General features: G+C 35.9%; 2 protein-coding genes across 7 annotated transcripts; both read right to left on the bottom strand.

The window, feature by feature from the left end:
• Window positions 1–39,903: 39,903 nt before the first annotated feature.
• SCFD1 (sec1 family domain containing 1) lies at window positions 39,904–171,904 on the bottom strand. Of its 6 annotated transcripts, none has more exons than XR_014261130.1 (25): window positions 171,771–171,879; window positions 168,728–168,798; window positions 160,137–160,225; window positions 157,143–157,233; window positions 146,655–146,777; window positions 145,298–145,385; window positions 140,762–140,851; window positions 138,589–138,644; window positions 137,362–137,447; window positions 134,919–135,018; window positions 117,420–117,559; window positions 114,251–114,341; window positions 113,225–113,298; window positions 112,455–112,536; window positions 93,880–93,976; window positions 83,554–83,624; window positions 80,499–80,578; window positions 71,520–71,582; window positions 69,413–69,488; window positions 61,276–61,329; window positions 57,304–57,356; window positions 55,072–55,105; window positions 54,504–54,569; window positions 45,999–46,273; window positions 39,904–40,135 (listed from the first exon to the last, which is right to left on the bottom strand). XR_014261130.1 is itself a non-coding variant. In XM_082452126.1 (25 exons), exons 1-25 carry the CDS (start codon window positions 171,826–171,828, stop codon window positions 40,112–40,114), a joined length of 1,926 nt encoding a protein of 641 aa, XP_082308252.1. In that variant the 5' UTR covers window positions 171,829–171,904; the 3' UTR covers window positions 39,904–40,111. The 6 variants fall into 6 exon arrangements, 2 of the variants coding, with proteins under 2 accessions (XP_082308252.1, XP_082308253.1); XM_082452126.1 differs by having other exon boundaries at window positions 46,205–46,273; window positions 171,771–171,904; XR_014261131.1 differs by lacking the exons at window positions 39,904–40,135; window positions 45,999–46,273; window positions 54,504–54,569; ... (1 more) ...; window positions 80,499–80,578; window positions 83,554–83,624 and having other exon boundaries at window positions 171,771–171,904.
• Window positions 171,905–176,455: 4,551 nt separating this feature from the next.
• G2E3 (G2/M-phase specific E3 ubiquitin protein ligase) lies at window positions 176,456–230,495 on the bottom strand. The gene is given in 16 exon segments (XM_082452118.1): window positions 176,456–177,136; window positions 177,139–177,390; window positions 178,260–178,450; window positions 186,842–187,014; window positions 190,792–190,973; window positions 192,816–193,123; window positions 194,060–194,189; window positions 194,296–194,420; window positions 197,323–197,439; window positions 198,128–198,234; window positions 202,121–202,286; window positions 203,318–203,442; window positions 206,080–206,181; window positions 208,837–208,934; window positions 213,989–214,029; window positions 230,353–230,495. Coding segments are annotated over 16 exon segments (2,220 nt in total). The 5' UTR covers window positions 230,424–230,495; the 3' UTR covers window positions 176,456–177,104.
• Window positions 230,496–257,532: the final 27,037 nt, after the last annotated feature.

A 257,532-nucleotide genomic window follows, 5' to 3' on the forward strand; every position in this document is an offset into this window, starting at 1 on the left:
TGAAATTTTCTTTGAGGGAAGTTTTAAAACTAGGGCTCCAATCCTAGAGCCCTAGGCTTAATAAATATAGGGTTATTCATGTTATCTTTTTAAAAAGTGAACTTTCAAATAAATTATGTCACCCATTTTATCTGTTATCAAATTTATTTGCCTTAATTGATTCAAATTTTTCCTTATTATCCTTTCAATATCTGTAAACTCTCTAGTGATGTTTCTTCTTTAATTCCTAATATTGATAATTTGTATCTTTCTTCTTTTTTCTTGATTAGTCTGGCTAAAGGTTTATACATTTTATTGAACTTTTCAAAGAACTAGCTTTTAGTTTTATGAGTTTCCTGTATTAATTTTCACTTTTTTATTTCTTTGGTTTCTGCTCTTTATCATTTGCTCCTTCAGCTTATTTTGATAACCTACTCTTCTTAGTTTTTTAATATAGAAACTTAGATTATTGATTTAAGGCTTTTCTTTTTTTTTTTTCTAATATAAGCATTTAATGCTATAAATTTCCCTCCAGGTACTGTTTTAGCTGCATTCAACAAATTTTGATACACTGTATTTTCATTTTTATTCCATCAAAATATTTACTAATTTCTTATGATTTCTTCTTTGGTTCAAGGGTTATCTAAGAGTGGGTTGTTTAGTTTCTAAATCTTCAGGAATCTTTCTATTATTGATTTCTCATCTAATTCCAACATGTTCAGAGGACATACTTTGTGTGATTCAGTGCTTTTATATTTGTTGAAAGTTGTTTTATGGCCCAAAATATGGTCCATCCTGATGAATGCTCCTCACTTGAAAAATGTTTATTTGGCAGCTTCTTCTATCGAATACTAAGAGAAGAGTGTGTTGAAGTCTTTAAATATAGTTGAGAATTTGTCTATTTTTCCTTTTAGTTATATCAATTGTCCCTCATATATTTTGAAGGCTCTGTTATTAGCTACAAAGACATTTGAGACTACTATGTCTTCTTGATTAATTGACCCCATTATCTATAGGTAATATTTCTCTTTACCTCTGGAAATATTCTTTTCTGTAAAGTCTACTTTGTTGGACATTAATATAGTTACTCTAGCTCCCTTTTTAGTAGTGCTTGCATATTATAGTATATCTTTTCCCATTATTTTACTTTTAATGTATCTATGTCTTTATATTTAAAGTGACATCCTTTTCAATGGCTTTTTTCTTTCAATCTTACAATCTCTACCTCTTAATTATGTTAGACCATGTGCATTTTATGTAATCATTTATGTGGTTGGATTTACATCTACCATCTTGCTAGTGATTTTCCACTTGTCCCATCTTTTCTTTGTTTTTATTCTTTTCCTGTGTTCTTTCAAAGTTATTGGGTTTTTAAAAATAATTCTATTTGTCTCTACTATTGGCTCATTAGTTACCTGTATTTTTTAAAAGCTTACTCTTGGGATCACAATATACATCTTTAACTTTTCACACTTAACCTTCAAATAATATCTTATAACTATATACTTTCATTTCTTTTCTTCCATCTTTTGTGCTACTGTTTCACCTGTTGCTTCTGTATATGTTATTAACCCCCAAATATATAGTTACTATTTATACTTTAGACAGTCAATAATCTTTTTAAAAGTTTAAAACTAAGGAAGAAACTTTAAAAATTTTACATCTATTTTTTACCATCTTCAGGACTCTTCAGTTCTTTGTATAAATCCAAATTTTCATCTAATTTCAATCTTTCTGCCTAGAGAACATTATTGTAGTACATCAGTGCTAGCAATGAATTCTCTGTCTTTATTTGTCTGGAAAGGTCTTTATTTAATTATTACTTTTGAAAGATTATTGCTGGGTGCAAAATTCTCAGTTGGCTTTTTTTGTTTTTGTTTTTTAGTACAAAAACACATTGTCACTTCTGTTGTCTTCTGGCTTTCATATTTTCTGACAAGAGCTTGCTGTATATCTTATCTTTCTTTTTTTTTTTTTTTTTATTACTTATTTATGGCTGTGTTGGGTCTTCGTTTCTGTGCGAGGGCTTTCTCTAGTTGCGGCGAGCGGGGGCCACTCTTCATCGCGGTGCCCAGGCCTCTCACTATCGCGGCCTCTCTTGTTGCGGAGCACAAGCTCCAGACGCGCAGGCTCAGTAATTGTGGCTCACGGGCCTAGTTGCTCCGCGGCATGTGGGATCCTCCCAGACCAGGGCTCGAACCCGTGTCCCCTGCATTAGCAGGCAGATTCTCAACCACTGCACCACCAGGGAAGCCCTCTCTTTCTTATTATGTAATGTTTCTTATTTTTCTGGATGCTATCTAGCTTTTCTCTTTAACGTTGCTTTCTAGCAGTTTGATTCTGATGTGTTTAGGTATGTGCGTGTATGCTTGAGTGTGTGTGTGTTTTAAATTCTGTTTGGAGTTCTCTGAGCTCCTTGGTTCTGTGGCTTGTTAATTTTAGAAAATGGCCATAATCTCTTCAAATATTCTTTCTGCCCCATTCTTTATGTCTTCTATTTTTGCATCTTCAATTACTCTTATTTGATATTATTCCACAATATCTTAGATGCTCTTTTTCCCCTTACTCTTTTTTCTTCTCATGCTTCAGGTTGCATAATTCCTATTTACCTATTTTCAAGTTCACTAATTCTTTTCTCTGTTGTGTGTAGTCTACTGATATACCCATTAAAGGGTTTTTTTTCCCAGAATTTCCATTTGACTTTTTTAAAAATTAATTTCCATCTATTGGCTGAAATTCTACATCTGTTATGTATATTGTTTACCTGTTCCACTGGATCTTTTAACACATTACTTATAGCGACTTTAAAATTCCTTTCCAGTAGTTTCCATATCTGGTATACTGTATCTGGCTTATGAGTCTGGTTCTGTTTATTGTTATGTGTCTTGAAAATGGCTTATATTTTCTTGCTTTTGGTAATACTTGTAATTATCCCTGGATGCTGGGCACTGTATATAGAACAGCAGAGAGTGAGGTAAATCAGAATCAGGTATAATTTTTATTCTGCCAGGCCATTGCTGTGGAGGGTTGAGTCAGTCTTGTCAGTAGTTTAGATGGGCTTGAATTTTGTTGTTTCTATGGTTACATTCAGTGTACCACAGACTTCAAATTCCTCTGGTGATGGGCTGCTGTTACCTTATGCTTTGTCAGTGGCTCAGAACGCTGGAGAGCTTTTCTCAGTCTATGTCTTCTACCTGTAGCTTTTAGCAGGCACTTTTGATCTGATAGGTTCACCAAAAGTAAAAATTTTTACACTACATTATTCAGTTTTCTATATTGTTAGGGTGTCTTGTGATTTTCTACATCTTAAGTGGAAGCAGAACTACACTTAATATTCTTTTAATAAACCCCTTTTCTATTTAAATCAGTTTTATGCAACAAAGGATTTTGGCTGATAGAAGAGACAATGTATGGTAGTAGTTAAGGTCAAACGAAAAAGGGTTCAGACACAACTGATTTTGAATGCCATCTCTACCACTTACCTTATCACTAACTTTACTTGCAAGGTGATCTTGAGCAAACTGTCATTCAGCTTCCTCATTTGTTAGATAAGGATGGAAGAAAATAATATATGTAAAATGCTTAACACAACTCCTGACCCCTAAAAGTGCTTAGTGAGTGATCATTATTATCAGACTTGAATTTTATATGAGTAAGCCTGGTGACAGAGTGGAGATTAGTCTGTAGGGAGGAGAGCCTAAGAGGCTACAAGGCCAGTTAGCAAATAAATTCAGAAGGTCAGATGAAAGTCATGAGGGGTTGAAATAGGGCTACAACAAAGGAAATGGAAGAGGTGGACTCAGTGATTAACAGTCCTCTCATGTGCTGTCATGTGTTTGTTCTTCCATCTTCCCTCTACTTCTCTACCTTCTCCATTAACTTTTGTTCAGTCTAGTATCACATAACCTTATAATTGTTTGTTTGGATGTCTTTCTTTGTCTACTAAATGGGAATCCTTTGAGGGATGGGCCAAATCTGATTCATTAGTGTATTCCTAGTGCTTCATACAGTGTCTGGCATATAATAGCATCAGCAAGTTTGTTACATTAAACTCAATAAGAAAGTTGCTCTCTTCTGTTTCTTGCTACTATAGCCACTGTTCAGATTGTCTGTAGTTGAATGTACAATTGTTGGACCATTTCCATCCCAGTAGCAGTGTCAAGCTGAGTAACTTTTCCATTTTAATTCTAGCTAGATCCTAGATTTTCTGGTGATCTTGTCCTATCTCTTGGTATTCTGTAAAGAAAGACAAGGAGAGGACGGAGGCTAACTGTGAAATGCGTCAGGGACCTAGGCCCAAATCAAACAGCTAGACCATCCCACTGCTTTGTTTGGGAGCTTTATACTGTTATGTCAGATTCCCCAAAGATGCTTTTCTTGATTTAAGTCCCAATTTTATTGACTATTAGTGCACAATTAACTAATAGTGCACTAAGTGCACTATTGACTATTAGTGCACAATTAACCATTAGTTCTTTGTCATAGATTAGCTGACCATAGGTGCTTGGGTGTAATCTCTGGACTTTCTATCCTAGGGTAGCAGGGCCTGTAAATATCATGGTCTCCCTCAGAAAGAGCCAAACTAATTTCTGCCTGAGGGGCAGAAATTAGTGCAGAAATCCTTTCCCTCAGCATAGGAAATCCATGAAGGTTGTGTGATTTCTGCCTTCTTGGGTTTATCAGTTTATTGCCCTATGCCAGTTCTGCAAAGGTCTTTATGTAACAAGAGAAAGAAATTGTATTCAGCAGAATTCCTTTCAGCAAGAGGGATGTTTTGTTTAGAAGAACTTCCTTGACAAACTTTCTTGGGTTAAAAAAAAATGAGACCTCATGGAACCTCACTGAGAAGAGAACAAATCTGAGTGAAAAGATGGGAGATTTGTCCATGGCCCCTGCAGGAGACCAAGGATCTGGAGCCAGAGAGATGGTGGGAAGCAGCTTGTTTGTAATGTGACACCTCATGACTCCTCCTCATGATGTCCCATGTCATCAGTAAAGTTACCAGCTTCATATCATGCTTGGAATGAGAGGCTTTAAAAAAGAAACAAAATTAATGTAGGAAAGAATTGAAAACAGGTGTTCAACTAAAAAACTTTTACATGAATGTTGGAAGTAACCCAAATGTCCATCAATGGATGAATGGACAAATAAAATGTGGTACATCCATACAATGGAATATTATTTAGCCATTGAAAGGAATGAAGTACTGTTACAGGCTACAACATGGATAAACCATGAAAACACTATGCTAAGTGCAAGAAGCCAGACACAAAATGCCATATGTTGTATCATACCATTTATATGAAATAACCAGACTAGGCAAATTCATAGGGATAGAAAGCAGATTACTACTGGTTGCTAGTATGTAATATGGATTGACTGCTTAATGGTTATGGGGTTTCTGTTTGGAGTGATGAGAAAGTTCTGGAACTAGATAGTGGTGAAAGTTGTACAACATTGAGAATGTACTTAATATCACGCAATTGAACACTTTAAAATGGTAAATTTTGTTTTGTATTTTAACACACACACACACACACACACACACACACAATGTAGGGACTAGGCTCTGAACACACATGCGTTGGAGAGGGCAGCCAGGGCAGACGAGGGAATGTGGAAACAGTGAGAGGAAGTAAACTACAAGAACACCTAGAAAGAAGTGGAAGGCTTTTGGCTATTTTAGCCTAAGGCACTGGGGTTTGGGCCAAGGTTAACCAGATCCCTGGAAGCCCTGATGAAGACCCAAAGAGAAAGGAGAACTTTATAGAGGGTTTTTTAAATTTGAATGGGTAAACATCTGAATGCTGTGGACTATAATGAAATCCAAAGTGTATAGACATTTATAGACTTACTGTTAATCTAAGTTTACAACATTGTTAAAAATGATTTTGTATAGTGCCATGAACTGAATGTTTGTGTTTCCTCAGAATTCATATGTTGAAATCCTAATCCCCTATGCAATGGTGTTCAAAGGTGGGGCCTTAGGGAGATAATTAGGTCACGAGGGTGGAGCCTTCACGGATGGCATCAGCGTCCTTTGAAGAAGAGACTTGAGAGAGCTTGCTTCCTCCCTCTGCTCTTCACTGTGTGAGGGTACAATGAGAAAACGGCCGTTGGCAAATTAGGAAGCAGCCCCTTGTCGGACATTGGATCAGCCGGCACTTTGATCTTGGGCTTCCCAGCCTCCAGAACTGTGAGAAATCAGTGTTTGTTACTTAAGCCACCCAGTCTGTGGTAATTTGTTATATAGCAGCCCAACTGACAAGACAGAGAGTTGGGTGATCACTCAGTCTAATAAGCATTATCAATTGTGGGTATGGTTTAAGTCTGCTCAGTGGTAAAATTCTCAGATCAAAATTCAATTTCGTGAATATGTAAATATGACCGGATATCAATCTTCATTGCCATGACTGTATCTCAAGGATGGATATACAAATTTATTTAATAAGAATGGACCTAGGATAAAGCTTCTCTGACAATTATCCATGGAAGATGATGCTAGGGGCCCATAATTACTACAGAGGCAGCCGGGAGCAGTAGGAAGGGAAGGGTCTTTGTCATTAGAACACCTGCTTGTGTCCCAGCTCATTAACAACTCGGATGTGCATGACTGGGAACCAGGGCCAGCATCTTACCCTGAGGAAGAGCAGAGGAATGCTGGGATTGTTCGCCTGTCTTCTTGTCTTCACCCCCAGCGTCTCTATTGGAATCCTGAGGGCCAGCTTATCCTGGATGTCTGGGTCATGGTGGTGAGACTCCTTTTATGAAAAAATCTCACAGCATTTCTTCAAAGCTTCATCTCCTTCAAGTCTTTGGTTAACTCCGACCTTTTTAAGAAAGCCAGCCCTGGACTACTTAATACTACTCTCTCCAACACATTTCCCACCCCCGACTTTGCAACACTTTTTCTTTTTCCAGTAGAATTTATAATCTTTTAACATAATAGGTAATTTATCCAATTTGTTGTTTATTTTCTGTGTTCCCTCTCTAGAATATCAACTCTATGAGGGTGAAACTTCACTTGTGAGGAATTGGTATCCTTCGCAGTGTAAATTGTATTGACCTTCTGCCAACTTAGAGATGACTTTACCTACATAATGTCATCCTGCTATATGAGCTGTCAGGGATACCGTTCTCACTGTTCATCTCACCAAGGTCAATGCTGCTGGAAACCCAGTTCAGAGACATCTGACTTCTGTGGAAGTCTTCTCAAAAATTAGCTTTTATTTTACATGTTAATAATGTTGATTTTGAACTTCAGTGAAATAGTTGAAAGTGCAGTATGTACAAATTTCCAACCACATTGGAAAAACTAGATAAAGATGTTGCCAATTCTTAAAATAGCTTGTTTGGCTAGTAAGAGTCACTCTTTTTTTGAAGTTTCAGCTACATAATTTAACATTTAAATTTTAGCTTAAAAGTAATTCATGTGCTTATTATAGCTAGCATATCCCTGTTCTAGAATAACTCTTAGTGGAGGGCATTTAGGAGGACATCCAGTAAGGCTACACAGCTCAGTGAAATTTCCAAACATTTCCTTAAAAACATGAAGAGAATAGCCCCATTGTTATAGACATAAACAGGGCAGTTCTGGTCCTTCTTAGAGGCTGAGGACTTTGATGATTTAGTCTATTTTTTCACATCACAAAACTTGCATATTTCAAAGGTTAATTTGACCTGAAAGAAGACTGTGGGGGTCAGGAAAAGTCAGGACTAAGACAGGCAGTTTGTGCTTTATCACCTTTTTACCTGGTGATGGATGTGTTCAGGAGATTGTATAGTATGAAATTTACAGTTTTGTTGTATGGTCCTGAAATTCATTCATTCATTCAGCTCTCCCTCTTCTTCCCTTTCTCTCTCCCTCCATCATTCCATCATTTCATGTATCAGGCATCATGCTGGGGTGGGGGAGACTGGGAGACTGAGATGAATTAAACTTTGTCTCTATACGAAAGAGACTCACAGTGTAGTAACAACTTACAGTGTAATGAGTAGGTAAAGTTAGTATACTGCAAACTTTTACCGCTTAGATTCTATAACAGGCATTGTCAAGATCTGGTATGGTGGAAAGAGACTTAGAAATAGTACATTAACAATCTCTCACACCTGAAGAAACATTATTTTCTTCAAAATAAAGTCTTAAATATTTTTGGGCCTTCCTAATAACAGCAATAAATCAGAGTCCAGGCCAAGGGGTTCACTGAGATTTTCCTAGCCCCATAGCTATCCAAAGTCCCAGGCATGAGAAAAGCACAATGTGATTCTTGGTTGAGGCCAGCTGTGTGCCTTGAAGGTATGACAGCAGTCATGTTTGTTAAAATTCAGAAGAAAATAAACACATTAGTGGTAAACCTTGACTAGCATGTCGTGTTCTGCAGTGCCTGAAAGGAGGCCAGAACACTGTTGCCTTTGGTTGTTGATTGGCCCAAGGAAGTAGACAAAAACCAACAAAGACAGGGCAAAGTTCTTAAGAAGGAGATGGCAGTAGAAGACTCCAGCTAATGTAATAGGTTTTTTTTTTTCAGTGTTTTTTTGCTACCCAACTCCCAGGAGTGTCAGAATCTCATTGTCAGATGGAGAACAAGGTCATGAGTGTGGATAAGTTGATGGAGATATGGGGGCTAATTTAGGAAGAGGACCAGGAATACTAACAAGGCGATAACAGCATGGAAAAGCAAAGCCAGGTGCGCTCCCCATAAATCATGCTGTCTGCAGCTATTGTCTGTGTCTGGCTTTGCCACTGCTGGGTCTTGAGGTTATATTGGAAGAAGTGACCATTCCCAAAATATTTTTATTGAAATATTAAGTGACACTGGTTGATTGTTGGTTTAACAGTATAATTCTTTTGATGGTTGCTAGCTGCATGATTGGAGACTCACTCAGACTAACTCAAAGACTGGATGGCTTCACCCCAAGGATTCACACAGACCTAGGTTGTAGTCACATTGCCAGGCCCACGGACACCCAGGAACCATCCTGCAGCTGGGCCTCTTGAGTCTGGAAAATATTCAGTCACCAGAAGGTCAATCAGGATGCCCGTGACTCTAGTGGCAGAGTCTTTTCTTTTCCCTTCAGCATCAGGACTTCACGAGATTAGCTAGCTGCCCGCCGTCACCCGGGTTCAGTCACTCTAGCGCTCTTTGTTCTGACTGCCTCTGAATGTCTTTCTTCTTTTGCGCCTGCTACCAACTGCTTCTTCTTCTGCAAACCTCTTAAGAGAGAAGATCGTTTGATTCAGCCACCATCCAGTACGGGATTCCCTTCTCGGGCTGAGATTGCTCCACGCCAGCTTATAGGTTGAGGCCACTCCAGTCTAATCACCGATGGCCAGGGTGGTAGGTCATGTGCTGTAGAACGCGTGTAGGGTAGCAGGGCCTGTAAATATCGTGGTCTCCCTCAGAAAGAGCCAAACAAGAGTTAGGTGCTCAAGGTTCTTGCTGGAGCCACTTCACTGTGACTGGAAGGCATCTAGCCATCTCATGCCCAGGATAGGGTGAAGTAGATCACATACAGGTGGTCAGGGACGGCCAGGATGTCAGACCCTGCTATTCATAAATAAGCTATGATAACACAGAATTCACACTAATATATCACTTGTCTCCCTACACATGTCTGGGCCTTCATCCAGATAATCTGAATGCTGCTAAGAGGATGGGCAGCAAAGTGAGGTGAAGGGCTGAGTCTTTGGAATCATAGTCTTGGCTTCTAATCTCAGCACTGTGACTTACCTTTCTATACCTGTGATGCTAGAAAACTTCTCCATTCCTCAGTTTTTCTCACTTGTAAAGTGGTTATATGAGTACCTGTCTCATGGAGTTGTAGTAAGGCCAGAGGAGAGAAAGTATGTATTTTGAATGTTACAGGCTCCCCAGCATAGTGTAAAACATATGGTCTGCTGCTCAATGCCTCTAATGTCACCTGGGCAGACCCTTGTCTGCCTATTCTTGTGCCATTTGGGAGTCCCCAGTGGGCCTGAGGTGGTCATCCACTGTGTCTAGGCTACTTCCTGTGAATCTGTAATTCTTTTGACATGATAGTTTTTTAGGGTCTTCCAGCCACCTCACCATCTTCCCACTGAACTCTTTCTCTCCAACCAGAAGGAAAATACCTTTCCCCCTTTTTGTCCAGTTCTAGTTGAGAGATGGCAGGACCCATAGTGGTAGCAACTTTTATCACCCACCTCACCTCCTTGGAATGGGGCACTTCCAACAGCATGGGTTGGGCTTTAGTGGCATAGTTTGTTTTTACCCCAGGATCCTTCCTTTCCAGGACCCCCAGATAGTCCCCAGAGGGCTGTTTTCCCTATATTTCTTCCTCATTTAATGGTGATTTCCTTCCTCAAGTTACTTCTCTTGGCTCTCACCCTTCTTCATTACCCATGTCAGAATTCAAACAATGGACAGGGATTCATTTTTCTCTTATGTGGCTCAGGGAAAACCAGTGAGGTGCTCCATACCGGCAAAGAGTCTTTGGCTGTGTTGTGCACGCAGAAGAACTCTTCAATGGTGATGCTTTAACTTCACAGCCAGCGACTTTAAATCCTCTCCTGCCCACCTGCAACCCCAGGGCGCATATGTAAAATGCTTGGCCAGTTCCCAGCACATGCGAGATGCTTAGTCAGTGGTTGTTACAATCATTATTTTTATTGATGCCTCAGGCCTGCTTTGTAAGTATTGCTCTCTGTTTATATCTTTCTTTCTGTCTGTTTGTTTGTCTATGTATCTATCCATCCATCCATCCATCATCTACCTATATTATTGTTATCCAGGGAAACAGGGAACAGGAAACAGAATCAACACCACTGCCCACCCACACTGGGGAGGGCAATCTACTTTACTGATCCCACAGATTCAAATGCTAATCTCATCAAGAAACACCCTCAGAGACATACCCAGAAATAATGTTTAATCTGGACACCCCGTGGTTGGCACAAAATTAACCATCATGCCATCATGATATCTGGTTTGTGTGTGTATGTATATATATATATCAAGAATACACATACACACATTTTTTATATATATATATATATATATATATATATATATATATATACGCACACACATAATGGTCACATGCACACACATCTACATGCAATCAGTTTTTCTTTGAAATACTGCCACTCCTGCTGGCTCCTCATCATACTTGGTATTTTCATGGCTTTCTTTTTTTTTTTTAATTTTTAACTTTTAACATTTTTATTGGAGTATAGTTGATTTACAATGTTGTGTTAGTTTCAGGTGTACAACAAAGTGAATCAGCTATCTATATATATCCATTCTTTTTCTGATTCTTTTCCCATATAGGTTATTATAGAATATTGAGTAGAGTTCTCTGTGCTATACAGTAGGTCCTTATTTGTTATCTTTTTTATATATGGTAGTGTGTATATGTTAATCACAAACTCCTAATTTATCATTTCCCCCCATGTTTCCCCTTTGGTAACCATAAGTTTGATTTCAAGATCTATGAGTCTGTTTCTGTTTTGTAAATAAGTTCATTTGTTTCATTTTAAAAATTAGATTCCGCATGTAAGTGATATCACATTTGTCTTTGTCTGTCTGACTTACTTCACTTAGTATGATAATCTCTAGGTCCATTTCATGTTGCTGCAAATGGGATTATTTTGTTCTTTTTTATGGCTGACTAATATTCCACTGTATATATGTACCACATTTTCTTTATCCATTTGTCTTTTGATGGACATTTAGTTTGCTTCCATGTCTTGGCTATTGTTAATAGTGCTGCCATGAACACTGGGGGTGCATGTATGTTTTCAAATTAGAGTTTTCTCTGGATATATGCCTAGGGGTGGGATTGCTAGATCATATGGTAGTTCTATATTTAGTTTTTTAAGGAACCTCCATACTCTTCTCCATAATGGTTGTACCAACTTACATTCCCACCGACAATGTAGGAGGGTTCCTTTTCTCCACACTCTTGACAGCATTTATTGTTTGTAGATTTCTTGATGATGGCCATTCTGACTGGTTTTTGTGAGGTGACACCTCATTATACTTTTGATTTGCATTTCTCTAATAATTAGTGATGTTGAGCATTTTTTCATGTACTTTCTGGCCATCTGTATGTCTTCTTTGGAGAAATGTCTATTTAAACATTAGATCTTCTGCCCATTTTTTGATTGGATTGTTTGTTTTTTTGATATTGAGCTGCATGAGGTGTTTGTATATTTTGGAGATTAATCCCCTGTTGGTCGCTTTGTTTGCAAATATTTTCTCCCAATCTGTATGTTATCTTTTCGTTTTGTTTATGGTTTCCTTTGCTCTGCAAGAGCTTTTAAGTTTAATTTGTTTATTTTTGTTTTTATTTTCATAACTCTAATAGGAGGATCAAAAAAGTTATTGCTGTGATTTATATCAAAGAGTGTTCTGCTTATGTTTTCCTCTAAGAGTTTAATACTATGTGGCCTTATATTTAGGTCTTTAATTCATTTTGAGTTTATTTTTGTGGATGGGGTGAAGGAGTGTTCTAATTTCATTCTTTTACATGTAGCTGTCCACTTTTCCCAGCACCACTTATTGAAGAGACTGTCTTTAATCCATTGTATATTTTTGCCTCTTTGTCATAGATTAGCTGACCATAGGTGCTTCGGTGTAATCTCTGGACTTTCTATCCTGTTCCATAGATCTATATTTCTCATTTGTGCCACTACCACACTGTTTTGATGACTGTAGCTTTGTAGCATAGTCTGAAGTCACGAAGCCTGATTCCTCCAGCTCCGTTTTTCTTTCTTAAGATTGCTTTGGCTCTTCAGGGTCTTTTTGTGTTTCCATACGAACTGTGAAATTTTTTGTTCTAGTTCTGTGAAAAATGCCATTGGTAATTTGATAGGGATTGCATTGAATCTGTAGATTGCTTTGGGTAGTATAGTCATTTTCACAATATTGATTCTTCCAATCCAAGAACATAGTATATCTCTCCATCTGTTGGTATCATCTTTAATTTCTCTCAACAGTGTCTTATAGTTTTCTGTATACAGGTCTTTTGCTCCCTAGGTAGGTTTATTCCAAGGTATTTTATTCTTTTTGTTGCAATGGTAAATGGGAGTGTTTCCTTAATTTCTCTTTCAGATTTTTCATCATTAGTGTATAGGAATGCAAGGGATTTCTGTGTATTAATTTGGTATCCTGCAACTTTACCAAATTGATTACTTAGCTCTAGCAGTTTTCTGGTAGCATCTTTAGGATTCTCTATGTATAGTATCATGTCATCTGCAAACAGTGACAGTTTTACTTCTTCTTTTCTAATTCGTATTCCTTTGATTTCTTTTTCTTCTCTGATTGCCGTGGCTAGGACTTCCAAAACTAAGTTGAATAATAGTGGTGAGAGTGGTCATCCTTGTCTTGTTCCTGATCTTAGAGGAAATGCTTTAAGTTTTTCACCACAGAGAATGATGTTAGCTGTGGGTTTGTCATATATGGCCTCTATTATGTTGAGGTATGTTCCCTATACCCACTTTCTGGAGAGTTTTTATCATAAATGGGTGTTGAATTTTGTCAAAATATTTTTCTGCATCTATTGAGATTATCATATGGTTTTTATTCTTCAGTTTGTTAATATGGTATATCACGTTGATTGATTTGCTTATATTAAAGAATCCTTGCATCCCTTGGATAAATCCCACTTGATCATGGTGTATGATCCTTTTAATGTGTTGGATTCAGTTTGCTAGTATTTTGTTGAGGAGTTTTGCGTCTGTGTTCATCAGTGATTTTGGCCTGTGCTTTTCTTTTTTTGTGGTATCTTTGTCTGGTTTTGGTATCAGGATGATCGTGGCCTTGTAGAATGAGCTTGGGAGTATTCCTTTCTCTGAATTTTTTGGAAATAGTTTCAGAAGGATAGGTGTTAACTCTTCTCTTGATGTTTGTTAGAATTCGCATGTGAATCCATCTGGTCCTAGACTTCTGTTTCTTGGAAGTTTTTATTTATTTATTTTTTTAATTTTTATTATTATTATTTTTTAATTTTATTTATTTATTTATTTATTTATTTATTTATTCGTTTATGGCTGTGTTGGGTCTTCGTTTCTGTGCGAGGGCTTTCTCTAGCTGTGGCAAGTGGGGGTCACTCTTCATCGCGGTGCGCGGGCCTCTCACTATTGCAGGCCCTCCTGTTGCTGAGCACAGGCTCCAGATGCGCAGGCTCAGTAGTTGTGGCTTATGGGCCCAGCCGCTCCGCGGCATGTGGGATCCTCCCAGACCAGGGCTCGAACCCATGTCCCCTGCATTGGCAGGCGGACTCTCAACCACTGCGCCACCAGGGAAGCCCTATTTTTATTTATTCATTTATTTTTTTTAACATCTTTATTGGAGTATAATTGCTTTACAATGGTGTGTTAGTTTCTGCTTTATAACAAAGTGAATCAGCTATACATATACATATATCCCCATATCTCCTCCCTCTTGCATCTCCCTCCCACCCTCTCTATCCCACCCCTCTAGGTGGTCAAAAAGCAACGACCTGATCTCCCTGTGCTATGTGGCTGCTTCCCACTAGCTATCTATTTTACATTTGGTAGTATGTATATGTCCATGCCACTCTAACACTTTGTCCCAGCTTACCCTTCCCCATCCCAGTGTCCTCAAGTCTATTCTCTGTGTCTGCCTGCGGCTTTATTCCTGTCCTGCCCGTAGGTTCCTCAGAACCTTTTTTTTTTTTTTCTTTAAGATCCCATACATATGTGTTAGCATACGGTATTTGTTTTGCTCTCTCTGACTTACTTCACTCTGTATGACAGACTCTAGGTGCATCCACCTCACTACAAATAACTCAATTTTGTTGCTTTTTATGGCTGAGTAATATTCCGTTGTGTATATGTGCCACATCTTCTTTATCCATTCATCTGTTGATGGACACTTAGGTTGCTTCCATATCCTGGCTATTGTAAATAGAGCTGCAGTGAACATTGTGGTACATTACACTTTTTGAATTATGGTTTTCTCAGGGCATATGCCTAGTAGTGGGATTGCTGGGTCATATGGTAGTTGTATTTTTAGTTTTTTAAGGAACCTCCATACTGTTCTCCATAGTGGCTGTATCAATTTACATTCCTACCAACAGTTCAGGAGGGTTCCCTTTTCTCCAAACCCTCTCCAGCATTTATTGTTTGTAGATTTTTTGATGATGGCCATTCTGACCAATGTTAGGTGATACCTCATTGTAGTTTCGATTTGCATTTCTCTACTGATTAGTGATGTTGAGCATCCTTTCATGTGTTTGTTGGCAATCTGTATATGTTCTTTGGAGAAATGTTTATTTAGGTCTTCTGCCCATTTTTGGATTGGGTTGTTTGTGTTTTTGATATTGAGCTGCATGAGTGGCATACAAATTTTGGAGAATAATCCTTTGTCAGTTGCTTCATTTGCAAATACTTTCTCCCATTCTGAGGGCTGTCTTTTCATCTTGTTTATGTTTTACTTTGCTGTGAAAGCTTTTAAGTTTCCTTAGGTCCCATTTGTTTTGTTTTTTTGTTTGTTTTAAAATTTTTATTTATTTATTTTATAACATCTTTATTGTAGTATAATTGCTTTACAATGGTGTGTTAGTTTCTGCTTTATAAGAAAGTGAATCAGTTATACATATACGTATGTTCCCATATCTCTTCCCTCTTGCGTCTCCCTCCCTCCCACCCTCCCTATCCCACCCCTCTAGGTGGTCACAAAGCACTGAGCTGATCTCCCTGTGCTATGCAGCTGCTTGCCTCTAGCTATCTATTTTACGTTTGGTAGTGCATATATGTCCATGCCACTCTCTCACTTTGTCACAGCTTACCCTTCCCCCTCCCAATATCCTCAAGTCCATTCTCTAGTAGGTCTGTGTCTTTATTCCTGTCTTGCTCCTAGGTTCTTTATGACCTTTTTTTTTTTTTTTTTAGATTCCATATATATGTGTTAGCATACAGTATTTGTTTTTCTCTTTCTGACTTACTTCACTCTGTGTGACAGACTCTAGTTCCATCCACCTCACTACAAATACCTCAATTTCGTTTCTTTTTATGACTGAGTAATATTCCATTTTATATATGTGCCACATCTTCTTTACCCACTCATCTGTTGATGGACACTTAGGTTGCTTCCATGTCCTGGCTATTGCAAATAGAGCTGCAATGAACATTTTGGTACATGACTCCTTTTGAATTATGGTTTTCTCAGGGTATATGCCCACTAGTGGGATTGCTGGGTCGTAGGATAGTTCTATTTTTAGTTTTTTAAGGAACCTCCATACTGTTCTCCATAGTGGCTGTATCAATTTACATTCCTACCAACAGTTCAGGAGGGTTCCCTTTTCTCCACACCCTCTCCAGCATTTATTGTTTGTAGATTTTTTGATGATGCCCATTCTGACCGGTGTGAGATGATATCTCATTGTAGTTTTGATTTGCATTTCTCTACTGATTAGTGATGTTGAGCATCCTTTCATGTGTTTGTTGGCAATCTGTATATGTTCTTTGGAGAAATGTTTATTTAGGTCTTCTGCCCATTTTTGGATTGGGTTGTTTGTTTTTTTGATATTGAGCTGCATGAGCTGCTTGTAAAGTTTGGAGATGAATCCTTTGTCAGTTGCTTCATTTGCAAATATTTTCTCCCATTCTGTGGGTTGTATTTTCATCTTGTTTACGGTTTCCTTGCTGTGCAAAAGCTTTTAAGTTTCATTAGGTCCCATATGTTTCTTTTTGTTTTTATATCCATTTCTCTAGGAGGTGGGTCAAAAAGGATCTTGCTGTGATTTATGTCATAGAGTGTTCTGCCTATGTTTTCCTCTAAGAGTTTGATAGTGTCTGGCCTTTCATTTAGGTCATTAATCCATTTTGAGTTTATTTTTGTGTATGGTGTTAGGGAGTGTTCCAATTTCATTATTTTACATATAGCTATCCAGGTATCCCAGAACTACTTATTGAAGAGGCTGTCTTTTCTCCATTGTATATTCTTGCATCCTTTATCAAAAATAAGGTGACCATATGTGCATGGTTTTATATCTGGGCTTTCTTGTTCATTGATCTATATTTCTGTTTTTGTGCCAATACCATACTGTCTTGATTACTGTAGCTTTGTAGTATAGTCTGAAGTCCAAGAGCCTGATTCCTCCCGTTCCGTTATTCTTTCTCAAGATTGCTTTGGCTATTCGGGGTCTTTTGTGTTTCCATGCAAATTGTGAAATTTTTTGTTCTAGTTCTGTGAAAATGCCATTGGTAGTTTGATAGGTATTGCAGTGAATCTGTAGATTGCTTTGGGTAGTAGAGTCATTTTCACAATGTTGATTCTTCCAAACCAAGAACATGGTATATCTCTCCATCTGTTTGTATCATCTTTAATTTCTTTCATCAGTGTCTTATGGTTTTCTGCATGCAGGTCTTTTGTCTCCTTAGGTAGGTTTATCCCTAGGTATTTTATTCTTTTTGTTTCAGTGGTAAATGGGAGTGTTTCCTTAATTTCTCTTTCAGATTTTTCATCATTACCATATAGGAATGCAAGAGATTTCTGTGCCTTGATTTTGTATCCTTCTAGTTTTCCAAATTCATTGATTAGCTCTAGTAGTTTTCTGGTAGCATCTTTAGGATTCTCTATGTATAGTATCATGTTATCTGCACACAGTGACAGCTTTACTTCTTCTTTTCCAATTTGGATTCCTTTTATTTCTTTTTCTTCTGTGATTGCTGTGGCTAAAACTTCCAAAACTATGTTGAATAATAGTGGTGAGAGTGGACAACCTTGTCTTGTTCCTGATGTTAGTGGAAATGGTTTCAGTTTTTCACCATTGAGAACGATGTTGGCTGTGGGTTTGTCATATACGGCCTTTATTATGTTGAGGTAAGTTCCTCCTATTCCTACTTTCTGGAGGGTTTTTATATAAATGGGTGTTGAATTTTGTTGAAAGCTTTTTCTGCATCTATTTAGATGATCATATGGTTTTTCTCCTTCAATTTGTTAATATGGTGTATCACATTGATTGATTTGCATATATTGAAGAATCCTTGCATTCCTGGGATAAACCCCACTTGATCATGGTGTATGATCCTTTTAATGTGCTGTTGGATTCTGTTTGCTAGTATTTTGTTGAGGATTTTTGCATCTATGTTCATCAGTGATATTGGCCTGTAGTTTTCTTTCTTTGTGACATCTTTGTCTGGTTTTGGTATCAGGGTGATGGTGGCCTCGTAGAATGACTTTGGGAGTGTTCCTCACTCTGCTATATTTTGGAAGGGTTTGAGATGGATAGGTGTTGGCTCTTCTCTAAATGTTTGATAGAATTCACCTGTGGAGCCATCTGGTCCTGGGCTTTTGTTTGTTGAAGATTTTTAATCACAGTCTCAATTTCAGTGCTTCTGATTGGTCTGTTTATATTTTCTATTTCTTCCTGGTTCAGTCTTGGAAAGTTGTGCTTTTCTAAGAATTTGTCCATTTCTTCCAGGTTGTCCATTTTATTGGCATAGAGTTGCTTGTAGTAATCTCTCATGATCCTTTGTATTTCTGCAGTGTCATTTGTTACTTCTCCTTTTTCATTTCTAATTGTATTGATTTGAGTCTTCTCCCTTTTTTTCTTGATGAGTCTGGCTAATGGTTTATCAATTTTGTTTATCTTCTTAAAGAACCAGCTTTTAGTTTTATTGGTCTTTGCTATTGTTTCCTTTATTTCTTTTTCATTTATTTCTGATTTGATCTTTATGATTTCTTTCCTTCTGCTCATTTTGGAGTTTTTTTGTTCTTCTTTCTCTAATTGCTTTAGGTTTAAGGTTAGGTTGTTTATTTGAGATTTTTCTTGTTTCTTGAGGTAGGATTGTATTGCTATAAACTTCCCTCTTAGAACTGCTTTTTCTGCATCCCATAGGTTTTGGATTGTCTTGTGTTCATTGTCACTTTCTTCTAGGTATTTTGTGTTTTCCTCTTTGGTTTCTTCAATGATCTCTTGGTTATTAAGTAGTGTATTGTTTAGCCTTCAGGTGTTTGTATTTTTTACAGATTTTTTCCTGTAATTGATAACTAGTCTCATAGCGTTGTGGTCAGAAAAGATACTTGATATGATTTCAATTTTCTTAAATTAACTATGGCCTGATTTTTGACCCAGGATATGATCTATCCTTGAGAATGTTCCATGAGCACTTGAGAAGAAAGTGTATTCTGTTATTTTTGGATGGAATGTCCTATAAATATCAACTAAGTCCATCTTTTTTAATGAATAATTTAAAGCTTGTGTTTCCTTATTTATTTTCATTTTGGATGATCTGTCCATTGGTGAAAGTGGGGTGTTAATGTTCCCTGCTATGATTGTGTTACTGTCAATTTCCCCATTTATGGCTATTAGCATTTACCTTATGTATTGAGGTGCTCCTGTGTTGGGTGCATAAATATTTACAAATGTTGTATCTTCTTTTTGGATTGATCCCTTGATCATTATGTAGTTTCCATCTTTGTCTCTTGTAATAGTCTTTATTTTAAAGTCTACTTTGTCTGATATGAGAATTGCTACTCCAGTTTATTTCCATTTGCATGGAATATCTTTTTCCATCCCCTCACTTTCAGTCTGTATGTGTCCCTAGGTCTGAAGTGGGTCTCTTATAGATGCAGATATACAGGTCTTGTTTTGTATCCATTCACCCAGTCTGTGTCTTTTGGTTGGAGCATTTAATCCATTTACATTTAAGGTAGTTATCGATATGTGTGTTCCTATGACCATTTTCTTAATTGTTTGGGGTTTGTTATTGTAGGTCTTTTCCTTCTCTTGTGTTTCCTGCCTAGAGAAGTTCCTTTAGCATTTGTTGTAAAGCTGGTTTTGTGGTGCTGAATTCTCTTAGCTTTTGCTTGTCTGTAACAGTTTTAATTTCTCCGTTGAATCTGAATGAGATCCTTGGTTGGTAGAGCAATCTTGGTTTTAGGTTTTTCCCTTTCATCACTTTAAATATGTCCTGCTACTCCCTCTCACTTGCAGAGTTTCTGCTGCAAGATCTGCTGTTAACCTCATGGGGATTCCCTTGTATGTTATTTGTTGTTTTTCCCTTGCTGCTTTTAATATTTTTTCTTTGTATTTAATTTTTGGTAGCTTGATTAATATGTGTCTTGGCATGTTTCTCCTTGGAGTTATGCTGTATGGGACTCTCTGTTCTTCCTGGACTTGACTGACTATTTCCTTTCCCATATTAGGGAAGTTTTCAACTGTAATCTCTTCAAACATTTTTTCAGTCCCTTTCTTTTTCTCTTCTTCTTCTGGGACCCCTATAATTCGAATGTTGGTGCGTTTAATGTTGTCCCAGAGATCTCCGAGACTTTCCTCAATTCTTTTCATTCTTTTTTCTTTATTCTGCTCTGCGGTAGTTATTTCCACTATTTTATCTTCCAGGTCACTTATCCCTTCCTCTGTCTCAGTTATTCTGCTATTGATTTCTTCTAGAGAATTTTTAATTTCATTTATTTGTGGTTCATCATTGTTTGCTCTTTAGTTCTTCTAGGTCCTTGTTAAACGTTTCTTGTATTTTCTCCATTCTATTTCCAAGATTTTTGATCATCTTTACTATCGTTACTCTGAATTATTTTTCAGGTAGACTGCCTATCTCCTCTTCATTGTTGGTCTGGTGGGTTTTTGCATTGCTCCTTCGTCTGCTGTGTGTTTCTCTGTCTTCTCATTTTGCTTAACTTACTGTGTTTGGGGTCTCCTTTTCCCAGGCTGAAGGTTTGTAGTTCCCCTTGTTTTTGGTGTCTGCTCCCAGCAGCTAAGGTTGGTTCAGTGGGTTGTGTAGGCTTCCTGGTGGAGGAGACTGGTGCCTGTGTTTTGGTAGATGAGGCTGGATCTTGTCTTTCTGGTGAGCAGGACCATGTCTGGTGGTATGTTTTGGGGTGTCTGTGACCTTATTATGATTTTAGGCAGCCTCTCTGCTAATGGGTGGTGTTGTATTCCTGTCTTGCTAGTTGTTTGGCATAGGGTGTTCAGCACTGTAGCTTGCTGGTTGTTGAGTGGAGCTGGGTCTTAGCGTTGAAATGGAGATCTCTGGGAAAGCTTTTGCCATTTGTTATTATGTGGAGCCAGGAGTTCTCTTGTGGACCAAGGTCTTGAACTTGGTTCTCCCACCTCAGAGCACAGGCCTGACACCCGGCCGGATCACCAAGACCCTGTCAGCCACACGGCTCAGAAGAAAAGGGAGAAGGAAGGAAGGAAGGAAGGAAGGAAGGAAGGAAGGAAAGAAGGAAAGAAGGAAGGAAGGAAGGAAAGAAAGAAAGAAAGAAAGAGAAAAGAAAGTTATTAAAATAAAAAATAATTATTAAAAATAAAAAATTAAAAAGTAATACAAATAAAAGAGAAAGTAATAAAGAAGAGAGCAACCAAGCCAAAAAACAAATCCACCAGTGATAACAAGTGCTTAAAAACTATACTACAAACAATACAAAATGGACAGACAGAACCCTAGGACAAATGGTAAAAGTAAAGCTATACAGAGAAACTCTCACAAAGAAGCATACACATACACACTCACAAAAAGAGAAAAAGAAAAAACATACATATCTATATATTAAAAAAAAAAGAGAGCAATCAAATCAATAAACAAATCTACCAATGATAATAAACTCTAAATACTAAACTAAGATAAACATAAAACCAGAAACAAATTAGATGCAGAAAGAAAACCCCAAGTCTACAGTTGCTCCCAAAGTCCACTATCACAATTTTGCGATGACTTTTTTTCTATTCAGATATTTCAGAGATGCAGGGTACATCAAGTTGATTCTGGAGATTTCATCCGCTGCTCCTGAGGCTGCTGGGAGAAATTTTCTTTTCTCTTCTTTGTTCGCACAGCTCCTGGGGTTCACCTTTGGATTTAGACCTGCCTCTGCATGTAGGTCGCCTGAGGGTGTCTGTTCTTCACTCAAACAGGACCAGGTTAAAGTAGCAGCTGATTAGGTGGCTCTGGCTCACTCAGGCTGCGGGGAGGGAAGGGTACGGAATGCGGGGCGAGCCTGCAGTGGCAGAGGCCAGCATGACGTTGCAACAGCCTGAGGCACACCATGTGTTCTTCCAGGGAAGTTGTCCCTGGATCACGGGACCCTGGCAGTGGCAGGCTGTAGAGGCTCCCGGGAGGGGAGGTGTGGATAGTGACCTGTGGTTGCACAAAGGCTTCTTGGTGGCTGCAGCAGCAGCCTTAGCATTTCATGCCCGTCTCTGGTGTCCGCGCTGATAGCCGTGGCTCACACCTGTCTCTAGAGCTTGTTTAGGCGGTGCTCTGAATTCCCTCTCTTCACGCACCCTGAAACAATGGTCTCTTGCCTCTTAGGCAGGTCCAGACTTTTTCCCGGACTCCCTCCCCGCTAGCTGTGGCACACTAGCCCCCTTCAGGCTGTTTTCACACAGCCAACCCCAGTCCTCTCCCTGGGATCTGACCTCCGAAGCCCAAGCCTCAGCTCCCAGCCCCGCCCCACCCCGCAGGGTGAGCAGACAAGCCTCTCAGGCTAGTGAGTGCTTGTCGGCAGTGATCCTCTGTGTGGGAATCTCTCCGTTTTGCCCTCTGCACCCCTGTTGCTGTGCTCTCCTCCATTGCTCTGAAGCTTCCCCCCCGCCCACCTGCCATCTCCACCAGTGAAGGGGCTTCTTAGCGTGTGGAAACTTTTCCTCCTTCACAGCTCCCTCCCCGAGGTGCAGGTCCTGTCCCTATTCTTTTGTCTCTGTTTTTTCTTTTGACCTACCCAGGTACGTGGGGGAGTTTCTTGCCTTTTGGGAAGTCTGAAGTCTTCTGCCAGCATTCAGTAGGTGTTCTGTAGGAGCTGTTCCACGTGTAGATGTATTTCTGATGTATTTGTGGGGAGGGAGGTGATCTCCACATCTTACTCCTCCGTGATCTTGAAGGTCTCTCTCCTTTTGGAATTTTTAAAATCACAGTTTCGAATGGTTGGTCTGTTCATATTTTCTGTTTCTTCCTGGTTCATTCTTGGAAGGTTGTACCTTTCTAAGAATTTGTCCATTTCTTCTAGGTTGTCCATTTTATTGGCGTATGGTTGCTTGCAGTAATCTCTTATGATCCTCTGTATTTCTGTGGTGTCAGTTGTAACTTCTTTTTCTTTTCTAATTTTACAGATTTGAGCCGTCTTCCTTTTTTTCCTGATCAGTCTGGCTAAAGGTTCATCAACTTTGTTTATCTTTTCAAAGAACCAGCTTTTAGTTTCATGGATTTTTTTCTATTGTTTTCTTCATCTCTATTTATTTCTGCTTTGAACTTTATGATTTCTTTCCTTCTACTACCTCTGGGTTTTGTTTGTTCTTCTTTCTCTAGTTGCTTTAGGTGTAAGGTTAGGTTGTTTATTTGAGATTTTTCTTGTTTCCTGAGGTAAGATTGTATTGCTATAAACTTTCCTCTTAGAACTGCTTTTGCTGCATCCCATAGGTTTTGGATCATTGTGCTTTTATTTTCATTTGTTTCTAGGCGTTTTTAAATTTCCTCTTTGTTTTATTCAGTGATCCATTCGTTGTTTAGTAACATATTGTTTAGCTTCCAAGTGTGTTTTTTTCCCTGTAATTTATTTCTAATCTCATAGCATTGTCGTTGGAAAAGATGCTTGATATGATTTCAGTTTGTTTTTTTTTTTAATTTACCAAGGCTTGATCTGTGGCCCAAGATGTGATCTATCCTGGAGAATGTTCTGTGTGCAGTTGAGAAGAAAGTGTATTCTGCTGCTTTTGGATGGAATGTTCTATAAATGTCAATTAAGTCCATGTGTTCTAATGTGTCATTTAAGGCCTGTATTTCCAGATTTATTTTCTGTCTCAATGATCTGTCCATTGGTGTATTTCATGGCTTTGTAGGTGGTCTATATTAAGCTTTTATTACTTTAGCAACTCTTATATGAAGCATACATTTCTTAAGGGGGAATTAAGTGAAAGATCTTCATCATTTATTTTGTGTGTGTATGTGTATCTACCTGATATAATTTCTTCTGACAGAAACCTTAGAGTTTAGAATAGGCTTTAGAACTAGTCTAACTATTCTAAACTAAAGTTTAGAACTTTTCCAGGGTATTTGGATTTTCCTCTTTCTTTTCTCCTTTATACACAGCTGAACATCTCCACTGAAACTGAAAGTGAGTGAAATGCTGAGCCTGCTGTGGTCTTTGCCTGCTGATGACCACAAGGCCCATTTCTTTAGGTACATGAGTGCACCACAGAAAACAAAAGACAGGCAAAAGGAAGGTTGGCTTCAATCTGATGCCTGAGTTCTACTGTGCTGACAAAGCCTTCCTAGTGTTTACCTCCTCGTGGTGAGTGCCTTTCATCTGGGAGGATGCCAGCAGACCTATTTATTATATGAATATGGTGGATGCTATTCTTTGTGTATACCCATGTTACTCTGCAGAAGAGATGCTTTTAGTAAGTGGGACTCATAAACACTGTGTCAGGATCTAGGGTGGCTTCGAAAGTGAAGACTTTTGGAGAATTAGTGAGGCTTCTCTCTTTAAGAAGACTTCTGCTTATATGTGCACCAGCAGTTCTCAGATTGCCTGCTCTCTGATGGCTGATTGATAAGCATTTCCTTGAAGACAGGTTGGTACCTTTATAATTAGGTGATGAAAAGAAGCATGGTGTCAGAAGTTTGACCTGCTCGTGCATGTGTGAAGGTGGAATTTCCTGAGCTTTCCTATAGTCTGGCTCAGCTGTCCAAGGATGTGTCTGATTGCCTCAGAAAGAAGGTACAGCCCTGACCCTGAAGGACTCCTGGGCTGGGTGGGGGCCGGGTTGGTGCAGGTGTAATAGAGGGGATTTGAACAGTTAGACTGGGCCAGTTGGAGGCCCCTTCAATCCTGAGCTTCTTCTGTCTTACAGTTCCAGAAGTTTTCATTTGAGAGAATAAGGCAATGGCTCCCAAACCCCAATGCTCTCTATTCACTTATTACCATCCTCTCTTCTTCCTTCTGTTAAAATGAAATAATTTCATTATAATTTTTGAAAACAAGACATCCAGTTCCGATGGGCAGAGATGAAGACATAGCCTGAGGTCAGATGATACAATGCTCTAGCTCCTTAGTAAGCGTGCACAGGGACATGGGAGTTAGAAGGTAAATTAAATTGGAATATTTAAAAGCAGTTGGGAAAAGCTTCTTTAATTTTTCTTATCCATGGGCATCTATTTTCTGGATATATTTGGGCTAAATCTATCAACCTTGGAGTTCCCTATTGATATGAAAGGTGGGGTTTGTGAGGAGGTGGAAGAAGGAAAGAAAACATCAGCTGAGAAGGGCGTTTGCCTAAAGAGGACAAAGGACAAAGGTCTCCTTGAAGTGGGAGCTTATTTCTACATTTTGTAAACTATTATCCTTATTTTACCAACTTCAAAATCAAAGTGGTCTCTTTCACTCTCGCCTTTGGACAGCTTTCCTTCTAAACACAAGCAGTTTATTAGAAACCTGAGTACCAAGCACTCTGGAGCCAAAGGATTGTTTCCAGGGCTGGATTCTGATGTCAGCATCAGGGTCTTGGGCCACCAAACATTTCTCTGAATTCAGGGCGCCTGAATGCCGGGGATCGTGAGGCTGAATCCTGGTCTTTGTTGAGACACAGGAGCAGCCTCTTGGTGTCATGTTAGGATTCAGAGTTCATGCCAAGGCAGATCCACGGGTGTAGACATTGGCAGGTTTGCCACATGGGCAGCCAGGAGAGAGGTGATAGCTGGCACGCATTACCCACCTGCAGACCACACGGGGGGATCACATCAGACACTGTGCCAGGGGAGAGGCAGAGCAAATCACAGATGACATCTGAGGAACGAGAAAATTGGTTGATTTATTTCCTTCCCTTCCTGTTACTACAGCATAGGGGACAACTTGGGACATTTTGTGGTTCTCCAAGAGGAGATATTTGAACAGATGGCTACAGAGAGGCTGGTGAGGGTCTTACCTTCCTGACTGGAGGAATAGGATTGTGTACACAGAGGAGAGCTGCACCTTTGACACCAACTTTTAGCAGCTGAGAGAAGTGTAGAATGGGGCAGAGAACTTTGCTTTGCTGTCTATATAATCTTGCTCCTATGCCTGAGGACTTGTGTCTTGGCCACAGCAGGCTTCTTGAACAACAGAGTGACACCAGAGTCTTTAGGAAGGTCTCGGGCACGTCCCTGATGTAGCCACATGGAGCCCAAAGGTTGCAGTGTTGAGGGCCTGGCTCCTGGGTTCTTGTTTGTGAGAACCACTCCCAAGGCGCTCATAGCACCTTGTGGCAGGAAAGGTCTCTGCTGGACCACTTAGCTGTCCCCTGAGTGGATCACAGAGTCCTGCCCTCAAGAAACTTACATGGTGGGATTTAGTCATAGCTGACATGGACCGAGCTTCAGACCTTGTAACTAGCACTTTCATGGATTATGTCATTTAATCTGCACAACAATTTTATGAGATTGTAAAATTATTTCCCCTTTGTAGAGGTGAGGAGGTTGAAGCTTTCAGAAATTAAGGAGCTTGCCTGGGGCCACACAGGTAAGAGCAGATAAGGCTGGGGTTGAATTCAGGCAGTCTGGCTCCAATGCTCAGTTGTAGATTAGTATTTTTTAATATAGACGTTAATATCAACCTGTGTAGTGTTGCATAGCTGCTCTTGATTTTTCACAAATGGCAAGATGTGGTAAAACCAGCTGTTCCTATACAAAGTATTCTATGACAAAGCCAATGATACTTTCTTCCCTTGATTCTTATCCAGGGTGTCCGAATCTCAGGAATGACAGGAACAGATGGCAAATCAAATGGTACTTTTAAGTCATGGAGGCTAAAGAAGGAGAATTTTAAGAAGGGAGTAGACAACAATGCTAAATGTTATGGAGAGAGAAAGTAAAATGGGAAATTAAAAGATCCTATCAGATTTGCGATTAGATTTTGTGACCTAAAACAATCTATTGTCTCCTGGTATACCACAAAAGGTCTCTCCCCCCCACTCAATTTTAATGAAATACATAATGCACATATGGTACTAAATTCAAAATATATAAAAGGTAGACAATGAAAAGCCTCTAGGTCTCCCTCACATACCTGTACCCCAGGCACCCTTTCCAGGAAGCAAACACTATTACCAATTTCTTGTGTATCCTTCCTGAGCTATTCTATAGACATATAATAAGTGTACATACTTTCTTTTTTCTTTTTTTACACATAGAATACTATATGCAGTGCTCTGCATCTTTTTTTTTTTTAACTTAACAATATATCTGTAGTCTTGTAGACTATCCCATAATAGTACAGCAAGAGTTTCTTTATTACTTTTTGCAGATGCACAGGGTTCCACGGTATGGATGTGTTCTCATTTATTTAATGAAGATATGTTTTCAGCTTGCCCTGAAAAAGCACCAGCATCTAGGAAAGATACTGGAAAGGACTTTCTCTTTCAAGGACAGAAAGGCAACTATCTGAAGGAAGTAGATAGAGCTGAGGACCATTCACGTGCTAAGGGTTGCCTGTACTAGGTCTAATTGAACCCAACAAGAACTAGCTTATTGCTCAAGGGTTTTCTTACAACCTACCACCCTGCACTATGATTTAGAAACTTCATTTCTGAAAATGGTGTAACTCCTTATACACTGGCTAGAAGAAGTCAAGATACTGTCTCCAATCTTTTGGGAAATGAGGGAAGTTATAATTGTGTCTTTTTGACTTTGTAACTCTAGCATCCCCAGAGTATTTTGCACATAAGAGGCTTTTAATAAATGTTTGTTTACTTGAATGAATGAATGAGGGCACATGGCCACATTGGATTTCTGAAACAGAGTCAGTGAATGAGGGTTTGTGGCTAGAATTTTCATTCATCTATCATCTAACCTCCCATCAAACATTTACTGTAAGTACCAGCCTCTGCTAGTCAGTCCTGGTTATTGAGCAAACATATACATTTGGCCCTCCGTATCCTCTGGTTCTGCATCTGTGAATTCAACCAGCTGTGGATCAAAAATATTTTTAGAAAAATTCCAGAAAGTTCTAAAAAGCAAAACTTGAATTTGCTCCACACTGGCAACTATTTACATAGCGCTTACATTGTATAAGGTATTATAAGTAATCTAGAGATGATTTAAAGTATAGAGGAGGATGTGCTTAGGTTATATGCAGATACTATACCATTTTATATAAGGGACTTGAGCATTCATGGAATTTGGTATCTATGGGGGTCCTGGAACCCATCCCCATGGATACCAAGGGACAACTATACTTAGACAAGTCATCAGGCTGAAATAACTTGGTAGAAGTATCTCTTAGTATCTCTAACCTCTATGTCCTCTAATTTCTAATATCCTAATTTTCCTAATATCCTCTAATTCCTCATTTCAAAAGAAAAGGCTCTAGACTCAGATCTGAGCAGTACAAATTCCACCACTTACTAACTGAGTGACCTTGTATAGTGGCTGAATTCTGAACTTATATTTCCTCATCTGCAAAGCAGGAATAGTATTACCTATTTTCTTAGGGGTTTTATGAGGATTAAATGAGCTAATATTTAAAACACCTAAGAAAGTCCTTGTCCGATAACAGAAGTTTAAAGCTGTTAATTTCCTCTTCTTTGGTCTTCTGCCTCTCATAAGGTATGACCCATGCAATTGACCACTGCTGACTTTTAGTATGTTAAATTATCAATAAATTGGAATACAGGTTTATAAATCAGTTTTCTGTAAGTTTGGTTGTAATCTTAGAATATTAATTATGGTAGGGCACTTGATTGTCTAATCCAAGTTGTCTTTTGTTTTTTAAGTAGAGGATACATGATCAGAAATTTGTTTGTGTGTAAACTGCATAATGTAAAAAATTACTCACAGAATTAACAATTAAAAACATTTTAGCAGCACAAACAGAAAGTAGTCCATAAACAGTTTAATCAATTTTATTCTCACAAAGGTTCATAGTTTTAGGCCTAGTGTAAGTAACTGGTCAAATATGAAAATCAATGAGAATTCTTATATCTAAAAGACTAGGGAGTTCTTGATTTATGGCTTGTATTCTGCAGATACATCTCAATTCTGAATCTACATCCACGTTTTTGTTGATAATAGGTGTCAGCATTGGTTTTAGCAGCTCTGTGAAAGAGAATGTGTTTTCCCAGAATCAGTTAGACTGATATAATTTCCAGAATTTGGCAACTATTTCATGGCTTTTTTGTTTGTTTGTTTTTGTTTCTGTTTTGTTTTGTTTTGCAAATGGCAGAAAGTCCTCTCAAACTGTCTTAAGCCAAAAAGTGAATTTATTGACTCAGGTAATTGGCATAAAAGAGCTTCAGGTATGTCTTAAGGCTGTCACTGTAAGTTTTTGGTCATAGAAAACACTTTTGTTTAAAAAGTTGACTTTTGGTTCATTAAACCCAAAACTGAAAAAGCCCAGGTCTTCTTAAGCTTTAAGTTCAATTTATAAATATGATTATTCTACAAATATATCTAGCAAATTTTTAATCTGAGACATTGAATGTTTTATTTCTATTAAGTTCAATGGGGGCTTTTTAAAAAATATCCTCTACATCGTTACTTAAAAATGCTTAAACTTTCTTCTACCTTCTTGACTATATGGAATGTAGTTATAATAATTGTTTTAATGTCTTTGTCTATTAATTCTGTCAGCCCTGGCATTTCTGGGTAGGTTTCTATTGAGAATTTTTCTCTTCATTGTGTGCTTTATTGTCCTATAATCTTATCTGATAAGTTTTGATTGGATTTTAGACACTAATTTTTTTTTTATTGAAGTATAGTTGATGTACAATGTTGTGTTAGTTTCTGGTGTACAGCAAAGTGATTCAGTTATATATATATATATATATATATATATATATATATTCTTTTTCATACTCTTTTCCATTATGGTTTATTACAGGATATTGAATATAGTTCCCCGTGCTATACAATACGACCTTGTTGTTTATCTATTCTATATGCAGTAGCTTGCATCTGCTAGTCCCAAACGCCCAATCCAACCTTTCCCCACTCCCCTCCCTCTTGGCAACTGCACGTCTGTTCTTCTATGTCTGTGAGTCTGTTTTGTAGATAAGTTCATTTGTGTCATATTTTAGATTCCACATATAAGTGATATCATATGATATTTGTCTTTCTCTGTCTGACTTACTTTGCTTGGTATGATAATCTCTAGGTTCATCCATGTTGCTACAAATGGCATCATTTCTTCTTTTTTATGGCTGAGTAGTAAGCCATTATATATATGCACCACATCTTCTTTATCCATTTATCTGTCAATGGACATTTAGGTTGTTTCCATGTCTTGGCTATTGTAATAGTGCTGCTATGAACATTGGGGTGCATGTATCTTTTCAAGTTAGAGTGTTCTTCAGATATATACCCAGGAGTGGGATTACTGGATCATATGGCAACTCTATTTTTAGTTTTTTGAGGAACCTCCATACTGTTCTCCATAGTGTCTGCACCAATTTACATTCTCACCAACAGTGTAGGAGGGTTCCCTTTTCTCCTCACCCTTTTCAGCATTTCTTATTTTTAGACTCTTTAATCATGGCCATTCTGACAGGTGTTAGGTGATACCTCACTGTAGTTTTGATTTGCATTTCTCTAATAATTAGTGATGTTGAGCATCTTTTCATATTCCTGTTGGCCATCTGTATGTCTTCTTTGGAGAAATGTCTATTTAGGTCTTCTGCCCATTTTTTGATTGGGTTATTTGTTTTTTGTTGTTGAGTTGTATGAGGTGTTGGTATACTTTGGAAATTAACTCCTTATTGGTCACATCATTTGCAAATATTTTCTCCCAGTCCGTAGGTTCTTTTCTTTTTTTTATGCTTTCCTTTGCTGTGCAAAAGCTTATAATTTTGATTAGGTCCCATTTGTTTATTTTTGCTTTTATTTCTATTGCTTTGGTAGACTGACCTAAGAAAACATTAGTATGATTTATTAGATGCTGTAACTTGTATCTTGTTGGTGGCTTAGATATGTTTGTATTTCTCTATTCTTGAACTTTTCTGCACAAGGTTAAGTTACTTAGAAACACTCCTTTTGAATTTTGCTTTTAAGGTTTGTTAGATGGGACCACAATAGCATTTAGTCAGGCTAATTTTCCCCACTACTGAGGCAAAACCTTTTGGAGTACTTTGCCAATCCCTGCATGATTTATGAGGTAATTGGTTGATGGGAACAGATACTATTTCTGACCCCATAAGAGCAAAGACAATTGTTCCTGCTCCCTGTATAACTCTTTTAGGTAGTTCTTTCCCTACCTTGGGTAGTTTCTTCACACACAGGTACTGATCAGTATTCATCTGACCCTCTGAAGATCTCTAGAACTCTCTACCTGTGTAGCTTTCTTCTTTCCATTATTCTACCCTATGACCTCAAGCTGCCTCAACCTTCCCAGATGTCCAACTCTGTCTCATCTGGGCCAGCCCTGCCTGTGCTGCACCCTGAAAAAAGTCTCTCCAGGAAGTAAGCTGGTGCAATTGTAGGGCTCATCTTGTTTGTTTTCTTCTCTTAGGGATCCCTGTCCTGTGCTTCCTGACATCCATTGTCTGAAAAATCACTGTTTCTTATGTTTTGTCTGGTTTACATTTCTTTGGCTTTCAAAGGATGTTGCAATCATCCGTTGCATTTTACTGTGTCTGCCTCTGGCTCCAACACTCAGATTTGAACCCAGCGGGTTCAAATGATGTCATTAGGACATCTCTGGGCTCTGCATTGGTTTCATTCTCATGCATCTTGTGGCAATATCGACAACCTCATATTTAAGGCCGTCCAGTTTAAGTCCAGCAGAAAAGAGAGTGACCCTGTTTTGTCTCAGCAGGAATCTAATTGCCTCTCCTTGGCTGGATTTGTTTACTTATCTATCCCTTAACCATTTACTTGTCAGGAATGGTGTCGGCTCCACCTGAGTCACATGGTGAAAGAAGAGGAAGCAAAGACTGGGGTGACAAAAATCAGGGAACAGGATACTGGCAGAAAAATCAACATGTTATTACAGCCACTTAGCCATGGTCCTTCAGGAGAGTCCTGGAGTTGATGTAGCTGTCTCTGGATTCTTAGGATACTGTGTCATCTTCGTACATAGAGCTTGCTTTTAGCACAATCTGCTGTTCCTCTTGAAACTGAGCCACATTGATGGGGTTGATGATTGATAATTTAGAATCATCCTGAGGTTTCCATGATAAAAGCAGCTACAAACATTTTTTTTTCTACCTTAATTTTTTCCTTCTCTCTCTTTTTTTTTAAACATCTTTATTGGAGTATAATTGCTTTACAATGGTGTGTTAGTTTCTGCTTTATAACAAAGTGAATCAGTTATACATATACATATGTTCCCATATCTCTATCCTCTTGCATCTCCCTCCCTCCCACCCTCCCTATCCCACCCCTCTAGGTGGTCACAAAGCACCGAGCTGATCTCCCTGTGCTATGCGGCTGCTTCCCACTAGCTATCTATTTTACATTTGGTAGTGTATATATGTCCATGACACTCTCTCACTTTGTCACAGCTTACCCTTCCCCCTCCCCATATCCTCAAGGCCATTCTCTAGTAGGTCTGTGTCTTTATTCCCGTCTTACCACTAGGTTCTTCGTGACCTTTTTTTTTTTCCCCTTAGATTCCATATATATGCGTTAGCATACTGTATTTGTTTTTCTCTTTCTAACTTACTTCACCCTGTATGACAGACTCTAACTCCATCCACCTCACTACAATAACTCAATTTCATTTCTTTTTATGGCTGAGTAATATTCCATTGTATATATGTGCCACATCTTCTTTATCCATTCATCCGATGATGGACACTTAGGTTGCTTCCATGTCCTGGCTATTGTAAATAGAGCTGCAATGAACATTTTGGTACATGACTCTTTTTGAATTATGGTTTTCTCAGGGTATATGCCCACTAGTGGGATTGCTGGTCGTATGGTAGTTCTATTTTTAGTTTTTTAAGGAACCTCCATACTGTTCTCCATTGTGGCTGTATCAATTTTCATTCCCACCAACAGTGCAAGAGTGTTCCCTTTTCTCCACACCCTCTCCAGCATTTATTGTTTGTAGATTTTTTGATGATGGTCATTCTGACTGGTGTGAGATGATATCTCATTGTAGTTTTGATTTGCATTTCTCTAATGATTAATGATGTTGGGCAATCTTTCATGTGTTTGCTGACAATCTGTATATCTTCTTTGGAGAAATGTCTATTTAGGTCTTCTGCCCATTTTTGGATTGGGTTGTTTGTTTTTTTGTTATTGAGCTGCATGAGCTGCTTGTAAATTTTGCAGATTAATCCTTTGTCAGTTGCTTCATTTGCAAATATTTTCTCCCATTCTGAGGGTTGTCTTTTCCTCTTGTTTATGGTTTTCTTTGCTGTGCAAAAGCTTTTAAGTTTCATTAGGTCCCATATGTTTCCTTTTGTTTTTATATCCATTTCTCTAGGAGGTGGGTCAAAAAGGATCTTGCTGTGATTTATGTCATAGAGTGTTCTGCCTATGTTTTCCTCTAAGAGTTTGATAGTGTCTGGCCTTACATTTAGGTCTTTAATCCATTTTGAGTTTATTTTTGTGTATGGTGTTAAGGAGTGCTCTAATTTCATGCTTTTACATGTAGCTGTCCAGTATTCCCAGCACCACTTATTGAAGAGGCTGTCTTTTCTCCACTGTATATGCTTGCCTCCTTTATCAAAGATAAGGTGACCATATGTGCATGGGTTTATCTCTGGGCTTTCTATCCTGTTCCATTGATCTATATTTCTGTTTTTGTGCCAGTACCATACTGTCTTGATTACTGTAGCTTTGTAATATAGTCTGAAGTCAGGGAGCCTGATTCCTCCAGCTCCATTTTTCGTTCTGAAGATTGCTTTGGCTATTCGGGGTCTTTTCTGTTTCCATACAAATTGTGAAATTTTTTGTTCTAGTTCTGTGAAAAATGCCGGTGGTAGTAGCTACAAACATTTAAAGCCTGGCACACACTCATCAACATCCAGAAACTTCTTTGGATATAAACTTTTTAAAATTGAAGTATAATTGATGTATAATATTATATGTTACAGGTGTACAGTATAGTGATTCACAATTTCTAAAGGTTATACTCCGTTTAGTTATTATAAAATATTTGCTATATTCCCTGAATTGTATAATATATCCATGTAGCTTATTTTATGCATAATAGTTTAATAGTTTGTACCTCTTAATCCCCTACCCCTATATTGCCCCTCTCCCCTTCACTCTCCCCACTGGTAACCACTGGTTTGTTCTCTATATCTGTGAATCTGTTACTTTTTTGCTATATTCACTAGTTTGTTGTATTTTTAGATTCCACATATAAGTGATATCATACTGTATTGTCTTTCTGTGTCTGACTTATTTCACTTAGCATAATAACCTTCAAGTCCATCCCTGTTGCTGAAAATGGCAAAATTTCATTCTTTTTTATGGCTGAGTAATATTCCATTGTATATATGTACCACATCTTCTTTGTCCATTCGTCTGTTGATGGACACTTGGGTTGCTTCCTTGTCTTGGCTATTGTAAATAACACTGGATATAAACTTTTGAGATTTATGATTCTGTTGAACCCAGGGCAATTCAACAAAGCGTAGTTGAATAGTCCCTAGTTCTCTCTGCTAAGTCTATGTCCAATTTGATGTGGTCACTATAACAAATCAGAAATTCAGTTTCCAGTTTTCTTTAGTCACATGTCACCTCAGTACAGTCTCATCAGCCCCTGGAGTCAGGTTGCTCTGTGCCTTGCAATCTTAAAAAATCGTGAAAAAATTTCTCCAAATGTCTATGGTGCGATGATCTGGGTCTATTGAAGTAAGTTAAAAAGTATTCACACAACTTCTATTCACCTTCTTTTGAATATTACTTAAAAATTGTGAATTTTAAGGGGATGAGTTGAAAATTCACAGTTTAGATCACACCACGATGGGGTGTGTCTTGCAGTTTGTCACAGCACAAAAGTACCCAATGGTGAGGAAACAGAAGCTTCCGTTTCAGGGCAAACTTCCGTCTTGACTTGAATTTCCTCTCAGTCCTTTTTAATTTTGCCTTTCCCTTTCATTGCAGAGCCCCATCTGACCTTTCCCACATTTATGCCAAACTACTCAAATTCTTTCAGACAGGCGGCTGACTCTGCCAGTTCCTGTGTGTGAGCTCATTGGTAAGGTGTTTGTTTTGTTGAACATCCTGAGCTGGCTGGTTCAGGTGAGCTGCATGGCCTGGAGGGCCCCATGTTAGATGCCCCTGCTCTGTACCACTCATTATGCACAGGAGGAAAAAGAGGGGTAAAGTGACTGACTCAGGTTGATCGGTGAGGAGTGGCTTGGCAAGACTCCAAGCTTCCTGCTTCCTCAGCCAGGAGATTTTCAGCAGTGGGACTTGGAGCAGACAGATGTGCATGCTGTCTTTGGCTCCACCATGTACCAGCCATGACTTTGAGCAGGGTATTTAACCCTCTGAGTTTTGCTTCCATCTATAAAATCGGAGCTGTACCACCTACTTGACAGTGCTGTTGTGAGGATTAATTGATGCATGCAACTTTTGTAAATCACCTGGCAGAGCAGTTCCCTTTCCTATTGATCTTTGCCTCTCATCTGAGCTTTCTCGGGGCAGGAATCAATTCCTCTGAAGAGAATAACCCTTGTGGAGACAGATGAAACTGGTTTCTGAATCAGTCAAGCTCTGGCCTTGCTGGTTCAGACTTGCTGAGCTCCCTAGCCCAAGATAGCAGCAACTGTGACCCTGGCAATATTGTGGATGACCATGCTAGGTAACGCACACCAGGACAGATGGGACTAAGCTTGGACAGTTTGAGAAAGGCCAAAGTTTCCCCAGAGATTTCTTTAAAAGGCCCAAAACCTTTATAGTCCCACAAAAATGTTTCTGTATCAGAACATTTTATATGAACTTAAGGCAAGCTTGAAAGAAATTACTGTACATTCATTGACAAGACTATTTTTCTAACTCATTTTTTTCTTCAATTTTTAAAATTGAAGTAGAGTTGATTTACAGTGTTGTGGTAATCTCTGCTGTACAGCAAAGTGACTCAGTTATACACACACACACACATATATATATATTTATATTCTTTTCCATTATGGTTTATCACAGGATATTGAATATAGTTCCCTGTGCTTTACAGTAGGACCTTGTTGTTTATCCATTCTAAATGTAATAGTTTGCATCTACTAACCCCAAACTCCCAGTCCATCCCTCTCCCTCCCCCACCCCACCTTGGCAACCACAAGTCTGTGAGTCTGTTTCTGTTTTGTAGATAGGTTCATTGTGCCATATTTTAGATTCCACATATAAGTGATATCGTATGGTATTTGTCTTTCTCTTTCTGACTTACTTCACTTAGTATGATAATCCCTAGCTGCATCCATGTTGCTGCAAATAGCATTATTTCATTCTCTCTTAATGGCTATTGTGTATACGTACCACATCTTCTTTATCCATTCATCAGTTGATGGACATTTAGGTTGTTTCCATGTTTTGGCTATTGTGACTAGTGCTACTATGAACACAAGGGTGCATGTATCTTTTTGCTTTTTTGGTTTTTTTTTAATATACTGTTTTATATTTGCTTCAGTGGATTATGGTTTTTTTTTTGTTGTTTAGTTTTTTTAATCTTTATTGGAGTATAATTCCTTTACAATGTTGTGTTAGTTTCTGCCACACAACAAAGTGAATCAGCTATATGTATACATATATCCCCATATCCCCTCTCTTGAGCCTCCCTCCCACCCTCCCTATCCCACCCCTCTAGGTGGTCACAAAGCATCGAGCTGATCTCCCTGTGCTATGCAACAGCTTCCCACTAGCCATCCATATTATATTTGGTAGCATATATATGTCAATGCTACTCTCTCATTTTGTCCCAGCTTCCCCTTCCCCATGTCCTCAAGCCCCTTCTCTACATCTGTGTCTTTATTCCTGCCCTGCCACTAGGTTCTTCATGACCTTTTTTTTTTTTTTTCCCTCAGATTCCGTATATATGTGTTAGCATACAGTATTTGTTTTTTTCTTTCTGACTTACTTCACTCTGTATGACAGACTCTAGGTCCATCCACCTCATTACAAATAACTCAGTTTCGTTCCTTTTTATGGCTGAGTAATATTCCATTGTATATATGTGCCACATCTTCTTTATCCATTCATCTGTCAGTGGACATCTAGGTTGCGTCCATGTCCTGGCTATTGTAAATAGTGCTGCAATGAACATTGTGGTACATGTATCTTTTTGAATTATGTTTTTCTCAGGGTATATGCCCAGTAGTAGGATTGCTGTGTCATATGGTAGTTGTAGTTGTAGTTTTTTAAGGAACCTCCATACTGTTCTCCATAGTGGCTGTATCAATTTACATTCCCACCAACAGTGCAGGAGGGTTCCCTTTTCTCCACACCCTCTCCAGTATTCAATTGTAGACTTTTTAATGATGGCCATTCTGACCCTAACTCATTTTAAAATGCAAAGGTAACAAGAAAAGAGCATTCTGAACATTTATTTAGAGTCTGACTTCTCCATTTCTAAGGAGACAGGGACGTTGCTTTTTCTCCTCTGTAGCTTATCACCTTGATTAGCCTTATTGTCTTTGCATAATGGTCTCTCCAGAAGCCCTGAGTGCCAGCCACTTTGGCAGATGTAGTGCTATGGACTGAATGTGTCTCGCACAAATTCAAATGCTGAAGCCTTAATCACCAATGTAATGGTATTTATCTTTATTTTGTATTGGAGTACAGTTGATTTACAATGTTGTGTTAGTTTCAGGTGTACAGCAAAGTGATTCTGTTATACGTATACACATATCTATTCTTTTTCAAATTCTTTTCCCATTTAGGTTGTTACAGAATATTGATCAGAGTTCCCTGTGCTATACAGTCCTTGTTTGTTGTTTATTTTAAATGTAGTAGTGTGTATATGTCAATCCCAAACTCCCAATTTATCCCTCCCCCCCACCTTTCCCCTTTGGTAACCATAAGTTTGTTTTCTAAGTCTGTGAGTCTGTTTCTGTTTTGTAAATAAGTTCATTTGTATAAATTTTTTTTTTTTTAGCTTTCCCATATAAGCAATATCATATGATATTTGTCTTTCTCTGATTTATTTCACCTATTATGATAATCTCCAGGTCTATTCATGTTGCTGCAAATGGCAGTATGGCATTATTTCATTATTTTTAATGGCTGAATAATATTCCATTGTATGTATGTACCACATCTTCCTTATCCATTCCTCTGTTGATGGACATTTAGTTTGCACTTAGGGACATTTATGTTCCCTTTCCTCCACACCCACTCCAGCATTTATTGTTTGTAGACTTTTTGATGACGGTCATTCTGACTGGTGTGAGGTGATGTCTCATTGTAGTTTTGATTTGCATTTCTTTAATAATCAGCAATGTTGAGCATCTTCTCATGTGCCTGTTGGCCATCGGTATGTTTTCTTTGGAGAAATGTCTATTCAGGTCTTCTGTCCACTTTCTGATTGGGTTGTTTGTTTTTTTGATATTGAGCTGGATGAGCTGTTTGTAAATTTTGGAAATGAATCCCTCCTCGGTAACATTGTTTGCGAATATTTTCTCCCATTATGTGGGTTGTCTTTTCATTTTTTTTATGGTTTCCTTTGTGTGCAAAAAAGCTTTTGAGTTTAATTAGGTCCCGTTTGTTTATTTTTGTCTTTATCTCCATTGCTCTAGGAGACGGATCAAAAAAGATATTGCGCCATTTATGTCGAAAATGTTCTGCCTATGTTTTCCTCTAAGAGCTTTATAGTATTAGGTCTTACATGTAGGTCTTTAATCCATTTTGAGTTTGTTTTTGTGTATGGTGTTAAAGAATGTTCTAAATTCATTCTTTTACGTGTAGCTGTCCAGTTTTCCCAGCACCATTTATTGAAGAGACTGTCTTTTCCCCAATGTAATGGTATTTGGAGGTAGGGTCTTTGGGAGGTAACTGGGTTTGGATGAGGTCATGGGGTGGAGTCCCCACAATGGGATTAGTGCCTTTAAAAGGGGATGGAGGGACCAGAGCTTGCTCTGTACTCTCCACCATGTGAGGACACATGGCTGTCTGCAAATCAGGAAGAAGGTTCTCACCAGACAGTGGATCTGCTGGTACCTTGATCTTAGAATTCCCAGCATCCAGAATTGTGAGAAATACATGTTTGTTGTACAAGCCACCCAGCCTATGGTAATTTGTTATAGCAGTCCAAACATGCTTTAAATTTCATCCCAGGAATAAGTCAGATTAGCCAACCACTGCCCACCTAGAATTATTTTTCTTGACCTGTGCTTTGGTACCATGGCATTGACTCATGGTAGGTGGGGGTGCAGAAAGAAGCAGTTCTGTTAATTAATCTGTTGTTTTATCTATTATCATCAGGATGTTGTCTGTAACACTACAGATTTCTCTTGATGAGGCTCATTAGGAGGAAAAGCTCCCTGGCCTTTATAATAGGAACAGTTTTTTTCTCTGGAGCGACTGGTTTGCTTTTATCTTATGACTGCCTTGAGATATATAACTGATCAACATTCCTTTTTAGTGCTGCGTGCCAGGCAGATAGGAAGGTTAGAATCAAATTTAACACTTACTTTTACATATTATTTAGAACTTTACAGGATAATATTTTGTATTTGTCCATTCCAGATGTTAATGTTTGACTTTTGACATTATATAAAGGAGGGATTTTATGTGATAAAATGTACGTAGGTGTGCCAGACAGAGAGGAGACATTAAAGTGCCTATAAAATCTAGAGGTAACATGGGAAACAAACCATGGGAAGGTAATTTTACAATTAAAATGCATACAATTTAGGAGATGTAGGAGATTCATGAACCAATCAAATAACACTTGTATAGTACATTCTTAAACTTTTACTAGCTTCAATCATAACATATTGGTTATTATATTAATATTTTAACATTATATTCAGACAGAGCTTTCCTTCCTTCCAAAGTACTTTCTTTCTCATTTGTCAAACATAATAGGAGAGATAATGTACAATGTTAAAATTTATTTCTGAAATGCTTTATTGTTTTAATCAGTACACATTATATTAAGTATAGAATTTCCTTAAAAATTAACAAATAACTCTAAGTTTCACTGTTTGTTAGGACATTGATATGAAGAAAGGAAACATCTGGCTCTTTTGACTTTTTACATTTATCCAAGTTCTAAATAGATTCTCATGTTAAGGTTCTTCTGTGTTATTTTTGTCCAAGTTGTGACAGCTAAAACAAAACAAAACATAAAATCATAAATATTACTGTTTTTAATCACAAAAGAAACTTGGGCTTCAATTATATTTGTAAACACCTTAAATGCACACTTTTATCATGGTAAAATCCAGGCTTTCTATTTCATGCACTGCATTTCTAGAATAATACACTTTCATTCAATATTCACCACTAACTCAAATGCTTAAGATTCGTAGATATTTAAAAACTGTCATGGCAAAAAGATGTGTAAACATTATATAGGAGTAAATTCAAGTAATGGAAAACAAAAACCTGAGAATAAAAAAATTAATATTAACTCAGTATGAAAATGTAAAGAAAAGCAACATCATGTGTGACTTTACTGCTGACAGTTCACTTTTCTATACATTTTATTTCTAAAAGAAATTAGAAATACATTTAATATATTTCTAAAGATAATTAAAAGGAAGGGAAAAGGCTTTCAATTCTGGAAGGCTGGGTAAACTATTGCACCAAGTCTATGAGAGAGAGAGATAGAAATTATAAACTTTAAACAAATACAAAAACCAACTACTTGTAGGCAATGGGGAGCAACTGAAAGCAGGCGGCTTCTGGAACAGAATCAACACTTGGAAGGAGGGAATAGCACGGACTGAGTTCTCTGGTTCTGTGGCTCTTAGCCTGAAGGCAGGCCACAGTTGGTGCTATACTGGCAGCTAAAACTGACAGGAAACCTGCAGTCTTTCTGGCCTGAAAAACCAGAGGAAAGAGTTTGGGGGCAACTAAAGCTACTGGAAAGTGAGGGGGAAATCCTGGAGAGGGCCAATGTGAGGGAGCCCTAAATTCTGTATATAGACTTCCTAAATCTATGGTGAAACCCTGAACCACTCATGAATGAGAGAGACTAACAAACAGGTGAGATTTGAACTGCTGCCCAAGAGACAGAGTTTGAACTTTGGTTCTGACCAACACTCTTCAGAGAAATAGAATTCAGTTTCCAAAATATAACATTCACAATGTAAAGGATACAATCTAAAATTAGTAAACATATGAAGAAACAGGAAAATGGAGCCATTCTCTAGGGGGAAAGACAATGGAAACCAACAGTGAGATGATCCACGTGTAGTAATAATAGACCAGGGTTTTTTTTTGGCCATGTTGCATGGCATATGGGATCCTACTTCCCCAACCAGGGATTGAACCTGTACCCCTTGCATTGATTGGAAGTGCAGTGTCTTAACCACTGGACCCCAAGGGTGGGCTCATAGTAGACCACGTTTTAAAAGCAGCTAGGACAATATCCTCAATGAAATAATGAAAAATAGGCTCACAATGAATGAAAAAAGGAAATCTCAACATAAAAATATAAACTACATTTTTTAAAAATACAGGTGAAAATTAAAGAACTGGTAAATACATCAAACAGCAGAATGGAGACAGCAGAAGAAAGACTTATTGAATCTGAAGACAGAGCAACTTATAGATGTTAAAGAACAGAATCCTCAGGGATTTGTGGGACACTATAAAAAGTTAAACATAAATGTAAATGGAGTCCCAAAAGGAGAGACAAACATATTGATCTTTGCTCTAGGATTACACATTAATTATTTCTTTTCTGAGTGAACTCAAGAGTGCATATATATATATATACACATATATATATACACATATATATATATACACATATATATATATACATACACACATATATATACTCCCCCCCCCCGATGGGAGCAAGTCCCAAGCTCTGTATTAAAGACAATAAATTTGTAAATTTCTCTAGCTTCAAAAAAAAAAAAAAAAAAAAGGAGAGACAAAAATGGGCATAAAAATTCTTGAAGAACTAACAAACAGCTGAAAATTCCCTAAATTTGGTGAAGGTATAAATTTATAGATTCAGGAAGCTCAGTGATCCCCAAGCAAGATACACAGAAGTCATGCATAGATACATTATAATTAAATTGCTGAAAACCAAAGATAATGATAAAATCTTGAAAGCACCAGAGAGAGATTATGCATTACATATAAATTTACACTGATCTGACCCTGAGAAAACCATAATTCAAAAAGGGTTATGTACCAAAATGTTCATTGCAGCTCTATTTACAATAGCCAGGACATGGAAGCAACCTAAGTGTCCACAACAGATGAATGGATAAAGAAGATGTGGCACATATATACAATGGAATATTACTCAGCCATAAAAAGAAACGAAATTGAGTTATTTGTAATGAGGTGGATGGACCTAGAGTCTGTCATACAGAGTGAAGTAAGTCAGAAAGAGAAAAACAAATATCATATGCTAACACATATATATGGAATCTAAAAAAAAAGGTCATGAAGAACCTAGGGGCAAGATCGGAATAAAGACGCAGACCTACTAGAGAATGGACTTGAGGATACGGGAAGGGGTAAGGGTAAGCTGGGACAAAGTGAGAGAGTGGCATGGACATATATACACTACCAAACGTAAAATAGATAGCTAGTGGGAAGCAGCCTCATAGCACAGGGAGATCAGCTTGGTGCTTTGTGACCACCTAGAGGGGTGGGATAGGGAGGGTGGGAGGGAGGGAGATGCAAGAGATACGGGGATATATGTATATGTATAACTGATTCACTTTGTTATAAAGCAGAAACTAACACACCATTGTAAAGCAATTATACTCCAATAAAGATGTTAAAAAAAAAATTTACACTGATCTGAATGGCTGCTGACTTCCTATAAGAAACAATGAAGGACAGAAGACAGCGGACTGACATCTTTAAAGTGCTGAAAAACTGTCTATCAGAATTTTGTATCCAGAAAAAATATTTATATATATGTACAGATGTGTGTGTGTATATATATATATATATATATATATATATAATTATTTAAGAATAAAGGTGAAATAAAGACATTTTCATCTAATAAAAAATCAAGAGAACTCACTGCTAGCATACCAGAGCTACAGTGAATGCTAAAAGTTTTTCAGTCAACAGATGGAAATTAAAATCTATAAGTAGGGGGACTTCCCTGGTGGCACAGTGGTTAAGAATCCACCTGCCAATGGAGGGGACACAGGGTTCGAGCCCTGGTCCAGGAAGATCCTACATGCCGCGGAGCAACTAAGCCCGTGCACCACAACTACTGAGCCTGTGCACTAGAGCCTGCATGCCACAACTACTGAAGCCCACGCACCTAGAGCCCGTGCTCCGCAACAAGAGAAGCCACTGCAATGAGAATTTCCGTGCATCGCAACAATGAGTAGACTCCGCTTATGGCAACTAGAGAAAGCCCACGTGCAGCAATGCAGACCCAATGCAGCCAAAAAAAAAGAAAAAAAAGAAAAGCTATAAGTAGGGATGAAGAGCACTGGAATTTATATCCATATAAATGCAAAGATTTATGTCTTTATTATAAACATGACTGAAGCACAAATGGTAACACTGTCTACTGTCTTGTGAGGTTAATGATGTATGTAGATGTAAAATATGACAATCACAGCATAAATGTTGAGGGTATGTATGGTTGCAAGGTTTCTACATTTAACGCAAGTGGCATAACAGAGCAACCCTAAATTCGTAATGCAGAGATATAGCTAAAAAAAAATCTGTGGATGAATTAAAGTAGAATTCTAAAAAGTGTTCAAGTAATACAAAGAAAGGTAGGAAAGAGGAACAGAGGAAATAGTAAAGTGCTAGACCTAAATCTAATCATATTAATAATTATATTAGATGTTAAAAGACCAATAGACTCCAATTAAAAGAGACTGTATAATGGTTTTAAAAAAAAACAACACAAGATCCAATTATATTCTACCTACAAGATATATGCTTTAAATATAAATTCATAGACAAGTTGAAAGTAAACAGATGGAAAAGTTATAAGATGCAAACTAAGTGTAAGAATGCTAGGGTGGCTGTATTAATGTCAGATAAAGCAGACCTCAAGACAAAGAGCATTACCAGATATGTAGAGGAATATTGCATATAAAAGAATCCATTCATCAGGAATATACAATAATCATAAGTCTGTATGTACCTAATAACAGAACTTAAAAACACAAAAAGCAGAAATTGACAGAACTAAAGGAAGAGACAATTCCACAATCACAGTCAGAGATTTTAATACCAATCTTTCAATACCTGATAGAACTAGACCAAAAAAAAAAAAAAATCAATAAAGACATAGAGGATCTAAGTAATGCTATCAACTACCTTGACCAAATTAATGTTTATAGAACCCTTCCTTCAACTTCTGCATAATGCATGTTCTTTTTTAAGTGCATATGGAGTGCTTAACAAGATAGACCATATGTTGGGCCAGAAGAGGAACTTAAATAAATTCTGAAATAATGAACTTATGTATAGAATGTTCTATGACAAAAAGGGAATTAAATTAGAAATCAGTATGAGTAAGATATCTAGAAACCCACAAATACTTGAAACAACAATAGATCTCTACACATTCGCTAAAGAATAAACTACCAGGTAAATTAAAAATATTTTCAACAATGGTAATAAAAACATAACATCAACATTTGTAGAATGTGGCTAAAGCAGTGTTTGGCAAGAGTTTAAATTTTATGATTTTCAATGCTTATTTTAGAAAAGAAAAACTAAAGTTAATGACTTAATGATTATCCAATATCAGAAGCTAGTAAAAGAAGAACAAAGTAAACCCAAAGCAATCAACACAAAGGAAATAATAAAAAGTAGAAACCAATGAACAGAAAACAAATAGAGTACAAAATAGATAAGTAATAAGAATCTCCAGTGTAAAAAAAAAAAAAAGTAAAATTCAAAAAAAATAAAATACAATTCAAGGGTTAAAAAAAAAGAAAACAAATAGAGGAAATTAGCATTAACACCATCTGGTTCATTAAAAGGATTAATAAAATTGAGAATCTTCTAGTTAACCTAACGAAGAAAAATTCCATTTACATGATGTTCTAAAATAGGCAAGACTAATCTATGGTGGAAAAACATCAAGACAGTGTTTGGGGAGCAGGCTTTGACTAGGAGCAAGGATTGGCTGGCAAAGGCCATAAAGGAACTCTGTGGTGTAATGGTTCTGTATCTTGATAGGGGTTTGGGTTATACTCAGGTGAACGAAACATCTGACAAAGTTAGGAATGTACTTAAGATACGTGTATTTCACTATTGTAAATTTTATCTCCAAAGGTAAAACAACAACAACAACAAACTAAACAAATAATGAAATCTAGTTAATGATATTGGCAATGAAGTATTAAGGGGGAAGTATACTGATAGCTACAATTTACTCTGAAATTAATAAAGGTGGAGCAAGGAATAGAATGAAGAATGGAAAGATGGACAGGTATCTTATAAAGCAAGTACAATAAAATGTTAATGGGGAGTATGCACGTGTTCAATGCAAATTCTCTTCAGTTTTTCTGTATGTCTGAAATTCTCATAATACCACTGGGCCACCACATTAAGGTTAAAAATACAAGAACCATATAATGTGGGTAAGAAACTTGTGCTAGAAAAAGATGCTAGGAAGAGCTGCTAAAAACGAACCCAGGGTACAGTTATGATTTTTATGGCAGCCAAGGCAAAGGTGAATGGATATTATTGGTCAGCCTATTGAGCATCTCAGGTAGTTTAAGCTTTAAAAAGTTGAAGTTAATGTAATTACTGAGAACAGTAGTGGGAACAATAGTAAAAGAATGTAAAGACTCTGTACACCTCAGCTACTGCTGTCATTAACTTGCAAGGTGAATGTAATTCTCCTGTATCAACTGAGCACATACAACCCCTTAATAAGGTTACTTAATTTCTCAGCTTGGCAAAGTCAGAAATGTGGACAGTATGTCAAGGAAATGCTGAAGTGAATTTAGCCTAAGTGAGTAACACTACTCCAATTAAAAATTTTCTGAATTAAATTTACCTTTTCATAGATTTGGGATAATGAAAATAATGTTACTTATAAGAGCTTCCTTTATAGTTGTCCATGGTAAAACCTTACATTCTTTTAGCTCTATGGCTTTTAGTTTCAGCTGGTTCAGATGAACATGATTATCTTGCTCTCTTCTGAAAAATATCAACAGCAACTTAGGGTATGTTAACAGAAACAAACTAAAAAGTACACTTTACCTGTTTTATGAACTGTGTAGCATTAAAAAGTTCACTGCAGCCATATAAGATGTGCTTGCCTTGTTTCCCCTGTAAAAAATCAGATACAGAACTCAGATACAAGTAACAAGTAATATTTTCAATATTCCCAAGAAGAGGTGTTAAACCTAGTAAGACTTTTTGTTATTCTTAAAAGTTTTAATTTTTTGAGGGGGGGGAGTATTGGATTTTAGTGTACACATGTCTATCCTAAAATTACATGGAATAAAGGAGTGAAATGGGCATAGTTTTTTTTTTTTCCTCAAAATATAGGTGGTAGGTACACTTCTAGTGCCATTTACACTGAAAATAGAAGGAATGTGATTACTGACACAGTTCATGGGAGCCACAATTATTTATAAAATCTTAGGCCAACATTCTTCCAATGTAAGATCTGTAACTACTTGAAGAAAACATTCTTCAAGTTTTGTTATGCTGAAAGTAGGATATGGTGTGAGTAGCATGGACTGTCATTTCAGACTCATCTGTGATAATACAGTATTTATGTCTTAATATACCCTATTCCATTCTGTAACTATGAATTTCATTCTGAATTTTGACAGAATGTTGGAACCCAATTACAAGCAGTCAACACTTTGTGACTGGAGAATTTGGGTAAGTTCTTAATGCTGAAATTCTTACATGTATTGTGAACTTGAAGGCAAATTTGTAAGATTTCTTTTGTAAAGTAAAAAGTTTATTCCATAACAAAGCAAATATGATTAATTAATCAGGAACAAAAAGAATTACAGCTTTGTAATACAAGATAAGGACATTTCTCTGTGATGTATGAGCCGAATAATATCGCTGGCTTAATAAATGTTCTAGCTGACCTTCTCTGAGAACAAGTAAGACGAAAGTCACACCTCACTCTCCTTTTCTTCAAAATGAGATGGTACGTGCAGCCATTAAATAGGGTCATATAATTGGGATTCTTGAGGCTATACTCACAAAGGGTAGAGGTCACAGTACATAGGGAAACATGAGAGGGGTCCAAAACTTCTAGGCACAGCTCCCAGGACCCCATCTCAGTAATATGACACATTTCATTTTCAGTTGTGAACCACCAAGATACAGTGGAGATACTCTGGTCTCAGTGGAGCCCCAGTCTTGTCCAAGGAAGGGTCTTTTATACCTCTCTGATCACATAGCCAGAATCAGGCTCCGTGACTAGGCTTAACAGCAGAAACAAGAAAGCATGACAGAAACCAGGTGCAAATCAATCTTTACATTTTCCGTTAAAGAATGTTGACAAGCTAGTGCAAGTTGCCCCCTAGTCTATCTTGGACCCTAGCACAGGCCTATTTTAAACACTAAATACTGCTGAACTGAATGAATAAGCATTTTCAGAACTCTGATGAAAAACTGATGAACTCATAAAAGTGCTAACAAAAGATCAAGATGAAAAACAACAATTAATTACATGGGACTGAGTGAACTGATGAGGACGAGTATAATTTTTGTGACTTTCTGTCTGAATTAAAAAAAAAAAAATCCCACAAGGACTCAGAGGCAAAGAATATACAAATCAATTTTCACTGCAAAGTAAAGGAGCTGTTACAGTGGAGGATTACTGGACTGAATGTCAATATTATGACATAGTATGAGTGTGTTTCATGTTTGGTAACTGCAATCATTGTTGCTTTTGTTGTGGTCATCCATGTACAATGCTTGGTGACAGTCTATTTATCTCTTGTAAAAATAAAATACAGTGTGTGTGTGTGGAAAAAAAAAAAAATAAAGTCAGTTCATCAACAACCATTAAAAAAAAAAAAAAAAAAAAACACTAGTTAATACATTTCATTCAGGGTTGGCCAAACATTAGCACAGGGTATATTAACTAGCTGAGAATAATCTTGTGCTTATATAAGTACATTCCCTCTCCACTCTTGACAAGCTTTCTTAATTCTAATTATTTGTCATCATTTTTCATCTTTTATAGCATTTATAGAATATAAAAACAAAGATAAACACAAAAATTCTAATCTTTTGTATCATCCAGTAAGGTAGGTATAGCTTTAATTTTTAACACTGCAGTTTAGTAATATTTCAGTGTAAATTTATTCTTAATTATGCACAAATTTGATATTTCTTCCTTCCATTAAAAATTGAACTAATGTACTAATACCTTGATTCAATGTAACAATTAATTATTAACTAAATCTAGTTAATTCTCTAGCCAATCACCTTCCACCAAAAGAACAACTTGTGGTGGCTTTAAGTAAAATTCCCAATACATTTGGTCATTGATATCAGTATTATCAAATGTCTTGTTAAAAATCAATCCAATTAATTTTTATCAAATACATCAGTGTTATACCAAATAGCAGTTACATTGTAAGTTAGACTAACATCATTACTAAATAAATCACCTAGAACCATTATAGTATTTTCCTTGCCTTCCCAACAAAAATGGCACTTGCCCGTTGTTTTGTGAACTGGTATAAATCCAGTGCCATGTTAGATAAATTCTCAATTACAAGTCTCTTGTAGGCATAAGCCATAAGTTTTGTTTCATACCACAAGGTTGCACTAACATGGGTTTCCAATGTCATGAGGGAGGCTGTCAAAGACCTACTAGCTCAGTTTCCCCTGAATGGGGCTGAATGATAGGAAGAAGATGAAGATGAAGATTACTCAGAACAAAGGAAACAGTAAGACCAAACGGGATTAAAAAACAAAGAATTCTCAGGAGAATTAAACTACATGTCTTAGCAGCTACTAAACATTAATGGCTCTATTAAAAACCCATAGGTAACAGCAAACTTAATGGTGAAAGATTGGATGCTTTATCCCTAAGATCAGGAAGAAGATAAAGAGGTCTGCTCTGGACTCTTCTATTAAATATTGTACTGGAGGTTCTAGCCAGGGTGGCTAGGCAAGAAAAACATTCCAGATAGGTTAAGGAAGAAGTTAAACTAATTCTATTCAGAGTTAACATGATCTTGTATATAGAAAATCCTAAAAATCCAAAAAAAAAACCAACTATCAGAACTAATAAATGAGTTCAATAGGGTTGCCGGACACAAGATCAATATATAACAATCAGATTTCTATACTGTTGCAAAAATGAAATGCAAACAATTCCATCCATAATAGCATAAAAAATACACAGGAGTAAACCTCAAAGAAATACAAAGCTTAAACTCTGAAAATAACAACAAACTGCAAAGGAACCAAAAAATGTTGAAAGAAAAAGATGTAAATAAATGGAAAAACAGTCCATGTCATGGATTAGAAGACTTAATAGTGTTAAGTTTTGGGGAGTATTTTCATCTTATCTATAGGTTCAATGCAATCCCTATCATCAATCAGAATCCAACTGCCATTAACAGCTGATCCTCAAATTCATACGGAATTGCAAGGAACCCAGAAAATCCAAAACAATCTTGAAAAAGGATAAAGTAGGAGGACTCACATATCCTGATTTCAAAACTTACTTACTACAGTGTAGTACCGGCTCAAGGATAGACCTATGGATCAATGGGATAGAGTTGAGAGTCCAGAAATAAACCCATACATGTATGGTCAACTGATTTTCAACAAGCCTGCCAAGACTGTTACCAAAACGCAAGTCCATGTGCCTGATGCACAGTGAGGCCAAACAATACCAAGACGTCGAAGTTTGGAACAGAGAAAGGTTTATTGCAGGGCCATGCAAGGAGATGGGTGGCTCATGCCTTAAAACCCCCAAACTCCCCGAAAGCTTTCAGCAAAGACCTTTTTATAGGAGAAGTCAGGGAGGGCTTGGTTAGTTGTTGCAAACTTCTTGGTGTCAGATCCTTTGTTCTTGAGGTCAGGTCATGGTCAGGTAACAATGTTCCTGTAAATCTCCACCAAACAAATGTTATTCTCTGTTCTGACAAGAAAGGGCACGGTCCCAAGGCACAACTTTCACCTTCCAAGGTCCAGGTCCTGGCTAAGAGGAGGCAGATCTCAGTTGGTGGCTCCCTCAGGGCCAGGTCCCCAGACCCTGCCCAGCTGTCATCACTGAGGGAGCCAGGCACCCAGGACCCAACTGGCCCTCAGGATCCTCAGGCCGCCCAAATGGCGGGGGCCAGGTCCCACAGACTGTGTCCCATGCAGACTGCCGCCGCCATCAGGTCATGGAGGTAGGGATGGGGGAGAGGTTCACTGCCGCCTCAAGGCCCGTGCCTGGCCAGTGGGTGGCCTTGGCGAGGGCTCTAGAGCGCTGCAGGACACAGCCCCCAGCCTGTTCCCTGGTGCCCTCTAGCTCATCTGCTGGCCTGAGGCTGGGTGAGCTGGAGGGCCCCAGGGAGGAGGCCAGGATCCGCCTCTTACCTCGCTCCGCCTGATGACCACCACTCTGCCGACCAATGACTGAGTGGGACCTCCTAACCCCGGCTCTAGTTAGTGGTCTCTCAGTAACCATTGCCTGGTAATGGGTTGCCCAGTAATGGCACCCAGCAAAGGCTGCGTGCTAAGGGCTGCACACTGCCTCCCTCTATTACAAGACCACTCAGTGGGGAATAATAGTCTTTTCAATAAATGGTGCTAGGACAACCTGGATAGCCATATGTAAAAGAATGAAGCTGGACTTTATTCTATACACAAAAATTAACTCAAAATGGATCAAAGACCTAAATGTAAGAGCAAAAACTATAAAACCTATAGAAGAAAACACAGGAGTAAATTTTCATGACCTTGGCTTAGGCAAAGAATTCCTAGATATGACACCAAAAGCACACGCAACAAAAGAAAAAATAAAGGTTTGTACTTTAAAGGACACCAGGTAGAAGGTGAAAAGATCAAAGAATGGGAGAAAATATTTGCAATCATATATCAAGATAAGGGACTTGTATCTAGATTATATAAAGAATTCTTACAAGTCAGTAGTAAAAAGGCAAAATAACCCAATTAAAAAATGGGCAAAGGATCTCAATAGACATTTCTCCAAAGAAGATATACAAATGGCCAATAAGCACATGAAAAGATGCTTGACATCATTTAAGTCATCATGGAAATGCAATCAAAACCACAATGAGATACCACTTCACACCCACTAGTAAGGCCGAAATCAAAAAGTCAGATAAGTCCTGGCAATGATGTGGAGAAATCAGAACCCTCATACACTGCTGGTGGGAATGTAAAATGGTGCATTTTACATTGTTTTTGGAAACAATCTGGCAGTTCCTCACATGGTTAAACACAGTTATTATGACCCAGCAATTCCAAATACATGTTTACATAGAATTACACTGGCCCCATTACCTATGGTTCCAGGTGGACAGCAATAGGTTCTACCCAGAATAGACACTCATTTTGGATTTGGACTTACACACCTGGTGACTAAAGCAAATACCTTTAACACCTTTAACATCACAGCAGAAACTGTTTCAATTTGGACTTCCTTTATATACATCACTTGACAAAGGAACCCATTTTGCTGCAGGTGCAGTTCAACAGCAGGCTAAGAAGCATACACAATAGACCGACATCATATACCTTACCAAACACAAAGTAGTGGACTGACTGAAAACTGAAACTGACATTTGAAACATCTACTTTCTAAATTAGGCACATCTCTTTCTAATAAGAGACAGAAAGAGTGGCTTGCATGACAGAATGTGTGTTAAAACATAACAGACATTTAATTAAAGGGGGAATCAACAGCGAAGAGATTGTTGAGATACCGTAGGAAAAACAGGGGAGGGAGGAAGTGGGGTAGTAACACAGAAACCACTAAAAATTTCTCCTGCAATTCTAAAAATGTTTCTTTTTCTCTGCCTGATCCTGTAGTACAGGGACATGAATCACATTTACAAGGTCTGAAGAAAGGATTAACTGCAAGCAAGACGTCAAGACGATACCTCTAAATCTGTCTGAGGAATGATGGAATGGGATGTTTCTTCTTTTCATCTGTGTAAACTGGGATTAATAGTTTCTGCATCTGTACTAACCAGTGGATAACACAGTCCTATAAACTCGCACTTATCCGACCTGCCTCCTATGACTGGGAATGAAGAAAGGGGAAAGTACTGGCCAATCTCATACTGTTGCCAGCTCTATGGATCAAGCGTCTTGCTGAATCTGATCGTCTTCTAAACCAAGGGCCAAATTCTGGGTAAGAATTAATGACACAGGGATGATGGAGAAGTCTTGATTCTCAGGAATGTAGCCAATAAGTAAATAATATCAGAAAAAGAAAAGAAAAAGAAAAGAAAAAGCTAATATTATCTTGGTACCTTGCAAGAGGCTGAAAGCAAGAGAATAATACTCTTACCTATATTTATAGATGCCCATAACACCTGCAGAAATAGCCTCCTTTATTTGAAGCTGAAGGTCCAAGATGGGTTCTGGGAGGTTTATGAAGGATTTAATCTGGGCTTATTCACGTGCTATGTTTTGATGATGCCAATAACATCTAGGGGATAAACACCCAGAATAATTCTAATGCTTCCTTTTGTTTTACGTATTCTCATTTTATAGGTTTTATATATTCCAGAGGACCCCTTTCGGGAGGCAAAATTAGGATATTGTTGCTGCTCAAATGCGTACAAAAGAAACCGTTCAACAAAAGAGCCAAAGACCATTGTGTAAATATGAACCTGAGTGATGATCTGTTAAGAAAGGTGCCTGGATACAGGGACATAAAATACCTGTTACATGCCTGATGAGTCATAGTATCATGTGCCCTACTACCTATACACCATGTTTTTGTGGGTGGAGGGTAATAATCAAGGTAAAAAAAATATTTTGTAAGCTGAAACCAAGTAAAGAATAACTTGGTGTGCTTACATATCTACCACTGATAACCCTGATGTTGTTCTGATGGAGGTGATTGATCAGAGAAAGAACTAGACTTAGTTAAACAATTAATTGCTACATTGATTCAACTTATTAATACATTCACAAAATTAAAATTTCTGTGGTGGAGAGAGGTAAGAGTTGTGAGGCCTATACATGATTAAAAACAAGTTTGCACTGGACTATCTGGTAAACTGCAATGTTTCTTTAAAGTTATACCTGCGTTTCAGTCACTACACTATACAAATGGTCAGTATTTTGGTTTTTTATCCTTCCTGTTTTTCTGTCCTATAATGTAAAAAAAAAAAAGGCAGAAAGAATGCTGACAAATGGAATTATGAAAGCTTAACCAAGGATGGGGTATAAGTACAGGATTAATTTCAGCTGGTCTGTTGTAACCCTGTGTTTATCCTTGGGAACACACCTGGAACCAATCATGTTGTTGACCCTTGGCCAAACCTGAATGAAATAGATTAATATAGTCCTGCCCAAGGTTCACAGACAGACCAAGGGACAACTTGCACTAGCTTGTCAGCACTGTTTAAAAATAAAAATTGTACAGATTGATGGTTTACACTTAGTTTCTGTTATGTTCCCTTGGTTTTTGCCTTTGAGCCTAGTCATGCAGCCTGATGCTGGCTATGTGAACAGAGAGGGGTATAAAAGACCTCTCCTAGTATAAGACGGATGCTCCCCTGAGACCAAGGTATAGCTCTTAGTGGTGGTTCACATTCTGAAGCATGTTATGTGCAACTGAGCTAGGATCCTTAGAGGTACCTGGTGGTTTTGAAGCTCTGGGACATCTGCCTATGTATTTTTTTCTCCTGCTGTACCAAAACCTCTACCTTTATTGAAGTCTTATGTAATACAGGACATAAGGAATAATCATTATTCAATATTAAGTGAATAAATGAAGATTACAAAATGTCATTGCAACAGTCACTAGTTCTGTTGCCTCTACATTTTAAATGGTGTTTTTGCTCTTCAAGTTACACCTTTTCCTTCATATTCTTTTGCTTAGTTGTCTGTCACTCCCTGCTGCTGTCAGTTTTGAATAGCACACCACTTCTAATGTGCTACTTCTAAAGCACCTGTTTGCTGAAAAAGCAGACATTCCAAGTTTGTTCGAAGTATGTTGCTGACTTAGGTCAATAAGATGAGAGAAAAGTGCTTATTATTCAGGTAAATGGGGCTCAGTAAATCATCTCACCAAGGGAGACTTTTTTGGAACAGGGGCTTATTTGAGGTATCTAAACATTTAAAGTCAAAATAAGAGAGCTGCAAAGTACATTACATCAATAAGATACATCAAGTAAAATTTTAGGCCAGAAATGAATGTGACAGGAAAACAATGAACATATGGGCATTTTTCCCTATCTGCTGGATTTTTAAACTACCTCTAGAAAAGGGCTTATGTAAGAATCAGGGGAGCCACCAGACAATGTTAGTATGTGAAAGACATGGAATAACTGTGAAACCTCAAATGATAAAAGAATATAAAGGTCAAATGTACCTTTATGTAGTCAACAAGATTTTGATATTCAATGTAGTTGCCTCCTCCCACCACAAAAACAATTGCCTAAAAATGCAAACAGAAAAAAAATAGGTAAGTTAAAAGAAATAGTTAAAACAGTATTTTAACTCTCAAACATGGGGTTTAGTCTGGAGCCCATTCCACAACTTAGGATGTGACCCCTTGCTAGCTAGTATTTTTTTTACCTAAGTGCCTGATGCTACTTCAATTATAAAGAAATTTATTTCTTAAAAAAGTCTATAAATTTATAAATTTCTAATTTCTATTGAGTAGTAAAATGAAATAGAGATTTTTCAGAAACAATTCTGAGGAAAATAAACTTCATCCTTCAATTAAACAATACAAAATAAATCCAAAGGGCTTTTTCCAAAAGTCATTTTTGAATTTGTTATTTATAAAGAATCTTAGGTACATAGAATTGGATTTATCAAGACTGCCATACAGTAACCATCATAAAGCTATGTTTAGGACAAAGATATTCTTCAAGACTGCTTGGTTACCTTTCATCCTTCCATTTCAGGGACAGAGGATTTTTATATGAACTTACCTCTTGGAATGGATTTTTGTTCCTTGGAACTGAGCTGTAAGAACAACAACAAAAAACACACACAACAATTTCACCCAAAGCTTTACTTAAGGATAAAACAGGCATGGGAAACACACACACGCACGCACGCACTATTAGCTATGTATTTACAATTCTTCTTCCTTCACCTTCTTTGAGCCAGGTAGTGAAGTGGGATTCAGAGGAACAGCTAGATGAAGTACATATCTCAGTGTCTAAAAGGGAATGGGACAACTTGTTGACTTAAAAATAAAATTCTAGGAGAAGACTGAGAGGCAAAAGGAAAGACTGAGCAACAGTTCCCACGAGGAGTGGAAATCTGGGTATAAGGTGAATTAATAAAATATGTATTTTAGTAGTAAATTATGTAAAATTTTTACCATACTCAACAGATTAGTTTGTGGGTATCTACATTTGTGAAAAAACTGTGCAAATGCATGTATGTGAAGGATAACAATTTAGGAAGGAAAGAGGGGTTGGAAGAAGGGAGGTGTATTTTGCTATAGCTTTTTTATATTTATATATTAATTACACATTTATATATTTGTAATATATTTCAAAAATACTTTCTTGGTGTCAAAGAGATCTTTTAATAAACACAATTTTCAAAGCTTTTGTGAGTCAAATATATATTTGAGTGCTAAAATAGGCTTTACAAAGATAACTTAGGTTTTCCTCACAAGCCATTTTTGAAAATCTCAGCCAAGGGGAGAGAGCTATTATAACCTCTCAATTATTCAGAGGCTGATTCCACAGTTCCATCTTTTCCTCATTTCTGTGGCCTGTGTCAACATTCCATAGAAGGAGCCAGTAGCTGCCTTGACAGAAACGCCTCATAAACTTCCTTCTAGAGTGCTTTAAGTTCCTCTAAGAGTAGACATGAGATGAGAAGTGAGACTTAAATAGCACAGCATTACTAGTTATTAAAAACCAAGATCTAATTGTGATGAGACAGCTCAAGAGAAGGCTGAGTCTATTAAAAAATGAAACTGTGTTTCACTGTCTTATCAATGCTAATATTCCTCCTCATTATCATGCATAAACTATAGGGAAGATTAAAAGAATTTCTCAGAAGTTTCTAAAAAGCAAAATATATCTACTGATGCAAATACAAGGAAGGAAAAATTGTAAGCTCGAGAACATCAAGAGTTGCAAATCCACCATTTTAAAGTGTACAATCAGTGGTTTTTAGAATATTTGCAGAGTTGTACAACCATCACCACTGTCTCATTTCAGAACATTTTAATCACTCGCCAAAGAAGCCCCATACCCATTAGTTGTCACTCCTCATTCTCTCCCTTCTATAATTTATTCTTTGTCAAATTGTTTCTTGCCAGCTGCAGTTGCTACCAGCAGCTTCTTTTGTAACTTTGGTAGTGTTTCTGATAAGTTCAGAAAAAAGAATAATCTTTTAGGTTACCAAAACAATCTAATAATCAACTTTCTAGTGACTAGATTATCTGTTCTGACTACCTACAAAGATGTGAAAGCTTGGGATAGAGAAAAGACAAAGTTCTAAAGATCCCAAACATAGGGTATAGGCAATAAAGAAGCTTCCCCCAAGTTTTGGTGCTAAAGACCATCCCTCCAGGAAGGTTTTTCCCTCCTAATTCTGCCTATTCTTTTTCTGTATCTTGTAGGCTATTTTTCATACCACCATGGATTAAATCTTAAAAAATAATATCCAGAATAAAGTTAACAAATACCATACCATGTTTGTCATAAAGTATATAAATTATTTGCAGAATGTTTCATTGCTATAAAAAAGTATTCACAGCAATGATTCCCAGGGGCTTAGATTCTATGGACCAGTTAAATAAAAAGCCAACAACTGGTATCCAACATAAAGCTCCCATCTTTTCATTTTGTCCAATAAGAATATTCATTTAAAAACACACAGATTATCCAAATTCTCTTCACCCACACACAGTTTGTAATACCCTCATCATTTCATTAAAAACAACAAACATCTAAATGTATTTTTTTGCATGTATACACTTGGAAGGAAAAGCATCAAAGTGTTAAGTATAATTACCAGTGATTACCTCTGGGTAAAGAGATTATACATACTGTTCACTTACCAGTTTTCTATATAGTTTGAATTTTTAATAATAAGGAGTTACTGATTTATAACCAAAAATCAGTAAAGTTATTTCCATTCTTGGTGAGGGTGGGGAAACCTACAACAAATTACACAAGACAAGAGCTGCTTACCTGTCATTGCCCCGCAGCATTTTGGGATCAAAATATCTATAGTCATCAGTTTCCTATTAAAAAAAAAAGAGAACTTTACCATGACTATGGAATTTTTCTTTAGAAAGTTCAAGTTTGGCTTATTTTAAGAATACCTGATGAATCTACTAATGAATCTATTAATTTGGTAGAGTGGGTAACCACCATCAACATTTACCGAGCACTTACTGTGTGTTAAACATTGTTCTAAGTAAAATTACATAATCCCGTATCACCTATGAGGTAGTTATTATTATCCCTATTTTTCAGATGGGCAAGTTGGGGTACAGAGAAGTTATTTTAACTTTCCTAAAGTCACATGACAAGTAAGTGTGGGAACTCCAGGATTTGAACCCAGGTAGTCTAGTTTCAATGCCCCAGCTCTTAACCACTATGCATATTGCTTCTCAAAAATATACCTGTTTTGACATAGACAACAAATTTATGGTTACCAAGGTGGGGAAGGGGCGGAGGGATAAATTAGGAGTTTAGGATTAACATAAGAATACTACTATATATAAAATAGATAACCAACAAGGACCTACTGTATAGCACAGGGAACTATAGTCAATATTCTGTAATAATCTGTAAGGGAAAAGAATCTGAAAAAGAATATATATATATAACTGAATCACTTTGCTGTATACCTGAAACTAACACAACACTGTAAAATCAACTATACTTCAAAAAAGAGTAACTAAGAAAAATAAATATACCTGTTTTATTACCTAATGTACTTAAATATTTTTGCTTTTAGAATTTATTATATTATTATTATATGTCTATGATTTTACTGAATGTCCAGAATACCTAATACAGGTTCACAGTCTCTCATAATTGAAACCTCTGCAGTTAGATGTATTTTGGAATTCTGAATTTAAAAAATTGCAGATAGATAATATCATGCATAAACTATATATAATATAATATTCCTAGCGGGCAGCACCCCATCATCTAACACGTTAATATTTCTGGAGCTAAATAGATGAACATTTACAAAAAGTAGGATAAATCAAAACTACGAAGAACCTCAACTTGAGTTAAGGTTAGGTTTCGCCACCAAATGAGTTATATAAAATCTCTTAGTTTTCAGAACTCTTTGGACTTCAGAAGTTGTGGATAAGGGGTTGCTGACCTCCATACTACATTGGAAACTAGCTTCTTGATATTAAAGGAGCTGGAAAGTACTGCTTTACTGTTTATAATGTAGTCACTTCCTAATCTCTGCCTCCTTTGCCCTCCATGGTACAATCAGCCAAAGGAACTCATTCTTTTCTGAAATGTTTTCTGGTTCTTTTCTGGATGAACCTACCCAAACGTGATCAATGACAAACCATGCATTGTTGCCACTACCTAGTCCTGCATTCAATGGTGGACGATGCTAATCAATCACAGAACTCTCCCTGAACCCAAAGGCAGTGCCATAATCCTTCAACACTTTGCTCCAGGAAACCACTACTAGCCAGATGTACAAGGGAAGATGAAACTTACCTCATATCTTGCCTAATCCCTTTCTTTCATTATATCCAATCAAGACAAATCAAAGAACACTTAATAAACGTTAGTGATAAGAATTCATCTAGAATTAGGTTATAGCATTTTAAAGCCTTTGAGATATGATATACTCAAGATGATTAGTCAGGTCTAACTTAGTACACTTTGTTAATCTCTTCAAAGCCTCCAAATCAATTTGTCAATATGGGAACAAGACAGGGATGAGAGAGGGAGCAGGTATCTGTCTCATCTAGCAGATGGATGAAAAAATGCTTTCAAAGCTGAACAATTTTACTTTTTCTAATTAATTAAAAAATATCTGTCTGTAGTAATGTGCCTTCAGTTATACAGTCAAAGTCAATAGAACTGATAAATGAACTTACAGAACTTGGAGAAACATCTGAATAAGACCCATAATGTAGCCATCTGTATGTCTATGACAGAAATGTGGAAGGTGTGTATATGTTGGAATGAGTAGTAGGCAGGAATTCAGAAGTAGTGGGTTTTTGGTTCCAATTCTGTTATTAAAAATAGTGTGCCTTGGGAAAAGTCACTTAATATCTCTTCGTTTCCTCTCCTTCACAGTTAAGATTCTACAGTTTCATTAAACTCTAAAGTTCTATGATTCTATGAAGGGCATGGCTCTTGCCCTAATCAATATAGCACAGTGGTGAAAAATGTGGCCTGTCCAGCTCTGCCATTTATTAGCTGTGTGTCCTTGGGCAAGTTAATTGTGCCACAGTTTCTTCATCTATAAAATGAGAATAATTTTAAAAAATAGTGTTTTTCTTAGAAGGTTCGAATGAGGATTAAATGAGCTATATGAAAAATGTTTTGACTGGTTCCTGGCTAAAGAAATGCACAATAAATGTTAGCTATTATCATTATTATTGTCCTTATCCATCATCTCGACTTCTAAATTAGGGACAGCAACAAAATATCCTGAACTTGCCTAACCCCTTGTGGATATGGTGTCTAAAATTTTGCATTTGTTTGTATTTTTAATCTTTATTATTGTTTGGGATAATATCTTCCAGAAATTTACTGCCTATTATGAAGTAGTAGTCTATAAGACAATTAATCATAAATCATACTTCTCTCAGGCTTTTCAAGAATCATTCCTGGGCTTCCCTGGTGGCGCAGTGGTTGAGAATCTGCCTGCCAATGCAGGGGACACGGGTTCGAGCCCTGGTCTGGGAAGATCCCACATGCTGCGGAGCAACTGGGCCCGTGAGCCACAACTACTGAGGCTGCACACCTGGAGCCTGTGCTCCGCAACAAGAGAGGCCGCGACAGTGAGAGGCCCACGCACCGCGATGAAGAGTGGCCCCCGCTTGCCGCAACTAGAGAAAGCCCTCGCACAGAAACGAAGACCCAACACACCCAAAAATAAATTTTAAAAAATCCCATAAAATTAAAATGACCAGGGAAAAATTAAAAAAAAAAAAAAAAAAAGAAGCATTCCTTCTTCATATATTCTAGGATGTAGTAATAAATCTATTTTTACGACATTGTATACCACTTTCTCTATATTGATTCCCAGATAGAAGAATCCAATCCTTTTTAGCTTATCATTATAGACAATTCTCTCATTCCTTTCATAACTGTAATTGCCCCTTTTTGGGCTTTTTTATAACACTATATCTTTGTTTTCACATGGACAGATTTTAAAATTTGTTTTTGCTAATTTCCTTTAATGTTATAATAATGTTTTAACAATTACAAAATAATGACATATTTAACTGAAGATTCTGTTCTCACTCCCTCTCTCAGCCTGGTATCCTAAGTCTTGATGCCAAGTCTATAGTGATCCAGATCAACCCAAACGAGGGTTTTGATCATGCGGCTTTTCTCTATTCCAGATAACCACTCTCTTTCTAGTTGCCACAGTAACAGGATGGGCTCTTTTATGAAACAGACTGTGTTGATTTTTACATTCCTTTCTTGAATTATAAACAGATAGCTTGAAAACCCATTCTTTAAGTAAATGCTCATATTTATTTACCCATTTATCTCTTCATCAAACAATTTATCTCTCTCAATTTACTTTTCAGCCCAAAGAACTTAGTGCCATCTGAATACATGCACTTAAAATTTTTACTATGCACTCCTCTCCTAATTTAATTTCATAAAATTAAACTGATCTGGTACTCTTTATAGTACACCAACTGATGCTCACTAGTTCTTTTTTATTTATAGAAACTTGCTCCTTAGGACATATATAGGATATAATCTACATTTACTTTGGATGAAAGCTGGCCAGAGTGATGTAGCAGCCGAGAAACCAATTCCCATTATCTGTGATAACGGCTAAAAAAGGCTGTTTGAGAACATGGACTCTTTCCTTTCCATCATGTAGTCTGCTGTGATTAAGCGCACAACAAACTCTGAGTTTATCACTTTTTGTATATAGTCTGGTATGTTCAAGAATTTACAAGTACAGTGTTATATGCTACTCACAGGGTTTGACTTCATCTCCATGAGATTGTCTAAAATACGAGTAACAGGTAGATTCTGTGGAAGAGATCAGTGAGTATTTTGTTAAATATTAGAAGAAATAACAAACCAAAATTCTTCTCTAGTAGCAAAACAACCTAATCATTCTATAGTTCAGTATGCTTACCTTTCAGTTAAACACATTCTAAGATTAAGTATTCTGTGAATGGTGTCATAGTTGTAAATACCCTTGGCATTACTCAAGGTTCCATAGAAAAAACGTAATTTTTAAAAATGTGTAGGTGTATCCAGGTTTTAGTACAAATACATATTTGGGCTTTTTACTTTGTTGGATGTCTGCTTTTTAACACCAGTAATTGTAAGCTTTTGTTTCAATTGAGTAAGAATCCCCACCCCCTTTTTTTCATTTCCTTTCTGCAGGTTTGTTTTTTTAAAAAATAGTACTTTAAGTTTGCAGAACTATATGAGATTAAATGACCTAACAGAGTTTTTTCATTTCTAATGTATATTCTTCTAGCCAAAAAGATACTTGAGTTCTTTGAAAAAATGGGGAAATAGATGCACACACTTTATTGACCACTTTAATTTTGCCTGGGATAAATTCCAAATTTTCAATGACATACTACATTATCTTCTTACAGAACACATTCCACTTTGAACATAAAATGTATAACACTGGTGTTGACAGAAGATTGCCCCTTGACATGCTTACATGCATGGGGATATGAAATACTATTGCTATGTTTCAATCTGACCATTTTAACCATTATTTTGAACGTAACAATACATTGGGTACAGAAAATTTACTAAGTGACTATTATGCCTATTCAAAGTACCTTCCTACTGGGATGGTATTCTGCCCACTTTGAACTGATATTTCCTTTGTGAACTGTACAGAATATTCTGGAAAGAATAGTTTTGTATCAAGAGATTTCATACAACAGAGGCAACATTAAATCTCATTATTCAAATAACTGTAGATAACACATTACTATTTTACAAGTTTTATTTTCTTTAGGTCATAAAACATTTTATTGTTACTAAAATGGACCATCACTAAGGAAAATGCTGCTTTGCCCAGACAGAAAATAAGCATTTCTTTTTCCTTTTTCTTTCTCTAGATCGGCAAGTAAAAATCTTTCAAGATAATCTTAGGCAAGTAAAATTAAAGCTATTTCATTATTCTCTGATATTTTTGTTGGCCAGGAACTTCTTAATATAAACACAAGCACCAAATGTTCAAGATAACTGAATGTACTTCCTGAATTCTATTTAGAATTTGAAAAAGAGAGCTCAAAATTTTACCTTATAAGTTTTGTTTCAAATAAACTTGAGTTTGTTCACTTAAGAATGTAAGTCTAAACCATAACTTTCTCTAAAGAATAACTGGGTACAGATTTAAATCTATAAAAATGCTTTATTCAAAAGAAAAAACTACAGTTACAAATTTGTTCTAAGTAACACCAACAAAAGATGAAGTACTTTGCAACATAACAGGAACAATAAAAAGAATTCTGGAGCAAGGCAACATTATAAATTATAACATTTTACTAAAATTAATTTTATATCCATTTCTCTATTTACTTTTAATTCTCCGTTTAGCTCTCTGAATTGTACTATGGTATTAGACATGTGCAATGGAGAAGAGTTCAGAAAAGATTTTATATAATTGATAAAGCCATATGAGTCATATTATTTTTATTGTATTTGTGAAAATAACTGGAAATTTGAATATTTCATTTAGTATAAAAATAAGATTTTTCTAAAAGGTACAGTTAAATTTTACTTTGCATTTCATATCTCTGCTGTATCTGAAGATAAGCCTGCCAGTGAATAGGTCATTAAATAACACAAGAAAAATTTCTTTCTAGCAGTACAGTTCAAAAGTTTAAGAGCCCAGAGACAAATCTTTATGTTTTTGTTTGGTCTTTACAACCAGATAACACCAAAAGAGTCATCTACTACTGCCACACCACACAATAATTCACACACTGTCACACATTAAGGAAAACTCGCAGTGTAGAAAATGATAAAGGAAATACACAATGTCTTTAAAGGCCTAAGAAAGAGTACTTCAGGAAACAACTTCTGAGAGCTCTGTCATCAACTAATGCTCTATCTGGCCTACATGAAGACTTAATCATTTTAAAATGAATTTTATATTGATAATAATTTATATACAAGATAACTAAGTTCTACTAATTGAAAAAACTGAACCGTGGCAGCTAACAGAGAGAAAACAGCAGAACAAAACCATACAATTTTCTTCACTCAACAAATGGTCTGTTCACTCATCTTTAAAGACACAAAAAAATTGTGTACCTCAATAACAGAGGTACAAATGAAATTTAATCAAATGAAAGCCCATTATTTTAAAAATTCCCAAGCATATTTTTCATTGTTTTTAGAAACTGTTTCAGAAATAAAATGAAAAATGTTATTGTCTAGGTTATTAACTAAATTTTTATTAGTAGAAAGCCTCTATATATATTTAGATTTGAGAGACAGAGTCCCATACATGTGAATAGCCTAAATTAAGGATCACTATTTCCAAGGTGTTCAAATTTCAAATATATGAACTAGAAACATTACTGGGAGAAAAAAAATACAGTGAGAAATTAATTTCTAAAAATCCTTAATAGTTTTATGACCATAGTCATGTTTTATGATTTTAGTCACTGGAAAAGTTTAAATAAAAACAATGTTAATTTTGTCTCTGATGGCATAATTGCTTAAAAACAAAATAAAAATAAAATATGTGAAGAAATTAAAAAACAGACAATCTAAAAAACGTAATACAGTCCTATATCCAAAACAGTTAAAAACATTTTTCCCCTCTAATTCTCCTAGGATTAGCCACTTGTTGCCCTGTATTGCCATCTGGTCTATGGTGACTATTTCCAACTCCCCCCTCTCGCCACCCCCCCCACCCCCAACCGGTAGCCTTGGATTTGGGATGATACTCTGACGATGAACTAGGCAGTGAAGTTGGGACAAGAGTTGCTGCTGTCTTGATTATCAAAGTCCTGAAGAATGAAAAGCAGTATGTGTACCTTCTTGAAGAGAATACTTATCTAGAAGACTGTATTAGCCAAGTAAAGAATAAGATGGAGTATGCAGATATTGGAAAGTTGTCAGTGAAGTAGATAGGAGGAAGGGGAATAAGATGGATCATCTATTTCCAAAATTTTAAAATTATAAATCAGAAGGGATCTACAGAGTGAATCCAATATCCACATCTTACAGATGAGGAAAGAAGAAAATATATAAAGTGGTATTTTTTCCAAAACCATAGCATATTAATGGCAATAAAATCAAGAAACAGGATTACCTAGACCCAATAAAACACATCCAATTTCCATCATTCAGGTTCAACAATTATCAGCTCATGGCAAATTCTTATTTTATCTATACTCTCACTCCCCACTCCCTAGGCTGTTTTAAAACAAGTCCCCAATATCAAATCATTTTATCAGTAACTATTTCAGTATATATATCTCCACAATATAAGAACTTCTAAAAGAAAAAAACACCCTATAACACTACTATTGCACCTAAAATAATCAGCAAATATTTCTTAATACAGCTCAATATCTAGTCAGTATCAAAATTTTCCTGCTCCATAAATTTATTTCTTACAGTTTCATTGTTCAAATTATAATGTTAATAAGGGCTATACATTGCAATTAGGTGATATATCTTTTAAGTCTTTTTTAACCTACTGAATTCCACTGCTTGCAATTTATTTGTTGTTAATTCATTTTTAAAAGAGGGATTATTTAAGCAAACAAGCCAAAGAAAGTGAAATAGAAGACTTTTTAATTATGCAACTTAGCACTACATTATTCATCATCACGTTCTTGTACAATTATCCTCACATAAATATATTTCAAATCTGCAAATATCAAATGGTTTTATGTGATAGCTAATACTTGTGATACATAAAACTTATGCTGCCCAAGAAACAAAAAAGTATAAAAGGCTCTTATAAGTGACCTAGAAAACTGGACATGACAAGACATCCTATTCTACCTAATTTTTTTATAGCTTAAAATGTTTATTCTGATAAAAAATTGGAACAAATACTTAGAGACTTAAGAGGCATAAATTAAACAGAATTTTACAAGTGTGAAACAAAGAATTCATCTCTTCCAGTCTCTTCTCTGACATTTTTCTCAGTTCCCAACCTGCCCTATATCTACCTGTAGCAGTTCCTCTAAATTTTACAACGTTAGGACAGTGTAACTTTAAAAATGGCTTTCTACGAGTTTAAATATTTCTAGAACAAGAGACTTTTTAAAAGTATTAAATTTACAAAGATTACACACATACACATACACACAGGTCAAAGTCTGGGAGGGATATAGAGAAACAGGTGCTGTAAATCACTGCAAATTGGTACAACTTTTCTGGGCAGCAATTTGGTAACATTTACTGAGAACAATTAGAAATGTTCACTCTTGATTCCATAATTCAAGTCTAGTAATTTATCATATGGAAATTATCAGAGGTGAATACTCTCACCTAGAAAAACTAACATTTAAAACCTAGTTATATATCCTTGAGTATCTTCTATTTTTTTCTTTTTTTAAACAAAAACAAAAAGATCATATTGAATTTACTGTTTTATAATGACTTTTATTTTTACTTCACAATATATAATGAATCACTATCCCCAATCAATAACCAGTGTCCCCCAAATCAATAAATATTTCCTAAAAAGTCTTATTAACATCTATTTAAAAAACCAGCCTGGCTCTCTTAGCAGTGGTGATAGAAATGTGATGTAGAAAGAGGTAACCACCAGTCATTTCAAATTTTACTTCTGTAAGTGAGAAACTGCCTGTATCAAAGCAGTATGTTATTTGCAATGTTAAGAAAAGCAAAAGGATTTGAGGTCACAGAGGATAATCTGTTTTTATATTTTATAAACTTAACTTTAAATAAAACACACTGTTGTGTTAGCACAATAAAATATTTAAGTCGATCACTTTAGACCCTTCTTACAGGCACCATTTGGGGATGTATATCATGTGACTCTAAGGTAATAAGTTCCAAAAGTAAATTTGATCATTTAAAAGATTAAAAGGACTTCCCTGGTGGCGCAATGGTTAAGAATCCGCCTGCTAATGCAGGGGACACGGGTTCGATCCCTGGTCCGGGACGATCCCACATGCCATGGAGCAACTAAGCCCGTGTGCCACAACTACTGAGACTGCGCTCTAGGGCCCGTGTGCGACAACTACTGAGCCCACGTGCCACAACTACTGAAGCCCGTGCGCCTAGAGCCTGTGCTCCACAACAAGAGAAGCCACCACAATGAGAAGCCCGCACACTGCAAGGAAGAGTAGCCCCCGCTCACTCCAACTAGAGAAAGTCCGCGTGCAGCAAGGAAGACCCAGTGCAGCCAAAAATAAATAAATATTTTAAAAAAAGATTAAAGCCTGTAATTTCTCAATGCTATCAGTTATTTGTGATAAGGATTCCTTTGTTTAGGGAATCTTACTACTGGGATTTCCTTCTAACAGTGGCATGTTAAGTAAAATATGTAATTTTCCTTAAAACTAAATTTAACTATACGTAGTTATACAATAGCCAGTCTATCTAGCAAAAGGCAGACGTAGTCTTAGAAACTGGTGGTTCCCCCTTTGTCTCACATATGAAATCATCTTGTCCATAGTTGATAATAAATAGAGTGCTATGACAAAGATTCTCTCCTAGATGAGATTCTACTCAGGCTCTTTGAACTTTTTCAACTGGGCCTCGACCTGTGGACTTCTGTGTCCATCTCTGCATTGTCCAATTTTAGAAAGAATCCTGCTAAAGTCAGCATATAGCCAGCACCTCCATCCTCGGTATCTAACCACCCTCAGTATCTCATCGGGTTCCTCACCTTCTACCACCTCCCAGGTGATGTCCAATCACATTAGCCTGCTTTCAGCAAGAATTCTGTTAGGTTGGTTTAGCCAGGATCCCCCTTTATCCCTGATATTTCCTCTTAGTAATTTTCCAACCACTGATACCCTACACCCTGCTCCTTGGCTATAAATTCCCACTTTTCCTTGTTGTATTTGTACTTAAGCCCAGTCTCTCTCCCAGACTTCAAAACTCCATTGTGGTGGTCCCAACATCTTTCTCAATGGTCCCCCCGAATAAAGTCTGCCTTACTGTACTTTAGTGAGTGCCATGAGTAATTTTTTCTTTAACAGGTGCTAGGTTAAACTGTAAGTACAGTATGTTGGTCACTAATGTGCCCAACCTCCTATTTTTATGCCTCTTCACCTTCAGTAGCCTAAGAGAGTAAAGATAAACTGACTCAGGGAAGTACTGTGAACCAGTAAAAAAGTGGATTAAGTATTTAGTAGTAGCCTCTTACGAGAAGAGAGACAGAATGGGAAGGACTGAAAATAATTCCTAAGAGTGATAATGAAGCTAAAAAGTCTTCCCAAGTACTTAGGAAATAAAGCAATCTGGAATGTCTCTGAAGGAAAGTTAGGAAGTAATCAGCCTTTTAGTTAAAGACAGCAAATTAGGATTTTTCACTGTTCTTTATTAACCTTACATTTTTTTTTACAATAAAATCTTATTCACTTATTCAAACAAAAATTGAATACCTACTTTCTGCAAACTGCTATGGAAAACTCAAAGATGGGGAAAAAAATTCTTTGCCATCAATAAGTAAAACAGGGGCTTCCCTGGTGGCGCAGTGGTTGAGAATCTGCCTGCTAATGCAGGGGACACGGGTTCGAGCCCTGGTCTAGGAAGATCCCACATGCCGCGGAGCAACTAGGCCCGTGAGCCACAACTACTCAGCCTGCGCGTCTGGAGCCTGTGCTCCGCAACGAGAGGCCATGATAGTGAGAGGCCCGCGCACCGCGATGAAGAGTGGCCCCCGCTTGCCACAACTAGAGAAAGCCCTCGCACAGAAACGAAGACCCAACACAGCCAAAAATAAATAAATAAATTAATTAAAAAAAAAAAAAAAAAAAAAAAAAGCTCAGGAACTATATAATTTAGCATTGAGTCCCAGCAAATAACTAGAAATGTTTAAAAAAAAAATAAGTAAAACAATATGTATCAATTGTATCTCAATAAAACTGGAAAAAAAAGAAGTAAAATATAAATAATGTTAATACAAAATACCACAGGTAAACATCATAAGAAAGATAAAAAGTGTGGAAGAAGTTCAGAGAAACAAAAGATCTAGTTTATTCTGAAAACAAGTAAGTAAACACTTAATATTCAGATCTGAATAACTGATAATTAACTCTATTTCTTTTCTTAATTTGGCCTTTAAAATCCTTCTCACTACAAACTGTAGTATTTATGTGTGAAATATTATATCTCAGATTTGCCTTAAAATATCCCAGTTAAAAATAAATCAAATAAAAAAATATAAGTGGGGAAGATGAAACAAGAATGGCACGATGTTGAGTATTGAAGCTTGGTGAAGGGCTCAGGAGAGTTTGACATACTAACGTGTATTTGAAAATTTCCATAACAAAAAGTTAAAAACAAGTCCAGTTTGAAAACAAACCAAATCAATTAATGATGACTCTGAAGCAGAAATATCTATATATGAGAATAACAGGAAAACAACAAAAATACAAAAGTCATTAAAAAAAGTCTTATGTTTAAAACTAAGACTGTTATTCCAAAATGAAGTATGAAATCAAGCTATAGTTACATTATTTCAAAACATATATTCTACTTAAAGTATTTTTATTTTAATTTACACAGGCTTTTAGACTATTAAGGCTATTAGCTTATTAATATTCTCTTAATATACGTTAAAACTTAAATGATATGCATTTATGTAACAGTTCATTATTCTAAGGTTAAGTTCATTTTTTTTCAATTAATATACTTTCACAAACCTTCTAATAGTTAAAGGAAATCAAAATGTCAGTAAAGTCCAATTAGCAAATTGAAAAAAAAAAAAGCATAAAATTACAGAGTTGTGAACTATACCTGTAAAACATCCTCACATCCTTAAATATACCAGTAATGGACTCCTTGATTTTATTTTATTCCTAATATTTGTACTTGAATATATGTAGAAGTTGCTCTATCTGAGCAATCAACCTGCCAACATTTATATTCAAAAGTTACCAGTGTGTTTTCTAACAATTGTACTTACTTGCTGTTTCAGTACCAGGTTCTTCACTCCTTCCATCACAAACTGTGATCCTGTATTCATGACTCGTGATAAGAGACTAGGTGCAAAAGAAGAGGACTGCACTAAGTACAAATTAACTCTCCAATTACAGACAGAATACTTGTCTGATTACACAATACATGCTGATGCTCTCTGTGCCTACCACCTTTGTTTTCACTAAACAGAAGTGACCTGAGAATTTCTGTTTCCATGGACATCACTGCCACAATTTTATTTAACAATGAAATAGTAATAAAACTTTCTGACTAGTTGATATTAATAAAATATAAAAATCGAGAGCTGCCCTCAATATAAACATTTTAATTGCTAAGCCTTAGCTATAGTATTTAAGCAAATTATTAACTGAAGAGAATTCCTTGCTTTCCTGATTGTCTTAATGTTAAAACAATAAATTAAAGATAGTAATCTAAATATTAAAAAATGTATATGTATGTATAACTGAATCACTTTACTGTACAGCAAAAATTAACACAGCATTGTAAATCAACGATACTTCAATTAAAAAAAAGATAGTAATCCAGATGACTCACTTTAGGAGTTCAAAACACACTGACATATTCAAAACATATATGTCTATAAGCATTATGAATAGGTCAAAAGTTACTGTGTTCTCTATATCATAGCTGCTAGACCTAATCCTGCATTGTATACTTTCTCCCCTCATACACAAAATCTATCATATAAAAATGTGAAGCACAACATACTTGATGAATTCTACCTCAACTCAGAAGACTGTTTAGTGTCTGAATTTTTAACAACAAAAATAACACAAATGACTTGCCATATTGGTTTTATATTTGTGGTTCAAAAAGTCTCTCACATGGAATCAAAGGATGCTTTGTGGGACAGAATGGTAATTTTGCATTTTGATATTAGAAGGCTAGGGAGATAACTAACGAGAACCTACTGTTTAAGCACAGAGAACTCTACTCAATGCTCTGTGGTGATCTAAATGGGAAGGAAATCCAAAAAAGAGAGGATATATGTATACGTATAGTTGATTCACTTTGCTGTACAGTAGAAACTAACACATTGTAAAGCACTATATTCCAATAAAAATTAATTTTAAAAAAAAAGAAGGCTAGGGAAAGCCTTCAAATCATCCAAGGTTTTCTTATAACACATTTTATTAAAATCCTCAACTACAAAATCCATAAGAAATCTAATAGGCTTTTAAGATTCAGTAAGATTTTAAGACAAAGAACTGGAAAGTCTGTTTCATTAAATGCATGAGAGTAATTTTCCAAATATATTTTCATTTTTCCTATCTTGTCCTACTCCTCTCTGAAATGAAGAGATGGACAGGATGGAAATCATTTCTTTGACAAAAACAAGAGAAAGTAATCTCTGTTGGAGTGGACAGTTCTGAGGCAATTCCCAGGTACCAGGTAACTCTCAGGGAGTTAGTGGGCTCACCTGCACAGCACTATCTGAAGGTGAGGCCAGATGGATTCATTCTGCCAAGCGCTTACAAGGCCCAGCCTTAGGCCAAGTACTTTTACTTTTTGGAAACTGTTTCATTAAAACTGGCAGCTCGGGGTAGGTAAACTGGTTTTCCTCCAGTTTCATGCTTTTGTTCTAAGCTCCAAAAATAAACTAGGAATTTGAAGTTAGTATGGTATGGAAAAGAGCGGTTAGAATCACTTTGTTCAGCTCCTCTGAAAACCACACATACTGTACAGGATTTTCTGGAGTCAGAAGTCATACCCAGCCCTGAGGATTTCCTCTCTATCATTTAGCAGTATGCCTAGTTCCATCTTGAAGCTAGGTCTTCAGTGTCTAGCTTCAAGTCTATATTATCAACATTGATATAAAAACAGTTTTTAAACTTCATGTATCTTCTGAAAATGAAAAACATGTTTTAAGAACAAGGAAGCATACAGAGCCATACCATGTAAAATACAGAATTTAAACTACCTACGGAAGCTAAAGGCATGCTGACAGTTGTTCTGTATCACAATGAAAACTTTCTGCATCCAAAGTGTCACACTGTGTTTTTAAGGCACGAAAGTCCAATTATGGTCTGGAGTACCAGACTTATTCAATCAGAATTATTAAAAATACTTACCCCATTGGTTTAGTGGTAGTGTTGCCATAGCTGGTAGGAGCTGAAGCCATCTTGGCAAATGCCCTATGACATAAGAAAGTTATATTTAAACTCTGATTATTTGAGCTAACATTTAGTATCATGGCATTAAAATATCTACTGACTAACCATAAGTTTTACTATGCAGTTTCTGAAAAGAAATTTTTCAACTAATAGTGTTTCAGTACAATTAACACTGAAACAATTATACAAACATTGATTGTATAATTTGTAACCATGAAAAATAATGTTCAAGTAGAGAGCAACTGGTACTAAAACAGTGAAATTCTTTAAAAAACACAAATGCATTAGTTCCCCAAACTTCAGGATTTCTCTTTTCTTTTTTAAATATCTGATCATTAACATGAAATAGAGACTTTCTGTTTAAAAGAACAATCACATACTGATTAAGTTTAGTCTCTTTACTATTCTCCACATTCTATACTCTCTCATTCCCAGACACATGCCTTTGGGATGCTGTCCTTTGGGGGTATAAACTCACTGTCTTCTCCAATAAAAAACTGTACATTTCCTTTTAAGATTCAGCTCAAAACCACCACTTTCTTCATTAACACTATTCTAATTCTACTACTCAATGATATTTCCTTTTAGTTACATATACACTTTTATACTGAATTGCATATAGTCATTTATTTTCAAATCTTTCTAAATGAATGTCTAGAATGTCTTTAACTAAACTATAGAATTCTTGACAGCTCTGCAAAAATATGGCACTTAGCTATGTTTTAAAAAATATTTTCCTTCTGGGAGTATGTTCACTGTAGAGAATCCAGAAAACAGAATGCTCCCAGAAGAACCCTACCACTAAGAAGTAACCACTGTTAGGATTTCGGCATATATTCTTCTAATCTTTGAACATATGCATATACAACATATATACTTTAAAAACAAAATTAGTATATTGTACATACTGTTCTATAACATTTTAATAATAGCATGCCATAAACATTTTTATGTGAATCAATATTTTTATAATTCCTAATCATTTCAAATGCTTTTGTAAATGGAAAAAAATCCTACCTAAATACAAGAAAACATTATGAGAGTAAAAAAAGAATGGGAATCACTAAGATGTGGAAGATGAAACGCTTAAAATATTCTATTTCAATCTGGACAAAATTTGCTGATACCATTAGAGAAATCCCAAACACAAAAATCACAATTTGATTTGAATCAGCTGTTTTCAGCAGTAGGCTGGAATTTCTGTCTTTAACAAAAATTTATTTTTCACCAGAAATAGCAATATCTAAATATAAATAATATGTATCTAACTGTCTCTAAGTAATAAAGGGTTAAATAAAGAATAATACGTTTATATGGCTGAATATCATACAAACACTAAATACTACCATTGGAGACTGCAGCTGGAACCTTGAGCAACATGGGTTTGAACTACGCAGGTGCACTTATACTCATATTTTTATCAATAAATACTACAGTACTACATGATCTGTGGTTGGCTGAATCCATGGATGCAGAACCAGGGATACAGAGGGCCAGCCCACTGTAAAGTAATACTTGGATTTCTAACTGTGCAGAGGGTTGGTGTCCCTAACCCCCAAGTTGTTCTAGGGTCAGCTGTATTTAAGACGATGAAAAACTGGCATAATGAAAGTTATTGGAAAACTAGAATACAAACTGCATCTATAACAATGATTTCCTGATTAAAAATATAAATATGTAATATGCATATAGAAGGATACACACTACGGTTTACTGTAGACTCTGAATGGGGAGACTACAGGTAAATTTTTACTTTCTTTATACCTTTCTGAGTTTTCTAAAATTTTCTTCAATAAACTGATATAACCCTTATAATTAGAAAGAAGAATGTTACAAATTAGAAATTATATATTGAATATTTTGTAACCATGTAAAATGATGCCCAAGACTGCCTTTCCTCTTTTAACACCAAATATTTGATTAGGGAGTTCCACATAAGTCATAATGTAAAACACAATGACACATATGACACAGCCAAATATTTAAGTGTATATGTTATAAAAATTAGAAAAGACAGTTTTCGGTTTCTTTTGTTAAACTAAGGTTTGTTGTCTACTTTTATCTTATCATAAGAACACAGTGAAGAGGGCAGACAGCAGAAGCAAGAAGAACTACAATTCTGCAGCCTGTGGAAGGAAAACCACATTCACAGAAAGATAGACAAAATGGAAACTCAGAGGACTATGTACCAGATGAAAGAACAAGATAAAACCCCAGAAAAACAACTAAATGAAGTGGAGATAGGCAACCTTCCAGAAAAAAAAATTCAGAATAATGATAGTGAAGATGATCCAGGACCTCAGAAAAAAAATGGAGGCAAAGATCGAGAAGATACAAGAAATGTTTAACAAAGACCTAGAAGAATTAAAAAACAAACAAACAGAGATGAACAATACAATAACTGAAATGAAAAATACACTAGAAGGAATCAATAGCAGAATAACTGAGGCAGAACAACGGATAAGTGACCTGGAAGACAGAATGGTGGAATTCACTGCTGTGGAACAGAATAAAGAAAAAAGAATGAAAAGAAATGAAGACAGCCTAAGAGACCTCTGGGACAACATTAAACGCAACAACTTTCGCATTATAGGAGTCCCAGAAGGAGAAGAAGAGAGAAAGGACCCGAGAAAATATCTGAAGAGATTATAGTCAAAAACTTCCCTAACATGGGAAAGGAAATAGCCACCCAAGTCCAGGAAGCGCAGAGAGTCCCATACAGGATAAACCCAAGGAGAAACATGCCGAGACACACAGTAATCAAATTGACAAAAATTAAAGACAAAGAAAAATTATTAAAAGCAACAAGGGAAAAATGACAAATAACATACAAGGGAACTCCCATAAGGTTAACAGCTGATTTCTCAGCAGAAACTCTACAAGCCAGAAGGGAGTGGCATGATATATTTAAAGTGATGAAAGGGAAGAACCTACAACCAAGATTACTCTACCCAGCAAGGATCTCATTCAGATTCAACAGAGAAATCAAAAGCTTTACAGACAAGCAATAGGTAAGAGAATTCTGCACCACCAAACCAGCTCTATAACAAATGCTGAAGGAACTTCTCTAAGTGGGAAACACAAGAGAAGAAAAGGACCTATGAAAACAAACCCATAATAATTAAGAAAATGGTAACAGGAACATACATATTGATAATTACCTTAAACGTGAATGGATTAATGCTCCAACCAAAAGACACAGGCTTGCTGAATGGATACAAAAACAAGACCCATATATATGCTATCTACAAGAGACCCACTTCAGACCTAGGGACACATAACAGACTGAAAGTGAGGGGATTGGAAAAAGATATTCCATGCAAATGGAAATCAAAAGAAAGCTGGAGTAGCAATTCTAATATCAGATAGAACAGACTTTAAAATAAAGACTATTACAAGAAGCAAAGAAAGACACTACATAATGATCAAGGGATTGATCCAAGAAGAAGATATAACAATTATAAATATATATGCACCCAACATAGGAGCACCTCAATACATAAGACAACTGCTGACAGCTATAAAAGAGGAAACTGATAGTGACACAATAATAGTGGGGGACTTTAACAGCTCACTTACACCAATGGACAGATCATCCAGACAGAAAATTAATAAGGAAACACAAGCTTTAAATGACACAATAGACCAGATAGATTTAATTAATATTTATAGGACATTCCATCCAAAAACAGCAGATTACACTTTCTTCTCAAGTGCACATGGAACATTCGACAAGATAGATAACATCTTGGGTCATAAATCAAGCCTCGGTAAATATAAGAAAATTGAAATCATATCAAGCAACTTTTCCGACCACAATGTTATGAGATTAGAAATCAATTACAGGGGAAAAAACGTAAAAAACACAAACACATGGAGGCTAAACAGTATGCTATTAAATAACCAGGAGATCACTGAAGAAATCAAAGAGGAAATCAAAAAATACCTAGAGACAAATTACAACGAAAACACGATGATGAAAAACCTATGGGAGGCAACAAAAGCAGTTGTAAGAGGGAAGTTTATAGCAATACAAGCCTACCTCAAAAAACAAGAAAAATCTCAAATAAACAATCTAACCTTATACTTAAAGGAACTAGAGGAAGAACAAACAAAACCCAGAGTTAGTAGAAGGAAAGAAATCATAAAGATCACAGCAGAAATAAATGAAATAGAAACAAAGAAAACAAGAGCAAAGATCAATAAAACTAAAAGCTGGTTGTTTGAGAAGATAAAATTGATAAACCTTTAGCTACTCATCAAGAAAAAGAGGAAGAGGACTCAAATCAATAAAATTAGAAATGAAAAAGGAGAAGTTACAACGGACACCGCAGAAATACAAAGCATCCTAAGAGACTACTACAAGCAACTCTATTACAATAAAATGGACAACCTGGAAAAAATGGACAAATTCTTAGAAAGGTATAACCTTCCAAGACTGAACCAGGAAGAAATAGAAAATATGAACAGACCAATCACAAGTAATGAAATTGAAACTGTGATTAAAATTCTTCCAACAAACAAAAGTCCAGGACCAGATGGCTTCGCAGGGAATTCTATCAAACATTTAGAGAAGAGCTAACACCCATCCTTCTCAAACTTTACCAAAAATTGCAGAGGAAGGAACACTCCCAAACTCATTCTGTGAAGCCACCATCAACCTGATACCAAAACCAGGCAAAGATACTACAAAAAAAGAAAATTACAGACCTATATCACTGATGAATATAGACGCAAAAATCCTCAACAAAATACTAGCAAACAGAATCCAACAACACATTAAAAGGATCATACACCATGGTCAAGTGGGATTTATGCCAGGAATGCAAGGATTCTTCAATATATGCAAATCAATCAATGTGATACAACATATTAACAAATTGAAGGAGAAAAACCATATGATCATCTCAACAGATGCAGAAAAGCTTTTGATAAAATTCAACACCCATTTCTGATAAAAACTCTCCAGGAAGTGGGCATAGAGGGAACCTACCTCAACATAATAAAAGCCATATATGACAAACCCACAGCCAACATCATTCTCAATAGTGAAAAACTGAAAGCATTTCCTCTTAGATCAGGAACAAGACAAGGGTGCCCACTCTCACCACTATTATTCAACATAATTTAGGAAGTTTTAGCCACGGCAATCAAAGAAGAAAAAGAAATAAAAGGAATATAAATTGGAAAAGAAGAAGTAAAACTGTCACTGTTTGCAGATGACATGATACTATACATAGAGAATCCTAAAGATGCCACCAGAAAACTATTGGAGCTAATCAATGAATTTGGTAAAGTTGCAGGATACAAAATTAATGCACAGAAATCTCTTGCATTCCTATGCACCAACAACGAAAGATCAGAAAGAGAAATAAGGAAACAATCCCACTCACCATTGCAACAAAAAGAATAAAATACCTAGGAATAAACCTTCCTAAGGAGGTAAAAGACCTGTACTCAGAAGACTATAAGACACTGATGAAAGAAATGAAAGATGACACAAACAGATGGAGATATACCATGTTCTTGGATTGGATAATCAATACTGTGAAAATGAGTATACTACCCAAAGCAATCTACAGATTCAATGCAATCCCTATCAAAGTACCAGTGGCATGTTTTACAGAACTTGAACAAAAAAATCTTAAAATTTGTATGGAGACACAAAAGACCCCGAATAGCCAAAGCAGTCTTGAGGGAAAAAAACGGAGCTGGAGAAATCAGGCTCCCTGACTTCAGACTATACTACAAAGCTACAGTAATCAAGACAATATGGTACTGGCACAAAAACAGAAATATAGATCAATGGACAGGATAGAAAGCCCAGAGATAAACCCATGCACCTATGGTCAACTAATCTATGACAAAGGAGGCAAGGATATACAATGTAGAAAAGACAGTCTCTTCAATAAGTGGTGCTGGGAAAAATGGACAGCTACATGTAAAATAATGAAATTAGAACACTCCCTAACACCATACACAAAAATAAACTCAAAATGATTAGAGACATAAATGTAAGACTGGACACTATAAAACTCTTAGAGGAACACATAGGAAGAAGAAGAACACTCTTTGACATAAATCACAGCAAGATCTTTTCGGATCCACCTCCTAGAGTAATGGAACTAAAAACAAAAATAAAAAAATGGGACCTAATGAAACTTAAAAGCTTTTGCAAAGCAAAGGAAACTACAAACAAGTCGAAAAGACAACCCTCATAATGGGAGAAAATATTTGCAAAAGAATCAACGGACAATGGATTGATCTCCAAAATATATAAACAGCTCATGCAGCTCAATATTAAAAAAACTAACAACCCAATCAAAAAATGGGCAGAAGACCTAAATAGACATTTCTCCAGAGAAGACATAGAGATGGCCAGAAGCACATGAAAAGCTGCTCAACATCACTATTAGAGAAATGCAAATCAAAACAACAATGAAGTATCACCTCACACCAGTTAGAATGGGCATCATTAGAATATCTACAAACAACAAATGCTGGAGAGGGTGTGGAGAAAAGGGAACCCTCTTGCACTGTTGGTGGGAATGCAAATTGATACAGCCACTATGGAGAACAGTATGGAGGTTCCTTAAAAAACTAAAAATAGAATTACCATATGACCCAGCAATCCCACTACTGGGCACATACCCAGAGAAAACCATAATTCAAAAAGACACATGCACCCCAATGTTCATTGCAGCACTATTTACAATAGCCAGTTCATGGAAGCAACCTACATGTTCACTGACAGACGAATGGATAAAGAAGATGTGGTACACATATATAATGGAATATTACTCAGCCATAAAAAGGTACGAAATTGGGTTATTTGCAGAGACGTGGATGGATCTAGAGACTGTCATACAGAGTGAAGTCAGAAAGTGAAAAACAAATATCGTATATTAACGCATATGTGGAACCTAGAAAAATGGTACAGATGAACTGGTTTGCAGGGTAGAAACAAAGACACAGATGTAGAGAACAAACGTATGGACACCAAAGGGGGAAAGTGGCGGGGGGTTGTGGTGGTGGTAGGATGAATTGGGAGATTGGGATTGACATATATATACTAATATGTAAAAAATAGATAACTAATAAGAACCTGCTGTATAAAAAATAAATAAAATAAAACTCAAAAAAAAGAAAACAGTGAAATAAAAGCAAATTGGAAAAAAAACAAAACAGAAATATAGAAAATAAAACGCAATCATAAACTCACAACTCAGAGGTATCCCCTGTTAATAATTTGGTATATTTCTCTTCTATGCAAATTTTTTTGATACACGTGAGATCAGAAGCATATTCCATCCTCTAGTCTTAAAAAAAAATTATTTTAAGAAATAATCTGAAGATACTGTTGTAGAAAATTTGGAAATAAAGAAAAGAATCCAAAAGGAAAAAAATTCTACTACTCGGAGTTACCCACTATTAGCATTTAAGTGAACAGCATTTTAGCTATGCAGTTATATGTATATATGTGTATGTCCATACACACACACACACACACACACAAATGGATGGATAAATGGATATATAATAGGGATCGTAATGTAAAAAATGTCATCTAAGTTTTGGCTCAAGTGTTACCTACCCAGAGGTTTACCCTGATCTCCTCAACAAATTTAGCTAATACCCCAACAAATTAAGATCTTATGACTTAGTTTTATTTTCTTTATATCACTTAATATGGTGAATATGGTTTAACAGAACTCTGTTCATTTGTTTGCTTATTTGTTGACTTATTGTTCCCTCAACACAAATGTAAATTCAGTGAAAGTAGGAGCCTTCCATAGCATGTTTACTATTGTATTCTTTTTTTAAAAAATTTTATTTATTTATTTTTATTTTTGGCTGTGTTGGGTCTTTGTTGCTGTGCATGGGCTTTCTCTGGTTGTGGCGAGCAGGGGTTACTCTTTGTTGCGGTGTGCGGGCTTCTCATTGCAGTGGCTTCTCTTGTTGCAGAGCACGGGCTCTAGGCGCACGGGCTTCTGTAGTTGTGGCACGTGGGCTCAGTAGTTGTGGCACGTGAGCTCTAGGGCGCAGGCTCAGTAGTTGTGGTGCATGGGCTTAGTTGCTCTGCAGCATGTGGGATCTTCCCAGGCCAGGGCTCGAACCCGTGTCCCCTGCATTGGCAGGAGGATTCTTAACCGCTGCGACACCAGGGAAGCCCCACTATTGTATTCTTAATGTCTAGAAGAGTCCTTAGTCACTGAGACAAAGGAAGTTATTTATCAAACAAATCATTGAATAGTAAACTATATTTCACTTTGTAACATAACATGGCCATTTCTCGATGGTCATTAGAATAAGTCTTCCACAGCAAGATTTTTAATGACTCAGTTGCATTCCTGTGGAAATGACATAATTTCAATCCTTGACATTCAGGTTGATTTTCAAAATTTGATTATTACAATTGCTTCTAAGATTTTACAACTCCAATTTCTTCTTCGGGATTAATTCTTAAGAGAAGTGCTAGGTCAAAGCTATTCTTTTAAAAAACTTTTTATACCAGCCAGCAAAATTTTGACAATTTATATTTCTAATAGTAGAGTATAAATGCATCAGTTAATTTTCCTGGATCCTTGGCACAATATTTTCTAAATCTTTGCATTATATTAATCTGCATTTCTCTGATTATTAGTGAAATTAAAACATTTTAAAAATGTTTTTGAGACATTTGACCCACAACATTTCAGTCTTTCTCATCCCACATCTTTGAAGAAAATATAGGAAAAAATATGTCTGGGAAAGAAAGGCATCACTATTTTATATAAAGTTGTGGAAAGGGTGGGGGAGATAAGGAAATATTTATGCCATTGAATAAAAAAAAATACTAAGGCACTGTTCAGTTTTCTTAGTAACATTCCCATTTTCTTGGGAACTCAACTTCCATTGTACTCTCTTACATGGTAAGAACTGAAGAATAAAACTTACTTCCACTGTTTGATATATTGTAAGGGATTAAGGTTGCATCCAGCATCAGTTAAAGCTTTTTTGTATTGCTCCAAATCAGCCTGAAATAAGAAAAGAATCATATGACAAAAAATTTTACTTTCATGAAAGAGACCATTTTGTTTGTTGTCATTGGATTAATCAGAAAGTTAGACTAAAGGCATGAGCACCTAAGTAGAGTGGAGTGGTATCTTAAGGGAGTACCCAAATGAGCATCTGAGATAAAAATCACGTATAATGAAAATTACCTTTGACAGGCTCCCAGATCACCTATAAAGTACAGTATTTTGTCATCCCTCAGTAAGCCCAACAGAGTCAGTTTTTCCTCCACTGTTGACATAGATTGCTTGTCCTTGGGATAAGCATTAAATGAAAGATCTGGCTTGATCAAGAATATTCCAAAATTGGAAACATGAGGGGAATGACGTTGACTTAGGGGACCTGCAGATTCAGGTTATTCCATCTCATATTCACTGCAGAGGTCCAAATTTATTAACTGAACAGCACGTGTCCTACACTTTTTAAATAGTTTTCTTTCTTACTCTTTTTTTATTTCCTGATGAGTAAAGTCTAGTTGAATTCGTATATGTCACGGGAGCCTATCATAACAGTGACTCCATTATAAAAATTTAAAAGAAAGAAACTTTTAAGCTCACCATCAAATCAGAGATGTTCACTACTTTGCATTTTGGGGGTTATTACATCAGTAGTCAAAATTTGCTTCAAGCCTCTTAATGACCACTTAAACTTATGAAAAGACATAATTCTTACCAAAAATAAATGAAATAAAATAATGTGGTCAAATTAAGGGAAACTGCATTAAGTTTTAAAATCATATATTCCTAAGAAAATATAAATAGGCTATTAGAATCCCTTAAAGGAACACCCCCATTAATGACAGAGATGTTTCTAGAAAGAAAACTATACAGTAATCCCCTCCCTTCAGTAGTTTTGCTTTCCCATGGTTTCAGTTGCTGTGGTCAACTGAGGTCTGAAAATACTAAATGGAAATTCCCAGAAATAAACAATTCATATTGTGTGCCGTTTTGAGTAGTGTGATGGAAACTTGTGCTTTCCTGATCAGTCCTGCCCCAACCACTGACATCATCTGCTCCTGACATCTAACAATCAACACCATCATGGCTTGATGACACAGGATCATCTGAAGCAGATGATTCTCCTTCAGTCAGAAGGTCAATAGTAGCCTAATGCTACATCACCATGCCTGTGTCATTCACCTCACTTCATCTCCTCATGCAGGCATTTTATCAGCTCACATCATCATCATAGGAAGGATGACTACAGTACAATATATTTTGAGAGAGTCCACATTAACATAACTTTTATTATAGCATATTGTTATAATTATTCTATTTTATTATTAGTTATTGTTGTTAATCTCTTACTGTGCCTAATTTATAAATTAAACTTTATCATAGGTATGTATGTATGTATGTATAGAAGAAAAACAGTATATATGGTAGTGGGGGGGTGTTTGGTACTCTCCATGGTTTCAGGCATCCACTGTGGGTCCTGGAACATATCTCCCTTGGATAAGGGGGGACTACTGAACTTTCTTACTGAATTAAAATAAAAGTCAAGAAATGTATTTTTAGGATAAAGCAGAATTGACCTAAAGCAAATATTGGGTTTACTTTGCTGTTTTACCATGCCAAACAAAAAGAAGCCTTACAATCTACTGACATTAGAAAAATAATTGCTACCAGCAAAGGAAAGGAGTTTACAACAGCCATATCATTCTAGGTGTCATTCCCAAGTTCCTTATGCTAGTTGCTCATCCAGTAAAAATTATACGAAGTTAACATTAGAAAGAGTTAACAGGTCTCTAACCCAGCAACAAGACTGACAGCAAAATCACTGCTTTCCTTCACAGTATTACCTCTACATACTTAAAAAAATTTTTTTCATCAAAAGCAATTGATGGCTTATTACAGAAAAAGAAAACAACAAAATATCCCACAATCTACTCTTCCAGTGAGAAGAAAATCTAGAAAGGAAGATAGATTATTTTCCAATCATTCTGAGAAATTTATTGATATAAAAAGTAGCTTTTTTACTGCAATACAGTCTCTCAACTTTATTTTTATATGGATCAAATGATAGATGTGAATCTGAAGTTTAATCTTAGGAAATTATTGATACAATATTTATATAACTTTTGGAAATTTAGATATTTTCCTCCAAGTGACTTCTCTATATTCTATCATGGACACTAGTTTTTTTTTTTTTTTTTTTTTTTTAATTTGTTTGTTTATTTTTGGCTGCGTTGGGTCTTCGTTGCTGCGCGTGGGCTTTCTCTAGCTGCAGTGCGGGTGCTTCTCATTGTGGTGGCTTCTCTTGTTGCGGAGCACGGGCTCTAGGCACACGGGCTTCAGTAGTTGAGGGCTCAGTAGTTGTGGCTCACAGGCTCTAGAGCGTAGGCTCAGTAGTTGTGGCGCATGGGCTTAGTTGCTCCGCGGCACGTGGGATCTTCCTGGGCCAGGGATCAAACTCGTATCCCCCTGCACTGGCAGGCGGATTCTTAACCACTATGCCACGAGGGAAGTCCCTGGACATTAGTTTTAAAACAACTGCAAAATATTACCAAACTTTTACTTTAGGTTAAAGCTAAATTCCTTGTAAGGAAAATAAGTATTAGTGGCTATAGCTTAAAGAAATGGAACTTCTAGGATCATCACATCATGAGAAATGATAAGATCAATCTTTCAAAAGGCAGAGCAAACTTAGTTAACTTAGTTTAGAATAGTTATTTTCCAGAAATAAGAATTTTGGTCACGAATTCAGTTCATATTCTAACAACTTAAAAGTGGTGAGATATTTCATGAGTAAATTGTTCTCTTGGTGACAATAAATACGGCTATAATATTCAGCGGTAAATAGAACTAGCCTTAAGAAATTGTTTTTCTTTTAAAGGAAGGAATGAAGTAATTATTTGGTTACAGTGATTTTTACTTCCATTTTCTGAAACAAGCGAGTATTCTCCCTTCCTCCCAATAACTGAATACAGAGAACATACCTCAGAAGGTGCTTGCTGTGCACTTATGTAATAGATAAGAAACAGCCGCATTTTATCTTCTGGAGTTCCTGCTACAGAGGGGAAAATAGATAAGGAAAAAAAGACTTTCATAATTCTGGTTGTTATGTATTATAGTCAACACTATTAACTCAAGGCATACATAAATGTGACAAGACAAACTAAGGTTCTTGATTCAAATGATTTAACGTTGTAGGCACTAAATTACAACCATGTAAAACACAGATATGGAAAAAGATTAAATACTATGGGATTACAGGGATGAGCTATGGAAGCATCTCTATTCTATCTTCCAAACTGTCTATAGTGTTGTGATTTATGTTTCAGATCTAAACTCAAAAAGGTATAGGTAGGATAATCATACAATTCTAAAATAGCACGCTTTTGAGATGAAAAGGGGGATGCTAGTAATAAGTATGTAAGGACAACCGGTATATAAATGGGACTATCCTGGGAAACCAGTTGCATGGTCCCCTTAGGTACTGGGTTATGAAAACCTGGTGGCTAAAATCATCTAACTGAGCCTAAGGTCATGCTTTTGAAACTGGAGCCACTAAATATACATTTCTCCCCTTTCTGAAGGGTCTATGAAGATTTGGAAAAACCATATGTCTATAGTATAATAAGCACCATTGTATTATGCAGATTATATCTGCCTGAAATTTTAAGACAAAACAAAAGATTTCAGAGAGATTTCTTGCTTGCAGTGCATCCTTTGAGCTACTACTCCTATTATCCAAAGCCCGAGACTGTCCAGAGAATCCTTTTATTTTCCCCTCAGTTACTGGGTGTACTTCGATGCAAAGTGATAAGGCACTGGTCATGGGTAACTCAGTTTCACTATTCAACAAATACCAATATGCACTCTCACTTTAAAGTGTGTCCCAATACGTAAGAACTCAGAATTGTTATACTTTATTATAGAATAAAAACAAGAATAATTTTTTCAAAACATATTGACTGATGACCCATTGATTTTCTATCTTCAAATTATCCTTACTCCCTAAATATGACAAAGACTGGTAATAAAGATCAATGACAGGTTCTCCAACATTCTCATGCTTACAAATAAATATTGTATTTTAGATATACTGAAGTAGGTTACTGGATTCAGGGTTTTGTTTAAATCCTAGGAGAAAGCTGATATTTTTGTTTTAGCAGGTAATTAGCCTCGATGGGTTCAGGCCAAAGCTCCTACCAGCCTCTGTGAGCCGTTTCCATCATGGATTCTATTTTTAAAATGTTTGCAGTGCTACTGGGATCTGTCCCACTGCCCAGCAGCCAGTACGGGAACTTGGAGGTCATCTAGTCCTTCACCTCTCAGTCTTTGGAATGCTCTTTAGGATCAGATTCATGCATGTACAACTCAGAGGTGAGCCCAGGAATTCATAAACAACTTTATGGGGTTGCTTTCCTGAGCTCCTTCCTTCTGCAATCTCCCTGGTACTTTCCAGTTTCCTTGGCCTTCCCTTTTTAGTGCTCCAGCCAGAAAGCTTTGGCTTTAGGTACCCTGCTCCATTGTGTATTTCCTGCAACTATGACGAAGCAGTTAGAGGACAAAAAGAAAAAGAGGAACGGGGCTTGCTGTAGGCTCTTGGGGCAATGGCTCCTAAGATACGAGAGAAAGGTTCCCCTCCCTCAGAGTTTTAGGGGCCTGTGGGTTCCTGCTGGTGCTTTTAATATCCGCAGCACAGAGCATAGCCTCTTCAAGCTGACTTCTGGGTCCTTTGGACATGTTCCATCATGTTTTAAGTACTTTTCTTGCTTTCTGACACAAGAAAATGTTTCAGGCTCATTTTGTACTTTCTCTCCCTGGAATCAACCATACTCCAACGAGTCCTAGTGGAAAGTGGAATATATAAGGCTAAAATTTTTACTACTGGGGAACTGCTGCTCCTAGCCCTTCTCAGTTGGCAGAGTTAGGGAATACATATATATGTGTACACACACACACGCATATCTATATTTATTTCTCTATTTGGCAAGTATTTAACAAAAACACCAAGTCTACATCAGCACCTCCAATTCCAATCCAATATTACAAGGGTTCATTCTAGTTTTCTTCGTTTCCATAGTTATAACTTCCATTTCTGACAGTGGGAAACCTGGCTCCCTTTTTATTACCCAATATATTTACTTATTTATCCAGTCCTCTGTATGTAACAAATATCTTATCTCTGCCACTGTCCCCTTGCCTGCATGGACGTCGTCTCCTCCACTTGGGCCCTGATTCTCTACAATGGACTCACCCACATGCCTGGCTATAATTCTCACCCCACCTGAGCCAATGTTTGGTTTGTCCCATGCAGGGTCACCCTCCTTAATCTGATAGGACTCCTATACCCTGTGCAGAACTGCTCCCACATGTGGACACTCCGCTCACTTCACTTGGACTTTGACACTTCAGGCTGGATTACCAACCCTCCCTCTACCGGATATGTGGATGCCCTTCTCATCCTGTTCAGGTTCTGATATCTTGTTCTGGGCTGAAGTGGTACTACACTGCTACTTTGCATGAATGCCTACCTTGCTCTGCTCTACTTAATGTCTTTAATAATAAATGGTTTGAGAAAGTAAGGGAAAGGAAAAAGAAAGGTTCTGATTGCTTTTTTTAATCAACACACTGAATTGCTTCAACTTTACTCAAAACTTATTGTAAATAACAAGGAATAGCTCAGAAGTGATGGACTTAGATGTATTTTTCATATTTTTAATTGTAAAGTACACATATCTTCAAAATGTTATGTTCTCCCCACAAATCTAACGTTTTAAAAGTGTGAGAAATACTATGGTTTCTCAGAAGTTTTTATGAATACAACCCTTTAATTACAAACAAGTCAAAAAAAATTTTAAACTTACTTTCCAACGTGATATAAAATCTAAAAGTCATACCAAAACTGTAACTCAAAAACCACTATTATTTACTTGAAGAGCTTATATGTAAAATATAAGCTAAATAGCTTATATGCTTTTTATTCATTTTTCAAAAGAGCTGAGATTTGAATTGAAAACTCTTCTGAAATTATCAAGCCTGTAAAGTTTAGAGAATTTTAGTGGCTAAAACCCTAAGAAGATCTTATAATCATTATGATTGAAAACAATGATTAGATTATAGTTTCTAAGTACAAATAGTTATATCTTGTTTTAAGAAAATCTAACAAACACATATTTAGATAAATATAAATATAAAGGGATCGTCTACAGAGTTTCTTTAAAAGTGAATTCCCAGGGGCCTCGGACGTGAATCCAGGGTGCAGACGCCTGTCAAGCCCAGGTGGAGTCCCTGGCGCGCTGGGCGGTGCAGGTGGTGCAGATGGCCCAGCTCTGACCCCGAGGACACCAGGTCACCCTGTGCACCTCAGGCCACCGCCCTGCCCCTCCGGCAGCTCCGGGTCCCCACGGCCGCACACCAACCAAAAGGTTCCAGGGATTTGGATGTCCCTGTCTTTGGGGGACCATTACTTCGCCTGCCACATGCCGTGTGGCTGACGGGGTCTTGGTGCTCTGGTGGGGTGTCAGGCCTGTGCCTCTGAGGTGGGAGAGCCAACGTAAGGACACTGGTCCAACAGAGACCTCTCAGCTCCATGTAATATCAAACAGTGAAAGCTCTCCCAGAGATCTCCATCTCAATGCAAAGACCCAGTTCCACTCAACGACCAGCAAGCTACAGTGCTGGACACCTTATGCCAAACAACTAGCAAGATAGGAAAACAATCCCACCCAATAGCAGAGAGGCTGCCTAAAATCATAATACGGCCACAGACACCCCAAAACACACCACCAGACATGGACCTGCCCACCAGAAAGACAAGATCCAGCCTCATCCACCAGAACACAGGCACCAGTCCTCTCCACCAGGAAGCCTACACAACCCACTGAACCAACCTTAGCCACTAGGGGCAGACACCAAAAACAACGGGAACTACGAACCTGCAGCCTGTGAAAAGGAGACCCCAAACACAGTAAGTTAAGCAAAATGAGAAGACAGAGAAACACACAGCAGATGAAGGAGCAAGGTAAAAACCCACCACACCAAACAAATGAAGGGGAAATAGGCAGTCTACATGAAAAAGAATTCAGAATAATGACAGTAAAGATGATCCAAAATCTTGGAAATAGAATGGAGAAATTACAAGAAACGTTTAACAAGGACCTGGAAGAACTAAAGAGCAAACAAACAATGATGAACAACACAACAAATAAAATTAAAAATTCTCTAGAAGGAATCAATAGCAGAATAACTGAGGCAGAAGAACGGATAAGTGATCTGGAAGATAAAATAGTGGAAATAACTACTGCAAAGCAGAATAAAGAAAAAAGAATGAAAAGAACTGAGGACAGTCTCAGAGACTGAGACAATATTTGAAGAGATTATAGTTGAAAACTTCCCTAATATGGGAAAGTAAATAGTCAATCAAGTCCAGGAAGCACAGAGAGTCCGATACAGGATAAATCCAAGGAGAAACACGCTAAGACACATATTAGTCAAACTATCAAAAATTAAGTACAAAGAAAAAATATTAAAAGCAGCAAGGGAAAAACAACAAATAACATACAAAGGAATCCCCATAAGGTTAACAGCTGAACTTTCAGCAGAAACTCTGCAAGCCAGAAGAGAGTGGCAGGGCATATTTAAAGTGAAGAACGGGAAAAACCTACAACCAAGATTACTCTACCAAGCAAGGATCTCATTCAGATTCGACGGAGAAATTAAAACGTTTACAGACAAGCAAAACCTAAGAGAATTCAGCACCACCAAACCAGCTGTACAACAAATGCTAAAGGAACTTCTCTAGGCAGGAAACATAAGAGAAGGAAAAGACCTCCAATAACAAACTGAAAACTATTAAGAAAATGGTAATAGGCACATAAATATCGATAACTACCTTAAATGTAAATAGATTAAATGCTCCCACCAAAAGATACAGACTGGCTGAATGGATACAAAAACACGACCCGTATATATGCTGTCTACAAGAGACCCACTTCAGACCTAGGGACACATACAGACTGAAAGTGAGGGGATGGAAAAAGATATTCCATGCAAATGGAAATCAAAAGAAAGTTGGAGTAGCAATTCTCATATCAGACAAAATAGACTTTAAAATAAAGACTATTACAAGAGACAAAGAAGGACACTACATAATGATCAAGGGATCCATCCAAGAAGAAGATATAAGAATTGGAAATATTTATGCACTCACCATAGGAGCACCTCAATACCTAAGGCAAATGCTAACAGCCATAAAAGGGGAAATCGACAGTAACACAATCATAGTAGGGGACTTTAACACCCCACTTTCTCCAATGGACAGATCATCCAAAATGAAAATAAATAAGGAAACACAAGCTTTAAATGATACATTAAACAAAATGGACTTCATTGATATTTATAGGACATTCCATCCAAAAACAACAGAATACACTTTCTTCTCAAGTGCTCATGGAACATTCTCCAGGATAGATCATATCTTGGGTCACAAATCAAGGCTTGGTAAATTTAAGAAAATTGAAATTGTGTCAAGTATATTTTCCGACCACAATGCTATGAGACTAGATATCAATTACAGGAAAAAAAACTGTAAAAAATACAAACACATCAGGCTAAACAATACACTACTTAATAACCAAGAGATCACTGAAGAAATCAAAGAGGAAATCAAAAAATACCTAGAAACAAATGACAATGAAAACACGATGACCCAAAATCTATGGGATGCAGCAAAAGCAGTTCTAAGAGGGACGTTTATAGCAATATAATCCTACCTCAAGAAACAACAAACATCTCAAATAAACAACCTAACCTTACACCTAAAGCAATTAAAGAAAGAAGAACAAAAAAACCCCACAGTTAGCAGAAGGAAACAAATCATAAAGATCAGATCAGAAATAAATGAAAAAGAAATGAAGGAAATGATAGCAAAGATCAATAAAACTAAAAGCTAGTTCTTTGAGAAGATAAAGTTGACAAACCATTAGCCAGACTCATTAAGAAAAAAAGGGAGAAGACTCAAATCAATACAATTAGAAATGAAAAAGGAGAGGTAACAACTGACATTGCAGAAAAACAGAGGATCACAAGAGATTATTACAAGCAACTCTACGCCAATAAAATGAACAACGTGGAAAAATGGACAAATTCTTAGAAAAGCACAACCTTCTGAGACTGAACCAAGAAGAAATAGAAAATATAAACAGACCAATCACAAGTACTGAAATTGAGACTGTGATTAAAAATCTTCCAAAAAACAAAAGCCCAGGACCAGATGGATTCACAGGTGAATTCTATCAAACATTTAGAGAAGAGCTAACACCTATATCCTTCTCAAACTCTTCCAAAATATAGCAGAGGGAGGAACACTCCCAAACTCATTCTACGAGGCCACCATCACCCTGATACCAAAACCAGACAAAGATGTCACAAAGAAAGAAAACTACAGGCCAATATCACTGATGAACATAGATGCAAAAATCCTCAACACAATACTAGCAAACAGAATCCAACAACACATTAAAAGGATCATACACCATGATCAAGTGGGGTTTATCCCAGGAATGCAAGGATTCTTCACTATACGCAAATCAATCAATGTGATACACCATAGTAACAAATTGAAGAATAAAAACCATATGATCATCTCAACAGATGCAGAAAAAGCTTTCAACAAAATTCAACACCCATTTATGATAAAAACTCTCCAGATAGTAGGCATAGAGGGAACTTTCCTCAACATAATAAATGCCATATATGACAAACGCACAGCCAACATTGTTCGCAATGATGAAAAACTGAAACCATTTCCTCTAAGATCAGGAACAAGACAAGGTTGTCCACTCTCACCACTATTATTCAACATAGTTTTAGAAGTTTTAGCCACGGCAATCAGAGAAGAAAAAGAAATAAAAGGAATCCAAATCGGAAAAGAAGAAGTAACGCTGTCACTGTTTACAGATGACATGATACTATACATAGAGCATCCTAAAGATGTTACCAGAAAACTACTAGCGCTAACCAATGAATTTGGTAAAGTAACAGGATACAAAATTAATGCACGGAAATCTCCTGCATTCCTACACACTGATGATGAAAAATCTAAAAGAGAAATTAAGGAAACACTCTCATTTACCATTGCAACAAAAAGAATAAAACACCAAGGAATAAACCTACCTAAGGAGACAAAAGACCTGTATGCAGAAAACTTTGAGACACTGATGAAAGAAATTAAAGATGATACAAACAGATAGAAAGATATACCATGTTCTTGGAAGAATCAACATTGTGAAAATGACTGTACTACACAAAGCAATCTACAAATTCAATGCAATCCCTATCAAAGTACCAATGGCATTTTTCACAGAACTACAACAAAAAGTTGCACAATTTGTTTGGAACACAAAAGACCCCGAATAGCCAAAGCAATCTTGAGAAAGAAAAACGGAGCTGGAGGAATCAGGCTCCCAGACTTCAGACTATAGTACAAAGCTACAGTAATCAAGACAATATGGTACTGGCACAAAAACAGAAATATAGATCAATGGAACTGGATAGAAAGCACAGAGATAAACCCACGCACCTATGGTCACCTTATTTTTGATAAAGGAGGCAAGAATATTCAATGGAGAAAAGACAGCATCTTCAATAAGTGGTGCTGGGAAACCTGGACAACTACATGTAAAAAAATGAAATTAGAACACTCCCTAACACCATACACAAAAATAAACTTAAAATGGATTAAAAACCTAAGTGTAAGACCAGATACTACAAAACTCTTAGAGAAAAAAACATAGGCAGAACACTCTATGAGATAAATCACAGCAAGATCTTTTTTGACTCACTTCCTAGAGAAATGGAAATAAAAACAAAAATAAACAAATGGGACCTAATGAACCTTAAAAGCTTTTGCACAGCAAAGGAAACCATAAACAAGACGAAAAGACAACCCTCAGAATGGGAGAAAATATTTGCAATTGAAGCAACTGACAAAGGATTAATCTCCAAAATTTACAAGCAGCTCATGCAGCTCAATATCAAAAACACAAACAACCCAATCCAAAAATGGGCAGAAGAGCTAAACAGACATTTCTCCAAAGAAGATATACAGATTGCCAACAAACACATGAAAGGCTGCTCAACATTACTAATCATTAGAGAAATGCAAGTCAAAACTACAATGAGGTATCACCTTACACCAGTCAGAATGGCCATCATCAAAAAATCTATAAACAATAAATGCTGGAGAGGGTGTGGACAAAAGGGAACCCTCCTGCACTGTTGGTGGGAATGTAAATTGATACAGCCACTGTGGAGAACAGTATGGCGTTCCTTAAAAAACTAAAAACAGAACTACTATATGACCCAGCAATCCCACTACTGGGCATATATCCTGAGAAAACCATAATTCAAAAAGAGTCATGGACAAGCCTCTTATATATCCTCATCCACCAGAGGGCAGACAGCAGAAGCAAGAAGAACTACAATCCTGCAGCCTGTGGAACAAAAACCACATTCACAGAAAGATAGACAAGACGAAAAGGCAGAGGGCTATGTACCAGATGAAGGAACAAGATAAAACCCCAGAAAAACAACTAAATGAAATGGAGATAGGCAATCTTCCAGAAAAAGAATTCAGAATAATGATAGTGAAGATGATCCAGGACCTCGGAAAAGGAATGGAGGCAAAGATTGAGAAGATGCAAGAAATCTTCCAAGAAACAAAAGTCCAGGACCAGATGGCTTCACAGCTGAATTCTATCAAACATTTAGAGAAGAGCTAACACCTATCCTTCTCAAATTCTTCCAAAAAATTGCAGACGAAGGAACACTCCCAAACTCATTCTGTGAAGCCACCATCACCCTGATACCAAAACCAGACAAACATAGAAAATTACAGACTAATATCACTGATGAATATAGATGCAAAAATCCTCTACAAAATACTAGCAAACAGAATCCAACAACACATTAAAAGGGTCATACACCATGATCAAGTGGGATTTATCCCAGGGATGCAAGGATTCTTCAATATACGCAAATCAATCAATGTGACATATCATATTAACAAATTGAAGGAGAAAACCCATATGATTATCTCAATAGATGCAGAAAAAGCTCTTGACAAAATTCAACACCCATTTATGATAAAAACTCTCCAGAAAGTGGGCATAGAGGGAAACTACCTCAGCATAATAAAGGCCATATACGAAAAAAAAAAAAAAAAGCCACGTACCACAGTGTTCATTGCAGCTCTGTTTACAATAGCCAGGACATGGAAGCAACCTAAGTGTCCATCAACAGATGAATGGATAAAGAAGATGTGGCACATATACACAATGGAATATTAGCCATAAAAAGAAACGAAATTGAGTTATCTGTAGTGAGGTGGAGGAACCTAGAGACTGTCATACAGAGTGAAGTAAGTCAGAAAGAGAAAAATAAATACTGTATGCTAACACATATATATGGAATCTAAAAAAAAAAAAAAAAAAAGGTTCTGAAGAACCTAGAGGCAGGACAGGAATAAAGTAAAGACGCAGATGTAGAGAATGGACTTGAGGACATGGGGAGGGGGACGGGGAAGGGTAAGCTGGGACAAAGTGAGAGAGTGGCATGGACTTATGTATACTAACCAATGTAAAGTAGATAGCTATTGGGAAGCAGCCTCATAGCACAGGGAGATCAGCTCGGTGCTTTGTGACCACCTAGAGGGGTGGGATAGGGAGGGTGGGAAGGAGACGCAAGGGGGAGGAGATATGGGGATATATGTATATGTATAGCTGATTCACTTTGTTATAAAGCAGAAACTAACACACGATTGTAAAGCAATTATACTCTAATAAAGGTGTTTAAAAAAAAGTGAGTTCCCTAAATATTTAAAACAAAATTCAGTTTTAGATACATTTTTTTAGGAAACTCTTTAGGGTGACACCAAAGTAATTAGAAACTGCATCACTTAGAGATGCTTGCTTTGAATATTTTACCTTCAAATCTTCCTGGAGCCAGCAGAAATTGAGCTTCAAATGTATCACTTTAAACAAATGAATATAAAAAGTGCTTAAATACCTCCCCCCCGCAAAAAAAGCACTTACATACCATCAAAGAAAAGTTCAATAAAATAAAATGTAAATCATTTTTCTACCTTAGTAACTGCTATGCTACAAACTTCTCAACAGGAAATAGCTCATTTAATTATCTCATTAATAGCAAAGATTGTGAGAAAAACAATGATTCTATTCAGATTTTACTCAAATTGAAAATGCTGGATTCATCAGAAGTAAAACTTACATTAACCTCAAATTCATGGTACATACCATCAGGGTCTGATATTATATCTAGAAGAGATTTATCCAGAGTAGTTTTGCTCATTATTTTTTCTTCATATTCAAAATATACATCCAATTTTCTTGCCTGTTTCAAAATAAGTGTCAGATTAGAATACATCAAGTAATAAAAACATACTAAAGGACTCTCAGCTTACAAGTTTCTATTTTCTATGATCAATTTGAAAAACAAATGTTCATTTCCTAGTAGAATTTAAAGTTTCTTACTTTTGATCATATAGTTAATGTAAAAAAAATGATAGATTGACTATTATATTTATCATATTTTACTTATAAATTCAGAATTAACTCTGCATGTCATATATTAGCAAAGAAAAAAATCACACAAATCTCAATTATTGTATTAATTAGTAACTAGCATACAAATAACACTGTATTCCATGCAAATTAATGTCAAGTGGTCGTGTTACGTTTACTCTTGTAGTGAGTAAATTCAGATATTTTCATCCTAACCGGAAAGTTACCCTAATTATTTTCAATGGTTTTTAAATAAACTATTTTCCTACTTAATACTTTGAAGTTTAGATAACGGAAAAGTAGTCAAACTTAGCTTTTCCGTATGGCAGCTTTTCTAATTTAAAATTCGTTGATTAAAATTATCCAAATGAAATTAACATGTTAGGATAATCCAAGGTAAATAAAAATTATCGAGTATCTATTAAATTATGCTTCAAATAAGACAAAAGAGAGAAAAGAACATGCTTTACTACCAAAGGTATTACCAATCTAAGTAGAAACCATTCATGAAATAAATGAGAATACTTATGAGATACCAACAAAGAACCAAAATATAAATATAGAATATAAATAAATATATCAAGCTCAGATGATAGAATGAAATAAATAATTAACCAATTGTGGAGAAGGAAGCGATGAGTTTTGAATTGTTTTGAAAGTGATTTGGGGACATGGATAGACAGAGTTCATTTCAGTTAAAGGGATCATACCAAGGCATGATCAGAGTGGATAGATCTGAGTGGCAGACTCAGGAGTGATTTCATATATGAGGCAACAGGCAATCAACCAGAGTCCCTCAATCCCACTCCCCTGCAGCGGCACACAAGGCCAGAGCTTTAAACAGATGAAATATTCCGTTTGAAAATCCAAACAACATGAAAAGGTAAATACATTGAGACCTGTCTTCACTCCTGTCCTTTTCCACCCAATTTCCACCTCCTTCTTTGGATATTCTTTATTTCTCCTATAGTTTTTCACTTTCTCTATGCAAATAGTATCTATACCCTAAGATCCCTCTGCTTTCTGCCACAAAAGGTAATATACTATACTCTTCTGTCCCTTGTTTTCACTCAATATAATCAGTACATGGAGAATTTCCTTATTAGTGAAGTCTAGATAAGAGTTAATAAACTCTGTCAGAGTTTTCCTTTTTATAAATGGCTCTTCATATTCTTCAGATTCCCTGATACAGGAACCATTTTAACTACTGTATAAAGCTACTTTGAATAACAAAGTAGATGAGAGGTAAAGTCCTAGGAATGGAAAAATGTAATATCTAAAATGAGCAAAAGAAATAGAAAGGAGATCCTAGGAAAGAGAACATGGTGGTGACAGTGTGAATGGAAAGGAAGAGACAGATACTTAATAATTAACATGAGAATGTATATGGAAAGGAAGCTAGTGAAAAAAGTCAAAGATAACTCCTGGGGAACTAGGATAATAGTAGTAGGAACTATGTTAACATAAATATTAGATTGGGAAAGGCTAATTATCTGTAGAGTAAAGCTAGGAATGGAAGGGGGAAGGTGATAAAATAAGGTGTTAGGCTGACTTTTGGGCCCTCACAATCTGCTCCAGCCAACTTTTCTGTTTTATCACTATTCACTAGGTTCATTTCCCTCTAGTCACATCAATTAACTCACTGACTTTCATTAAACGTAGTGTATGCTTTTAATCCTCAAGGCTTAGGCTTGGATTATACTCTTAGCTTTTTCAGAATGTATTTCTCCTCCATCACCTGCCCAGTGAATTCTACTCATTTTTCAAGGTCCAGCCTCTTTGCAGCCTCTCTGTAACTCTTCAGTCTCTGTTCTTTCCCTTTCCTGCCCCTCCCCCAATCTTCTTCACTGGGAGAATTTATTAATCCCTTACGTGTGTACTGACAGCACTTTGTACACTTCTCCATAATAATGATCACACCACATTACTGTCTTTGGTTTACCTGTTACCCTTCTAAAACTGTAAACTCCTTAAAGTGTGTCTAATTAATTGTTTAACCCTAGGAGTCTAACACAGCACCTGGCTCATAACAAGTACTTGATAAAATATTTGTTGAATGTCTAAGCTAACAGCAGGACATACAGATCAAGTAGTCCCCTTTAAAAGTTATGAAAGTAGATAAATGAACTTCTAGAAGTAAAAAATGTAAAGAATCAAGTCTCTAGTGATTTAATATATAAAATTAAGTAGGCTAAATGCCATAATGGAATCTAATGTCTGTACCTACATAAATCAATGAAGAAACATGGTTCACTGATTTATGGAGGTACAGACATTAGATTCATTTTGCTCTTCTTGATGTATTAACTTACCCACAGTTTAACTTCTAATTAACAATGGAAACAGAATTCAAAAACAAGTTAATTCGACTGCTAATGAGTGGAGTTTCTTTTGAAGGTGATGATAATGTTCTAAAATTGCATTGTGATTATGGTTGCATAACTCTGTGAATATACTAAAAACCACTAAATTGTACACTTTAAATAGGTGAATTGTATGGTATGTGAATTATATCTCAATAAAGGAGTTAAAGAAAAATAACATAGCATTTCAATATACTGCTTGGAAGGGAGCCTCATGGGGGAGAGAAAGGAGTGGAGATTTTCTAACCTGCATGAAAGAACTAGTATCTGTTCAGTATCTATTATGTGCAAGGCACTTTACTTACAGCTATGGCTTGCAAATGTTTTTAAACAGAGAACCTCAGGACCCTCTTTCTCAAACCAAATCTTCTGCAGAACCCTAAACATAAAGATACAAGTGACCCATTAAATGTCTCTATTGAGCTCTAGGGTACCAGAGAACAGTGTTTAAAAACTACAAACTTAGATTATCTCATTTAATTCTCCAGATAACACTATGAGCTAGGAATTATTAGTCCCGTTTTAAAGATGAAGAAACAGACACAAAGAAACATAAATTTATTCAAGGTTACCAGAGTAGAAGTAGTAGAGACTTGAGATTCAAATCCAGGTCAGACTCCAATGTACACCACAGATAAAGAGTAGGGAAAATTACATTTTCCTCAAGAACAATTTATTGCTTCCTTTGTATATGCTTTATGAAAGAAAGTATATGTGTCAATTAGTATATATTTGGGGTTTTTTGGTAATACACATAATTTACATATATGTGGTAAAAGGTTACTTTGTCCAGAGACATAATATCTATAGGTCGGTCCTTTTTCACTTCTTTGAAATAAGGGAAAATACTAAGAGAAACAACTTCTGTCCCAAAGATTGATTATTCTTCTACAATATGGATTCAAAGGACGACAAAAATTGGATAACAAGAGTTACATAGAAAATAGACAAATTAAAAATATAAAACAAAATAACAAGGTCAAGATAATAAACAAATTTTTGGTAGCTTCAATAAATATCAAGAATAAATGACCAAGAAGGGAATATTACAGAAAAATAAGACTATATATGGAATACAAATTATATCTAGTGAATATAAACTCTGAGAGCCATGAATTTCCTAAAAATCTCTTTAGAAGAGATAAGAGAAGAATCTGATTTAAAAAAAAAAAATTCTAGTGTTTTTCTCCCAATTTCAGAGTTATCAGTGGACAATCAGGCTGATGTTTTTCATTTCTCAGTGCACTGTGTCAACATTCACATCAAATTAACCACATATATATGCATTTTATATATATTATCCAACTAAATGTACTGAATTGTCATTTACCTGTAACTGTGTTTATAATTTTGTTAACTTGAAATAAAGTGTAAAGTGTTATGTATATGTCTGTGTGTATGGCAGTTTTTGACTGGTGACAGCCAATAGTCTACTGGGTTTAAAAAGAACAAAAGAAGGGACACTTCTAAAAACCCTCAAGTCATTCGGGATGTATAAGTAGTGTGCATTTCTTGCCTTTTGAGAACCCATTACCTAGGAAGATTTATTGATGACCCATACAGGACATGAAAGGAATTCCTTTTTCCTTCCTACGACTGTGGGGGAATTTTTTCCTTCTCTTTTACCATTCCTCTGTTTATCCTAGCTACAGACAACACCATTCTGGGACTCCCTATTCACTGCTAGCTACAACCTCAGTCATAGACTGAGGTGATGACAAAGACTAGGGTGGTATTTCTTGGCCTTCCTTCTTCTCCAAGCCCCAATTCTATTCCCTAGTCAGCAGTAAAAGTAAAGACAAGAAGGGATTAGACAGTTATTACTTCTTTTCACTACTAAGAATCCCAATATTCTTCTACCAGTACTTCTTACAGGAGACAGAGGGGATGATAAACCCTTCTTTGCTGCAACACAACATTTGAAACATTCCAGATTATGAATTAAATAGGGTTTGTAGGACAGGGACCTATCTGCCATGTTAATGTCTATAGGAAAGTATATCCTTAAGCTAAAATGAACTTAGAACTATACTTTTAGGATATAACCTAATCTTAAGTTGAAGATCCTTTATACTCTAGCCTTTTCTTGTTTTTCCTTTCTTTTTTAAATGTGCAGTTCCTATCATCATTCAAGGCTGTTTTGGATAATTCTTCCTCCAGGTGAATGGCCTCTGTATGCTGTATTATAATAGTCTGTGGTCTGTATATGTCACTAGAGTATAAGGTCTAGATTATACTAAGCTATTTGTTCATTATTTTATGCCTGTGCCCCTCAAGATGACTGGAATTCTCTAAAACTCAATTGCCTTTCATAATATAACACAATAGCATGTTAATATATTTTTAGTTATTTAGGTGTATTTTCTGCTGCATTTCATGTCAGTGGGTTTATATGGGTTTGCTAACATGAAAAATTATGTTGCACTAAAAATGGATGTTCCATGAAAATATTTAAGGTGTTCTATAGCACAGCTGGCTGAGAATATTTATTCTGGAGCATGTGCTCATATGCCACAGTGACTTAGAAATCTTGAATAAAATTCATCATTATACTTCTACCTCACTTCTGTGCAGAGATGGGACAGTATACTGTCAAGGTGAGGAAGCTGATTAGGATCTTCAATTTCTACAACAGGCTATCAACCTTACTAGTTAGTTATCTCATTTCCAAATATATGTATTTTTCTCTCTACCAAGAACACTGAGTTTCTAGCATTCCAGGCCCAAATCAGAAGGCGTAACCTCAACTTCTCTGCTATCTAAATCCAGCCAATTTAAAAAAGTGATATTATTATACTATTTGAAGAATGCAAAATATTTCCACTTTAGATACTAAAACTTCTATTCTTAGTGTAAGGAAAAAAACACTAAAGTGCTATAAACTTAGACTTTATTACATTGGTCACTCATAAAACTGCCCTCAATGAATTATATTTTAATATTATGCCCCTAACATTCATTAAGTTGCCGTGTAAAATCCATGACAGTAACTGATATTAAAATATTGCATTGTTACATCACTAAATTTACTCTAGATAATGCCCAATATGAACAATGTCTTTTGTAACACAATACGAAGGAACACTTTGCTTAGAATAAAAAACAAATTCTTTCTGAGAAATTTTTCAAGAATTTAATCGTATCTCTTTACTGTGGTTGCCAGAAAATTCAAAGCCAAATTTGAGAATTACAATTATAACTATATAGAAACTATTGTGAATTTCTATTTCATGATTTCTGCTGTATGTGCTAGTCGTGGAAGCTGACTTAAATCTGTTTTAGAATAAGAACACAAGTTTATTTAATCTATAAATTTATCATATATATTGACTCCTAAAAATATTTAAATTCTAACAAAAATGATCTATGTAATAAGAAATTTTAAATGTATATGAAATGATTTTTATAGATGACAAATATTAAAATACTAATATTAGCAACCTTATTATAATGAAATACAAAAAATTGCTTTATCTATAATATTTCTGGAGAAAACAGAGGTTCATATGGCACCTGTAAACTATTATGTCTTATTTTATCATAACTCTCATTTAGTTTTATCTCACTAATGTGTTGAACTCTCAAAAGATATACCCAGGAAAAGAACGGCAAATTAAATCCAAGTAAACAGAAGAAAAGAAACGATAAAAATCAGAGCAGAAATCAATGAAATTAAAAACAAGAAATCACTAGAGAAAAATCACTGGAACCAAAAGCTGGTTCTTTGAAATGATCAAACAAATTGGTAAAACTTCTAGCCAGGTTAACTAAGAATAAAGAAGAGAAGACATAAATAGTATCAGAAATGAAAGAGGGGCCATCATTACTGATCCCATGACATTAAAAGGATAATGAAAATATTTTAAACAACTCTGTGCCCATAAATTTGATAACCTAGATGAAATGAACCAATTCCTTGAAAGACACAATCTATCAAAACTCACTTATGGAATGAACAGGCCTATATTATTAAAGAAATTGATCAATAATGAATAGCTTTCCAAAATAGAAAGCATCAGGTCTAGGTGAGTTACTAGTGAATTCTACCAAATATTTAAGAAAGAAATCATTCCAAATCTCTAAAATCTCTTCCAGAAAATAGAATGCAAACGAACTAGATGTTTTCTTGCTAAGATCAGGAACAAGGTAAAGACGTTCCCTCTCACACTCCTACTCAACCTTGTACTAGAAGTCCTAGCTAATGCAATAAACAAGAAAAGGAAATAAAAAGCATACAGATTGGGAAGGAAGAATAAAGCTGTCTTTGTTTGCAGATGACACTACTGTCTATGTAGAAAATCCCAAAGAAACACCAAAAAATCTCCTGGAACTAATAAGTGATTATAGCAAGATTGTAGGACACAAGGTTAATATACAAAAGTCAACCGGTTTCCAATATACTAGCAATGGACAATTGAACTTCGAAATTAAAGGAAATACCATTTTCATTAGGACTCAAAAAATAAATGAAGAGATATTTCTTATTTATGAATAGGTAGACTCATTATTGTCAAGATGTCAGTTCTTCCCACTTGATCTATAGATTCAACACAATTCCAGTCAAAATCTCAGCAGGTTATTTGGTGGATATTGACAAACTCATTCTAAGGTTTATATGGAGACAGGAAAGACCCAGAATAGTCAACACATTATTGAAGGAGGGAAAAAAAAAGGATGGAGGACTGACAACACCTGATTTTAATGCTTAACTTAAAAGCTGCAATAATTAAGACAGTGTGGTGTTTGTGAAAAAAACCCAGACAAATATATCAATGATAGTACAGAAACAGACTCACGCAAATACAGTTGACTAGTCTTTGACAGAAGCGCAAATGCAATTCAATGGAGGAGGAAAGTCTTTTCAACAAATGGTGAAGGAACAACCAGACATTCACATGCAAAACAAAAATGACATACCCAACACTTTTCACAAAAATTGACTCAAAATGGATCACAGACCTAAATGTAAATGCAAAACTAAAACTCCTAAAAGATACCAGGAGAAAATTTAGATGACCTGGGTATAGTGATGACTTTTTAGATAGAACACCAAAGGTATGATCCATGAAAGAAATAATTAAAAATATGGTCTTGATTAAAATTAGAGGCCTCTGTTCTGTGAAAGATACTACCAAGAGAATGAGAAGACAAGCCATAGACTGGGATAAGATAATTTGCAAAGACACATCCATGAAGGGATTCTAATCGCCCCCGCCCCGACCCCAAATACAAAGTACTCTTAAAATTCAGCAATAAGAAAACAAAATACAATTTAAAGATGGGCCAAAGACCTGAACAGACGTTTCACGAAAGAAGATAGGCAGACGGCAAGTAAGTGTATGAAGAGATGCTTCACATCGTATGACATCAGAAAATTGCAAATTGAAATAAGACACACTTGGGACTTCCCTGGCAGTCCAGTGGTTAAGACTCCACCCTTCCAATGCAGAGGGCGTGGGTTCGATCCCTGGTCGGGGAACTAAGATCCCGCATGCTGCTGCGGAGCGGCCAAAAATAAAATAAATAAATAAATAAAATTAAATAAATAATAAATGTATGTACATGTAATAACCTATAAGGGAAAAGAATCTGAAAAAGAGTGTGTATATAACTCAATCACTGTGCTGTACACATGACACTAACACGACATTGTATATAAATCAACTATACTTCAATAAAAATAAAGTATGTACAAAAAATAGGACATCATATATTAAAAAAAAGACACACTACATACCTATCAGAATGACTAAAATCCAACACTGGCAACACCAGATGCTGGTGAAGACATGAAGCAACAGGAACTCTCATTCACTGCTGATGGGAATGCAAAATGGTACAGCCACCTTGGAAGACAGTTTGGCAGTTGGCAGTTTTTTACAATTCTAAACATACTCTGGCCATATGATCCAGCAATCATGCTCTTAGATAGTTACTGGAAGGAGTTGAAAACTTATGTCCACCCCAAAACCACCACATGGATGTTTATAGCAGCTTTATTCATAAATGCCAAGAGTTGGGAGCAACCAAGATGTCCTTCAATAACTGAATGAATAAATAAACTATGGTACATCCAGACAATGGAATATTAATTAGCAATAAAAAGAAATGAGCTATTAAGTCATGAAAAGACACAGAAGGGTCTTAAATGCATTTTACTAAATAAAAGAAACTACTCTGAAAAAGTTACATACTGTATGATTCCAACTATCTGATATTCTGGAAAACAATACTGTGGAGACAGTAAAAAATCAGTGGTTGTCAGGGATTGGGGGGAGGGATATATAGGTGGAGCACAGGGGATTTTAGAGCAGTTGAACAGTATGATATTGTAATGATGGATACATGTCATTATACATTTGTCAAAACCCACAGAATGTACAACACAAAGAGTGAACCCTAATGTAACTACAGACTTTAGTTGGTATTAATAATGTATTAATACTGGTTTATCAATTGTAACAAATGTACCACATTAATGCAAGAGATTAATAACAGGGGAAACTGGGGACGGGTGGGTAAGAAGATACATGGAAATCCTCTGTACTTTTCACTCATTTTCCTGCAAACATAAAACTGCTCTAAAAAAATAGTCTATTAATTAAAAAAAAACTAAAGCCAAAAAAGACATGCATCTAATGTAAAACAAAAGAAAGGGCCACATTTAATAAAGTGTTTGCCATATCTTGGAAATATTTGTGTAGCTTTGAATAATAACACCTTTCACTTTTACTTCTCCATAGATATTATATAAAATAACTCAAACCAAAGGAAAACAACACAGATATGATTTTGCATGTGCTTCAAAAAAAAGATAGCTTTAGGATTGTAGTCTTACATTGACAATGAATACACAAAGCATATAATACATACATATATTTGTATGTATTCATGTTCGCTATGACAGTCAATAAGTAACCCTAGCATGGAATTTTTCTTGAGGTATTTATTGGTATTTCAACATAACTGACCTTTAAAACAAATCCATTATTTAAAAAAGTATACTTGTTTTACGAAACAATTTAAAAGTTGACTAAATTTTCATTTCCTATTTAAGCATTCATGGACATAAAAGACTAGGCCAACTGAGTATTTTTAAAATGAATGAATGAACACATTGGTCAAATATTTTAATAAGACAACTGGGGCTCCCTACTTCTACTTTTTGCTTGTTTACATTACTTTTGGACCCATGGTTACTCTAAAGGGATTATAAAAGAGCAAAACTATTCTCATTACATTTTTGGTGATTATGTTTTAAGGAACTACAGCACGGTAGACAGAGTACGGGATTTAAAAGTCAAAAGCCAAAGTTCAAGTTCAGGCTCTGGCAGTTAGTCTCAAGTCATGTACTCAGTATCTCTGAGATTCGTTTTCCTCTGTAGAATGAGAGAACATATCTATTATGTTAAATTATCTGATATACAAGTGCACAAAAGAAGTTTGTTCTCTTTAAAAGGAAAAAAATACATCACATGTTCATATTTTTCAGCCAACGATCATGATCTGAGGATGCTGTGTTTGATAATAAAATATTTGTGAAGTGTAAAGCACTCTTTAAGGCACTGTAGTAAAAACACATTCATTTACATAGTATCTTAAAATACATGTTTTTTAAAGGTGCTCTAGTACTCACATAACAATCAGGGTGTAAATATTTTCACTCGATTAAAATAAGAACCGTCTACAGAACTGTACATTGTAGGTGATCAATAAGTATAGAGAAAAGAAAGCAAAAATGGCAGTATCAGAAGGAGTCAGGTAAAAGAATGCAAAATTCTTTAAGGCATTTCTTTAAATGAAACATTTCGTGACTTTACTTGATAAACTGAACCAGACTGAAACTGAATAACAATGATAAATGGTATGGTAAAGGGATAACAAGACAAAATACAAAAAGTTCCAGGTTTGAGTTCCAACTCTGCCATTAACTAGGGAACATTTAACCTTTTCTGGAGATATGAGAAGTGTATCTTATTTCCTTCACTGATTAAATGAAGAATATTTCACAAAACATGTTCTGCAGAATGCTAGTTCTCAGAGTTGGTTATAAGAAATAATCCCTAGAGGTGTTCCAAAGTCAACGGAGTTTGAGAATTATTGGCTAAATAAGTTTTTAAAATGCATATATTGGGCTTCCCTGGTGGCACAGCGGTTAAGAATCCACCTGCCAATGCAGGGGACACGGGCTTGAGCCCTGGTCTGGGAAGATCCCACGTGCCGTGGAGCAACTAAGCCCGTGTGCCATAACTACTGAGCCTGTGCTCTAGAGCCCGTGAGCCACAACTACTGATGTCCGCGCGTGTAGAGCCCATGCTGCGCAACAAAAGAAGCCACCACAATAAGAAGCCCGTGCTATGCAACGAAGAGTAGCCCCCACTCGCCGTAGCTAGAGAAAGCTCGCGTGCAGCAATGAAGACCCAATGCAGCCAAAAATAAATAAATAAATAAATTTTAAAAAATAAAATAAAATGTGTATATTATACTGCATTATGAATCTCCAAGAGGGGGATACAGTAAACTTTATTTTTAATCTTATTTCACCAAGGAAGAAACCTCACTAATTTGTGGAATCTACTAAAAACTCTGTCCCACCGTTCCTTCTAGCTTGAAAATCCTAGTTCCACAGGAGGTTCGTGAAGGACTTTGGAAAGTGGGTGCTACAGGACTGAGGAATTATAAGGGCTATGTTTGATTTTTTACTTTCTACTTTGATTTGTATATCCCTGGTGCTCATGAATTATTCTCTGTTCTGTTATTCTATGTGTTGTCATTGTAAGTGACCTCAAATTCTGTAGAACAAGTCAAGGTATAAATAAATAAATAAAATGTGAGAAATCTATTTAAAAAAGTAAGGAATGCATCTGTCCTCTCCTTTTATTTTAAACATTTGACTGTTCATCTCAATTCTGCTTCTACTCTCTGCATTTAACCTACTGTATATTCCTATAAGGGAAAAGTCTGTAAAAAACTCCCGGGTTTACCCACTCACAAATTACGTAGCATATTCTCTGTTTCTTAATATTCTATGTCACTTAAAACGCAATGCCAAAAATTCACATTACCAAAATTAGTCTTTGGCTTTCTCAATGACTTAATTAAAATCTGTTTTCTTATCTATAAAAGACCTGAAATAGATGAACACTAAGCTTTGTTTGAATTTTTCACTTTTATTGATGTATAATGACATACAATACACAGAATTTGTTCAGTTTTAACATATGTATATACCCATGAAACCATGAACACAGTCCAAACACTGAACATATCATTCATCACCCAAGGAAATTTTCTCAATGTACTTCTTTCCTTTTGGCCCTCCAACACCCTTCTCTATGTCCTGCTTTCTGTCACTATAGATTAGCTTGCATTTTTATGAATTTTATGTAAATGCAATTATAGATTATGTACTTTTTGTGTGTGTGTGGCTTCTTTCACTCAGTGTAATTACTCTGAGATTCATCCATTCATCTTTCACTCAGTGCAATTACTCTGAGATTCATCCAACAATACATACTGTATGTATTAATAGTATCTTCCTTTTAATTGTAGAATATCCCATTGTATAGATATACCATATTTGTTCATTCAATTCACCTGTTGATAGACATTTGGGTTGTTTCCAGTTTTGGGCTATGACAAAGAGCTGCTATAAATATTCATGTACAATGAATGTATATGATTTCATTTATCTTGAGTAAACACCTAGGAGTAGAATGGCTGGAGCATAAAATGGGTTTGTGTTTAACATTTTAAGGAACAGAGATACTGTTTTCCAAAGTGGGTGTACCATTTTACATTCCTACCAGCAATATATGAGAGTTCTAGTTCTTCTGCATCCTTGCCAAAGGTTGGCATGATCAATATTTTAAATTTTAGACCTTTTAATAGATGTATAGAGGTATCTCACTATGGTTTTAGTTGTATTTTTCTAATGATTGTTGACACTGAACTTATTTGTCACCCGCGTATCTTTTTAGCCAAATCTTTGTTCAAATCTTTTACCCTTTTAAAAATTGGGTTGTTCATTTTCCCTTTATTGAGTTTTGAGAAGTCTTTATTTCTATGAATTTAACGTTTATGAATCTATTAAACTGGGTCTTGCTAAATGACAATGCTTCATCTTCATGAAAGCAGATGGCAGAAAAGTGAGAGCAAAGAGCTAGGAAAAGGTAATTTCACACTTTGTTTGTTGAGGATGTGGAAGTAGCCTCCAGAAATTCATAGTGAGTAAGAAACTGAAGGATATTTCACTCACTCAAGAGCTGTCTTTGGTCATACTTGGAGTCAAGAAAACTTTAAGTTCTGATAGTGACTAATCATAATTGGGATGAAAAGAGGTAGAAGATAGCAACAGTATGTCCATTGGGGACTTCCTGCTACAAGATATATTTTCCCCTGCCTTGAAGAAAAGACACCAAGGTCATATGAACATTCACTTGGTATGTGTACTGGACAAGAGATCATTTAAAAGAGATCAGTCAAAATCCAGCCAGAGAAATGTTCTGATTTATAGTACAGTAAAATTTCTTCCCTACTGTGATCAGGAGAGTAATGATCAGTTAATCAAAGTCAGTTAATGTAAAGAATAAAAAAGGACCTGTGTTGTATATAAACATTTTAAACACTACCTTTTAACTTAAGGTCTAAAATGTATAATTGTCTGTCAATCTTGACGTAGATCCAAGACCTTTCCCTTGAGTACTGAGGTTCACTGACTGAAATTTTTTTCTTTCTTGCATAATGCACACCTATAAGGGATCACCTACAACTTCTAGTTTGTTTCTTTGAATTGAAATAAAAAAACTTATAAACATTTACAAAGCAATTTTAGTATTTTTCAAGATTTTCTAATGTCTTACAGTTTTTCTGTGGTTTTTTTTTACCTGCTACTAAATTAAGCAATAATTAAATCACCATCTTCATTGAGTCTAAGGCATGTAACTTAGTTTTATAGAAACAATCTTCTTTTCCTACTCATATCATTGACATAAACAGATTGGAATCAAATACAAAAAACTCTTTGGTAAGCAAAAAATTCAACTTGCAAACATACTAGCTGTCAACTGTCAGCATGTCAATAATGTGGTCAGCAACCACTGTTTTACCAAGGGAATAAAGGGCATCAGCTAATTTGATGTGTTGACTAGTGAAGATCAGTTCAGTTTCTATTTCATTTTGAAAGCTTATTTTCCCCTAAGAAAGATAGTGAAGTTGAACCAAAGAAAAATTAGTCCCCTGAAGGAGGGGCTCCAGTTAAAAGCTAGCATCGCTAGCAAGGGCTAAACCTTGTTCAGAGTGTAGACCTAAGGCAGTACATGTTTGCTTGACCAGATGATGTCTTTAGATCTAATTCAGTACCTCTTAACTTTCTCCACAAGAAGAACAAAAATTAAGATTCAGCACCAATGAAGCCTTGATCCACAACAGCTTATTAACAGCTAATTCTTTGCCGGCTACCTCGGGAAGGCGCATTCAGATGTAAGAGCATTAGGGGAAAAAGCATATAATGCCATTTCTCTCTCTCATCTACTATGACTTCCAGCTAGGTAACTTTTCCTTTTCTTAGGTTTCTGATGCTAGAGAGTAATTAATTCAGTGTGATTATGCAGGTGAGACAACAATAAGTAAAATAAATTAAAATTTGTCTACAAATTATTTAAGTAATCTCAGAATCCATTCTGTAACAACCAGCAAGTGGGGGAAAATCTTACTTGTATTAGAAATGAAAAAATTGCTAAAGAGGTTTCAAAAGATAAGGTTTACTTTAAACAAATGAGGATTCAACAATTTAATCTAGTAGACCAACGCTAACGACCCAAGCCACTAAAATCCTTAGACTATCAATACATTTACATGATAATATTTGCCAAACTTGTTGCAAACTGCTGTGCTCCTTCTATCTTTCCACTGAAACATCAACTACTGGGTAACTGCCAGGACTTCTCTTCTAGTATTCTGCTTCAGAAAACCATCTAAAGAAATGTAAGAAGCAGCTATAATCTAAACACCCCAAAAGAATATGCAAAATTGCAAGACAAATACCAAGAGAAGTGTTCTGAGATCTCTGCATTAAAAGTCATAATATTCTTGCTAATAATAAGTATTTACTACTCAGGTGAATAAATGTTTACAAAGAAGTAAATAAAGTTCAGGTGGTCAACAAATTCTAATGAAAAGAGTAAGAGATGATGGGGGGGTGGGATGAATTGGGAGATTGGGATTGACATATATACACTATTGATACTATGTATAAAATAGATAACTAATGAGAACATACTGTATAGCACAGGGAACTCTACTCAATGCTCTGTAGTGATCTAAATGGGAAGGAAAACCAAAAAAAAGGGGATATATGTATACATATGACTGATTCACTTTGCTGTACAGCAAGAAACTAACACAACATTGTTAAGCAACTATACTCCAATAAAAATTAAAAAAAAAAAGAGATAATGGAGAAAAATAATTCTTTAATTATTATTAACATTATATAGCCAGGGGCAGATGGTGTAACATAATAATGGCACAAATAAACATGCCACTTAAAAGTAAATATTTTAAAACTGGAAATTTAATAATTATGAAAAACTGTAAGAAAAAATTTTATAACTAGAAGTAATGAGAAAAAATGGAAACAATAGCATTTAAATGCTAGTTTTGACAAGGGAGAATAACTTAAGAAAGATGGTTAACACTAAAACAGGACTCTTCACAGAAGACATCCCAATTTTTCTATACTAATAGAATTTCCTTTTTATTATTATTTATTTATTTATTTATTTATTTAATTTTTGGCTGCATTGGGTCTTTTGTTGCTGCCCGTGGGCTTTTCTTCAGTTGCAGTGAGCGGGGGCTACTCTTTGTTGTGGTGCGCGGGCTTCTCATTGGGTGGCTTCCTTTGTTGCAGAGCATGGGCTCTAGGTGCACAGGCTCAATAGTTGTGGCTCACGGGCTCTAGAGTGCAGGGTCAGTAGTTGTGGCGCACGGGTTTAGTTGCTCTGCGGCATGTGGGATCTTCCTGGACCAGGGCTCGAACCTGTGTCCCCTGCATTGGCAGGCGGATTCCTAACCACTGCACCACCAGGGAAGCCCTAGTAGAATTTCTTATATCAGAACAACTCAGAGTATGTGGCTTATTAAATACAACTATAATTTATATGTAAATATTTAAAATAAATATGCTCCTTTATCTATGATTTAAAAAAAAACTTCTACTGTTAATTGGGTTTCCTAGAATGATCCAATGAGGAATACTGTGTTCTATACATGACATTATTTTCCCTCTGCAAGTGAATGACCTTATATATAATGTCCTTTATAGTTTCTTTATATCAGATCCTACTAGGAATATGGTGTCTTCCTTGAGTTACAGCACAAAAATCATTCCAAAATATGTAGATTTCATATACAAGTATTTAACACCCTGAATGACAAATTAGTTTCTTAGCATAAGATGCTCTGCCAGACAATTAGCAGCCCTGGAAGAAACAAGTTCCTTTATAAGGAGAGCCAAGCAACCAGGTCTTAAAGCAGAATTTTTGGGTCAGGCATGGTGGCTTATTAAAGTATCTCAGACAGACGGCATCTATTAGAACAAAGTGATTCTCAAAAACTCATATACAATCATAAATAAGCATCATAAAGAACTTCGTAGGCAAATTTTGCCTTAAAAAACACCATTTTTCACCTAGTCAGGTATAATAGCCATCTTCCAGGTCTCCACTTACTTCCAGAACTCACCCATCCCTCACACAGCTCAGACCATTCTCTTGTTAAAACATAAATCATATCATGGCATTAACCTCATCATACTTAAATCCCTATTTCTCTTGACCCCATAGTCTATCACTCTTTCTCTCTTCACTATAAGTACATCAGTCTTCTTCTAGGTCCTCCAAAACAATTTGTTCCTGCCTTAAGGCCTTTGCGGCACATATTAGTCCCTCTGCCTGGAATACGTGGCCCTGAAATTTTCACTAACTGGTTCCTTCGTGTGATTCGGGTCTCAATTAAAACATCACCTTATCAAAGGTGATTTCCTTTGATGGTGATTTCACTTACTCTAGAACAGCCCTCTGAGCCAGTGTCTATCATATATCACCCTAATTTGGTGTTTTCATATCACCTAAATGCCTGATGTTATCCTGTTTCCTAACTTGCTTACTTTGTTTGTTGTCACTACTATATTAGCTCCAAGAGAACAAAGAACTTGTCTGTCCTGTTTATTACAGAATCTCTAGGGCCCAGCAAAACACCTACAGAGCCACTTAACATAATTGAGTAAGTAAATTACTTTAACCAGAATTTTCTCAAACCATAAGCGCTAGTCTCTGACCTAGAGTATATTCATATAAATTTGTGGCAGGATAATGTTTGTAAAGTTTTATGAATAAGATGAAACTGTGCACTTTCCATTGGTATGATAATTAGTTACTTTGGGTTACACAATTCAGTCTGGAAGTAGAAGCTAAGCTTGGCACTTTCCTGGTTTTACAACTGTGAGAACTGAAGTCAGAAAGTAAAATACAAGAATTAATAAACGTTTAATAATGAAAAAAATTAATGAAAAACTATATGTCAAAAAAATCCATGGAACAGTTTAAATCTCAAGGTACACATAGGACTATTAACAACTGTCAAAAACAGCATGTAATCAAGAAACATTTGTTTAATGAATCATAAGATCTTGATTACATAATTATAGTTCAGTAGATGTAAAGCAGAACCTATATTTTGTTTTAATGCAATAAATTTGTGTTTAACTTTTTATATTAGATTCATAGTCTTAATATTTAGCCTTGTAAGCAAAGCCTTTACTTTCCTAGTGAAGTAAATTCTCAATATAGCTCTCTGTTGCATTTTACTGGTTATATAAATTATCTCCACAGGAGACAATGATCTCAGGTAAAAAAATTTGATCAGCGTTTTCCCACTTTACAGAGATGCAACATATTGAAGTGAAAATATCAGCAGCAGAAATCATCTATAGACTGCTCAGTTATGTTTCTATTCCTGTAGGTACATGAAAATAGCAAGCATCACTATCAAGATGTGGGGAAAAAAAAAATCGGGTTGTCAGCTTAATAGAAATTATGCAGGTTTAAATTCTGTGCTGTACAATGTCCATTATCTATCTATGTTAGCTCCTTTCTAATGCTCTAAGGCTTTTTAAATCATTAAAAAAGAAAAATGTTTAATCCCCTTTTCCATAAATCCAAGTTGTTCTCAATACTTTGGACAGGAAGCAAGCATATTCAGCTTTTTTACATTGCTTTTTCAAATGTATCATCTCAAATGGAAAGTAGGGGTCAGTAATAGCCACATTCTAGTATACCATCAATCTGTCACTGGAATTCAGTTCCATGTCCAGAGAATAAATGACAGTAGGATACTGAAGAATGGATTAAGTCCAGCTGATACAGAGTTACCATGAATGAAGTAATGAGAAAAAAGAACTATGATAACAACATACAGAATATCCAATACATTTGTTTCAAAATCACAGTACAGCAGGTAACAGTAAGAAGCAATAATGCTAACAGACTAATCTAAAACTAAAAAGTTCAGAACCAAGTTACATAATGAAGTGATGTTATTAATAGATATTTTAGATAGTACTATAGTAAAAGGGATGTCTAAATCTGTATTACTGATGTTTAGATACAGGTCTACTATTAACAAAGTAATACGATAAAACGTAAATAAAAATATCACAGATGCTAACTTCTGTTTACTGAACATGTGACCTTGGGCAAATCACTAATCTTCCTGGATTGGTTTCCTCATTTGCAAAAATGAAGGTAATAATGCTGCCTTCAATAATTATATCTCTTAACTTTACAGTGAGGGCTCAACGAGATAATGAATATGAAAGAATCTTACAAAGTCTAAAACCCTACAAAAATAGTAGCTATATTGTGGGGAAGGAAAAGCTAAATTTACCTTTATATGTTCTAAAACAGCAGTGGCAACATTTGTATGGAGATCAATAAGTCTTTTTTTTTCAAGGAGTTCTGGCAAAGAACTACAAGTATCAAAAAATTGAAAATTAACCATTAAATTCTCTAAGGAAATGACATAAATTTTAATAAAACACACACCTGGTTGCTTCCTCTGAGGATACTTGGAACAGTAAAACAGGGACAAAATTACATGTTAAACTATCAACTGAACTTAATCTCTAGGCTTGAACACATACAGTATTTACCACTTTAATACAGTTGAAATGCTTCTTATTTTAAAATAACCTGCCTCCCAAATATCATTATTCTACCACTTAACTTTCTGATTCCAAAATTTGGAGGTTTAGAATAAAATCAGATTAATGTGAAATTTCTAAAACACGAAACTCTCTCTCCTTGATGGCATTTAAAGTATGAAAAAGATACTGCTTAAACTGTAGCTAATAAAGTAATAGCAGCAATGATAAAATTAACAATAACTCACCTTACTTTATCAGCGATACTATCTCGGTGGCAAAATTACCCCCATTATACAATTCTAACTAGTAAAAGGAACAAATGATCTGCTATATAAAAAGGAGGGAACTTAAATCAGCTTGAACATATTAAAAACACAATTTAGTTCTTTAGTCTTAAAGGTATATGCTATTACTATTATTTCCTATCATGAAAAATATTAATCAATTTTTTAACCTCCAAAATAAATCTTATCAACAGAAAGATTTCAAAGAGGATAAACTGCCTGCTTACCTAACGGCTGATGTTAACTTAGCAGTATTGTCAGACAGCATACTTATGGCTCCTTCATCTTCCCCTTCTAGTCCCTGGAAGGAAAAAAAGGTCCCAGTAACTACTCAGAAATCCCAAGCCCAAGCATGAAAATCAATATATTCCTAAGATCACTGATAAACAGTAAGATTCTGGTCACCCAGGATAATAATTCTTCCCTTCTAAGGAGCAAGCATCTGCATTTTTGACAGTTACAGAAAAGTTCTAGTCACCACCAATCTAATGAATGGTTGGATGACTAAAAAAAGGACCAGCTGGCATTTTCAGATAAAGAAATAGGCCCAGAGACTTGCCTGGTGGCACAGTGGTTAAGAATCCACCTGCCTATGCAGGGGACATGGGTTCGAGCCCTGGTCCAGGAAGATCCCACATGCCACGGAGCAACTAAGTCCATGCGCCACAACTACTGAGCCTGCGCTCTAGAGCCCGCGAGCCACAATTACTGAGCCCACGTCCCATGACTACTGAAGCCCGTGCGCCTAGAGCCCGTGCTCCATAACAAGAGAAGCCACCGCAATGAGAAGCCCGTGCGCCGCAACAAAGAGTAGCCCCCACTCGCCATAACTAGAGAAAGCCCACACGCAGCCAAAAATAAATAAATAAATTTATTAAAAAAAAGCAAAAAGAAAAAGAAGTAGGCCCAGAGACTTGCCACAGGTCACACAGTAATAAATAGTACAGCTGAAATTTGAAGTTAGATCAAAAATATAGTAAAATGAGCAGCACGGGAACATACATCTCTAAAATATACTCACATTATACATTTTTTCAAATCATAAATTCGTATTTTTTTAAAGAGTTCACTCTTCTCCTTAGAACTTAGATTTCTTTTTAAAAAAGATCTCTTATGTAAGTTGAGAATATTTTTTTTTGTTATTAAAGCAATGAATGGCCTTGAATTTTTGTAAGGAAAAAAAGTTAACCTCTTTCTCCCTCCAGATGTCCTTCTGCTTCCCTATATTTCCAAGAAAGTAAACAGAATCTTACCATAATGCTTTTAAGTCGTTTAACCTCATCTTCCTGTGCTCTGTAAGACTCTAGTTCTTGCTGAACTGATTCTGCAACTTCTGGGAATGGACTGAAACAGTATTGCACAAGAGGAACTATAAGTATGAGATTAGAAGATTGATTTTTGTGTGAATTTTGAAATATATACAATGAGGATTTATTATTATTTCAAATGTATTCATTTAGATTTGAATGTATATTATATATAACACAGGCAGAAAACATTTAGGATAAATACAACTATATATCCTTGTGATATCTATTTACACTGTAAATACTATTTCTTTAAAATGCATATCATAATACTTATACATATAAACAAATTTAAATTTTATTTCTATTCTTTTCATTAACTGTATCAATTTTCTCTTCACCTATACACTATTAGAAAAAATAAAAAGATATTTAAGTGACTGAAAAACAAAGGAAGAGAAACCACAGTATATCAAACATGAATTAAATATTACCAGCCAAATTAACATATAGTGTCAAAGGGTCCATGTAACTACAAAGATGTACTAAAAAATATTACATGCTGTGAAAAAAACTGTAACTGTGAAAAAAAATCTTTTAATTCTGTAAATTCAATATCTAGAACACCACTGGTAAAAATAGAATGTGGGCCCAGTTTTTGTTTGTTTGTTTTGTTTTTATTAATTTTTACTGGAGTATAGCTGCTTAACAATGTTGTGTTAGTTTCCGCTATACAGCAAAGTGAATCAGTTATACATTAGGCCACAGTTTTGTTGGTCCAGTCCCTGATATCTTCCCAGTAAGTGCAGTTTAGCAGCGATTTCCAGACTTCAGAGACAACTGATCTGCAATCACTGAGCAGCTCAGGTAGAAAAAGTGTCATGCAGCATCAATCTTGAATATATCTAGATGAATGTATGCTGACCATGAAATGGTTCCTAACATGAGTATTTTTCTTTTTTCTTTTTTTGACGTCTTTATTGGAGTATAATTGCTTTACAATGTTGTGTTAGTTTCTGCTGCATAACAAAGTGAATCAGCTATATGTATACATACATCCCCATATCCCTTCCCTCTTGCATCTCCCTCCCACCCTCCCTATCCCACCCCTCTAGGTGGTCATAAAGCACCAGCTGATCTCCCTGTGCTATAACATGAGTATTTTTCATCTACAGCCTTAGGGGAGGCCAGAAGCTTTTTCTCCTTTAAGAAAGAAATGGTCACTTCCCCCTTCCTCCACGCTGACACTTGATAACACTTCACTAATGATCAGCACAGAAATGACAAAAGCTCCTGAAAGGATTTTGAGAAACACAGTCCAGTTTTACATGACAACTGCAGGCCCTAACGGAGGTCCAGCAGAGTCCATGTTGTCAGAAAACAGCAGTGAGCAGGTAAAATGTGCTGGTTAAACTAAATGATCCTTAAAATCTCTAGTGCCTTTAGGTCTCAGGGCTAACAGATGATAATAACTGCTTGTATTTATTGAGTGTTGACTGTATGACAAACACTATCCTAAGAATCTGTCTCTATTGTCTCATTTAATTCTGACCACAGTCTTGGTGAGGTACATATACACTACTGACAGCTAAGACCAGGGACTTTAGAATCTGCCAGAACTGGTTTTTATACCTGGTTTTACCAATGAAAGCTGGATGATTTGGGGCAAGTTACTTCTTTATATTATGTCAATCTTCACAACAACCTTCTGAAATAGGACAATAGGTAGAAGTATCATCCCACATTTTACTGATGAGGAAAATGAAGCTCAGAGAGATTTAAGTAGCTTGTTTAACTCTATGCTGTCTCCCAGCATCTGTGCCCACATTGCTATTGTAGCATGACATTCAGAGTGAGGGCTATTCCTACTTGACAAACAAAAAACTAAAGTTCTTACTATTCAATTGACCTCTTAAGTTGTTCCTAAACATATGGTCTAAAGAAAATATTCAAAATTTCCATATATGAATAAAGAAATTGTTTTCTTAAGCTTTTGTTTTTCTATTAGGGAATGTGAACTTTAAAATTAACTTTAAAATATCCTGCATCCTCTATAAATAATGTAAATTCTTATACTTTACCATTCTAAAAGGAAATGTAGACTATATATAGGATTCCAAAGAGAAGAAAATAATTTAAAATAAATCATAACAGTACCCAAAATTGCATTAGTCAGAGAGAAAGATAGTGACTTTTCATTGCAGAGAAACTAAAATTCTTTGTTATAGCAATGTGATTTTCCAGTGTTTAAAAAAAAAGTTATAAATAAAAAAAAGATAAAACGTACAAAAAAACCAATTGTATTGAACCAAGTCTACATCCTATTTCTCTTTAAACATAAATGAGACCAAAAAGAACAGCCATATCAAGGAGATATACATATATATATATATATATATATATATATATATGTAGACAGATAGATAGATACAGTAACAGTTGAAATAGTCCAGATTATAATAAATAACATTGTATTTCCATAATTGTTGATGAGCAACATTCTTTTTCTCTCAGAGGAATGATTTTTTTGTTTGTTTTTTAGAATGATTCCTCTAGCCATAATGACCACTAGACAACTTTTATAGCAGTTACTGAGCTCATGAAGTACCTCAACTTTAAGGGGTCATAGCAACACATGGGATCTGCATATCTACCTATAATAAATCACATGGCAAATTGTTACAATTTTTTCACCTATTATTTCTAATGTACTTTGAATAAATCTTGTTTTCAGGCTTAGGTATTTTCTCCACAGATATCTAAAATTGGGTTTGTATGAAGGCAAACATGGAACAAAAAAGGAAAATCACACCTTGATGTTTCCCTATCACAAAAACCGATTTTAATGAAAGGTAGAAATGGTGCTGCAGAGGGTCAATGGGGATAGAAATGAAATTCAGAAAGACTATCTGTAAAATCTATAAAATCATATGGTGTGAACTTATTGAAAAGGGAAGTGGCCCCCACAAAACAACTAACAAAAACAACATAAGAACTAGGAAATTAAGCAATAAAACAGAGCTCCATAGACTATTTAATTATAGTTCTTATTCATGGTGTAGATGAACCACTGTGACCTGTTTTGATTTTTTTTTTTTATAAACCCATTAAGTCATATGACATCTGCATATCTTTTTAGGGGGTGAATCTTTTACTTATTGTTTTTCTTATTTACCTTCCTTTATGTTTCTGCCAAAATTTATCAGCTGGAGTTAAATCATAAGACTTCTTGTTTTTTCTCTTTGGTCTAGCACCAGCTGGGGAATTCTCCACTCCTGAAGACTCTTCCAAATTAACTCTGTTCAAGTGGAAATCCTAGGAAAAAGTAATTCTGTTTTAAATAACAGTTTTCTGAATTTAAGAACATTGCCTACAATAAGAAAAATAACACAGATTCTTACTGCCTTTTCTACTATTTCCAAGGACAAAATACAGATCTGAAATTAAAAGACCTCCATCCAATGTTTTGTTACATAAAGGTACCTTTAATTGTTTATGTATTTTAATTTAGTAGTAGATGCATATGATTACAATTTCAAAAAACACATAAAACCGTGTTAAGGTTCTTGTGTATCCTTCTAGAAAAATATTTTTGTATATGTCAGCAAACATATCCTTTAAATTTTAAAGAATGCGATTACATTATACATACTTTGTACTTTACTTTTCTCATTTAATAATGTATCAATATTTTGAGCTCTTCCTGTATTTGAATATGCATATCTACCTCATTTTTATCATGTCTACATAGTAGACAAATATTTGGCTACATTTATTTGACCACATCTCTTGATGCTTAATTGTTTCCAGTAACAAACATAACCTTAAATGTAATTTTTAAACTCTTAGGGAGTCTTAACAGTCTGACCTGTTACTTGATGGATCGCATTTAAAAAAAAAATTACAACAGAAGCTACAATAATAATAGAACTCCCTTTCACATAAATGCTAAGAGCCAGTCATACTAATAGTTGCTAAGCTTTTCTGCGTAGACATAATTTTACTCACGTGAGGCTTCATTTTTTTTGCCCTTTCTCAAAAAACAAACATACAAAAAAACAAAACAAAAGTGAGCTATCTTTTCTATTCTTTCTCCCTCCTTCTTGCATTAGACTTGTGGGTTCCTTTATGTAATAGCAGTATGTTATGGTTCAACTCTACTCTGAAGAATAGTGAGCTAGAGATAAAATTTGGATATCAATAAGCAAATGAATGATGAGCAAAAGAAATTATATGGAGAAATTATCTAGCATGACTGTGATACAATCATCTTCGTTCTAAGATATAAGTTCTTAATGATTAAACTTCTAGGTCTTAGCAAATTAACTGTACTGAATATAATTTAATTTCCTCTTGACAGGAAAAGGTCATTAATACTGACCTTGGATCCTTAGACCATACCCTGTAACTTTCTCAAATAAATCCTTTATAATAGCTTACTTCCTTGTCATTTTCCCCATGACATAAAAAAAAAGAGTGCAAAATATATAGATGTCTAACTGCCAGTAGAGTAACAAGCCTCTTGACAAAGAAGAGTATACTATATTGTATTTCAACCTGTTAGTATTATGTCTTTCCTATGGGCTCCTTATATTATCATAGGATAAACATAACATAATATAACCCTATTTAATCCCTTTTCCCATCCCATACCTTAACCTCACCTTGGCACAGCAAATCATCCACATAGGAAGAAAGTACAATAAACAGGTGTTAACAGCTACATCTGAGAAGAACTTTTGTTTTTAAAAGTTATCTAACAAAACAAAGATACTGAAGAAAAGAAACATTTTTAAATAGTTAAGCTTTATTAACTAGAATTTCTAGTGAAGTACTATTTCCGTGGTGATGACACACAGCTCATTCAAAACACAAGTAACTTGTTAGCAAAATTACTGCTCTAAAAATAGGACAGCATATTATTACTAAAGTATTGATGGAATACTTAAAACACAAAATGATAAAGGAATCAAAGATGTTAAGAGTTTTGAGAAATAACATAATAGCGGCAAGAAACATTCCTATTGTTTACACTAATAGCCAGGCAAATAAGGAGAAGTAATTTCAGTCTTGAAAATTGGGAAATCAGAACATTCTGTGCTACTCAATCATGTTAAAGGAACTGAAGACATGGGTATAGAAGACAACAGAATTAGTTTTCACATGGTAAAGTCTAATCTATTCCCACTGATATTCACACTTTCCTGACTTAGAAAACTGGACAAGGGTGTGCCAAATCACCAGATATAAGTAAATCCCACTGGGAAAACATGGGTAAGTCTTCAGTGGTCTTGTTTTCCTTACATGAGTTAAAGCAGACCAGGAGAGGCAGACAGAGCTAATATTAACAAAGTTACATTTGGGTAATATAGGTTAACACCTATTTATGCAGAGCTAAGATTTATATTCACATGAGAAAAAAAGCCAAGCAAAGTAAAAGTAACTTTTATTTTGGCAAGGAATTGCGCCAAATCTAATTAAGTCTCTAGATCTATCAGTTTACAGGAAATACTGGAAAAAAGAGAAATAATGTCAAATTGTACCCCACAAAGATACAATCAACCAAATGCAGAATGTCATATATCTTTAAGAAAACGAGTGCTTCTAAATGTTTTGCTAATAACCTTTTAAAAGTATATATTAACTTGGAAATGACTTCCTTTTCTCTTCTTGAGTGGCAAGAACAAAATAAACTTTACTAAAGTCCTTATGTAATTAGTACAAATTCTGATTTAATATTTTAAATAATGAGGGTCAGTAGCAGAGGGCCAAAGGCACAAACAAGGGCACCTAAGATTCAAAAAAACAAAGGTCAACTAAAGGACAAGACACGGCAATGAAATAATGTCCACCCTTTGCCTAAAACTACTCATTGCAGTTGAACAATCAGATCCACAGCCCTTGCAACCAAGACACGACAAAAAGGAATCATGACTTTCTAATTACTAATTTTGCTTCTTATGTCCTGAGAAAAGGAAAGGGACACTGCAAAGTTTTTCATCAGAAGAGTGTATCTCCCATGTTAAAGGACAACAATCACCTTACTGACACACAGAGAGGCTGTGTGAATTTTCACAGCAGTTTCCAGGGCCTGATATATAAACATTATCAATGTTCTGGATTTTCAGGCAAAGATATTTAATATAAAAAGCAAGCTCCAATTTCAAGTTAAACTTGAAACTCCCATCTACAACTTTTACTCCATCTTGTGGAGGTGGAGGGTATAACTATTAAGAATTTTGAAAGCTCGGAAGAAACCTCAAAAGCTGCAGTTTTAACAATCAACAAAAAATGGCTTGCTTACAATTGGTTATGATACCTCAGTTGTAGTTTTTTCACATCTAGAAAGTGTATTAAAATTAATGAACAGGATTAACTCATTGTAAGTTGTATAGGTTGTTATATCCAATTTTCTCAGAGACTATTTTCACAAGACCTAAATATTCTAATAATAATGTTACTGAGAAAAGACGGCTTAAAGGGTAATATGGAATCTGAGAACCTCGCCTAAGAAAGAAAGTTAACTAGAGATGTGCATTGCTCTATTATTTATAACAAAAAATAAAAACAACAATAACCCAAATGTCCACAGGAATCCACTATTGTAACCTCCACGCAAGCTGGGATCATGTCTCCTTTGTTTACCTTGTAGCCCAGTGACCAGCAGTGTCTGGTACAGAGGAGGCACTTAATAAATATTTGTTGAATTGAATTCCTTGGAAACACATGGTTTCCAACTTTTTATTCTGTGAAGTGAAGAAGATTAGAACAAAGCCCCCCAAACCCCTACCATATACTTTTACCGTCTTGTATTTTTAAAATAATATTTTAACTTCAAATAGTAGAAAATAAAAATTAATATATCTCACAAGGATACAAGGTCAGTTGTAAAAACTCATTTCATATTCCTTATTATTCTCATTTCACTCTGCAATAGTAAAACCCTCAAAATCAGTATTAGCCTTGTCTAGTTTTAGGGAATGTCTGCCATAACTTATGTTTCCCAATTTCTCTTCTGACAATGGGGACTCAGCATATTCCTTTACATTGCAATTACCTGTACACACATCTTATCACCTGCACTCAAAGCATCATGTACTTTAATTTCCCCCAGGAACTCTTCAAGTTTAGGAATTAGAAAGGATCCCGGTATCTTGATGCGCTATATGGCCTCCACACACCACTGGCAGGAATGAAGAGGTGACCCCTGATGTGTATGCTCTAAGATCCTTGCTCCCACCCAACAGGCAGGGCCCCACCAACCAAATCTAATTTGAGACTACCAAAACTATCTCATCATGCCACCCCTTTTCAGATTCCATCTCTCATTCTTACTGGATTCCTGAAACCATTCTGTCTACCCTCTGGAACTCATACTCAGTCATCAGCAAAATCTCCTATTCTGAACATCTACTCTCAACTTCCACTGAACACTTTCTTGCTCTAGTTGAACACCAACTGGCTATCCCCTGTAGCCTTCTCAGACCACAACCTTTTTTTTTTTTTTTTACTTGTCACACATCTCAAACCACTGGACCCAGGATTGGGCTAGGTGTCTTCCTTGTTACTCCCAGACTCTTCACTTGTCCTCTTCCCTAAAACAACTCCAGCTTTGAAACTCCCATCGTCAGCCTATAACCGTAATTCTTCATCAGAGACAATTTTGCCCCTCTCCACCCCATGGGAATATTTGACAATGAAGACATTTTGGTTGTCCAGAACTAAGGATTGCTACTGGTATCTAGAGGGTAGAGGTCAGGGATGCTGCTAAACGTCCTACAATACACAGGGCAGCCCCCTACAGCAAAGAATTATCAGGTCCAAAATGTCAATAATGCCAAGGTTGAGAAATCCTGCTCTGTAGTCATCCTGGTCACTAATGCCTCATACAGACCTGCAGGACACTCTTATCTCCACAACCAACTCTTCTCTTTCGATCATTCCCCAATAGGGAATACACAAACATGCTGTACTTTCTCTCATTTAAAAATCTTTTTTTGACTTCACGTCCCCTTCCAGCAGTCACCCCTTTTCTCAGCTCTCCTATACAGCAAAACTCTTTCAAGGTTTGTCTATATTCTCTCACCTATGCCTCTTCTTCCAATCTCTCTTATACCCACTTCAGTGTTTAACCCCTACACTACAGAAGCCACTCTTTTTTTTTTTTTTAACATCTTTATTAGAGTACAATTTCTTTACAATGGTGTGTCAGTTTCTGCTTTATAACAAAGTGAATCAGTTATACATATACATATGTCCCCATATCTCTTCCCTCGTGCATCTCCCTCCCTCCCACTCTCCTTATCCCACCCCGCTAGGTGGTCACAAAGCACCGAGCTGATCTCCCTGTGCTATGCGGCTGCTTCCCACTAGCTATCTATTTTACGTTTGGTAGTGTATATATGTCGATGCCACTCTCTCACTTTGTCCCAGCTTCCCCTTCCCCTTCCCCATATCCTCAAGTCCATTCTCTAGTAGGTCTGCATCTTTATTCCCGTCTTGCCCCTAGGTTCTTCTGACAATCTTTTTTTTTTTTTTTTTTAGATTCCATATATACGTGCTAGTATACGGTATTTGTTTTTCTCTTTCTGACTTATTTCACTCTGTATGACAGTCTCTAGGTCCATCCACCTCACTACAAATAACTCAGTTTCGTTCCTTTTTATGGCTGAGTAATATTCCATTGTATATATGTGCCACATCTTCTTTATCCATTCATCTGTTGATGGACACTTAGGTTGCTTCCATGTCCTGGCTATTGTAAATAGAGCTGCAATGAACATTTTGGTACATGACTCTTTCTGAATTATGGTTTTCTCAGGGTATATGCCCAGTAGTGGGATTACTGGGTTGTATGGTAGTTCTATTTTTAGTTTTTTAAGGAACCTCCACACTGTTCTCCATAGTGGCTGTACCAATTTACATTCCCAGCAACAGTGCAAGAGGGTTCCCTTTTCTCCATACCCTCTCCAGCATTTATTGTTTCTAGATTTTTTGATGATGGCCATTCTGACCTGTGTGAGATGATATCTCATGGTAGTTTTGATTTGCATTTCTCTAATGATTAACGATGTTGGGCATTCTTTCATGTGTTTGCTGACAATCTGCATATCTTCTTTGGAGAAATGTCTATTTAGGTCTTCTGCCCATTTTTGGATTGGGTTGTTTGTTTTTTTGATATTGAGCTGCATGAGCTGCTTGTATATTTTGGAAATTAATCCTTTGTAAGTTGCTTCCTTTACAAATATTTTCTCTCATTCTGAGGGTTGTCTTTTCATCTTGTTTATGTTTTCCTTTGCTGTACAAAAGCTTTTAAGTTTCATTAGGTCCCATTTGTTTATTTTTGTTTTTATTTCCATTTCTCTAGAAGGTGGGTCAAAAAGGATCTTGCTGTGATTTATGTCATAGAGTGTTCTGCCTATGTTTTCCTCTATGAGTTTGATAGTGTCTGGCCTTACATTTAGGTCTTTAATCCATTTTGAGTTTATTTTTGTGTATGGTGTTAGGGAGTGTTCTAATTTCATTCTTTTACACGTAGCTGTCCAGTTTTCCCAGCACCACTTATTGAAGAGGCTGTCTTTTCGCCACTGTATATTCTTGCCTCCTTTATCAAAGATAAGGTGACCATATGTGCGTGGGTTTATCTCTGGGCTTTCTATCCTGTTTCATTGATCTGTATTTCTGTTTTTGTGCCAGTACCATACTGTTTTGATGACTATAGCTTTGTAGTATAATCTGAAGTCAGGGAGCCTGATTCCTCCAGCTCCATTTTTCTTTCTCAAGGTTGCTTTGGCTATTCAGGGTCTTTTGTGTTTCCATACTAATTGTGAATTTTTTTGTTCTAGTTCTGTGAAAAATGCCATTGGTAGTTTGATAGGGATTGCATTGAATCTGTAGATTTCTTTGGGTAGTATAGTCATTTTCACAATGTTGATTCTTCTAATCCAAGAACATGGTATATCTCTCCATCTATTTGCATCATCTTTAATTTCTTTCATCAGTGTCTTATAATTTTCTGCATACAGGTCTTTTGTCTCCTTAGGTAGGTTTATTCCTAGATATTTTATTCTTTTTGTTGCAATGTTAATGTGAGTGTTTTCTTAATTTCAGTTTCCGATTTTTCATCATTAGTGTGTAGGAATGCAAGAGATTGCTGTGCATTAATTTTGTATCCTGCTACTTTACCAAATTCATTGATTTGCTCTAGTAGTTTTCTGGTAGCATCTTTAGGATTCTCTATGTATAGTATCATGTCAACTGCAAACAGTGACAGCTTTACTTCTTCCTTTCCAATTTGGATTCCTTTTATTTCTTTTTCTTCTCTGATTGCTGTGGCTAAAACTTCCAAAACTATGTTGAATAATAGTGGTGAGAGTGGGCAACCTTGTCTTGTTCCTGATCTTAGTGGAAATGGTTTCAGCTTTTCACCATTGAGGACGATGTTGGCTGTGGGTTTGTCATATATGGCCTTTATTATGTTGAGGAAAGTTCCCTCTATGCCAACTTTCTGGAGGGTTTTTATCATAAATAGGTGTTGAATTTTGTCAAAAGCTTTCTCTGCATCTATTGAGATGATCATATAGTTTGTCTCCTTCAGTTTGTTAATATGGTGTATCACATTGATTGATTTGCGTATAGTGAAGAATACTTGCATTCCTGGGATAAACCCCACTTGATCATAGTGTATGATCCTTTTAATGTGCTGTTGGATTCTGTTTGCTAGTATTTTGTTGAGGATTTTTGCATCTATGTTCATCAGTGATATTGGCCTGTAGTTCTCTCTTTGTGACATCTTTGTCTGGTTTTGGTATCAGAGTGATCAGAAGCCACTCTTACCAAATTCACTAATAACCCTGACACTGCCACATGCAATGGTGACTCTTAGTCCTCAGCATTTGTACAAGTTAATTTCTATCTCCTGTTTGAAACATTTAATTCATTGGCTTCCAAAACAACACAGACCTAGTTCTCATACCTCACTGGCTGCTACTTCCTATATTATATTGCTCATTCCTACTCACCACACCAATATCTAAATGCTGAAATGCCTCAGAGATCAGTTCTCTCTTCTATCTATACTCACTCCCTTGGTGACCTCATCTTACCTCTTGGCTTTAAATGCCATCTATATATGAACTACTTCTAAATTTATTTCTCTAGACTAGATGTTTCTCCTTAACTCCAGGCTCATATATCTAACTATCTAATGATATCTACACTTGAATATCTTAATGGGCATCTCACATTTAACATGTCCAAAACTCAACCTCTGATCGTCCCCCAAAAACTGCTTCTCCCACGTCTTTCCCATCTCAATAAAGAACATCTGTCCATTTGCAAAGGCCAAAACTTTGGAGTCATCTTTGGCTCCTCTCGCTTACATCTCACATCCAATTCATCGGTCAATCCTATACTCTACATTCAATAGATTATCACAACCCTCACCATTGCCATCTCGGTGTAAAACACCATCATCTCTTGCTAAGATAACTGCAACTCCTAACTGGTCTCCTTGACTCTTCCTATGCCCCCAAAGAGTCTTTTTCAATATAGTAGCTAGGATGATACTCTTAAAATGTGTATCAGATATCATTCCTTTACTCAAAACTATGTGAGGCTCTCTGCTTCCCTCAAATTAAAAATCAATATCCTTACAGTGGCCTTTAATGTCCTATGCTACATTGCATCCCGTGTTCTATTTAACTTCATCTCCTGCTACTTTTCCCTGCCTTACTTGCTCTGGCCACTTTGGCTGCCTTGCCATCTTTTAAACATATCAGGCATCCTTCTGCCTGGAATGCTATTCTCCCAAATAGCTACATAATTTACTACCTTCTCTCCATTAGATCTTTCCTCAAATGTCTCTTTTTCAGTGAGGTCTTCCCAATTTTAAAACTGCAATCCTGGGGGCAGCTTCAAGATGGCGGAAGAGTAAGATGCGGAGATCACCTTCCTACCCACAGATACATCAGAAATACATCTACAGGTGGAACTGCTCCTATAGAACACCTACTGAACACTGGCGGAAGACCTCAGACCTCCCAAAAGGCAAGAAACTCCCCATGTACCTGGGTAGGGCAAAAGAAAAAAGAAAAAAAAGAGACAAAGAATAGGGATGGGACCTGCACCAGTGGGAGGGAGCTGTTGGGGAGGAAAGGTTTCCACACACTAGGAAGGCCCTTCACGGGCAGAGACTGCGGGTGGCGGAGGTGGGAAGCTTTGGAGCCACGGAGGAGAGCGCAGCAACAGGGGTGCAGAGGGCAAAGCGGAGAGGTTCCCGCACAGAGAATCGGTGCCGACCAGCACTCGCCAGCCCAAGAGGCTTGTCTGCTCACCCACCGGGGTGAGGCGGGGCTGGGAGCTGAGGCTCCGGCTTCGGAGGTCAGATCCCAGGGAGAGGACTGGGGTTGGCTGCGTGAACACAGCCTGAAGGGGGCTGGTGCGCCACGGCTAGCCGGGAGGGAGGCCAGGAAAAGATCTGGAACGGCCGAAGAGGGAAGAGACTTTTCCTTGCCTCTTTGTTTCCTGGTGCGTGAAGAGAGGGGATTCAGAGCACCGCCTAAACAAGCTCCAGAGATGGGCACGAGCCGCAGCTATCAGCACAGACCCCAGATACGGGCATGAGACGCTAAGGCTGCTGCTGCCGCCACCAAGAAGCCTGTGTGCAAGCACAGGTCACTATCCACACCGCCCCTCTCGGGAGCCTGTGCAGCCCGCCACTGCCAGGGTTCCGTGATCCAGGGACAACTTCCCCAGGAGAACACATGGTGCGTCTCAGGCTGGTGCAACGTCCTGCTGGCCTCTGCCGCCGCAGGCTCGCCCCGCATCCATACCCCTCCCGCCCCCTGGCCTGAGTGAGCCAGAGCCCCTGAATCAGCTGCTCCTTTAACCCGGTCCTGTCTGAACAAAGAACAGACGCCCTCAGGCGACCTACACGCAGAGGTGGGGCCAAATCCAAAGCTGAACCCCGGGAGCTGTGCGAACAAAGAAGAGAAAGGGAAATCTCTCCCAGCAGCCTCAGGAGCTGAGGATTAAATCTCCACAATCAACCTGATGTACCCTGCATCTGTGGAATACCTGAATAGACAACGAATCATCCCAAATTGAGGAGGTGGACTTCGGGAGCAAAGATATACTATTTTATCCCCTTTTTCTCTTTTTGTGAGTGTGTATGTGTATGCTTCTGTGTGTGATTTTGTCTGTATAGCTTTGCTTTCACCATTTGTCCTAGGGTTCTGTCCATCCGTTTTTTTGTCTTTTTTATATTTATTTAATTAAAAAAAAATTTTTTCGTAATAATTATTTTTTATTCTTTATTTTAATGACTTTATTTTATTTTACTTTACTTTATTTTATTTTATCCTCTTTCTTTCTTTCTTTCTAATTTTTCTCCCTTTTATTCTGAGCCGTGTTGATGAAAAGCTCTTGGTGCTCCAGCCAGGAGTCAGTGCTGTGCCTCTGAGGTGGGAGAGCCAACTTCAGGACACTGGTCCACAAGAGACCTCCCAGCTCCACATAATAGGAAACAGCAAAAATCTCCCAGAGATCTCCATCTCAACGCAAGACCCAGCTTCACTCAACGACCAGCAAACTACAGTGCTGGACACCTTATGCCAAACAACTAGCAAGATAGGAACAAAGCCCCATCCATTAGCAGAGAGGCTGCCTAAAATCATAATAAGGCCACAGACACCCCAAAACACACCACCAGACGTGGACCTGCCCACCAGAAAGACAAGATCCAGCCTCATCCACCAGAACACAGGCACTAGTCTCCTCCACCAGGAAGCCTACACAACCCACTGAACCAACCTTAGCCACTGGGGACAGACACCAAAAACAACAGGAACTACGAACCTGCAGCCTGCGAAAAGGAGACCCCAAACACAGTAAGTTAAGCAAAATGAGAAGACAGAAAAACACACCGCAGATGAAGGAGCAAGGTAAAAACCCACCAGACCTAATAAATGAAGAGGAAATAGGCAGACTACCTGAAAAAGAATTCAGAAAAATGACAGTAAAGATGATCCAAAATCTTGGAAATAGAATAGACAAAATAGAAGAAACGTTTAACAAGGACCTAGAAGAACTAAACATCAAACAAAAAATGATGAACAACACAATAAATGAAATTAAAAATTCTCTAGAAGGGATCAATAGCAGAATAACTGAGGCAGAAGAACGGATAAGTGACCTGGAAGATAAAATAGTGGAAATAACTACTGTAGAGCAGAATAAGAAAAAAGAATGAAAATAACTGAGGACAGTCTCAGAGACCTCTGGGACAACATTAAACGCACCAACATTCGAATTATAGGGGTCCCAGAAGAAGAAGAGAAAAAGAAAGGCACTGAGAAAATATTTGAAGAGATTATAGTTGAAAACTTCCCTAATATGGGAAAGGAAATAGTTAATCAAGTCCAGGAAGCACAGAGAGTCCCATACAGGATAAATCCAAGGAGAAACACGCCAAGACACATATTAATCAAACTATCAAAAATTAAATACGAAGAAAAATGATTGAAAACAGCAAATAACATGCAAGGGAATCCCCATAAGGTTAACAGCTGATCTTTCAGCAGAAACTCTGCAAGCGAGAAGGGAGTGGCAGGACATATTTAAAGTGATGAAGGAGAAAAACCTACAACCAAGATTACTCTACCCAGCAAGGATCTCATTCAGATTCGATGGAGAAATTAAAACTTTTACAGACAAACAAAAGCTGAGAGAGTTCAGCACCACCAAACCAGCTTTACAACAAATGCTAAAGGAACTTCTCTAGGCAGGAAACACAAGAGAAGGAAAAGACCAATAATAACAAACCCAAAACAATTAAGAAAATGGGAATAGGAACATACATATCGATAATTACCTTAAATGTAAATGGATTAAATGCTCCCATCAAAAGACACAGACTCGCTGAATGGATACAAAAACAAGACCTGTATATATGCTGTCTACAAAAGACCCACTTCAGACCTAGGGACACATACAGACTGAAAAGTGAGGGGATGGAAAAAGATATTCCATGCAAATGGAAATCAAAAGAAAGTTGGAGTAGCAATTCTCATATCAGACAAAATAGACTTTAAAATAAAGACTATTACAAGAGACAAAGAAGGACACTACATAATGATCAAGGGATCGATCCAAGAAGAAGATATAACAATTGTAAATATTTATGCACCCACCATAGGAGCACCTCAATACATACAGCAAATGCTAACAGCCATAAAAGGGGAAATCGACAGTAACACAATCATAGTAGGGGACTTTAACACCCCACTTTCACCAATGGACAGATCATCCAAAATGAAAATAAATAAGGAAACACAAGCTTTAAATGATACATTAAACAAGATGGACTTAATTGATATTTATAGGACATTCCATCCAAAAACAACAGAATACACATTCTTCTCAAGTGCTCATGGAACATTCTCCAGCATAGATCATATCATGGGTCACAAATCAAGACTTGGTAAATTTAAGAAAATTGAAATCATATCAAGTATCTTTTCCGACCACAACGCTATGAGACTAGATATCAATTATAGGAAAAGATCTGTAAAAAATACAAACACATGGAGGCTAAACAATACACTACTTAATAACCAAGTGATCACTGAAGAAATCAAAGAGGAAATCAAAAAATACCTAGAAGAAAGTGACAATGGAGACACGACGACCCAAAACCTATGGGATGCAGCAAAAGCAGTTCTAAGAGGGAAGTTTATAGCAATACAATCCTACCTTAAGAAACAGGAAACATCTCAAATAAACAACCTAAACTTGCACCTAAAGCAATTAGAGAAAGAAGAACAAAAAAACCCCAAAGTTAGCAGAAGGAAAGAAATCATAAAGATCAGATCAGAAATAAATGAAAAAGAAATGAAGGAAACGATAGCAAAGATCAATAAAACTAAAAGCTGGTTCTTTGAGAAGATAAACAAAATTGATAAACCATTAGCCAGACTCATCAAGAGAAAAAGGGAGAAGACTCAAATCAATAGAATTAGAAATGAAAAAGGAGAAGTAACAACTGACACTGCAGAAATACAAAGGATCATGAGAGATCACTACAAGCAACTGTATGCCAATAAAATGGACAACCTGGAAGAAATGGACAATTTCTTAGAAATGCACAACCTGCCAAGACTGAACCAGGAAGAAATAGAAAATATGAACAGACCAATCACAAGCACTGAAATTGAAACTGTGATGAAAAATCTTCCAACAAACAAAAGCCCAGGACCAGATGGCTTCACAGGCGAATTCTATCAAACATTTAGAGAAGAGCTAACACCTATCCTTCTCAAACTCTTCCAAAATATGCAGAGGGAGGAACACTCTCAAACTCATTCTACGAGGTCACCATCACCCTGATACCAAAACCAGACAAAGATGTCACAAAGAAAGAAAACTACAGGCCAATATCACTGATGAACATAGATGCAAAAATCCTCAACAAAATACTAGCAAACAGAATCCAACAGCACATTACAAGGATCATACACCATGATCAAGTGGGGTTTATTCCAGGAATGCAAGGATTCTTCACTATATGCAAATCAATCAATGTGATACACCATATTAACAAATTGAAGGAGAAAAACCATATGAATATCTCAATCAATGCAGAGGAAGCTTTCGACAAAATTCAACACCCATTTATGATAAAAACGCTGCAGAAAGTAGGCATAGAGGGAACTTCCCTCAACATAATAAAGGCCATATATGACACACCCACAGCCAACATCGTCCTCAATGGTGAAAAACTGAAACCATTTCCACTAAGATCAGGAACAAGACAAGGCTGCCCACTCTCACCACAATTATTCAACATAGTTTTGGAAGTTTTAGCCACAGCAGTCAGAGAAGAAAAAGAAATAAAAGGAATCCAAATCGGAAAAGAAGTAAAGCTGTCACTGTTTGCAGATGACATGATACTAGACATAGAGAATCCTAAAGATGCTACCAGAAAACTACTAGAGCTAATCAATGAATTTGGTATAGTAGCAGGATACAAAATTAATGCACAGAAATCTCTTGCATTCCTATACACTACTGATGAAAAGTCTGAAAGTGAAATTAAGAAAACACTCCCATTTACCACTGCAACAAAAAGAATAAAATATTTAGGAATAAACCTACCTAAGGAGACAAAAGACCTGCATGCAGAAAATTATAAGACACTGATGAAAGAAATTAAAGATGATACAAATAGATGGAGAGATATACCATGTTCTTGGATTGGAAGAATCAACATTGTGAAAATGACTCTACTCCCCAAAGCAATCTACAGATTTAATGCAATCCCTTTCAAAGTACCACGGGCATTTTTCACAGAACTAGAACAAAAATTTCACAATTTGTATGGAAACACAAAAGACCCTGAATAGCCAAAGCAATCTTGAGAACGAAAAATGGAGCTGGAGGAATCACGCTCCCTGACTTCAGACTATACTACAAAGCTATAGTAATCAAGACAGTATGGTACTGGCACAAAAACAGAAATATAGATCAATGGAACAGGATAGAAAGCCCAGAGATAAACCCACGCACATATGGTCACCTTATCTTTGATAAAGGGGGTAAGAATATACAGTGGAGGACAGACAGCCTCTTCAATAAGTGGTGCTGGGAAAACTGGACAGGTACATGTAAAAGTATGAAATTAGAACACTCCCTAACACCATACACAAAAATAAACTCAAAATGGATTAAAGACCTAATTGTAAGGCCAGACACTATCAAACTCTTAGAGGAAAACATAGGCAGAACACTGTATGACATAAATCACAGCAAGATCCTTTTTGACCCACCTCCTAGAGGAATGGAAATAAAAAGAAAAATAAACAAATGAGACCTAATGAAACTTAAAAGCTTTTGCACAGCAAAGGAAACCATAAACAAGATGAAAAGACAGCCCTCAGAATGTGAGAAAATATTTGCAAATGAAGCAACTGACAAAGGATTAATCTCCAAAATTTAAAAGTAGCTCATGCAGCTCAATATCAAAAAAACAAACAACCCAATCCTAAAATGGGCAGAAGATCTAAATAGACATTTCTCCAAAGAACATATACAGATTGCCAATAAACACATGAATAAATGCTCAACATCATTAATCATTAGAGAAATGCAAATCAAAACTACAATGAGATATCATCTCACACAGGTCAGAATGGCCATCATCAAGAAATCTAGAAACAATAAATGCTGGAGAGGGTGTGGAGAAAAGGGAACCCTCTTGCACTGTTGCTGGGAATGTAAATTGATACAGCCACTATGGAGAACAGTATGGAGGTTCCTTAAAAAACTAAAAATAGAACTACCATACGACCCAGTAATCCCACTACTGGGCATATACCCTGAGAAAACCATAATTCAGAAAGAGTCATGTACCAAAATGTTCATTGCAGCTCTATTTACAATAGCCAGGACATGGAAGCAACCTAAGTGTCCATTAACAGATGAATGCATAAAGAAGATGTGGCACATATATACAATGGAATATTACTCAGCCATAAAAAGAAACGAAATTGAGGTATTTGTAGTGAGGTGGATGGACCTAGAGTCTGTCATACAGAGTGAAGTAAGTCAGAAAGAGAAAAAGAAATACCATATGCTAACACATATATATGGAATCCAAGGGAAAAAAAAAAAAAAGAAAAAAATGTCATGAAGAACCTAGGGGCAAGACGGGAATAAAGACACAGACCTACTAGAGAATGGACTTGAGGATATGTGGAGGGGGAAGGGTAAGCTGGGACAAAGTGAGAGAGTGGCATGGACATATACACTATCAAACGTAAAATAGATAGCTAGTGGCAAGCAGCCGCATAGCACAGTGAGATCAGCTCGGTGCTTTGTGACCACCTAGACGGGTGGGATAGGGAGGGTGGGAGGGAGGGAGACGCAAGAGGGAAGAGATATGGGAACATATGTATATGTATAACTGATTCACTTTGTTATAAAGCAGAAACTAACGCACCATTGTAAAGCAATTATACTCTAATAAAGATGTTAAAAAGAAAACAAAAAACTGCAATCCTGTTCACCATTACTTTACTTTTCTCCAGAGTACTTTTCACCTTATGAAATATTACATATTTTATTTTATTCATTGCCTGTCTCTCCTACTAGAATGTAAGATACAGGAAGAAAGGAATATTTTCATTTGCTTTATTTATTGCTAAAAGCAGGGTCTAGAATGTTCTGTCAAAGAGTAGGCACTCCAGGGCTTCCCTGGTGGCGCAGTGGCTGAGAGTCTGCCTGCCAATGCAGGGGACACGAGTTTGAGCCCTGGTCTGGGAGGATCGCACGTGCCGCGGAGCGACTAGGCCCGTGAGCCACAACTACTGAGCCTGCGCGTCTGGAGCCTGTGCTCCCAACAAGAGAGCCCACGATAGTGAGAGGCCCGCGCACGGCAATGAAGAGTGGCCCCCGCTTGCCACAACTAGAGAAAGCCCTCGCACAGAAACGAAGACCCAACACAGCCAAAAATAAATAACTAAATTAATTAATTTTTAAAAAAAAGAGTAGGCACTCCAATAGTGGTCCTTCAGCATCTTATTGACCTATGAAAACTACTTTCCATGTTCTGTTACTCAGGGTTGGATCCAGTGTCCCTTTGATTCTTCTCACTCTCTCTACTGAATCAGAGTTGACTACTATCACTGACACTTATTCTTGAGTCCAGAATCACAGAGGACTCTAGGATAGAGAAGTGTGCAGAACTGCCAATTTCCATCAGTAATCCTAAAATCTGATTTATTAAAAGAAATACTTTACAGTTAGAGTCTGTGTTTTAAAGAAATAAACCATTAAACCAAAACCATCTATTGCATGTCTTTCATTTCCTTTCTGTATGACATTTCAGGCAATCTTTGCAATAATGATGCTATTATATACTATAATCCCTAGAGGCTTGGGCTAGGATTTAGTAAATTAGAGTGCTGGTCTTGGCAAAGCCAGTAATTTAGGTTCATATCCTTTAACTTCTGTGTCTCAATTTTTCTATCTTACAAATGGGGACCATTCTGGCCCTTTTACATAGTGTCTTATACAGAAATTATTTGTATACATCTTTTCTTTCCATTGTCTTTGAAGATTGGGGCTGTTTTTATTTATCTGTGTATATCACATGCTATTTACAATGTTTAGTAGATCAATATATGCATGGATAAAACAGATTTTAGTTTTAAGCACGAAATTACCTATGTGGAATTACTTCAAAAAACGTATGATGTAATATAAAAAATACTATTTATTTTTACCATAAAATGAGGCTTAACAGATTCCCAGGAAAAAAAGGAGAAATTACATCTTTTCTCCCCAAGGAGAACAAATTTATTTACTTACTCAGTATGAAAAATTAAAAAAAAACCCTACCACTCATTTTTCTCCATTCTTTTGTTCCCCATCATTCCAACAATACCACTGATTTATCCTGTAATTTAAAGACCATAAATTTGGAACTTTAAACCTCAAGGCTTCACTATTCTCCAGCATCCACATCTAGTGATACCAAATTCCATCACCTTTTTTGTTTCTATTTCTCAGCTCCATCCTTCTCATCTGTATTTCTGTAGCCATGAGGTTAATTTTAAATTAAGACCATTGAATGTTACTACATTTTAGCAAAAAGTGGTAATATTTAGCCTCTTACCAGTACATCATGCACCAAGGCTTGATATGTCCAAGTATGGTGTAAAGGAGTTGCCAAATCTATGTTTCTGTCAACAAGGACTAATAAAGGCCTTTGGAAGCTGTAAATATATTAAAAAAAAATTATGTAACTCTTAATACCTGTGTATACATCTACATTCTTCTACTACTTTCAGTATATGTCATTTTCATATGAACAATAAGTATACTAATATTGACATTCCATAATACTTTGCTTTCTAAAAAATTTTCTAGTACAATCAAGTAAAGCAATGTTTTGTACTACCTAGAGCCTGTGTATGATGCTAGATTATAAGTCTTACTTAGGGAACTTTCTTAAAGGAAAAAATCTATACAAATACTTCTACAGAATAATTTTTATAGCTATCAAAGTAAGAATAAGTTCCTTTTGCTCAGATTTATATTTTACATTTTTGAATAAAAGGAAAAAAAGAAAACCCTTTGTCAGGTTCAGGGAAAACAATTACAGAGAGTAGGATCTTACGAATTTATACAAATGTTCAATAGTTTCATAAATTACAAATTCCAATTTTTTCCTGAAAACACAAATTCAAAAAAGCAGACTCAAGAGAAGAGGCTCACAAAACCCTATCCCATTATAAGATATGAAACTAAAACATTATACTATAACAGTAACTAATTATATAATTACTCACTTACCAGACATGTCATATATTGTTTAACTCCATCACTATCATTTAGATATGAAATAAACTACATTTAAAGCAAATTGAGGCACAAAGTCATCTGGTTACCATGTGTCTCCAAAAGGCATAGAGATTTCGCTTTAGAGGCACTACTGTATCAAGAGTACACGTCAATTTTCAATAGGCATTGCTATCTGATTTTATTTACTATATGTATTTTCTCCTGAAGGACCTCTGACAATTTCAGTAACTCATTACACCCTACTGGGTGTAAGACAGTGAACTCACAACTGCATTAATTATAAGACTTGGCGATAAAAAGGTAGGAGTGGCACCCTTACCACCACCTACTATCGTTTATTATTCCAGAGCTAGGTGGAGGGCAGGGAGGATAGCCTATGGCAGGGTTTCTTAACTCAGCACTACTGACATTTGTGGCTGGATAATTTCTTATTATGAGGAGTTGTCCTGTGCAGTGTAGGATGTGTAGCAGCATCCCATAATGCACCCCACTAGATTCCAGTAGCAACTAACCAGTTGTGACGACTGACATGTCTCTAGACATTACCAAATTCTCGTTGAGAATCATTAGCCTACAATTGGATTCAAATACGTTTAACAATAAATAGTCTGATAAGGTTGCTGACCCCTAATTCAAATAATTTAGAAATGCATACAACAAACTAAAAGTAAGACAACTATATTATGATTATGTGAATACACTAAAAAAAATTTATCTAAACAAAACAGTGCCTTTATATTGGTTTCTAAGGCCTATACCAGAGCACAATAAAAAAGGAACTGTTCAGTAAGGTATGACATAGTGGTTGCTTCTGTTGAAAAAAAAATCAGATGAGAATTTGATGTCTCTGCTCTACTTAGTAAGAAATATCATTATTTAGAAGAATATTTAGACCAGCAATGAAATTGCAAAACAGTTTAAAGTAACATGGGAGGTCAAACAGTTGAACAAACAATTGAAACACAATGTTAGTATCAACTGCAAATTATAGGAATAGTATATAAAACTGTAAGAGCCATCAAATTGACTTAAAATGAAGTCTATGAAAGGTTACCATAAGAGTATAATTCCTGGAAGGCAGTTATACTGAGTATCAGTTTATTTTCACAGGCTTTACTTATTAATTCACCTAAAACTAGGGATAATAATTAATTTTCCAAAATACTGTCTATTCCCCTTGAAATAATTTTCAGCCATTGGTGTGGGTTTCTTTACTTCCTCACCCCAATACTGTCCATTATTTTTAATAAACAAAAGTTAAACACACTATAATGGACAGTTTAAAAAAAATATTTCTATTCAATAATAATTGAGCAGTCAGTAACTTTGGCATTATCTACTCATGCTAGACACGGTAACAAAGACAAAAATACTTTGCCAGTATTTTAATGTAAAAATGGAAACCAGTTAATAGACAGGTAGAAATAGACATAGGCATCACAAGTTATTCAACTTACTTTTTTTCATTACCAAGAGGCTTAATGATAATTAAAAGGAAGTGGCTTCTTACTTCAAAAGCCGTATAAACAGAAAAATTTATCCTACAGATGATAAAAATGAAAAACAGAAAATTCTAACAAAAGAAGGTAAATTAAATAAAATATTCCATTTGTATTTTTAAGAACGATTTGAATCAAAACCCTGATCTAGACTTTCCAGTATAAGGGTATTCTATCAGACAAGGAAAAACAACCCAAAAAACTCTACAAATGTTTCATTTTCAAGCATATAAGGTGTATTAACTAACACAATACCTGAACTGGCCAGCTCCAAGTGTGTCACCTGTAAAAAGACTGTTTCTTGCATCTCTCAGATTTTCCCGAAGTTTCTTATCTAGTTTCTGAAAAATGAAATTTTACATTAACTTTTTCTAAAAATATTTAATTTTATTGGAGCATAGTTGATTTACAAAGTTGTGTTAGTTTCAGGTGTACAGCAAAGTGATTCAGTTATACATATACATATATTCATCTTTTTTTAGATTCTTTTCTTATATAGGTTATCACAGAATATTGAGTAGAGTTCCGTGTGCTACATTAACTCTTGAAGAACAGTTGGTAATACACAACGTATTCTTAATTTTGGAACTAAGAAATTTAGAACTCCTTTACAAAACAGTAATTCTCACATTTTAGCTTCTTTACTATTCAATATTATCCTAACTTGGACTTGAAAAGACCAATGCTTTTTCTATTGTGACTCAGACCTGATTTCACTAATAATCACTTTTTGTTGACTATTTTTACTTTAGGTATGGGAAACGTTTTGCAGTAATAACCCACACTCTCTCCCAAAGCATAACTTGCTGCACCGAGGAAGCTACCTCAATAGTGGTGGTTGCAAGAGGCTCCAGAATAGAAATGGAATATGTGAAAGAAACTAGACTTCCATCTGTCAATGATTCATTTGGGCTACTAAAACTCAAAAATGTTAGTGTATCTTCCTCCATCTTTCCATACCATTTACCTTCTTTTCAGTAACTCTGTAATTTCTCTAATATCTTATTTTTTAATCTTTAAAGCAAATTCTTGAATGCTCATTTTACACAGAATGTTCTACTCCAGTATTATGGGAAAGCAAAATACACTTCATCATGTTAAAAATGATTATAATTGTTAATAAATGTTTGCTAAATGAAGTTAAATATTAAATGATTTGGGGAATCAAATAAGTGTAAAATTCTACTTAGAGAGACAAAGCTAAATGAGGAATATTTATTTGAGTAAAAAAGAAACAGGGCTGGAATAGCACATTCACATTGGAATAAATCATTTTACTTCATCACATGATCACAATGATTACTTTTTATTTTTGGTGGAATCCCAATGTTATAAAATAAAAATATTTGCCTTTGGCACTTAATATATAACCCATAACAACTGTATTAGTATACATACTTAATATTAACAAAAATACTTGAGGTATTTAGGGAAAACAACTGACACATTATTTATCCCCAATGGATATTTGCATGAACTCACCACTGCTACCATTTCTGCTGCTGTTCCTCTTGAACATCTGATTATAGGGACAGCACCTATTTTAACAACAGATGTTAGCAATGATTTCAGCTCTTAATAATTAAAATGGATACTTATAAAATACATCAGCATCAAATAAAAACATACAATAGATATATACAATTTCAGGCTACAAACATAAAAGGATTTATAATCTTGAGAATAAAAGCAAGGTTTCAGAAATAGACCTTACCATTTATAAAGACAACATGAGGGAGTCAGAAAAACATGGTTTTTATATTGTGTGGGTCAATCAGTGTGACCATATTTTTTCAATGGACTGACTAAATCAGCACTTTGACTAATTTAAAAGATAATATCAATAGAAAACACATTCTTTGCATAATGTAAAATGCTCCTAAAAGTTGGCCTCAATTTATTATCAAATCAACTCATTTTAGACTTCTAAATTTCTATTATTCCAAGTTTTATTGGAGGCTGAAATCCTAAAATGAGAAAAAAAATCAAACTGCACTGAAAATCTCATAAAACAAAGAACATTGTAATATTTATATGCTGAAATTCTTACATTTTAGATTCTATACAAAGCATGCTCAGTCAGTTGTAAAAGTAAAAACGTGAAATATTAGTACGTTTTTTAAAACTTTGTTTTCTTCTGATGGCAAGCTATACATGTCTGTCCTAAGAAAATCCAAATAATATTAGAAATGTATAAAGTTAATCCTCTTGATTCAAGCACCCCAAAATAATCCCCATTAAGAATTAGATATGAATGTTTCCAGGTTATATTCTACATATAGTCTAAATAAGTGTGTGTGTGTAGTGCATAAAAAACAAAAATAGGATACTCTGCATACCATCCTTAAATTTGCTTTTTTTCCACTTAATTTACTGTTGATATCTTTCTATGTCAGGTTGGCAGTAATTTCAACTTTTCCTTTGAGAAAAATCACTTTCTGATACTCTACATAATAAAAGTGGCTCTAACACTTCAGTGGTCTGTACACTTCTTTTTCAATCTACCTTAACCTTGAAAATATAGTTATCATCAAGCAAAAATAACCTTAATGTCCACAATAACCCTAGCATTCAGCAAAATTCTGGAGACTGTGTGCAAAAATAGAAAGATTAATTATGTCTGTTTAATGACTAAAAGTGGTATACATGTGCGTTCTTTAACAAACAAAAAAAGACCCAACAACTCCATTTGAAGGTACTGAGAGCAATCGAAAGCAAGCAGAAAGTGGAGGAGGGTAAAACTCTTGAAAGAAGAGAAATACTTGAACAGTGAGAGATACTTTTAACCAGCTTTCCTCTTGAGGGTACTTTCCAGTTTGCATGGCACAGAGGAGAAAGAGCTCAAGCAGAAAACAGAAGACTCACTGAGCTGGGAAATCAAAGCCTGGAGTTCAGGGCTGGAAATTAAAGGGAAAAATCCCTGAAAGGAGGGACCTGCAAAATCTGTATGCAAATTCTCCTCAAGCTTTTGTCTGTATCCTAAACTATGCATGTATCTCTCAATTTTCTCATTTGTGAAAAAGAGAGAAATTTTATTAATGTAGTGTGAGGATCATTTTAACTGAAAAGTTTTCAGTGTCTGCAAAATTAAAATTGCAATTAGAGGATTTCTAAACATATCCATTATTAATAGTAACGAATAAAATCATACATTAGACACTAAACACAATGTAGCTGTAAGTAAATTTAGATACTCCAAAGAAATGTTTAAAATTGTGAGAATATGTTGGATAAGTGTTTTATGTAAATTTACTGTTTTCTGGAGCCTTGGGAGTTTGCCTTAATACTTACCAGGCATATATCTCTCTAATTAGAAGTGCATTTGAAATTTTTCAAAATGAAATATTAAAAGAAAATTAGCAGGCACATAGGTGAAGCCACCAGCAAACATTCAAACAATATATTAGGAAGTTACAATTACCAAAGACATCTAAGGCGACAACTCAAGAGAGCTGCTAAATGCTAACTTCATCAAATTATTAGAAGAATTGTGGTTTTATATAGTACAGAATGTATATTTTATCTCAACTCTGGAGAGAGGGACTGTAGAGATCTAGATAGATAATAAGGCATCATATTGCAGTGTAACAGGTTAAAATGAGCTCTTAAATAATTAATTTACTTTCAAGAAATAAACAAAGGTTTGAAAACTTACCCAGTGTAACAAAAAAGCAAAAGAGGCTGTCAACAATAGTGTCCATAACAGTTTCCATTTCCGTGTCTGTGATATCTGGTCTGTTAATGGCTAAAATGACATAGATAAAGGAGAAGAAAGCGACCAAAATTTATCCCTTATTTTTGTTAAAATTATTACTCAACACCTATCAATATTCAGTTTGATAATATTTGTAATAGTTAAGGAAGTAAAAATTTTTATGCTTTAAATTTTAAGTGAACAAGTATCCACAAAAATTATAATACTTCAAAAAAAATACCACCTCAATATCAGTAGTAGTAATGAGTAGTATCAATATTAGAGCAGTAATAAGAAGAAAAAACCCACCACATAAATTATACAAAATTTTTGCCAGAGCAAATAGGAAAATAAATATCGTCTTCCATAATTTTATTCACAAACATTAAATGGCCTCAAGAAACTACTGATCTTACTATCCAAATACTGCCAGAAAAGGACAATGTATCAATAAATCAACTATGGCAAGACCAACATCACATACATTTTCTTTGTATTATAACAAATTATATAAATTTCTTTTCTGATCTACTAGACTGTACTTAAGTGGTTCTCAAACTTCAGTGGATAGAAGAATCATTCTAAGAATAGGAGAGAAGAGAAAGAAGTTTCTCTGGAAGCTATTAAAAATGAAAGATTCTTAGCCCTTTCCCTCAGGGATTCAATTCAATAGATTTGGGATAATTCTAGGTAATCTGCAATTCTGACAAACACCTCAGGTGATACTTGGGGCTACACGTTTTTTTCTTTTCTGTCCCATTTCTTTCTTGGAACTTTAAGAACCAACATGTCAAATGTTTTTAAAAGGTAAGAGTAATAATGGTCCCTAGCCAGGAGGGAAGAATAAATGGAAAGGTGGCAAGCCTACTCACTAGGTTGACAACCAGTGACTTTGCTATCCTGGCTGCTCTAGTACGCGATGGCTTCCACATTTGAAAAACAGGTTGTTGGGGCTACACTTTAAGAAACATTGCTGTGAAGACTTTCCTTGACAGTCAAAGACCTTGCCTTATTCATCTTCCTATCTCTCAGAGTACCTAGGCTCAGTGTCTGACAAGTAGATGCTCAGTAACTATTTGTTAAAAGACTGACTGGACTAAAATATTATCTATATAATACGTTTAATTTCCCAGCATCTTGAATGTGAAAACAAATATAAAATTCAGTACAACTTGTGATCAGCATAAGAGGAAATCAGAATCCAACTGGATACATCAGAGTGTTCAAAGAAAGTATGGTACATGCAGAGAACATAAAAATAACAAAGACTTTAACCATAATCTGGATGAGGAAACGTGCTGCTATTCAGTGTTGCAGACTGCCATCTATCCAAATCAGATGACAGAAATGGCATAAGGATACAACGTGAATTATGTAAATTCAGGGGATACCAATCCAGTGAAATACTCAGCTCATTCTGCCAGTCACTGGTTCAGGTAAAATCTATATGAAGCCTCCATCCTTCAGGATCATACCCTTCAGTCCCACACCTCTGAAACAACTGACCTCAACAGTCAAAACACTGTCCATCACTAACTTCAACTCACTTTCAACAACAACTTGGTCTGAGACACTAGCCTAAGTCTAACTAAGGTGACAAGTCTGCGTCCTTTATTGGATAAATTCCCAATCCGTGGAAAACAGGTGATAAAAATTGAATCCATGATATCAATATGGTTGATTTATGTTTTGAATAATCTGTTTAAGATTATTAATTAAAGCACTTGTAATGTTTGAGAGGATTTGCCACATAATTACATAATAATTAAGAGCACTAACTCTGGAGTGAGTGCCTGGATTTAGTAACCCGGTTTTGCCATTTCTTTATCAAGTTACTTAGTATCTGTGCCTCAGTTTTTTCATCTAGAAAACAGAAATAATATTAATTCCTACTTCATTAAGTTATTCTGAGGAGTAAATGAGCTTATATTGTAAAATGTGTATAGGGCAATCTATTATATAGATTATAATTATATTATAATTGTAATATTGTAATAATTAATAATTATATTATTAATATAATAATTATTAGCCCAATAATTATATTATAATTATACTATTGAGAATCTGGGCGATTATGCATGTGATTATACTTTAAAATTAATAAATTAAATTTATACTTTTAATTCAATAATTATTAATTTCAGACTTGTGATTTTTAAGTTGAGAGATATAAGAAAACAAATTTATAAACACTTGAATGTTTAATGAATTTAGACTCCCTATAAATTTAATTATTTTTAATAATTATTTAAACATTGGGGCAGATTTTGTTTGTTAGATTTATAAAGTTGCCTGGTCTGGTGTTTGAAGTACTTAAAACTACTCAGCCATAAAAAATCATGAAATTTTGCTGTTTGCAGCAACATGGATGGACTTGGAGGGTATTATGTTAAGTGAAATAAGTCAGACAGAAAGACAAATACTGCATGGCATCACTTATAAGTGGAATCTAAAAAATGCAACAAACTAGTGAATGTAACAGAAAAGAAGCAGACTCACAGCTGCAGATAACAAATAAGTGGTTACCAGTGGGGAGAGGGAAGGGGGGGCAACTTAGGGGTAGGGATTAAGAGGTGCAAATTATTATGTATAAAATAAGCTACAAGAATACATTGTACAGCATAGGGAATACAGCCAATATTTTATAATAACTATAAATGGAATATAACCTTTAAAAATTGTGAATCACTATATTATACACCTGTAACTTACATAATATTGTACATCGACTATACATCAATTAAAAAACAAATAATTAAAAAATTAATAGGCTGAATTTATAAATGCAACTTAAACTGTTTAAGGAAATTTAACAAACTAAGTTTGTTGACTAAGTTTGTTAAATGAGACTGATTAGAATTTAGTCAGTTCAATCTGAGTTAATAAAAGAAAAAGTAAAGGTGCTTGTTTTCAAATAAACAGATTTATAAACAAAATTTACAAGTTTAGCTTAAAGGCTTAAGGGAAACTAGGTTTTAAACATGGAACTTAAGTAGCTAATTAAGTTAAAGGTCAGTTAAATGTAAATAGACTTCTGTAAATAACTAGAGTACTGTCAAAAATCTCTTACATGGGCAATTCAGCAAATACTTACACCCATTTAGAGATGTTGCTTAATTTCAGCAAGAAGGCATACTATGGAGCTCAGTGAAACCAAAAGATTCATGCTCTCTTCTCTTGGGAGCTTACCACCTGGTCCAGTGTGTTATGATAGGATACCACTAGCATTTTGAGCAGAACAATTTTCTGTGTGAGTATGGTTTACACACTGCAGAAGATTTAGCATCCCTAGTCCCTGCTCACTAAATGCTAGTGCTAATTGTGACAATCAAAAATGTCCTTGCACATTTCCAAATGCCCCCATGGGAGGCTCCTACTTTAGAACCTCTGAAACTCTAGTCATCCCCAAACATCTCAATCCTTAGGTATCAAATTAATAATTATTTCTATGAATTGGCTAATCACATCTTCTATAGTCTGCAATTTTCTTTAAAATATTTGACATAACTAATCAATGGGCACAAAGTTTCAGCTAGGCAAGATGAATAAGTTCTAGAGATGTGCCATACAACATTGTACCTAAATCAACAATACTGTATTATATACTTAAAAATGTTAAGAGGGTAGATCTCATGTTAAGTGTTTTTATGAAGAAAAAGAATCAGCATAGACAATAAAACATGGTGTGGGTGTCCGCGTGCGTGCGTGCATGTGTGTGTGTGTATGCATGTGTGTCTGTTAACTGTGTGTATGCGTGTGTGTCTGTTAAGTTTAATCTACATCCAAGGAATGGTCAGTTTATCAAAGCTGGGAATACAAACTTCAGAGGTGGTTAGATAGCATTTGATCAAATACCAATACTCAATCTTACCACTGCATGAACAGGGTGTAAGAATCAAGGGTGTCTAACAACCTATATTTGAGAATGGTACTTACATCAATACTTCATTCCATAATAGGACATTAGTAGCTGCTGACTCTTTGTTGTTGTCTGATCTTGACAAATAGCAACATTAACCAACCTTTTCTGAGTGCTTACGATATGCCAGTAACTTTTCCAAGCATTTTACATACACTAATGCATTTAACTCCCATAAAAACTCTGAGGAAGATAGTATTATTATTCCCGTTTTACAGATTTGGAAACTAAAGCACAGAGAAGCAAAGTAAACTTGTTCTTGTCCAAGGGTCAAAGTACTAAAAGATTAACTGAATCTTACTACTAAGATACTGTCTTAATCACCATGAGTGAACCATTCATGCAAGTTGCTGTGGGGTAACTAAAAGGTCAGATAATTGGTCCTTCACTGAGCTTACAAAACAGATTTAGTAAGTGTTGTCTACATGTGACAGAACTCAGTCTGAGACTTGCTTTCTTCATGTGCTGTAAACAAAGCTGGTTTTGGAGTGCACTAAACATGTTTACTATTGTTTTTTTACAGTACACTGTTCATTTTGTTAACAATGAATTATAAAATTCCTATTTTTACATACCACGATATGAAACAAGCTCCTTATTTTGATTACATAATACAAACATATCATCTTCCAAAGTAATAAAATTGAGATACTGATCGAAAACCTAGAAACAAAAGAAAAGGTTTTCAAATCAATTTTACAATATTGAATGCACATTTAGTTTGATTTAATCTACTAATGATAAAATGAAAAAAATTATAATTATATTCAATAACTAAAAATTATACCATGTAGCATGTAGATTGCCTAATTGGGCAAGAATGAGACATTAACATTAAAAAGCAATAAAAAAAAACAAGACTCCGGGCAATAAATTATCAAGGAGAGTAACAGTTTCAGAAAACAAAATTTAAGAAGATATAAAATTTTAAAGCAAATTGTGGTTGGGATGGGAATGGATATCAAATATGAAGAAAAACCACAATTATAATTTTTATATTCATTTTAATCATACTTCTCTAAGAAAGTCATAGTAACTGTTTTTACACTGTGAACTATATTTATAGGTGGGGAAAAGTTACACTAGTTCTTTAGAAGTGTAAATCCGGAGAAAAATGAAGAAAACTATCTGAGATACGTTAAATGTAGTTAAATCGAAAACTGTTCCTATTATTTCATGTAAAACTAATGATAAATTTTGGAAGAGAAAGAATAATAAGACACAAGCCTTAAAAACTAATCAGAAGTAGTTAGTGGACTATCTAAGAATGAAAAATCTATTAGTATGAAAGAATGGGAATTAAATGCATGGTTGTTTAGTCTTTTATTCGCCCTCTATCATTCTGTAGAATTTTCAGTTATATCTTGTCCAAATTCAAGAAACAAAGGGCAAAACAGGGCTACAACCAAGAAAATATATTACAGATTTATTTATAATTAAGCCGAACATGACTAAAAGTGACTATGATATAGAATTGCTGGCCTTCTTTCTTATAATATGCAATATAGCCCCCTTGGATACTCTCTCCTAACTAACAAAATATCTGAAGATAGTATGGTGACTATAGTGATCACTGATAAAACAATGTCAAAATATTTTGGGTATAATTTGTGACAACACAACTGTCAAACTATTTCTAAGCTGAGCTAAAAAAATTATACAAATCCCAGCCCAAAACAAAAATTGATTCAGCTTTTTATTTATGTCTTTCAAATTAATTGAGTAATAAGTTCCTTTAGTTTGGTTTATTTTGCCTAGTTCAAGTTGAAGATAATTTACACTATCAGAACTCTTTCTAGAAGTATTGGGTCTAAATATTCCTTAGGTTGTTCCAGTCCTTTGTAAATTAGACACCAATGTCGATTTATAGGTTTCAGAATATTACTAAATTTTACATTAACAAAATGTTATCAGCCAACCAAAACCTCTTACCTTGGCTACTTGTGTTACTGCACTAGCTGCTAATGCTGCATTTGCAATATCTTCCAGTTTACTTCTTGAAATAGCAGAAATAAAATTTAAATAATATGATTCATAGAGTTGATTGCGAAGATCCTATGAATACAATGAATACTTCATTCTTATAGGATAGTATAAAGGATGATGACCAATGCAAATCTTTTAGATACAATAAGAGCAAGGTTTTAGAGGATAATATGCATATTTACAAGACAGGTTATACAAATGATACAAAAAAAGTATCTCAGGAGAATAAAGTTATGAAGAGGTACTGGTTACTTGGTTACCAGATATAACTGACATGTATTTTAATAATTAAAGTTATGATACTATAATTATATTATCAATAAAATCCTATTCATTACAGTAGTATACAAAACTGCTTTGAATTACCATACTTGTATTCTTCTTAAAAAAATCCAGAAGTGGCTCTCTTATATAGCTTAAATGCTTATTATAATTGGCAGACACTACCTTCTACTGTTTCTAGTCATGTGATGATACAACAAATATTTCCTTCACTGTACACAGACATGTTATAATTCTAATGACCAATTCTAGAACTATTCCTTCTCAATCACCCAAAAACAGTGTCATTTAAACTTATGTTAATTCTTAAATCGAATTCACTTAGATTCTTAAACTCTAGGCAAATAAATATCTAAATAAGCATATTTCTTCAAATCTAAGATAATGTCATTATAACAGGCACTGCTGTTTTATGTAGCACTAAGGAAGAATGAATGCTGCCAATAAAATTCTGTAACACACCATCAATTTTAAGATACATATGATTTCAAAGATGCTGAAATGTGAAAACCTGAGGGTCTGGAGCCTGTGTGAGGAAGGTGGCTGAGCAGAGCAGTGGTTCAACAAAGACTGGGAGATTGGTTAAGGAATTGAGAATTGATAAATAAGTAATTATGTTGAGGATGTTGGGAGCCATGTTTCTCACTGTCAGCAAAAGAAATTATAAATTTGTAAAGGGAGAAGGAAAAGCTAGAATGAATCCTGTATTTCTGAATTGAAACAATTTCAGAGGTTATCTATCTGTCTAAATAGAGAGATAAGCAGGAAGATTTATAGCATTAAATATTGGTATAAATATTGATATACATGTATTTCTTAGCTCTGTCCATTGAGAGGACCCAAGAACTGTGACATCCTAGCAGCAATGAGTACCTAATGCTCAGACACTGATTTCTAAACACAATTCTCCACAAAAAGCAACCAGGGCTCCTTAGACAAATGGCTGAAACTTGGGCTCGGACAGAGAAAGTACAAGATGAGACTGGAATATTTTATTATGGAAAAAAGTAAGGAAGTGATCAAAGAATGAGGGAGACATTTCAAAAGAAGTTGAGCAATGTTGCAGGATGTAAAATCAATACAAAGAAGTCAACTGGGTATTTACACACTTGCAATGAGCAACACTAAAAATGAAATTAAGAAAACGATTCCATTCACAATAGCATTAAAAAGATACAAAGGAATAAATTCAGCAAAAGAAGTACAAAACTTACATTCTGCACAGTATAAAATATTATAAAAAGATTGAAATAAATAGAAAGATATCCCATGCTCATGGATCAGAAAATTTAATATTGTTAAGATGGCTGACAATCATCAACAGGAAGACACTGGAACTCACCAAAAAAGATGCCCCACATCCAAAGACAAAGGAGAAGCCACAATGGAACAGTAGGAGGGCACAATCACAGTAAAATCAAATCCCATACCTGCTGGGTGGGTGACTCACAGACTGGAGAACACTTATACCACAGAAGTCCACCCACTGGAGTGAAGGTTCTGAGCCCCACATCAGGTTCCCAACCTGGGGGTCCGGCAACAGGAGGAGGAATTCCTAGAAAATCAGACTTTGAAGGCTAGTGGGATTTGATTGAAGGACTTCGACAGGACCGGGGGAAACAGAGACTCAAATCTTGGAGGGCACACACAAAGTAGTGTGTGCATCAGGACCCAGGGGAAGGAGCAGTGACCAGAGGGGAGACTGAACCAGACCTACCTGCTAGTGTTGAAGGGTCTCCTGCAGTGGTGGGCGGTGGCTGTGGCTCACCATGGGGACAAGGACACTGGCAGCAGAAGTTCTGGGAAGTACTCCATGGCATGAGCCCTCCCAGAGTCCGCCATTAGCCCCACCAAAGAGCCCAGGTAGGCTCCAGTGTTGGCTTGCCTCAGGCCAAAAAACCAACAGGGAGGGAACCCAGCCACACCCATCTGCAGTCAAGCGAATTAAAGTTTTACTGAGCTCTGCCCACCAGAACAAAGGTCAGCTCTACCCACCACCAGTCCCTCCCATCAGGAAACTTGCACAAGCCTCTTAGATAGCGACATCCACCAGAGGGCAGACAGCAGAAGCAAGAACTACAATCTTGCAGCCTGTGGAACAAAAACCACTTTCACAGAAAGAGAGACAAGATGAAAAGGCAGAGCGCTATGTACCAGATGAAGGAACAAGATAAAACCCCAGAAAAACAACTAAATGAAGTGGAGATAGGCAACCTGCCAGAAAAAGAATTCAGAATAATGAAAGTGAAGATGATCCAGGATCTCGGAAAAAGAATGGAGGCAAAGATCGAGAAGATGCAAGAAATGTTTAACAAAGACCTAGAAGAATTAAAGAACAAACAGAGGTGAACAATACAATAACTGAAATGAAAACTACATGAAAAGGAATCAATAGCAGAATAACTGAGGCAGAAGCATGCATAAGTGACCTGGAGGATAGAATGGTGGAATTCACTGCCATGGAATACAATTAAGAAAAAAGAATGAAAAGAAATGAAGACAGCATAAGAGACCTCTGGAACAATATTAAACGCAACAATATTCGCATTATAGGGGTCCCAGAAGGAAAAGAGAGTGAGAAAGGACCTGAGAAAATATTTGAAGAGATTATAGTCGAAAACTTCCCTAACATGGGAAAGGAAATAGTCACCCAAGTCCAGGAAGCACAGAGAGTTCCCAGGCAGGAAAAACCCAAGGAAAAACACGCCAAGACATGTATTAATGAAATTGACAAAAATTAAAGACAAAGAAAAATTATTGAAAGCAACAAGGGAAAAACGACAAATAACATACAAGGGAACTCCCATAAGGTTAACAGCTGATTTCTCAGGAGAAACTCTACAAGCCAGAAGGGAGTGGCACAATATATTTAAAGTGATGAAAGGGAAGAATCTACAACCAAGATTACTCTACCTGGCAAGGATCTCATTTAGATTCGAAGGAGAAATCAAAAGCTTTTACAGACAAGCAAAAGCTAAGAGAATTCAGCACCACAAACCAGCTCTACAACAAATGCTAAAGGAACTTCTCTGAGTGGGAAACACAAGAGAAGAAAAGGACCTACAAAAACAAACCCAAAACAATTAAAATGGTAATAGGAACATACGTAGCAATAATTACCTTAAATGTGAATAGATTAAATGCTCCAACCAAAAGACACAGGCTCAATGAATGGAATCAAAAACAAGACCCATATATATGCTATGTACAAGAGACCCACTTCAGACCTAGGGACACATACAGACTGAAAGTGAGGGGGTTGAAAACGATATTCCATGCAAATGGAAATGAAAAGAAAGCTGGAGTAGCAATTCTCATATCAGACAAAATAGACTTTAAAATAGAGAATGTTATAAGAGACAAGGAAGGATACTACATAATGATCAAGGGATCAAGAAGAAGAAATAACAATTAGAAATACATATGCACCCAACAGAGGAGCACCTCAATACATAAGGCAAATGCTATCAGCTATAAAAGAGGAAATCAACAGTAACACAATAATAGTGGGGGACTTTTAACACCTCACTTACACCAATGAACAGATCATCCAGACAGAAAATTAATAAGGAAACACAAGCTTTAAATAAAACAATAGACCACATAGATTTAATTGATATTTGTAAGACATTCTAACCGAAAACAGCAGATTACACTTTCTTCTCAAGTGCACATGGAACATTCTCCAGGATAGATCACATCTTGGGTCACAAATCAAGCTTCAGTAAATTGAAGAAAACTGAAATCATATCAAGCATCTTTTCCGACCACAACAACGCTATGAGATTAGAAGTAAATTACAGGGAAAAAAACCACATAAAAATCAGAAACACATGTAGGCTAAACAATATGTTACTGAAAAATCAAGAGATCACTGAAGAAATCAAAGAGGAAATCAAAAAATACCTAGACACAAATGACAACGAAAACACGATGATCCAAAACCTATGGGATGTAGCAAGAGCAGTTCTAAGAGGGAAGTTTATAGCAATACAATCCTACCTCAAGAAACAAGAAAAATCTCAAATAAACAATCTAACCTTACACCTAAAGGAACCAGACAAAGAAGAACAAACAAAACCCAAAGTTAGTAGAAGGAAAGAAATCATAAAGATTAAAGCAGAAATAAATGGAATAGAAACAAAGAAAACAATATCAAAGATCAATAAAATTAAAAGCTGGTTCTTTGAGAAGATAAACAAAATTGATAAACCTTTAGTCACTCATCAAGAAAAAGAGGGAGAGGCCTCAAATCATAAAATTAGAAATGAAAAAGGAGAAGTTACAACGGACATTGCAGAAATACAAAGCATCATAAGAGACTACTACAAGGAACTCTATGCCAATAAAAAGGACAACCTGGAAGAAATGGACAAATTCTTAGAAAGGTATAACCTTCCAAGACCAAAGCAGGAAGTAATAGAAAACATGAACAGACCAATCACAAGTAATGAAATTGAAACTGTGATTAAAAATCTTCCAACAAACTAAAGTCCAGGACCAGAGGGCTTCACAGGTGAATTCTATCAAACATTTAGAGAAGAGCTAACACCTATCCTTCTCAAACTCTTCCAAAAAATTGCAGAGGAAGGAACACTCCCAAACTCACTCTATGAGGCCATCATTACCCTGATATCAAAACCAGACAAAGATACCACAAAAAAAGAAAATTACAGACCAATATCACTGATGAATATAGACGCAAAAATCCTCAAGAAAATACTAGCAAACAGAATCCAACAACACATTAAAAGGATCATACACCATGATCAAGTGGGATTTAGCCCAGGGATGCAAGGATTCTTCAACATACGCAAATCAATCAATGTGTGATACACCATATTAACAAATTGAAGAATAAAAACCATGTGATTCTCTCAACAGATGCAGAAAAAGCTTTTGACAAAAATCAACACCCATTTCTGATAAAAACTCTCCAGAAAGTGGGCACAGAGGGAACCTACCTCAACATAATAGAAGCCATATGTGACAAACCTACAGCAAACATCATTCTCAATGGTGAAAAACTGAAAGCATTTCCTCTAAGATCAGGAAATAGACAAGGATGTCCACTTTTGCCACCATTATTCAACATAGTTTTGGAAGTCCTAGCCACAGCAATCAGAGAAGAAGAAAAAGAAATAAAAGGAACACAAATTGGAAAAGAAGAAGTAAAATTGTCACTGTTTGCAGGTGACACGACACTACATATAGATAAACCTAAAGATGCCACCAGAAAACTACTAGAGCTAATCAATGAATTTGGTAAAATTGCAGGATACAAAATTAATGCACAGAAATCTCTTGCATTGCTATACACTAACAACGAAAGATCAGAAAGAGAAATTAAGGAAACAACCCCATTCATCACTGCAACAAAAAGAATAAAATAGCTAGGAATAAACCTACCTTTTTAAAAGACCTGTACTCAGAAAACTATAAGACACTGATGAAAGAAATCAAAGATGACAGAAACAGATGGACAGATATACCATGTTCTTGGATTGGAAGAATCAAAATTGTGAAAATGACTATACTACCCAAAGCAATCTACAGATTCAATGCAATCCTTATCAAATTACCAATGGCATTTTTTACAGAACTAGAACAAAAAATGTTAAAATTTCTATGGAGACACAAAAGACCCTGAATAGCCAACGCAATCTTGAGGGAAAAAAACGGAGCTGGAGGAATCAGGCTCCCTGACTTCAGACTATACCACATAGCTACAGCCATCAAGACAGTATGGTACTGGCACAAAAACAGAAATATAGATCAATGGAACAGGATAGAAAGCCCAGAGATAAATCCACACACCTATGGTCAACTAAGCTGTGATAAAAGAGGCAAGAATATACAGTGGAGAAAAGACAGTCTCTTCAATAAGTGGTGCTGGGAAAACTGGACAGCTACATGTAAAAGAATGAAATTAGAACACTCCCTAACACGATACACAAAAATAAACTCAAAATGAATTAAAGACCTAAATTAAGACTGGACACCCTAAAACTCTCAGAGGAAAACGTACAAAGAACATTCTCTGACATAAATCAGAGCAAGATCTTTTTTGACCCACCTTCTAGTGTAATGGATATAAAAAGAAAAATAAACAAATGGGACCTAATGAAACTTAAAAGCTTTTGCACAGCAAAGGAAACCATAAACAAGACAAAAAGACAGCCCTCAGAATGGGAGAAAATATTTGCAAACGAATCAATGGACAAAGGATTAATCTCTAAAATATATAAACAGCTCATGCAGCTCAATATTAAAAAAGCAAACCACCCAATCAAAAAATGGGCAGAAGACCTAAATAGACAATTCTCCAAAGAAGACATACAGATGGCCACAGGCACATGAAAAGCTGTGCAACATCACTAATTATTAGAGAAGTGCAAAGCAAAACTACAATGAGGTATCACCTCACACTGTTTAGAATGGGCATCATTAGAAAATCTACAAACAACAGATGCTGGAGAGGGTATGGAGAAAAGGGAACCCTCTTGCACTGTTGGCGGGAATGTAAACTGATACAGCCACTATGGAGAACAGCCTTAAAAAACTAAAAACAGAATTACCATATGACCCAGCAATCCCACTACTGGGCATATACCCAGAGAAAACCGTAATTCAAAAAGACACATGCACCCCAATGTTCACTGCAGCACTATTTACAATACCCAGGCCTTGGAAGCAACCTAAATGTCTATCGACAGACGAATGGATAAAGCAGATGTGGTACATATATACAATGGAATATTACTCAGCCATATAAAGGAACGAAATTGGGTCATTTGTAGAGACTTGGATGGACCTATAGACCATCATATAGAGTGAAGTAAGCCAGAAAGAGAAAAACAAATATCGTACATTAACGCATATATGTGGTATCTAGAAAAATGGTACAGATGATTCGGTTTGCAAGGCAGAAATAAGAGACACAGATGTAGAGAACTTTTGGACACCAAGCGGGGCAAGTGGGGGTGGGGTGGGGGGTGGTGCTGGTGGGATGAACTGGGAGATTGGAATTGACATATATACACTAATATGTATAAAATACATAACTAATAAGAACCTGCTGTATAAAAAATAAATTAATTAAATTAAATTTAAAAAAAGGAAAATGTAATAAGTTAATAAACAAAAAACTCAATTAAATAGAGTTGGGAGACCAGAAGGGGGAGCTCTCACACCCTGTGACGATAGAACCCAATAGGAAGAAGACAGACTCCTTTCCTGGCAAGGACTCAGCCAATGCAAAGCCATGAGCTCTTTGTTTTCGTTATGGTCTGTATTTTTTCACACTGGACTGACGACTTTCCTTGAAGACAGACTACCTCTTTTTTGGCTAAAGTCTTTTTAGAAAAGGTTATCCTTACCTGGGGAACTCCTCTAGAACTCTGAGGTACCCATCTTACTGGCCAGGTGCTTTGACAAGTCCTTTTCCTCTCTATGTAAGTGCTCTCCTTCCTTCGCCATGCCGGGACTTGCATGTGGTTTGGCATGGTTGCAGACCCCAAATTGCAATTCTCTGCTAATACTGAATAAACCCATCTTTGCTGGAGAAATATTTGGCAGTGTTTTCGTCTCAGGTCAACAGCAGTCTATGAGCTAGCATGTGCACTGTTAATGGGTTTGTCACTGTTTCTATGCTTTTTCAGTGGGCAGAGTAAGGAAATCCTTTTTTTTTTTTTTTAAGGAGATAATATATCATGAGTTCATACTGATATTTCCAATTCAAGTTTAAGAGTATAGGGTTATTTCTTAACCTCTGATTTTCTATTTCCATCTGTTTTCTCTCACACTAAAAAAAACAAAAACAAAAAAATAAAAAACTTTTCACAAAGCAAGACTAATCAAGACAGGGTGGTACTGGCATAAGGACAGACACAGAAATCAATGGAAAAGAACTGACAGTCCAGAAATAAACCAATTTATCTATTTTTAATTAATTTCTGACAAGGCTGCCAAGACTTCATTGGGGAAAGAACAGTCTCTTCAAAAAAGGATGCTGGGAGAACTGGATAGCCACATGCAAAAGAATGAAGTTGGATACCTACCTTATAGCACATATAAAAATTAACTCAAAAAGTATGAAATACCTAAATACAAGCCCCAAAACTATAAAAATCTTCAAACAAAACAGAGATTCGGCAATGGTTTCTTTTTCTTTTTCTAAGAAATACACATTTGTATTTTCAATACCGCAAGTTCAGTAGCAATTATGAGCTGGCAATGGTTTCTTAAATATGACACCAAAAGCACAGGCAACTAAAGAAAAAATGAAATTAAGTTTAAAACCACAATTAAAAATTTTTGTGCTCCACAGGATACTATTAAGAAAGTGAAAAGATAACCCACAGGATGGGAGAAAACATCTGCAAATAATACACTTGATAAAGGTCCAGTATTCAAAATATATAAAGTACTCTAACAACAATAAAAAGACAACCCAATTTAAAACTGGACAAGGGATCTGAATTGACATTTCTCCAAAGATACAAACTGCCAATAAACACATGAAAAGATGCTTAATATCATTAGTCATCAGGGAAATGCAAATCAAAACCACAGCGAGATACCATTTTACACCCAGTAGGATGACTACAATCAAAATGTCAGATAATAAGAAGTACTAGCGAGGATCTGGAGGAACTGGAACACTCAAACACTGCTGGAGGGAATAGAAAATGATGCAACCACCTCAGAAAATAGTCTGGCAGTTCCTCAAAAGGTTAACCATGGTGTTACCATTTGACGTAGCAATTCCATTCCTAGGTGTTCATGCACACAGGAGAAATGAAAACATATGCCTACACAGAAACTTGTACACAAATGTTTATAGTAGCATTACTTACAACAGCCAAAAGGTGGAAACAACCCAAATGATAAATGGATAAACAAAATTTGGTATATCCATACAATGGAATATTATTCAGCAATAAAAAGGAAAGAAGTACTGATAACATCTACAGTATGGATGAATTTTGAAAACATCATGCTAAGAGAAAGAAGCCAGATACAACAGACCATGTATATGATTCCATTCCTATGTAATATGCTGAACAGGCAAATATACAGAAACAAATAGTACCTCAGGGATGGGGGTTCAGGGGTTGGGGATGTAATAGTTAAGGTGATGAAAATGTTCTTTAATTCATTATGGTGATGGCTGCACACCTGTGCGAATATACTAAAAACCAATGAACTGCTTTGGGTAAATTGTATGGTATGTAAATTATATGTCAAAAAAGATGTTTTAAAACAAGGAAGGAAGAAGGGATTGGTAAATCGTACTTCTTTTAAAAATGGCATAGTTGGGTTTATGCAGGGTAAAAGAGAAAGCTGGGCATTATTAGCTCTATAGGACACAAAATTTGTGACCTTCACTAACAAACAAAGTAATTTGATTCAACGGTCAATAACAAGTAAAGATGCTTGTGACTTATAGCAGACACCGTTAGCTACCTATCCAATATCTATTTTCCCCTTCTTCCTTGCTAAAAGAATACAGATTTTATTTGGGGGTGACAATACACTCATCTAAATATTAACTTTTGTGGCCTCCCTTGATGCTAATTCTATCCAGTGAGACATAAATGAAAAGTCTTCTGGGAGCTTCTGGGAAAGCTTAGCTTTCCTGACCAAAATCAACAGTCAGGGCTGGCATAGTTAATTTCTCCCTTCTTCTTGCCTTGAACATATATTGTGATGTCTAAAGTTGCAGCTGCCATCTTGCATCCGTGAAGCAAGGAGCAAGACAGTGAAAAACAACAAACTAAAGATGACAGCTCAAAAAGACAGAAGGGGCCTGGATCTTTGATTACTTAAAAGAGCTGCTATACCAAGCTGGACTTCCTATTCAGACTTTCTATTATCTTAGAAAAATAAAACCTTATTTTTAAAAGCTCATATAGTTAGGTTTTCTGTTTTTTAACGCCAGACTCAGTCTCAATCAAAATAATGTTTCCTCAGCCAAAAAATTTTAAATCTTTCAGTCTATTTAAAATTCAAAGATAGTCTCAAAAATCGAAGTGGCAAATTGGGTTAAGGAAATTTCTGATTTTTCGCACTGGACATCTAAGATTTTTTTTTTTTGAAAAAAAATCTGTTTCCACCTTCAAGAATAAGGAAACTAAGAACTCATATTACCTGACACATTCTGTCAATATTTTCTTCAGTTGGCATTACGAAGTACACTGCAGGAACATCTGGAATAGGATCTCGATCAGAGTGCAAAAGCCTAGGACACATAAAGAATATAAAACTTTTTTCTTAGTCACTTATCTAAAAAGATAGCTAAAAATTTTACAGTATTTCTCAAACTAGTTCACCAGTTCAAGGACAGTGACCAGTACTCTAAAAGCTCTTGATGCAATTAATTATTTAACCCAGCTTTCTCCTTATATCAATGTTAGTATTATTTATTAGTAAGATCCTAATCTCAGTCTTCATTTCTTGTACTCCAATCACCTTATTTCTAATACCTCTTATGGTCAGTCTCTTCTACCAATATTCTCCTTGAATGAGAACTAAAGCACATTCAAAATCAATTTTATTCCCATTTTTCATAGAAATATGGTGGGGGGAGGTAAGAGGGAGGAAAGTACAGTTCTCTGAGAGGGAAAACAGAAAGCTGGAACTATCTTTAGAAGCAATGAAAAAATTTAACCATAAATAAAATCAAATATATTTTTTAAATGAAAGGTATACGAATGCTTCCTTAAAACTTTAAGACAATCTATATTGTTCTACTTGTTGCTTCGTAAGAGAATGCATAAGAGATCGGCTAAGCATCTTATAGATTGTACCACTTGATAGTTTTCTCTTTTACAGTTCAGGAAGTATATTCATTCAAATATCCCAATATCAACTGAGAAAATATCTTTATTCTCCACTGTAAGATTTCACCATGCTTATATCAGGAAATATGAGAAATGTTCTATTTCTACAATATTCTAGTCATCCTTCTATACGCAATATTCCATACACAATCTACATACATCCTTCTATATATACAATTATTTCAGTCATCCTTATAAAGGAGAGAGTCAAAGAGGCACATGCTGCCAGTGAGCCTGCATTTGATAACTTTTTTCCCTCTGTTTGGCTGCTGCTAACACCAGAAGGATTATAATGTGCTGGCAGCCATTGTTTGTTGTCTTCTTACACTGGCTGTCCAACTACCTAAAGGGCTACAACCACCAATTCATGTTCTGGAAACTGTAATTATTGTTTCCTATAAATCAGCCTAAACCAGCTTGCAGAATATAAAGTAACTGATGAAGTATTCCCCAGCAAGAAAGGAAGAATAGTCAGAGGCAAGGTGCACAGGAATTTACCAGAGTAGCTGTGTAATCCTTTCATGCTCTGATGGCAATAGCAACAGGTGGGCAGCAAGAATGCACAACTCTCAAACTGGCAGAATATCTTGTCACTCCTTAAGGAAGTACTGAGGCCTCACTGTTATTAGTCACTGTTTCTGAGTCACTATGGTTCAGTAGACAAACAGCCCAGAAACAGTGGTCAAGCAATCTGGCCATGACTCTGCTATTAATTACCTGTACAATCATGGGACAATCACTCGAACCCTACAAACTTTAGTCTTTTTATTAGTAAAATAAAATAAAGGAGTTAAATAGTAAGGTAGCAATAGTAACCAATGCTTATAATAAACCATCATTTTCAAGGATGGCATCAAGCTTAACTCCAGTTTAGGTCATAAGCATTAACATGTCACCACCAACAAATGTGTAGTTTAAGTCTGACATAAAAATGAGAGGAAGAACCTGCCAAATACCACGTTTAATCAAACCTAAGGTGCTATCAATTTTAAAACATATTATTAAAACAGGCAGAAAATGCTGCCAATTAAACTATGTCATGGCATTATTAAGTAGACCTTAATTTCAGAAATATTAAATTAAAAAGTAAAAAGTATATTTTAGAATTAATGTAATATTCTATTAATTTAAAACAAATATTCAATATAAAATTGAAGAATTGAAGAATTTAACAAGATTCTGATACGCCACTCACTGGAAATCTAAAACCACATTCCCAATAAAAGAGCACACTATAATTCAATATATTAAAATATCACAGACTGAAAACTGATTATAACGTCATAAAAGAACAAAATGCAACTAAGTTAGAACACCGTAAAACTGGACTCCTTCAGTACATAAAAGTATTAGTAGCTATTCATGTATACAGCCCCTCTTTAAATGTTCTATTGTTCTATTAGGCCAAGTCTACAAAGTAATGCAATTTGTTTTATTTATGAGACGTACCATAAGGAATATAATCAAATAAATTTAGTAGTTAAGAAGACAACATAGATAGTTCCCTATGGTGATTAAGTCATTACTTCCTAGTTACTTAAATTTTTCATATTAATGATATACTAATTTAGGTATTCCTCTTTTTAAAAAGTGTATTTGAATTAAAGAAATAAAAAATTTTCAGAGCTGAAAGAGACCTTGAAACAACCAGTTATTTTCCTTTACATAAGAGAGTAAACCAGTCTGTAGGAAAAGACACAAGAGAGAAAATTTAAATTATGAAATTTCAAATTCTCAGACTGAGGATTATTTTTAACTTCAGAAATAAAGGGTTAAATAAAACAAGATAATGGAAAAAATGTTCTCTATATGCAAGTACTATAACCTAATACTATTTTCTTGATAAATGTCCCTTAGTAATTTGATTTCAGGGTGGCTAAAGACATTTTTAAAAATGTATTTGAGGGACTTCCCTGGTGGTGTAATACTTAAGAATCCGCCTGCCAATGCAGGGGACATGGGTTCAAGCCCTGGTCCGGGAAGATCCCACATGCCTCAGAGCAACTAAGTCCGTGCGTCACAACTACTGAGCCTGCGCTCTAGAGCCCACGGGCCACAACTACTGAAGGCCACGCGCCTAGAGCCTGTGCTTTGCAACAAGAGAAGCCAACGCAGTAAGAAGCCCGTGCACTGCAACAAAGAGTAGTCCCTGCTCGCCACAACTAGAGAAAGCCCGTGTGCAGCAACAAAGACCCAATGCAGCCAAAAATAAATAAGATATAAATACATTTATTAAAACAAAAGAAAACAAAACAATGTATTTGAAAACAAATGCCATTACTAGAAACACGTTAAAACTCACAGATGCAGAGTGATTCCCATGTCTCTCAGCTCCTTCACAGAGAGCAGAGGAGAGATGATATCTTGGCCAAATCTGTCATAAATGAGCACCTAGCAGAAACAAAACAAAAGTCATGCGTTTTTTTAAACATTATTATCAGTGAACAGTCAACAGAGAACCCAATATTAAGATTATGTTCAAGTACATTTTATTTTAATATACTGAATTCTTATACTTACCTCAATTTAATATTTTCCATAATTATTTACCAAAATGTCCATTCATCTAGTAATCCATTCTTAAAAGCATTATTACTTGGGCTAAAATAAATTATTATATAATTTTTTCTTATAAAATACTTTTTCTAAGTTAAAAAACATACCAGAGACTATAAAATCTTCATCTTAGTTTATAATAAAGGACTTGGAACATACAGCAGACTCACTTACACTCCCCTATCCCATTCACATATATCCTTTCTAAAAAGAGAAGTAAAAATTAGTCACTTTCAAAACTAATGCTTAACAAGTTCCAAGACTGTAAAGAAAATTTAGTAATTTAAGTATCTCATGCATTTCCTCACATTCTGAAAGTGTTAAAACTGACACCTCTGATGAGTAGTAAGTATTCCAACTGGGTCTTCAAACTCAGAATTAGTTTTAGAGTCTAGGCAAATAAAAGAGACCCTTCAACTAATAGGTGTTTTCCACTACTCAATCAATAATTCTTAATGGAGTAAGAAATTGCTAATGAGAGGATGAAACATACTGTCATACAAAAACATGGTTTGTTTGAATGCCAGCATTCAAACAAAGGATAGAAAAGCTAAAAATCTTCCTGCTCCAGTTACAAAAGGCTGGATGTTATATCCTTCAAAAATCTTCCTTCCTTACACCTCAATATATCTGTATTATTAATCTTGTGATAGAGAAGTGACGGGTAGGGAAAGAATCTGACACAAATCTATACCCCAGAAATTCTCAAGTTATTTAATTCAAATGCTGAACATAGGCACTAGAAAGAATAAACAAGTAGAGTTTACGCAAAGGGCAATAAGAAGATGACTACAAATAAACAGGAAGGAATAGGAAAATGAGGGGACACGCTAAAGCTTAAATTATAAATCATTTTTCAGATGACTTTAATCACCTTTAGAGTTAATCCAAAGGACTTAGCAAGACTCATTAGAGTTTTCAAAACACCCCAAACTGTAACCAAGTTGATCTGTTCTTGATTCTTACAAAGAGAGAAGTATAAACTGACTATAATCTAACAAGTTTAGACCTAATCAACTGTATTATAATCTCTTTGAAGAAAAAGAAACAGTGATTATGAAGTTTAGAATGAAGGAGCTCAAAGAATAGGAATTTTAAAAGATTCTCCAGCATTTCTCAAAGGAAAAAGATTATAGATTGCTTTCTGGTCCAATTAACATTTTTACTGACAGTTTTATATATCATAAATTAATAAAATGCATTCTGGTTTACAGATCACTCTCTCATTAGTTGATTAAAATGGACCAGTATCCCTAAGTCTGAGTAACCTTAAGAAAGCTTGCAAGATCAAAATTCTGGATTTGTAAAGCTAAGGAACAAAACTTCAACTGGAATAAAGACCTATCAGTGAGGCCCCACCTAAGAAATCAGCTGGATTCTCTAGATGAATATTATTATCATTGCCTGTGTCATTCCATAAAATATTTATCAAAAAGGATTCACATTTTCTCCCATTCTGCAGGTTGTCTTTTCATTTTGTTGATGGTTTCCTTAGCTGTGCAAAAGCTTTTAAGTTTGATTAGGTCCCATTTGTTTATTTTTGCTTTTATTTCCTTTGCCTTGGGAGATTGATAAGAAAATACTGCTATGATTTATGTCAGAGAATGTTTTGCCTATATTCTCTTCTAGGAGTTTTATGGTGTCATGTCTGACATTTAGGTCTTTAAACCATTTTGAACTTATTTTTGTATGTGGTATGAGGGAATGTTCTAATTTCACTGATTTACATGTACCTGTCCATCACTTGTTGAAGACACTGTCTTTTCTCCATTGTATGTTCTTGCCTCCTTTGTCATAGATTGACCGTAGGTGTGTGGGTCTCTTTCTGGGCTCTCTATTCTGATCCATTGATCTATTTGTCTGTTTTTGTGCCAATACCATGCTGTTGGACTATTGTAACTTTGTAGTATTGTCTGAAGTCTGGGAGGGTTATGCCTCCAGCTTTGTTCTTTTTTCTCAGGATTGCTTTGGCAATTCTGGGTCTTTTGTGGTTCCATATAAATTTTAGGATTATTTGTTCTAGTTCTGTGAAAAATGTTATGAGAGAAAATATTTGCAAGTAATGCGGCCAACAGTGGGTTAATATCCAAACTATACTAACAGCTCATACAACTCAATATCAAAAAAACCAACAATTCAATCAAAAAATGGGCAGAAGATCTAAATAGACATCTCTCCAAAGAAGACATACAGATGGCAAACAGGCACATGAAAAGATGCTCAACACCACTAATCATTAGAGAAATGCAAATCAAACCCACAATGAGGTATCGCCTCACATTGGTCAGGATGGCTATCATCATAAAGTCGACAAATAAATGCTGGAGAGAGTGTGGAGAAAAGGGAACCCTCATACACTGCTGGTGGTAATGTAAACTGGTACAGCCACTATGGAAAACAGTACAGAGGTTCCTTAAAAAACTAAAAATAGAGCTACAATATGATCCAGGATTCCCACTCCTGGGTATATATCTGGAAAAAATGAAAACTCTAATTTGAAAAGATATATGTACCCCAATGTTCATAGCAGCACTATTTACAATAGCCAAGATGTGGAAACAACCCAAGGGCCCATAAACAGATGACTAGTTTAAGAGGATGTGGTATGAGGAGAAACAAGAAGAACTACAATCCTGCAGCCTGTGGAACAAAAACCACATTCACAGAAAGACAGACAAAATGAAAAGGCAGAAGGCTATGTACCAGATGAAGGAACAAGATAAAACCCCAGAAAAACAATAAATGAAGTGGAGATAGGCAACCTGCCAGAAAAAGAATTCAGAATAATGATAGTGAAGATGATCCAGGACCTCGGAAAAAGAATGGAGGCAAAGATCAAGAAGATGCAAGAAATGTTTAACAAAGACCTAGAAGTATTAAAGAACAAACAAACAGAGATGAACAATATGATAACTGAAATGAAAAATACACTAGAAGGAATCAATAGCAGAATAACTGAGGTAGAAGAATGGATAAGTGACCTGAAAGAATGGTGGAATACACTGCCGCAGAACAAAATTAAGAAAAAAGAATGAAAAGAAATGAAGACAGCCTGAGACCTCTGGAAAAACATTAAACACAACAACATTCACATTATAGGGGTGCCAGAAGGAGAAGAGAGAGAGAAAAGACCCGAGAAAATATTTGAAGAGATTATAGTCAAAAAATTCCCTAACATGGGAAAGGAAATAGCCACCCAAGTCTAGGAAACACAGAGAGTCCCAGGCAGGATAAACCCAAGGAGAAACATGCTGAGACACATAGTAATCAAACTGGCAAAAATTAAAGACAAAGAAAAATTATTGAAAGCAACAAGGGAAAAACGACAAATAACATACAAGGGAACTCCCGTAAGGTTAACAGCTGATTTCTCAGCAGAAACTCTACAAGCCAGAAGGGAGTGGCACAATATATTTAAAGTGATGAAAGGGAAGAACCTACAATCAAGATTACTCTACCCAGCAGGGATCTCATTCAGATTCGAAGGAGAAATCAAAAGCTTTACAGACAAGCAAAAGCTAAGAGAATTCAGCACCGCAAAACCAGCTCTACAACAAATGCTAAAGGAACTTCTCTGAGTGGGAAACACAAGAGAAGAAAAGGACCTACAAAAACAACCCAAAACAATTAAGAAAATGGTCATAGGAACATACGTATCAATAATTACCTTAAATGTGAATGGATTAAATACTCCAACCAAAAGACACAGGTTTGCTGAATGGATACAAAAACAAGACCCATATGTATGCTATCTACAAGAGACCCACTTCAGACCTAGGGACACATATAGACTGAAAGTGAGGGGATTGAAAACAATATTCCATGCAAATGGAAATGAAAAGAAAGCTGGAGTAGCAATTCTAATATCAGATAAAATAGACTTTAAAATAGAGAATGTTACAAGAGACAAGGAAGGACACTACATAACGATCAAGGGATCAATCCAAGAAGAAGATATAACAATTATAAATACATATGCACACAACATAGGAGCACCTCAATACATAAGGAAAATGCTAACAGCTATAAAAGAGGAAATAAACAGTGACACAATAATAGTGGGGGACTTTAACACCTCACCTACACCAATGAACAGATCATCCAGACAGAAAATTAATAAGGAAACACAAGCTTTAAATAACACAATAGACCACATAGACTTAATTGATATTTGTAGGACATTCCATCCAAAAACAGCAGATTACACTTTCTTCTCAAGTGCACACGGAACATTCTCCAGGATAGATCACATCTTGGGTCATAAATCAAGCCTTGGTAAATTTAAGAAAATTGAAATCATATCAAGCAACTTTTCTGACCACAACACTATGAGATTAGAAATAAATTACAGGGAAAAAACCCCGTAAAAATAACAAACACATGGAGGCTAAACAATACATTACTAAATAACCAAGATATCACTGAAGAAATCAAAGAGGAAATCAAAAAATACCTAGACACAAATGAAAACAAAAACACAACGATCCAAAACCTATGGGATGTAGCAAGAGCAGTTCTAAGAGGGAAGTTTATAGCAATACAATCCTACCTCAAGAAACAAGAAAAATCTCAAATAAACAATCTAACCTTACACCTAAAGGAACTAGACAAAGAAAAACAAACAAAACCCGAAGTTAGTAGAAGGAAAGAAATCATAAAGATCAAAGCAGAAATAAATGGAATAGAAACAAAGAAAACAATATCAAAGATCAATAAAATTAAAAGCTGGTTCTTTGAGAAGAAAAACAAAATTGATAAACCTTTAGCCAGACTCATCAAGAAAAAGAGGGAGAGGACTCAAATAAATAAAATTAGAAATGAAAAAGGAGAAGTTACAACGGACACCGCAGAAATACAAAGCATCGTAAGAGACTGCTACAAGGAACTCTATGCCAATAAAATGGACAACCTGAAAGAAATGGACAAATTCTTACAAAGGTATAACCTACCAAGACCAAAGCAGGAAGAAATAGAAAATATGAACAGACCAATCACAAGTAATGAAATTGAAACTGTGATTAAAAATCTTCCAACAAACAGAAGTCCAGGACCAGATGGTCACAGGGGAATTCTGTCAAACATTTAGAGAAGAGCTAACACCTATCCTTCTCAAACTCTTCCAAAAAATTGCAGAGGAAGGAACACTCCCAAACTCACTCTATGAGGTCATCATCACCCTGATATCAAAACCAGACAAAGATACCACAAAAAAAGAAAATTACAGACCAATATCACTGATGAATTTAGACGCAAAAATCCTCAACAAAATACTAGCAAACAGAATCCAACAACACATTAAAAGGATCATACACCATGATCAAGTGGGATTTAGCCCAGGGATGCAAGGATTCTTCAACATACGCAAATCAATCAATGTGATACACCATATTAACAAATTGAAGAATAAAAACCATGTGATTCTCTCAACAGATGCAGAAAAAGCTTTTGACAAAAATCAACACCCATTTCTATAAAAACTCTCCAGAAAGTGGGCATAGAGGGAACCTACCTCAACATAATAGAAGCCATATGTGACAAACCCACAGCAAACATCATTCTCAATGATGAAAAACTGAAATCATGTCCTCTAAGATCAGGAAATAGACAAGGATGTCTATTCTTGCCACCATTATTCAACATAGTTTTGGAAGTCCTAGCCACAGCAATCAGAGAAGAAAAAGAAATAAAAGGAATACAAATTGGAAAAGAAAAAGTAAAACTGTCACTGTTTGCAGGTGACATGATACTACACATAGATAATCCTAAAGATGCCACCAGAAAACTAATAGAGCTAATCAATGAATCCGGTAAAGTTGTAGGATACAAAATTAATGCACAGAAATCTCTTGCATTACTATACACTAACAACAAAAGATCAGAAAGAGAAATTAAGGAAACAATCCCATTCACCACTGCAACAAAAAGAATAAAATAGCTACAAATAAACCTACCTAAAAGACCTGTACTCAGAAAACTATAAGACACTGATGAAAGAAATCAAAGATGACAGAAACAGATGGACAGATATACCATGTTCTTGGATTGGAAGAATCAACATTGTGAAAATGACTATACTACCCAAAGCAATCTACAGATTCAATGCAATCCCTATCAAATTACCAATGGCATTTTTTACAGAACTAGAACAAAAAATGTTAAAATTTGTATGGAGACACAAAAGACCCTGAATAGCCAACGCAGCCTTGAAGGAAAAAAACGGAGCTGGAGGAATCAGGCTCCCTGACTTCAGACTATACCACATAGCTACAGTCATCAGGACAGTATGGTACTGGCACAAAAACAGAAATATAGATCAATGGAATAGGATAGAAAGCCCAGAAATAAACCCACGCACCTATGGTCAACTAAGCTGTGATAAAAGAGGCAAGAATATACAGTGGAGAAAAGACAGTCTCTTCAATAAGTGGTGCTGGGAAAACTGGACAGCTACATGTAAAATGAAATTAGAACACTCCCTAACACCATATACAAAAATAAACTCAAAATGGATTAAAGACCTAAATGTAAGACTGGACACCATAAAACTCTTAGAGGAAAACATACGAAGAACACTCTCTGACATAAATCACAGCAAAATCTTTTTGACCCACCTCCTAGAGTAATGGAAATAAAACCAAAAATAAACAAATGGGACCTAATGAAACTTAAAAGCTTTTGCACAGCAAAGGAAACTATAAATAAGACAAAAAGACAGCCCTCAGAATGGGAGAAAAGATTTGCAAATGAATCAATGGACAAAGGATTAATCTCCAAACTATATAAACAGCTCATGCAGCTCAATATAAAAAAAAAAAAAAACCCAATCAAAAAATGGGCAGAAGACCTAAATAGACAATTCTCCAAAGAAGACATACAGATGGCCACAGGCACATGAAAAGCTGCACAACATCACTAATTATTAGACAAATGGAAATCAAAACTACAATGAGGTATCACCTCACACTGGTTAGAAAGGGCATCATCAGAAAATCTACAAACAGCAAATGCTGGAGAGGGTGTGGAGAAAAGGGAACCCTCTTGCACTGTTGGTGGGAATGTAAACTGATACAGCCCCTATGGAGGACAGCCTTAAAAAACTAAAAGCGGAATTACCATATGACCCAGCAATCCCACTACTGGGCATATGCCCAGAGAAAACCATAATTCAAAAAGAGTCATGTACCCCAATGTTCATTGCAGCGCTATTTACAATACCCAGGTCATGGAAGCAACCTAAATGCCCATCGACAGAAGAATGGATAAAGCAGATGTGGTACGTACATACAATGGAATATTAATCAGCCATAAAAAGGAATGAAATTGGGTCATTTGTAGAGACATGGATGGACCTAGAGAGTGTCATAGAGAGTGAAGTAAGACTGAAAGGGAAAAACAAATACCGTATATTAACGCATATATATGGAATCTAGAAAAATGGCACCGATGAACTGGTTTGCAAGGCAGAAATAGAGACACAGATGTAGAGAACCAACGTATGGACACCAAGGGGGGATAGCGGGGTGGGGAGGGAGGTGGTGGTGGTGGCGGGATGAATTGGGAGATTGGGATTGACATATATACACTAATATGTATATAATAAAGAACTAATAAGAACCTGCTGTATAAAAAACAAATAAATAAAATTAAATTCAAAAATAAAATAAAAATTTTCCCAATACTAGGAAAAACAAAAAGAGGATGTGGTATATGTATACAATGAAATATTAGTCAGTCATAAAAAAGAATGAAATATTGCTATTTGCAGCAAGATGGATGGACCTAGAGAATATCACACTAAGTGAAGTAAGTCTGAGAGAGAAAGACAAATATTATATGATATCACTTATATGTGGAATCTAAAAAATAATAGAAATGAATCTATATAAAAAAGAGAAACAGACTCACAGACATAGAAAACAAACTAATGGTTACCAAATGGGAAAGGGAAGGGGGGGAGGGATAAATCAGGAGTACGGATTAACAGATACAAACTACTGTATGTAAAATAGATACACAACAAGCATTTACTGTATAACATAGGGAAATACATTCAATATCTTGTAATAACCTATAATGGAAAATAATCTGAAAAAATTCTATATGTATAACTGAATCACTTTGCTGTACACCTGAAATGAACACAATATTGTACATCAACTATACTTCAGTTTTAAAAAAAAAGATTCACATTAATAAGCCATGCTAAGTAAAAGTAAAATATTCAGGCATTACAACTAAAATGTGCTACTGTTCAGTATTAACAAGAAATTCCCTCCAATCACCACCAATAAGGGCTGAGAGAAAGAAAATAATCCCCATTAACATAAAGTCTCTTACCTTCCATACTGGTTCTCCAGTGCTGTTTTTAATATGAGGCACATTAAAATTCAACATACGCTTCAAAGCCACTGGAAATGAAAACAGTCTTATTAAATATTACCAATGTTTTTAGGATTTCATTTTTCCACCACACTTATTACTTATTACCTCAAAACAAAATGCACAAATCACTCTAGTAAAACTGATTAATCAACATTAATGCATATGTAGAAGTAGGATCAGACTTTGTAAGAAAGTTTCATCAACAACTAAAGGGATGTTGTCTGGGAGATTTTCTAATTTAAGCGTCTTTGCCCAGATTAAAATGTGAAAAATGTTCAGGAAGAAGCCTTTTCCATGTCTCCTGATGATACTACACTACATTTTATATAGATGCAAAAAGAAATTGTCAATCACGACCTTGCAGTGGCCTCGATAGATAACTGGTGCTGTTGTCTATTTACTGTGTGGCTGAAAGCATAGATTAAGATAAGTTTTTCTAAAACCAAAAATCCTCTATGATATATTTAATTGGTTCATATTTAAATGGTTTAAAACCTAAATACAGCAGATCTATTTTTTAGTTATCCTGGAGTGCATTCTACGGCCAATTTATCCTGTCAGATTCACTAGTGAGACTTTCCTATAGATGTGGTAGGTAACTGATAACTCCTGCTTAAAAAATATACAATTCTATAATCATAGCAGTTACACTTTATGTCTTACAGTATTTTGTGGTTTTTACTGCTCATCTGTTCATGTGTTACAGCAGACTCAAATATTTTCTAAGGGAAATAAAAATCTTGATACACTTTTATGTGAAGTTGAGACGGCCAAATATTCAAGGGAGGGTAGTAGTTATCTGATTAAATGTTTAAATGATTGGTAACCCTAAAATCTACTTGGTTGATTTTTAAAAAGCATTTGGATTAGGTTTTATTAAGTAATACAGAATAATCTACAAGCTAAACACCTACCAGAGAAGATTATAATACTCAAATCACCTGCGTATCAATTTATAGCATATTCACTCACTAGAAAAACTTCTATTCAATGCTTATTTCTTGAAGCAGGTTAAAATAATAAGAGATTGCACTTCAGTGATATATTTATATATGTGTAGAGATACAGAGATGATTTGTTGGTAAAATGTTAGTACCTAATGTCCAGCCAATAATATACATCGCCCATAATTTAGACCTACTTCAGAAGCTCACAGATGTGACAATAGTTCACAGAGGACACCTAGGAAGAATCACAGCCTGTGGTACATATGAGTTCCAGGTACATGGTGTTCTCCAGAGCTTCGGTAACTGAAAGAGGCCCCTATCAGCAGGTATTCCCACGCTTGCCTTCTCAGCTCCATCTTGGTGAATTTCCCCATTTCTGAGCCTTGGCTAACTTGTTAACAGGGATTTTGACACAATGGATTTGTTAATAAAGTACATGGTCTAAGACTCAATTGTGATTTATTTCCCAAAACATTCTCAATAGGCATCAGGGAAATGTTTACTTGTCCTACTATAGAACATAGTTTACCTTTCTCCCAAAGTAAGACAGAACTCAACTGGAGTACTAATTTGATAAACCTGGCATAACCTATGTAGTAATGATGTGAAATCTTGCTACAATGAAGTTTATTTCTGCAGAAATCCATATTATACTACTAGACTTTAACATTCTACAAAGTTTCTGCATATAAAAATTACTACCATCCAAACTTCATTTTTCAAAAAGCTCCCTTATATTGGTACAGAGTCTCCCTTAACATGTTTTTTTTTATTTTAATATGTAGTATGACCTAGTTCATTGAGGTTCATTAAGCTGTCAGAACCATAGTGCAAAGACAAGTGGGGCTTCTATTTGCTTACACAGATGTAATGAATGGCAGTTATTTCCCAAATTTTATTTGGACTTTCATATATTTAAGTTACACCTGACTTCATCTGATAGCTTACACTACATTATCTATTGGGGAAATGCAGAACACAACTCATTATGCACTGTGTGTCGTTAGTAGATTGAAGTCTATCATTAATTTTTCTTTGAATTCCAAAGGAAGGAATCAAGTACAGCCAAAATCCTTTCTGTAGGTCATATTAATTGTAACCAGTTATATTCCTATTCCGATTTATATGCAAAAGAACATAATTAAAAGAGACAGAACTTCCAAATATGCAAATTCTTAATGGCTTATCTCTATTAGCTCCTCAGAATTAACAGTTTGCCAACTTTCAAGACAATTAGCTAACAGGTATAAACCAAGTTGCCATCAGAAGTTTCCAAAAAATCAGGCAAAACTAAAATTATCTAAGGTGGAAAAATATCAAAGCTCAAGGGAAAGAATATGTATTTTTAAAAACTATACTTCACGGTATAAATGGAAGCTATATAACCATGCTCTGCTAAACATGAAACTAATAATGCGTAGTTTAAAAACACTAATTTGCCAAATAATTAAAATGGGAAAGGTATTAATTCATGCGTTTTGCCATTCTTATATCCCATTCCAGCATGCTGAAGACGGAAATCTTTATCACAAGGCGTTTCTCTTCAGGTACCCCCAAAGACTGGTCCACAGGAGAGAAATGGCAGAATGTAATCTGCTCTGAAAAGAGCATCTAAATTTTTAACTGTGATGTAAGTGCCGGAAAATGAAACTCTCAACATTAAAATGGGAGAGAACTTAACCACGCGCAGAAACAAACCTGAAGACCTCATAAGTGGCAACACGGGGCGGGAAATGCCAGGTGCCAGATCTGGTCGCCATGGCCTTTTGAGGCCCAGTAGGAAAGAGACTAGAGCAGGACCGCAGCAACCCGCTCACCCCTGAAGCCCCCTCTCCGGCACCACATCTGAGAGACGAGTTCTCAAGCTAATGGCATCTCTTCCCTAAAAACTCAAAAGGGGAAGGGCTCTCGATGGTCTGAGAACGGGATTAAACTATTGGAGGTCCGTCTCCGAACTGCACGCACGGCGACCAAGTGAGGGCGACAAGAGGAGGAATATGTCCTCACGGCAAGCACAAAACCGCAGGGAAGAGAAGGGAATAAGTCGGTACCTGTTTGTCTCTCTCGAATACTGGCTGCTGCGGCCGCCGCCATCTTGACTCCCACCATACACTGCCCGGCTTGAGAGCAGAGCCCGATGTTGACGTGGCCTCCCCGACCGCCCCGGAAGCAAAGATCGGAGGGGCGGGACCATAGAAGGCCGAACCCCGCCTCCTCCAGGGTGACCCTCCCATACTCTCAGCTCTCTCCACAAAACTTAGAGACCCAACGTGGGAATAATACCCGAACACCTGGCAGTGTTTACTTTCCAGCGGCGGAATAGTAGGAATTTTTATCCTGTCTAATCAAGCCACAGCTTCTCAAAGGGTAGCTGCTTTAAAGTGAGCTCTTAGGGCAGGAGCGTGTTGTAGTGCTAAGGACCTAAGTACTGAACTGTTAGTTTGGTCGTCTACAGATCTCTTGTGGTGATAATAATCTAGGAGCTTAAGGATCACAGGACTAAAGTAAATGAAGCTCCTGGAACAAAATTGGCACTTAAATGCTAGCTCCCTTCTGTTTCCCCAGTGCAGCAGGAGGGGTCTCCCGTTTGCTCCTTTTCTGGGAAACAGGCGGCTTCGGAGCATTGCTCTAATCAGGCAGATTTCTTAATCTCATCTGTTAGGCATAATGGTCTAGCTGCATGGGGTTGTTTTGCCTGCATGGACACAGAAGCCAGGAAGGCGCAAAATGGCAGTTCGTATTTTCCTCCTTTTAGTAACTGCAAAATCACAAAACATTACTTTGGCAGAGGGTGTAAGTGGATAGTGCAGGTGTCTTAATGTACACAAAGCCATGTGATGACAAAATGTATCCAATATTAATGATTTCTAATTTAATCCATAGATTTTTTTTTACTGGATGTCAAAAATGGACACAACTCATTTCCCATATGGTCAACAGAGTTCACTTAGGATATTGCATTAGTTATTGAATATGTTCATTCTGAAGCTTCACCAAATTCTGAAATGAAATTATAGACCCTGTGCCTCAAAAACTGGTCTGAAAACTTAACTTTTTGAATTTATGAGAAATTAAGTTACCCCAACAATTACATAAAGAGCAAATTTTTTAAACAAAACACAAAAGTTTATTTTTATGAAACTTAAAGACAGGTGATCTCATTCTTAATGCCATTAGGGAACACCCTAGAACTGGACCTACATTTTTTTTTTTCCTTGTGTAAATTTTTTTCACCTTTTTTGAGGGTATAATTGATAAATCTGGCAACATATCTGAAACGTACATTGTGATGATATGATATATATGTATACATTGTGAAAGAATTCCCCCCACTTAGTTATTTACCACATCTATCATCTCACACACACACACACATATATATATATATATATATATATATATATATATTTATTTTTTGGTGAAAACTTTTGCATTCTACTCTCTTAGCATATTTCAATTATACAGTACAGTTAACTACAGTCACGTTATATATTAGATCCTCAGACCATACTCATCTTATAGCTGATTTTTTACTGCTTCCTATATGTGGAATAAAAAAAAGTGGAATCACCAATGAACTAGGTGTGTTGCATTTAAACAGAGATGACAGTTCCTGCCCTATGGGAAAGTTCTACTTAATTTTTTGTCTTCATGGAATATAAAATAAACAGGCTTTCCCACTGTCAACATCGGAGAGCCCAATCTTGTTCATTTGGTTACTTCTACTTTCAAATGCAAATCTAACCATTTCAGAGCTCCAGCATAGACCTCCCAAAATATATGACTCATATGACATAGAACACTAAGGCATGTTTAACATTTGTGTACAGTATATACATTTGAAATGATAAAAACTGTCCTGACCAAGGAGTGCACATAGTGTGGGCAAACAAATGTATAGGAAATATATGTCCCACAGAACAGTGGCAGTAAACAAACAGTCCCTGTAATGCTAAGACTGAGTAAGGTATTTGTAATGTGTTATTAGAATAAGGAAAGGATTAAACTGTGGCTGTTAGAGTGTTAGTTAACCTAATTTTTTTAGCTGTTTAACTGACTCTACCTATCCAGATTTTTGGCTAAAATAATATAATTATTCTGGCAAACTATTATTTTACATTAGGGGATAGTTTTAACAGAGAATACCTCAGGACAGCTCATTCAAGAGAGGTTCCTAGGTGTCAGCCAATAACTGCTTGCAGGATCTCTCAAATGGGGAAAGGATCTATTATCTACACGGTATTGTCAGAATCTTAACCTTGTTAAATCCTAACAAGTTACTTGATTTAGTTTATATAAGCACTTCACATTTAGTAGCAGAAACACATTTATTTAGAAAACTTCATTATAAGTGTCATTTTTTTTTGTTGTATCTGAAGTCTTTTAAAAAAAGGGAAACTAGGCTGACATAAACTATCACCTAACATAATACCTGGCATACAGTAGACATTGGAATATGTTTGGCAATTTGAAAAGATAACAGTCAAAATGAGAACTTGAAAATAGGATTTCTTCAAAGCAATCCAAATTTTCCTAAACTATACGTAATACACATTCAAGTAATCCATCAATGTGTTTTATGCTTTACATTGCATCACTTAGAGCATAAACCTAGTTTAATAGCTTATTGTAAAATTAGCAACAAAGCTGTGATAAGCACTATATATAAGAATTACACATTTATAAATAGAATCTTGTTCTAATCATTTTCTTATAATGACTGAATGTAAAAGGCAAAGTCACCGAGAAAACTTACCTATTATATCACATTCTCCTTTACTGCACATTTAGCATTGAGTACAAAAGTTCCAAGAGCTTCCATATAATTAGGGGAAAAAATTATAAGAAGTTTGGAATAAAGCAGAAGCCAAAGTAAATTCTCAAATGAAAGCTTTTTACTTGACCCAAACAAATAATGACTAATTTATAATATGGAAATTAAATATTACAAAGTATAAAGTCATGAGCTAGTTTCTGATGAGATATTTTAAAGAATCTTTACCTTAAATACTAAAATAGTAAAATGACTAAGTACAAGAATAGTAGAGAATTGTATAAAATGCCTTCAGATGCAGTTCTCACACCAAAAAATTTAAAATTGTTTAAAAAAAATGAGTATAAAACTAACCTAAGGCCATTAACAGTAGATGCATACAAGGCGAATTTATGCTTTTTCTTGATAATGAGAGTAACAGAAAACAAGCTTGAAATATATGGCATTTAACCATTGAAATATTTAAGAAATACATATACACATTTATAAAGGTTTATAGCATAATTCCTTTTTAAAATCTGTCAGTAGGAACTATGCATTGGCTATAACAATGAACAGAAAAAGAACAAACATAATACCAACCATTTGACATAGTAACAATGCAGAAAATAACCTACAGGTTTCTCTGACATATCTTGACTGTAAAGATTAATCTAAAATCATACTGATGGAACATCCTTAAAGCCAGAAAATATTTTGCAATATGAATATTTACACTTCACTTTAAAATGTGAATATACTAAGTAATTTACATCACCTTATCCCTAAGGCCCTGTCTACACATAAAAGAATTGAAACACTTTTTAATTGTAGCCAACCCAAGCACACTGCCTCCCCACCAGCCCTCCCCACCCAAAAAGCATGTGAGCTTTAACAGCTTTAATTACCACTGTAATTAAATGAATTCAAACTACAGATAACCAGAAAATAGCTTTAATTAGGTTTTCTGGTTTGTATTAGTTTAATGGCTTTTAAAATTTTATAAAAACTAGGTAGGTTAAGAAATAAAATATCCAGTTTATCAACACATTTGGAATAAAAGCTGTATGGTGAGGTTAAACCTTTTTTGATAATTGATCCTTTAATTACTTTTGATAATTTAACAGAATTCAACACAAGACAAAGAAATGCCTTGTTTAATGTTTTAAAACCTTCAAGTTAAACTTTAATTTGCGGGGTCTGTTAGAAAATGTAACAAAATTATACTAGGATTATGTTTTAGTTTTCCTTTGGTATTAATAAGAGATTTATTACCAGTATCAAACCAATCCTGTCATTTGTCTTTAAAAATATCAATAATTTAAGGATGCTTCTTAGAGAGGATGAGAATATGATGGCTGATACCTGCTTTATGTAGCAAGAAAAATGTGCTTAAAATCAAGCATTTTACCTCTCATACGATTTATTCTGGTGAAAAACCCATTTTATATTCAGTAACAGATTAGGGACATTAGACTTTTCCAGTTTCTTCTTTTGCAAGAGTACAAATATGGTGACACAACTACAGGATTAGGTATCTTCAAATTGTTATTACAGAATCCCTTGTTACTTCTAGGTATTCTTTGACTTTTAGTAGCATTAATAAAGTTAAAAAAGAAAGGAAATGGAAGAGTTTATAGAAGGATAACAGTTAATTCTGCATGGTTGAGATTAGACTGGGTTTTTCATTCTATTTGTAATTCTTTCTTACACATTTCTACATTGTTTATATAACAGGTATCTTTCAAAAGCAAAGAAGATAACTATATAATGCAATGGTGCCAGCTTACCTTTCATACAACCATCCTGATAATAAATAACTGTCAAATAGCCAAACCTACCAAATGGCAATCCACAGAGATCATTCTATTCAGATAACCTAAAATGTGGATCAGACATAATGTGGTCTAATGCCACACATGGGATACAGGAAAAAAAAAAATTCCTATGATTAAAGCCAAAGGCTTTAAAGAAGACACTTACTTAGGGATTTTCAACTGTATTTTAATCCACCTCAGAAGTGTTTTAAGACTATGGAATGTCCATAGATTCTAGAATATTTGTGCAATTCTGCTTTTTAATATAATACTTCCCCTTAGGCATAATCTAATTGCAGTGTGGATCTATTTTAACATAACTTAATAATCTAAAAACATTTTTAACAACGAATTTAGTGCCATCCTAGAAAAGGATACATATAACACATACCCCAAAATATATGCCTTTGATTTATATAACAAGGTTTATCATTTAGCTTTCCTATTTAATGCTTTAAAATAAAATAAGTAATAATTTGAAAATTGCATAAAACTAGAAAAATCACCGTGGCATCCTATAGCTAATCCCAATTTACAAAAACAGTGAGTAAAAGTTTTCTTCTTATATATAGCATGCCACTATACTTGAAAGTCTGTACAGCCATTCTAAAAGTATTTATATTGAGGTTTATGAAGCATGTATATTAAGAAAATAGAAAAGTATCAACTCTGACTGGTACACCTTAACAAAAAAACTTTTTAGCTTAAGTAGCCAAAATATTCCTTTATGTTCATATCATATATTTTATTGGGCCAAGTTTGCTCAAAAGTGATGATGGACAGATTTCTGAAACAAAAAGTATCAACAGCAGCTTTTAAAGAAGCGTCTCTTTGTTCAAAACAGTTAATGTCCAATGAAGTGAGAATTTTCTTCCTTTTCTAATCTTAGAGTGTTTTTTATGGCAAAGTCCATATTTTCTTGAAATTCTTTATATGTACTGGTGATAGGAAGAGCTAAGCAGTTATTACACTTGTTTCCAACAGGAAAATCCATATGAAGGCACTCAATTGATGGAGTGGGTTTAAATCCAGCAGGTGGAATGGAACTGCAACCAGTAGCAAAAATAAGAATGTCTTCCATTGTTACTGTAGATTTACCATCTGAAAAGAATACCAAAAAAGGAAAAAAAGAAAAAAAAATCCATGTTATATATTGCTACCATCATAGACTCTTCCCCAACTAGACTAGACATGTTGAAAGGCAGAGACACCCACATTAACAGTAGATGCATAAGAGGCAAACTAAATCACTAAGTGTAGTAATAGGAAAATGGTATACTGAATACATGTTTATTTGAATTTCAAAGTAGGACTCATACAATCATTTGGTTGACCTACTCACTGTATATTTAAATGTCTTCCTTAATATAAAATTATCATATAGTCCAAGAGGTTCAGTAGGTTTTGAACCTCCATCTTTCGGGGATATGATCCTACAAACAATTTTAAGCCACTTCTAGACCATTGCTATTTGATAAACTATTTCAACAAAGGAAAAACTAAGATGGTATAAAACACCCAAACAACCTAGCTAAAAAATTTTCAACTAAAAGTTAAATTGTTTTATACCATATTAAACAGAATGAATTTACATTGCTAAGGCTTGATGATAAATATCATTACCATGCTGACCAATGGATGAGGAATAATTCAATTTAACTTAAAATTTAAAAAGGTGAAGTAAATGACTAGCTTTGAGACTATCCTGTGCTGTGGCAATCACCCGTATATTTAAAGTTTTCTAGGAAGAATGCCTCTCACTTCAAATTACCTAGAGGAAAACAACCGAAAAATATAACTTTACTATGTAACCTTTCCTATCACTTTCAACTCAGTCATATAAACTTGTTTTGAAACAAGTTTTGTAAATAAGTAGTTAAAGTCTTACTATAAAAAGCAAAACTCAAAGAAATAAATATCCCAAAACAAAGTTTCTAAGACAGTTAAATAAAAATAAAACATCAACATACCCTCAACAGCCTGTAAGTAACTGTTCCAAAACCCCAAAGCCTGTACGTCAGATAATGTGTGTACTGTAAAAAGATCACTAAGAATTTTTGTGGAAAGATTCTCAGGTTTATGACAGAAGATGTTACAAAATGCTTCTGGATAAGTCTGAATTTTCTCCAAAACACCAAGAGTTTTCAGACCCTGTTTAAAACTTAAGAGAAGAAAAATAATGAGCCAACATTCATACACATATGTTTGGAATGAACATTTCTAGCTAATTTACTATCACATATATGTGTGAAAAAGACAGAAAAAAAAAAGGAAAAACACAGAAAACTATGGATACACTTTATGTGATATGATATGTTCAAATCAATAACAAGCAAATGTATTAATATAAAATGAATATTTTACATGCCTACATTGTTTGGCTTTATGGAATAGTTTTAAAATTAAGCTAACAATTTTTTATTAAGAGGAAAAAAGTAGATATCTAAAATTTTACACTTCAAAGCTAGTTAGTATAAAATGAAAGACTGCAAAGAAAAAGAATCATAAACTTGAGCCACATAAAAATTTAAAACTTATGTACTGCTAAAAAGAAATTAACAAAGACAAAACAAAGTGGGAAAACACTGATACATGATAGAACACTAATTTCTCTAATATAACAAAAATACAAATCATTTTTCTACACGAACTCAATAGGAAATACAAAATATGAATGCATTATTAAGAAAATACAAGTAACAAATGAATTTTTAAAAATGCACATTCTCACTAATAAGCAAAGAATGAAGAAGATACCATTTTTGCCTACCAGACTGACTAAGCCCTAACTGTGGCTCTGGATTCCCTATCCACCTCCTCAGGTACCCTGCTACACTGACTCATCTTCCCTTCTATTAGCTCTTCCTCAAGAGCACAAAAATATGCCTATCTTTCCCATTTTTGAATAAGGGAAAAAATTCACTCAATCCCATCTGCTTTCCTTTGAGACAACCTATGTGAAAGACTTACCTACATTTACTGTCTCCTTTTTTAAATTTCCTATTCACTTTCCCTCCACTCCTTTCTACATCTCAGGAATAACTGCCCTAAGTGCATGAATGACGTATGGGACCAGTCTCCTGGTTTCCCCTTATATCTCTGGCCAGACTTTCCGAGTCTCTTACAAAGCTTCTTCTTTCTTTGCTTTGCCTTAAATGTTACTGTTTGTCCCTCATGGATCTGTAACAAGGCAAATTTCTCTTTTTTCTTACCATATCCCATGGCTTTATTTAAGCAGGTTTATGTTCATTAACTATAAAATCTATTATTTCCAGCCCAGAATATATACCCAACAGACTACTGGGTACCACATATTCCAAGCACCCAAACTTATTAAGTCCAAAAGAAAGCTAATTACCTTACTACCAAAATCAGAACCGTAAGTGACAACAAATGCCTCCATTATTCATCCTATTAGTGTAGCTAAATCTGAAAGTCATTCTTAACTCTTCCCTCTGCCACTCCTAATTACAAATCCTATGAATTTCCTTTTTTGAAATCCCTTTTATCTGCTCATTTCTCCATATACCAGTGGAACTGTTGTTGTACCAGGTGTGTAAGCTTCCAAGTTGATTTTCCATGTAAACCCCCGTACTGTCATTCATCCTTAGGTATGTTGGATGGAGGCCCCCAAAACATATGTCCACATCCTATTCCCTGGAACCTGTGAATGTGATCTTAGTTGGAAAAAGGGTCCAGGCAGATGTAATTAAGTTAACGATCTTGAAATCATTCTACCTAGGTTATCTGGGCTCACCCTAAGTCCAATGACAACTGTCTTTATAAAAGATACACAGAGAGGAAAAGGCCATGTGATATAGATTCAGAGATTGGAGTTACACAACCACAAGCCACCAGAAGCTAAAAGAAGCAAAGAATGGATTCTCTTCCTAAATTCCCAGAAAGAATGAAGCCCTGCCAACACCAAGACTTTGGACTTCCAGCCTCCAAAACTATGGGAGAATAAATTTCTGTTGTTTTAAGCCACTCAGTTTGTGATAATTTTTTACAACTGCCATAGAAAACTAATAATACACACTCTGCACATGAAATAAAGTCCAAACTCCTTAACATGGCTTTTAAGGTCCTCCACAATACAATTGCTGCCTTTCTTGCTTGCTTTTAACTTTCACCTTACACTTACCTTTGAAGCAAATTTCAGCCAAACTTAAGTTCACCTTTATAATTTTACTTTTAATTAAAATGAAATATTTCAAGCTTATATAAAAATCCAGGAAATAACAGAAAACCACGACTGTAACTTGATTTTGAAAGACATCAACATTTTATATTTGCTCAGATTATTTTTAAGAAAACATTCTATTCACTCAACTAAATCTGCCCATTCATCAGTTTCCCTTCTCTCCTTTTACAAAGAAAACTACCTGAAACTGCTATTTACCTATTCTGAAATTTTTACTATAGCCTGCATTTCATTTTAGTTTCACTCTATATGTATCCCTAAAAAATAACCAGTATTGGTTTGCTTGTTTTGAAACTTTCCAATAATGGTACCATACTGTATACTTATTTTTCTGCAATTTGCTTTTTTGAGAGTAATTTTTTCTAATTGTTATATAGTAATAGTTATTACTACATTTAGGAAACTAGTTCTGTCACTTTATTTGGGGCAACTGTACTGAATTACAAAAATATTTTTTATTCCTTCCTGCCAATTTTTGTATTTTTTAAAAAAAATTCCAATTTACCTTCTATTTAAAAAGTTATACTAGTTCTTATTTTTTAAATGGTTACCTCAAAATTTTAATTGGCATATTTGAAATCTAAAGTGAATCAGGTATTTACCCTCTTCCTGAACAATACAAAGACCTTAGAACACTTGCAATTCTGGTAGCTCTCTCTTCCTATGCTACTTAAACATTTTGTTCCACCTTGTATCATAAATCCCCAAAGTAAACATTAATTTTTTTGTACAATCAGTGTTTAGTTACTCTAAAATTAACAACTTTCTTTACCATTCCTTCTCACTTGCACACCTCCCTGTTAGAGTCCTTTACCTCTTGTAACCTTGCTACACTCTTTACAGAAGAAGTTCTAAGATTATTTTAGTTGGACAGTCATGTAGACTACCAATGATAATTTTAATTCTTCCAATCCTTAATAACATTCACTTATTCATTTAGTCTTGCTGCTCTACTAGGACCTCCTGCATATTGTAGAAATGAAGGGGGTAATTATATGTATCCCAGGCTTGTCATGGCCTTAAGAGGAATGTCTATCACACCTCATTAAGGATAATGTTTGCTGAATCTTTACTAGATAATCTTTATAAGGATATTTCAAATTGTTAGTTTAAAATTATGTATAAATGTTTAAATGTAGCAATTGCTTTTTTCGCATGTATAACTGTATGAAGATTGTTTGATTTTTCTCTTTTAATCTATTAGTGGAGTGCACTAAAGCAAGATTTTTTTTTTGATGTTCTACCTGCCTTGTTTCCTTTTATAAACAGTCCTCAGAATTGTTAGTAAATTTTGAGGCCATGTTGCTAGGTACAAATAGATTCAAGACTGCTGAATCCTAAAGAATTTGTTCTTTTTAACACTATTAGGGTCATTTAAGGACAAGGCTTTTTAAAAAGATTATTAGAATTTCCTTCTCTCTTTTTTTGCTTTAAAGTCATTTATTTGCAATGCAATTTAAGATCCTCTGTTTTTTTAATATGAATCTAAGCTATTTACATGTAATATAATTACCTATATGTTTTCTGTCTTGTTTTCTTTGAACATGTGTTTTTCCTTGCTTGTTTTCATCCCTCTTTTTCTGTTCACTGTATGATTAAATATGTTTTCTTTATTTCTACCCCCACCCCTATCAAACTGGTTTGGAAGTTACACACTCTGTTCCTGTTTAGAGTTTTCCCTTAAAATATATATACTTGGCTTAACAATCTAAAGGTAATTAATGCTTCCCCACTACTACCTCAAGAATACAAGTTCCTTAAAACAATAAATACAATGTCCATTCTCTTCTTACAGATGAACCTTTAGCTAGTATTTTAATTATTTTAACCATTTCTTACCAAAATTTAGTTGTCTTTTAAATGGCCAATGCTTGTTTTTATTTATTCAGGTTTTTTCATTTCTTTGCTTACTCCTGGTGCTTGTATCTTACTTTTTCCTTCTGGGTTCAATTTCTTTCTTCCTTAAGTAGGTACTTTATTAATCTCTCCAGGAGAGAAGTAAATCTGTCTCAAAATGTCTTTATTTCCTCCTCTCTCTTGAATGATAACATAACTAGCTCTGTGAAGTTACTATCTTGGCTGTCTGTTTTTAACGTTGATGTCACTGAAAAAAAGGCGTCCAGTATAATTGATGCTCATTTTTACAATAATGTCTTTTTGCTCAGAACACTATTTCATCACAAAGTACACTACACTTCAGCGTGTTAAACCCTGTGAACCTGAAGAACTTCTCAAGCAGCATTTTCTATAACATTGCCCAGCCCGTCTCTTTTGTCAAATATATATGTGGGTGCTCTTATTCTAACTTTCATGACATTTCTTGTTTCAGTCTTTTTCTCTCTTTTCTCTTCAATGGCCTAGCATTTAACAACCACCAAGTTTCATTTCCATGAGCATTTTTGTTTCTGTTTCATTTTCCTTGTTTTCCTGTTGGCTGCTTGAATATTTTTTTAGATTCCATCTTTATCTATAGTGTTTTGAGTGTATCTCTATGAGCAGATTTTTTAAAAAATGTAATAATTTACTGCTGCCAACATTTTATCAGTTCAACTACAGAAACATTACTTCCCTTCATGTCCCTTTGCCTTTTGCTGTTTATAATTTCCTAAGTATTTCTTTTATATACATTGTGAACCACATTAGAGAATGTTGTAATTTTTGCCTCAACCGTCAAACATAATTTAGTAGACACAAGAGGAGAAGGAAACATGCTTTTATTCTTTTAATTTTTCTTTCTTCCTTCCTGATGTTCCAAGATTCCACCTTTAATAATTTGCTTTCTATTTCAAAAAATTCCCATAGGCATTCTTTTAGGGTAGATCTGCTGGTGACAGATCGTTTAGTTTTCCTTCAAAAAAGAATGTCCAGACTTCTCTCTGCTGTGTCCTTGCTGAGATCCCCAGCTGGTCTGCTTTCATCTCTCTACCTTTCAAAAGTCTTCTTAAGCTTGTTTTATAAACACTGTTCAGGGTTTTTAACTGTACTTATCAGGAAGAATAGAGAGAAGAGTGTCTATTCCATGTTATCCACAACTGGAAGTCTATGATCATTTTTCAACTTAGAAGCACTATTTGATTCATTTCACATTTTATGTTTGGGGTTTTTTTTTTTCTTTTAAATCACTGTAATAACACTTTTTATGTCTCAGTTTGTCCTGTTATTTAAATCCTTGATGTGCTATTCCCAATACTTGCTGTTTAGGATGGTTGTGTTTTGTCTTTTATTGGAACCTCCTCTTCTTTAGCAATGTAACTTTAGCATTCCCATCAGGCTCAGATGTAGAAATTTCCCTAAACACTGTTATGTATTTGCTTTTGCCTGGCACTCTATAAGTACTATGAATCCTAAGACCGATTACTTTGTTAATGTCTTTGGTTCGGACTGGGGGGTCCATTCAGAATGCCGAACCCAAGTTTGGGGCAAACTGAGGGTTCTGATTTCATATGACATTTAGGGTTCTATGGCTTTTTTTTTTTAATAGATCTTTATTGGAGTATAATTACTTCACAATACTGTGTTAGTTTCTGTTGCACAACAAAGCGAATCAGCCATATGCATACACATGTCCCCATATCCCCTCCCTCTTGAGCCTCCCTCCCATCCTCCCTAACCCACCCCTCTAGGTCATCGCAAAGCACTGAGCCAATCTCCCTGTACTATGCTGCAGCTTCCCACCAGTCAACTATTTTACATTCGGTAGTGTATATATGTCGATGCTACTCTCACTTCCCCCACAACTTCGCCCTCCTACCCCATGATGAACCTAGTTGCAGGGCAGGAATAAAGAGGTACTATGGCTTTTGATTTCCTTGTTATTTCTGACATCTACAGGACTCTTGAGCTCAGATATATTTAAAACATTGTTTTTTGCTATATGATTTATCTTTCACATAAAAGGAGGGATCAGTCTTCAGCTTCTTTTCTCTTGCCCTCTTCATCTTGATCTGCCTAACTCCTGTTTATAAATCAGGGTTTAATTTAAACACCACTTATACAGATAGGGAAGCCTTTCCTGACAACTAGACTACTCATACCTATAAACACACACACACACACAAAATAAACAGCAATGAATTATCTAACTTAGCAATGAGAAAAAATACATCTGTAGACATATGAATTCCTTGGGAAAAAACATTTTGTACATCTATGTCATTAAGAGATACATTTCAAATAAGTTCTTAAATAACTGTATCAAAATTTATAGTATATTTGGATTATTCTGTGTATTAATCATAATTATGAATGGTAATTCTAACTGTAAGAAAATTTTGCTATGTAACGAGTCTTATAGTCAGAAGACACTTGGATATATTTTAAACAGTTATGTAACACTGTTACTTTAATTGCAGTATTAAAAATACATTGGAGGGCTTCCCTGGTGGCTCAGTGGTTAAGAGTCCACCTGCCAATGCAGGGGACATGGGTTTGAGCCCTGGTCTGGGAAGATCCCACATTGCCGTGGAGTAGCTGGGCCTGTGTGCTACAACTGCTGAGCCTGTGTTCTAGAGCCTGCGAGCCACAACTGCTGAGTCTGTGTGCCACAACTGCTGAGGCCCGCGCGCCTAGAGCCCATGCTCCACAACAAGAGAAGCCACCGCAATGACAGGCCCGCACACTGCAACGAAGAGTAGCCCCCGCTTGCCGCAACTAGAGAAAGCCCGCGCACAGCAATGAGGACCCAATGCAGCCAAAAATAAATAAATAAATAAATTTATTAAAATAATATATGTATTGGAAATTATATCCTTTACAACTGTTTAAGCTTACGATGTCATATTAAATTTTAATTTGGAAGAGTGCTAAAGTTCTGTAGAGCTCTAAAAAAAGAATGAGGACTATATACTGTCAAGTAAAAACTGAGGAGGAAAAAGGGTGGATGGTATGTTACTATTTATCTAATAAAAGAAATGAATATACACACACACATATACTCATATATTTATCTGCTATCATTTAAAAAAAATAATGGAAGGATAAACAGTAAAAGCCACTAAAATAATTACTTCATAGGGGATGGAAGGTAGACGTGATAAGGATGAAAGCTATACTTATCTTAATATAATTTGTATGACAGAGCTGAGTTCTTTCAATGTACTTTCATTATAGATTTGACTTTGGAATCATGCAAACATTTTATATAATTTTAAAATAAAATCAAACTTTAATAAAAGTCAGTAAAAAGAAAAAATAAGATAAAAAATGAAAATAAAATGTATACCCAGTTAGTAATATACAACAAAGAAAATAACTATGCCAAATGACTTTAAAACACAGTAATTTGACTGCATAGCCCTAGAACAAAAAGAATTAGAAAAACAAGTTTAACCTATTTTTAATAATGTTATGTTACTGATGATAATGTTGGCATTATTATTCTGTGACTATTATTTACGAAATGTGGAATAAATCAAGGAATTACTTCATACTCTAATTCACCAATGTCTTTGAGAACTGGGATTATGAACATGGGACAAAGAAAAAGTCAAAAATCTTGTAGTAGTGAATCTGAAGTATCAGTAGAAACCCATGATGTATTTTACCTTAAAAAAATAAAAAAAAAAAACCCAACAAAAAACCTCTATATTTCTTCTCTTAGTCCACTGAAAAGGCCTAGAAACTATGACCAACGTGGCAAAAACAAGCATCCCTAGCATCCAGATTGTGGATTTGAAATACCATTTCCCATTCAAAGAAACAAAGCTCATTAGGTCAGAATGTACAAAAGGAGCATGAAACACCTTGTCATACCATATAGCAAGAAGGCTATCAAAGACCATTAAGGGTCAACATCAAAAGAACTCAAAAGAAACAACATAAAGAGGTTTATACTGGTTAAAGATGAGACATTCTGAACTTCAGTAAGGATAGCAACTATAACAGTTTTGAATACATTAAATACATAGATTAATGATACTGAAATTTTAAAATTTGCTTGAAAATAAAACTGGAGTCAATAACAAGGGAAGGCTAGCTAAACGAGACTGGCCACCGGTTGGTTGATAACTGTTAGATCTGGGTGGTGATTACATGGTGTATCACTCTGCCTACTTTCATATATATTTTAGATTTCCCACTATTAAAAAAATAGCGTGTGAGGACATAAAAATAATTTTTATTTAGAAAAATTAATTATAAATTGAGATAACGATTACTTTTCCTACCTAAGCAGTATACATTTAAGCAATTCTGTGTAGAATGGTAAGAACAGTATTCATCCTTAAGAGGTTAGTTTTAAAGCACTAGTTTAAAATAGCATTTACATTTTATCAAATATATCTCACATTGTAAGACAATTAACCACTTTAAACGTGTAATTTGAGAGAATCCTTAACATGAACAACTTACCTTTCAAAAGGTGCTTGGACTCTCTTAATTACATGATAAACAAGTATGTCTTTTGCCAACATATATTTATCACTTAATGATGTTATAAGTCTTAGGCATCCAATAAGCTCTAGGTAGTTATAATATTCATTTATTAAAGAGTTTAAGTCAGTCATAGTTGCTGCAGTATTTATCTGTAATGAAGAAGAAAATACACCCAGTTGACTCACTTACTTGTGAAAGATATTTACATTTCAAATGACACATTACTTTATGCTCAGTTCTTGAGTACACCTGGGTGAAGTGAAAGTATACTAAGAATTATTTTCCTAGAATAAATGTCTGATAATCCAGTTTAATAAATACTGTATATTTCTGCCAAAACCTAGGTTTCAAGAAATCTAGACTATAATGCCACTTTAATATAGGAAATTACTTCCATAAAAGGCGGTAACTGACATAGAACAGTTACATAGCACTAGAGAGGCAAGAAAGAGGACCTGCAGAGATTTCATGAAAGAAAGAATAGCTGAGACAAAAAAATGGATACACTCAAGAGTATTTGAGGGAACAGCATAAACAAAGATATACTTAACCATTTATGTGCCAGACACTTCCACATAGGTTAGCTCTTGAACAAAGTTACAGAGGGAGAAAGATAAAATTAGAAGGCAGTCAAAGTCCATTTGAATGGAAAATCTCCTTGGTATTTCTTTCTTCCAAAAAACTCTTCTTCCAGGTATTTACATGATTCCCTCAATTATTCCAGATCTCTCCTGTGATCTCAGAAGTTTTTCCTGACTACCCTTGTTCAAACTACCTTCACACTCTAATAGTTGGGTATATGTTCTCATCCTCCCAAACCCATCACCCTAAGTTTTAGCTGGGCATATGGCCAAACTTTCCTTAAAGCTAGTGTGGCCTTATGTGACTAAGAGCTGTCCAATGGGACATGAGTGAAAATGTGTCAAATTTTCCTGCACTCTACTTCCACTTTCTCCGTGTACAGCAAACTTCAGCTGTGAAGACAATATCCTAAATGGTTACAAAACAAGAGGAAGGAATCCAATTCTCTGGGTGACTTGGTGTATCACAATTGTACCTCTAAAACAGGAGCCATTTCTGTAAAGGCCAGATAGCATTTTATGCTTTGTGGGCCATATGGTGCTTGTCACAACTACTAAACTCCACAACTGTAGTGTAAAAGCAGTCACAGACTCATAACAAATGGGTGTGTTTGTGTTCCAATAAAACTTTAAAAAGGCAGCAGGCAAGACTTGGCCTACGGCTATCGTTTACCAAGCCCTAATCTAAAATCTAGATTTTAGAAAAAAATAAATATCTGCCTTTTTTGAGCCATTGTCTTTTGGGTCTCTTTGTTACAGAAGCTTAGCCTATGCTTTAACTTACTATACCCCAAGCATTATCTTGGAAAAGATATCCTTCCTCTTATTCTGTTCTATTTTTATAATATATTTTACTACATGACAGTATATTATATATTTATTTACCTTGTCGTTCCTCTAATATGTAAATTCCAAGAAGGCAGGGGCTTTGTTTGGTTCACTACTTTATCTTCAGTGATAAAACAGTATGGGATACAGGGAGTTCCCTGGTGACACAGTAGTTAAGATTCCGCGTTCCCAATGCAGGGGGCCCGGGTTTGATCCCTGGTCAGGGAACTAGATCCCACATGCATGTCGCAACTAAGAGTTCCCATGCCACAACTAAGGAGCCCACCGGCTGCAACCAAGGAGCCCGCCTGCCACAACTAAGACCTGGCAGAACCAAATAATAAAAACAAACAAAAAACCGTATGGGGTACATAGACAGCACCTTGTAGATATATCTGTTGACTAAATCAGTGAAAGAACACTGGCTAGGAGTACAAAAACTGGAGTTAGTAAAGCCATGAGGAGAGCTCTAAGTGCCCTAATGAAGAACTCGAACTCCATTCAATAGAGAATCAGGTGAAAGAATCATACTGAAGAAGATGATTAGAATAATATCTTAATTGTTTAAACTTAGATATAACCTGAGTTTGGTATAGTAAGCATACTAGAAATAAGAAGGAAAGGCCACTGTTAGAGACAGATGACTTGACACAAACTGATAAATGGAGTATGGAAGAATGAAAACAACCCTGTCTCCAGAATAACTTGGAAATAAGAAATCTCTTGAAAAGAAAAGGAAAATCAGGCAAAAAACCAAATTCTGGGAAAAAAATTAGTTCCGTCCTAAACATGCTGTGCTCAGTTTGGTAGGAAGACCCAGATCTTATCTGGATATAAACATCTAGGGGCTCAAAAGTACAGGTCTGGAAATCATCAGAAAGGTTATAGATGAGGAGACTCTTTCCAAATAGTATAGAAGGAGGACTGTTAAGACAACACTGAAAATTACCAAAGTTTTAGGGGTAGGAAGAAGAAGCATCAAAAAAGACAGTAGTAGTCAAAAGTAGGAGGGAGTAGATATTATAGAAAACAATAGAGATGAATTCAAATACAGTGGTGATTGCAGAAGTCAGAGGAGATGAGGAATTAGGAAAGAAAGGCCTTTGCATGTGGAGATTTAGATCCCTGCATATCAGCAATGAACTAGCTAACTCAGAAGAGTAGTGGTGGGAACAGAAGTCTGACTGCAAGTTAAATGAGTAGGAAAGAGGAAGTGGAGACAATGAAGTTAAAGTACATTTTTTCTGGTAAAGAGGAGAAAAGAAAAACTAAATTGAAGGGTTATAGGGTCAGTTTAAAATACCATTTTAGGGCTTCCCTGGTGGCGCAGTGGTTGAGAATCTGCCTGCCAATGCAGGGGACACGGGTTCGAGCCCTGGTCTGGGAAGATCCCACATGCCGCGGAGCAACTGGGCCCGTGAGCCACAATTACTGAGCCTGCGCGTCTGGAGCCTGTGCTCCGCAATAGGAGAGGCCGCAATAGTGAGAGGCCCGCGCACCGCGATGAAGAGTGGCCCCCACTTGCCGCAACTAGAGAAAGCCCTCGTACAGAAACGAAGACCCAACACAACCATAAATTAATTAATTAATTAATTAAAAAAAAATACCATTTTAGAATGAGGAGTCTTGGGCAAAATACATAGAATTATTAAAATAACACATTTCGAGGTTTCTTACTTTCTGGTTTAGAAACTTGAGGCTTAACAAGATTAACCCAACATGCCCAAGGTCACATAGCTTATATCAGTTATTTCAAAGTAAAATCTGACTTCTGAGCGTTTGTTTTTAACCATTTAACTATACTGCCTATTAACTGAGACAATGGATAGAGTAGGCTTAAGTATGGGACAAGTTAAGGGAAGAAAAGTTGAATTGGATTTCATTTTCTCAACTGTTTCATTACTTTCTAAATCAGTAACACATGGGCAATGTTACTTATAGGGTATTATGATAAGTAAACTGAGTTTGTACAGGTAACATGTGTAGTACAGGGCTTAATAAATGGTAACTATTTTGAGGGGAGGAACACTGAGTCTCCCCAACTGTTTCCACAGAGAAGAAATTCAGCCTGGTCTTTCTCTCCACCCATCACTCATATCTCCCTGTAGGAGGAAGGATAAATTTTCTGCTGGTAACCATCCTTTCTTCAGCTCCACTGATGACAGGAAAGTGCACTTTCATCTGCTCTTAAGCATGCAACAAGGAACCTGCCTTATGTTGTCCCTGGCAGGGCAGATAAATCCATCTAGTTCTGAGGAGTGTTAGCAAGCCATTCTGACCACAGACCTAAGTCACATTATCCAATTGATTTTATCAACATTAAACATGGCACTTTGATCTCTAGCTGCCTGCCCTTTACATCTGTCTCTTAAATGGTTGTTAACTTTGTTGGTAAACAAAAATATTGACACCTCTTAACTACTCCACAAAGAGTATTATTCTATTGCAGATCCATCATTTATATTCAAATACAGCTAGAACATAGTCTACATCTGAACAGACAGGTACATTTCTTACCCTGATTATAATCTGTGCCACATCAAAGTCTGAGACGTCGTCTAAAATTGGTTGGGTACTTTCTGGTCCATAAACAAGGCAGTTAAACAAGGTTTTAGAAAAGAAACCAGGTGAAGGACCACCATGAACCAAAGAAATGGCAAGCATTTTGCCAGCTTCATAGTAAAGATTCTCTTTCAGAGCTGTAAATACAGATAAAATATATCAAATACACTTCATTATTATATAACCATCATATGTAATTAATACATGTATAATAAATTAAAAATTAAAAAATCCAAGCATTAGACAAATGTAAAATAACCTAATTCATAGAAGGTATAATAATGTATAAAATATAAATTTCAACTAAAATATACAATTTTACAAATTTTTTTTCTGAATTCAAAGTAACAATCTATTGTAGAAAAATATGTAAATACAGAAAATCTTTTTATAAAATCACCTATAATCCTACCACCATAATAACCAGTGTACACACTTTGGTGTATTTATAATATGTCTCATGTGCATATAAATATATACATAAATAGTTTGGCTTCTGTCTTTTTCCACTTACCGTATTGTAAATTTTTAAAATATACTTGAAATTATTCAAATATACAGTTAATGAATGCATTCAAACTAATTTACAGATGTGCTGCAATGTAAACCATCCCCTTATTACTGGCTAGCCCAGTTTCAACTACATGAGACACAATGTTACAGTCAATATCTATTTACACATTCTTGTTTATATATCTTCGAATATTAGGATAGATTCCTATATACAGTATTAGTGGTTCAAAGGATATGAACAATTTTAAGGTTGTTGATATACAAAATGATACAAATTAACTCTCAACACTATATGCTATCTTACTGTATCATCACAATATTTTTCAATGTGTCATTTAAAATGTTTTAGCTACTTTGATAAGTCAAAAGATATCATGTAAATTTTCCTTTATTTTTTCTAAAAATTCAAAGTAATTTATTAATAAGTAACATTAACAATACCTGAAATAATAATAAAATCTCCTCAACAATAACCTTATATACTACATATTAGTAGTCACATCTTACAGATGAAGAAACTGAGATCCAGAGAGGCTATGCAATTAATCTAGGGAAATAAAGCTACTGAAGTAGATGTGTACTGAAGTAGATGTGAACTCAGATTTTGTGACTTAAATTCCATGTACTCTCTCCACTGTACCAAAACTGCCATGAGTTAACATACTGATTACTTGGAGCGTTTTTGTTTTTTTTTAAAGGGAGTATAGAATTAAACTGTGTGTACTATACATAGTACTAATGATCCTTGGTAGTTTCTCAATTATTTCAATGATACTTCAGGCAATGGTGAGGAAGTTCTAAAGAAAACATAGAAGGAAGTCAAATGGGATGATATGTCTTCTCACTCTCTCTCAAATTCCTATTAGAGCAAAAGTGGTTATAAAAGCTCCTAAAAAAAGAATGCTAGAATTAACCAGTGTTTTGAGATGCCTGTTTTAACCACATTAATTCCTTACCAGAAGTAAAGACAGAAAAGTACCATATACATAATTCTGTTAAATAAAAAAAAAAAAACTCTTGAAAGCAAAAGTATGCTAAAAATCTGTTATATGTGAACCAAAAAATATGTTATAAAATTCCTAGGTTGTGAAGAAACATGCCAACTGCAAATTTCAAATATATGAACAAGAAGAGCTCAAAAACTCATTCATCCCATTTGGCCACTCTATTCAAATGAATTAAAATTAAAATAAAGTACATTTTTAAGAAGTTATACTTAATTATGGAATCACTTTAAGGAGGATATTGTCATAAAGAAATTAAGGATATTCTAAAATAAAAAATGTTTCACTACAAAATTTATTTTAAAAAACATCATTTCCCCCCTTTTCTGTGATTCTATCATTATTTTAGTAACAAACTGATTATACATTTTGACCACAGGTATTGAGTATCGATTCTAACCTGCTATCTCTTTCTTAACACATGGTGTATTCAGTATGTACAATAATAAAGAAAATAGTTACCTTGAGAATTGAGAGACAAGTTCTTTGACAAGGACCCTTCAAACAATGGTGAGTTCTCAAGTTGCTGCATTAAGAGACTTAGGAATTCTTGCTTTGATCCCGGCTGCTCTTTTCCAAAATGATCATTTTCATTAACATATGCTATTTCAATTGTATATGAAGGATTAAAGTTTTGATTTCTGAATCCATCTAAGGCACTATTCCAGATATTGGCTTTGTTGATAAATAATCTTTTAGTTTTTTTTTTAATTTGGAATCCTAGCTCTATTATTAGAGTCGAAATATCTCTTCTAAATTTGCTGCCTTGCCTATAAAACATGAATTTAAACATAGAGGTAAGTACTCTAAAGTACTTTACGTGTCACAGCAGTTACACAGCCAAATAAAAAAAGAATAGAAAGAAGTTCTTCCCCAACTCCCACCCAAAAGCAAACAATGGCCGCCAGTGGAACCAAAAAGTTATTTGATAACCTTAGTTCTAAATTCTTGATTCCCTCTATCCAATCTTCTACCAAATTAAAATCACCTAATGTTATACAATTCACTGGATTTAGGTATAAGAGTCAAAAGTTCAAACTCTTACCTCTCTGGACATACTTGCTTAACTGCATCTTTTTTTTTTTTTTCCTAACATCTTTATTGGAGTATAATTGCTTTACAATGGTGTGTTAGTTTCTGCTTTTAACTGCATCTTATTTCATTTTCACCAGATCCTTTAAAACTAGAGCAAATGTAATCTCTGCTTACTGTATGAGAGAACTATATTTTTAAGAGGTCACATATTTTAAACAGAATTCACACTCCTTTAAATAGTACTTTTCAGTTTATACTATTAATTCTCAAAGCGTGGCCCCAGACCAGCGACAGCAGCAGCTGCCGCGCCTGGAAGCTTGTTAGAAATGCAGCTTCTTAAGCCCCGCAGCAGATACACAGAATCAGAACCTCTGAGCATGAGGCCAGGCAACCAGTGTCCTAACAAGACCTCCAGACAATTATCTGGGCTAACTCAACTGTTCCCTGCCTCAGTTTCTCCATCTGTAATTGGAATTAATGTACTCAGAATAATCCTGTTAGGGGCAATGTCCATGGATCATCCTTCTACATCAGATTAGGGACTGCAGTTTGAAAAACACCCTTCCAAACTACTCTGAGAACAGCTAATACTCTAGGTGTATATAGCTACTTCCTGTTATAATTTTCTCAAAACAAGAGTTTTATATTTTTCTCCAATTCAAAATACACACCTCAGCAGATCTTTACGCTGGGCTCCAGGAGACTGTCTGGGTAATTTAGGTGAGGACTCCTCCAACAAACAATCAGTTATCCCCACGTTAGTGTTGGGTAATGTGTGTTTTTTGGCTTTTTGGAAATCACCTACAGATTTAAAACCCAATGTTAGTATAAGAGGAATATAGGTAGAAACTTTTTAATAATATGCATTTAAATAAAAACAGCTTTATTCAAAATGACAAAATATTACCTGAATTGTAAAGAATACCTCTACATTCCAAACATTCCCAATTTTGTTCCCATGATTGTAGTGAGGAACAGGCTAAATGTGTTCCGCGAGAACCACAACACTGACAGCGCTTTATTTCCCATTTGCTGGGGACATAAAGAGAAGCAGATTATTTACATGTGGTATTAACTTAGTCTAATTCCGACCATCAGCACCACTGCACACCTCACTGGCCACCTCACACACACAACCAACCCTTTTACCCAAGGAAGGAAAATAAATTATTTGCTTTGATACTGCATTACTTTTTCCTAAAGTAGTTTTTTTCCCCATTTCATTTATTATGTTGGTAACTTCCTTCTTTAAATATTCTCTATCTTAAAATACCTAAACTAAATATCAGCATGTACATGCACATATACCCAAAGTATGTCTGAAATGGAAGAAGCATTCAGTAAATACATTACCTTACCTAAAATACTACCTTTCCCATTCAAGGTGAGGAATTATTTCCTGTAACAAGCTTGCTCAGACACCCCAAGTACTGTGCAGCTCAACAAGATCCAGACTTACTACCTGACCCGCATTCATATTCTCTCTCATCTTTTCCCCTCAATCCCCCACTCCCAATGTTTCCCCACTGTGTTGTGTGACACGTGCCGGTCAGCATTCACATTTTCTGTACGGGTGTGGGTTATAGCGTGCAGCCTCCTCTTTGTTTGGTTATGAATACATCCGTCTGTACAGAAATGGATATACTCCCTGAGTGTGTGGATATGTGGGTGATAGGAGACTTAGTTGCATAACTTCACCTCTGGTAGGTGTGGGTGAATCTCCCTCTGTGTGGGTATGGGTGTGTAGGGGTACGTCCTCTATGTGTCTCCCTCTCTTCCCCAGATAGTTCTGCCAACTGATGATGAAGAGAAAGAAAGATGACAGCTAACAAGTGCTTATACACCAGGCCCAGTTCTCACTCTTTACATGTAAAGTTTCAGAAGGTTGGAAAAATTTCAGAAGGTTGGAAAATTTCAGAAGGTTACCTCCATTTTGAAGAAGAGGAAACCAAAGCATAGAGGGGTAAATTGCTTGCCCAAACAAGTTCACACTGCTAGTAAGTCTCAGAGTGAGGCTTCCAATCCAGTTTACCTGGCTTCAGACCCATGCTCCTAACCACTCCACCATGCTGCCTTTCAGCAAAATTACCTTCCTATCACTAGGATGAGAGGGAGTGAGACTGCAAAGAAAGCATTCAGATAGCAGGACTCCATGTCCTAGGAGAAAAGGCAAAGTAGCTGCCAGAAAGAAAAGGGAGTTTGGTAGCAAATGATTAGGTGACCAGAGGTATACAAGAAATATGTATATTAGTTAATCAAAATAGCCTAAAATGAATTTAGAAAATATCATTATTAATGAATATATTGCTTCTTAGAACTCTAAAGTGCTTTACTGTCTACAAAGCACATTTATATACATTAATCTCATCTCTACCTCAGCACAACCCTTGAGCAGGGTATTATTCGTGTTTACAGATGAATAATCAGGGTCACCAGATCAAGTAACTTAGGCAAGAATACACATTACTTGACATCTTCAATGAGACCTCCACCCTTAATGAATCTTTAGTCTAATGGCAAAGACAAATTTAAACAATGTCAACTCTATTGTAGCAAGCACAATGAAGGGAAAACCCAGCCCAGAACAGGGAATCAGGAATAGTAAGAGTTTCTTAGGGGAAACTTTCCAAAGCTTATAAGACTTCAGCTGAGTCTTCCAAAATAAGTAGTACCTCACCTAGCCAAATCACTTTCCATAAGAGACAAGGCTCCCAATATTCTGCTCTGCACTTTAAGTTTCAGTTTGTCATATTCATTAAGACTATATAACAGGGATAAAAATTTATCAAAATTTCCTATAAAAATTTCAACAAAATTAGATTTGTTACTTTTTATCCTGCATCTTAAAAAATAAAGATACTCTTGATTTCTAATACCCCACACAGTATAGTGTACAGAGAAGGCAAAAAACGATTGTTAACATTATAGCCAATGTCTACGGATACTACAAAAGAGTAATCAATAAATTTCAAATGCCAAATCCTTTTTATAGTGATCCAAAACAAACACTGATAGATTAATCTAGTTTCTTAACCTCTAGAACAGTGTCTTCCAATAGAAATATAATGTAAATCATATATGTAATTTAAACTTTCCTAGTAACCAGATTTAAAAAGGTAAAAGAAACAGGTGAAATAAATTTGAGTATTTCCAAAACATAGTCATTTTGTTTGGCATGTAATCAATTTAAAAAATTATTAACAAGATATTTTAAGGCCTTTTTTTCTTACTGTTACGGGCTGAATTCTGTCACGCCCAGAATTCATATGTTGAAGACCTAACACCCAGTACTTCATAATGTGACTGTAGTTGGAGATAGGGCCTTTAAAGGGATAATTAAGATAAAATGAGGCCATATGCGTGGGTCCTAATCCAATATGACTGGTATCCTAATAAGAAAAAAAGATTAAGGCACAGACAGAAGGACACAGCTGGAAGGGAGCCATGTGCAAGCCAAGGAGAGAGGCTTCAAAAGAAATCAAACCTGCCAATGTCTTTATCTTGGATGTCTAGCCTCTAGGATTCTGAGAAGAAAAATTTCTGTTGTTTAAGCCACCCGGTTTGTGGTATTTTGTTATGGCAGTCCTAGTAAACTCAGACACACATTAGTCTTTGGTGTGTATTTTACACTTACGACACCTCTCAATTTGGCCACATTTAAAGTGCTCAACAGCCACCTGTGGTTACTGGCTACCACAGTAGAGCTCTAGAAAACAGAGCCTCATGAAAACACACCACAAAAGTTACAGTTATGCCAACTGCAATAATTTCTCTGTAAACAGATGTAAATATACACTTAATAAATATACCTCATCTCAAGTTAAAATTTCAAACATCCTAAGAGCAAAAGTACATTTCAGTAACTAGAAAACCTACTTTCTCAAGCTGACGGTTTAAAAAAGGACACTAAGCACAACTGAACTTCCCCATATACCTGTCAGGCACATTATAGTCTCGCCCTTCTTTGCAACGACATCTTCGGACATCACAATGCTCATAGTGCTGCAGAAGCTCTTGATAAGCATTTTCCTCTAATTCCCAAGATGCATCTCTGTAAATGAAGCAAGATATAAAATATACTTTGGCCTAAAATGTTACATAAAAGGACTGATAATGAATCTAAAAATAAAAACTCTTCTAAAAATAAAAACTTAGGAACAAGGATAAAACTTGTTCTTTTTAGGATTAATCATTCACTTCAAGATATAAATCCCTTAGTGTCATTTTATCCTACAGTTAATTAGTCTCACAGTGAATTTCAAATGCTAAATGAAAAATTAAGTAGAAATTTTCTGAAACTTACATTTTTCCTAATATTTTACTTCCAATTTTTTGAATTTCAAGTTTAGTACCATATTTCTGGATTCCTCACCTTTAAGTATTAAGAAAATTCTTCTTATACATTTTAAACCACATCTTGATTCTCTCAAATAATTTATACATACCATTTTGAAGCCTATTATACTTGTGTATCAATCAATCAATCAATATTGTACACAAGTGAGGTGTACAATTATTGAGAGACTATAAACAACTAATGGGACGTTTAAGTCACAGTACCTGGTTCTCAAGAACTAGCAATCTGGGGAGGAGGAAAGGTGGCGGGGATGGTTTTACATTTCCCTATTTGAAATGGCTGCTTGTCCATGAGTCATTAATCAGACATAAATGATTATTTCCATTGTTATTAAATCCTATATTTAAAACCTCTTTTCATCAAAAGGCTAAATGTTACTCACTTTTCAGGAATATGAATTCCCATTCTCAACATCTCTTCCTGAAATATATCACTATTATTGCATATTGTGCACCTAAAGAAAAACACTCCTGCATTTATTGCTTGAACCTATAGTGGAAAATAGAAAATATATGATTAATAATTTAACAGGTTATCAGGTTATGAATTATATAGCTAATAGAACGTGTGTGCTACTTTTCACATATATATTATGGAAACTTATTTTTTATGTTTGTGGTTCATAAACTTTGATAAACTAAGTTACCCCACTGCTAAAATTTGGGGATATTTCTCCCAATGGGAAAAAAAATTAAGCTAATGAATTGACTGTTCTTTACATCTATCACCCATATGTGTTTCTCAACCCTTTGTATCTAATGTCATTTCTGTTCCCAAATATTGTGTTGTCCATCACTCTCTGTGAATAAAACAGTAAACATCTTCAGTTACTTCATCTAGGAAGGATGTTTAAATAAATGTTACATATAAAGCATCATTGGTTCTGTTTTTAACTCAATCTCTGTAAGTTTTCTTCCTAAGGGGGAGAAGCATAAAACCTATTCTCACTGCTTCAGCAAATAAAAATAAAGAAGCAGCAGAAAGAGAGAAAGAGTAGCCAATCACCAGTTTAAAAAGCTAGTAGCACACACTCATTTAATAAATATTTAATCCCTACTATATAGGCGCCAAACACTATGCTAGTACCAAAAATAGAAACATAAAATGACTTAGATCCTGTTTCAAGGAATTCTTGTGAGTAGGCATATACTATAAATGTATTATTAGTTTTTTTATGCATTTATTTATTTATTTATGGCTGCATTGGGTCTTTGCTGCTGCATGCGGGCTTTCTCTAGTTGCAGCGAGTGGGGGCTACTCTTTGTTGCGGTGCACGGGCTTCTCATTGTGGTGGCTTCTCTTGTTGCGGAGCATGGGCTCTAGGCGTGCAGGCTTGAGTAGTTGTGGCACATGGGCTTAGTTGTTCTGCGGCATGTGGGATCTTCCCGGACCAGGTCTCGAACCCGTGTCCCCTGCATTGGCAGGCGGATTCTTAACCACTGCGCCACCAGGGAAGTCCTAAAAGTATTTTTTAAAAAGTATCTATGGAAGAGAGGGCTTCCCTGGTGGCGCAGTGGTTAAGAATCCACCTGCCACTGCAGGGGACATGGGTTCGAGACCTGGTCCGGGAAGATCCCACATGCCGCAGAACAACTAAGCCCATGCGCCACAACTACTGAGCCTGCGCTCTAGAGCCCACGAGCCACAACTACTGAAGCCTGAGTGCCTAGAGCCCGTGCTCTGCAACAAGAGAAGCCACCGACCGCAATGAGAAGCCCGCGCACTGCAACGAAGAGTAGCCCCTGCTCACTGCAACCAGAGAAAGCCCGCGCGCAGCAACGAAGACCCAACACAGCCAAAAATAAATAAATAAATTTATTTTAAAATAACGAAACAAATAAATAAAAAGTATATACAGAAGAGAAAGGAAGAAGTACTTAAGTTTATGTAAGAGCCTGACAAAAATGTCACAGGGATGGTACGGTCAAAGCTAAGTTTGAAAGAAGTAGGGGTTTGCCAGGAAACTAGGACAAAAGACGATACAAGGAGAGGGAATAGCATATATCAAGTCTCAGTGGCAAAAGAGTACATGTGATTGGGGAACTAATAATAATATACTTAGAAATTACATGCTGATCATACTGAACTAGGTAATTAAAATAGACAGGTAAATCAAAGTCAGTAGTGTGAAGAATTGACAGAGAATAAGGCATGCAGGAGTTAGTGGCCTCCGGCAAAAGTCTAGTTTAAAAAAAAAAGTGTCCGAAGCGAAATCACAAAGGGTTTAAGGCAGAGGGTAGCAACAAAAAAGGATACACCAAAAATATTAAGCAGACCTGACAGACTTGGAGAATGATTTGTGGATGGTGAAGAAAGAAGTGGACAAAGAGGAATCCAGGTTCAAACAACTAGCAGGTAGCACACACATAACATGTGAGAGGGAAGCAACAAGTTAATGAAATCTCTGCTGAACCTAAAGGATCTTTGAGCAATTGTACACAGATACCAAGATCTTACTAAGTATAGGATATGATACAAGGAAGTGTCTAGCACGGAGAAAAGAAAAACAGCATAGGACATATGAAAGATACCACCAAGGCCACAGCAATGATGGAGACATCCAAACTAAACAAGAATAGTGACAATTCTCTGCATACAGAGTGAAAAATCAATTTCTTTGATATTAATCTATAGTCTCTCCTCACAAAATCCCAATGTATATAGCATTTGTAGTGGTCACAAATGAAATTTGCTTAACCACATACAATTCTCATCCTACTGCATAGGTTTGTTCTTCCTTCAACTCTTTTATATTAATAGAGTTCAGAGATTAAAAAAAAATTTCTTTGGGTATTATTATAGCTACCTAAACAGGGTAGACTCCATTTACTATTTCAGTTAAGACTTGTATCAGAGTGGAAAAGCCACTGGAGTTCCTTTAAGGAACATGACTCAAGAATTAGCTCTGTCCTGGTGTGCTCTAACCAAGTAATAATTGCTTGCTTGTTAATATTTATATCACAGACAGGTGTCCATGGGGCCATGACCTTATATCTGCATAAAGTAGACCTACATTTTTGTTAGTAGTACTATTTCTAGTTTTTAATGACAGAATTAGAAACTTGGTATTTTTGGAGTTCACAAAAAGTCCTATGAATACTAGGTCAAATTTGAGAACCTCTCTCTGTTTCATTATTAATGCATAATGAGGCAAATCTTATTTGTCCTGAAAAATAACATACTATTATTACAAAGTTAACAAGATGATACATTTGGCAGCAATTACATTCAATTCATTCAAATACAAACCCTGAATTAAGATAAATTACCTTTTAAAGATTCTCACATAACGTGAACTTCTTCCTCAATAGGTAAAGATAGCACTTCATGATGTTTATGAACTGCACTCTCTAGATCCCTTTACAAACACTTCTTTGTAAGAATGAACAGGATTTCTAATATTTACCCAACAAAATAGGCTTCATCCTACCACTTTTAACTGATAACTAATAATAACTAACTAATACTAAGAATAAGAGTTCAAGGCTCATACAAAAAAAACAGAAAGTAATCAAGCTTTACTACTTTGACTACTGGTAGTACTTTTCAGATTTTGTTGAAATATAAGAGGATTTACATCTCCTAACTTAAAAAAAAGAACTTTTGTAGTTAATTTGTAATCAATAATAACATTTCATTTTACTGAACAATAATAAAAGCCAAGCTTTAAAAAACAGTATAAACTTAAGTGAACCCTTTGTCACTTGGCATTCTATCAACTATAATTGTCTATCAATTGGCACTTTCACACATTTATACTATATATTGGACATTATTAATAACTGGGATCTTTTTAAAATTTTAAATTATCTTCTGAATTGAAGAAACTAAATTGTTTAATGTGCGTTTTATGATATTTCATTTACTTGAAAACTTGTCGTCAGGTTTGACATACAAGGTGGCTCTCAAAGAACTAATATTAATATCAATTCATTAGACAGTAATCAGTTTACTGTCAAAAAGTTATGATAAAGTGTTTACTACAGCTAAAAAAACAGACCTCTTAACATTAAATTATCTTAGCTTACAGTTAATTATTTCACATATCTTGGTTTTCTAAGCTTAAATATATAAATGAACTTGGGAATTAAAATCTGTGTATTATTCATTGTGAAATACAACAAAATCCTTGGGTAAAAACAACAAAATTTTAAAAGTGTAAATATACATTAAAAGGTAGTATCTAAAGTATTTATTAAAACATTAATTGTACACTTCAATAGGGTGAATTTTATATGTAAAATTTGATTCAATAAAGCTGTTTTAAAAAGTTACAAGTAGTAAGAGCTAAAATACACATCAATTTTTTCTAATTTAAAATTCAAATCAGCAAGCAACAAATTTTATACCAGAAAAAGCTGACAAAACATCTTACCTGTAAACAGTCTCTATGGAACCAAGCATTCTTACAACAAGGACTTCGTAATATGCTGTAAGTTGGAATAGGCTCAATAAATTCCAAGCAAATGGTGCATGGTAAGGAGTCTCTATAATTATTAGATGTAATTATCTGAACAGGTCGATGGTTCCAACAAAATGACCTAAAAACGTATAGTATTTTAAAACATCTAATAAATTATACAGCACAACTAGACTAGCTTTACAATTCACATTTATAAGAGAAAATTCATTCGTCTCTCTCGTAATTAACCTACAACAGACTGGAACAACGGCACTATAAATCAGTCTCATAAGCTATAACTAAGGAGAGCTGAATTTTCAAAATGTGAACCTTTTGCTGGTGAGATTTACTTCACAGAATTTCAGTAACTAATATTATGTTGAGAATCCTATGTAATACTGTTAGCAACAGAGTATACACACCACTGTACTCAACCTTGCACAAAATCAAAGGAAGGAACTTAAACTTAAAAATAATATATTAATAATATAACAAATAAAATGCAAATAATAACTTATTCTTAACCCACTAAATGTATTTCCATTTGTATTTTCTAAACTGCAATTTTCATAGATAACAATCCATTAAATAGGTCAAGAGCACAAAGACTAAAAGAAATAGAGCACTCATGATACCAAATACCAAAATTCATAAAATCTTGATGTTTAGAGCTGAAGTCAAGAAGCAAATATTTTTAGGGGCATCCCAGGGCATAATATTTATTTTTTGGACTCCACCAAATTTACATGCCTTCACTTTACTCAATGAGAAACACATATGTCCCTGTGAAAGAAAAGTAAACTATTAAATCTAAAGAATGACATGAAATCTAGAATTATGTAAGGCGGAAATTTTCACTGAATATGAGTATATTAACAGTTCCATATTATATTCTAGAGCTGAAAGCTAGAGGTGAATATTAATCATTAAGTCCATTACAGATATTGCAATTCTCCAGATTTTGCAAATAGAAATGATCATAAAGGAAGGGGACAGAAATTATATATATATATGTACACACACCCACACACACATATCTAAAGTATACATATAACCTCAATGCAGCTTTGAAAAGAAATTTGACAAAGGAATTATATAATTGGGAGATCCATACCCATTTTCCATTTTTCTTTTACATTTTCTTTCATATTCAACAGTTAATTAACTCACGCAAAATTGCCAGTGAACTGGAAAATACATTCTCTCTGAAGTCCGCATGGGAAATGATAACTTCGTTTACATCGGGGTGCGACACATCCAATTGAAGCACCGGTCTTCTTGCAAATACAGCATTTCTAAAAGAAAGTATAAAAATAGGAGTTATAACATGTACAAAACTTGAGTACTATAGATAAGACCGAGGTATAAATGTATATTCTTTGTGGAGAGTCTGAAAATTATTTTCATCATACAACAGCTGTGAAGATATTATATTAAAGAAATTTCCTGAAAAAAACTGTTCTACCCAGAAACAATCTAAAGGGACTAAAGATTCACTCCCATAACAATTTCTGGTAAAGGAAACCTCTAACCCAAGAAGCTTCGTTTCCTTCCTATCTGCTAAAATATTTTAAACTGAAGGGTTTGCAAACATAATGGTTATACATGAAAGTGTCATTCAAATTTCAATAGAAAACACATAGTTAGGAAATATTTATTAAGGACAACATCAAAACAATACTAAAAACCAATCTGTAAGATATTGGCTAGGATCACTCTATCCTAACCAAATGAAAAAGTGTTAGATACCCACAGTAGGTTAAGTAGTGATTCCCTCAAAAGATATGTTCAAGTCCTAATTCCTGGTACCTTTGAATGTGACCTTATTTGGAAACAAGGTCTTTGTAGATACTTGATTTACAAGTATCTACAAAGCTATCTTTAGCTTACAAGTATCTTGAAAGCTAAAGATTTCAAGATGAGTTCATCTTGGATTTAGAGCGGTCCCTCAATCAAAAGGCTGGTGTCCTTATAAGTAAAAGGAGAGGGAGATTTAAGACACACACACAGGAGGAGGCCACATGAAGATGGAAGCAGAGATTGGAGTTATGCTGCCACAAACCAAGGAATGCCAAAGGTTGCCAAGCAGGCATCAGAAGTTCGAAGAGAAGCATGGAACAGATTATCCCTCAGAGCTTCCAGAAAGAATCAATCCCTCTAACATCTTGATTTGGAACTTTCAGTCTCCAGAATTGTGAGAGAATAAATTTCTGTTTCAAGCAACCCAGTCTGTGGTAATCTATTACAGCAGCCCTAGCAAACAAATACAATACCACTGCCACTAACTTAAATATAACGGTGGTATATAAAGAGAAAGACTATTAGATGAATCAATCATTAGTAAAAAACAGAACAGTACCTAAAATATCTTAGAACCCTTGAGATGACAATTATAATGGCCACTGATGGAGGGATTATACTGCTGACCCGTCAAGCAACACCAGGTTGTATACTTTGCCAACCTGAGGCTCTCCCTGTAAACTGACGTATGGAATTCTACTATAAGGTCACAAATAGAGACGCCTCTTCAGTATCAAGATATTCTCAAAGGTTCACAGTATACTCAGAGAGGTTACAGATGTCTTAAGAAAACATTTCCAAACTGCAAGGGGACCCTTAGAGGCCATGTTTCATGACAAGTTCACTATCACCAGAAGATTGAGAAACTTTGATACTAATACTCCCACATGGCCCTTAGATAAATGCCACTGTTAACCTTTTTCCCAAGGTTTTCCCTTGTGCCTTAGAACCTCTATTTTACTGTTAACTCCTCTGCATCTTCAACATCTTTAAAAATAATTGCTTCCATTTCTTTGTCTCAACTAAAATAAAGGTCTCTGCATGCTTCCCTTATAGAATCTCTTGAATGAAGCTGCTTGCTTTTCCATCCTCCTTAATTTCCAGACTTGGCAAGGAGTGGGAGTGGGATATGGATAGAGGCAGGAAGGAGGACAAGCAGAACATTATTTTAGTTCTGTGTTGCAGATTGTAGGCCACTACTCTATCAGACTTAAAAAGATCTGGTCCTTTGAACCTAATGACATCTACTCTCTGCCATCTAATAATTTCCTGGTCAGTTCTCCACCTCCAGACTTTGGCACCTTTCTCTGTATTTTAATTCTTGCTGTCATTCTAAATGACTTCTGCACTGATGGGACAACCTTTCTTTGACTTCCTCAACTAAAATGTGTCAATGCACTTCATCACCACTCCAGTGTAACGAAGAATCCTCTCATCACCCAAAACTGCTCCACCATGGAAATCATCAATTCCATTATCACATTCTCTGAACAGACGCCACTGTACTTCCAATCTTCTCATTCTCTTAACTCTCATTATTTCTACTCAGGCCACATGGAGACCTATAGTCTGTTCCTTGCACATAATATAGTAAGCTATCACACAGAAGATTCACAAATTATAACTGAATGAGTAAGGAGTTAAGGTTTAGAATATCTATCTTGGAGAACAGAAGGCATGGAACACAAGAACACCATGTCACAGAAGAGCCACAAGAGATGTGGAGATCATAAATTATTAGTCTGTATAGTTGTGTAATTTCCATGTCAATCTTTCATTCCAACCCAACAAATGAGGTATAAGAATGAAAAGTGAATAGTTGGGTTGCCTCAGGATTGAAGGTCTGAATAACAGCTGAGTGGAAGTATGGTCATAATTCTGATGGTAAGAGTGGATGAAATGATGGGTAGGTCGGAAGAAGATAAGGAAGTGAAATCAGTATCATCACATATCTTATCCAGGGTTGGTTTAGCAAAATGTTCTTCTAAGATTTAATGTATTTGACAAAAATAAGCATTGGAACGTAAAAACAATATCTTACAGATTTCTAGTAAAGAAAGTGATAGAATAGACTTCCTTAGTATTGACAATATTTATGGTATTAGGTGTAATGAGTAAAATAATTTACTTACCAGTTTCGAAGCCCTAGTCACTTCTTTCCTGATATCTTCTATTAGAAAACCATAAACTCCTTCTTCTTCTTTACCCCTCTGCCAAATTCCACTTGACATCAACTATGAATATATTCTCAATTAGAAAATAAACTCTAAGAAACTAGTTTGGAATAAAAAATATATACCTATAATATTCCAATAAAAAATGGGCATAAAACAACTCAAATTTTAAGTATCTCTTACCTATAATAGTTATTTTTCATGGTCAAAGTAAGAGGCTACTCACATTTTTTGATTTGAAAGACACTGTATATTAACAGTTCATGTAACCAAACTGGTTTCTAAAAAGTATTACAGAAAATAACAGAAAAACAAAGGAAGAAAAACAACAAGAAACACTTATAATCAAGCTTTAGGGGGAAAAAAAGTGGCAAATACTTAAAGGTGTATATGTAATAATAATGAATACTATGGAGATAATTATCAGTGATATTTCAGGTTAACTTGAAATCTCGCTGGATTCTGAATCATAAAAGGCATATTTATAGGGAATCTACTGAATTGTAGTTAATGCAAACGAATTTTGAAAAATCTGTTTTAACTTCAGTTTAAATATGTTAAAGGAACATGAATCAAGAAAAAGCATGAGACTGTGAATAAGAAATCCTGACTTTGCAAACCAGGCTCTGTGTTCAACTTTCTGAAAGCCTAGGCAAGTAATTTAATGTTTCTGACATTAAACACAGAAATAAAAACAACAGACTAGGTTGTTTCCAAGTCTCTTTCAGCTCTAACATTCCATTACCATTTATAACATTACTATACTTTCGTGTTCACAATGAAATAGAATCTTATAAGTGTTGAGCCTAGGGTCAGTATGTTTCAGGATTAATATACTCATTAATAAATAAGGGAAATTTTGATATGACCAACTTAAGCATATTAAATAACTCCAACATACTTCAGATGTGTGATCAGAGTTTTATTTTAATCAGTATAATATATCCTTAAAAAAACCCAAAAGTGATATATGTTACATAAGAATTATGAAAAAATAACCCACTGACTAATAAAATAGTTCTCCTAACTCTACTACATAAAAAGTAAAATACACTCTTTAGAAAAATGAAAAGGTTTTCTTTTGTGATGCAAACTATAAGGCTCTAACTTACAAATACGTTTGGAATGTCAACTTCATGGTCCCTTAAATCTTGGTACAAAGTAGGCAGGTTCCTAGACCAGTCTACAAATTTTAGAGAACCACCAAGAATTTATGTTAGATGATTTCTCAAGGAAGCATCTAAAGAGTTTTAACATGGATGCTGTTGCGGGTATAAAAATATGTCCACAAATTTGTTGATACTCCTTCCTTAAAGTGGTGGGAACTAATTCCTTCCCCTTAAGTGTGGGCTAGAATTAACGACTCACCTCTAACAGAATAAAGCAAAAGTAACAGTGGTATGCAACTGTAAAAACTAGGTCATATGGTTCCATCTTGGTGTATATCTATCCCTCTGTCTCTCTCTTTTATCACTTCTTCTGGGAGAAGGCAGATGTCGTGCTGTGAGCAGCCCTATAGCCCAGGAAGTACGGAACTGAGACCTTCTGCCAACAGTTAGGAGGAACTGAGGCCAAAAGCCACGTGAGTGAGCCACTGGAGATGGATACTCCAGCCCAGTCAAGCTTTCAGATGACTGAACCATGGCTGACATCTCAATTGCATCCTCATGAGAGACCCTGAGCCAGAACCACCCAGCTCAGCCAATACCAGACTCCCGTCCTTCAGAAACCATTTGAGAACAGAAATAGTCACAGGTGTAGAAAACAAACTTATGGTTACCAAGGGGGAAGTGGGGGGGAGGGAGGGCTAAACTGGGAGATTGGGATTGACACATACACACTACTATATATAAAATAGATAATAAGAACCTACCACATAGCACAGAGAACTCTACTCAATACTCTGTAATGACCTATATGGGAAAAGAATCTAAAAAAGAGTGAATATATGTATATGTATAACTGATTCACTTTGCTGTACAGCAGAAACTAACACAACATTGTAAATCAACTATAAAAATAAAAATTAATTAAAAAAAAGAAACCATTTGAGATAATAAATGTTGCTTAAGCTGCTAAATTTCAGGATAATTAGTTAAGCAGCAATATATAACTAATACAAGAGCCAAGAAATGCTGCATGTGCTCATGGTGCCACTAATATCTTAAGGCAGATTCAGTGAGGTGAGAAGTTGGTAGAGGGAATGCGGAACAAATGAGAGACTAATTCTCAATATGACATCAATTTTTCTTTCTTCTGAGTGACACATAAATTAACCTATTTCCTTTTACACAAATATTTATTACCTTTAGTCAGAACTTTTCTTTCCAGGTTCTCTGTGAAATAAAATACTTTTCTTTTACTTCTTAAGCCTTCAAACAAGTCTTTTCTGAGATTTATCACTAGCAACAATGAAAACAAAGTAGTAAAATGAACAACTCCCTTAGAGACCTAACCATTTTCTCCTTTTTTCCACTGAGGCCCTAAAGGGTTAGACAAAAATAAGCAGGTAATGATGACACGTATTTCTACGTACCAAGTAATTTCAGAATCTTAGAATTTGATAAATGAAAAATCTTATTTTTACATATAAGCAAAAGGAGATCCAGAAAAGTTAAATGACTTATCCATTTCTCAGAAACCAGCCATCAGGATCGAATTCTCTTCTTTAGAAGAATATCAGATTGCTAGGATTTAATTAAAAATTATACTCACCAAACAATAGTAATGTACAGTGAGATTCCATTTCTCATTAGTTTTCTTTTCTCCATATTTAATAGGACAGTCATCATTTTTTCGACAGAAAACACACGCTAACAGTGAAAAAAGTAATAGATATAAAAATATTTTAAACAAAAACAAAAAAAAACCCTATGGAATTGGTGCTTCTCTCAATTGATGTGTTCAATTCTTTTTGAGAGAGCAAATCACTTTATATTGTTATCAGTAAAGTAAAACTTCCAATACGTACTTCTAAAACAATAATGTGACTTTACATTTTTTTCATTAATCTTTAATGATGAATCCCAGTGTGTTGTTAAAATGGCAACTCATTGAAAACAACCGATTAGGAAACTCTGAAACTCCTCCATCTCTCTAAAGCAATAAAACCTGCCAAATGCTGGTTGTGCATTTGGTTATGCTGCCAAAACCATCAGAATTAACTTTTCAGAAAATCTGAAATCTGATTTAAAAACTTAAAATAATCAAAAGAATGCTTAATAAAGAAACAAGCTGCCAAAATTTGATGAGAGATTTGTGGCCTTTTAACTTACCTGCCAACCATCCCCCACTCTCCAGCTGGGCAATGGCCTTAGGCCCATGTTCAATATGTATTGTTACTTAGGCCCATGTTCCTGGTGTGGATTGTCTAAGAGGAGGTAATATGGACCTTGTCAAAGAAATGTGATTGTGTGTTCTAACCTGTATGGTGGCTCCCCAAGGGACCGGCTCAGATGCCTGCCCTTGTTTCACCTGCCTCAGAACTTTCTCAGGGCTGGAGTCTGACTGTCAAAAACATTTAAGACAAATATACTAGAGGCAGCAGCTTGAAGCAAAGGATAACAGACAGGGTAAGCAGGTCACAGACCAAAAAGGCTAGGAAAGAAGAGTCTGGAAGAGGAAGATACATTGGAAAATAAGGGCTTTGAAAAGCTCCCAAATATACCAGGGAATCTAGAAGGACACCACATGCCCAGGACTGGATGCACGCTCAGAAATGACCCTAGAAACTCCAAGCTTTCACCTCTGGCTGATCTTTAGGCTTGTAGACTCATATAACAAGCCTATATGAAAAAGGAAAGATCCCAAATCAATGACTTTATTTTAACCTTAAGGAACCAGAAAAAGAACAAACTAAACCCAAAACTAGCAGAAGAAAGGAAATAATAAAGATTAGAACAGAGATAAATGACATAGAGAATAGGAAAACAATAGAATAAATATAAACAAAGTTGGTTCTTTGAAAAGGTCAACAAAACTGGCAAACCTTTAGCTAGACAAAGAGAGAAGACTCAAAACTTATAACAAAGCTACAGAAATCAAGTGTGGTAATGACATACAGATAGACATATAGATCAATGGAAAAGAATCCAGAATGACCATACATCTATGGTCAATTAATTTTGAACAAGTATTCCAAGATCATTCCATGGGGAAAGAATAGACTCTTTAACAAATGGGGCTGGGACAATTGGATAGCCACATGCAAGATAATAAATTAAATCCCTATCTCATACCTTATACAAAAATTAATTCAAAATAGATCAAAGACTTAAACATAAGAGCCAAAACTATAAAACTCTTTCTTAGAAGAAAATGCAGGGGTAAATCTTCAAAACCGTGGTTTGGGAATGGTTTTTCAGATATCACGTGACACCAAAAGCAAAAGTAATAATAGATAAATTGGGGCTTCCCTGGTGGCGCAGTGGTTGGAATCTGCCTGCTAATGCAGGGGACACGGGTTCGAGCCCTGGTCTGGGAGGATCCCACATGCCGCGGAGCAACAAGGCCCGTGAGCCACAACTACTGAGCCTGCGCGTCTGGAGCCTGTGCTCCGCAACAAGAGAGGCCGCGATAGTGAGAGGCCCGCGCACCGCGATGAAGAGTGGCCCCCACTTGCCACAACTGGAGAAAGCCCTAGCACAGAAACGAAGACCCAACATAGCAATCAATCAATCAATCAATAAATAAATCTTTAAAAAAAAAATTAAAAATAATAGATAAATTGGACTTCATCAAAGTTTAAAATTTTTGTGCATCAAAGAACACTATCAACAAAGTGAAAAGATAATCTACAGAATGGTTAAATATACTTGGAAATCATATACCTTTTAAGGGTCTAATGTCCAGAGTATATAAGTATTACAACCCAACAATAAACACACAACTCAATTTTAAAACGGGACAAAGGATCTGAATAAACATTTCTCCAAAGAAGATATAAAATAGCCAATAAGCACATTAAAAGATGCTTAATATCATCAGTCATCAGGGAAATGCAAATCCCACAATGAGATACCACTTCACACCCACTAAGATGGCTACAATAAAAATGTCAGATAATAACAAATGCTGGCAAGGAGCTGGTGAAATCAGAACCCTCATATACTGCTAGTTGAAATGTAAAATGGTACAGCCACTTTGGAAAATAGTCAGCAGTTCCTCAAAAAGTTAAACACAGTTACCATGTGATATAACAATTCCACTCCTGAGTATATGTAATACCAAAGAATTAAAAACAGATGTTCAAATACTTGTACACTAATGTTCACATTAGCACTGTTCACAATAGCCAAAAAGGAAAACAAATCAAATTTCCATCAATGGATGGATGAATGGGTAAACAAAATATACCATATCCATACAATGGAGTATCTTTCAGCTATAAAAAGCAATGAAATACTGATACATGCTACAACACGGATGAGCCTAGAAACATTATGCTAAGTCAAAGAATACAAGCACAAAAGGTCACATAGTATATGATTCCATTTATACAATAGATTACATTATCCAAAATAGGTAAATCCACAGAGACAGACAAAAAGCAGGCTGGTAGTCTCCACGGGTTGAGGACAGGGGAAATGAGAAGTGACTGCCTAATGGATAGAGTTTTCTTTTGGGGGAAAGATAATGTTTTGGAACTAGATAGTGGTAACGGTTGCACAACACTGTGAATGTATGAAGTGCCATCAAATCGTACCCTTCAAAATAGTTAAAATGATGAATTCTATTGATATGTTATATGTATTTTACCACAATAATAAAAAAAATTTCTTAAAGGCAAATTGTAGAGTCAGGGAGATCTGAGTTAAGACTCGGCTCCACACTCTTGCTGTGTAACCTTGAACAAGTCACATAAACACTTTATCGTTCCAGTTTCTCATCTTAAAAATAAGGACAACAATAGCACCTACCTCAAACTATGCCTTAATGAGGATTAAATGAGAGAGTATACAGCAATATAATTAAAAGGGTATGGCACACAGATAGCACTGAATGTTAGTACTATAATTACCAATCCTTTCTATCTTATGATATTTACCTGTTCAGCAAATTTCTAATACCATACTAATAAAACAATAAGAAAATCAGTAGCTGCAAAGACTCTGAGCATCTCAAGGCGGCAAACCAATACAAGATGAAATGAACGTGAATCTAAATGACTGCATGGAGCAGAAACTCCCTACCTGTCCAATCTCCCCTAACCACTCCACATTGAACTGTAACATGACCAGTAATAAATGTTTACTGTATTAACCATTAAAACTTCAGGGTTTACCTATTACAGCAGCTAATCTTATTTACCTTAACTAATACATGTAATCAAGAATGGATGTTATGTGTTGAAAATATACTGTATCTCTTAATAGGCTACTCAGAAAATAGATTGCAGGACTGGAAAGAAACAGCATGAGCTAATACTTAATATTGTGAAACATCCCCCCTATATTTGTCCTCCCTCACTCCAGCTTAATAAGCAATAACTGAAAGGCCCTTCCCTCAATCTTTTAAAAGGTTTCAGCTCCCCTTCCTCCCCCATACAGAGTACCTGACCACATTAATTGCAGCAAATTGCCATTTGTTTACTGGACATCTTACACCAGCAGCTCCCGCCTTAACTTCTTCATCCCCAGTGCCTATACTTTCAGCTGTAAGTGTGCATGCAGCTATCAAGAGGAAGAGGAATACAAGGAATTAGCTGAGATTACATAAGAGGAGTCCTTAAGGTGAATGCTGGATGGAGCTGCATCTGCTATATGCTGTGGACCTGTGCTTTCCATCTGTTCTCCTCCTCCCTTTGCCCAGTACCGAGACCCTTGGACACAGAACAGACTAGGTTTCAGGCATGCAGGTTACCTTTCTTTTTATTTGTACTTTGCTGTTGTTTAATTTTAATGTTTAAAATTCAGTAAAATTGTTCTGACTTCATTATATTTATTAAGACCATCTTCTACTATACTCCAGCAAATGATACTGGTTATGTTACAATAATAAAATGAACACATTCATGTAAGTAAAAAACTGAGTCAATCTTAAGAAAAATATTAATAACAGTAATAGGTCGTATTTCCATTTGGCAAATATATGAAGGTAGTCCGTGAATTACTAAGTTTCAGAACTATTAGCACAGTTGATAGAGTCTGTAGGTAAAAGCAGGAAAGCAAAGTAGAGGAGGTTTAAGAGCACAAATTTCCTTATCCAACATGATATGGAGTTAACAGATACTCTACAAGTGAGAGTCAAGATACAGAGTTTTAAGTGTAATACTTTGAGAGGGAATCAAAAAATAAATTTTATAAAGGGTAGATCAGGGAGAAGTAGTGGCAAAGGAGTATAAAGTAACAATTTAAAATTTTCATCTTCCATAGTAGCTAATCAATATGTACTGTTTATAACTAATAAATGAAGAAAACAACTAAAAGCAAAGGTCTACATCTGTTTGAGGAGGCTGTTGTGGGCGCTAACAGGCAAGTTTTCCTTTTCATGTTAAACTTTCATACGTTGTTTAAATTGTTCTCATCTGCATTTTATCTTTTGTAAGAAGAAAAATCACACAAAAAGGTAAAAAAATCATATTTATTAAATAAGTAATACTGTTTTATTCAGATACAAACCATACTTGATAAATACACATAGAGAATACAAATAATATTTGGCAAATTATCCTTTTCTAGCAGATTTTTGTTGAAATGAATACACACATTATACTTTAGTATACAGAAACATGAACTAAGAATATCAGGAAATTCATTCCTATTGTTTGAGTACCAGTCTAAAAAGATTCATTGTAATAAAAAAGCAAGAGTAAAATATCTTAACATTTTAAATTAAATTTGAAAATATTTTAAATATGGTTACTTACTGGGATTCTGTGAGCCTCCAGGCTTACTTTCATTCATTTTACTAGGAAAAATAAGAATATACAATCAGCCATTTTAATTTTAAAATTCTCAAATTATCCATTTTAATTAGATTTAGTCAGTGTATGATTACAAATACGTTGCATCATTTTTTACTCTAGTACTTAATTTTCTCACCTTTCCAAATCTAAGACCAGTAATTCTCAACAAGGGTGGTAAATTCTGGGGATAGTGTTGAAATTAGAGGGAATGTTTTTTAGTTACCAAAAAGATTAAGATGACTACTGGCATTTAGTGGAAAGGAGCCAGGACTGCAGGACATACCAGGAACAAAGAGACCTACACTTTCTAATTTCTAGCAGTTTCACAAATCTATTGCAGAAAATTCCATAAACACACGATAACAGTCCTTCACCTAGAGTAAACATAAACATTTTAACTTATAAATAATATTTAGTTAGTATCCCAACAACACAGATTTATATTTGAGATCCAATCTCTCCAGCTTCTAATTTCTTACCCCTCTCCCCTGTGCAGATGAATTGCAACTACTGCTTACTTTTAAGTTTACTGTAATTCAGAATAATGATTGAGGTCCAAAATATAGGTAACTTACACGGTTATAGACTAATTTTGCTTTATAAGGAAATCACAATTTCTATGTGGCTCTGTCTTCTCCTCCTCTTTCCCTTCAAACTATCAATACAAGGACCCAAGGCATCTCTCTTGGTTGGACAGTACAATGAAGTTCTGTCTAGATCTTTATAATATATGTATAGACAGCTATGCTACTTAAAGAAAGGTACCTGAAGTTTCTTACTTACTAGCCTCAGAACTCTGTACTACACAAAGGTTTTCTCATCTTTACAACAGAAGAGAATAAAAGTGAACATCAATCTCGCATGTCACAAAAAAAGTAGCATAGGAATATATAGAGTACCATGCTGAAAAGCCTCCAAATATCACTGGCTACAAGATGATCATACGAAAGCTCTCCAGTGCTATCAAAACATGAACGGGAAAGGTTTTTCCTATTTGTACCAATCTAATAAGTATTCTAAATAGTTTTTCAAAGTGTATTAATATACAGTATTCCACATAGACCAATGGAACAAAAATAAAGAGCCTAGAAACAGACCCAGACTTTTCCAGTCACTTGATTTTTAACAAAGGTACCAAAGCAATTCAGTGAGAAAAAGAAAAGTCTTTTCAACAAATGATGCTGGAAAAAAATGGATCTCCACATGGAAAACAAATGAACCTTGAGATTCACACTTTACACCATAAATAAAAATTAATTTCAAGTGGATCATAGACCTTACTGTAAAAGCTAAAACTATAAAAGTTTTAAAAGAAAAAGTAATGCATTATACTTCATCAAAACTAAAAGCTTCCACTCATCAAAAGATACCATTAAGAAAGTGAATTATGTATGCCACACACTGGGAGAAAATATTTGTAAAAGATGTGTCTGACAAAGACTTATACCCAGAATACATAAAGAACTCCTACAATAATATAAGCAAACATTTAAAGAAATGGGCAAAAGACATGAACAGACACTTCATGAAGGAAAATATACAAATGGCCAATAAACAAATGAAAAGATGCTCAACATCACTGGTAGTTAAGATGATAAAAATTAAAACCACTATGAAAGACTACTTTATACCTGTAATAATGGCTAAGATTAAAAAGACTACCAACACCAAACATTGGACAGGATATGAAACAACTGGGGAACTCTCATAAACTGTTGATGTGAATAATCAACAATAATCAAAATGGAATAATCATTTTGAAAAGTTTTAGTAGTTTCATAGAAGTTAAACATATATGCCCATGAACTTAGCCTTTGATGTAGAAATTTCACACCCAGGTATACATTCAAGAGAAATAAAAAACATATAGACAAAAAACTTTATACAAAAAAGTTCATAGTAGCCACCTTCATGATACTCCAAAACTGGCAGCCTAGAAGTCTATCAAAAGGAAAATGGATAAAAAAATTGAAGTATATTAATAAAATGCAATACTACTTAGCAATGAAAAGGTAACAAGTGCTGCAGGATGCAACAAAACAGATGAATCTTATAAATATTATGCTAAGTGAAAGAAACTGTACACTATTCTTATCCACATCAGTCCATTCATATGAAGTTCTAGGACAGGCAAAACTAATCTATCATGAAAAATATTAGAACAGTGTTTGTCTCTCAAGTGGGAAGATGACTGGAAGGGACTTAAGTAAACTTTCTGAAATATCCTACTTTTGCTAAGAGGATCTAAGTAAGCAACTCTGATAGAGAGAAAAAATCTCGGTTTCTAACGGAGGTACAGAACTACAGTTAAGAGCTTTCTGAACACAACAGTCCTCCTCTTACTTTTGTAGTTTTCAAGGAAACACCCTAGGCCCACTTCGTAGCTCAGATCTGATGTTGACTCTTTTACACACAGCCTTGGCTTCGCTTTGACCTCATTAAAACACTACTTCATTTAAATTTCACGTCAATGCCACCCTTCTCCAATATGTTATAAGAAATCTATTTTACCCTTTGCTTGGTGCGAAGTCTTGTGGTTCCTCGGGTCTGCGACCTCTCTCATTGCAATGAGTCAACAAACCTAATTTTATCAGACTACAGATTTATCCCTGGTGGTTTTAGGCTGACTAGGCTAGGAGAGGTGAAAGAATAAGGCAAATGTCATAAAACATAAATAATTGGTGAACCTGTTTAAAGGGTATATAGGAGTTCCTTTTACTATTCATATAACTTTTTTCTAAGTTTAAGATTATATCAAATTAGGGACTTCCCTGGTGGTGCAGTGGTTGGGAGTCACCCTGCCAGTGCAGGGGACTCAGGTTCAGGCCCTGGTCTGGGAGGCTCCCACGTGCCATGGAGTGGCTGGGCCCATGTGCCACAGCTGCTCAGCCTGCGCTCTGGAGCCCGCAAGCCACAGCTGCTGGGCCTGCGTGCTACAACTGCTGAAGCCTGAGTGCTGCAACTGCTGAAGCCCATGCGCCTGGAGCCTGTGCTCCGCAGTGGAGGAGGCCATCACAGTGAGAAGCCCACGCACCGCAACGAAGACCCAACGCAGCCAAAAATATAAATAAATTATTAAAATAAAAAAGATTACATCAAATTAAAAGTTACCCCTGAGGGCTTCCCTGGTAGTGTAGTGGTGAGGAGTCCGCCTGCCAATGCAGGGGACGCGGGTTCAAGCCCTGGTCTGGGAAGATCCCACATACCCTGGAGCAACTAAGCCCGTGCCCCACAACTACTGAGCCTGCGCTCTAGAGCCCGAGAGCCACAACTACTGACCCCACGCACCTAGAGCCTGTGCTCCGCAACAAGAGAAGCCACCGCAATGAGAAGCCCACACACCACAATGAAGAGTAGCCCCCGCTCTCCACAACTAGAGAAGCCCGCGCACGGCAACAAAGACCCATTGCAGCCAAAAATAAATAAATTAAATAAATAAATTAAAAGAAAAAAAAAGTTATCCCTGAATCGGATAATGTTCTAAAGATATTACAAAATTCATATTTTTGACTGGTTCACATCAGCTTTCTTACTAATCCACAGCATCCGAAATAAAACTTATGTTGCTAAATCCTGGTGATGAATTTCTTTATTTCAATCAACAGTCTCCAAACTTCAGAAAAAAAAAATTCACATATTTTTAGTTGGATTTTATCATTTGTTTTCTTTCCAGTACATGAATTTTAAGACTTCCTAAGTGGAAGGAGGAAAACAATGCTAGGTAAGTATATATCTCAATAACAGCCCAAGTCTTAACAACAGTCTTGGTCTTAGAAATAATATCAAAGCATTCCCCCCTTCCTTGAGAAATCATTAACAATTTAATGAAGAGCTCCAGGAAGCCGCTATCAAGAGGTATTCTGAGTCTCTTGCACCGCTTACCTCCACTTGGTCAGTGACACTCAGTTTGATACTCCTCCCCCTTCAAAATGTGGAGCCTGATTTCCTTCTCCTTGACTGTGGCTATGCTTAGTAACTTCCACCAAAAAGCCTGGCAGAAATGACAAAGTGTAACCAGGTTATAAAAGGCACCATGACTTTCTCCTTGCTCTCTGTCATGGATCACCTGCACTGGTGGAAACTGGCTGCCATGTCATAAAGGCTTTCTTTTAAGGTGCTGCTTGGAGAGGTCTGCTTGGCAAAGAACTGAGGCATTTACCCACATCATACGAGTGAGCCGTTTTAGAAGTAAATTGTCCAGCCCCACTCAGGCCTTCATAAGACTGCAGCCTGGCTGACAGCCTGAGAGCAACTTCATGGGAGACCCTAAGGCAGACCACACAGCTAAGCTGCTCCCGAATTTCTGACCCACAGAAACTGTCAGATAATAAATGTCTGTTGTTTTAAGACACCAAGTTTTGGAGTGATTTGTTACACAGCAATAGATAACTAACACAATAAAGTAAGCCAAACTCCCTCTCATTCTAGCTGCATGGCTGTTCTTACAGTTTTTTTTTGGTGGGATCCTTAGGATTTTCAATAAATAAGATCATGTCCTCTGCAAACAGACATTTTTACTTCCTCTTTTCCGACATGGATATAAACTTTCTTTTCCGACATGGATAAAAACTTTCTTTTTCTCATGGATATAACTTTTTCTTGCCTGACTGCCCTGGCTAGGACTTCCAGTACTATACTGAATAGGAGTGCAGAGAGTGGGTACCCTATCTTGTTCCTGATCTTACAGGAAAAGTTTTCAACCTTTTACCGTTGAGTATGATGTTAGCTGTGGGCTTGTCATGTACGGCCCTTATAATGTTGAGGTACATCCCTTCTATACCCAATTTGTTGAGAATTTTTATCATGAAGGGATGTTAAATTTTGTTAAACGTTTTCCTGCACCTTTTGAGATGACTTTGATTTTTATTTCTCCTTCCATTAGTGTGCACACAGGGATAAATCCTGGTTGGTCATGATGTATGATCCTTCTAATGTGCTGCTGAATTTAGTTTGCTAGTGTTTTGCTGAGAATTTCTGCATCTATACTCATCAGGGATATTGGCCTATAGTTCGCTTTTCTTGTAGTGTCTTTAGCTGGCTTTGGTATCAGGGTAATGTTGGCCTCAAAAAATGAGCTTGGGAGTTGAACATACACTTCAGAAAAGAAATAGGACATGGCCAACAAGCAAATGAAAGAAGGAACACTGAAAAATTCTCAAAAATGTAGGGATAAAACAACACTATCTTAAACAAGCAAAAGAGGGAAGAAGAAACCACAGGGAAATTAGAAAATACTTAGAGACCGATGAAAATGAGAACATAACATACTAAAAATCTACAGTATACAGCAAAAAGTGATCAGAGGGAAATTTATGTCTGTAATGCAGACACTGAAAAAGAAGATCCCAAAACAATAACTTAACTTTATACCTCAAGGAGCTAGAAAAAGAAGAGCAAACTAAAACCAAACCTAGTAGAAGGAAAGAATTAATAAAGATTAGAGTGGAGATAAATGTAAAGAAAAGAAAAACAAGAGAGTAAAATCAAAAGTTGGTTCCTTAAAAAGATCAACTAAATTGACAAACCTTTAGCTAGACTAGTCATTTGACAAAATCCAACACTCTTTCATGATAAAAAACACTCATCAATCTAGGAATAGAAGGCAACTTCCTCAGCATGATAAAGAGCATCTTTGAAAAACCCAGCTGACATCAAACTCAATGGTGAAAAACTGGAAACTTTCCACATAAGATCCAGAGCAAAACAATGATGTTCACTCTCACCATATCTATTCAACATTGTACTAGAAGTTCTAGCTAGAACAATTAGGCAAGAAAAGAAATAAAAAGCATCCAAACTGAAAGCAAGAAGTAGCTCTTCTTGCAGAAGCCATGATCTTATATGCAGGAAATCCTAATGAATTCATAAAACACTGTGAGTTAATAAACAAATTCAGCAAAGTGGCAGGACACAAGGTGAACACACAAAAAAATCAGACAAATTTCTACACGATAGCAAAGAACAATCCATAAAGAAAATTAAGAAATCCATTTCATTTACAATACCATCAAAAAGAATGAACTACTTAGGAATAGATGTAACAAAGAGGTGCAAGATTTGTACACTGAAAGCCATTAAATATTGCAAAAAGAAATTAAAGAACCCAAATAAATGGAAAGAACTCTGTTCATGGTTGAAAGACTTAATATTGTTAAGATGGCCATACTCCCCAAAGCAATCTACAGATTCAGTGTAATCCTTATCAAAATCCAATGGCCATTTTTGTAGAAATGGAAAACCTGATCCTAAAATTCATAAGAAATTACAAGGGACCTTGAATAGTCAAAACAATGCAAAAAGAAAAAGTTGAATGAATCATACTTCCCAATTTGAAAACTTACTACAAAGCTACAGTAATTTAAAAAAGGTGGGATGGGACTGGCATAAGGAAAAACATAGAGAAAAAGTTAAGAGTCAAGAAATAAACGCATACATATACGATCAATTAATTTTCAACAAGGATGTCAAAACCATTGAATGGAGAAAGAATAGTCTCCTCAGCAAATGGTGCTGTGACAATTGGGTAGCCTCATGTAAAGGAATAAAGTTGGACCTCTACCTCACACTAGATAAAAAATTAACTCAAAATGGATTCAAGAGTTAGTAAATAAGAGCCAAAACTATAAAAATCTTAAAAGAAAACATAGTATTATGTAAATCTTCACGACCTTGGATTTGGCAACGGTTCCTTATGTATGACACCAAAAATCATAGCAGCAAATAAATAAATAAATAAATTGGACTACGTAATCAAGACAGTGAAAACACAATCCCCAAAATGGAAGAAAATATTTGAAAATCATATACTTGATAAGGATCTAATATCCAGAATATGTAAGAAACTCTTAGAACTCAACAACAAAAAGACAAATAACAGAACTTAAAAATAGGGAAAGGATCTGAATAGACATTTCTCCAAAGAAAATACTTAAATGGTCAACAAGCACATGAAAAAATGCTCAACATCATTACTCCTTAGGGATATGCAAATGAAAACAACAATGAGAATACCACTTGATGCCTGCTAAGGTGATGATAATTTTTTAAAATAAGCACTGCAAAGGATATGGAGAAATTGGAACCCTCATACATTGCTAATGGGAATGTAAAATGGTACAGCTACTATGGACCAACAGTTTGGCAGTTGTTCAACACATCAGAGAGTTGCCACATCACCCAACAATCACACTAGGTACAGGTATTCCCCACTTGTCAAAAGTTCCCTTTATGCCACTTCACTTCTACAAAAGACCTATATTAATACCTGTTTTTGCTAACCAAAGAAATCAAAAAAAAGATTTTCACCTTTATAAAAAAAGATAATTACTTCTTCACTCTATGCCATTTCAGCCTACAAAAGGTTCCACAGGAATGTTCTACTTTCAGATGGCTGGGGAAACCTGTACTTACTGAAAAGATTTGAAAACAGGTATTCAAACAAAAACTTGTACAAAGATGTTCATAACAGCACTATTCACTATAGCTAAAAAACAGAAACAACTCATTTGTCTGTCAACTGATTAACAGGTATACAAAATGTGGTATATCCATACAATAGAATATTATTCCGCTATTAAAAAATATGTAGTACTGATTTATGCGACAACATGGATGAACCTCAAAAACATACTAAGTAAAAGAGGCCAGAAACAAAAGGTCAGATATTGTATAATCCCACTTATATGAAATATCTAGAATAGGTAAATCCATAGAGACATAAAGCAGATTTGTGGTTCCTAGGGATGGCGAAATAGGAAATGCGAAGTGACTGCCTAATGGGTATGAGTTTTCCTTTTGGGGTGATGAAAATGTTTTGGAACTAGATAGAGGTGATGGTTGCACAACACTGTGAATGTACTAAATGGCACTGAATTGTATACTTCAAAATGGTTAATTTTATGAATGTGAATTTTATTACAATAAAAAAAGTTAAATGGACACCTACCATATGACGCAACCAAGAGAAATAAAGGCATATGTTCACTGTACACAAATGTCCATAGCTGTTTTACCTGTAATAGCCAAAAACTATAAACAACCTAAATGCCCATCAACAGACAACTGATAAAACAAATAGTGGAATATTCATATAATGAAATACAATTACTAAAACTCACTGAACCATATACTCTTAAAATGGGTTAATTTTATTCCATACTATTATATTACCAGACAGATATTTAAAAGTTAACAACCACCATTAAAAAATAAAGATATTTATTTAAATTAAAAGGAAAAGCACCAGGTAAGAAGCTTGTAAGTCACCCCTCCATCCAAAGAGCAAGAGCTGAAAAGACTGAAAAACCAACAACACTTCTTGGATCTGTAAGAAGGGAGGACACAGCAAGCCACTGCCTCCAAGACTGGAGAGAAAGGTGAATACAGGGAGTCACAGCTTACCTGAGCAGTTACCAGCTGAAACTGCTGTAGGATCCAGCACTGCAGTGGGAAAACCTGAACTATAATTGACTAATTGATTGCTGGAGGCTCAGTGTGGACAACGTTGAGAGTTAAAAACTCAAGGGGCATCCAATCATGGGGCCTCTCACAATACTGTGAGATTTATCACCAGGAACTCAGCGAGGGTCCACAGTAAATATCAGAGAAAAATCCCCTTGTGATTTTGGCAAGGGGAGGGGAAAAGGTGCCATTTTGAAATACACCAAAGCACTCTGTTCTTCTTAATAAGGCCTGCCCTCAAGAGAAACTAGTTAACCAGAGCCTAAGCTGCTGGGGTATTATCAGAGCCTAAATGACCCAGGGAAAGGAAACACCCAACTCCAGCATAATGTAGCCATCCCACATAAGAGGGGAGAAAAAAGCTGAGATACTTGTGAACTTCAAAGTCCAGAGGCATAGGCTCACAAAAAGACTGAGACTTAAATCACAGGACTATAAAACACTTCCCCTTCTTCCACACCTTACCACCATGGTACTAATGGCTTATTTACAACAATTCCTTTTACTCAGTACCTCATGTCTGGCTATCAAGAAAAAACTTACAAGACATATCAAAGAGCAAAAAGCACAATTTGAAAAGGCAGAGCAAACATCAGAACCAAACATGACAGGGATGTTGGATTTATCAGAACAGGAATTTGAAATTATGATTAATATGCTAAGGGCGCTAATGGATCAAGTAGACAATACACAAGACCAGACAGGCAATGTAAGCAGAGAAATGGAAATTCTAAGAAAGAATCAGAAAGAAATGCTACAGATCAAAAATATTAATGGAAACGAAGAATTGTTTGATAGGATTACTAGTAGATGGGACAAGGCTGAGGAGAGACCTCTGAGCTTAAAGATAACTCGACAGAAGCTTTGAAAACTAAAAAGCAAAGAGGACAAAAACTGAAAAAAAACAACATAATATCCAAGGACTGTGAGACACCACAGACAGTGTAACAAAAGTGTTCTAGGAATACCAGAAGAGAGAAAGGAACAGGAGAAATATTTGAAACAATAACAAATTAATGTCAGACACCAAACCACAGATCCAGAAAGTTCCAGAAAACCAAGCAGGATAACTGCCAAAAAACTACACCTAGGTCTATCATTTCAAACTACAGAAAATCAACGGTAAAGAAAAAAATCCTGAAAAAAAGCTACAGGGGGAAAAAAAAATCTTACCTATAGAGGAACAAAGGCAGGAATTATATCCAACTTCTCAGAAACAATGCAAGCAAAAAGAGAGTGGAGTGAAATATTTAAAGCATTGGGGGGTGGGAGGGAGGAGAAAAACCAACCTAGAATTCTGTACCCTGTGAAATTACCCTTCAGAAATGTAAGAGAAATAAAGACTTCCTCAAACAAAAACTGATGGAATATTTTGCCAGTAGACCTGCCTTGTGAGAAATGTTAAAAGTTCTTGAGAGAGAAAGAAAATGATATAGATCAGAAATTCAGATCTACATAAAGTATCAGGCAAAGAATAAGTAAAGGTAAAATAAACTTTTTTATTTTTCTTATTCTTAATAATGAGTTAACAGTTTTTCAAAATAACAATAGCACCAATGTATTTGATTATGTATTAGTTGTGTACTGCAAACTCTAGGGCAACCACTAAAAAAAGTTAAAAGAGTATAACTGATATCTTAAGAAAGGAGAGAAAATCATATAAAATGCTCAGTTAAAATCACAAAAAGCAGGGACTTCCCTGGCGGTCCAGTGGTAAAGAATCCGCCTTCAAATGCAGGGGACGCAGGTTCGATCCCTTGTTGGGGAACTAAGATCCCACATGCCACAGGGCAACTAAGCCCGTGCACACCACAACTACTGAGCATGTGCACCTCAACTAGAGAGCCCACATACCGCAACCTACAGAACCCACACGCTCTGGAGCCCGTGCACCACAACTAGAGAGAGAAAACCCACAGGCCACAACTAGAGAGAAGCCCACACACTGCAACAAAGAGCCCATGTGCTGCAACAACAAAAAAAGATCCTGCATGCTGCAACGAAGATCCCAGATGCCACAACGAAGACCCAATGCAGCCAAAATAAATAAATAAATAAAAATAAATAAATGAAAAGACAGATCCTTGTTTAAAAAAAATCACAAAAGACAGAAAAAGAGTAGAGACAAATATAGGAACAAAGAACAAGGGTAGCAAATAGAAAACAGTAACAAATATGGTAGCTATTAATCTAACTATATCAATAATCACTTTGAACGTCAATGGTCTAAATGCACCAATTAAAAGACAGATTTAAAGACGAAGACCTACTAGAGAATGGACTTGAGGACGCGGGGAGGGGGAAGGGTAAGCTGGGACAAAGTGAGAGTGTGAAATGGACATATATACACTATCAAATGTAAAACAGATAGCTAGTGGGAAGCAGCCGCACAACACAGGGAGATCAGCTCAGTGCTTTGTAACCACCTAGAGGGGTGGGATAGGGAGGGTGGGAGGGAGGGAGACACAAGAGGGAAGAGATATGGGGATACATGTATATGTATAACTGATTCACTGTTATAAAGCAGAAACTAACACACCATTGTAAAGCAATTATACTCCAATAAAGATGTTAAAAAAAAAAAAGATTTGTCAGAGTGGATCAAAAAATAAGACCTAACTATACGTTGTCTCAAGATGTCCACTTTATACATAGATTAAAGGTAAACAGATGGAGAAAATATACCATGCTAACATTAATCAAAAGAAAGCAGGAGTAGCTATATTAATTTCAGAAACAGCAGACTTCAAAGTAAGGAAATTTATCAGGAATAAAGAAGGACATTACATAATGATAAAGGGGTCAATTTCCCAAGAAGGTATAAAATACTTAACATGTATGTACCTAACAACAGAATGTTAAAATATATGAGGCAAAAACTAATAGAACTGCAAAGAGAAGCAGATGAATACACAACCATAGTTGGAGCCCTCAACATCCCCTCTATCAGAAATGGATAGATCCGGCACAAAGAGAATCAGTAAGGACAACACTCACCTTGGTGTTTACCCAAAGGTGGTAAAAACTTATGTCCACATCAAAACCTTCACACGGATGTTTACAGCATCTTTATTCATAATTGCCAAAACCTGGAAGCACCTAAGATCTCCTTCAGTAGATGAACAGATAAACAAACTATGGTACACCCAGACAATGAAATATTATTCAGTGCTAAGAAAAAAAAAAAAAAGCTATCAAGCCATGAAAAGACATGGGGGAAACCTAAATGCATATTACTAAGTTAAAGAAGCCAATCTGAAAAGGCTACATACTGTATGATTCCACCTATATGATATTCTGGAAGAGGCAAAACTATGGAGATAGTAAAAAGATCAGTGGTTACAAAGGGCAAAGGAGGGATGAGTAGGTGAAGCACATATGATTTTTAAAACAGTGAAAATACTGTGTATGATACCATAATAATAGATACATGTCATCATTCATTTGTCCAAACCCATAGAATGTATAACACCCAGAGTGAACTATAATTTAAACTATAGACTTTGAGTGATTACCTTGTGTCAATGTGAGCTCATCAGTTATAACAAATGTACCACCCTAGCGGGGGATGTTGATAATGGGAGAGGTTATGCATGTGTGGGGGTGGGGTACACGGGAAATCTCTACCATCTTCCCCTCAATTTTGCTGTGAACCTAAAACTGCTCCTATAAAAATATACTCCTTCTTATTAGCAAAGCAGAAATGGAGACAAAGATGTAGAGGACAAACATATGGACACAAGGGGGGAAAGAAGGGGGGTGGGATGAATTGGGACATTGGGATTGAGATAAATACACTACTGATACTATGTATAAAATAGATAACTAATGAGAACCCACTGTACAGCTCAGGGAACTCTACTCAATGCTCTGTGGAGACCTAAATGGGAAGGAACTCCAAAAAAGAGGGGATATACGTATACATATAGCTGATTCACTTTGCTGTACGGCAGAAACTAGCACATTATAAAGCAACTATACTCCAATAAATATTAATTAAAAAAAAAAACAGTTGAAAACCCTAATTAGTTAATACAGTAATGAATAAACTTTTTTGCTTCATGTAAAATGTGTTTATAAAAAATATTCGAAAGTTCTATGTTTTGTCTTAAAAAATAAAAAATAAAAATATCGTCTTAAAAAAAGGAAAAGCAATAAAGTTATGTTTATATTGATTTACTTTATAGCTAGTCTTCCAGAAATAGGTTTTCCCTCCCTCCCTCTCTATATATTGGCTCCCTATGCCCACTGTTCATGTTTCTTCATCACTCCATTGTCATCTCAGCACATAAAGACCTTTCCAGCTTGGTTACCAATAGTTTCTTGGTATCCCAATTCCAAATTCAAGAAGAAACAATGTGAATGGTTTAGCCTGCATCAGATATTCAGCTCTGATTCAAATACATGGTGCTACTTTGGCTGGAGAAGGTATGTGGGATGAGAGCATTATTAGGATCATATGCTCCTTAGTCCAACCCCTTACCCACTGCCCACTGGTCCTTAGAATGATGTGCCTACAACGTTGGCAGGTTTTTAAAGAAAAGGTTGTGGGCAAGGAGGTCAGGTAACAGTCTTAACTGTTCAAACTGAAAAGGAAAGGCAAACGTTTCTGGTTTTAATTTCCCAATATTTCCTTAATTTAGAATTGAATTAATGTTGGGACTTCCCTGGCAGTCCAGTGGTTAAGATTCCACACTTCCACTGCAGGGGGTGCAGGTTCGACCCCTGGTCAGGGAACTAAGATCCCGCATGCTGTGTGGTGTGGCCAAAAAAAAAAAAAAAAAAAAAAAAAAATATATATATATATAGAATTGAATTACTGTAGAAGTGAACATTCATGTACAAATGAGGCTAATTCTCTGTTATAAAGTTAATTCTTAAATTACACTTAACATATATCATTCTTATAATAAAAAAAAAAATCCTGCACAGGAGGAAATTAAATGCAAAAAAAACCCAAAAACAAACAGACAAAAAAAAAAAAAAGCTTTTTTTTTTAAAGTTACTAAATCTTTCAGTGCTTCAGTTTCTTCACCTTAATATAGGGATAATAATAAAACGGCTGTAAAGGCTAAGTGAGAAATATGTATAAAGCATTTGGAGTTCTGTGAATATCAGCAAATACTGCTCTAAATTTTTTCCCACATGACATGTCTTCTGAGCCTACAATTTCAATACTTATTTTTCCATAGTTGTGAAATTTACAAACTATATGCTATCACTAAAATCCCTCTACTAACCTACACAGAATTATATTGTCATCTTTTAATTTTTAACTTTTTCAGCTTAATAAGATACAATGTGTTAAAACTGTTACACACCCTGAACATACACAGTTTCAGACTGTAAGGATACTTACTCACTGTTCTGCACCTAGAATTGCAGATACAGAGACAAAGAAGATGGGAGCTCTCAGTCTAGTGCTATTTTGTTTGCAACTAAACTGCACTGAGGAAGAAGCACTCTACTGGGGGAAGTCTAGGAAAGTATGTGAAACCCACTGGATAAAATTTTAAGGAGAAATAAAAAAGGTCAATGGCTAAGTATGCATAAACATGATAGAGAATAGCTTTGGAGAATTGTGGTAGTATGACAGAACATCACAGGTTGGAAAAAAATGGTGGAATATTATGAAGCTGATTCTTAAAAACAGAGGTTGGAACCAGATTGAGAAGGGCTTTGTAAAAAAAAAAAAAAAAGAAAGAAAAAAGAAAAAGCTAAGAAATTTGAAATATATATGGTAGACAATGGGAAGCCATCAGAGATTTTTATAGAGCAACATTTGGAAGGAGAGATTGCAGACAGGGGCAGGAAGCATTACAATCAATCAATCAGTAAGAGTTATAAATTTTCTAACTAAATCTAGTTTTTGACCCCAGTTAAACATTTTACTAGTTGTGTGAGAACAAATTACAGAACCTCTCTTAGCCTCAGTTTTCTTATGTGAAAATTCCAGTACATATCTCAGTGTTATTTGCGAAGATTAATGAGATAATGTATGTAAATACTGCACAATGCTTAGTTACCCAATATAATAGGAGATATATGTATCATTTACTATGTGCCACACACTATTCTAAGATTTTAATACGTACTGATTCATTTGATTCTCCCAACAGCCCTACAAGATAGGTATTGTTATTATCTCCACTATAGTTGAGGGAATCGGAAGCACTGAAAGGTTAAGCAGCTTCCTTAGGGTCAGGCAACTACCAAGTCGTGGAGATGAAATTCAAATGCAAGCAATCTGGGTCCAGTTTCATGCCCTTAACCAACATATTACAATGCCTCTCTAAGAAAGATCAAGTCAGTGTTTTAAAAATTCTGGTCAAGTTTTCTAACCTTCAAGTTAAATTTACAGAACCCCATCCTCCAGACCTATGGGATCAGAATCTCTGAGATCGGAAATACAGGAATCAGCACTTGACAAACCCTTCAAGGTAATGTGTACACAATAAAAGTTGAAACTCACTGATTTAGGTAGATAGAGCAAAAATCCAAAGAAAAGAGTCCAGGTAAGGAAAAGGAACAGATTAAAATGTAGAGACTAACCTTTTTTGGAAATTACCATTTGCTGGTAGCTTATATGAAATAAACAGAACCTTAAGGTTTGAATAAGCAAAGCTTAACAAAGTATAGCTTATATCTTTGCTGCAGTCCTACACAAAATGTTTAAATTTTAACGATAACTACTGAATATTTAAATTTATTTTTCCTGGCTAATAACAAAACAAAAGTTCATTACCAGGGATGGGAGAGTAGGAGTAGCCAGCATGGATGAAGGAACGTTTATTCTGAATATTATTAAATCCTACTTTTTAAAAGAAATTTATACATTTATATGGTAAGATACCCTGGTGTTAAAACCTTAAAAGAAGCATAAAATATCTGATTCTATAAAGCAACAAAATTACTCTGACAGTTTTCAATAAGGCAAGATATAAAATTTCTACACACTTAAATGCCCACTTATAGTTTACATGTAGGATACACATTTAAATTATTCCAGAAAGCATGACTTTGTTAGAAGGTTAGAGTTTGATATCTGAGGTAGTTAGTCATTAAAAATAAATAAAACAAAAAACCGAAACAGAGAAAACCCGAAGCTGGAAACATTAGTAGAGTACTTTCAAAATGACTCCCCAATAACCCAGTTGGCCAATGAATGAAGGGGGTGAAAAGGCAGGTCTGTGGAACTAAACCTCATCCCTATTGTTAGCAAACTAAGACCCCTGTGAATCACCGCTGTTACAACATAGCCAGTTTAAATGAGCAAGAGTCTCGGATTTTTGCGTTACGTGAAAAACGTCAACCGTGAAAGAAAAATATCCGTGTTTTGAACACAAAGGATACTCAGATTTCAGTTTAAATCCCCACCAGGCATTTCAAAGGCTGTCAATTACCTGCGGTCCAGAGTAATAAAGACTACTCCTCTTCGGAGGTACTCGGATTCCCCCAGAGGATCTCTTCATTCTAAACCTGTCCCCAACCTTCCATCTTTAATAAAGAAAGATTCTTTTGCTTACGGTAAAGCTTTCGCAATAACTACTGTTGAAGCTTCAGCGTTCGAGACGAATTGGCGGAAATACTGAACTGCGATTACCAGAAAGTCAGAGATTAAACAAGGTTTAATCTCGGGGGTGGTCTGGCTTCTGAATCCTCAGTACTCTATAGAGTTGGCCTGTGTGCGCCAACCGTCTGCCCCGACTTCCCAAAGTCCCCACGTCCGGCCCCACCACCCGACACCCCCAAAGGCACTCCGAGGCCCCCGCTATACTGTCCCGCCTCCCGACCCCCTGTGCCATCCGACGGTTCCGCTTCTCCCCCTGAAATACTCAGTTCCTTGCCGTTCGCCATCCACTCACCGAGGCGCGCTGGGCAGAAGTTCCAGAGCGGCCGTGTCACTTTTCCCTTCTCGCGCTGCGCCACACGCCATCCGGGAGCTGCCCCATCCAACGGCCCACACAATTCAAATTCATCCACTTCCGCCTGCAACCCGGAAGGAGGGCTCAGCTCCGCCCCTGAAAGGCGGGGCCCGCGGCGACGCGGGAGTTGTGGAAGGGCGAGGCGCCCACCGCTGTTATTCCGCGGAGTGCCGTCTCTGCTCGGTCCTTTTCCGTTCAGTTTCTTTTGTCTCTCTCCCTACTTAGGTCCAGAGAGAAGTGCGGGAGCGGGGTTGGTGTTGCTGCCGGGTGGCTCGTGAGAGGATCCTCTTGTTTCTGAAGTGGATCGAGACATGCTGAATTTTCTTCACTTCCAGGAAAGGAGAGAATAAAAGCACTAACCGAGTCCGGACGTTTTTACCCCTCTGCCGTCTCTTAAGCACGAGCTACAGCCGGAAGGAAGAAACGAACCCTCCGCATACTTAGTACGGGGTTTCTTTGGGTCTCCTGAGACCTGTCGCGGCACAGTCAGGGCTTTTAACCTCTTTCCCTCCCCTGTTTGAGGGAGACAAAAAGCCAAGTGCGCCAATCACCTTATTCCAGCAACAGATTGAAAATGGAGTGGTCGGAAAGGTTCCTGGTCCCAAATAACATTTTTGAGGATAAGTGTTAGAAAGCGACAAATTTTTTTTCCCCCTCTTACAGACCATTTTACAAGATTACTATGTGGTTGTCCTATGAGATTCTTGGGACAACAGTGTCATTTTCCTTTGCCAAGGACCGCGCAATGTATCCTTGATCCGAAAAGTGTACAGAAAGGAAAGGAAGGACAGACAACATGTTGTTAGGCAAAAACAAACAAACAAAAAAACCCTCTAACTCTGATCTTGACGTTACCACCAGATCATCCTCACATCTAAGAGCATCGATTGACCTAAACTGATCAGTTCAAACCAAGCCATAACAGAACATCTTCAGACTCTATCAAACTGAAATTTGAAAGATTCACTAGATTTCTGGAAATTTATTTTATAGATAATCTGACATAAGGGTGTGTAAAGCTATTAAGTGATGTACTGTTTTTAACAGTGGAAAGTAGAAAATAACCTACGTGTTTACCAATAAGGAAATGATTAAATACTGTAAGTTATGATAATTTAGTAGCTGATATACTGACACTGTGCAGGCACTAAAAATAATGATGTAGATCAGTAGGTACTCAATTGAAAATCAGCTTCAGAAAGACTATATATATATATATATATATATATATATATATATATATATATATATGTAGCATCCTTTTAAAGTATGTGTATGTGTATGGCATACAAAATTTGGATACATAAACTGTAAAATGTTACCCCATTGGTGAATGGGGACGGGAAGAAACTTTTGCTCTATAACCAGCTGAATTTTTTAAATAAGCATGTTTTACTCTTGCAATTTTAATTGCTTTTAAAAGAAGATTGCTAGAAATTGAGTATATTCTAGATGAAGAATCAGGTTTAATAAATGGGGAAATGTATAATGTTTGAATAATCTGTGTCCATTCATTCATTCATCAATTCATTCAGCAGTTACATAGTAATGGTTTGACCACACATTTTGTCATTCATGATATGCTGTATTACTTAATGTCCCACATTTTTAATTCTGCCCCATTAAATATATTGCTGTTTCAAGTTCCTTGAAGGCAGAAACTGTCATATATTTTCCTATATTTTTCATAATTCTTGGCACCTTCCCACCATTAAGTTCCATCCTTCACAGGAATTAAATTCTCAAGTTAATCTGCAAGCAAAAGTTAAATGTACTCAGGGAATTCCCTGGTGGTCCACTAGGTAAGACTGGGTGCTTTCACTGCCATGGCCAGGGTTCAATCCCTGGTCGGGGAACTAACATCCCGCAAGCTGCACAGTGCAGCCAAAAAAAAAAAAGTTAAATGTACTCAAAGTGCCCTTGAAAAACTCCCCAATCATAAAAATATGTATAGTATATATAGATAGAATATATAGATACATTGTTTTTTAATTTAATTTTATTTTATTTTATTTTTGGCTGTGTTGGGTCTTTGTTGCTGCGTGCGGGCTTTCCTCTGGTTGCGGCAAGCGGGGGCTACTCTTCGTTGCGGTGCGTGGGCTTCTCATGCGGTGGCTTCTCTTGTTGCGGAGCACGGGCTCTAGGCGTGCAGGCTTCAGTAGTTGTGGGACACGGGCTCAGTAGTTGTGGCTCACGGGCTCTAGAGCACAGGCTCAGTAGTTGTGGCGCACGGGTTCAGTTGCTCCGCAGCATGTGGGATCTTCCCAGCCCAGGGCTCGAACCCGTGTCACCTGCCTTGGCAGGTGGATTCTTAACCACTGCGCCACCAGGGAAGCCCTAGATATATGATTTTTTAAATATGACTATATAAGCAGGTTTTGGTTTTTTTTTTAATGTTTGTCCTCTGAGTTTTTCTTTTTTTAGTCAGTCCTTCTTTAGGACCCTTAATGAATTCTTCAGTTTTTTCCACCAAAATGTTGACAAAGTTATCATCACCCAGCAGCCCTGCCATCAGTCAGTCCAATGAGATTAATTTTTCCTCAGCAATAGAGAGCTCCTTAAAGTCACTGACATATTTTTCTCGTAGGACTGGTCAGGCTTAATGTATAAATTGCCTAGGGCTAGTGTTTATTGAATGGAATATCAAGGTATTTGCATATTTAAACTGTTATTCCCTTTTTTACCAAGAGTGAGTGCAGGTGAATTTGAATACAATCAGTATTCAAGTAATGTTACAGTATTTCATGAACAAAGAAGATCTGCAATAAATACCCACTGACTATTTCAAGGAGCCTGAGTAAATCCAGACTTAAGAACTTTTTAAAGAAAATATTCACTACAGGACATATTTAAATCTAACAAATATGGCCATTGGACTGGACATTCTGATAGCTAATAATTTTTTTAAATTAACTGAAATATATTGATGTGAATATTGCACTTAATAAAAGCTGCAAAAACTGAAAAAAAAAAGAACAAAGAATTTTATGTAGTTTCTGATAACCCTTCAGGAGTCTGAGCTAGCTGAGAACTGAATTCATAGAAAATCTGAATCATAGCTAATGGAACTTTCTCTCTTCCCTGCCTTCCTCCTTCTATTCACTCCTTAGGCAGCAGAAAACGAAACAAAAGCACTCCTGGGACCAGTGGTCCTCAGCTCACACACAAGAGCCAATACAAAATGCTTTGGCAGAAGCACTCCTGGACCCTACTTTGAAAGGTTCTTACTACAACCAACATGAGTTACAATAACAATAAAATGGCTAGAAATATATTTTAAAGAAAAGTATAGGACCTGATATTTTAAAAAATATAATTGGTGAACATAACTAATTTCAATATTTGTAAATGGAGAATGAGTATTTAAGAATCGTTAAGACATTTAAAAAAGAAGATTAGCAAAAGCTGGGAGTAGACAATTTATATTACTAAATAGAAAAACTTACCACAAAGCTACTATAATCAAAGAGAGATAGTGAAAAAAAATTCAAATGCAGAGAGAATCAGAAAAATTCAGTTGTACGCTGATACAAAGGTGACATTTCAGTTTAGTGGGAAAAGGATGTTTTTGTTCATAAATTAACAACAAATGGCAATAACTGGCTATACGGAAGATACAGAGTTAGGCCTCCACCTTGCACCATAGGCCAAAATAAATTCTAGAAGGATTATAGATTGAAATATAAAAAATACAATTAAAATGAAATGGGAGAAAAATTAGAAGAATAACTATGACTTTAGGTTAGAAGGGACGTCTTACAGAAGAAAGGAAACTTAGAAGCCATAAAATAAAAGATGTGTGTATATGCCACCCCAAAATATGCCACTTTGGCATAAAGATTATTTTGAGCTGAAGACAATTGAGAAAAAGCAGACACAGGAAGAACTCTCTGCCCCCCTGTCTAACTAAAAGCAGGGCATAAATTTCCCTTTGTGAAGCTGTCCCCCTCCTCCACACCCCTTATCACTGAGATGGAGATGACACTCAGATGGGTCTGCATAAAAAAGCCCTACTAAATAACCCTTGTCTACCATTAGTTTCTCCCACATATTTACCTTCCCACAATTTACCACTCCCAGAAGCCCAAATCCTTCCTCTTTTGTCTAGTCACTCCACAATTTACTACCCTTTGTTAAAATGGTATATAAGCACTCAAGCCCAACCACTTTTTTGGGTTTTCACTCTTCTGTGGACCCCCTGTGTCTGTAAAATTACAAAGAAAAATTTTATAACTTTTCTCCTGTTAATTTGTCAGTTTAATTTGCAGAACTCCAAGTAATGAACATAAGAAGGTAAAGGTAAAAAATTTTCCTCCCCTATAAAGACATAGAACTATGTTAAAGTTTAAAGTATTTCTTTGGCAAGACTCACCATAAAACATCAAAAGATAAATGAGAGATCATGAGAAAATATTTATAGTACATACAATACAAGGTTAACAACTCTAATGTGAACAATTTTTATTGATTTTTTCAAAAAGTAATGAAAATAATCAAAAGAAACAAACAATCACCGAAGAGGAAATGAGAAAGGACAATAAACAAAAAAATACTCAACCTCACTACCACACAACCTAAAAACTAATTTTCCTTTCTTGGATTGGCAAAAATTTTTTAAATTTACAACATCCAATAACAGGAGGGTGTAGTAGTAAAATATACATACTCATATACTGGGAGCATGCACTGCTACAACTCTTTTGGAAACTAACTCTTTGACCAAATCTTCTCAACTTTGGGGTTCTCCTATAGAAATAAACACACTAGTGCTTTTGAAGCACTTCTAATTAAAAACAACTGTCTATCAGGAGGGAGGTGATTGAATAAGTTAGGGTACATCCCTACTATTAAGGAGACTTCACAAAGCTCTGTGGCTTTGCCCCATAAACTGCTGCCTCCAAAGTTAGGGCTGTTGAACCCCCAAAGACATACAAATGAAAATGAAGAATGGTACTATTCAATTAGAAAAGTAACAATATTCTGCTATACAATAATGCTGATAGGCCTGGCCCTGCACCATGGCACTAATTCTTACATTACCACTCACCTAGAATCAATTCACATTGTTGGACTAAACTGTCCTTTACAGCAACCCATTCCTCCCCTGGTTAGCCCTACTGAAGTTCTGCTAACACTTTTTGTCTTTCACATGGGGCAGATTTTCTTGATCCTCATCTCCTACCCACACTTGAAACAAATACTTGACCCATATTTTTGGCAGATCCTAGTCTCATCTGCTTACCTGCTTACCAGGATAGGTCCCTGAATGTGTGTCTACCTTGAGGATAAATTTCTAGCTTTTTGCCCTTAAAGCACTCCTTATCAATTCCTGTCAACATTCTGTCTAGCACCCAACGTCACCTCATCTATCTGCTCCCCTAACTAGTGATCATCCCTGAGATCTTGGAACAAAACTTTTATTATATTAATTTTCCTGCTACTCAGAACCCTAGCAGAGGCACTCAATGAGAAATACACTTTTAAAAGGGAGCATTCAAAAAAGTCTAATTAGCGGCCTAGTCAGGTTCTTATGTTACTTGACCTAGAAATGGAGCGTGGGTGTGTGTTGGGAAGGGGGAGAGGGCCAGGGAGGGGGCTGTTGGTAGATGTTGAGGAAGTGAGCAAACATGTAAAAACACTTTCATGTTTCCCACTTTGGCTTTTACACATCTTTCTTCAATATCTTTTATTATATCATTATAGACTTAAGTCTAATGTCAACATACTGCCTTACAAAAAAGTACTTCTTTTGGAGGCTATGCAAGGGGAGGAACAAATAGCTTCCCTACTCCCTCCTACTTCTGTCCCTTACATGCCAGTTTTTCTCTGTTCCACTTACTAGTCTACCATGTGCAGTGGTGCTAAAACAACTAAAAGACAGGGGTAAAAACAATAGGTAGGCAAGGTGACTGTTCTCCTTTCAGGAACTCTAGAATAGAATCCGTCTAGTCTCTCCTCAGCAATTCTTTAGACCATCACTGCCCAATACAAGTGTTAGCCACATATATAGTTTGCAATTTTCTAGTAGTCATATTTTAAAAAATCAAAAGAAATAGGTGAAATTAATTGAAGTAATATATTTTATTTAACCCAATATGTCTATAATGTTATCATTTTAACATGCAATCAGTGAAATAGATTATTGAGACATTTTACATTTTTTTGTACTAAGTCTTGAAATTGGTATATGTTTTACATTACAGCCCATCTCAATTTGTACTAGCCACATTTCAAGTGTTCATTAGCCACACATGGGTAATGGCTACCATACTGGCCAGCACAGTTTAAAATATGTCACAATTTTTCCCTTCTAAGAATACAGGCTAACATGGGACTCTGTTCCCAAAATTCTATTTCACCAACTTCTAACAAACATTTGAAAGCATGAAATAGAAGTAATTATCTTTCCCCCAGCTTTAATTATTCCTACTCTACCATGATCTTGTCACTGCTTCCATATTTACCTCAGATTTGTATTTTTCACTTCCTCCTTTAATGAATTTTTTTCTTACCCTCTCTATTCTCACTCTCCTTGTCTATTCCTAAAGCTTTCTTCTCTATTTCTCAGCAAAGTATTTGAATACTTTGGAATATATTTAACATCTATAATTATGGCATTAGTGCTACAGAGTTTCCATCCCATGGTTGCAAAACAAATTAGTTGATTTAATTGATCACCTCATGTACAGGTCATAATGAGAATACTGTACAAAATAAGCATATGACCATTATTAGTGTATGGCTCCATGATCAAGAAGTGTTTGTCAAGCATATTCTATGCTATCAGCAGTGTTAATAAATTTGTGAATGGAGCTTTCACAGTGTATTCTAAAATGTTCCTTATATTAGTTTGCCTGACCAGTCTTTTTACATCAATTTTGAACTTGAATCAAAATAGATTTTAGGAAACGTAGGTTGTTGTTTCCTGCCAAACAGAATTCTTTTTCTCAATGTCCCATTCACATGAATGTTTTGATCTAAATTTTTAATCTAACCCTGGTTCAGTGTCTTTTAAATCAAACACACCACCTCCTGGCAGCAGGAAGCACCACCCAAAACATCAATTTCAGGTCTCTTGTTTCAGAGTTGTTTGGATAATAAGCAGGTTTATTAACAGCAGTGTTTGGAATGATACCGTTCCTGCTGGGTAACTACATGATTTTTAGCAAACAGGGCTCAAAGATTGCCTGTAGCCAATATGAAACAGGGTGTTCCAATATAGGTTTAAGGTATGATATGTTTATGTTAACTTTCCTCCTCTCCACGTTGGTGTTTCAAACAAATGATTGTCCGGATTGCTTTTCTTAATTGCTGTCTTTCGGCTTGAAGTGTTTACACAGAAATCAGAGCCTCTTTCCAGTTAAGAGTAACTCCAAATGTAGGCATACACATTGGTAATGCCACCCAGAAAAAAATCAAGTCATGAACAACATGTTTGAAGAGAATCTTAAAAATTCTTGGATACAATTGCTGGCAATCAAAACTGTTTTCAGTTTATTTTGTGTACTTTGATTTTTTAATCCCTGACAGAATACTCCAGGAAAATGACCTCTCAAGTGTGTCAATAAAGTGATTCAGTTATAATGAGCCCGATTCTCACCAGCATATCTTGACGAAGGTGGAAAAAGACCAAATTCACAAAAGTCCAGGACATAGAATTACCATTTAGGAAGCAGGCAATTGCTTAAAGTTTGGCTTAGACCTTTATGGCTGTTCTTTAGGGAAAATTCTTCAAGGACACCAGACTACAATGTTAAGAGCCTGGACTTTAGATCTAGACAGGCTGGGATTTAAATGCTAGCACTATTACCTGCAAGCTAAGTATGAAGAACCCAACCCGACCCTCTGAGCATCACTATTGGTTAAAAAAAATGTAAATCATAATAACTACCTCACAGGTTTGTTGTGAACTTTATTCTTTTAATTTTTATTGAAATACAGCTGATTTACAATATTGTGTTAGTTTCAGGTGTACAGCACAGTGATTCAGTTATACATACATATACACACACACATATATATATTCCTTTTCAGATTCTTTTCCCTTACAGGTTATTACAAAATAGTGAGTATAGCTCCCTGTGCTATACAGTAGGTCCTTACTGGTTATTGAGTCTATATATAGTAGTGTGTATATTTTAATCCCAAACTTCTAATTTATCCCTCCCCCCCTTTCCCCTTTGGTAACTGTAAATTTGTATTCTATGTCTGTCAGTCTGTTTCTGTTTTGTAAATAAGTTTATTTGTGTAGTATTTTAGATTCCACATATAAGCTATATCATATGATATTTGTCTTTGTCTGACTTACTTCACTTAGTGTGATAATCTCTAGTTCCATCCATGTTGCTGCAAATGGTATTATTTCATTCTTTTTTATGAGCAATGTTGTGAACTGGAAATGAGAGAATATTTTTAATGATAATTATGATTAGGCAAACCATACAGTCAACATCCCCTTCCTTCTCCTCTTGGTGGCATGTGGCATTCCACGTCCAGTTCCTTTCGGCTGGTGGTCCACTTTAGAGTCACCCAGGACTCTCCTCCCAAGTGGATCTTAGCCTCACTCCTTTCTTCTTCCCTTCAGTGCCTACAATAAATTCCTCAGTGACTCATTCTCTACTTTCCACCTTTGCAGCTAACCTGAAAATGTTAACCACGTTCATATACAGAGCTAATAATAGATTAGCTTTAACCAGCTATATCTGCAGCTCAAGTAGATAGTGAGAATTTGGGGGAGTCAGATGTTATGATCGCTACGTCCTCTTCTTTTCACTAACTTCAGTTTGCAATGCTAGTATCTCAGAAGTGGCTTGTGTCTTCTTTGATATTTGTACAGTAACAGATATTAAATTTCAGTATGTGGACAGAGATCATAAATGGCAATCAGATTTCTTGTAAATGTAAACTAACAAAAGGAAATTGGAAAAGGGAAAGGGAACTAACATTTGTTCAATACTTTCTGTATTCCAAACACTGTGCTAAAACTATCCAAAAGTTGATTTACTTAATCCTGACTAATATAATAGGTGATGAAACCAGGATTTAATTTGACTAAGTAATTTGCCCAAGGCCACAGTAGGCAGAACTGATATTTTAATTCCAGCTTGTTTGTATATAAAGCCTGCTCTTTTTCCTTCACAATATTTTAATTCATACATCCTGAGTAGTTCTGTTTTAGTTTTTTGAGGAACCTCCATACAGTTTCCATAGGGGCTGAAACAGTTTACATTCCCAACAACAGTGTAAGAGGTTTCCCTTTTCTACATATCCTCGCCAACATTTATTATTTGTGGTCTTTTTGATGACAGCCATTCTGACAGATGTGAGGTGACATTTTGTGGTTTTGATTGCACTTCTCTGATGATAGAGATGTTGTGCATCATTGCGTGTGCCTATTGGCCATTTGTATGTCCTCTTTGTCTATTCAGGTCTTCTGCCCATTTTTAAATCAGGTTGTTTAATTTTTCATATTGAGTTGTATGAACTGTTTATATATTTTGGATATTAACCCTTTATTGGTCATATCATTTGCAAATATTTTCTCCCATTGAGTAGGTTGTCTTTTCATTTGTTTCCTTTGTTGAGCAAAAGCTTTTATGTTTAATTAGGTCCCATTTGTTTATTTTTGTTTTTGTTTCCTTTGCCTTAGGAGACAGACCCAAAAATGTTGCTACAATTTATGTCAGAGTGTTCTGCCTGTATTTTCTTCCAGGAATTTTATGGTTTCCTGTCTTACATTTAGGTCTTTAATCCATTTTGAGTTTATATTTGCAAATGGTGTGAGAAAATGTTCTAATCTCATTCTTTTACATGTAGCTGTCCAGTTTTCCCAGTGCCACTTATTGAAGGGACTATATTTCCCCACTCTATATTCTTGCTTTCTTTGTTGTAGATTAACTGACCATAAGCATGTGGGTTTATTTCTGGGCTCTCTATTCTGTTCCACTGGTCTATGTGTCTGTTTTGGTGTCAGTACCATACTGTTTTGATTACTGTAGTTTTGTAGTCTAGTTTGAAGTCAGGAAGCAAGATGCCTCCAGTTCTGTTCTTCTTTCTCAAGATTGTTTTGGCTATTCAGGGTCTTTTGTTTCCATAGAAATTTTAGAATTATTTGTTCTACTTCTGTGAAAAATGCCATTGGTATTTTGATAAGGATTACACTGAATCTGTAGATTGCCTTGGATTCTAAAGTACCCTAATATTATTGTGTTACTGTCAAGTTCTCCCTTTATGTCTGTTAATATTTGCTTTGTGCATTTAGGTGCTCCTATGTTGGGTGCATATATATTTACAATTGTTATATCTTCTTCTTGTATTGATCCCTTGATCATTATGTAATGCCCTTCTTTGTCTCGTTACAGTCTTTGTTTTAAAGTCTGTTTTGTCTGTATAAATATTGCTACTGTGGCTTTCTTTTTGTTTCCATTTTCATGGAAAACCTTATTCCATCCCCTCACTTTCAGTCTGTGTGTGTATTTAGATCTGAAGTGAGTTTCTTGTAGGCAGCATGTATATAGATCTTTTTTTTTTTTTTTTTTTTTTTTTTCCATGTTTCCAGGGCATGAACCAGACATGGGCACAAACCAAAAGCCAAGCTGGGATAAACAAGGAGTTACTTTGTCCCTGGCTAATATGAGACAAGCACCACCAACCAGGCGCCACTCTACCCAGGCCAGGGACATAGATCTTGTTTTTGTATCCATTCAGCCACTCTGTGCTTTTGATTGGAGCATTAATCCATTTACAATTAAAGTAATTATTGATAGGTATAAACTTATTGTCATTTTGTTAATTGTTTTTGTAGCCCTTTTTTGTTCCTTTCTTCTTCTTTTGTCCTCTTCCCTCGTGATTTCATGACTATCTTTAGTGTTATGTTTGGATTCCTTTCTCTTTTTTGTGCTTGTATCTATTGCAGATTTTTGGTTTGTGGTTACCATGAGGTATATAAATAGCAATCTATATATAGGTAAAAGCATTATTAATATTAGTACAGAGAAGATTTCAGTACCAGGTTAGAGCAATTCTTAAAATGTGGTCCATGAGATCAAACCATTTACATAATAATGCTAAGATTTTTTGCTTTTTTTCACTTGAATTCTGTCATAAGTGTACAGTTGAGTTTTCTGAAGGCTACCTGTGGTGTAATATTGTGACAGATTGAATGCAATAACTGATATAATGATCTAATTATTTTTATTAAGTCATACATTAATGCATAAATATAAAACAATGCCATGCTTCTTACTAAATTATTTTTGTTCTGGAAAATAAAAATATTTATGTTAACATGTAATGGGTTTACTACTATTATTAAATGAATTAAATATCCATTTTTAAATTTCTAATATGGTAAATGTCATTAGATGTAAACCACATAAACAAAAAACTTTTGGGGCCCCCAGTTCTTAAAAGCAAAAAGAAATCCAAAATGTTTGAAAGCTGAAGAATTACATAATATCTAAAGCATAATTTCTAGGCTTTCGATTTTTAGGGCCAATAAACACAAGCTAAAAAGAAGCAGTAAGTCTTTCCCAAATTTTGAGAACCAACACTCCTTATTTTTCCAAGTGTTATGAGTTTCCTAGCGCTGTGGCTCACAAAGTACCATACACTGAGTGGCTCAGATAACAGAGATTTATTGTCTTACAGTTCTGGTAGCTAGAAATCTGAAATCAAGGTGTTGCCAGAGTTGGTTTCTTCTGAGGGCTGTGAGGAAGAATCTTTACTATGACTATACCCCTTTTTCTGGTGATTTGCTGGCTATCTTTGCATTCCTTGGTTTGTGGAAGCACCTCTCTTTCATCTTCAAATGGCATTCTCCCTGTGTGCTTGTTTGTGTCCAAATTTCCCCTTTTTATAAGGACACTTGGTATGTTGGATCTGGCCCCACACGAATGAACTCATTTTAATTTGATTACCTCTGTAAAGATCCTAGCTCCAAATGAAGTCACATTCTGAGGTATGGGGAGTTAGGACTCCAACACATCATTTTGGGGGGCATATGATTCGACCCATAACACCAAGTAAGAACATTAAGAAACTTCTTCCGTCATTATCAGGGGCATTTTTTTTACAAAATATAGGGTATTTTACCATCAAAAAAGTTGTAAAGAAATAAGAAGACCGCACTTCGATATGCTTATCATTTAGCAAAAATTCAATTTGGTGAAATCATATTTTATAAGAGAATTAGGTTTTAAATTTAGCACAGAAGGTTAAGATTAAGCATAGTAAACATTATTCTAAAAAATTCCCATTAATTCCCAAGTACAGTAATATGAGTATATAAATGAATAATGTATACAGTAGTCAGCTCCCCTATTTGCTGGACCTATTCTAGGCATTGTAGATTCAGAATTAACAAGCAAGGCAAGGCCTCTACTGTCATGGATACATAATAGTGAAAGAGAAAGACTATGCTCAAACTGTTGAAAGGCTTGCCTCAAATATTGCAAAACAACTTGTTGATAGGACAAAACTGGATTTACTTTTACCATAGTAAGGGAGAGCACAACCTTGACTGAGTCTTCATTCCATCTCCACAGGAAGACAGCAAGAGGTTTTAGAGATGTGTTAAAGGAGGTCTTTCAGACTTCCCTGGTGGTCCAGCAGTTAAGACTCCATGCTCCCAACGCAGGGGCCCCAGGTTTGATACCTGGTCAGGGAACTAGATTCCACATGCTGCAACTAAAAGATCCCGCATGCCGCAAGGAAGATCCCGCATGTTGCAACTGCGACCTGGCACAACTAAATAACTAACTAACTAACTAAATAAATATTAAAACAAAAAAAAAGGAGGTCTTTTAATGGCGGTGAGGAGACTTGGTTAAGATTCGGTAAGGATCATAATGTAACAGTTTAAGACCGGTGGATAAAGCAAGGCGACGATGTTGAAGCAAGGGTTTCAAATAGATTTCGTGGGTTAATAGTTATTTGATGCTATCTATTGAAAATTTGAAGAGTTTGATTTCATTTAGATGGATTTTTCTGGAAAGTTTCTGAAACAAAATTAAAGTCATTTGTAATATTTTTCTTCCTGGGCAAGAGATTCCTGAAATTGTAAAATCAAGTTGAAGAAGACAGTGGAAAAGTTAAGTTATATTAGTGAAGTCATATTAATGTAGACAGACAGTAAGCTGGGTAGATGGTTCCTGTTCTCAATATCCCCCCCTTGTGGTCATTTTCAGTCTAAGCTGAAGGGTAGAGCATTCACATTTGGGGATGTATCAGTCCACACTTTCCACTCTATTTGAGGTGTCATGCATGCAAATTAGGTTTCTGGTGTGGTTTTGGTTTTTCAACCTCCATAAATACCTGGGTTCCCTGTTGTTTTTGTTTTGTTTTAGCATGATTATTTACTGAATCATGTGATGACACATTGGCTATGCAGCATCATTTAACACACTGCAGACAACACATATGAACTCTACATCATGGATAAACACATGATCAGTGCTTGAAGTCCACTTCTCATCAAGAATCAAAAGTGCCACAGTTAACCCAAGAGACTAGATCTCATCCCTAATGTGAAGATATCACAGATTTGTTTGTTTACTTTCTTGATCATTTTTGTAATATTAAAGATTCAACAGATATCTGTAAGCATGTAAGCACAACATTCTTCCCTTAAAACAGCACTTGTTTCCCCTTGAGAGGCCAATATCATATCTGTGTGGCTCTATTCTGAAGTACTGCCTGTCCAATTTTATGAACTTCTCAAGTGAGGAGTTCAATAGTCCAGATGGCATTGTCTAACACTTTCACTATTCTCCAACTCATAGCATGTAAAATCCTCCCAACTTTCTGGCCTTTTTTAAAGCACAGATTCGAGAGAATTGAGGTGAAAAGAAAGCAGTCCAGAATTCCTCTGGATTAGATAGGGTTTGGATCTCAAATTAAGCCCCAGTTTTTCTCTTCATTTAATTGTTATCTAAAGATTTCCTTTTCCAAGAGGCAGTATTGATGTCTAAAATGAACCCCAAATGATGTCTGACATCATTTTACCAAGGTACAATGTCTGCCCATTTATTAGGTAAAAGCCCGTAGGCTTCTGTACCACAAACCCTATACCAGTCATTGAGAGCCACTTGATGATCTGTTTTCTGGCAAAATACCCAGAGGAGCTGTCAAATACTGTGGTAACATTTTGGCATCACTCATGGTCTGGTACCAAGCAATGCTATTTGTAGTGCTAAGATGCTGAGATAGATCTAAAGCAAAAAAGAGGTAGTATGCTCCTTGCTCCTTAAAGCTCTTTGAAGTTCTTTTTCTGTAAACAATTGACTACAAAAGCTAACTCGTATGAAAGCACCCCAATTATTGTTTCAGCAAAGATACAAAACTCCATTCCTATCGTAGGGACAGTATGATGGGGGATTTTAGATTTATGGCTGTCTGGCCTATTATGTTGTTTACCATGTAAATATTCACATAATGATTGAGTCCAGTTGCCCAGGAAACCAACTGATTCATTACAATAAACTGGTGCCAAGGAAAGCTGAGTGTCTCGCAAAGGAAAATGTATACAAACCGAAGAGTCAGGAAGATTGTATACTTTAGTCAATTCACGAGTAAATTGCAGCCAGGTGTTAGATTCATACCAAGTGACTAAAAGCACAAAAACTAATATGAAGAAGAAGGGCTTTAAAGAAAAATAAAAGGCATTTAGATAGAAAAGAAAGAAGTAAAACTTTGTTTGCAGATGACATGATTGACATGGTTGCCTAAAGTTCTGAAGGCATCTATAAACAAGCAACTAGAGCTAATACATGAATTTAACAAGATCTTTGCATATAAGATCAGTACACAAAAATGAACTGTATTTTTATATACTAGCAATGAATAATTAGAAATTAAAACTTATAAAATTACCTAGGTTAGGCAATGATTTCTTAGATTCAACATCAAAGCACAAGTGATAGAAGAAAAATTTGATAAACTGAACTTCATCATTATTAAGAACATTTGCACTTCAAAGAACACCACAAGAAAGGTAAAAGGCAAGCCCACGAACTAGAAGAAAATATTTATGAATCATATAATTTGATAAGGGACTTGTATCCAGAATATATTAAGAACTTATAACTCAACAATAAAAAGACAAAAAATCCAACTAAAAGACGGACAAAAGATTTGAACAAACAGTTCTCCAAAGAAGATACACAAATGGCCAATAAGCTCATGAAAGAATGCTCAATATCATCAGGCAGTAGGGAAATGTTGATTGAAACCTCAAAAGATACCACAAGAAATATAGCCACTAGAATAGTGATAATCAAACAAACAAACAAATAGAAAATAACAAGTGTTGGCAAAGATGTGGAGAAATGAGAACTCTCATGCATTGCTGGTGGGAATGTAAAATGGTGCAACTTTTTGGAAAAGAGTTTGGCAGTTTCCTACAGCGTTAAACAGAGTTACTGACAATTCTACTCCTAGGAATTTCTGTAAGAGAAGTGAGATTATATGCTCACATAGAAACTTTTACACAAATGTTCATAGCAGTATTATTCATAATAGCTAAAAGGTAAAAACAATACAAATGTCCATCAGCTGGTGAATGGATAAACAAAATTTAGTATATCCACACAAAGAATACTATTTAGCAATTAAAAGGAATGAAGCACTGATACATGCTGCAACATGGATGAGCCTCAAAGACATTATCTTTAATGAAAGAAGGTAGATACAAAAGATCACATACTATATGAATCCATTTATATGAAATGTCCAGAATAGGCCAATCTATAGAGACAGAAAGTGATTAGTGGTTGCCTAAGGCTGTCACGAGGAGAGGGAGATTGACTGGGCACAAGGTTTCTTTCTGGAGTGACCAAAATATCCTAAAATTAGATTGTGATGATGATTTTTGTACAAGTCTATAAATATAACTGCTACTGCATTATAGATCTAGCAAGGGTGAATTTTATGGTATGTAAATTATATCTCAATAAAGCCACTCTACAAATATTGTTTGTAACTTTTATCTTTTTGGATAAGAGTTTCCTGAAAAAATAAACCATGTCAATGAAGATGGAGGAATAAAGTTTTGTTAGTGAAGACGGCAGAATAGTAAAGTCATATTTATGTAGACGGTAAGTTATGGCTGTATATGGTTTCAATTTTTAAAACCAATAGTTATCTTTTAAAATCACAAACGCATTAGATAGTTAAAACAGCAGTGCAAGAATTAAAATATAGTATGTGATAGAGAATGAATGGTAGTTAGTGTGGATTAAGCAGTCAGAGAAGACTTTTATGAAAAGGTGATATTAAACCAGAGATACAAATGATAAAGAAGAGCCAGCCTTGTGAATATGGAGGTGGAGGTGGGTGGGAGAATGGGAAAAGCATTCCAGCAAAGCTAGTGCAAGTGGGGGTCTATTTGTTAGTCAATATGTCTCTAAAACCCTAAATCAACTCTTCGAAATCCACTCATCTCTCCAGACAGCAGAACAATGCATTTCTCTACTTTGTCAGTGCTCAGCAGACTCTTGAATTTATCAGTCTTTTGTCTTTTTATTTTAACTTTTAAAATTATCTTTATTTTTAAAAGTAATTCATATGCTGTAAAATTTACTCATGTTAGGTAAACAGTGTAATGACAGTATATTTACAGATTTGCTCAAAAATCACTATAGTCCATTTTTTAAGACATTATGATTACCTGAAAAGAAACCTTCTAAATAAAGTGACGCCTCTTTATGCTTTCCTTCTATTTCTTTCCCTCTCTCTCTCATTAACCAAAGGTTGGTAAAAACTCTCTCACTCTTCTGCATTGGCCCACTGACCGGTAGTTAGGAACCATTATTGTACAGCATCTTCCAACACTAAGATTTTATGATTCTCTGACCTATCCATTCTTTCCGTGTGCTTTTTTTTCTTTCTTGAACTTTCCAACTTGTTCTCTATCTAGTTGACAGTGTTATCTTTATTACCTTGGGGGAAAACTAAAACTGTTATAGCAGAAATTAATGCAAGTTTTATTATTTTTAAGACTTCAGCTAAGTCTCTTAAAAATAAAATATTAGGGTCCTGAAAGGATAGACATACATAATTAGTGCCAAATCAAAGATAAGAGACTAAAGTATATACAGATATACTTGATCCCTTCCAAGGCCCCTTGCCACCTCCTCAGGACACCTACTTCTGCCCTGAGACTTTGCTGAGGATCCAATTTAATGCACTGAATGAACACTTACCTCTTGTTAACAAAACACCAGTAAGCTCCTTCCTGTATTGGAAGATGGGGTCCTTTACCTCCTCGAGTCCCTCTGGGTGTGATGGTATAGCTGGAGAAGCCCTGGTGGAATCAGAGGGAGTCAGAATGGTTGGGAAACTACCCCTGATTCTAATTCATTTAGTAAATATTTATACCAGGCATTCCAGACTCTTACTGTGCTATGACTTTATGACAGTGAAAATTTAGGTGAACAATACACTGTAAAGAATTACAATTTGGCAGATTTTGCAATAAATACACATGAAATTTATTGTTTATAACATTCTGGAATAAAAGATTCAGTATGTTTCTATCTATTCAAGTAAATTAATGTCAGTAGCCCTTGTTAATGTTTTTAAACTGAAAGTAAGCTCTTTAAAAACTATTAAACATTCCACTAAATAAATTCCATACTTCCTCATCTGCCTTTTGAAAATAGTAAAATCAGCAGGAGGGAAGTCCTTGCTAGCATTTATTCAGGTTCCCTCCTGCTTTCCTTCTCTTGCCTCCAATCAACCCATGCTAACACTTGCTAGCGTTTTGTTTGCAAAAAGAAGATGTAAGTAAAAATTTTCATTGTAGAAGAAATAATAGGCCTATTCCAATAAAAATTCTGATCAGAAGCCAAATACTACACATGGTGTTTTTCAAGGCTCCTAATTTTTTTTTCTTTGAATATCTGCTCCCATATATTTATTTATTTATTATTATTATTATTATTATTTTAACATCTTTATTGGAGTACAATTGCTTTACAATGGTGTGTTAGTTTCTGCTGTATAACAAAGTGAATCAGCTATACATATACATACATCCCCATATCTCCTCCCTCTTGCATCTAAGGTTCCTAATATTTTTTTACTAAAAAAAACTTTTAATACAGCAGGTTCTTATTAGTCATCAATTTTATACACATCAGTGTATACATGTCAATCCCAATCGCCCAAATCATCACACCCCCACCCCCACCGCCCCCGCCGCTTTCCTCCTTGGTATCCATACGTTTGTTCTCTACATCTGTGTCTCAGTTACTGCCCTGCAAACCGGTTCATCTGTACTGTTTTCCTAGGTTCCACATATATGCGTTAATATACGAAATTTGTTTTTCTCTTTCTGACTTACTTCACTCTGTATGACAGTCTCTAGATCCATCCACGTCTCAAAAAATGACCCTATTTCATTCCTTTATATGGCTGAGTAATATTCCATTGTATATATGTACCACATCTTCTTTATCCATTTGTCTGTCGATGGGCATTTAGGTTGCTTCCATGACCTGGCTATTGTAAATAGTGCTGCAATGAACATTGGGGTGCATGTGTCTTTTCGAATTATGGTTTTCTCTGGGTATATGCCCAGTAGTGGGATTGCTGGATCATATGGTAATTCTATTTTTAGTTTTTTAAGGAACCTCCATACTGTTCTCCATAGTGGCTGTATCAATTTACATTCCCACCAACAGGGCAAGAGGGTTCCCTTTTCTCCACACCCTCTCCAGCATTTGTTGTTTGTACATTTCCTGAGGATGCCCATTCTAACTGGTATGAGGTGATACCTCACTGTAGTTTTGATTTGCATTTCTCTAATAATTAGTGATGTTGAGCAGCTTTTCATGTGTTTCTTGGTCATCTGTATGTCTTCTTTGGAGAAATGTCTATTTAGGTCTTCTGCCCATTTTTGGACTGGGTTTTTTGTTTTTTTAATATTGAGCTGCATGAGCTGTTTATATATTTGGAGATTAATCCTTTGTCCATTGATTCATTTGCAAATACTTTCTCCTGATCTGAGGGTTGTCTTTTCGTCTTGTTTATGGTTTCCTTTGCTGTGGAAAAGCTTTGAAGTTTCATTAGGTCCCATTTATTTATTTTTGTTTTTATTTCCATTACTCGAGGAGGTGGATCAAAAAAGATCTTGCTGGGCTTCCCTGGTGGCGCAGTGGTTGAGAGTCTGCTTGCCAATGCAGGGGACACGGGTTTGAGCCCTGGTCTGGGAAGATTCCACATGCTGCGGAGCAACAAAGCCCGTGAACCACAACTACTGAGCCTGCGCGTCTGGAGCCTGTGCTCTGCAACAAGAGAGGCCGCGACAGTGAGAGGCCTACGCACCACGATGAAGAGTGGCCCCCCGCTCGCTGCAACTAGAGAAAGCCCGCACACAGAAACGAAGACCCAACACAGCCAAAAATAAATTAATTAATTAATAAATTAAAAAAAAAAAAGATCTTGCTGTGATTTATGTCAAAGAGTATTCTTCTTCTTTCTATGTTTTCCTCTAAGAGTTTTATAGTGTTCGATCTTACATTTAGGTCTCTAATCCATTTTGAGTTTATTTTTGTGTATGGTGTTAGGGAGTGTTCTAATTTCATTCTTTTACATGTAGCTGTCCAGTTTTCCCAGCACCACTTATTGAAGAGACTGTCTTTTCTCCATCGTATATCCTTGTCTCCTTTGACATAGATTATTTGACCATAGGTGCGTGGGTTTATCTCTGGGCTTTCTATCTTGTTCCACTGATCTATGTTTCTGTTTTTTGTGCCAGTGCCATATTGTCTTGATTACTGTAGCTTTGTAGTATAGTCTGAAGTCAGGGAGTCTGATTCCTCCAGCTCCATTTTTTTCCCTCAAGACTGCTTTGGCTATTCGGGGTCTTTTGTGTTTCCATACAAATTTTAAGATTTTTTGTTCTAGCTCCGTAAAAAATGCCATTGGTAATTTGATAGGGATTTCACTGAATCTGTAGATTGCTTTGGGTAGTATAGTCATTTTCACAATATTGATTCTTCCAATCCAAGAACATGGTATATCTCTCCATCTATTTGTGTTGTCTTTTATTTCTTTCATCAGTGTCTTATAGTTTTCTGCATACAGGTCTTTTGTCTCCCTAGGTAGGTTTATTCCTAGGTATTTCATTCTTTTTGTTGCAATGGTAAATGGGAGTGTTTCCTTAATTTCTCTTTCAGAATGATCATCATTAGTGTATAGGAATGCAAGAGATTTCTGTGCATTAATTTTGTATCCTGCAACTTTACCAAATTCATTACCTCTAGTAGTTTTCTGGTGGCATCTTTAGGATTCTCTACGTATAGTATCATGTCATCTGCAAACAGTGACAGTTTTACTTCTTCTTTTCCAATTTGTATTCCTTTTATTTCTTTTTCTTCTCTGATTGCCCTGGCTAGGACTTCCAAAACTATGTTGAATAATGGTGGTGAGAGTGGACATCCTTGTCTTGTCCCTGATCTTAGAGGAAATGCTTTCAGTTTTTCACCATTGAGAATGATGGTTGCTGTGGGTTTGTTGTATACGGCCTTTATTATGTTGAGGTAGGTTCCCTCTATGCCCACTTTCTGGAGAGTTTTTATCATAAATGGGTGTTGAATTTTGTCAAAAGCTTTTTCTGCATCTATTGAGATGATCATATGGTTTTTATTCTTCAATTTGTTAATATGGTGTATCACATTGATTGATTTGCGTATATTGAAGAATCCTTGCATCCCTGGGATAAATCCCACTTGATCATGGTGTATGATCCTTTTAATGTGTTGTTGGATTCTGTTTGCTAGTATTTTGTTGAGGATTTTTGCATCTATATTCATCAGTGATATTGGTCTGTAATTTTTTTTTTTTGTAGTATCTTTGTCTGATTTTGGTATCAGGGTGATGGTGGCCTCACAGAATGAGTTTGGGAGTGTTCCTTCCTCTGCAATTTTTTGGAAGAGTTTGAGAAGGATGGGTGTTAGCTCTTCTCTAAATGTTTGATAGAATTCACCTGTCAAGCCATCTGGTCCTGGACTTTTGTTTGTTGGAAGATTTTTTAAAAAAAATAAATTTATTTATTTATTTATTTTTGGCTGGATTGGGTTTCCGTTGCTGTGCGTGGGCTTTCTTTAGTTGCGCCGAGCAGGGGCTACTCTTCCTTGTGGTGCGCGGGCTTCTCATTGCAGTGGCTTCTCTTGTTGTGGCGCATGGGCTCTAGGTGCATGGGCTTCAGTAGTTGTGGTATGCGGGCTCAGTAGTTGTGGCTCACAGGCTCTAGAGCGCAGGCTCAGTAGTCGTCGCACACAGGCTTAGTTGCTCCGTGGCATGTGGGATCCTCCCACACCAGTGCTCGAACCCGTGTCCCTTGCATTGGTAGGCGGATTCTTAACCACTGTGCCACCAGGGTAGTCCAAGTTGGAAGATTTTTAATCACAGTTTCAATTTCATTACTTGTGATTGGTCTGTTCATATTTTCTATTTCTTCCTGGTTCAGTCTTGGAAGGTTATATCTTTGTAAGAACTTGTCCATTTCTTCCCGGTTCTCCATTTTCTTGGCATAGAGTTGCTTGTAGTAGTCTCTTAGGATGCTTTGTATTTCTGCGGTGTCTGTTGTAACTTCTCCTTTTTCATTTCTGATTTTATTGATTTGAGTCCTCTCCTTCTTTTTCTTGATGAGTCTGGCTAATGGTTTATCAATTTTGTTTATCTTCTCAAAGAACCAGCTTTTAGTTTCATTGATCTTTGCTATTGTTTTCTTTGTTTCTATTTCATTTATTTCTGCTCTGATCTTGATTTCTTTCCTTCTGCTAACTTTGGGTTTTGTTTGTTCTTCTTTCTCTAGTTCCTTTAGGTGTAAGGTTAGATTGTTTGAGATTTTTCTTGTTTCTTGAGGTAGGCTTGTATAGATATAAATGTCCCTCTTAGAACTGCTTTTGCTGCATCCCATAGGTTTTGGATCGTCGTGTTTTCATTGTCATTTGTCTCTAGGTATTTTTTGATTCCTTCTTTGATTTCTTCAGTGATCACTTGGTTATTTAGTAACGTATTATTTAGCCTCCATGTGTTTGTGTTTTTTACGTTTTTTTCCCTGTAATTGATTTCTAATCTCATAGTGTTGTGGTCAGAAAAGATGCTTGATATGATTTCAATTTTCTTAAATTTACTGAGGCTTGATTTGTGACCCAAGATGTGATCTATCTTGGAGAATGTTCCATGTGCACTTGAGAAGAACGTGTAATCTGCTGTTTTTGGATGGAATGTCCCACAAATATCAATTAAATCTATCTGGTCTATTGTGTCATTTAAAGCTTCTGTTTCCTTATTAATTTTCTGTTTGGATGATCTGTCCATTGGTGTAAGTGAGGTGTTAAAGTCCCCCACTATTATTGTGTCACTGTCGATTTCCTGTTTTATAGCTGTTAGCAGTTGCCTTATGTATTGAGGTGCTCCTATGTTGTGTGCATATGTATTTATAATTGTTATATCTTCTTCTTGGATTGATCCCTTGATCATTATGTAGTGTCCTTCCTTGTCTCTTGTAACATTCTTTATTTTAAAGTCTATTTTATCTGATATGAGTATTGCTACTCCAGCTTTCTTTTGATTTCCATTTGCATGGAATATCTTTTTCCATCCCCTTTCAGTCTGTTATGTGTCCCTAGGTCTGAAGTGGGTCTCTTGTAGATAGCATATATATATGGGTCTTGTTTTTGTATTCATTCAGCAAGCCTGTGTCTTTTGGTTGGAGCATTTAATCCATTCACATTTAAGGTAATGATCGATATGTATGTTACTATTACCATTTTCTTAGTTGTTTTGGGTTTGTTTTTGTAGGTCCTTTTCTTCTCTTGTGTTTCCCACTTAGAGAAGTTCCTTTAGCATTTGTTGTAGAGCTGGTTTGGTGGGGCTGAATTCTCTTAGCTTTTGCTTGTCTGTAAAGCTTTTGATTTGTTCATCGAATCTGAATGAGATCCTTGCCAGGTAGAGCAATCTTGGTTGTAGGTCCTTCTCTTTCATCACTTTAAGTATATCATGCCACTCCCTTCTGGCTTATAGAGTTTCTGCTGAGAAATCAGCTGTTAACCTTATGGGAGTTCCCTTGTATGTTATTTGTCATTTTTCCCTTGCTGCTTTCAATAATTTGTCTTTGTCTTTAATTTTTGCCAATTTGATTACTATGTGTCTCAGCATGGTTCTCCTTGGGTTTATTCTGTATGGGACTCTGCACTTCCTGGACTTGGGTGGCTATTTCCTTTCCCATGTTAGGGAAGTTTTCGACTATAATCTCTTCAAATATTTTCTTGGGTCCTTTCTCTCTCTATCTTCTCCTTCTGGGACCCCTATAATGCGAATGTTGTTGCGTTTAATGTTGTCCCAGAGGTTTCTTAGGCTGTCTTCATTTCTTTTCATTCTTTTTTCTTTATTCTCTTCCACAGCAGTGAATTCCACCATTCTGTCTTCCATGTCACTTATCCGTTCTTCTGCCTCAGTTATTCTGCTATTGATTCCTTTTCATGTAGTTTTTATTTCAGTTATTGTATTGTTCATCTCTGTTTGTTTGTTCTTTAATTCTTCTAGGTCTTTGTTAAACATTTCTTGCATCTTCTCAATCTTTGCCTCCATTCTTTTTCCAAGGTCCTGGATCATCTTCACTATCATTTTTCTGAATTCTTTTTCTGGAAGGTTGCCTATCTCCACTTCATTTAGTTGTTTTTCTGGGGTTTTATCTTGGTCCTTCATCTGGTACATAGCCCTCTCCTTTTTCATTTGTCTTTCTGTGAATGTGATTTTCCTTTCACAGGCTGCAGGACTTTAAGGCTCCTGATTTTAAATGAAAATTTTAAAGCTGATTTTTCTAGACTGCTAATACATTAGATTATCCATAGGAATTTAGTCAAATGTATGCCAGAAAAGTATTTCTTTACTTTTCCGCTACTGTACTACACATACTCATTTTTTCAACACAGCTATTAACCAGCTACATTCAGCTGAACATTGGAGGGTTATGAAGATGTGGAAAATTTGGGCATAGCCTAGAGAGAATGCCAGGCTCTCCTCCTCTTCCTCATCTTCATTCCTTACTCCACCTAAGTTTTTCCTGAGCTGTTGTTTCTCTGAGATTTTTCTCTCTCCATCATGTGGCAGGTGAGATAAGAACTGTGGAGAATATGCCTTAAAATTACCTGCTGGAGAGACAGAAGAGGAGGATATTTATTTTCAAACTCCTGTCCTCCCATTTATCAAGGGTTCTTTCAGGTGCGCCAGAATGGCTGAGAGTGCTTCCAAAAGCATCCTATGTGGTGACAGAAGAAAAGTCTCATAGAAAGAAAGAGACACTTGCTGCAGCCCAGACAAGGAGCTGCCAGGCTACGCCTTCCTACATTTTGTTGTGGCAACAGTTCTGGAACCAAAAAGTGAGCTGGGAGGATGTAAAATGAGACATAAAGGATGTCCAAAGGGGTCTAAAGGTTCTGGACCCAATTCCAATGTGCGTGTGTATGTGGTGGTGGTGGTTTCCGACACTACCAAGCAACTCTCAGACCCAGGTGGGTGTCCTGCGATTCAACTCAATTCTGACACTATCTACGTGAAGAGAGCATCGGTTTCCACAGATTAAGGGCTCAGTTCCTTGATACTGTGCCCCTCCACCAACTTCAGACACTAGTTCCAAGTCCAGGTTATCACCTGTGCTTCTGCCCAGCTGGTTATAAATCAGAGGTTCCTGTGGCTCACAGAACTCAGGGCACCTGTTTACTCACTGGATTATTGTTTTATATAAAAGGTTGTAACTCAGGAACAGCCAGATCGAAGATATGCATAAGGCAAGGTATGGGGAAAAGGGCTCAGAGCTTCCATGCTTCCCCAGGTGCCACTCTCTGGGAATCTCTATGTGTTCACCAACTGGAAAGCTCTCCAAACCTCATCATTTTGGGTTTTTATGGATGCTTTTATTACATAGGCATCAATCCATTCAACCTCCAGCCCCTCTCCCCTTTCCTCTAATCATATAATTGGATCTCCTGGCAGTCAGTCCTCATCCTTAGGTGCGGGTCCAAAAGTCACCTCTTTAAGATAACAAAAGATACCTTTTAGCTTTCATCACTTAGAGAATTCTAAGGATTTTAGGAGCTCTGTGCAAGAAACAGGAGGAACACCAAATATATATATATATATTTAAATATATATATATTTAAATATATAAATATATATATATATATTTCTTACTATAAATCACAATGTCAAACAGTCTGCTTCTAGCCTAGGCAAAGGAAGACATCAGTGGGTCATGCCCATCTCAACTGAGGACTTTGAATTTGTAGCAAAAGGCTCATGGGAGCAAAAAGTATATATTTGCCTGGTATCATCCTCTCCGCATATTCATCCCTGGGGAGTTTGGCAAGGAAGTGTAGCTGTGACATAATGGGAGTAGGGTGTTTGAGGGCCTGGACTCTTGCCACTTCTCAATCTCATTCTACCTAATAGGTGTAACTGAAATAGGCCATAGCCCTTGACCTCACATAGCACAAGTGTTTCTGGCACATTGTCAACTGAAATGTTTTATGACTGAGAGATAACTGCTAAAGAAAATATATTATAACCTCCTTGAAAAACATTGCTCATTATAACAAACATTTTTAAATGTGTAAAGTTATTATTTTGCCATGACTGAAAGGAAGATATCAAAGATAAAATTTTAATTATTAATGTTCATGATTTTCTGTTAGTGGGCTGGCAATATAATAAAAAGAAATAAATCATAAAATTTAAAATAAACAAATAGGGCTTTCCTGGTGGCGCAGTGGTTGAGAATCTGCCTGCCAATGCAGGGGACACGGGTTCAAGCCCTGGTCTGGGAAGATCCCACATGCTGTGGAGCAACTGGACCTGTGAGTCTCAACTACTGAGCCTGCGCGTGTGAGAGGCCCGCGCACCGCGATGAAGAGTGGTCCCCGCTTGCCGCAACTAGAGAAAGCCCTTGCACAGAAACGAAGACCCAACACAGCAAAAATAAATTAATTAATTAATTAATTTTAAAAAAAGATATTAAAAAATAAAATAAACAAATAATAAAATACAATAAACAATAAACATTTATATTATATCTATACAAATATTTATATATTTATATTTATATAATAAACATATATTTATAACTATTATTTTGTCAAACATATTTTAATTACCTTAATTTCAGAAATTCCATTTTCAATCCCTTTAAAATCCTTTTAAAGAATATTTCTTTAAAATAAAAGTATCCAAATTGGAAGGGAAGAGAGAAAATTGTCATATGCAGTTGACATGATACTACATATAGAAAACCCTAAAGACTCCACACAAAAACTACTAGAACTGATAACAATTCAGCAAAGTCACAGGATACAAGATTAACGTATAGAAATCAGTTGCATTTCTTTACACTAACAATGAAATATCAGAAAGGGAATGTAAAAAAAAAAATCCCTTTTAAAATCACATCAAAAAAATACATAGGAATAAACCTGACAAAGGCGGTAAAGGACTTATATGCTGAGAACTAGAAAACGTTAATAAAAGAAATTGATGATGATTCAAAGAAATGGAAAGATATCCCATGACCTTGGATTGGAAGAATTAATATTGTTAAAATGGCCATACTACCCAAATGGCCGTACTACCCAAAGCAATCTACAGATTTAATGTGGATCACACAAGTGATCAAGTTACCTATCAAGTTACCTAAGACATTTTTCACAGAACTAGAACAAAGAATCCTAAAATTTATATGGAACCATAAAAGACCCAGAATTGCTAAGGAAAACCTGAGGAAAAAGAACAAAGCAAGAGGCATAACTTTCCCAGACTTCAGACCATAATACAAAGCTACAGTAACCAAAACAGTGTGATATTCGCACAAAGACAGGCATATGGATCAGTGGAACAGAATAGAGCACCCAGAAGTAAAATAATGACATTTGTTTTTGTGCACAAACCTGTCATTTTGGCAGGGCTCATCAGTTCAGATCTCCTCTGCTTCCCTTGGCATCAGCTAAGAGGGCTGGAATCATCTAAGGCTGGATCACTCACATCTGGCATTTGATGCTGTCTGTCAGCAAGGGTCCTTGGCTGCAGTTGTGGTCAGAATGCTTACATGTGATCTTTCCC

The sequence above is a fragment of the Balaenoptera physalus genome, assembly GCF_965194825.1.
Source record: "Balaenoptera physalus genome assembly, chromosome: 2".
Classification (NCBI taxonomy): domain Eukaryota; kingdom Metazoa; phylum Chordata; class Mammalia; order Artiodactyla; family Balaenopteridae; genus Balaenoptera; species Balaenoptera physalus.

Bases quoted from the DNA above. Each gene is read 5' to 3' on its own strand.
- SCFD1 (XM_082452126.1), bottom strand. From the start codon at position 171,828: ATGGTGGGAGTCAAGATGGCGGCGGCCGCAGCAGCCAGTATTCGAGAG. The intron at 93,977-112,454 runs GTAAATTTAGCT...ATTTTGAAACAG, and splicing joins CTGTTTTAGAACATATAAAG to GCAAGAAAATTGGATGTATA. The intron at 83,625-93,879 runs GTATGTACCATG...TCCCCTCTGTAG, and splicing joins TATAATATCAGACCCTGATG to CAGGAACTCCAGAAGATAAA.